At 47.3% G+C, this 282,241-nt stretch overlaps 3 protein-coding genes across 3 annotated transcripts; 1 reads left to right on the top strand and 2 right to left on the bottom strand.

Moving 5' to 3' along the window:
• Window positions 1–7,929: 7,929 nt before the first annotated feature.
• Window positions 7,930–193,492, bottom strand: LOC144099527 (sodium-coupled monocarboxylate transporter 1-like). Its single transcript, XM_077632897.1, has 15 exons — window positions 193,163–193,492; window positions 112,605–112,670; window positions 109,145–109,196; window positions 108,371–108,438; window positions 100,771–100,928; window positions 77,572–77,709; window positions 74,464–74,593; window positions 73,847–73,935; window positions 72,763–72,872; window positions 72,531–72,598; window positions 50,579–50,665; window positions 35,928–36,100; window positions 35,311–35,414; window positions 11,480–11,580; window positions 7,930–8,087 (listed from the first exon to the last, which is right to left on the bottom strand). The coding sequence occupies exons 1-15, from the start codon at window positions 193,490–193,492 to the stop codon at window positions 8,007–8,009; spliced, it is 1,755 nt and encodes a 584-aa protein (XP_077489023.1). The 3' UTR covers window positions 7,930–8,006.
• Window positions 128,295–129,890, top strand: LOC144096847 (uncharacterized). Its single transcript, XM_077629701.1, has one exon. It carries the CDS (start codon window positions 128,295–128,297, stop codon window positions 129,462–129,464), a length of 1,170 nt encoding a protein of 389 aa, XP_077485827.1. The 3' UTR covers window positions 129,465–129,890.
• Window positions 193,493–255,012: 61,520 nt separating the features above from the next.
• On the bottom strand, window positions 255,013–258,556 carry LOC144098031 (uncharacterized; the record flags this gene model as incomplete). Its single annotated transcript, XM_077630598.1, has 3 exons — window positions 255,013–255,036; window positions 257,945–258,151; window positions 258,323–258,556. Coding segments are annotated over 3 exons (465 nt in total), but the record flags the coding sequence as incomplete, so codon positions are not given.
• Window positions 258,557–282,241: the final 23,685 nt, after the last annotated feature.

Genomic DNA, 282,241 nt, shown 5'->3' on the forward strand with positions numbered 1-282,241 from the left:
ATTAAGAAATACGAACTGTTGGCGATGCGAGAGGAAGTTACGAAGCCATGTTAAAGTTAGCGAGTCTAGACGGAGTGATGATAATTTCGAAATCAAGCGGCAGTGAGCTACGCGGTCGAACGCTTTGGCAAAATCAAGGAATATACAGTCAGTTTGAAGGTTATTGTTCATATTAAAATGCAAATCAGTAGTTAGTTCGAATAACTGTGTTTCGCAGGAGTGACCCTTTCTAAACCCGTGTTGATTAGTGTAAAAAAAGTTATTCTGCTCAAGATGACTAAAGACATGCAATGAAATTATATGTTCAAGCATTTTGCAGCAGATGCACGTGAGAGATATTGGACGGTAATTTTCAGCGCAGTTTTTGTTTCCAGATTTAAAAATTGGCACTATTTTAGCTATCTTCCAGTCTGAGGGTAGTATTCCTGTAGTTAATGATTGCTGAAAAATATGAAATAAAATTTTGCTTGCCACTGGAACTGTATTTTTTAAAATTTTTGAATTAATGCCATCAACACCAGCCGAAGTAGATACCTTAAGAGAATTTATGAGACACGTGATGCCTTCTTCAGTTATCTGAATAGGTGTCATGTAGCGGTAATTAAGATCCGGAACTTCCGGAAGGGTGGAATGATCTTCAGAAGAAAACACAGATGAAAAGAAGGTGTTAAATATTGAGGGGCACTCGTTGTCTGAGATGGGGGTGTTGTTACTTTGTAGAGAGATGGAACTGTCATCACGCTCAGGGCATACTTGTTTCCAAAACTTTTTGGGGTTAGTTTTCAAAAGGGCTGGAAGATCATGTGAAAAATATTTGTCTTTTGCAGCAGATAAGGCGGAGCAATAGAGTTTTAGTGCATCACTGTACTTGTTCCACGGAGAAATGGTACAGGCACGCTTAGCAGTCCGGTATAGCCGCTTTTTCTTGTTCCTTAGTTGTTTAAGCCTTCTAGTAAACCAGGGATTAGATTTATCTTTAGTTATTTTGATCACAGGGACAAACCGGTTGATCAAATATGAAATCTTATCTCTAAAAAGTGTCCAGTTTTCCTCAACGCATCGGTTGTTAATTGAAGGTAGAAATGTGTGATAAAAGAAGGTTTCTAGTTCTGTGTTGATAGCTGTGAAATTAGCCTTATTATAATCGTGAATCTTTTTTGTTACATAGCCCATAAACTGAACCGGGATGTCAATACTTAGCTGAAGTAAATTATGATCGCTGAATCCCTTTAAATGAGTTACTGATCCTATCATTTCCGGTGCTGTAGTCAGTATCAGATCTAGTATGTTAGTGTCGCGTGTAGGTTGGTTTACAACCTGGAATAGGTTGAAATCGGGCGTCAGGTTACAAAATTTTGTGGAAATATGACAAGGTGATGATAGTTGAGCCCAGTTGATTAAAGGAAAATTAAAATCTCCGATGAGATAGATGCTATGAGCAGGACATAACTCTGTTGCTTTAGTAATACTAATACGCAATTCATTAACGAAAGAATGACTAGAATCTGGCGGGCGGTAACAAGCGCCTATCAGAATCCTAGTGCAAGATAGTAGGCAGGCGGCCCAGACAATTTCCAGATTTGAATCGGTGTTAATTACGTATGATGTTATTGTTTTCTTTATGCCTAAAAGGACGCCACTTCCTCTCTTTCCAATGCGATCATGCCTGTATATGTTGTATGAATGTGCACCGCGAATGATTTCGTTGTTTGTAATGTTAGGATTCAACCAAGTTTCTGTAAGAATGATGATGTGCGTTTCACTATCGTCTAGGAAAGAAGAAAGCAGATCGCGTTTTGGCACTAGGCTTCGGATGTTGGCATATGACAAAGATAGTGATTGAATGTTACGTGCACTCGACTCATGGGTATCATTCGGGCATTTAATATTGTTTAGCTATCTGTTGGACGGCACAACACTGTCTGTAGTGGTGTTATATATGTGCGTCTTGGGTCCCATGTGCAGTTTGTCAAAAGATAGTTTGAAAGGCTTGTTCAACGCCTTGGCAAATTTATAAAGCTTCTTCCTTGCCTGTCTCGTTGTGAGCGAGAAATCTTCGCCGATGGAAAACGAAGTTCCCTTCAGTTTACGTGCACATGAAAGAATGTGCACGTTATCCTTGAAAAACATCATTTTTGCTATAATTGGCCTCCGCTTATCATCGTTATGTTTGCCTAGTCTGTGAACGCGTTCGAACTGTGTACCGGTTGTTTCGATTCCTAGTTTATCTGAACAAAACTGAATTATTTTTTGTTCAGAAGCAGCCCAATCCTCTTCAGGATCGTCTTCCAATCCAAAGAAAAGGAGGTTGCATCGTCGCAAACGATTTTCTGCATCATCGCACCTAGACGTAATGAGCGACAATTGTTGCGAGACGCAGCTATCCGCCTGTTCAGATGTGCTGGCTACACCTGAACGGTGGTTGGCCAAAGATGTTTCCAGCGTCGCGACTCGCTCATTCAAACGGGTGACTTCACTTTGTGCGGCCGCCTCCTTCACTGTCGCAATTTGTGCCCCACTTTCCTCAGTGTCGCGCGCTTCAAGCACAGCCACCCTTTCACTCAAGTGCCTAATTGCGTCCTCTGCGGCTTCCTCCCTCTCTTTGGAACATTTCAATTCTTCTAGCAATGAAGCTCGACCTTCTTCCAGCTTTCGGGTTGTTTCGAGTAAGGACGCATATCCTTCATCCAGTTTTTGTACCCTTTCTAAGACGAGGGCAAATGCCTCAGATTCCGCCTTCGTCATGGGACCGGGATTAGACTCGACGTCACCCGAAAGCATCAGAAGTACCTCAGATAATGACATCCACAAACAACTTGGCAGACCACATAGTCGCTTTGACACATCAAGAAGCTCTGTTGGGCAAGACACCGCTAATAGGCAGTAATTGCTGCTTCTAATACAAGAAGCAGACTTCAGGTAACTAACCTGGAAAACGAGCGGTGGTGAGTGCATCGTCGCTTGCGCGGTGTCATGCCCGAAGGGTGAGGCCTCCGATGCGCGCTTATATGCCGTGCTGATTGCTTCGGTTGTTGTAGACGAAGGTTGCCAGATAGATGAGCCAACTGACACCAGATGTAGCGGTATGGATTCCAGGGTAGGACATGGCCGGAACGGAACGTCCGAGCTGAGCTGGCAGGAACCGAGAATCCCGGCGCATACGGCCCATGTGGCAACAGCCTGGAAAACGAGCGGTGGTGAGTGCATCGTCGCTTGCGCGGTGTCATGCCCGAAGGGTGAGGCCTCCGATGCGCGCTTATATGCCGTGCTGATTGCTTCGGTTGTTGTAGACGAAGGTTGCCAGATAGATGAGCCAACTGACACCAGATGTAGCGGTATGGAATCCAGGGTAGGACATGGCAGGAACGGAACGTCCGAGCTGAGCTGGCAGGAACCGAGAATCCCGGCGCATACGGCCCATGTGGCAACAGCCTGGAAAACGAGCGGTGGTGAGTGCATCGTCTCATATATCGCTGGACACCTGAACCGCATCATAAGAGAAGGGATAAAGGAGGGAGTGAAAGAAGAAAGAGGTGCTGTAGTGGAGGGCTCCGGAATAATTTCAACCACCTGGGGATCTTTAATGTGCACTTACATCGCACAGCACACGGGAGCCTTAGCGTTCTGCCTCCATAAAAACGCAGCCGCTGCGTTCGGGTTCGAACCCGGGAACTCCGGATGAGTAGCCGAGCGCCCTAACCGTTTAGCCACCGCGGCGGGTAACTCTGGGTTTAAGAAAAGGGTCGATTATTTTTCCTCCTGTATAAATTTCAGCTAACTCTCTATACTTAGTCTTGTGCGTTGTTTCCTTTTCTAGCCAAATGTCGATATTGCGTTTACTGCCAATTGTTGTTCAGTATCTTTTGCATCGTTTATCAGTGTTCGCTATTTCAATTGTGATAACTTTTGCTGTTTTGAAAGTGTGTGTTATTTTATCCATTCGGCCACTATGTTCGACGTATTATTCGCGGTGTAGGCGTCGTCAGGGGCTTGCTTCCTCTTCCTTCTTTAGCTTCACCTCGAGGGCATACTGTATTATATGGCCAAATAAAATAATCCTACTATATTGCTATACTACATTTCCGGGTTATTTCTCTCGTGTTTTACTGATCTGTGGTCACAACCTGCCCTAGGCACATGAATTCTCTTGCCATCTCGAATGCTTCGCAGTTGATCGTAAATTTGGGTTTCTTTTCGAGACTCAAATATTGGTTTAGACTTCTTCATTTTAATTTTCGGTCCACTGATCTGCTTTGTCTTTCTAGGTCCTCAATCTTACTTTCCAGTAATTTTATAATTCGAACTATGTTATCTATGCTAGTAATTTCGCTCACAATATTATCTTCTAGGTTGCACTTTTGCTTCTGAGGAATTGCAACTTTGATCTGACTGCCTTTGCGCACCTTCCTTCTTTGGGACATGCCCTATCTCTTTAATATTATACTTTCTTAGGTCCTTTACCTTGCGTGGATTAACAACCTTGGACACTTATGACAGCTGTAGCCTGATTACGGGGTCAGATGCTCTGAAACGTTGGAGTTTGTTTAATCACGTCCTTGCCTCCTGAGAGGGACTGCCAGCAACTTGTCTACCTACTCTATACATTTCTTTTGCGGATTCCGTAACGAGATTGGAGAGATTATCGTTAGTTCATTTCCAGAACTCTAAGTTCAACATCCACCAGTGAAGCAGAATATCTGTTCTTCAGTGAGATAGTTAATTCGTCTTCCTTCCTTCTTGCCGCTTACTCACTGAAGTGCTTTTCACTTGGCAGTTTCCTTCATTTTCTGTTAAATCTTTAATAATGCGATACATCAACCCCATGTCACTGCATCTCACCTTTCCGAGAACCTGTACGTCCTGGACATTACCTGCATGTTCGGAAGAAAGTATTCATGATTGGCAAACTATTTGTGTCTTCGAAATCTGCTAATGACTCTTCCCAGTTATTCCTAGAACGTTTGCCAACGTGCCCCTCTGCCTCGCAGCCTGCCTGTTTCTTGCCTACAGTGGCACGGAAATCACCCATCTGGACAGAGTACTGCGCTTTTACCCTAATAAATGTCTACTGCTCGTGGTCATTCATCATTCCCTCTTCTCACCTTCAAGACTGGATATATAGGCATAGATTTGTACCAGCTTCAACAGCATATCTTGCAGGTTGGTATTACGATAGCTGTCGTCCACTAAGTACTGCTGTAAAATTCGAATATATAGCAAGCTATATCCCCATTCATCAGGAGTTCGACAGCTAGTTCTCGCTGGTTCTCTAAAGCTCGATAGCATGGTACGTGTCCGTTTTCAACATTGTGTACGCTTCACTTCTCATAACCTCGCTTATCTATATGACATGCCAGTTACACCTTCTACTTCCTAATACAGCACACCTAGGACAGCCTTACGGGTAACCACCAAACGTTGCCAGGTTCAGAGCCCAATGTCTGCCTGTCCTGAGTCACAGAGTGTTAGCACCTTCCTCTGCTTTGATGGGTGACGGCCGCCTTTATCAGTTCACCCTCAACTGCCATGGCTTGGGGGCCAGGGTTTAGTTGATGTATTTCCAGAGGAGGTGGTGACCAAGTGCTGCATTAATGTGGCCAAATCATCCTCTCTCGACAGGGCGCGTTTTCGGCTCTGGTAATTAATATTGACTTATCGGCGCCGCTAAAGCGGGGGCCCCATCACTGCTCAGTGAAAGCAAGTGGGACGTCAGGACCTCTAAAGGAGCGAGCGAGGAGCTCGAGGAAAAATTACCGGCATCCCGGCAACACTTCGGCGAAGACCCGGTGTATGAGGCCTGGAAATAAGTGCACGATATTCGTTGCATTGACACAAAATGTGGCTGTTCGCAATCATCTCAGTTGCGGTGGAACAACTTCCCCCTTTCTTTTGTGGCCTCCCGGAACGTCTCTCGTGCCCGACGGAATACGATCCCGCCATGTTACTGTGGCTTCCCCCTCCGCCGCAGCCGTCCCCGCCAAGGTGAGAAATTAGCCAACGTGTCTGGTTGCCATAAGCCTCATACCTAAAAATACGCTGACAGCTGTCGAGAGAGCGTCGAAAGGAAATGTGTGCGGTAAGTGTTCAGCGCGTGAGGATAATATAGGGCAGTGGATTCATTCCAGAAACCAGGGCAGCGGGCAGAGTAGAAAAGAAGAAACAAACGTGTAAAAAGAGGATTGTAATATCTTGTCGTTGTTTGCTTTTTCACCACGAGGCCTCTGTGTTCAGGATATTTTCTAACCCTCAGGGGCTGTTTAAGAACTTCATTGGTTTATGGCAGCCTGGAGCCGGTCATCGGGAATGACCGCCTCAATTTCTTCTATTAACGAAACATCTGAAATGGGATGCAAAAGCATCAAACAGCTGTCCCTGGACAGTCTCCGTGCTTAGCACGTAATTTTACAGTAGACAGGCTTTGGCTAAAAATAAGGTTCCGTAGAGTTCTTCATGTTGTGAAATATTTTTTTCCTTCAAGTTTCAATTTTCTTTTTTCTTGTGTCTTCCTCTATAACTTGCAGTTTGCCTTTGCGCATTTTGTGTCTATATATTTCTTCGTCATCTGCATCACCGTCGCCTATTTCATCACCACCGAATAACCACGGTTGGAGAGGTCTCAGCCCCCCCCCCCCCCTCCCAAGAAAGAGTAATGATCATCTTATAAATACCGATTATAAATATTATTACAGGTAAAAATATTAATGACCGTTATGCATTACACTGCGCAGTGCTATAAGGCTCACTTTTTCTTATAGCGGGAGCATGCATTTTGGCAAAAACATGGCAGTGGCTTAGCTCGACTATGCCAGGATATACGTAGCGATAGGTACGTTTACCTTGCTGAGCTTGCTGTGGTAACTGTTTGTTTAGCAATGAGATACATTTGGGCTCCATCTCGGTGGCTATGCGCGGTCTGTTACGCTCGCCAGTCTGGCATCTCCGTTTGGCAAGCCGTTCCTCTCTCTGTGCGGGCGTCTCCTTGGCTCTCTTCGCCTTCTTACGCTCATTCTCTCTTTGTTGAGTAGCCAAGTGCCAGGTGACAACCTCAGGATTGGAAGAGTTAATCTTCTCTTGTGTATACCGCCGTTTAGCAGCGGCTGGACTCTCCTTCTCTGCATTCATGTCAAACGCTTGATACAGCCGCTCATTACAGCTCCACCTTTTATACGCAATTCTGCTCAGGCGACGTGCGGTTCGTGTGATAGAGCGGCGCGCGGTGATGAAGCGCGCGGCTTTGAAGTGGAGCGGGTGCCCGGCCGCGGTGACGGCGAAGCGCACGCCGCATCTGTTGCTCCTCTCTGGTTGTCATGGTAACGACGCATGCGCACAACTTGCTTCTCCCAGCCACCGCGAAAAGCTCGAGCGGTAGCCCAGTGTAGCTCTCGCTGCGAAAGTAGTGTGCTACAGATATAAATACACGCTGAACTCTCTTAGGGAAGTCCTGCACTGTCCGGTCATGGTTCCTCCCAACCAATCTTTCACATCCCACGGTCCGCACGAAGCAGGTGTCTCCACATAGGAGCATGCAAAGAGCAGAAGGTCCAGTGCAAGTGTGCAGTGCGCACTTCGGAGAAAGCAGCGGGACAAAAGGGGCACGAACGCCCGATGGGAGTATAGTACTGCGGAGGCCACGGCGCGGTACAGTAAAATGAATGCGACACGGGGAGCAACCATCGAAGCAAAACGTCTTCCCAGCGTAGAAGACAGCCACGAATGTCGGTGCTGTGCTGTGGGTGAAGTTCTCGCTTGTGGCTCCGAAGGTATCTTGTCTCTATAAGGAGTCTTGGGCCTAGATAGGTCACTCTTACAGCCTTTCGTCGAAAGGAAGCTAAAACACAAACTTCGGAATTTTCGTCTGGCTACCACCAGGGTAACTGATCTCAGTGTGCTAGCGTCGAACAAGAAGAGCACACAGGAAATGCCACGACCTGACATTCAAGTAATGTATTTACTTAGGGTAGCCGTGTATGTTTTTCACTTCAAAGTTATGTTTGCGTTCTCAGTGTTCAGATGGCACTTTCCCGACTTGGATCCAGATCTTGCATCAAAGCAAAAGTGTTTTCTTCTTGGTGGGTTTCTGGCATCCCCTAGAAAAATAAAAATGCCTCATTTCAGTATAATGCAGCTGGCAAGACTCACTGCACTCTCTGTTATGGCCGTGAAAGGGTGTCGAACATTTGATTTGAATAAAATCAATTTTTTGTGCACAGTCGTGGACAGAAGTCTGTGAACCACGTGCTTCGTAAATGAACGCGCAGAATGAGAGGCGAATGCTCCAGCTTATTGCGTTTGCGACTTACCTTTTATCACCGTTGTCTCTTTTGCGCGGTTATAATTACAAGATGATTCGCACTGTCGGCTATGCTAGCAGCGCTGCTTTCCGTGTATTTCGACGGAATTTTCTCTATCGAGACGGAAAAATAGCTCCAGTTCGTGAATTCTTCAGTGGTCACCGTTGCGTAAATATTCTAGCGGTGGCGCCACGTGTACGTGTACATTTCAGCTTATAAAAGCTCTTTCTACGGTAAAATACATGTTTGCGATTAGCTGACGTATCCTCTCAGCCTAGCCTGACTTGGCATTCCTGATTGTTCCTGTTGTAGTCGTTAACCAGTTATCTGCACTTTACTGCTACGGTGTTAAATTCCTGGGCTGGCGTGCAGGTATAGTTGGCCGTGATCGAAAAATTACGGTGGAAGTAAAGAAATTTTAATTATGGGATAAGTCAGCGATTGGTCGGATTTACGGCCAATTTTTTAGGAATGATCCCGGATCCATATAAGAGCAACTGAGCTGGAAAGGCAATAGGGTTCAGTTTAGTTGCGGTTGGTATTGAGCTCAAGACCTTCGGAATGCAAGGGAAGCACGCTCCTCATGTGCCACAGATCTCGGTTGTTCAAGCTGGATTCAGGTGGACCTAGTGAATCCTATTCTGTCTTTCACTTTGTGCAGTGCCTTAGAGACACAGACTCATGCGTACATAATTATGAATACGCTATTTATTAATTACATAAATATTTGAAATTAAAGCGAATGTTCTCAATGTGCACTGTACTTGAAGCATCCGATTCGTGTGTATGTGTGACTTATAGATGTGTAAAATGTCACTCCAGTATGCCTTATTTAGTGCGCATGGTAATTACTGAGAATTAACCGCAGCGGTGGCCAAGTGGTTGAGCATCCGCCTCGCATGCGGGAGGTGCGGGGCTCGATCCCCAGTGCCGCCGGGTACCCACCGGTAATACAATGGGTACAAGCTTTCCCCTGCCTGGTGCTCGGCCAATTTAGGGTAAAATGCTTGGGAAATGGGTCTCTGACCCCACCTCGAGAAATCGAAAATACCTTGTGCCATGGCTCTCCTTGGCCATAGATGCCCTTGCGCCATAAAAAACCCGTCATCATCATCAATTACTGAGAATTATAATTAGGATGTGCAGTGTCTGTAATAACATCCTCAGGTGACGTCACCACAGTGACGCAAAGCGTAGGGTGAAGAGATCTACGTCACAGGCGCTCGCAGCCGCTGTGTAAAAGCGTTGAAACGCTCAGCAATAGAAATTTTCTACAATAACAGCGGTTTTAGCTTCATTGTAGCCATTTTCAGCAGCATTGCGCGATAGAATACAGGGATGTACCGGCAAACCTACTCTTCAGCCCAACGACCGTGCGGCCGCCGAGCGGGAGACGAAGAAATCCTGTTTACTGCCGGTGGCCGCCGATAAGTGTTCTAGCACCACCTACAGAGGAAGAGTGGACCAGGCCAACAATTGCAGTCGGCTGCGCCCAAGGGAGAGCGATAAAGGAGGGTGCACGGCGAAGCCAGTGAACGGCGCGGAAAGGTGGTCACGGTAGAGCCACTAGATTTCTTCAGGGGGTTCTGGGGTTGGCTGGGTAAAGGGGAAGCTGCGTGCCGGCCGTCGGTAGTTGGTCTGTAGTTTTCCTTTGAAGGGGTCGCTACGAGGCAATCTCGCCGCGGAATTTCTACGCATCATTTGCCCTTTGTTTTCATCGTGCTGTAGCAGCCGGTTCGCCATTGAGTCAGGTTAAGTGCAGCGTTGCAGCGAACACGGTTTCTGCATAATCAAGCTGAACTATTGTGCATGTCCAAGCGAGGCGTCGTGATGTGCACAGTGAACGCAATCAAACCGAAGACGGCAAGCGGAAGATGGCCAAGTATGCACGAGAGCGTAAGACGCCAGAACGGGCCTGTGTGACGCACAGCCGGGCATTCGCTTTTGAAGCACAAGATAGGCCTGCGACTTTATACCACTAGGCAGCTAATGGCAATCAGTTTTCCCTGACTCACGCGCTAAACCGGAAAGCTTGCTGTACTAATTTTTTTCTCCCGTTAAATTCGGTTGAGTTTTTAGGACGAGTACGTTCTCCCGCTAGCCTGTTTGGAAGATTACCTCGTTATCTATAACTACAACATGCCCCTAAAAATAAAAATAATGGAAGTTAATTAACGGTTTCCAATATTAATCAAAACAATTAAAGCATTCAGTCTCTTTGTTGGCGCCCAACGAAGCCCCCAGTGTAACCTCAGGGCTAAATTAAATTTAAACCAAGTTAGCATCTTTTTACAGCGACAGTTGTTCAACGCCCGTTACTGTGTTTCACATGGAAGTAGTAGTTGTATAATCAGTCGTAGGTGCCGCCGTAACCGGTGGGTGCGTAGCCATAGGAACCACTGGGAGCATGGTCACAGTGAAGGTAGGAGGAGGGTTGCTGTAAAAGGAGGAGCGTATTATGCAGCATAGGCAGGCGTAACGGGAATGTGGCTATATATACCACGGGAACCGCGCGGATGGTGCTAATCAGGAAAGTAGAAGGGTGCGGCAAGAGTGCATGTCTTCGGAGCCTGGGGTTAGCGTGGAAAGAGGAGCATGCGGTGAGAGCAAAGAAGGAGCATCCGTTCGACGGTTGCCACGGGTACCATCCGGGGGTGGCTACCCTGGAAGCAGAAAGATGGTTACCGTGGAAGGAAGATGCTACTGCGACAGCGTCAGGAAGTTTAACCGGAGGGTGGTTACGCCTTACAATGGCTTACCCTAGGAGGAGGGCTACCTTGAAAGGAGGATTTTATGGCTAGAACGTAGGAATTCGCGAGTGGTTAACAAAGGAAGCATCCGGACGGAGGCTATCGCGGAAGCAGGAGGGATAGTATGGCGAGAAGGAAAGAATGTGTACCGCCGTCGATCTGCCTAGTAGAGGGTCACCGGTGGTCCGCGCCTACAGCAGCGGACTGGGAGAGTAGAACTGGTCGGAAATCTGAGTATGTGAGGAAATATAAAACGAGCGCTCCAGAACTATGCTGATATGAGGTGGATCTGGTATTATTTACCTCAACATATCGCCAAATATAAATACCTTAGCAGCTGTCGCTAAATCTCGCGTTACGGAGACTAATCGACCTTTCAATTTTCATTTTAAATTGCCACCTAGTATAAAAAAATTGCTTTGAGAGAGTGATACAAACCTTTTTCCTTTTCTCCAGAGGCAGAACGCCGAGCATTCGCCAGAGCCTAACGAAGTAGATGTTCAAATGAGTGATGTCCGCCGTGCGCTTTCTGTACTCCCCTGTAGAGTCAAGAGTGGTGAGGTGGTCGTGAATGTACCCGTGATTTTAAACTGAGAAGGCGGCATGGCATTGAAAAGAAGCGCCGAGTTCAGGGCACTAAGTCCAGGCTCTCTGTCACTGGTAAAAAAATATGTTATTTGGAAACGGACTGCCTGTTTAAAGAAATCAAATGACTTGGCAAGTCCGATTGCAGACCTCTTCGGTTATAACCGCTGTTGCGGACCAGACCAGTGTAATGTCATTGTCAAGGAAACTTTGTCTAAATAAACAGGTGTACTACACGGACTTAAATTTGTTTTAACAAGAGAGCGTTAGTGCCCATATGTCCGAAAAAAAATGGTCCGGCGTTGGCGCCCGCGTTGTCGAGTGTTTAAAGCTTCGCAGCAGCAGCCGTCAGAGCAACTGGCTGCTTCGTAATCTCGTTGGGCCACTTAGATCAGGCGACCATGTGGCAGTAAAAATAATGATTGGTCACGACAATTTGTTAGGGAAGAGCAACCTGGGCCGCACAAGCTCCACCGGTAGCAGCACTTGTCATCGCTACCGCGTCGCGCCCTAAACACGTATATTCGTAGCGTCCTACATGTAGGATGACGTTCTTTAAGCGGTACTCTTGTGTATAGTGTAAAAGCTAGTTCGTGCTGGAGTAGGCTCAAGAGGTTCTAAACTTTCCCTGTGGAAAGTTTGTCGTGTCTGCGTTCGTTTTTGCGCATTTTGATCGTTCAAAGATATCGACCAGCATTCTCTGGAGGCCATTTTCAGATTTTGAACCCATTGACTACGTTGTGATTCTGCGAGAAAAACAAATAATTTTTGCACACTGCTACAAGAAAACTACTCCGAATGATGAGAAATGGTATTTTAAAATCGTTGTGAAATTTTTGAAGCTTTAGCACACACATCAGGTAGAAAATCTGCCTGGTATACTATTTTGTACGATGGCTCAAAATTTTGTGCCGACATTATAATTCCCATTAATAATAAGATGATTATGAATTCTGAAGTGAAACAATCATGTCATATAGAAAATAGTTTAATGTTTTCACATTCCTATAGTTTCGGGTTCAGGAGCAGCTTAAGCGACCCTTTGAGCATTTTTATTCGTGAGGTCAGTATTATTAATGATGAGGCTGATCGCAAGTCTCCTCGGGTTCCAACCGGCTTCCCAATTGATAGAAGATTTGCTCTTGCCTGCTGTTCAGATATTCTGGGGTGAAATTCATCAGAAGATGTGCTTTTTACACCAAAGTCGTGCACACACACAAACGAAATCAAGTTAGCCATGGCACTCTTTCACCGTTCGGGCCTTCATGACTTAACAACAAAATTCTTCATTATTGTCGCGCTACAGCGTGCTGAAATAGAGCCTAACATAGGTTTTTACGGGAACCGTTTTTAACGTGTATGCTGACGTGCCGCTTTGTCTGACAAGTGCATCGTTGAATAAGTCAGCACGCGGAAAGCTTTCATTAGAGAAAACAAATTCAGTAGCACAAATATTAGCCTGCCAACAGTTGATTGAGGGAAAAAGCAGTTGCTTGAGCAATTAGGCACTGTTATCTGAGAATAAAAATTTAAAAAATATTACTTGTAAGTTTACGCGATGTAAGTAGGCGTTTTTCAATGGTAATGAAATCAAAACTACGGGGTCAATACGGATGTTGAAGACTGCTATAATTTGATGAAAGTTCACGAATGAGCAGCCGGACCGACAACGCGTGGCACATAATTTGCTTTATTGCCTTCTAATAAATTACAGGAGATTGAGACAAAGGTATCAACATTGCTCTCAAATTAGCATAACCATTTTTGCATATGAAAATCACTGTTCAAATCACAAGTACAGCTTTAATAGAGTATTTTTCCATCGCAGGAATTTTTAAGATGGTGGTCACAGATGTAGACGGACAGTGCACAATTAGTTTCAACCGACTGTAGATGGCTGCTGATAAATGTCTTTAGCAAAGGGGTGCAGGGCAGCAGTCAGCCGGGGTACACATCGTAAATATAGAAAACAAGAATATATGGTGCTTTCCTCGAAGACAAGACGGCGCTTATAAACAACGTTTATATTGAAGGTGACTTCTCAACCGAGTACACTGAAGAATATCACATAAGGACTCGTAAATCCTTCTGTCAATAAGTTCAAACGTTATAATTTTCATTGAGCGCCACACAACAGCAACTAAAAAGGCCGCCCGCAGCGGTGGAATTTCGACTGAGGCGAAGTGATAGAGGCCATGTGCTGTGCGATATCAGTGCACGTTAGAGAATCATAGGCGGTCGAAAATTCCGGTGTCCTTCACTACGGCGTCCTCATAGCCTGAGTCACTTCGGTACGTCACACCCCATAAGCATAAACCAGGAACTAAAAAATGTTTCAGAATCCGACCAGCTTGAAGGAGTTGAACGTAGGAAACTTGCAGTTAAATATTTTGTGCTAACTTTTGTAATGATGGCGTAATTATTCAAGTTAGTCGAGAGAGCGTTCAAGCTTCTCAGGGCAAAGTGGGTGTGGGTGCGACATGAGATGCCATCAGCAGTGGCGGTACTTTTTCAACGCTCAACTGCCTGCTGAAGTAGACAAAACGCGACACCAATCAGGACAAAGACCGCATCTTTTTTTGGCTGCACCTCATGACGCATTACAGTGCGTGGGAAAAGGAAACGGCAATCTGAAATCACACCGCACAAGTCGTTATTTCGGTCTTCAGCACAATGCTGCGAAGCTGTGGAAAATAGCTTATACAATGCCAAGGATATGTTAGTAATTAAACCAATACATTAAATGCTAGCGCAAAAATACGGCACGAATTAACGACGAGCGTCATTCATCCCAGGAAAGTCTATTTCATGTTGCCATCCTAGAAAAAGAAGCACACTAAGGACACCGGACAAGGAAGACCAAACAACACAAGCGCTTACTGTGTTGTCTTTAACCTCTAGCATCATCACGATCAGCCTGACTACATCCACTGTAGGGCAAAGGCCTTTGAAATGTCACTCCAATTAACCTTGTTTTTTGCCAGCTGCGCCCACCTTATGTGTGCAAACCTCCTAATCTCATCCGCCCACCTAACCTTCTTCCGCCGCCTGCAACGCTTGCCTTTTCTTGGGATCCACTCCGTTACTCTTAAGGACCAGCCGTTATCTTGCCTTCGCATTACCTGCCCAGCCCAAGCCTATTTATTCCTCTTGATTTCGACGAGGATGTCAAAAACCCGCGTTCGTTCCCTCACCCAATCTGCCTGCTTCCGGTCTCTTAACGTTACACCTATAATTACGTTACACCTATCTTTCCATGGCTCGCTGCGTTGTGCTTAACTTGAGCTGAACCCTTTTCCTTACCCTCCACGGTTCTGCCCCGTAGGTGAGTACCGGTAAGATGCAGCTTTTGCACACTTTTCTCTTGAGAGATATTGGTAAACTGCCTTTCATGATCTCAGACAACCTGCGATATGCGCTCCACTTTATTCTTATCCTTCTTGTTATTTCCTTCTCATGATTCGGATCAGCTGTCACTACCCGCCCTAGGTAGACGTATTCTTTTACCACTTCCAGCCCCTCGCTGCCAATTGTGAACTGCTGTTTCCTTGCTACAGTGCTGAATATTACTTTGGTTTTCTGCGTGTTAATTTTTAGACCCACCATTCTGCTTTGCCTGTTTAACTCATTCATCATGATTTGCAGTTCACCTCGTCAGTGACTCGTCAAGGCAATGTCATCAGCGAATAGCAGATTATTTAGGCATTCTCTATTTAATCTTATTCCCAACTACTCTCAATTCAGGACTCGGAATACTTCCTGCAAACAGGCGGTGAACAGCATTGGCAAGATCGTGTCTCCTTGCCTGACGCCCTTTCTTATTGGAAATTTATTTCTGGCTTTAGAGACGACTATAGTATCTGCGTAGTTGCTATATATATCTTCCAGTGTTTGCACGTATGGCTCTTCGACACCCTGATTACGCAATGCCTGTATGACTGCTGAGGTTTCTACTGAGTCGAATGCTTTCCCGTAATAAATGAAGGCTATATATAGAGGTTGATTATATTCTGCGCATTTCTCTATCACTTGATTGATAGTGTCAATATTATATATTGTAGAATCTCTTTTAGGAATGTCTGCCTGATCATTTGGTCTAGTAAACTCTAAGGTCGGCCTTACAATATTAGCGATTGCCTTAGTAATTACCTTGTAGTAAACTGACAGCAAGCTGATCGGTCTGTAATTTTGAAGTCCTTGGCGTCTCTTTCCTTACGAATTAAGATAATGTTTGCATTCTTCCAAGCTTCTGGAACGCTCGAGGTCATTAGGCATTGTGTATAATGGGTGGCTTGTTTTTCTAGCACGATCTCCCCTCTGTCCTTCAACAGATCTGCTTTCACCTGATCCTCCCCAGCTGTTTTTCCCTCTTGCATTGCTCCTAAGGCTTTCTTTACTTCGTCTTTCGTTACTGGCGGATTACACATTGCTGTGCGCTACTGTCTCTCTCATTAAATGTCTGATTCCATTGGCTACTGTACAGATTTGTGAAGAGCTCTTCAGTTACTGTAACTGTTTTATTCATATTGGTAATGACTTTGCCCTCCTTGTCTTTAACGTATACATCTGGTTTATGCCTATGCCTATCTTCCTCTTCACCGCTTTTAGGTTACCTCCGTTCTTTAGAGCATGCCCGATTCTCTCCAAATTAAATTTCGTTATGTCGGCTATTTTGCGCCTATTTATTTACTTCGATAGCTCTGTCTGTTCTATTCTGTTGGTAGGGTTAGACGGCCTCATGCTTTGGCGTTTCTTAATCAGATCTTTCTTCCCCTGATATAGCTCGTCGGTGTCTTGTCGAACCGCCCTACCACCTACTTCTACTACACACTCCGTAATGATAGCTGTCAGATTATCATTCATTGAATGAACATCAAGATCGTCTTCCTAAGTGAATGCCGAATATGTGTTCTGCAGCGATATCCTGAATTCCTGTACTTTCGCTCTTACTGCAAACTCCTTAATGCACCTCATCTTAACTGGCTTCTTCCGTTCTCTCTTCGCGTCTATGCTTATTAGAGACCTTACCATTCTGTGGTCGCTACAGCGCAACTTTCCGAGGACGGCCACACCCTGAACGATGTCTGGTTGAGCACATAGTACGAAGTGGATTTCATTTTTTGTCTCATCATTGGGCCTCTTTCAGGTCTACTTCCTGTTATCTCGTTTGCGGAAGAAGGTATTCATGATCCGTACATTATTCCCCCCCCCGCCCCATCAGCGAATTCGACTAATAACTCCCCTGCTACTTCTAGAACATTTCCCGTAGTCGCCTACCGCGTGGTCGCCAGCCTGCTTCTTGCCCACCTTCGCATTCAAGTCACCCTTCAGTAAAGTGTTGTATTATTTTACTTTATTCATTGCCGATTCCATGTCTTCATAGAAGACTTCAATAGTCTGGTCATCATGGCTGGATGCAGGCGTGTAGGCCTGCAACACTTTCAGCTTGTACCTCCTATTGAGCCTAATTAAAGTAGTTGCTACCCGTCGTCAATACTATACAACTCCTCTACCTTGACAGCTATATCGTGATTAATGAGGAATCCCCCACCTAGTTCTCGTCAATCCGCTAATTCGCGATATCACAGTGTGTGTCCGTCCTTTTGTACTATATACGCCCCACCGGCCTCCTATCTTCACTAAGCCTTATGACATATCCAATATAATTCCCGCTAGTTTCTCGAACAGCACTACTAGGCTAGCCTCACTACATAAAGTTCAAGCGTTAAACGTTGCCAGATTCAAATTCCAATGGCGGCCTGCCCGGAGCCAGAAATTCTTAGCACCCTGCGCTGCGTCAAAGGTCTGACCGCCGCCATGATCAGTTGCTCCGCAGCCGCTGGGTATTGAGGGCCGAGGGTTGCTTGGTTTGTTCATAGAAGGTTGTGGCCATGTACTACACCAGGGTGGCCAAATCCTGTTCTGGTGAGGGAGTGCGTTGTCGGTTCTGGTCACCGAGATCGGGTCGCACCCCAGGCCTGGTTATGCAATTCCATCGACACGCGTATTTTTTCTTAAACCCAGTGAAGAAGTGCATGACTCCAGGATTCGAGCCCCGGTCCTGTTGCACGCGAGGCGGGTGCTCTACCTCTACATCATAGCTGCATCTCTAGCTTCTAGCAAGGTGCCTAAAAATTTTAAAGATATCAATACGTCCCTTCCTAAGGGTTCGGAGGAGGAGTAGAAAAAGAAAAAATGTCGGATTTATTCCGTATGTTCATCGGTTTTCGCATCAACTAAAAAGATTGGGCAACAGATATCATGTTACTGTTCACTTTTCTGCCCTCAAAAAGTTATCAGTATTTGTGCGAAGATTGCCGCGTGCTCCAGAAGCGACTTGCAAGGTAAAAGGAAACGGCGCAACGTGAATCGTGGGGACCGCTATGTCAGGTGTGCAAAAGGAGTGGTGTATGACATTATTTTCTCTTGTGGCCGGAGCTACATCGGTCAAACTGGCTGTTTCCTTAATGTGCACCTGGAAGAGGAATTTTTTTCCTTCAAAAAGCCGCCATCACCCAATGTTGCTAAGCGCTGTTCGAAATGTAGTGGTTGCAACACTAAGCAGTGGTCGATATGTAATGGTTGCAACCTTTTGCTTCATCAAACTGCAATCTAGTTTCGGCGTCAAAATCAACTAAATAGACAGGTTTCAGAGGTCTATCATATCCATAAGAATAAGCACACGAGTGTTGCTGACCCAATGGTGGCCCTGCAGGAAAGGAAGTTTTCTAATCTTCGCGCACTTGCATGAATACTTATCCTGATGCGACTGTGTGAATGATTTTATTTGTTTGTGCTTTTCATCTTTCTTTCATAATTATGCGTTTTTTGAACAAACGCCCACCTGCGAGCACACGATTGTGTTGTTCGGTCCTCCTTGTCCGTTGTCTTGAGTGCGCTATTTTCTCAGTGATGCTATACCAACGACCTAAAGTGTTTATGCTATTTCAGTTCATGTTGCCAGTTGGGAAACTTTCCATTGAATTGATGTTTTAGAAACAGTGGCCTTTTTGGTCCAAAATTGAGAGTTTACGAATGGTGGCGACACCCGTGATGAATATTGTAAACTTTGTTAGTGTTACACACCTCGATGACATTGATAGACGCACAGCTGCGCAGCAATAAAATCAGTAAAACAGATGCAGCAACCAAAATTCACAGATATACCAGTCGGTGATAAACTAGGTGCAAAACAAGAACCAAAAACACCCTTTAGAAGATAACGAAAAAAATTTATGAGGTGCACTTAGGTATCCTTGCGTGCGGAAATGCGAACAATGTGTGCAATCCGCCACCTGCGCCAGAGGCTGGGCCAGAGCCGTACATTGCAAGGGGCGGGGTATCAGTGAGTGCTTCAAGATGGCGCTTCGAATGCACGCCAGAGAAAATTTACCGGAAAAGGAGTAAATTTGTTACATGCTCGATTGCGAGATCTGTAATTAAAATGCTCATAATTACTCATGTAGGTCTCAGTACATATCCAAAAGATACGTTTTTACAAATGGTACGGTCACTAGACGCGTCTTTATTCAGCTTCAAACGTCTACGTGTCTCGACGGAGCCAGTAAAGAAAAAAAATCGTATCGGAGTGACAGCGTCCTCGTCTCGCAAGCCGGCGGCGCGGGTTATATTTAAGAGACCTTCTATTTGGGCTAGATGGTTCATTTCGATCCAGAAATGAAAACAGTAGCGCCGAAAAACACAGAAACAATAGAAGAGCGACGTATGACAAGCGCTAACTTCATCTGATTTTGTCCCTTCATAAGCGAGCAAATATAAAGAAAAATCTAGGCATGCGCAGACAGAAATCTCATGTGCGATCAACAAAACCGTTCAAGATAAACAATCTCAGCCTTAACAAGGTTCACAGATGTTTTGCTGACACACCCTTTTCCTTTTTTTCTGATGTGGTACGCCTATAGAACCTTTCGTGCCTTGCTATCACCGCTCCTGCCCAGAATCTTTATCTCACCAAGTCGTGGCTCACACTTTTTGCATTGTTTGCAATTTTCCCCCGCCGAATGTTCAGCCGCTCGGTGACACACCTTGCACTCTGCGCAGTGTTTGGGTAGATGCACCCCTCCCACTTCTTTGAGCGAGCGCGCGTGCTCTGCTGCACGGTCGTTGATGCACAGTCCCGTTTGGCCCACATAGGCCTTCCCGCAGGTCAGTGGTATCTCACAGACCACACCGGTGCAGCCCCCACCAATCCAGCCACTTGCTTATCAAGCTCCTTTGCATACCATGCTGACACGACTTCCCGAAAGCCGATTCTAGGCAAAGATTGACAATAGCGCTTTAACTGTCTTTGAATGAGCCGATGCAAACGGTAGCGGCTCCTTCTTAGGTCGAGGAGCATACTGCCAACATACATGTTCTTCTCCAAAAGTAAGCCTCAGGTCTAAAAACGGTATGCAACCCTGCAAGGGCATCTCATGCGTGAAAACCAACCCCTTCCCGTCCTCTTTAAAAATCTCTAGAACATTGTTTACAGAATCGGTGTAGGACACGTCGTTCAGTATTTAAAAACTATAAAAAAATCGTCATATTATCTAACAACTTTTAATACCCCCTTCCCTATTAAACTTTATTCTAGGGCGCGGTCAATATAGCCTAAAAGAATGCTAGTAAGAACCGGGGCTACGCAAGATCCGATGCAGATCCCTTTCTTTTGTCGATAAAACGTGTCGTTAAACGATACAAACATTACGTTAACGTAAAATTCTAGCATTCTCTTAAAATTAGTTACCGACACACCTGAGGCGTTCTTGAACACAACTGCAGCGGTATTCTCTATGGAATCTTTTACAGAGGTGAACAGCGCATCGTAAGGAACAGAGTAATACAAGTCCTCCACAACCATCGAGCATGCATATCCAATGGAAAATTCTTCCTGAAGTAACCTAAAAACATCAACTTAGCTTTTTATAACAAACGAATCATGACTATGAAGAGAATTAAGATTCTTCTGCAGGTATTTTCTCAGAACATGCTGCCACGTACCATTCTCACTCACTATTATTCTAAACGACACCGACGGTTTGTGCGTTTTGGCAGTAAAATTACACTTAGAGTATTGCTCCTGGTGCTAACAATGTCGTTTGCCAACCTGTTCAACTCCAAGTCCCTGCACATCATGGCCGCCTTGCCTTCCACTCTCATCTCACTGGCCTTTATAATGTTAAAGTTCTTGGAAATCGCATCACCTGCTCTTCTTCTGAACTCTCCTACCGGTAGAACCACAAAGCCGCCCTCCTTGTCAGATTGTAGAAGTCGGAGACTGTTCTGTCTGAAATAAGACACGAATTTTGCCATGGGATCCTTGCCAGGCTCGGTGACGGTGTTACTGGTAGTGTTCATCATTCCTAGATTTTTCTGTATATTTGCTCGCTTTTCAAGGAATAAAATCTGATGAAGTTAGCGCTTGTCCTACGTCGTTCTTCTACTGTGTGTATGTGTTTTTCGGCGCTACTGTTTTCCTTTCTGGAGTGGTTTCGATTCCCGCCCAGACCTCAATTTTGGTCTCTTTTTATTTTATTTACGATATAAGGTGCGGTCACTTTGGCGGACAGCCTCTGCCTAGAATTTTAATTCACGCCCCTCATGAACCGCGAAAGGCTTTCGCCTTAATAATGCCGTTGTAACTGGCCACTTCCAGATGACCTCGCTATTCGTACGGGCCCAGAAAATCCTCACTGGTACCGGTCGCTTTTTGAAGTGGAGAAGCCCACCACCCTCTCCAGTCTAATTCACAGCTCATCTCCGAGTTCGCACGCAAGGTATCTAAATTCTTCAAGCTCGGATGCTGGCCAGTACCTGAGCAGAGATAATGACTTTTAACACAAGACACTTTCCCCGCATGGTTCTATATTAGGGGGGGGGGGGAGAGGTGCTACTCCTAAATTACCAAACGCCAGGTCTGGCATGTCACCATCAAGGACATCACTCGCACGTGCGCCAAATATCGAACACTAACATCTGTCCAAGGTATGGCACCGTGAACGCCACCGCTGGACATTGTGCTCCCCGAGCTGCTGAGCATGCAGTGAAGCCGACCTCACTGGCGCTCATAGGTGTCGGAAATACCTGGCCCCAACACCATGGGCCGCCCCTGCACCAATCATCAATAGCCCACTGCAGTCGCCGTTTAGGCCGGCCACAGCCACAAGTAGCCACCCCATAACGCAGGCGCCAGTGGGTCAGTTGGGACCGTAAATCATCCGCAGCTTTTTCCAGTCTCCGACCCCACAAACACTCTCTGCCACCAAACGGTCGCCGACACCCCAGCCTGGCTCCCCTGCCAGCACGAGCAAAACACAACGCCCCCGTACCAAGCCTCCAGTGAGCAATCCAACAGAAGGTGAACTAATAAGACATTCTTTCCACTGCTTCTTCACGTGACCCTATTCAGATTCAACAACTTACACCCGAAATACAGAAACTTATGGCACACATCCACCTCTGTCAAACCACTATATGCCACAAAATGTTTCCCGTGGATTCTCGTGGCCTATTCAAGCTGTCAGAAGAAAGCTTTTACTAGGGCACCCTGCCATCCTGTGCTGCATGGTGGCAAAATAAACGTTATTATTATTATTATTATTATTATTATTATTATTATTATTATTATTATTATTATTATTATTATTATTATTATTATTTTTATTATTGTTATTATTATTATTATTATTATTATTATTATTATTATTATGGCAGTCGGCGGCGATTCGAACGGCCCAATACTGATGCTCTGTATTTTATCAGGTCTGCAAACATCGACCAGTCAGGGAGTCACCGCCCCCTTGGTTGATCATCGCCTGCTGATCCTGGCTCTTCCATCGATGAAAACGTTCCGGCCGCTTCCATCCTGATCCTGGCGCTTCAGTAGCAGAAAATCGTCACATCTGGAAACCTTGGCTCCTCGGCTTGCCTATTTAAGAAGACAGCATTCCTGTGACGATCTGCAGTCGGCGGCGATTCGAACGGCCCAACACTCATGCTCTGTATTTTATCAGGTACTGGACGCTAATTACCTTTACTTATCGTTTCTGTTGCCGCTCACTGCACTGTGCTTGTCTCGAACTATGTCAAATATGGAAGACTGTACCGACTGCATTGCATGCCATGGAGCGCTACCGCTCCATGGCATGCAATGCAGTCGGTACGATGGACGGTATCTGTGACGTTTAGAGTGTAAACTCGGCTACCGCCTAGGAGTGTCATGTTCCGGCATAAGTAGTAGTACCTACATGGGCATGGGACAAGCGAAAAAGGGTTCATAGAGCTGTAAAACGTGTCGAACTGGAAAGAAGCGCGCCCTTTCTCATTCAGAAGCGGCACCTGCAGGGAAAATATTTGAATCTGAACAGCTACTGCTGCATGAAATCCGAGAGATCAAAGCTAGCATAGCATCGCTGTCAGTTTTGCACCAGAAAGTTGACTCGGTCGTGCTACTTAAGGCAGAGTTCACGAAGCTGTCTAAGACTGTCGGAGAACTGGAAGAGTCAGTGATGTTTATGTCAAACCAATATGACTCGGCACTTGAGCAGGTTAAAGCTAGCACAAAACTTGCTGCAGCACACGAGGCGGAAATTGGCGCATGGAAAGCGACGGTGCAAGCACAGGCAGATGAATTACAAGCTCTACGTGAATTTCGAAATGAAAACGAGCAATATAGCAGAAAATGTAATCTGGAGATTGAAGGACTGCAACAAGAAGAAAATGAGAACGTGAAGGAAAAACTGATTGACCTTGCGAATAAGCTTAAGCTGAACTTTCCGATCTGGGACATTGAAGCAGCCAATGGGCTGCCTAGCAAAAAAGAAAACCAAACCGTGCTTATCCGCTTCTCGACAGTATCAGCGAAAGAGGCGTGGTTTGATGCGCGTAAGAAACTGCGACAGTTATGTGTGACTGATTCAGACCTGAACCTTTTCTTCAACGACAATCTAACGAAGATGAATCGGGACCTGTTCTGGCGCACGCGCATGGCAGCGAAAGAAATAGGATTCAAGTGATTCTGGGTGAAAGGCGGAAAAATCTATGCAAAAAAGGATTCAAATTCCTATCTCATTCGTGTTATCCAGGAATCTGATATGAAAGGAATTGCTTAAGCAGAATGACAGCTACTTTCAGTGAATTATCTGATTTTACCTCGTTCAAGAAATCTTTTGGACGCACGTCACCACGCGATTTTACACTGGTGAACATAAACATTAGGAGTCTACGTAAATACGGGGATGAATTAAAAGCGCTAGCTGAATCATTGCTTGATTTTGTAGATGCTTTTGTGGTCACAGAAATCAATGTGTCAGAATATTTCCTACATACGTTCTCGTTAAATGGGTACAGGTGTTGCAGCATAACACGGACTAACTGTAGAGGCGGCGGCATTTCTATATTCGTTAATTCAAAATATGACACATCACCGGTAGACTTTGCGTTCAGGCATGCGGAATGCCTCGCCGTAAAGGTTCATTCCGTAAATTATGAACTGTTATTGTTAGCGGTATACCGGCCCCCAAGTAATAGCGCTACTCGTTTTGTGTTGGAACTGGAAGAAGCATTGAAGAGCTGGTCATCAGTGGATCAAGTTTGCCTGGCAGGGAATTTCAATATTACCATCTTATGTCCAACAAATACCTTAGCAACAGATTAATTATCCGTTTTGGCTTCTTATGGTTTCACGTCAACGGTGATTGCCTCGACAAGAGAGGAAATGTTGAATGGCCGTTTTGTGACATCTTGCTTAGACCATATTGTGGTTCGAGGACCTAATCATTCGCTCACTTATTGTGTTATCACTCATAGATTATCTGACCACTATGCTGTCGCTTGCCATGTATCCCTAAGTGTATCGTTCGTCGGCATGCAGTATTCAAGTGATAAGGTCAGAACCACGTCAGAATTTCAGATTACGTTTATGGATCAAAAGAAACTTTAGCAGTCTCATTGTCAATTTCACCTGGTCTTTGATGATTGACGGTGGGCCCCCAGACCAAGTGAACGATAGTTTTTGTGAGCGTCTAGCACAATTTGAACGGTCCTGCACTACACTCAGGAATAACAAGTGCAGGAAAATCTATCCATGGCTTAATTCCGATAATATGCAAGCCATATCTCACAGAGATTGGCTTTGGAAAAAAGTAACGCACACCTAACAATAAACACCTCCAATTAGAATATAAGATTGCAAGAAATGATGTAGTTGCTCTTCTCCGCGCTGAGAAACGTCGCTTTTTCTTATACATATTTAATCAATCGTCCAAAACTGCTAGCAAAACCTGGTCACTGATAAACCATCTCAGAGGGAAATTCGAGACTGCAAAATCTGTGATAGAACATTTTCCAGGAAACCCTGTCGAAACAGCTGACTTGTTCAATCATTTATTCAGTCAGGCTTCAACAGAGGCTTTATCTATGCCTCGGCAAGATGTGACGCTCGGTGATTCATTGGCAGCATCTCCATTTTTACCGTGGCTTTCGAAGCCTGACCTTGCCCGGATCATTTTCAGTTTTCGAACGTATAAACCACCTGGAGTATATGGCATATGTGTAAGCTTGCTGAGAAAGAAATTTGAGGCGCTTTCAGATAGTCTGCTTTTCATGTTAAATGGCTTCCTAGATACTGGAACTTTGCCACACAATCTAAAAACTGCTCCAGTTAGACCACTACATAAGGCAGGAAAGAAATCTATTATTTAAAACTACCGGCTTATATCTATTTTTCTCGCATTATCTCAGGTTATAGAAAAATTTTTGCTTGAGGTTTTGACTTCTTTCATTCAAAAGTTTTCAGTTTTGTCTGACCAACAATTTGGTTTCATGCAAGCCAAGGGTACAATTTCGGTCCTGGAAGAATTTTCAGATGATTTGTATTCTGCTTTTGAACATAATCTCTTTAGCTGTGCCTTTTACTAGACGTTTCGAAAGCCTTCGACAAAATTTGCCATGACTTATTACTTCGCAAATTATATCTTACCGGTTTTAGGGGCCAGTTCTATACTCTACTTCAAAACTATCTCACCGATAGGTCACAAATGGTTGTTGTAGCACCAAATACTGTAGCAGCAAATTATCCCTTGGTGCCAGGGTCCCTCAAGAGTATCATTATGCGGACAATATCGTCCTTCTAACGAAGCATATGAACTGCAAAAAGGCAGTTGAATATCTGCAGCAATCGTTGCATGAAGCTATGGTCTGGCCTTTTAAAAACAAGCTGACCGTCAATCAAAAAAAGACAAAAATTGTATGCTTCAAACATCCCCTGAAGATTGCAACCACAGTCATTCCAGTATGCCATCATACCCAATACTGGCTATCCTGTAAGTGTACGCCAGTCGAAAATACAAACTCAGTTAAGTATCTCGGTATTCATTTCGATAGTGACTTGTCGTTGCATAATCATGGGACGCATGTTTGCTCCAAACTAAGATCTGTCGCATGTTTACTCTTTAACATTAAAAGTTTGGTGACGTTTCAGACTAAAAATTGATAGTACATTCCGTTGCATACAGCACCTTAAGGTATTGTATAACGATTTTCGCTTTCTGCTCACAGCGTTGGCAGGACAGATTTGATAACCTCTTAAAAAAATACATTAAAAAGTGGCTTATAATCGCGTTACAAAACCAAACAAAGATATTTTTCATGTTTTCGGTTTCCCGTCCTTTCAATCTTTATTCATTTCTGGACGGATAAATTCAAGCATCCACACGTCTCCCCACGAGTGCTGCGCAAAGAAACGCGCTTCGTTGTACCACGCGTATCTACTAGATACGGAGCAGCAAGACGCTGCGTGTATGTCCCAAGGATATTTAATAATTTGTCAGACGATTATTTTTCTGTGGACTCTCGGTCTCAATTGAAGAGTTTGTTACGCATGTTGTAATGCATATGTATGCACTTATTTTCCTTTTGCTTGTCGCAGTTTGTTGTGATAATGCTTTTGTTTCGATGCCTAGAAACCTGGTCTATGCTTATCACTCTTATTTTCACTTATGCTTATCACTCTCATTATCACTCTTTTTTGCTTATCACTCTTTTCTTTGTTGGTTTAAAATATGTACATATATACTGTAACCACATCGCTTAGCTGACGATGCCGGGCCACGTCACACAAGCCACCATTGGCTTAGATGGGCCCGTTTTGCTGTACTGATTTTTGGGTGCTTAATAAAGATTAATGTTGTTGTTATTATTAATATTATCATTATTATTTAACTGCACGCCGACCACAGACATCCGGTTGCCGACTACCAATCCTATTCAACCGCTCCTACGCCCGCGCTACCACGGTACACATATCAACCACACTCGCCACCCCATCTCTTGTATCATTGTATACGACTTTCCAACATTTCCTAACACAGATGCGCCAGCAACTTCAACAACTGGAACTGTAAATGCAGCGACAAATGAACGCCTGGCATCACTTGGTAGGGGACTGTTACTTTCTTAGCAAGCAGATCGACTGCATTTCCTCGAAACGGGCTGACGCCGTGGAATCTTCTCCGGAAGAAACATACCATCACATCCCACCTGTCCCAGACTAGATTTCCTCTCCTGGACGCTCATATTTGCCCTCACTAATCCTCGTATAACACTCCACTATCATTTTCAAATGCGGCAGTAGAATTACCGTCCTTTTAAATCAAAGGCTGCCTCTCCACTTCAATATATTCAATCAGCTCTCATACCACCCCGTTATATGCCCACGAGAAGTAGAACCTGGATCCATTCGATTAAGCGGATACTGCATCCTAGAAACGCAACATTGGCCCTAGCGCTGGTAAAATTACCACCGCTATCGTTCGAAACCTCTTCACGGAAGCCCGCCAAGCACTCTGTAACTTTGGATTCCGGCCACCTCCCATATCAATAGAAACACACTGAGGTCATGTTAACAGTCAAGCCCAAAAAATTCGTTGGAAGCAATTAGATATCTCTTAACTGCGGGAAGGCGAAAGCCGTTTGCGGCTTATTGCTCTGATTTGAATTTGCCGCGCTTGAATTCTGTTCACGACAGAGGGGAAGAGCAGCTGGCGCGAGCGTGGCAGAAAGATCACGTGACATCCAAGGTCACGTCATCTAAATTGTAACGGACGGACGGGAGTATGAGCCATTAAATATTATTGCCTAAATAAACTTCCCTCCATCACGGTTCTCCCGCCCATCTTCCTCACCTCGTCTCTGGAGAACTGCTTTGAGAACCACCAATTTTGCCAACCATACATTCTCAGTTTCGGCGAGGCCTCTGTGTCCTAGATGTTTTCTCTTCCTCAAACATGGTGTCTCCACAGCGCAGGGACATCTTATTACTCAGCAGAATAAAGACACACTCGAAAACAACTCACAAGACGCCATGCTGGAGGAAAAAGCTCTGGCTCCCGCATCTTCCAATACATCCCCACAATCTTATCGAAACACGCCACCACTATCGGCATCAGCTGCATACATTCACCTTCTTTCGGCACATCTAAAAAGATAGTTCCCAGGGCGGAGTCATCTCCCGTGTCATCACCGCTTTCGCAGGGTGCAGTCACCTCTATTTTCAATAACGCCGTGACTATGCTCACCCACAAATATTCAACACTCCCTGGCATCGGCTACACACTTTACGCTGATGATATTAAGATTACTATCTGGGCTGCTCACAGTACCTTGGCGGTGAATGAAGCCGCTCTCGAATACAAAATACATGCGGTCGAAGCATTCATCACTTAAACGGCATGTAATGTGCCCGCGAGAAATAAGAAGTCATCCGTATCAAAGGCCGCAACTACACAGCACCTGGACACATTGAAAACCAAATCTATAACTGTAGAATCATGGAACGGTCACACATCTGCGTCCTAGGCCTCTGGCTCCAATAAGGTCAGCGCCCTGCTCATACAATTACTACTCCTCAAATCATCCCCTCAACATCGGCCGCATGAAAGAACAGATTCTCGGTCATTGAAAGGGCACGCGGAAAGAGGAAACATTGCGCCAAGTCAGAGCCCTCGCTATACACCACAACCAGTTCGGCCAATCTCTACCACCACGTCTCTCGCGCAAACCTAAACAAGGTGAAAAGTGTGTGCAACCTCTACGAGACTGCCTTGGGCCTCCCTACTTGCACCTCCACAAGCGCCTCCTCACTCTTGGCACCCAGATCAGAGATTCAGGAAGCTGTCCTTACCTCTCAAAGCACTCACCTCCTCGCTACGACTGCAGGCAAGCCCGCAATCAACGATAGTGCTGAGCCCCAAGCTTCACGCACTGCGGCCCTTACCGACGTCCACTCTGTGTTAGTGCGCCCCGAACCACTGATCTTCACTAGGTGGCTGGATGGCGCATCGGGCGCCCGAAAGTGAAGCCACCAGAAGTAAGCAGCCTTGTCCCGGAAGTCAGCCTTCGGCAGTGCACGAAATCGGACCTCAGCACTGTTTTTCAGTATAAGTTTACGTTTTCCAATTAGCATGTCGCCTTCTTGCCATTCTCGTCTTTTTCCAAGACAATGCCTACCTGTTGCACCGTGAACTGCATGAATTGGTCCAAATTGGGCGGAGCTTGAGTAATCTAGCTCTCGCCCAATTTGGACCAATAGCAAAGCAAATGCATCGTATGTACTAGTGGGCGGAGCCCAGGGCTCGCCTGTCCCGAGCCCAGTGGAATGCGCAGCCTCTCACCCTAAGCGGGCGTCACGCCTCGACGTACATTCCTCGATTCCCCCCACCCCCTCCCCGGGCATGATCGCTCCTGGTAACAGGTGCGGGGAGGGGGGGGCGGGGCATCGGCCTCGTGGGCTTCCACTTAACACCTCCCCACCAAGAATGTTGGGGGGACACTTGCTGTACAAACAACTACCGAAGCCCACAATAGCACAAAGAATGCGCCCTTCAACAACATACAAAACGCGCGAAAGCACAGGGGACCCGGCCTCCACTGGTCGCTGTACCACCAAAAATAATGTTTCTGCGTCCTACTAACAATTGGGAAGAAAAAAAAACATGCTAGGGAAGATTCCTTCAGGCATGGCAGACGCAAGCATAGTTTACACATTTCATTTGCAGGATGACAAGCACAAATGAAACCCTCTGCTAAAATCAGAAAAAGTATACATGCGACAACACTGGAACTAAATACCGAATGAAGAAAACATACAACTCCAGTTCTCATGAAGTGGCATATACGCCGCAACGGAAAACAGTTCACACAGAACATAATTAGAACACTGGCATGAGACTGTCCGATCACTTTCAGAGTCACTCTTCACGTTCCCCCACTCTCACTCACTGCCCCATCGTGTGCTCGAGCCACAGGTCGTTTTCACACTTATCGCAGCCTGGCAGTGGCAGAGTGGGTTAAGGCTAGATACATTCATTAGGCGTTCGTCGCTAACCACCAGGATCGAATACGCCGCCCGGTCGCATAAAAGTGAAGATTACTTGATGCAGCGTGCACATTCTGGCGTTTGTCCTGCTCTCCGGTCGCATTGCCCATCTTCTACCTCGGTGGAGCCGCCGACAGTCTGCGCATATGGGGCGCAAGCTTCCGCGAAAGGCTCTAAATGCTCATATCGAGAGAGCCTTTTAGAATGTGGCATGGTCGGCTCATTGCATTCATCATCACCGGCCTCTAGGTTTGCGACCCGCCAGTTGCCCAGACCCGTAATGAGATCGCAGCATGGGTCGCGGTTCGCCGCTGTAAGCGGCATTGTAACTTTGCTTCTCTCAGGGCGTGGATCAATTTTACCGTCGTCGCTGCTGGGACTCCACTCATCTTCCGCCCAACTTATCGCCGCGTTAGACAAGTTCTCCGGCTCCAAACAGTCGCGACTACCCAGCTGTGGGGCTGGCTTCTCCAACGCAGCTGTGAATGATGCGCATGCTGTTTGCACGCACACGCCGCTTTCGCCAAACGCTGTCTGGCCTACTGGCGCTTCTACTGGCAACAACGTGTCACACTGGGCAACCCGTCCGGCAAGGCAGTCCGTGCCATTTCGCTCATCAGCGCCATTAGCCTTACTATCCACATGCTCGGCTGCTTCGCAATATTCGGCCCTGCATGGTCTGATCGCTGGTCGATTTTTTTCCGGGCACGTGCGCAGAGCCTACCTCCGCTCTAGGGATCAAGGGGTGCTGGTGTGTGTCAACACCCGTGGTTGACTGCACAACGTGCGGCTCCTCGACTCTACTGACCGCTGCACCGTCTGGAGGAACCTGGTTCTCCTCCTGACTGTCCTCAATAGGCACCGAATGAATGCCGCTATCCTCTTTAATCGCCGCATCGATCAGCGTTTGATCAGCGTCGTTTGCGATGATAGTGCATGGCTGTGTCTGTGCCGTCTTCGGCGGTGCACGCGCCGCTCTCCGTGAGCGTTCCTCCTCCCTCAATTCTCTTCCTCTCCTGCCGTAGCTTCTCTTCGGCTACCGCTAACTGGCGCTTGAGCTCTTGGATAATAGCGTCGCCTCGCTCCTTTTCCATGGCCCGCTCGGCCTCTGACATTTCTGCGCGCTCAGAGCCATACTCGTAGTCGTATCCACCTACCCAGCCTATTGTGACCATTGTGCCTTGTTTAAGTCTAACCCCGCGCTCAAGTACTCCCGAGGCAAGTAAAGTGAGAATGGGAAACTCACTCCGTTGTCGGACCGTCGATCCTGGCATTCGCTTCGTGGCAGCAGCAGGTCACGGGCTGAGTCGCAGACGTGTAAGTGGCCGGAATCCAGAGCTCGCCGCAGGCCTATCGCGTCCTCCAGTCCTGCAGGGTCGCCAGCCGCAGGTGCCACCCTTTTTGAGCCGCCAACCGAAGGTGCCGAAGAAGTCGCAGCGCTTCGCTCCGTCGGTCCACTTCTCTCCCTCCTCGGCACTGCCTTGGAGTCTTGACTCCCAAGGCTTCTCGCAAGAATATGGTCTCGGACCTTGGTCCCCGGGGCTTCTCACCAAGATATTGCTCCGTCAATCTTCTGGTAGGTACTGCCTCCAACCGCTCTGCAGGAAGCCGCTCAGACGATCCTGGTCACGGCACCAGTTAAACTTTTCTCTTGCCCTCCTACCGATGGGAACGGCTTTTAGCAGTACGAAGAGTACTTCAGGTCTTCGTCCGGCGACACGTTGCCGGTTGGGGCAGCAATTCCAACTTCTTAGAACAAAACTTATTTATTAAAGACGGGACCGAAATACAAGGCAGTATTGACAAGGCAGTTTAAAAGGCGGTTTAAAGAAAGGCTGTTTAAAAAAGGCTGCTAAAAACGGCCGAGCTTGAGACTCGGCGCGCTCGTCCAAAGTCGTCGTTTCCCGCGGGTTTTAACCCCTTCGATAATTGGGCGGAGCTTGAGTAATCTAGCTCTCGCCCAATTTGAACCAATAGCAAAGCAAATGCATCGTATGTACTAGTGGGCGGAGCCCAGGGCTCGCCTGTCCCGAGCCCAGTGGAATGCGCAGCCTCTCACCCTAAGCGGGCGTCACGCCTCGACGTACATTCCTCGATTCCCCCCCACCCCCCTCCCCGGGCATGATCGCTCCTGGTAACAGGTGCGGGGGGGGGGGGAGCATTGGCCCCGTGGGCTTCCACTTAACAGAGACCAGCAAAGTCTTCGGGAAAGACGATTAAAAAATTAGGGTTCGATGCATCGCTTTAAGACGACACTAGCAGAGGACAGGATGTCGCTACACACAGTACGTACGGAGCCTCGTCTGCTGAGCTCTGTGTCGTCCCGTTGCGTTAGCCTTGCCAACTCTGCTCTTTGTTGTGATGCACGTTGTCGCGCTCTAAGCCTCAGTTATACCATCAATGGGGGATAAATTTAAGAAAGAATTAGGTGGAAACCTTCACCAGACAGCCGACTTTGCAGTGACAATTTCACCGCATTATGTTTAGATCGAACCATATCTAGGGCAAGCTAGACTACTATCTCGTGAGGAGCGACGGACTGCAAAAGAACGGAGTATATCATACACTGTTTCGTACTGAAGCAAATTATGCCTGAATGAACTTTTATTCGTGATGCTTGGTGCAGTTGACTTCTAACAGCGCTCGTCATGAGCGCTGCAGCATTCGTCTTTCTGGTCATTCGTTTCTCTCGCGCTGTGCCAGCTGAAACGTGGCTTTGCTATGGAGTTAGGTTACAAGCACGTCTGGAAGGTAAATGACATCCTAAAGCGATGAACGTCACCTGCCATCGAATGAGAAGAGACATCGTTCGCCATCAACTTGAAACTGAACCTGCAAGCAGCTATAAAACGAGTTGCTTTTCGAATGTAAGGATATCGGCGCCATCGTTCTCACTTTCTCTGCTGCACGAAAATTGGGTTTTTAAGGAGATTTAGCACTCATCGTCATTCCACTACTTCTCCTAATTACGCTCGGAAGACAAGAACCAGATAAGGACATAGCGTTCAAGGCAACTACCCCTTTGCCGCGGCAGGGTGAGACCTGCATGCCTGTTTTCATCGGTTTCTCTGAAATTACAGGGTTCTCAGAGCAGTGCTCACATTTTCTGGCTCAGCTTGCTTATTCCTTCGATATTAAATTAGAAGTTACACTATAACAACGCCAAAATCGGGGACGAAAAGGGCGAAAGCGGGAATATGGCATCCAGCCACCTAGCGGAGATCAGTGGCCCCCACTTGCACCTTGACCGAATCCCACGGCACACGAAACTCGACCTCCAAGCTACCCGACGTCAGTATCGCGTTTTCTACCTCCGTAGGAAGTACTGCTACGATACTGCTGTGTTATATGCGGACGTGCTCTCCTTCTCTCTGTTCCAAACACGTTTTCGCGGTGGTAGATCACTCCTCCTCTCCTTCTTTGCTGTATGCTTTGAGTCCCCTCAGCCAGATGCGGTGATGGCTATAGTCATTACCTTCCCCACTAAACCAAACTTTCCCTTCGCATTTTGAGCACTACATTCCACCAACATCATGTTGCCACCTGCGCCCCCGGTCACTAGAGCATAAAAGGCAGCGTCAAGGCTGACACCACAGCCAGCGATTACGCCAGCTGAGCGAGGACTCACAGCTCAGAAATGTACCCCCTTTCGACCCACTACTCTACGCGCCTTGAGACATTTTGAGTCAATTGCCGCATCTACTCTCCCCCAAACATGTTTCTTCTCGGGATGCCTGCACGCACCACAGAATCCAGACCATCGCTTTACCCACCTGCACCACCTACAATGCCTTCGCCCAAAACTATATATGACTCCATGCCGATGGTGCAGCACAACGCCCACCTTTCCCCAAATCGAATGGACACCGACCAATAAACAACATCAGCTAAAACGCCCAATGCGGCCTTAGAGCAGCGGAAGGTTCGGCTGACCAGCGCAACCCTGGAAGACCAGGCGGCGCTCATCGCAATGTCCACAGCGTCGACCAGAGCCAGTGGGGTCTTGACTCGATACTCCAACTGCTTTCCTCCACCCAACCTCTTCCTACCTCTCAATTGATGTTTATTCCTTCCTATCTTGGCACCATACGGTCATAAAAAGTCTTTTTTCTTTCCCCTCCTCTCGCTTGCGCAATCAGCAGCGGCTGATCGTGCAGGCCCGCAGGATAACAGAAGCTATCGGAGTTCGGGGCACATAACGCCGCCCACGATGTCTGATCTCCCAGTCTGGCTTACATAATAAAATAGTTCTCCAGCACCACCGCCAAGCGGTATGATGTAGGAGCTCTGAAATGAATCCTTTATTATCTCCGATTCCTGAAAAATAATACGGTTCCGCTTCCCTTTAGAGGATAAACGAAAGCAAGGCTGGAATAGCGCTGTCTGTAATGCTACCAGAGTTTTATTCTTCAGTGAAATTTAAGTGCGCTGCTTTACGAGCTGCAAATGAAGTCCCCAGTTTTATCGCTGACTTACACTCGACAGAAACGCCTGTAGTGTGCCGTCATTTTTTCTGCGAAAACACTTCGGAGAGTCAGACAAAGCGGCGAGCCTATCCAGCAATCACAGAAAATGCCTTTTCCCGCTCATTACACAGGCCTTTCCTAATGCATGTATCAAGAGATGCCGTCATGCTCTTTGCGTCCTCATTAGCACCCTTTCTGCTCATATCAGCGTCAAAGTTCAGAAAGAGGATGAACGACCGGCGCACCTGTGCCTCAGTTGCGCTGGTAAAATGTCTGCCCAAGATTCCTTAGCGTAGGGTGGCGGTTCGGCATGCAAAAAAAAAAAAATTCTACGCCTCACATTCTGCTATTTCAAGAGAAGAGGTCGGCCTGCTTTTCTACTTGGACGGTATTTATCGTCCTGCGCAGAAACACTTGTGTAAGCAAAGTTGATGTGTCAATAGCGGCCGAAGAGGAACTGGCGTGGCAGCGTAGAATTATTAGAGTTCTCTAGAACTGGTGGTGCAGACTTTCTGCCTTGTGCAACTCTCTGGCTTATCGAAGGTGCGTAGTCGGCGTTAACGATATCCAGGATGTTTCAGGTTTATAAACAGCGCACGTAGCCTTAATTAATGTTTTCTTGCATGCGGCTTTCGAATCAGTATTGAATTAAATTCAATTCCAAACGTTATTTATTGAACTTGCCAATGGAAGGAATGTTGACGCAGGTAGCAAAAAAAACAACGTTGGTATCAGGAAAATAAACCTTTGCACAGTGAACTCAGGCTATTCGCGCAGCACCCGTTTGTTCAAATGCCATGATTTGAAGAGCAGCGAAATTGCTGGAAGGCTGTTCGACATACCCGTTGCGAGACTTGCCAGAACTCCTGTGATTACGGTGGCGAAAGTGGCAGCTGTGCATGTCCAAAAAGGTGACGGTAGAGGTAAGCCGGTGTCATCACCAGGTCTGTACAAAAATAAATAGGCATCACTAAGGTCAAAAAGAAAAGGCGGACGTTGTGAGGCTTGGTGCAATAATAACCAGAAAACAGCTCAAGGATGACCATTATTTTGTCAAGAATCCAGAAGGAATGTAATTATGATACTTGTATTCAGATGGTATATAATAGCAGTGATGAGGTTTTGACTGTTTTTGTTAGAATTATCAATTAGAGGAGTGTAACCAACTTCTCAAAATCTATGCTAACCCTGACATGGCGCGAATTATTCTCCAGTAATGTGATAGGCACGAAGACTTCCGGAACAAAGTCTAAAATGTTTTACTATAAATACCTAAGTATTAAACATATCAATCGATGCTACCAAAACTAAGACAATGCAATGCTCACTGCAAACTTTAGAGGATTACAGCACGAGTGCTGATCCAAATACCTTGAACATTTAGTGCGCAAAACTAAGTACAAGATGTTGATGAGCAAAGTTGCAACAGCTGCAGTGCCCGCGTTTGATGTGCTCTTACATTGTATCCGAGAGGACAGCTGTAATATTCTTAGCAGGTTGAAAATGGGTTGCATTGTCAAAGCAGTGTTCAAGAGTAAAGTGCCGGTTTGGAGGCTTGGTTCCATTTTGTAGTGCTTGCCAAATAAGGGCCAGCTCAAGACTGAAGATCAACAGCGTTGATATTCCAGCCCCCTGCAAGATAAGGAATTCAAGAAGTTAGCCGTATTGAAATGCATTTAGCGTAATTTTTCTTCCTTAGGACAAGCCGCATACAGTACGTCCAGCGCTGTGTAGTCTTGTCTCGCTTTGCCCCCGTCTTTATTCGCGTTGTATCGCATTATGGAAAAATACCAACTAGCCCGATCTGCCACTCTTGTATGCCCGTTGCAGCGTGTAGAATCCTAATACTAGCTAGAAAAAAAATTGGGATATGAGGCTCCGATGCAATGTCAGCCATCTGGGATTTCTAGTGAGAACAGACAATGCCAAGCACTAGGAGGTTTTTGCGTTTAGGTTACGTCGAGATATGGCCGATGTACCCAAGACTCAGTCCGCGAGCTTCGCCACAGTAGTCCTAAGCCGCAGCCACTGAGCCTCCACGGCTTGTGATTGCCGCTTAATAGACCACATTTTATATTTTTATATTACGAGCTTCTTGAAGCACGTGCCGGAGCTTTCGGTGCGCGCCGGGAGCAGTGGAGCATGCGTGTGTTAGATCTCAATTTTTCTGGTTTTCGGCTGTCCGAAATGGCAGCCACTGTAGTCTCCGGAAAATTAATTTTTAGCACTGGCTCGTCGCACACCACAGTGCCGTATGGTGATCATTATAGCTATCCGCTCGTATAATTAAGGCACAAGCTCAGGCACTTCAGACGCCTTCGAACACCATGCGTTGTTTAGCCTGCTAACGATAGCATCACATCGCGCGGCAGCTGAGAAATCCACTGGTGTCGCGGAGCGGTCGGGCAGTATTTTTCCTCATTGAGTAAAAGATAACTCTCTAACGAAGCTAGAGGAATCTATTTCCGCCTAACCAATTTCCTGTACCCTAGACAATAGTTTTCGGCATCATCAAGGTTAGGAATATGAAAATTTAATGGCAAGTTGAAAAAAATCATTCAACGACCCGCAACCGTACACTACACACTAAAAGTAGCGACCTAAAGGCCGAAACATTGAGTATTAAAAACCGTCAACGCCGTCGGAACTCAACACAATGGCGACGAACGATGGCAGCACCACTTAAGTAGCTGACATTATTGGCCTGTTTTTTACGTCCGCCAACGCTCATATTACTAAGCAGCAGAAAGTTCTGTTTGTTTAAAAACCCTAATTAAAAAAAATTCTAGGTGGTTGCATTCAAACTACTATATCAACAGCCTTTTTGATTGGATTTTATTGTGCTTTTTAATGTGCGCAAAATTTACAGTGTCCGCGTACGACTGTTCGAGTGGTTACGTATGCCTCCTGCACGAACATTTGTGTTAAAGCGACTCGTTCGAGGGCTTAAGGAGTTCACCTCCTAAGGTATAGGACGTGGCATAAAGTTTCTGCCACTATGACTACAGTTAAGTAAGGGCGAAACGCGAAAGCGCCCATGTTATGTCCGAAGCGACTACACGTATAGACCCCGAAATGGTCTGAAGTATTCCGGAGCCCGTCACAGCGGTTTTCCTCATAGCCAATGTGCAGCTTGGGCTGTTAAACTGGTCACGGCATTCCAGATATGGGAAAGCAGACTGAACAAAATTCATAGATTAAAGAGGAAAGGACAGCATAATGCTTGGAAAAGGAAAATAAGATTTTAGTGCCTCCGCTGACGAAATATAATAGGGCTGGGCAGCGAAGTTTTCTTCTTAGGGAAAGTTGTAATTAAGGCATTCAATAACATTATCGTTAGTTTACGCAGGACGAAGAATTTTTATGTTAAAGATTAACTCTACTAGCAAGTGTTGGGTTCAGAAAAACGAGAGAGTTGAGGCGCCAACCGGACAGCTTTATTCGAGCCCAGCGAACGCCGGCACGAGCCCGAGACGCGTCCCAGCCGCCGCGAGCCTCACGCGGGTGCACAGCTGCGCAGCCAAGCCAAGCCACGCAGACGGCCTAGCCACTGCATGTGGCTACTGGCTATAACACCTCCTCAGACAGAAAACCAACCTCTTGGGAGGAATGACGCAACGTCCACACCTGGTGTGCCGGTGGGAGGCGTCTGCGCAGGTTGTTTGTGAATCTTCTTGAGAAACTGAAGTCCCAGAGGGATATTCCTCGTATACGACGTCTTGGTGGTCTCTCTCGTCTTTCGCAGGCTTGAGAAAAGGGATAATGTTGGTTTGATTTCGCTTTATAGTGCCGTTCCCAGTGTCAACTATATATGGCCTAGGCTCGCTTGCGGGCGACAGCACGCTCCCTTTTCGCTTTTCGTATGTAACCCAGAATTCATTTCCTTCCAGAAGGGTCAGAAGTTGTCGTACGCCACGTCGTCTATCGTAATCTCTTCGCTGCTGTTCGCGGTATTGGGTTTCAAAATTCCGAAGTTTAGTGGCGTATGGCAAACGGGGAACAAGCCTTCCGGGAGTCAGAGGAATCTTTGTCCGCAGCCACCTCCCCATTAATTGTTCAGAGGGGCTGTGGCCATTTTTCATTGGAGTTGACCTGTAGGACAAGAGGGTCAGGTACGGGTCTTGGGTCTTCTTCATTGAAGTTTTGGTGATTTTTACCGCAGCCTCAGCGAGTCCGTTACTCTGAGGGCATTGTGGGCTTGATGTGACGTGTTTGAACCCGTATTCTTGAGCAAACTTAGAGAAGTCAAAGGACGAGAACTGCTGACAACTATCGGAGACTACCACCTCTGGAATGCCGTGTCGGGCGAAAATTGATTTCGAGTGATTGATCACTATACAAGATGACAGCTTCGCTGGACGAGTCAGTTCTGGATACCTCGAGTAATAATCAGTCACAATTAACCACCAGCGCCTGTTGAAGAAGAACAGGTCCATTGCAACTTTATCCCATGGTCTTGAAGGAAACTCAAAGGACGAGACGGATCCAAGAAATCCGCCTTCACTGTGGGGTCCTGATGCTTCACTATGTCAACCCGTCGTGACATGCAGCCAGACGCGTAGTGGCCCTTTTCGTGGCAGCCCCTGCATACCTGCGTCCGTGCTGGGCACAGTGAACGCGGGTGTCGTTCTTTCCCACACCAACGACACGACGACGGAACGCTATCAGCTGGACGCGGATGTGGCCTTGATTCAAAGTGCTCTCGGCCGCCGCTGACGTGAGCAGCGTTCTTGGGATGCCTGACTTGCTGTTTGCCTGATGCAACTATGCTGACCGCCAGCGTTTGGGGGTGACGCTCCGCCTGCTGCTGACGAACACTTTCCACCTGCCTGATAACCTCTAGCACCTTCTGAAGAGTAAGATCAACGTCTAGTTGCAGTCTCGCTGACAATTTCTGGTCTTGAATGCCGACGACCAGTCTGTCTCGAACCAGTTCCTCTCGGAGGGTGCCGTATTCACAATGGTTAAAAAGCGTGTGTAGCGCAGTTACGAGGTCTTCCACGGATTCGCCGCCGTTTTGGACACTCGTGTTGAAGTGTGCCCCTTCAAAAATGACGTTGCGCCCCACGGTATGAAGTAGCTGTCCAACTGTTTTAGGACGACTTCCAAGTTCTCAGCGTTCTCACCGGAGAGTTTGAAGGTTGCGAACACATCCTCGGCTTGGTAGCCCAACACGTAAAGGAGCGTGTCGACCTGATGTGACCCTGATTTGTCGCAGAGACCGGAAGCCGTGTAGAAACGCTCGAAGCGCTTCCTCCATTTTCGCCAGTCAGCAGGAATAGTGAAGCAGATGGCCTCGGGCTGTTGGATAACGGAGGACGTCATGTACTGGCTGCGTTGTCCAGCCCGTGGGCGTTGCTGTCACGTGTGCTACCGTTGATGCGTATCCGAGCGCAAGGAAGCTGCCCCGGCTGGGTTTACTGTGGGAATTCCGTTACTTCTGACACCATGTTGGGTTCAGAAAAACGAGGGCGTTGAGACGCCAACCGGACAGCTTTATTCCAGCCCAGCGAATGCCGGCACGAGCCCGGGACGCGTCCCAGCCACCGCGAGCCTCACGCGGGTGCACACTCGCGCAGCCAAGCCAAGCCACGCAGATGGCCTAGCCACTGCATGCGGCTACTGCCTATAACAGCAAGCAAAAATATGCTGTTGATTCACATCTTCACATCCAACGAAAGCTTCCCTATCTTAACTGCAAAGCTGAAAGTCAGTCTTCGTACAATTGCATTTAGTGCTAAAAAACAGTGCGCTGATCAGCTTGTGGGAAACTATTTTCGCGTTCTTCCGCTTGCAACAAAGAGATGGCATTTTTCCAAAATTTCTCTTCACATATAAAAATAGTGCAGTAGCACCTACGCACGAATGCGCAGCATTAGGTTCTAACTGGACACCCTCCCTAATATTGAGCCTCATTTAATTTCGTGAAAAACTGCCTACGGAGAGGTTGAGCTCGACTCGAGCTTAAAATCACTTTCACTTACTAACACATGAAACAGGTTCGTTCGTGGTGCTATGAATCATTCTATTCCATCATGACTTTATTCCTAACATTCCCATTTAGCCCTGCTGACACTATTTTATTTATCAAGGCATTTGAACTATCCCATTTATAAGAATAAGCACTGCAACTGAATTCGGAGGAGCACGCGCGTTACAATGCCTAGCTATTTCAATTTTTCTCTGTTTGACATGTTTCTTCCTCTGCAGCTTATGACTACTGGCTTAGAGAGTTCAACTTATCGATTAGACAATAAATTCAGCCTTTTACAAGTCGACTGTATAATGTATCAGTCTTCTCTTAATAACGCCGTATATTGTTCTGAACATCGAACCTTGTCACCAAATTTTTTTATAAATGTGAAAAGCAGATGACTCACTGCATCGTGAAATTTTGTCGTTGTTTATATATTTTATCTATCATAATAATAAAAAATGCACTTACGCAAAAATACACAAAAAATACCCAGAAAGCAGAATGTAGAACCAAGATTGATGGCATGAAAATAACTAGATTCACATTGTTGCTTACAAGGTTACATCGTAAACATGAATATTTTTGTAGCTGTAAGCGCTTGCTAATCAGTTCGACTCTCCTGCCTCCTATTTGGGCCATTCATTAGTTAGGATGGCGGCGTTTGTGTGTGTATATGTGGTGGGGGGGGGGGGAGAGGGGAGGGGTAATGTGGGGCTCGCGCACAAGATTGAATTTCGTTGGTATCATCGATGAAGAAAGAGAAGATATGTGTACACTCGAATATAGCTATAATGCACACTGTGCTTGCGGATAGTTGCAATGACTGATTATTAGTAGAAGGTGACCTTGACAGTGTTTCATGGCGCTAAAGCTACTTACAAATTCACTTTTGTCAACTTGATTCTTGTGGAGAAAAGCCGATCAACCAGTTCACAAAGAGTTTTTTCGAGGTGGTATTTATATCTTTAAGCTGCGTGTAGTAGTAATAAAAACAGCCGCCCAAATCTATTTTCAGTCGATACGAAGACAAAAAGAAGTCAACTGATCTTTGACGTTTCGGCAAGCTGTTAAGTAGGTTTTTATTGAGTAACTTTCCACAGATTAGTCAGTTTCGAAGATTGTATAAAGTGGGCGCCAAGCGCCACATTTTGGGGGGCAGGTTACTGTCGATAAGTCACCAATTTTAAGGCACCATGGTTGCCCTTGTCCCTGTTTTTTGTGGGTTTACCTTTTTGCTCCCTTCTGTTACCCTTCTTACTTAAAAGCTGCCTGTTTATTCACGCTAAATTTTTTGGATTTAGAGAAGTCATTAGTAAATTGTAAAAACTAAGCAATAGCTAAATATTAGTGGGACTGTGATCTCTGGCAAACACGCAGCAAAACAGGAACACAGAAACTGTAGTGTAAAGTGTCGAGGAATCTACGGGCACTCGCGTCTGAAAGGGGACAAGTTGCTAAAGCAACCAATCGATTTGTGCGGGGGCTGTGATATTTGATTTGTTTTTAGACACTGTTCCAGGATTGTGATATTTCCTAAAATCCAATGAATGTTTCCGGAAAGATGGCCACCGAAAGACTGGGGCTGCGGGTAGCAACGGTGCCGCAAGAGAGCTGTTCAGTGAAGGTTTTTTTTTTTTCTGTGATTGAAATTAGCTACCGCGTTGCATCTCTTCCTATAGACCGGGCTTCGGAGATACTGCTTGGAGCTAGCAATTATTTATTTATTTATTTATTTGGAACCTATTGCAGGCCCAGTGAAGGGCCCTGACAGGAAGGGCACAATAAGGACAAAACAAAAAGTGCAAAGCAACACACCAAGAAAAAAATCAATGAACGGCTTGTTCTAAAGAATCAATGTAAACTACTCATGATGGCGGCAGCGGAGTACACTCGGTAATGATGCGGGGAAAAAAAGAAAATTGGGATATATTAGTTCTGGCAAAGTAAGGTTTTAACGATTCACTGTGCCTTTTTATTGTTGACCTGGGCATTATCGATGGAAGATAAAAATTGGGAGCCATTCACAATTTGTTATTATTGAGTAGAAAGAGAAATCGTAACCTTAGTATTCTGCGCTGAGCTTCAAGGGACTGTATATTATGCTGAAGCATTAGATCAGATGGTGAGTCAGTGGTGCGATATTTAAAAATTATAAACAAACAGCTTAGGGCTTAATTCTTTCTAGGGCATCAATGTTAATCTTTGAGTAAGGATCCCAGAAAGTGCATGCATGATCAAGTTTTCGTCTAATGATGGCGTTACATGCCAATAGATTAACGTCAGGGGGAACTTGTTTTAACCTGTGCCTAAGAAAACAGAGACTGCGAAACGAAGAGCATACGGTGTCAATATGTTTATTCCAGCTAAGGGTATTCGTTAGTGTTACTCATAGGTACTTGTATTCTATGACTTCTGAAAGGTGGCGGGTGGGCAGATTATATGAAAAGGAATGGCCGTTTCTTTTATTAGTGATCAGCATAAATACTGTCTTGTCAGCATTTAGTTTCATCATCCATTTATTGCGCCATTGACTATCAATATGTAGGTTACAATTAAGTAAAATCTGGTCACTTGTAACTTTAACTTCCTTAAACAAAACACATTCGTCGGCAAACAACGCAATTTGAACGGGATGAGTGGTGATGTCGGTAATAGCACTAATATAGGTAAGAAACAGTAGTGGCCCGATCACACTACCCTGTTGGACAAAAGAAGTGACTGGAAGTTTGCTAGAACAGTGACCATCAATACTAACATACTGAAATCCGTTACATAATTAAGCAGAAACCTAGTTAACACTAAAAGAAGGAATACCAATAGCTTCAAGTTTATGAATAAGTTTACTGTGCGGAACTCAATCAAAATCTTTCTTAAAATCTAGAAATAGGACATCTGGTTGGCCGGAATTGCCAAGAACATGAGCGAAACTGCGAATTTCGGATGTGAGTTGGGTGACCATAGAAAAGCCTTTGTGATAATCATGCTGGAAAGCCGATAATTTGTCGTTGTCATTATGAATGCTTTAATGTAATTGACTATGATATTGTCGCCGACAAACGTAGGGCGGCACGAAAAGGGGCTTTTTTAATCCGAAGGCCAGAAACCCAGCAGCGCGCGCTCGAACGGGAACGCCCTCTTCTTCGCTCCCACACGAGCCCAGTAATGCCGCTCGGCCGCATGGCGGCGCTCGCAGAATGTGAGCAGTGTGGCATTGCCCCCCTTCTTTCAAGAGGCATCGCCTCGATGTCTCCGGCAAGGGGGATAAAGAGTGTGGAGACACCGAAAGTGCGATGGCGTGTGGTGGCAGCACTGAATGTGAACTCCGTCAGGGGATAACGGGCGTAATACGGTTTCATGCGGGACACGTGGACGACTTCAGACTTGGGCGGGCGAGAAGACCGGACAACTCCTTGCGGGTACACTTCATAGTTCACATCGCTGAGTTGACGTAGCACCTCGTAGGGGCCGATGTAGCGCCGCAGAAGCTTTTCAGAGCGACCGCGCACACGTATAGGGCTCCATACCCAGACGCGCTCGCCGGGTTGGTAAATCACCTCCCTGTGGCGGAGGTTGTAACGCCGGGCGTCAGTTGTCTGCTGGTGGCGAATGCGTTGTCGAGCAAGGTGGCGAGCGGCTTCTGCATCGCGAACGAATTGGTCAGCGCCTGGGACAGACGAGGGGGTACAATCCGGGAGCAGCATGGCGTCAAGCATGGTCAGGGCATCTCGACCATACACCAAACGGAAGGGGGTGAAGCGCGTCGTTTCTTGGAGGGCGGTGTTGTACGCAAACGTGATGTAGGGAAGTATTTCGTCCCAGTTGCGATTGTCAGCTTCGACATACATAGACATCATATCTGTGATGGTCTTGTTCAGCCTCTCAGTAAGTCCATTCGTTTGAGGATGGTAAGCAGTCGTTTTTCTATGACTGGTGCCACTAAGACGGAGGACCTCGTGTGTAAGAGCCGACGTAAACGCGGTTCCCCGGTCAGTTAATACAACCACGGGGGCGCCGTGGCGAAGCACGATGTGGTGAACAAAGAACTGTGCAATTTCAGCCGCGGTGCCACGGGGGAGAGCCTTGGTTTCACAATAGCGGCTTAGGTAGTCCGTGGCAACAACAATATATTGGTTTCCCATGGAGGACACCGGGAATGGGCCCAGTAAGTCCATGCAGACTTGTTGGAATGGGATTTGCGGTGGATCAATTGGCTTCAGAAGGCCGGCCGGCTTTGTCGGTGGTACCTTCCGTCGTTGACACTCACGGCAGGTTCGAACGTAGCGTTGGACGACCGCAGCAAGCCGTGGCCAGTAGTACTTGTGGCGGAGGCGTCCCAATGTTCTGGAAAAATCGAGGTGGCCAGAAGAAAGGTCGTCGTGGCATGCACCGAGAACTTCCTTACGAAGCACGGTTGGGAAAACGAGGAGATACGCAGTGTCGGTCGGACCGTAGTTTTTCTTGTAGAGGACTCCATCTATTAAGCAAAACGACGAAAGTCCGCGCGAGAAGAGTCTGGGCGGAGACGGAGCGGTTCCTTCGAGGTACTCGATTAGAGGCAGCAGTTCGCAGTCGGCCCTCTGGTGGTGGGCAAGGTCGGATGTGGTGACAGCACCGAGGAAAGCAGAATCGTCGTCAGACTCATCTGGTGGGCACGGAAGAGGAGCTCGGGAGAGACAGTCTGCATCGCTATGTTGCCGACCCGACTTATACACGATGGTGACGTCGAACTCTTGCAACCGAAGGCTCCACCGTGCAAGTCGCCCCGATGGATCTTTGAGGTTCGCAAGCCAGCACAAGGAGTGATGATCGCTGACGACTCGAAATGGGCGGCCGTACAGGTATGCACGAAATTTTGTGATTGCCCACACAACAGCGAGACACTCCTTTTCCGTTGTGGAATAATTCACTTCGGAACCGGACAAAGTGCGACTTGCGTATGCGATCACGCGTTCCACACCGTCTTGCCACTGCACAATCACCGCACCGAGGCCCACATTGCTGGCATCTGTGTGCAGTTCCGTGTCGGCCTGCTCGTCGAGGTGGGCAAGGATAGGCGTAGATTGGAGGCGGGCCTTAAGCTCTATGAAAGCTTTTTCCTGATCTTGGCCCCAGAAAAAGAGTTCGGAGTCTTTTGTCAGGCGAGTCAGCGGCTCTGCGAGCTTGGAGAAGTTTTGAACGAACCTCCGATAATAGGCGCAAAGCCCCAGAAAACGCCGCAAGCTTCGTTTATCTCTTGGCTGGGGAAATGCAGCAACGGCGGCGGTCTTTTCTGGGTCGGGGCTAACGCCCTGAGCGCTCACAATCTTGAGCTCCCGAAATGCGAAGTGGCACTTTTCAGGCTTGAGAGACAGACCCACAGAACGAACTGCATCGAAGACGGCACGCAAACGTTTCAGGTGCTCCTCGAACGTCTCGGAGAAAATGACGACATCGTCGAGATAGACAAGGCAGGACTGCCACTTCAGGTCAGTTAGTATGGTGTCCATCATACGCTGGAACGTCGCAGGGGCTGAACACAAGCCGAAAGGAAGCACCTTAAATTCGTACAGTCCGTCAGGAGTAACGAAGGCGGTCTTTTCTCGGTCACGTTCGTCGACTTCGATTTGCCAATAACCGCTACGAAGGTCGAGTGACGAAAAGTAGGTAGCATGGCGGAGGCGGTCTAATGAGTCATCAATGCGCGGCAGTGGATAGACATCTTTTTGGTAACGTTATTGAGACGTCTATAATCTACACAGAACCGTAGGCTGCTGTCCTTCTTTGCGACGAGAACAACAGGTGACGCCCAGGGGCTCGTCGATGGTTGTATGACGTCGTCGTGGAGCATTTCGGCAACTTGGCGGCGGATAGCATCGTGCTCCTTCGACGAAACACGATAAGAACGCGGACATAGCGGTCTCTGGTCACTGTCGACGATAATACGGTGCTTAGTTATTGGCGTCTGGCGAACCTTGGATGTTGATGCAAAACAGTCGCGGAAAGAGTCAATAAGGCTTTCCACGCGGCGTTTCTGATTGGTCAGAAGGTCAGGGTTCACGTCGGTCCTAATGGCTGTTGCAGTGTCCTGTTCAGCTATTTCGGGGGCCGTTGTTGATAAGGCACATTGGCCGGCATGCTCGCCAAGTTCTTCAAAATGGGCAATCACCGTGTTTTTCGTCAAATGTTGGGGTTCACAACTAAAGTTGGTCACTAAGAGCGTGGTACACGCGTGAACAAGGTCGACAAGGGCGCGAGCAACGCAAACTTGCCGAGACAGTAGCAGCGACATATTCGCTTCGGCAATGCCCCGAGTACCGGAGCTGGTATCACACTGGACTGTGACAAGCTTGCTTGCTCTCGGCGGTATTGTTGTGTGGTCATCAGAGATGCGTAATGGTGCTCTGTGCGGCTCGGGGTCGGTATCAACGGCTCGCTGTGTCGAAAACGATACCAATTGCTCGTGCATGTTGATGACTGCCCCATACTCTTTAAGGAAGTACATGCCGAGAATCAGTTCTTTAGAGCACTCTCGTAGCACGGCGAAGGAGCCAGTGAAAGTTGCACCGCGGATCTTTATACGGCTGGTGCAGACGCCAACCGGCGTTACCACATGGCAACCAGCTGTGCGTATCTGCGGCCCATGCCAAGGTGTTAGAACCTTTCTGAGGGTTGCGGCTAGGTTACTACTCATGACAGAAAAGTCGGCTCCGGTATCGACGAGTGCAGATACGTCATAGCCATCGGCGGCAACAAGAATTTCGGCGGCGGAAACAATTGTTTGACAATTTGTCGGCGAGGTTTTTGGTGCCGTCGTCGATGGGGTCGTCGCTGAGGTCGTCGGTGAGGTCGGCGGTGGGATCGTCTTTAAGGTCGGCGGGTGGGGTCGTCGCATAAAATCGTCGGATGGAGGCTGTTCACTGTCTGCGGCAGCGGCGGTCCTACCCCCAGAGGACGCCGTCTTCAGTTTTCCCGGCGGGGAGACGTGCCTCTGAATTGGCCAGATGATGGTGCATGACTGGGTGGAGGAACTCGTCTTGGAGACGGCGACCGAGACTGGCGTCGTGGAGGCGTTGAGGGCAGCACATTATCGGCCAGGTACTGCTCAATGTCTCGCGGTCTCTCACCATAGCGCGGTCGAGGTGCGCTTGGTGGTAATCCTCTTAATCCCATCCGCCGGTAGGGGCAGTTGCGGAGGATATGACCGGGCTCACCGCAGTGGTAGCATAGTGGCCGGTTGTTGGGTGTGCGCCACACGTCAGCTTTTCGAACAGGGCGAGGGTCACGCAGCTCGGCGGAGGGAAAGTACCCCTGCGTTTGTTCGGCAGCAGGGCGGAACGCATGTGGAACTGGCGCAGGTCTCCGCAGAGCTTCACTGTAGCTCATGATGTACGGCTCCGGCTGCGGTGTCCGTAGGGCTTCGTTGTAGCTGCTGGCGTACGGCTCCGGCTGTGGTGCCGGTGGTGGCTGGACTGCTCGCCGAATTTCCTCGCGGACGGCATCGGCTACAGCTGCAACACTGGCAGGTGGAGCATCTAAGCGGAGGTTGCGCAGTTCTTCGCGAACTACACTCCGCACAAGCTCCCGAAGAGCCTCGTCCCCGGCGACTGGCAGGGACGCACAATAGTTGCTGGCCGCAACACTTCCCGGACGACCGTACTGCGCACTGCGTTCCTGTAAGGAACGTTCCATGCCTGTGGCTTCTTTAGCGAAGTCAGCGATGGTTCTTGGTGGGTCGCGTATGAGGCCAGCGAAGAGCTGCTCCTTCACACCACACATGAGGTGGCGCACCTTGGTAGCCTCTGGCATGGCAGGGTCAGCCCGATTGAAAAGCCGTGCCATGTCTTCAATAAACATAGCGACGCTTTCGTTCGCCTTGCTGTGACCTGGTGCGAAGGGCGAGTTCGGCATTTTCCTTGCGTGCGTTTGTGCTGAAGGTAGCCAGCAACTGACGGCGGAACGCTTCCCAGTTCGTAAAGGATGCCTCATGGTTCTCGAACCATGTCTTCGCAGAGTCTTGGAACGAGAAATAGACGTTTCGTAGTTTTCGGTCGTCGTCTCACTGGTTAAAAGTGGCCACACGATCAAAGCTGGACAACCAGTCCTCGACGTCCTCAAACCGATCGCCGTGGAAGGATGGTGGTGAGCGAGGGGTGAGAACTACAACGGGCGGGACAGTGCCGGAAGGCTGGCCTGTCTGACTGCCTGTAGTAGACGTCATGGTACGCACCGGCCTCGTCAGTGGCTGACACTCAGGTTGCAGGCCTCGCAGGCGGCGGCTCGCTTTGTGGACGGGTGTTGTGTCCAAGCGTCGCTGATCAGCGTGAGAGTTGCCCTCGGGTTGAGCGTTCATGGAACGATACCCAGCGGCTCCACCAAAATGTCGCCGACAAACGTAAGGTGGCACGAAAAGAGGCTTTTTCAATCCGAAGGCCAGAAACCCAGCAGCGCGCGCTAGAACGGGAGCGTCCTCTTCTTCGCTCCCACACGAGTCCAGTAATGCCGCTCGGCCGCATGGCGGCGCTCGCAGAATGTGAGCAGTGTGGCAATATGCCGAGAAATATGTTTTGAATAACGAAAAGTAATATTGAGACTAAATATCCTAGCTCTTGTTTAATCCTGGTAGGCTGTTGTTAAAGCCAAGCCAACCTGTTCCTTGGCTACTCTATGGTGTAATGACATCAAATACTACGAGAGTCGCGCAGGTGGTGGAGGAATAAAGGCTTTTGCCTTTTTCTAAACAGCGAAGAAAATTCGGAGGCTGTCCAGACTTAAAGTGACAATCCGATACCTAGTCCCAGCGGGTATTTGGGCAGATAGTTCTTTTCGTATGAGACTTGCCCGCACGGCCCGCATAGTAGGCCTCTAGTAGACTTCGTCTTATCAGCCAGACTCGTTTAGTTAACCTTAAATTAATAATCATATTTATTGAAATAACATTAGCCTGGCTTCACGCCGAAACCTCTCCCATATCCGGTGTCGCTTACTTAGCTGATTGGTCGAGAGAGGGTACTTCATCTTGCAACATCAACAAAACCTCCGCTGATGGGCCACACTGATGGCTCATAAAGCACTCACGTGACCTAGTAGCATTATAAAAAAATGCCCACCAGGCTGTGAGAAATCAAGTTTTTAGACAGCAACCTAGATAGAGATTGGGAATGAAAGTAAGAAAAAAAGTGATGTATGCAAATATCAGCAGCGTCACAGCATCTACTGCAGCTCTCAATCTGAATATGGGGGTTGATAAACCTAGAAGTGCAAACAAACCACCCTAAACGCACACAGATGTTGCCCCAGAAGCTTCCACAGTTGCAGAATTTTATGCTATCATTTTCCACTCTTAAGGTGACTTAAGCGTGCCCATACAGTTTTTTATACGCCGTTAGGAAAAAACATCGATTCACAAAACAAAATTCTGAGCCTCAGCACTTGAGGCATATAAGCCTTAAAAACTTCGAAAACGCTTAAGCTCCGCGTTAAGTGTGAAACGCGATAGCGATCCCTCGTGGTCGAGCACCCGCTGATGAAGATGCCACATACGCATTCATGGAAGGCGCAGACTCAGGTGATGTGCAGGTCCAGCGCCGTGAATGGCGAACGGGGGGGGGGGGGGGGGTTCAGCCACATGATGGTGCTACGACTGCACGCCAAGCAAAGGGGAAGTTTACCGCAAACGCATGGTACGCGCTTAATTCCGACACCTGTAATTTACTTACTAATAATTACTCATGTACGCCTCAGTGCAGATTTTCAAGATATGCATCTAAGAAGCTCGTGCATTTGCTAGACGCGCCTTTATGCACGTTCAAACGTCGAGCCGTCGTGGCGGAGTGAAGCGTCCCCATCTCGTACGCCGGAGGCCATGGCTCAATTCCTTGTCTAGACCTCATTTTTTTGCGTGTCTCTGTGTGTGTGCCCTTTAATTTTTACCCATCGCCGAATATTTTCAACGCGCGGTGCCGACAACTAAAGCGACTACTACGACACCGACAGCTTTTCGACCGATCGAGCCGTATACGCTGTCGCGGAATATACGCTCTACAATTGCTGGCGCACATGCGAAGAAGCAGCCAGAAGTTAGTCGGGTGCCGCTGTGTTTTCGTTAACATTTAAATGTGTTGTAGGCGCGTGTGATCAGAATGGGTGGAGCTTACCTTGCTATGTACAAATGGGAATGCAACCGCAAGGATCCCTAACCCGAGAAAAGGTCCAGCAGCTGCGTTGTACACCATTATCATGGCCTGCGAGATGCAAAATACGTCATCAGCTTTATATATGGAAGAGAACACATTTTTTACATTACAGAGCTCCGTTATACTCGTGCAATGCCACCGGCATGTTTATCAGACCTTGGCATGCATAACTGTATCAGGTTATGAAACACATTCCTAAGCAGCTTATATTAATCTCAACACTACATTGGTTTCTCATGATGTTCATTTATTGAATAGATAACACTGCTAGCAGGTAGAGAAAGCTAACAGTCACTGACAGCGATGTAAAATGAGTACGCAACTTATTTTCAGATGGTACTCAGGGAAGGCACACTTCCGAACAAAGTTCTTTTGAACACAAGGTAATGTCGTTAAAGAGCCAGGCAAGCAGTCTTAGGCGGACGACAAAGGTTCTGCTCCTTCAGCAGACACTTCATGTGAAAAGCGTTGTCTCAACTGTGCTCGTTTGAAGAGGACAGGAATAAAAAGTGACCAATATATTTCTCCTATATTAATCGCCTCCAGGTTCCGTATTCCGAGTTTGTGTCATAATAAAAAGCGTCATAATCTGCCACAACAGCAGCGATGGCGTAGAGGTAGAACATCCGCATCGCGTGCAAGAGGACCGGGGTTCAAATCCTGGTGCCGCGCAATTCTCCACCGGGTTAAAAAAAAAAATCCGCGTGTCGATGGAATTGCATAACCAGGCCTGGAGTGCGGCCTGATCTCGGTGACCAGAACCGATAACGCACTCTCTCACCAGAGCAGGATTTGGCCACCCTGGTGTAGTACTTGGCCACAACGTTCTATGATCAAACCAATTAACCCTCGGCCCTCAGTCCCCAGCGGCTGCAGAGCAACTGACCACGGCGGCGGTCAGACCTGTGACGCAGCGGAGGGTGCTAAGAATCTCTGGCTCCGGACAGGCCGCCATTGGAATCTGAACCTGGCAACGTTTAACGCTAGAACTTTAGCTAGTGAGGCTAGCCTAGCAGTGCTGTCTGAGGAACTAGCGGGAATTAAATGGGATGCGATAGGGCTTAGCGAAGTTAGGAGGACAGGTGAGGCGTATACAGTACTAAAGGACGGACACATACTGTGCTATCGCGGGTTAGAGGATAGACGAGAACTTGGTGTGGGATTCCTCCTTAATAAGGATATAGCTGGCAACGTAGAGGAGCTCTACAGTATTACCGAGAGGGTAGCAGCTATAGTAATTAGGCTGAATAGGAGGTACAAGCTGAAAGTGGTGCAGGCCTACGCACCCACATCCAGCCATGATGACCAGACCGTTGAAAATTTCTATGAGGACGTAGAATCGGCAATGAATAAAGTAAAATCGCAGTACACTGTACTGATCGGCGACATCAATGCGAAGGTGGGCAACAAGCAGGCTTACGACCACGGGGTAGGCGACTATGGGATAGGCTCTAGAAATAGCAGGGGAGAGCTATTAGTCGAATTCGAGGATAGAAATAATTTACGGATCATGAATACCCTCTTCCGCAAACGAGAAAACAGGAAGTGGACCTGGAAGAGCCCCAATGGTGAGATTAAAAATGAAATCGACTTCATACTATGCGCTAAACCTGGCATCATTCAGGATGTGGCCATCCTCGGAAAGGTGCGTTGTAGCGACCACAGAATGGTAAGGTCTAGAATTCGCTTAGACTTGAAGAGGGACCGGAAGAAGCTAGTGAAGAAGGAGACCATTAACGAGTTAGCCGTAAGAGGGAAAGCACAGGAATTTAGGATAGCGCTGCAAAACAGATATTCGGCTTTAACTGAGAAAGATGATCGTGATGTTCATTCAATGCACGATAATCTGACAGCAATAATTACGGAGTGCGCAGTAGAAGTAGGCGGTAGGACAGTTCGAAAGGATACCGGGAAGCTATCTCAGGTGACGAAAGATCTGATTAAGAAGCGCCAAAACATGAGGGCATCTAACCCTACCGATAGAATAGAACTAACGGAGCTATCAAAGTTAATAAATAAGTGCAAGGTAGCCGACATAAGGAAGTTTAATATGGAGAAAATCGAGCATGCTATAAAGAACGGAGGTAGCCTAAAAACAGTGAAGAGGAAACTAGGCAGAGGTAAAAACCAGATGTATCCATTAAGAGACAAGCAGGGCAATGTCATTAGCAATATGGATAAGATAGTTAACGTAGCCGAAGAGTTCTACACAGACCTGTACAGTAGCCAATGTTATCAGAGCGTTAATGAGAAAGACAGCAGTGCACAGCAATGCGTCATCCCGCCAGTAACGAAAGATGGAGTAAAGAAAGCCTTAGAAGCAATGAAAAGGGGAAAAGCAGCTGGCGAGGATCAGGTAACAGCAGATCTGTTGAAGGATGGAGGGGACATCGTGCTAGAAAAACTAGCCACCCCGTATACGCAATGCCTTATGACCTCGACTGTACCAGAAGCTTGGAAGAATGCAAACATTATCTTAATTCATAAGAAGGGAGACGCCAAGGACTTGAAAAATAACAGGCCGATCAGCTTACTATCCGTTGCCTACAAAGTATTTACTAAGGCAATCGCTAATAGAGTGAGGGCCACGTTAGACTTTAATCAAGCAAATGATCAGGCAGGCTTTCGTAAAGGATATTCCACAATAGATCATATTCATACTATCAATCAGGTGATAGAGAAATGCGCAGAATATAATGGACCTCTATATATAGCTTTCATTGATTACGAGAAAGCATTCGACTCAGTGGAAACATCAGCAGTCATACAGGCATTGCGTAATCAGGGGGTAGAAGAGCCTTATGTCAAAATACTGGAAGATATATATAGCAACTGCACAGCTACTATAGTCCTCCATAAAGTCAGCAATAAAATTCCAATAAGGAAGGGCGTCAGGCAAGGAGACACGATCTCGCCAATGCTGTTCACCGCATGTTTAGAGGGAGTATTTCGAGGCCTGAATTGGGAACAGTTGGGAATAAGAATAAATGGAGAATACCTAAATAATCTGCGATTTGCTGATGACATTGCCTTGCTGAGTCACTCAGGAGGTGAACTGCAAATCATGATCAATGAGTTAGACAGGCAGAGCAGGTCGATGGGTCTAAAAATTAACATGCAGAAAACCAAGGTAATGTTCAACAGCCTAGCAAGGGAACAACAGTTCACAATCGGCAGCGAGAGCCTAGAAATTGTGACGGAATACGTCTACTTAGGGCAGGTAGTGACAGCTGATCCGGATCATGAGAGGGAGATAACTAGAAGGATAAGAATGGGGTGGAGCGCATATGGAAAATTCTCGCAGATCATGAGTGGCAGTTTACCAATTTCCCTCAAGAGGAAAGTGTACAAAAGCATAATCTTACCGGTACTCACCTACGGGGCAGAAACGTGGAGGCTAACGAAAAGAGTTCAGCTTAAGTTAAGGACAACACAGCGAGCCATGGAAAGAAAAATGATAGGTGTAACGTTAAGAGATAGGAAGCGGGCAGAGTGGGTGAGGGAACAAACACGGGTTAATGACATCCTAGTCGAAATCAAGAGAAAGAAATGGGCTTGGGCAGGGCATGTAATGCGAAGGCAAGATAACCGCTGGTCCTTAAGGGTAACGGAGTGGATTCCAAGAGAAAGTAAGCGGAGCAGGGGGCGGCAGAAGGTTAAGTGGGCGGATGAGACTAAGAAGTTTGCAGGCAAAGGGTGGATGCAGCTGGCAAAGGATAGGGTTAATTGGCGAGACATGGGAGAGGCCTTTGCCCTGCAGTGGGTGTAGTAAGGCTGATGATGATGATGATGATGATGAATCTGCCACAGCGGGCACGCCTGAGTGATCGAAATGCCGGAACCGGATGTGGTGGTTCGAATGCAGCGATAAGGGTCGAAGAAACCGGACGGTGGCATCAAACACATAGCGTACGCAGCAGATGCTCAAGGACAGCCATTGTTACGTTTCGCCTACGACGCGCGGTATAGCCGGCGCGGATGCAACGGACGCCAGGGCTTCGTTCAAAGTGGCGGTCATTTTGGCCCGTTCAGTGCTGCCGCAACGCCTCCCGCCAAACGCGTCCAGGCAGGTTTCAATGCCACGTGTCTTCGTGTGCGCGTGTGTGTGTGTGCATGTTGGTGCCCATGCTTGTCAATGCGCGGCAGCCGGGGAGAGGAGCTCCCCAACAGGGAGGCGAGGAGGTCTGACCGGCGCCGGTCCGGCGGACGCGGCCCGTCACGTCTCAACATGTCCGTGCGTCGCCGTCTCGGGCGCCTCAGCCCGAGCCGTTCCTTCTTGCCCTCGACTCCGAGGGTATAAAGGCAGCTGCCCCGGACGCCAAGGAGAGACTTCGATTTCTTCCGTCTAGTGACGTGGTCGCCCTGACCGGCTGCTCTTTTGCGATGCTAGAATAAACAAGTTGTTCTGTTGGCAGTCGACTCATCCTTTGCCAGGACCTTCGGATGTTTCCAGCTGTGCCCCAGGCCGCCAGGCCAACGCTACCCTTGGGGCTTGCAACCCGTTTGCAACACCATCAAGACGGCGCGCTCTCAAGTGGAGCCTCTCGCTTCGAAGTGAGCTCGTTGGTGTTACCGCGTTTTTCTTCACGTGAACTGGCTATAAACTGGGCGCGGGACTTTCGGTTCGTCTTTTCTAGCTATAATGAATTGGATGGACGATGAGCTCGGCCTGTTTTTTTTTATTTCATTAGACGATTCGGCTGTTCCTAGGCCTAACGAGCGCCGGTTTGTTGCAGAAATTGTTCTCTTCATTCAAACCAGATGGTGCCACTGTCACCGGAGTAGTTACCTCGTCGGCGTACATTGAATGATGTAACATAAACCATAACGTCCCGCAAAATGTTTGCGTTTACTGAGCGCAGACATGTATTTCCATACAAGAACTCTCTATTAGGTATTGAAGCTTCCTGCAACATGGTGGTATGTAATAACTTGGCAGCGTGAAACCGCTCATGTGCGCAGATGGTCAGTCGCCAGCGACGCCCTACTACACCGCCGCGTTTGACATGGCAAAGGTGGTTTTTCGGCGTTTCTTACAGTTTTCGATCAACGCGGGTGTATGGCTCTGCAATGAGCTCGCGAGTTAGCTTACAAGTTAGTTTTAAGGCGTCAATGGGCATGCGTGCGCTTCGTACCAAGGCGAACCTATGAAAACTTCGTCCGCGAAGTCTCCCAACGCCTATATCAAGAGAAACACAGTAAAAAGACTTTTTTAGCTCATCCTTTTTATTTATTTGCAGTGCCTGCATATTTGGCAGCGGGGCAGCGCACGGAGCAAAGCGTGATTTTTTTTCACATTGCATTTCACAGGCGAAACGCTCGACCACTGACCAAGTGCCTGCGGTACAGCTGCATCAAGATACAGCGGCGTCGTCCCGATGTGCCGATGAATTGACCGGTTTTGTGGAACCACGTGACACGCTTACTTTGATTGCCTGACTTAAAAGGACGCCATGACTATCGCTCGATTGATTTGGCAGCAGGGCAGCGCATGGAGCAGAGCGTGATTTTTTTCACCTTGTATTTCACAGGTCTGAACTCTTATTACTTCTGCTAATTTTTGTACGTTGCCTCTCTCTTCTGCCTTACTGTCCATTTTTTGCTGCTTGACTGTCAAATTTTCTACACCTGTATTTGAATCATAACCTGTCCTAATGGGAACCGAGATAGCTGACCTAAAACGCCAATTCCGGAAGAAGTTAAGGGAGCTAAAAGCATCCTTGGAATTCATAAACAAACACTATGAAGACATCAAAGAGGAATGTGCTAGCGTCAAGGAAGAGAATGCAGCTTTAAAGGTGTCCAATGATCCTTTGGCTCTGGAGGTGGACAAATTAAAGCCTCAGGTCCGTGATAATTCTCTGAGGATAACAGTTCAGGATCAGTACTCGAGAAACAAAAACTTTGAAGGGAAGGAAATTCCGGTTGAAGAAAAAACGAGAATCTTGTGAACGTGCTTAGAAAGGTAGGTGAAGCGCTGGGCGAGTTCTTAAGTGAGGAGGACATTGAGGTTTGCCATCGCGTCCCTGTGCGGAACAACGGGACGGATGGGACAGAAGGGTCGGATAAGAACATTGTTGTGGTCTTTAACCGCCGGTTGAAAGTGGACGCAGTTGTTGAAAAAGCACGAAAGACGAGTTTCACTAAAACTGAGCTAGGATTTGCCGCCGAGCAACCCGTGTTTGTGAATGAACACCTGGCCCCTCAACTAAAGCAGCAACTTGGAATGACTGTGGCTAAGAAAAAAAGAAGTGGAATGGCGTTTTGCATGAGTGAGGAGAGGCAAAATTTTTGCTCATAAGACGGAAAAATCCTGTATGCTACGCGTAACATGTGAAGCCGACTTGGAAAAGATGATGTAGTTCTTTCCTATCTATCAGCGCAGTCATTCTCGTTCATTTTACTCCGATGATTGTACCAGGTGATGTCTGCTCAAGCGGCGGGGCCTAAATCTCATTCTTGCACCATAATACGCAATCGGCTACAGGAAAAAGCATAACGAACTCATGATGTTTCTTGCGTAGTTGGGCTTCAAATTTGACATCATCATGTTCACTGAAAAGTGGTACCAATCTGAACGGGAAGTACTTTGCCTGCCTGGTTTCCGAACTTTTTTTTTAAATATATAACATCGCCGGTGTGGGGATGTTTTGAAACTTGTATCCGAGCACATGCCATGCAGCTTACTCGCCGAATTCTCGATAGTAATGCCAGATTATGAAGCCTTATTCTTACAGTACAAGAAATCTGTATTTGTTGTGCTGTACTGCCCACCGGATGGTAAACTGTACACATTTTTTGCTTTTCTAGACAGCGTGCTGAGTTTTGTGTCATTAAATAGCCTGAACATTACAATTGGGGGCGACTGTAACATTAACCTATTGCAAAATACAAATCAGTCATGAGAATTGCAGGTAACGTTGGATTCATTTGGTTGAAAGCCTTCTGGATTTATTCGTAACTAACAGCATTGAAGACACGGTACAATCGGGTGTTGCCTCAGCAGCCGCGACTGACCTCTTACCTATTTATATATTTTACAAACGCTGTGAAATTATGAAAAAAAAGTGGGAATCATTTTGAGTCATTCATTGTTCAAGCGATAATTCTCAGAACTTTAAATTAATTTAAAAAGAAATCCAAGAATTAAACTGGAACCCTGTCTTTGAATGACTAGACGCTAATAAGGCATACAATATTCTCATTCCTGTCCTTACTGAAGCCTACAGAACCTCCTTTAGGTTCAAAATGAGAAAGAGATCCAGGAAGATACGTAAGGCCTGGCTTACAAATGATTGTCTCAATATGATAATAAAAAAATATGCGTTGTATTCCGTATTTCTGCAAACAAAAAGCCGTGCAGACTTTCTTGCTTATAAAAAACAAGAGAAACTTCACGACAAAGTTTTTACGGAATGCTAAAACAGCTATTTTGAAAGCCTCTTGGGGAAACAGGGCGCTCGTGGTAATGAAATCTAGCGCGAAATGAACAAACTATAACAAAGAGGATGCCGCCGAAATGAAGAACTTAAAAAAATAATTAATAATGAAGCATTTAAAGGACAAAATTTGCCGAACAAGTTCCATGAATATATGATAAATCTGTTTTATCGCTTCAACGATGAAACTGCCATGAGCTTTCTGGACACGCAGATTACAAAGACTGCTTTTTTTTGAGCCGGCATTTCCAGAGGAAATGTTCTGAGTATTTCTATCACTAAAAAACAGTAAAGCACGTAATATAGATGGACTTCAAATTGGACCTAATGTTTCTACTCGATCTCCTGGTACCAGTTTTGACCCATCTAGCTGTTTAATACTTGTTTTTCTACAGGTGTTTTTCCATACAAAATGAAGCTGACAAAGGTTTCGGAGTTGTATAAGTCTGGAGACCGAAATTATTTATCAAATTACCGACCAGTAGCAATATTACCTCTTATTTCAAAAGGTCTAAAAAAGGTTATTTGTAAGAGAGTGACAACGTTTTTTAATAAGATTTTTATTATAACGTCTCAGCAGTATGGTTCTCGAAAGCAGGTGTCAAACGAACTGGCTATACTGACGCAAAAAGAGTGCATACTTGACGGATTTGAAGAAAGGAAGTTAACCCTTGGCTTATTTGTAAATTTTTCGACGGCGTTCCACAGGATTAATAATACTACTTTATTATGCAAATTAGCACATTATTGATTTCGTGGAATACCTCTGGAATCACTAAAATCATAACTAGAATAAAGAAAACAGTGCCTCGCTATTGCAGGCGAACATTCATTTTTGCTTCCTGTGAAGGCAGGGGTTCTGCAGGACAGTATACTGGGACCGATCTTATTCAATCTTTATATTAATGATTTAATAAGCATTAGCGATCAAGCATATTTCGTTATTTATGCAGATAATACCGGTATTTTCTTTCAGTCCAAGGAGATTAAGGAACTCGCAAGCTTAGCTAATACTACCCTTGATAGATTGTTTCAATGGAGCAGAGTAAATTCATTAAAATAAACGCAGCGAAAACCAGATGTATTTTATTTGCGCTGGTGCAAAAGCAAATAGATCGTTGCTTGGATATCTATTTTGACAATTCTAATATAGAGCTTGGGAAACAGGTTAGAACACTAGGAGTCATTTTTAGCGAAAATTTAACTTAAGACGCTTATTTTTACCTTGTAGCTAAAATGTTGGCGAGGGCATGTAGAATGATTTGTAGATTGCGGCAGGTGATTCCACCGAAACTACTGTAAAATTTTTAGGGGACATCTCGAACAAACATTCACAAATTACTTTTAATACAGAAAAGAGCTATCCGCCATGTTGCAAATGCCCCATACGATTCCCATACGCGGGAGTTGTTTCAATCACTTAATGTCCTTACTGTCAGGCATACACACATATTGTCACGCGTGAATGCGGGAGATCTATGATCACAAGAGACCGCGGTGGCCGTCGACGAACGTCGTGACCCCAGCTCCAGATCGCTTCTTCTTCTTTTGAGGCGGCGCGTGCTAGAGGAGTTTTTCGCTCAGTCCGCATCGGCGAATGGGAAACCAGACCCACACACGGTCTCCTGATGAGTACCGAGCATCACCGCATCGGAGGTTATAGTGTTGGGCATCTCGGCATTGTTGGTCGAGAATCCTCACCCTGGCCAGCTGACGAGCCTCTTAAGCGAGGTGCAGGAAGGTGTGAAGATCCGCATTTGGGTCGATTTCGTTCACATGCGGAAACATGGCGTCCAGCATCGTGGTCACGTCGCGGCCGTAAACGAGACGGAACAGTGGCATGTTTGTAGTTTTCTGTACGGCCGTATTGTATGCGAATGTGACGTATGGGAGCACTTCGTCCCAAGTTCTGTGCTGAACGTCGACATACATTGAGAGCATGTCACCTAGCGTTTTGTTCAATCGTTCCGTTAAACCATTCGTCTCAGGGTGGTTGCATGTCGTCTTACAGTGGACTGTATGACTGAGGCGTAAAATCTGCTGCAGGAGGTCAGCCATGAATTCTGTACCCGTGTCGGTGATTAGAACCTCCGGTGCTCCGTGACGCAAAACAATTTGATGGATGAAAAATTTTGCCACGTCAAAGGCTGTGGCATTTGGCAGTGCTGATGTTTCCGCGTATCGTGTCAGGTAGTCAGTTGCCACGATGATCCACTTGTTTCCCAACTGAGAAAGAGGAGATGGGCCCAGCATGTCCATCCCGATCTGCTGGAAAGGCCGCGATGGTGGTGCTATAAGCTTCAAGAATCCAGCTGGTTTTGTTGATGGCACTTTGCTACACTGAGAGCCTCGGCACGTTCTGACGTAGTGCGCAACGTCCGACTTAAGGCGGTGCCAGTAATACTTCTCTTTGATCTTTGCAAGCATGCAGGCTACACCCAAATGTCCAGAAGTCGGTTCGTCGTGTGAAGCTTGAAGGATTTCTTCACGTAGGCTGGTCGGCATGACAATAAGGTATTGCTGATTGGTTGCGGTGAAATTTTTCTTCACGAGGACACCATGGCGAACGCAGAGTGATGCTACCGAGCGCTTGAAAGCCTTCGGGACAGTCGGGCAAATCCCGTTAGGAAACTCCATGAGGTGCCGAAGTTCTGGGTTGGCGTATTGTTTTTCAGCGAGGCTCGTTGCACTGATCCATTTAAAGTGATGTCGTCGTCGTAGTTACCATCCTCCGTTGGGATTCGACCGGGGCGCGCGAGAGGCAATCGGCTTCCGAGTGCTTCCGGTCGGACTTGTACACCACTGTCATGTCGTATTCTTGGAGGCGCAGACTCCATCGGACAAGGCCGGCTGACGGATGTTTGAGGGTCGCGAGCCAACACAAGACATGACGGTCCGTAACTACAGTAATACCCTTGTCACACGACAATCCTCCAAGGCCTTTCCAGCAAAGGCACCTTTTTCACCAATGGAGCGAAAGATTAAAGGAGCAGCGACGCTGCTACACGGTGCAGCCCAAACGTCAAACAGTCGTCGAGACTTGGCCCTCGCTGCTGTGCTCTAGCCGGCTGAAGTGAGTGTTTTAAAATTAAAGTGGGGGATTCTGTTCATTCGTTGAGCTCAGACAATTTTTTTCATTCGAATTGCTTGTTTGAAATAACAACAACAGCTGCTCTCATCAGCAGCAGCAGGTTTTGTGTATTGCCTTGGCCACCAGGGGCACTCGGTGCTGCTGTAACTCTTTACTTTCTTAAAATCTGGGCATGAAATCTAAACACCGTACAAAAAGCAAAGCTTGACAAAACTTATCTATTTTTAAAATATGCTTTCAAACATTGTTGGCTGCATCTACTTTTTTTCCTTGCTTTTACTTTTTGACGTTGGATGACACTGCCGTCGCAGGTTCTCGAAGGCCGCGCCTTTGGGCTCCAAATGTCTCGGACGGGCGCCTTCACCTCCAAGGCCCTTAGCGGTAAAGACGCAACATTTGGACCGTGTAGCTGCATTCCTTAAGCCTTTGGATATAAGGACCCAACTCTCAAGGGCCTTTGCGGTTCCCTCTTTGACAGGGGTATAAAACGTTTTCCATAAAGGTAGGGTCGAAATTTCGACGTCGCCCACACTATCGCTAGACACTTTCACAGTTTCTGAGTAGTTAACTTCAGCGTGAGACAAAGAGCGGCTGGTGTAAGCGATGATTCGTTCTCGACTGCTGTGGATTTGAACCAGAACGGCACACAGACCGATGTTGCTTGCGTCAGTATGAAGCTCCGTATCTTCGTTTTCGTAGAAGTGAGCTAGAACTGGAGGTGCTTGCAGGTGGCGTTGAGGAGTTTCAAATACTTGTGCTTGAGAGGCGTCCCACTTGAAAGGCGTGTCTGTCCTCGTCAAACGCGCCAGGGGCTCTGTGATTCGAGCGAAATCTTTCACCCAAGCGACAGTAGTAGGCACATAATCCTAGAAAGCGGCGGACTGCGTTTTGGTCCTGCGGTGGAGGGAATTTGGCAATAGCTTTGGTTTTGTGTGGGTCCGGCCGAACTCCCTCGTAAGTGACGACGTGACCCAAGAACTTAAGCTTAGTGTAAGCAAAGTGGCGTTTCTCACTTTTTAACGTTAGCCCAGAAGACTTTATGGCTTGCAGCACAACTTCGAGACGCCGAAGGTGCTCCTCGAACTTTGGTGCGAACACAACAACGTCATCAAGGTAGACGAGACATGTCTGCCACTTCAGGTCTGCCAGAACTGTGTCCATCAGCCGTTGGGACAATGCGGGTGCAGAGCCCAAACCAAATGGCAATACCTTAAACTAATAGAGCCCGTCCGTAGTAATAAATGCGGTTTTTTGTTGGTCCCGTTCATTTGCCTCGATTTGCCAATATCCTGATTTGAGGTCCATGGATGAGAAATATTTTGCATAGCAGAGGCGATCGAGAGCATCGCCGATTCGAGGAAGGGGATAAACATCTTTTTGAGTTACTTTGTTTAGGCGACGGTAGTCAACACAAGACCGCAGTGTACAATCTTTTCTCTTCATGAGGACGACAGGTGCCGCCATGGACTACGGGAGGGCTGAAAGACGTCGTCTCGAAGCATCTCCTTAATTTGACGGCTGATTGCGGCGCGTTCAGTGGAAGGCACACGGTAAGATGACTGTCGGAGAGGGTGCACGGCGTCATCCGTAATTATCCGATGCTTGGCCAAGTAAGTTCTTCCGACGCGGGAAGAACTCGAGAAGGTATCGCCGTAGCGCTGGAGGAGATTTTCTACTTGGCCTCGCTGCTGCGGCGAAAGCGCGGGGTTAGTGTCGTACTGGAAGTCGGGAACCCCGGTGTGAACTTCTGCTGACACCACGGCAAGGCTCGGCGCTCGTCGAATCTCGGCGTTACCATGAATGTGGGCCACAGTGGTCCCAAGGCTTAGATGTTGGTGCTCACCTCCAAAAATCGTAAGCAGTACTTCGGTTCCTCCGTTTTTGAGGCAAACTACCCCTCTGAGACAGCAAGACAGCGGTCGAAAAGCATAATTTGTTTGCTTTCCACGACACCTTCAAACATCCGCAGCGTCTTCGCGCCGACAGATACCACAACACCAGAACGGGGCGGAATGGTGACGTCCTCAAGGATGTAAAGAGCCGCGGGACGTTCAGAACCAATGTGGATTGCGTTCTCGGTGGAGAACGTAACTGACTTTGATTTAAGGTCAATGACCGCGCCAGTTTCTGTCAAAAAATCCATTACGAGGATTACGTCCCCGGAACACTGGTCGAGTACGACGAAGGCGGCCAGGTAAGTGTCCTCTTCGATGGTAACTCGTGACGTGCTTTGTCAGCTGGGGCGATCAAATGGCCCACGGCAGTACGAAGCTATGGGCCCGTCCAAGGTGTGGTCACCTTTTTCAGAGTCGCGGCAAAGGGCCCACTGAATACCGAGTAGTCGGCGCCGGTGTCCACACGTGCGGTGACGTCGGTACCGTCGGTTGAAATGTTCAGATCAGCAGTTGTAGCCGTAGGTGTACGGGAACGTCGCGGAGTCCGTTAACGGCTACGGTGTGGCGGCGCCAGCCGGTTTCGTTGCGGCGGAGAATTGATGCGGCGAGGCGCGTTATCTCACTGGTGATCGTCGGTGCTTCGTAGAAGCGGTTGGTCTGCCTGTGCAGTGGTGGAGGATTTTGGACGTGTCGCCGATGAGCAGGTTGCCGCTTCTAGTTGTCCCGACGGGGACTTGGAGATCTTCGAAGCGAAATGTCGGCGGAAAAACCTCGCGGAGACGAGAAACGACGTGGAGACGGCGACCGATCATAGTAGTGTGGGGTTCGGGTGCCGCGGCCAGGTAATCGCTTATTTCTCGAGGCCATTCACCACGCTGCGGTCGGGGTGCATCGGTACTATATCCCTGCAGACCCATACGTCGGTAACGACAGTTGCGGTAGACGTGACCGGGCGCGCCCCAGTGTTATCCCACAGGACGCTGATCGGCAGCACGCCAGACGTCGCTCTTCCGAGGGGGGACCTGAGAAGGATGAGGAAGGAGTGGTTGGCGGCGAATGTGGACAGGTGTAACGGGGCGACTTGGAGGCGGCGGTGGACGGCGAACTGCTGCGGCGTATGTAATTATCTGGACTGTTTTGGTCGGTTGAAGAGGGTCTGGCGGCGTGAGCGCTTGTTGGACCTCTTCGCGAATAATGTCCGAAATGGAAGAAACCTGCGGCGACTGCGGGGATGGAAAGAGCTTTGTAAGCTCATCGCGCACGACGGTCCGGATAGTCTCCCGAAGGACGTCGAGGCTAGAAGCATCGACACCGCTGGTAGCCATCAGCGACGACGGATGCTCGTACTGTCTCGATCGCATGTCGAGCATGTTGTCCATCGTAGTGGCTTCGGAAACAAATTCGGCGACGGTTCTGGGCGGGCTCCGAACTAACCCAGCGAAGATGTGCTCCTTGATGCCCATCATAAGAAAACGCAGCTTCTTCTCTTCGGGCACGTTGGGATGAGCCCGGCGGAAGAGCTTCGTCATGTCCTCGGAGTAAACAAGGACGCTCTCGTTTGGTAGTTGGACGCGTGTCTAGAGGAGCAGCTCGGAGCGTTCTTTCCGGAGGACGGTGGTAAAAGCCTGAAAAAACTGAATCTTGAAGAAACCCTACGTTGTAACTGGGGCCTCTCGGTTCTCAAACCAAATACGAGCTGCACCCTCCAGCGAAAAAAGCATATGCTGCAGCTTCGACTCGTCAGCCCACCTGTTGTATTGGGCTACGCGCTCGAACATCTCAAGCCAGACCTCCGGGTCCTCGCCTGGAAAATCTTGAAACGTGGGTGGCTCGCGTGGCTGTTGCAGCATGACGCACGGCGAAGGGATGGCATCCGGCATGCTGACGGGGGTTCGTGTGGACACTGATGGTCGCACTGAATCGGATGTCAGTTTTCTCACGGTCGGACGAGACTGCAGAGGCCCGAACTCTGGTGTCAGTCCCTGCAGCCGCCGGCTACCTTGGTCGGTGGGCGTAACTTCGATTTTCAAGGATTCAGGGGGGCTGGAGTCCCGGCTTCCTGGAGGTGTCCTGGGCATGGGGTGCGCTACCCAGCACACCTCCACCAAGATGTCACGCGTGAATGCGGGAGATCACTGATCACAAAAGAGAGCGGCGGGCTTCGATGAACGTCTCGACCACAGCTCCAGACCGCTTTTTTTCTTCTTCTTTGGAGGCTGCGCGTGCCAGTGGAATGCACCGTGTCAATACTTAACCTGTTCTTAAAATACAAGAGCAGCTCAAATCACACAGATAAGCTTTTTCTTCGAAGGAGCCGCCTAAAAAATCCTTGCAGCTGCCCTACAGCGTAAGGCAGAGAAGTATGGGATTTGCCATTCTCCCGAACCAATAATGATTTTAACAGGTCGCAATACCGTGTTCCATTTCTGCTAAATAGCCCTGAAAACAGACATATAGACCATGACTAGAAAAAATTGGAAAGAATTTTTAATGACCAACGACGGTCTCCAAACTTAAGAAGAGAACGAAAGAAAATTTGTAATGTAAATGTTTTCTCTTATTTTGCAGCATACCTGTTTTTGTATTATCTTTGTATGACTATTTTATATATCTGTACGTCCTGAGTGAGGTCTAAATTGGACAAGAGAGGCATTTTTTTTTTCTATCCCTCTTGCAGTATACGTTTTCAAACATGTTGGCCTATTCGTTGCACGGTATTGTACGCGAATACATATGTCTTGTTTTTGTCTGTGAGATGCAACACATATATAAGCCGCCACGGTGGCTGAGTGGTTATGGCGCTCGGCTGCTGGCCCGAAAGACGCGGGTTCGATCCCGGCCGCGGCGGTCGAATTTCGATGGAGGCGAAATTCTAGAGGCCCGTGTACTGTGCGATGCCAGTGCACGTTAAAGAACCCCGGGTAGCCGAAACTTCCGGAGCCCTTCACTATGGCTTCCCTCATAGCCTGAGTTGCTTTAAGACGCTAAACACCCATAACTGACAAATGGCAACAGATATATGCAAACAATATGTGTTTACCGTGAGTGTAAATCTTTCGCGCTGCCAATCAAACATGGGCAAGGGCCTCGTAAAGCTGGTTGTAGTACTTTTTTGGTCTTGCCCAGCATTCTTTTTTTATACGCGAAAGAATGGTGAATAAAGGTCATATTTGATTTGATAAGGAATGAAAAAAACGTAAAATACCGTCTGCACAACCGTTCGATCATAGCACCAATTTACATTCAGCGATGTTGCAGACGACCAGCCGTCACGGCGTCTTGGTTCAGCCCGGCACGAAGCGCGCATTGTGCGGCGAATGAGTGCATGCTACAAATTTTCCTGTCCGTTGCCTTTTCCTCAAAATAAATGTAAAACGCCGTGTTGTGCGAACAATCTAGCTGCCTTTTCATTTTTATTTCGTTTATTGAACCCTCAGGGCCAAGGCATTGAAGAGGGGAGTGGTTACAAAACAAAAATACATAAATAGATACAATGAATATTACAGGACAAGTATTATCATTCTCCTGTTATACAATGTTAGCTAGTGCAGAACGAAAATGCTGGTTATCAATTATGTCGACAATATCTGCGGGAAGGCGGTTCCATTCACGTGATGTACGAGGCAAGAAAGACTGAAATGCCGTTTTAGTGTTACATGATTCAATGCCAACTTTGTGACGATGATCAATGCGATTTGACACGTATCTGGGGACAAAATGAGGGAATCGCGAAGCGTGGTGTGATGGTATAGTTTATGAAAAAGGCTCAAACGAATTGTCTGCCGGCGGGATGCTAAAAGGGGTAAAGAAAGATTAGCTTTCATGCTTGTTACTCTTGCGGTACGGTTAAAGTTGGACAGGATAAAAGGAGAAGCGTTATTTTGAACCAGCTTAAGCAACGTTATCAGTTTTTCATGATGCCGATCCCATATCGCTGCGGCATATTCCAGATTAGAACGTATTAGTGTTTTATAAAGCAATAATTTCAAAGAAGATGGAGTTTTGGAAACGTTACGGCGCACGTAGCCCAACATGCGGTTAGCTTTGTTAGCAATGTACTGAATATGGCGCGTCCAGTTAAGGTCAGCAGAAATATGAACACCCAGGTATTTATATGAAGTAACCGCTTCCAAGGCAACGTTATTTAGGTAGTGCACAGGCGCAGCGTTGGAGCTTCTTGATATACGCATAATTTTGCACTTATTAGTATTAAGTTCCATTAGCCATTCATTACTCCAAAGAGAAATGTTATATAGATCACGCTGGAGAATGTTAGCATCGTCGGGGGACTTTATTTCGCGGTAAACAACACAGTCGCGACAAACAAAAGAATGTTAGATGATACAATGGACTGGACCTCATTGATGTAAATAAGAAATAAAAGGGGCCCAAGCACTGACCCTTGTGGCACGCCCGAGTAAACTTCGCTGAAAGGTGGATTAAAATTATTAGCGTAAACGAACTGCGATCGGTTAAGAAGAAAGTATTCAACCCATTTCAGAACATTTTAGTCAATATTCAGTTGGGTTAGCTTTAAAAATAGTAAGCGGTGACATACCTCTTCGAATGCTTTCGAGTAATCTAGGAAAATGCAGTCAGCTTCTGATGCGCGATCTAAAATATGGTGAAGTTTGATGGTGAAGCTGGCAAGTTGGGTTTCACAAGAAAATGACCTCCGAAAGCCATGCTGTGCGGGAGTAAAAAGCGAATTAGACTCAAGAAAGTTCACAAGGTTAGTGAAGATGACATGTTCTAATAGTTTGCAACAAGTACTATTGAGCGAGATGGAACGATAATTTGTTGGGGATGTTCTATTTCCTGATTTGAATAATGGAACCACCCTCCCGACTTTCCATGTGTTGGAAGAATGGAACTATCGAGAGTCTGCTGAAAAATTTTTGTTAGTATTAAGGAACTGTAGACAATTGTATTTTTTTTTAATTTTGCATGAATGGAGTCAAAACCGGGCGATGAATGAAATTGTAGGGCATCAATAAGTTTAGCAACGCCAGATGAATCGATGATAATTTGAGGCATAGTTGGGAAATTATACCGGAGTGGAACGGGATGTTTGGTGTTTGATGTGCGTGAGAAGTTCTGAACAAAAGTTTCGTTAAGTTCTGATGCGCATAAATGAGTCGGAATAGGGTAACCTGACGCGTCCGTTAAGTTAATAGATTCTTCGGTGTGCGGGTTGACGATGCGCCAAAATTTTTGAATGTTGGTAGACAGCATGGATGGTAAAGTGTTAGAAAGGAAGTTATCTTTTGCTTGCTTAAGCGCAGTTATATAGGCATCAGCGGCAGTCTTGTATGCGCCCCAGTGAGCGTTAAATGGTGATAGCCTGGCTGTGCGATATCGGCGCTTTTTTCTGTTAGATAGGCGTCTTATATAGGCGGTATACCATGGGGCTTGAGGATTAGAAGTGATGGTGCGTCTTGGAACATATTTCTTAGTTAGTTCGTGAACTTTGGCCGTGTACATATCCCAGTTAGTTTGCACAGAGCGATCGTCAAAATTTCTGAAGAAGTTTTGAGTAAAAGCTGATAATTCATTGTTAATGGCATCGAAGTCTGCTCTAATATAATCTAGTATGTTTTTTCTTTCTTGCAGGTTTAGGACAGGCAGTGTTAATGTTGAAAATGAGCAAAGAGTGATCACTTATGTTAGGTGATGGCTGAAGCAAAGTCAGCTCGATTTGTTAGGATCAAATATGAAGTGTTGGCTGCGTTGACAGAGATTCTGGTAGCGTTAGTGACTAATTGGGTAAGTGAAAAAAGGAGCATAAATCAAGAAAATCACTGGCATCGGATGAAAATTGAGATCGGGTGGGAGGCTGGGTAACCCAAGAAATAGTCGGAAAGTTAAAATCACCTAGTAAAAAGAAGGAAGCAGATGGAAATCTATTGTGTATTATGTTAAGTTCGTCACGAAGGTTGCAAGAAGCGCAAAAGCGCTTGCACGGCCTTCTTCTTCGACGGTAGGTCCTTTTGATGTTGTAGAATTCTTTTTTCGGATAGCGGTTGGTCGTCCAGTTGGTCAAGTCCAGCTGGTCTACCGGCCTGTGTGAAAGACTTTAACTGGAACGCCTTGTGTGTGTCTGTCTTCATGTGTGCATGTTCCTTATTTTTTTACGTTTTCCTCTCTGTCATCTTTCTAACCCCTATCCCCCATCCCCAGTGTAGTGTAGCAAACCGGAGACTCACATCTGGTTAACCTCCCTGCCTTTCCTTTTCCTTCTCTCTCTCTCTCGTCATGAAGGTCGTTAATAAACGAGCGTTGAGTAGGAGGACGCTAGCATACGCCGAATATTATTTTCTGATGGTCGAGAGTAACTGACGCCCAGACAGTTTGCAAGACGCTATTAGTGTAGATGCATGATGACGGTATGTCTTTCGAAATAGCAAGGAGTACGCCACCTCCCTGCTGATTAGTTCGGTCATTGCGATATACTGCGAAGCGGTGTGCGTTGTGAAATAGTTCGTTATCGCGCCCCTAGAACGCCCCATGTGGCGAAGCGACTGATCCTTGGGGCGCGTGTTCAGATGGCAGCTCGATTTCATCGATTGTGTCATTAGATGAATTGTACATGAAGCATTTGCCACGTATTTATAGCTTATTGTAGCGAAGGCGAAATTTGGGTGATCCCGGATGGCTGATTCCAAATTCGGTAAGTTTTCTTCTCGCAATTCGAGTGGCGGGTGAAAAATCCTCGCTTATTGAAATTTTGTGTTCCTTGAAATCATTGCGATGTAATAGGATTAACTCTTTTATTTTGTAGTTGGTAAACTTGGCAGTAATAGGTCTGCATTTATTAGCGGAAAATATCCCTAAACGATGAACACGCTGAAATGGGTCGTTTGGTAGCGAGTCAAGAACATTCGTTAGTGCATTGGTCAGTGTACTCTCAATTTGTTGCCAAGTTTCAGATGAATCTGTCAGTCCATGAAAAATCAAATTATCGCGGCGCGACCTGTCCTCCAAATCGTCTTGGCGTTTTTGTAAAAAGTTATTTTGTGAAGTTAAGCGTTCACTTGATTCTTGCATGCCTGCAAATTCATGGCTGAAGGTGTCAAGAACTTTCCCTTTCTCTTCTATGCCGTTGGAGCGCTTCTGAATGTTAGTTATTTTTTTTTCCATGCTTTTCTGCCCAGCCTGAATGGGTTTAATATCTGCGGTCAGTTCAGTTTGTGCCTTCGAACTTTGCAATGAGCGGGCGTGAACATCTTTGAGCAGTTGAAAAATTACGGTCATCTGTTGTGCAGGGTCTTCGGGGAGCGATTCAATTTCTGATAGGGATCGATTGGTGGGGCCGGGGTTCGTTTCTATGTCGCCGGAGCACAAGAGTAGGAAAGCCATAGAAAAGCAATCGCACAGAGTTTCACACAGCACCCCTGGACACGGGAACAGCAGCAAGCCGATGTCATCGCTCTTTTTAGCGTACAAGGAAAACGTACACACCTGCATCGGAGCAAAGCGGAAGTCAGGAGCCATGCTTCTTGCAATGTTCCCGTGCCCACTGAACCCGAGGATGGAGAGGCCACAGCTTAAATTCCTTGCGGGCGATGATGCAGTTGTCGATGGGGTTGAACGGCCGAAGGCGAGCGATTCTATCGGGTGCGCAGGGATGAAAAATATGTTGAAGGGGCCATTGTCAGGCAGTGGCGGTGGTAGCATCTCAGTTGATGTGCATGGGGGAGATAGCGATTCCGGTATCAGCCAGGTGAAGAAGAGCGTCAGCGTAACCTGCATCTGAGCAAAGCGGAAGTCAGGAGCCGTGCTTCTTGCAATGTTCCCGTGCCCACTGAATCCGAGGACGGAGAGGCTACAGCTTAAATTCCTTGCGGGCGATGATGCAGTTGTCGATGGGGTTGAACGGCCGAAGGCGAGCGATTCCTTCGGGTGCGCAGGGATGAAAGATATGTTGAAGGGGCCATTGTCAGGCAGTGGCGGTGGTAGCATCTGAGCTGATGGGCATGGGCGAGATAGCGATTCCAGTATCAGCCAGGTGAAGAAGAGCGTCAGCGTAACCTCCATCGGAGCAAAGCGGAAGTCAGGAGCCATGCTTCTCGCAATGTTCCCTTGCCCACGGGAACAGTTGCTCTGATGGATCAGCGATAAGTTCCGCCGTCAACAACGTTAAATCCGCCTCGTGCGGTAGAAGGCCATTTGTGGCCCTTTTTTTCAAGGTGGGATCAAAGACCCATTTTCCAAACATTTCACCCTAAATAAGCCGAGCACCAGACCAGGGGAAAGCTTGTACCTATTATATCACCGGTGGGTACTCGGCGGCATTAGGGATCGAACCCCACACCTCCCGCATGCGAGGGAGATGCTCAACCACTTGGCCACCGCTAATTTGCCATCGGCGATCGACGGATGTAGAGGCCCCCTCTGTCACTGAATAGCCATGCGTGGTTGCGTACAATATTTTCTTCTTTAAATACACCTCCGGCCTTTATGGTGCAGAAAAGATTGCCTGAACTATATAATGTTTATATTTGCTGAAGTCAAATGGGTCGATACAGCAGCTTTGCTATTACTCCTATACATTGGAATCCCATGCGGAACCAAACTTGTGGCTGAATGTTTCTTCTGTCGCATTGGTCGCGTTCTATTTCTCGGCAGAGAGCAAAAGCGCCGCTGGATGTTTCACTGCGGCAACCGCAACGCAGTAAAATTTTGCCGCTGCTCAAAGTCACAACCGAACCGACATCCGCATACGTTGTTTTGACCAATCAGGTGTGGCCGCTGCGGCAGATTATGACTCCATTTATTATGACACAGACTCGGAATACGGCCCTAGTTTACGGGCAGATAATTCTGACAGGTTTCATATACATAATCACCTCAAGGATATTCGTTTTTCTTCTCGTAATGGCAAGCGTTAAGAATTCCATGTTACAAATAGATACGAGATTTTTTTACTTTTTAACCATGTTGTATGGGTGCAGCTTACATACAAGAAGGGTCGTTCGTTTGTGTAGGTTACCTGTCAATCTCTAATTTACGGTAGCACCATTACGGTGCTCGAAAGGCTTTTAGAAACTGCTTTGAAAGAATTTGTAAATTTTAATGCGCATATGTATTTGGCTTGAGCTCAAGTACTCATTCATTTAGGGCATCCGAGTACTTCGCGTACTCTATCTTGGGCTGGCAGAAGTAAAGCATTTATGCGCAGTCCGAAGGGCGTCCACAATTTATAAAAACTAAGGTTTCTTTCTAGAAATTGTGTTCCTTTGTGCCACTTGGCGCTAAACGTGTGTTCAAGAGGACTCACGCCTGGCGACTTCTCCACTGATCGAGAACAAATACGCAGATTTTGATTTAACATTTAACCATCTCTTTATGTCTCATCTTTTCTTTGCTATCTGCTTCATATTTCAGGCTTGTGAAGTAAGACCGCATTGCTAACAAATGCTGAACGAATGATTTACAACCGCTTTTCTCCGCCGTTTACGAGAGATTCAGAACACACATGCGCTTACCTTTGTGATTGATCCCATGTAGACACACAGACAGCTGTACGCAATCATTGTTCCACCTAAGAGCAATGCTTTAAAAAAGTTCATGTTAGTGAAACGAGTGAAATACGGCAAAATACTGAATAGTGACAATGCGGTTAATTCTCTAATAGCTATTTTAACTTTGACACAGTGGAGCTGAACATTTTTGACAAGTCTGCACAATATATCAAGAGAAGGAGGCACATAGACGTACCCAAAGCTCGCGTTATCCACAGGAGATGGGAGTCGATGTTCTGGACGCGCGGTGTCAGCACATCGACGTAGATTACTGCGGCCAAGGAGTTAATAACTGACGATATTGTGCTGCAAAACGTAGCGTAAGAATTGTTTTTTGAAATTATACAAACCCGCATAATTCTCATAAGGGCGTTCTAGGGAAAATGCCACGAATAAATAGCGAATCTCATTTGAGTAGGTCAGAAGTAATCCGGAGAAAATAACCATTTCGCGCTCCTGACATTCTGAAAGGATCCTACATCGGATTACGAATGAATGTGAGGCATCAACTACGCACTGAGCGATGAGGGAGCAGAAACTAATAGAAGCCCCGGTATATCAAGAACCATCATGTCAGCTGAGGCGTTTTTATTGAAGCAGTTAATGTAGATGGAAAACTAGGAAATGTTAAAATTATTTCTTTTCAAGCGGCATTTTTTTATCGGTTTCTGGATTGAAATATAATTGCGCATGCAGAATAAATGTTCTGGATTTACAGCATATAATTTTCTTTTAATAGTTGGCGTGCAGAATGATTTTTACCGAAATTTTCAGGACATGCAAGGAGGGATAAATTGTTTTATTGCTTCAAGAGCAAGTATCTATATTTCAAAAGGATTTGAAAGCGCAGTGTTTGTCAAATGCTTAGGGGAATCCCCCAAGGTAGAGTATATGCGTAATAAGGGAGTAATTACGCATGGCATCCACCCAAGCGCAGCCATAGGGCTACAAAGAAATGCTTGAAGAGAGCTTTGACCAACACTGGTTTCCACTTCGATTTACTGATCAATTCGCTCTCGCCCTACCATAAGCTTGTCGTCCCGGTTAGCGCAGTTTGCAGAGCGACTGTTCCGGTTTAGTGGTGGTCCCGGGTTCAAATCCGGACCAGGACGAATTTATTTTTAACTGCGCTAAGTTTCTGAGAAAGCTGTATAGCTTTCTTTTGTAGCCGTATGGTTGCGCTTGTGTGGATGCCAATGAGTAATTACTCCTTTTTTTACGTTACGCAAAACCAGTTCTCATTCGTGAACATTTAGACGTGACTCGAGACTAGTTGTCACCTAGTTGCTGCGCTCACAACAGCAGACAGGAAAAGGCCAGTGAACCCTGGAAATTCCTTCAGGTACGTCTTGATGTAGAAGGGCAGAATCTGTTCAATAAAACGGAGCGCTTAATTCTCAGTAGCGCACACGGCATATTTATTGTCATTTTATTTTATTTTGAAATACTGCAGCTCCTGCTTAGGGCTATTGCAAGAGTGGGGTTAACAGTTTTTGTAATAACGGCAACGTACAACACACACACGAAAAAAGATTACATCTAACAAGTTTGAATACATAGAGCGAACAATGTGATAGGCTGTAACTAATAAACTGAAGCAATGCACATAGAACACAACCCAAATGAAAACATCATGTGGCACTGATGGCTGTTAAAAATGAGTTTAATGGAAGAGACCGCGCTATGCCAGGAATTAAGTTCCAATGTTGAATCGTACGAGGAAAAAATCTGCGTTTGAAATCATTAATACGGGCCAAGTACGGCCTATTATTAAGGCTTTCTCTCTTTAGTCTGCTTGAATGATGTGTAAAATAGGTCAAAAACGCAACTTAAACGCGCATGTGCAGAAGTTGCGTGTTTTGAGTTCATGGAGCACAGGCACTAGCTGAATACTCGCCTGGTCACGGCTCTTGATGGCGCCAGATAGATTAGGGTCGCAGCCCTGAAACCACAGTGCCACGGCAATGGCTAAAACCAGTTCAACTATGTAGACAGTGGCAAGGAGCAAAGATCCCGTGAAAAGAGTCCTGCAAATAATAAGCCAGTAAAATAATTACTTTAGGTTGCGCACAGGACAGGTGTTTGGACTTCGCGTTTCAACGATGGATCCCATACAGAGTCCTTGAGTACATCTGACAGTGCTTAGCCGTAAGTGAAGGCTGATTTTCAATACAGGAAGTTCTCTCAAAGCTTCTTTGGCCTCGAACCTCAAAGCCCAAGGCCTGATTGAGCTGAAGGAAATGTGGGAAACGGCTCCTAAATTTAAATGCATTGTGAGCAAAACACGCCCTGATATTGAAGCGGTCTGTTTAGAATTCGTTATATCATATTTAGCCAGGGTCTCTCGAACGGAAAGGAAACGTCAGAAACACCTGTATGCATCAGTGTTGCTTGTTCGATAAGCAATACGTCGTAGACAGTGAAATGCATGGGGCAGGAGCAATTGGCATCGAGTTTACGTAGTAAAGAGCCGCCCAGAAGCAGTTCAATTAGGAACGCTTAAATCAACCTGGCCCTAATTTTGATAAAAGAAAGTAATAATCTTGCGATCAGCGTTTAAATGTGCCGAGGGCAGAAAATATGGAAACGCATTCGCAATCCGCTAATTTAAAACACGACATACAGCACGAATATGCCATCCCGAGGCCGCTTTCATCTGAATTATGCTTGGTCGCAGAAGGTTCAATCTCACGACGTATTACTACGGATGAGAGTCGGGAAAAAATAACTGTATAAAAGAAAAAAAAATGACTAAACTTGCCTTCCCTATAATCCATATTGCCAATTTGTAATTTTTTTGTTGTTTTCATCCGTTTCCTGCCTTCTGCTCTGGAGCTGAGCGATGTTTTTCTACGTGCTTTCTTTCGTCTGGCATTATTCTAACAAGACACCGACTTTCAAGTGTTTTTTTTATTTCTCTTTCCACTCTTGTCGGTTACTTTCAGCCTTGGAGAAAAACTCCGGTGTTAAGCGATAGGTAGGTAATTGAGTAGGCGATGCCAAAAAGACCCGGTAACTATAGCGCGTTTTGCTCTTAAATACAATGCTAAAGCGTGCCACAAAATTTTTGAGCCAGGTTTTGTAATAGAGCATAGCTGAGGAAAGGCAACGGTGTGAGAATGCAAGGACGATTACACGCAGCAGATAAGGCAGGTGGTATTTCTGTGGGTCTTCGTTCATGTTATCTCGCACTGTTGCATTTCTGAATAATGTAGCCAAATACTTCGAATGCTTCACAAAAGCCACCAGGTCTTATCGCCCTCCCATGCTTGGTGGTCTGCATGGTGGCGCTACCTCAAGCAAACGCCGGAGCCAACCGTCGAACTCCGACGGTTGAACGGAGTAAGATTTCTTGAATGGTACGCTCTCTGCTGTTCATGAGCAATTTAAAACAATCCATATTTTTGTGTAGTGTTCACTGTGGACAAAATTGCTTTTTTTTCACCTGATAATGTTACTTTGTTACAGAAGAGGCCTGATGCGGGCTGGCAAGCCCATGTTGACGTAAAGGATATAACAGTGCTTTAGACGGGACAGAGGGAACGCGACACACACTTGCGCTGACTCACAAGCAAATGATTTACAGCAACATGTGAGGCCGCATGTGAAGCAAACGTGGCGAGCAACAATAGCGGAGTACCAGCTTACCGCATGCAGAATCGAAACGACAATTGCATAAATGCTGATCAAACAGTGAAGAAAAAACAGCGTGCATCCCGTACTTGCACAAAAACTCGCACGAACTCAAGAAGATTGGAAGGAAACCGGGCGCGATGTTGCTCTGTTCCACTTGGAAAAAACTAGGTGGACTGTGCAAATGAGAGCACGAAGAAGGAAGGAAAAAAGGCTGTCTGAGAAAACACCTGAAGCTCGTTGGCTGTAACGTTGGGGTGGTACACAGGATTCGGATATCATGCGGTCATTTACGGTCATACGGTGGGACCGGGAGCTGCCTCAGTGATAGAATATGTAAGCACCACAAAAATATATAGATAAGTAACGCATAAATAATCTCTTTATACAGTGTGCTTAGTGAAAAAATGGTAACACTGTTTTACATCGCACCGCGATCATCGCCAAGTACAAAAACGAAACCTCTAGGCTCATTTCCGAGGCCTACACAAAACTAATGACACACCTATCAGCAGCTCGTTGATGGCTCTCTTACCACATGAAAGCGCATTTATCATTTGGTGACACGGATAAATTCCTGGCGGTTGTGTGGTTTTCCTTTCAATTCTTTCTCGCCGTGTTGCACTACATATGCTGCCTCACATGTTGAAGTAAATCATTTAGTTGCTAGTCAGCGCAAGCATCTCTCGTTCGCTTTGCACTGTCTTAAGCGCTGTTTCTTCCTCTCCGTCAACACTATTCGACGTAAATATCGCGGGTTGCGAGTTGGGAGGAAAAAAATTGTTTCAGAGTGGTGATGCGACAAATATAAGCGGAACTGAACGATTGTTAGATAATAATGTACCGAAGAAACACGCCGCTTATTATGGGCGGCGCTTCCACTTCCCGCAAACCTTGTTCGTCGGCACATTCATTCCCTGTGATAGTACGTAGCCTGTGATTACACTCAAAGCACGAATTTACCTCTACGTCAGTAAAATGAGAGGCTTTTCAACGCTGCACCAGACGTCTTGAGGTAGGAAAATGGTGGAGATTGACACCTATAATAAATTCTGGGTTACTGCTCAAACTTCGCATAAGTTTTGAAGAAGGAGTATATTTGCGTTTCCAACCGCAAGTATATTGTATTTTGAGTGATTGACGTCTCCCCTCACCTTAGGCAGTATACCGTGTCCCTAAAATGTAGTACGCTAGAGGATGGCTTACTCTCTTTAATTTCCATAAGGCTAATTTTTGTTAAGAGTGTAGGAGGTTTTGGGTTAACAAAGATGACTCACTGTGACCCTGCCAGTTTTATTTTGTAAATCAAATAAAAAGCAATAACTTTTTTCTCGATTTAATATGTTGACACTGATGTTTTTGTAACCCTTACCTTTGTGCGCTGGCAAGCGTTCTGGAAGCAAGGCATCTCTGCATGACAACCTGGTCCATGCTCCCACGGTATAAATTGGCACACACTGACGAAAGCACTACCCATGCGTTCTCGTCGTCGGTAAAACTGAACTCGGAACTTGAGAAAAAAGAAGAAAAAGAGCTTGTGCTTGCACCATAACTTATTTCTGAGTTCTCTGAACCTCACATGATGTAGGGTAAAAAAAAAATCTTTCACTGCACTGCAGCCTGCTCCAGCGGCGACTGGTGCAGACTGGAGCAGCGACATGTGCCAGCGTCACAGAGGTCTCGCCTCAACCACTGCCGCGACTGATCTTTACTGGTGGTGCCGAAGAGCAAATCCCTTGAAAAATGTGGCGTGGATATGTTTCGCTCTGAATAACAGCGCAGAGACAAAGGACGCAGGAAACAGACAGTCTCGTTCCTCTGGCCCTTGTCTCTGCGCTGTTATTCAAAGTCAGCATGTACTAACTAGCTGAACCCGCCGTCTAACCAAACTGTGCAATTCTCAAGAACTTTGTTTCAACAGCGTTTTGCGGAAATGTACAACCGAAGAGCAAAAAATTTCTTTTATATACCTATATTTATGGGTTACGGGTGGCGGGTTTTCTTTTTGGAAAATCCGGAATATTTTTCTACTTATATCTGAGCACAGTTCTGGATTATTTTTTGTTTTTCGGCAGTGATTATCGCTGGGCTAGTTGGTTCTTAATTCACTGAAGTAGAAACCAGCGAAAACAGACGTAGGAAAAGAAATTGGAGGCCAACGCACACACAGCACGACTGGATTCCTATGAAGAAACGAACGTTTATATTCGTGCGCCCGCGCACACTCTGGACCAGGTGAACGAAAGACCTTTACGTCTTTGCATGTATGCTTAATCTTTCTGATTAAAAACGATGCCCGAGCCCAAAGTTGTTCGGTGATACCTTAGACGTTTATTTAGGCACCTTATAGTTTGGCCAATAAAGTTTTGGATGAAATGATATAGAACAATCCGTTGGAATATACCACACCAACTCTGCACGTAGTTTATATCGTCTGGTGGTTGGTTTTGCACGCGCCAGTTTCCCACAGGCCACAAGAGATGTGGGCGCACAAACCAGAAAATTTACGGCGACCAGAAAACACCGAAGTGACACGAAATTTTTGAGTTACTTTTTCCAGCCCAAGTCACGTCTTGTAGAAGGAAGAAACACTTCATTTGTTTAAAGTGACAGCTTTACTGCGCCATTTTCCGCGAGTTTTGCCGACTCCGCCGCGTTGACCTTCATCAGCTGCGCCGAAACTGATGAAAACCGGGAGCTCCAAAAGCAAACTAAAGGCGCGTTGCTGGCGCTCTAGGACAGTGGACAGCGCAGTCGCGCTTTAAGCTACGTGGCGGTAATGACAGATGTGCGCTACGTGGCGGTGTTGAGAGAGAGAGGCGGGCTGCATGCGTTAGCGCTGACAACGTTGCGGCAGAGACGTGGCACAGCAGGAATAGGGCGCGGTGTCCATTAGGTGCGCAATATCTCGCGTTAAACCATTAAATTAACTGTCAGGGTGGCAGACGTTACAGACGACAAGCCGGGTTTACTTGCCCGATACACCATGTGCACAGCTTGCGCTCTCTAACGAGGTTCAGCACTGGTTAAGCCGCAGCTAAATATTTCCTATGCTCTTACACTGGGCTTGGAAACTTTGCGGAAAGCGTTTGTTTCGCTAAGAATTCACCAACCGCCACCTAAACGGAAGGGGGAAACACCGAAGCCTGCAACTGGTCAACCTGCTCCACCAGATTTCAGTGCATCACATGCGAGTAACATTTCTTTAGAGCATTTATAAAGTACAAGTTCGCAATGTACGCTTTACGAACTTGGACTGCGCCGATTCATACTGTGACAGGCCTTATTAAACCTAGGCGCATATTTTCAATGCAGGTGTCAATCAGGTAAAAATGCCAGTTCTAAATCTAAGAACCTAAACGCCTTACCACACGGAAGCTGTTTGGTAAAAAGCCAGGTTTTTGAAACAGCTGCTAAAAACGTTTAAAATCTCGTCTGTCACAAAGGTAAGCCGGTGAGTCTGAGTTAAATTTAAATTTACTGAGAAATCATCGATATGTCTAAAAATTCTTAAAAACTTGTGGCTTGAAGTGAGCACTGTATAGTCGTCAAACTTCACTAAAAATTTCTCACAAACAACTCTCGGTACACAGAAATTCATACAGACACTCCAGTTTTGAATAAAAAAGTAGTAATTTTGTACGACCGTTGAATCCAAGGATACTTTGAAAAGTTTACGGCAAGATTACACAGGTAAGCTGCATTCAGTCTCGAAAGTAATTGTCCCGGTTGTTTCAGTTAATGAGAGCACTGCTCTAAAATTTTTATCATGGGCACAAAATAAAACAGGTTCACAATGCCCACCATAAAGCTGCTTTTAGCACTGGAAAACCCGCTGTAGAGGCACTCCATCAGTCGCATTGAGCTCTGCACAAGAAAGATATCCGTTGGCATCTGGCCCTCGCAGGAATCTTTCAGATAGTTGGAAACAACTATGCGCCAAGAATAATCTGTGACAATCGCCATGAAAAGGAAACCAATTTTACATGATTCACAACAGCGCAGCAAACACGGACTAAAGGGAGAGTAGACAAAGCAAGCGCTGACTTTAACTGAAATTTATCACAGGAAGGCAACTGTATAAGTCTCGAATCTTACAAAAAAACGGAACCGACATACAAGGCGTAAACTATATGCGTACGTGTCCAAAAACAAAAAACTCTGGCCAGTAGAAGATAATCCTGGACGCACACTTATTCCCGCTGTCAATTGAGATAGGCAACCTTGAGGAAATCTTGTTAATTTTCTGCAACCACCACTGATGGGCGACTCACGCAAGTGTAGTCCAGAATTATGCATGTAGTACGCTTCCATTATTTCTCTAGCCAATTGGTCCTTATGTCTAAACAGAATGGCTGTAGCAGAAAACCCAGGGTGCAACCACACGATCTGCGGTTCAAGGCGAGGTCAATGGGTGACTTTGAAGAACTGTTATCCAGGAATAGGAGTGTTCCTGAAGCCTTTTATTTACGCATCATCAGCCGTGACAAATATACAGACGACTGCAAAAAAGCTGATGCCTATAAACAACTCTAACAGCGGACGAAATGAACTTTTGACGATGCTTGCCCTGTCACCCACCAATTTTACCACGCAGGCTTACATTACATCTCCATTTTTGTTGTAATCAGATGTCACTAAACTTATCAGGTGTCAAAAAAATCTTTCATGGCGTATTTGCCTCTATCGTCTTTAACGCATGGGACAGCCTATGGACATAAGATACAACAGTAACCTTTTATCGATCAGTGGGAATCTCTTGCTGTCTTGCTCACCTTTTCACCAATTTCGTTACCTTTTCCCAATCTCTGTTTATAAGGTGATCCAGGTACCCGCTCTCTTTCAGCCCAGCCAGTTGTTCAGAGAAGCTATCATTGATGAGGTGGGTGCAGAACTTGTAAACAGCTGACCAGTTACAGACACCACAATACCTTGTTTTCCTAGCTTTGGGTGACCTGAATGAAAGCCTAATAAATCATTCGCAGTTCGTGGACAGTACTGCCACCACAAGTGATCAGGAAGATCAATAAATTTTGCCCGTGAATAGTGCGCTGTTGTGTACCATGAACATATACCAACTCGCACAAGTTTCTTCACTCATTATCCAGCCTTATGTGTCTTTGCAGTGATAAGCACGCGAGAGTCGTCTTGATCACATTTGCGAACTCAATTTTTATATTCACCTCCAGACTTAACCAGTTTCACCTCGACGTACTATCCTTCGGGGTAAATATAGACATGTGCGGCTGGAAGCAGTCTTAATAAGAAAGAATGAGCAGACATGCATAAGCAATCTTTCAGTTTTTATCAACGAAAAGGAGTGTCAGTTTTTATCGTTATTATCTTCGATCACCTTATTTGGAGCGTGCGCTTAGTCAAGAAAGATATACAAATGTTATTTTGTTCACCTTAATAAATCAGTTGCAGCACAGCGGTGCTGTTTGTGCGCATCCGATTTCTTGTCCTTCGGCCGTTTCCGCTGGTTCCCCCATCTCTGAATTATGAACAAACTAGTCTATCAGCCTACGCTCTTGAACAATTATTCTTCTACGCTGCGCTCTTTCTGTGTCATAATTCATCAACGGGCATTTTATATTCCTGCGTCAGTGCTACTAACTTGACTACATGTAAGGCGCGACCTTTCTCACAATCCCTTAATAGAGGCATGTTCGAAGTATGCCAGCTTACCGGCCCTCTGCCACCTTCTTCAGACCACTGGAAGGATGTCTGCAAACCCTCATGTGGCAGCTGTAGCGGAATATCATACACGTGCGGGGTTGGCTGTTGTACTTTTACTTTCAGTACGGGCACCCTCTGGGTGGCTTCAAGCAAACTTCGGGAGCATCTTTGACTTGCAACACTACTTACCGAAGCCTACTGTAATGACCCTCAGCGGTGTCTTCCTAAGAAAAAGAGACAGAATACAATCGGCACAGCTGTAACGTATCTGGCAGGCGCCTCTCTTCCATCACAATCTAAAATAAAACTGAAACTCTGTCCTATATTCTCTGGAGCTACGGGCCCGCCAGTACGAAGTTCGAGGAATGGTGCACAGAGTGGCCGATAAGGCCCCATCTGAGGAGTCGGTTCACTGCTTCTCGGAGGAATTTGCTTGTGTAATGAAGGCCAGGACTGGCTGCCATAAAATAAGCAAAGTGCTGAGCACTTTGTTCACTCACTTCCGACGTAAGGGTGTCAGCCTCCTGCAAGCTGACAAGGAAGGTGGGTTCGTGGCTCTTCTCTTGTTATAGTATTGTAAAGGGGCAAGCCTGAAAGCGAACGCCGAAACGGGTCACCGGCGCGCCTTCAGGTGTGCGCGAAATGGGCACCCCGTAACCCGACATTACGCGTTGCTGGCGGGAGTCAGACTGGCTCCTCTCCCTGACAAGCGAGGGAGATTTTATCTTTTCTCTTTCTGTTTTCCCCGGTGCAGCTTGGTTCTGTTGAGTAGGCGCTTGTGTTGTCCGTCGCGTATGGTGTTTTGGTGAATCGTCACACCCATCCGTTTCTTATGAACCCTGCTCTCCGGCACTGGGGGACGAACGGTGCTTTGTTTACGCCTCTATAGTCCGTAGTAGCTAACAGGCCTTCGTACCCGTGTATACCTACGAAGCTGGGGGTGCAAAGGTACCGCACAAGACTGTTGGTGCCGCACCGAGGCATTTGTAGACGGCTCGGTGCTTAATGAGCAGCCAGGTGGGGACGGCTGCTCTGTGTCCGTTGTCGCGGCTAGTGTATGAAAAGGCCCCTCGTCGTCTGAGAGACCGCCAGACGCATTTTGCGATCGCACGTGGTCCGCGTGCCTCTTCCATAGAGTTCATTCTTCGAGTTCTATTTGAGGCAACAAAGAACTTGCGGGATGGCGAACCATTCCGGAAACTCAAGCCGGGCCTTGTCGGAAGTTTCCAAGACAGGCTCGCCAAATGGAGACAGAGAGCTTGTGCGTGCGCAACTGTCAGTGTTATAGCGCATCTATTGCTTTAGTTGGTGAAGTCCACATGCGCCCTTAGGCTGGGGTGCATGCGTTCAATGGGCGTATGCAGCTGCCTACCGAAGAGGAGCGGAGCGGGAGGGGACGCAGTAAACACGTGCGGCGTTGTTTTGTAGGAAAACGCGATGTTATCCATGCTTATTTGGAAATCTCCAGGCGCTGCCTTCTTCCGCTCTCGTTAATTGTCTGCACGACCCGTTCCGCTGCTCAGCTCTATGCTGTGTAGTATGGCAGGGTCAGAATTCGCCGAATGCCATTCTTCCTCAATAAGTCAGCTTAATTCTCGCTGGTGAACGTGGTGCCATTGTCGGAGAAAATGATGTCTGGAGTGGCATGTGTAGAAAATGTGCTTCGCAGGCATCGAATTTTGCGTCCACTGAAGGCGCAAGAACGAGAACCACCTCTACTCATGTGGAGTAGGCATTGACTGGGACGAATAAGTAGTGTCCTTAAAATAGACCATCAAAAGCGACATGCAGTCTAGACCTCGTTTTTGTTTCGCAAACGGTCACGGATTCGGCTGTGCTTTGTGTCCATTATCTTGTGTTCTGGACAGATTTTGCAAAGTAGCACTTTGTGTGCGATGCTGCGGTCGAGCCACCAGATGTGGCTCCGTGCGACTGATTGTTTGGTTTCCACACCTGGGTGAATTGCATGAAGCAGATCAAGAAGTTCTGCTTATAGTTCTGAACGACAACTCGTGTTACTCGCAGGACGCAGTTTTAATGAACACAAAACTCTGCACGGTTCTTCTGAAATAGTGTCCAATCACTTCTTGGCAGCTCGTATCACTAAGGAGCGCCCGGCGTAGGCGTGACGTAACAAGATCACGGCCTGTAGCTTTGGCGATGGCGGATGGCGAAAGAAGTCGAGGATATGAACTTTGAAAAAGCATGACGGTATCAGCAGGTTTTTTGTACTGTTCCGGGCTGTTAGGAAGCGGTAGCCGGCTCATCGCGTCGGCGTTGTTGATTCTGGTGCCGGGGCGGTACACAAGCGCGTACTTCTACACTGACAGAATAATTGCCCAACTTATCGTTCTCGGTGATGATCTGTCGGGCTTGTCCTGCCAGAAGTGGTTTGTGATCAGTTGCCACTTCAAAATCTTGGCCCCAGAGATACTGATGAACCTTCCAGACGCCGAAAATTAAGGAAAGGGCTTTTATGTCCAGATGACTCATTCTTTTCTGCAGGAAGAAGGCTACTCGATGCTAAGGCAATAGGATGTTCCCCTGTTTCATCTTGGTGCTGTGAGAAGCTCCGATTCCGTATGGTGAAGCTGAGCAATTGAGAACGATTTGCTTGGAAGAATCGAAATGATGTAGTACCGGTGCAGAAGTCAGTAGATATTTAGGAGAGCAAGCTGCCAGGCTAGTTTCTGATGCATGTTGTTTACTAGGAAGCACAAATAACGGAATCTGCGCTTCAAAAATCTTGCCCACATAAAATGCAACAGAGTTTGGATGATCAGGTTTCGCGACTTTTAAAAGCAGGCTTCCCTGGCTCGATTATTTCAGCTGTCGCTGAAACCCTCCTACAGAAGCATAAAGGCGCCCAGAAAAGTTCTGAACCCCCTTCTTCAAAGCCAGTGGTGGTCCCTTATGTACAACAACTCTCCCATAACCTGAAAAAAATTGCTGGCAGGCATCATGTGCCCTTCGTGTTCTGAGCACCCAACAAGATGAATAAGCTATGCCCTCGCATCACTGGTTGTGCCGGCAGAGGCTGCAACAAAAAACATGGGTTTGCCTACGTTAAATGTGCAACAGGCGTTGTGTACAAAATTCCCCTCTCATGTGGGGCTTCATACGTTGGCCAAACTGGCCGCTGTATTAATTACCGGCTACGGGAGCATGCCAGAAACATAGAAAATAATGATACTAGCGCTAACGTCGTGCGGCATCTTGCTTCGTGCAGTGTAGGGCAAGATTGGAGAAGACCACGACTCTTGGCAAGAGCGGTAATGATAAGGCTAGGCTCGGTTTATAGGCTTATTATATCAGAAAGCTGTCCGAATGTTGTGTCAGTGACACGTCTGTACACGTATATTCTTCTGAATGTGCTTTTTTAAATTCGTGTTTCGATTCACTTGTGCGCTTGACTGATGTGCGGTCTTTGTGCCTTCTCTAGGCGCATGCTCGACATTCTGTTCTTATATATCCCCTGTACTACAGCATGGATAAACAGTTAGTAGTAGCGCTCGTGAACGCATTTTTCTGTTCCCTACTCCGTCCCTCGTCCATTTTTGGCCGCTTCCTACTAAACAGTAGATATTTACTTTCTCTGAAAGATTGTTCTTCTACGCTTGTCCACTTCCATGGAGTTTCTTTTGTAAGTAGCAGATTCAAAGGGCGGAGAACTGTCGATACGTTAGGCAGAAGACGCCTCTAGAAATTAATGTGTCCAAGGTAGCTTTGAAGTTGCTTGAGTATTCACGACAGCTTGTATTTTCCTTTGTGTTGGCATCAGTCCGCCAGCGTTTATGACATGGTCCAGGTACTCAAGTTCCGTCGGAAGAAATGAACACTTCTCGAGCTTGAGCTTGAGGCCTGCTTTCTGTAGACACTGTAGCACACTGGCTACGTTACTCAAGCGATTTTCATCGTTTAATCCGGCAACAAAGATGTCATCAAAGTACACGGTGGCATGGCGCATGTCTTGTAGCAAGTTTTCCATTTCTCTCTGGAATATTACCGGCGCTGAAGCTCCTCCGAAAGGTAGTCCGGTATTCTGGAAGAAGACTGGAGGCTTGTTGATTTTAACTAGCCTGTGTGAGCTCGTGTCAAGTCCTGCCTGCTCGTAAGTGCCTTTCAGGTCCAGCCTCGTAAAATTTTTCCAATTGAAAGTTTCGTCCAGAGGTCCTCGACTCGCGGACGGATAATTTTAAGCAATATGACACCTTCAATTGTGACCATGAAGTCCCTAAATATGCACATGCGGGCGTCTTGCTTGAGCACAGGAACAATTGGGGTTGCCCTGATCAGACGATCTGACGGCTGTAAATACCGCTTCTCGTTGCATTGTTTGCAATTCTTCTGCAACTTCGTCCTGCAATGCGAAAGGAACTTTTCGCGGTTTGAAGAATTAAGGCGCTGAATATTCCATCAATACATTTTCGGCTTTCACAACATTTAATGTTCCTAGTCTCTCTGAAAATACTTCTGTGTGGCCTGTCGTCAACGTTCTGCTCGTCAACGTTCGTAAGTGGGTCAACGGAGCACACTGATCCAGGTTCGTCCGAGAAGGGTTCGACACTCGTCCCGAGCTACAAATAGAGGCAGTGTTGTCTCTCTTCGTCTGAACTGGACTGGAACGGTGACGTTGCCGCTAACGGGTGTCATACTTCCGCAATAGCTCTTCGGATTCACGTCTGATGGGTCTACTGAGAGCTCGGGAAACCGCTGTTAGAATGCGGTCTCCCCAGTACCAATACACTGCCCCCGTGTCTAGCTCCATTATAAGATGCCTGCCTGCGACTTGTAATACTGTTAAAACCGAGGAATTTTTTTCTCGCTGCTCATCTGCCATGTCTTGTAAACCTGTGACTGGATTACAGGAAGATCTTCACTGTTCGGAAGACTGTGAACTGGCTGCTTTTGTTGCCTTTGTCTACTGTACTTGCTTGACACGTTCTTTCGCTTCGTATCGATAGCCTTTGAGCGACATACCATGGCCAGATACCCAATCTTACGGCATGCGTTGCACAGGGATTTGACGTGCTGGCCTACTGTTGCGTAGTGTAGCTCTCCACAGCGATAACAACTTATCGTCTGTTCCATCTGCGCTTGCATCTCACTGTGAACTGGCTTCGCTTCAGCCATACCCTGAGCTTGCATCAACACGCTTGAGTCCATTGTAGCGATAACTACATTACGGTAGCATTTCAAGCCCTCAGTGTGGCAGCGCCACCACCCTGTGGCTGTGCTGCCACCCTGTGGCTGCGCCGCCACCCCGTAGTTGCGCCGCCACGCTGTCACGTGGTTGGTCACGAGGTGCGGAGCAGCTGCCGGTGGCGTGGCGCCGTGGCTGATCAGGTGGTTCGTCACCTGGTTGGTCATGTGACCACGCAGCTGCTGCTGCCGGAGGCGTGGCGCGCCGGCGAAACCGAGCTGCCACCGCTATGCGCATGCGCCGTGTCAAGTGGGACGAAGATGAAGACGGAACAATCAGCGAAACGGAGCGGTGAAAGACTGATTGAGCAAGTTTCACACGGCCAGCTGTAGCTATCGCGTCAGTCCAGGTTTAACCAAACCTGAACCACCGCCAAATTTTTTTTTCGGGTCCATTGTAAATAGCAGCCTGACTGCTGAGTCGAACGTCAGCATGCGCCGTTGCATTGGCGCGTCATTAATGCCGCAAACGGGTTTGTCACACAGCATGTCAGGAAGAAAGGTTCCGTACGTACTCACAGGTTGCTGAAAGCTTTTTAAGTGATGCGATGTAGTCGCCGACAGATTCCTCCTGTTGGTGAGAGCGAGTATATAATTTGAAGCGGGATACCACCATGGAAGGCTTTGGAATGTAGTGGGCTGAGAGCACGCTGAATATCTCGTTGATGAAGGCATTATCTGGCGTTTTTGGCGTCATAAGGCTCCCTATTAAGGAGTAGGTGTTGGACCCACAGCAAGTCAGCAACACGGACTTTTTCTTCTCCTCTGGAAAATTGTTGGCGTCGAAGACCAGCTTGACTAGCTCCAACTCCGTCTAGGCTCCTCGTTCCCCGTGGAATGGCTCCAATGCTCCGTAGGTCGGCATGGATGCAGATAATGCGATGCCAGAAAACTTTCACTTCGTCGCCAGAACTGTTGTGGTATTGTAAGTCGCCTAGCCTGGAAGCGAGCTCCGAAACGGGTCACCGACGTGTCCGGAGGAGGGCGCCGGAAGAGACGCCCCGCAACTCGACAGTACACGTTGCTGGCGGGAGTCAGGCTGGCTCCTCTCCCAGACAAGTGGGGGGGGGGGGGGGGGTTTATTATCTTTTCACTTTGCCTTTTCCCGGTTCAGCTAGGTGCCGTTGAATAGATGCTCGTGGTGTCCATCGCGTCCACCTCTTTGGGAATCGACACATTCCTCCTCTCTTTTCGAGACCACAATGACCGAGGCTATCAAAAAGAACTTCAGGAAGTTACAGTTAAGGCAGCGTAATCTAAGGCATTAGCCTTGAGGCTTCTCAATCGGCTGAATTGGGGAAGTCTATAAAATGAAGTTCGCAAATGCCATCATGACGGCCTGCGCATGTTTTTCACCGAAAAGGCGCATAAGCTTAGTTAACCTTTTAAGACGGTTGTTACAGAAGAAGGTTCTTGGCAAATCGCGTTTTTTTTCAATTACCTGACACATTCTTCCGAGGGCCTGGTGGCAACAGATCCCATTGGCCTAAATGTAAAAAGCTCCAGCGATGCCTTTGTGGTTATGGAGCTCGGCTGCTGACCCGAAAGACGCGGGTTTGATCCCGGCCGCGGCGGTCGCATTTGAATGGAGGAGAAATGCTAGAGTTCTGTGTGCTGGCATTGTAAGTGCACGTTAAGTTACCCCAGGTGGTCGAAATTTTCCGCAGCCCTCTAGTAGACTTTGTTTGTGAAACATTCTTATTGACAAAGGGGAGGCGGGCCGGCGAAGATGGTGAATTCCGGCCTCAGTTGGTCAACAGCCCTAGTCGGAACATCGAGATGCCCGCCGCCTCGGGACCACGGAAGGCAAGGGACGCTTGGGCCCGGCTGTCGAACATAAAAGGAGGAAGGCCTACGAAGTGTCTTTAAGGAGGGGGGGTGGAATAGGAAGGTAAGTGTGGACTTGATTGGCATGCCCACATCGTGTGGGATATACAGCAACGGCTGTTTTCGCAATGCGAACACTCGGGCTTCACACTGGGTTCGTAGCGAGCAACTTCGCCCGGACACCGGAAGGTGTTGCTCCGGAACTCCCCCAGTACGCGTTCCTCGACCATCGACAGCCTCTTTGTCGGAGGAGGTTACTGTCAGTGCCGAGCATTGTGTTGCTTTACGATTTCTAGGAACCACAATAGCGGTCGATCTAGCTCGTCATCAGGAGATGGGAGGGTGGGTTACCGGAGGGAAAGTGCGGGGGTATGGGCGTTTGCAGCTTCGTATCCTGGAGTCCCTGATGGGGCCACACGATGTGCCTAGGCTGAAGTTCTGACAAGACAAGCCAATCTCAATTCGGAGATTACAGTTGGCCGTTTGGGGTTTAAAACTACGCGGGCAATTGTGACCTCCCTGACGCGATGAGATCTCTCAGCGCGGTAAATGAGTCCATTGACATGTGCGTTGCGATGCACCAACACAGCCGTGTGGTGGCCCGAAGTGGTCGGACCAGCCACATCGACGCAGTAGACACCTAGTTTGGCGCCGTGTTCGGAGTGCAGCGTTCAAGCGCGAGCTGCGCGACGGCCTTCGCTGAGGTCCGGATTCACACTGCGTGGAACAAGGTCTGTCGCGCCAGTTTTCAGGCTTACGAGGAAATTCCTCCTGCGGGACACAGGGTGGTGCGATTTTCAGGCGCGGTCCTGGCCCCGTCTGGGCCAAGCGCGTGTACTGGCTAATGGTGTGTATCTCCCGCAAGTCCCAGAAGGTGCAAAGCACCGCAATACAGTTAATCTGCCCGTGGAGGTTGTGACCTAGAGGTGCAATGCCCGCTTCACCATTTTCCGAATGATGACGTGTTGTTTCCCACTGGCGGCGAAAATACCAGATGCTGCTCTTAACATAGGCCTGCGGTGGACGGAGCGCGTCGCGTTCCCGCGGACCTTCGCGCCGGTTAGATATATGCCGCAACAGGAGAACCACTATGTCCCTGGTGCGCTTGAATTAGCGATCGTCGTATCTGCTTAGAGCTAACGGTAAATATTGAGGCCCAAGACACTGAACTCGTTCACTTGGTGCATAGGAGCCTCGAGGAGGGAAATGTATACCGAAGTGGGGTCGGTCTTGACGATGCGAATGTGTAAGAATCACAATCTGGCGGGGACACAGATGGGCCTGCAGGTGTTAGCGTATGCTGGCTGCCTGGTGGAGGCTGTCCTCCATGAAGCGTATGGATCCCGTGTTGACTCGGAGGACGATGTCGGCGTACAGCGCATGGTACATGCCCTATACCCGCTACTAGAATCTGGGGAGCTCCATCATGCATTTCTTATCAAGGGCGACAGCGCACCGCCCTGGGGCCTACCTCTGGTTCCCATGCGGTAGGGACCATACTCCTGATAGTCCATCCGGAGCAGGGCCCGGCACTGGGGGATGGAAGTGAAGGACATAGACAAGCGCCGCCGGCTCGCAATTGGTGAGGCTGATGTTAGAGAGGATTGAGCCGCGTTTCACATTGTCAAGCATATACCCTTCAAGTCCAGCGTAATGATAGCCCTGTCCCTATGCTTGGCGAGGATGACGCCTTGACGGTAGTTAAGCTAGATGTCCTGAGCCGACATATGTGGTGTGAAGGTTTACATCGTGTCGGCAAAAAAGGCCTGGCCCTCAATGTATGGGGAGAGACGGTGGCGTACCGGCGTCTCCATGCTCTTTCAGGCGTCTGATGTGGAAGAAATGGGGCGAAGATTTCCAGAGTGGATCATCTTGCAGAGTTTTGGAAGGAAAGCCACGAGGCAAGTCCTCCATTCCTCCAGCAAGGGCACTGCGCCGTCTCAAATATGATTGATGTATTCGAGAACTCGGGCATACGCCTGATCCGACAGATTCGTCAACAGCGTGACTGTTATGCGGTGCTGCCTTAAGGTCCTCGAGGGCGAAGGGAGCGCTAAGTCGCGCGTTTAGTTGCCCAGCATAATGGAATTCCGGCCCGCTCGGATCCTTTGTGCGAACGAGGTAAGAAGGAGTAGGAGTCCCTCGTTCTCTCAATAGCTTTGCGGCGAAAAAACTCCATAAGCAGAAACTACATTTAACCTGTCATTTCAGAATTGTCAATGAAATCATGCCCCGTAAATTATCAACGTGTTGATAATTAACATGTTCAAAATCTGCCGCACACACCAGTTTTGTCACATGCTGTCCGTTCTAGCAGACGGCATTTCTATTTATTACATGGCATGAGGTGGTAACGTGTGCCCGTCATTTTCCTTAAGACCTGTGCTTTCCTCTGGGCCAACAAAACGTTGCTCAGCTCATCACGCTTCCTCTTGTCACGGAGGTGAGTATCCAACCTTTTCGTGATGAACTTCAGAGCCCACTTATCCTTGGATACTTTCAACAACTCCACGGCTCTTCACCCGAACAGTGGAAAACCACACACCTCCCGGATGAGGTCCCGGACGAAATTTGTGTGTTTTAAAAGGGCGCCCTTTCGCCGTAATGGCCTGGGCTTGGATTAATTTTTAGTTGCATTGTGGCCCTTCTCAAGGTCAACAGCCAATTTGTAATTAAGTCTCATCCCTGCTTCGCTGATGGGGGCAGCCGTTTCTTGATAAAGCATAAACTTATGCAACATTAAAATGGCCAGATTGAGTGATAATAGTGTGATAGTTTAATATTACTGTTCATTATCGTTGCCCTTCCTCTAGGAATGCCTGTGTAAATTGATAGTACCATAAATTAACAATCCTCCAGGCTTGCCGCGCCGTTCAATGCCCTCGCACTTGCTAGCTCTGTACACTTTCAGTGCGACGTAGCTGCGCTTGTGCCGCTTTCAAGTATGATTGCTTGGTGGCTGAAGAAGCCTGAAATTTGGAGTCAAGGCGTGTGTAGCCGCCATAATTTGAAGGTATTTCACAGTGCCTACTTTGTTTAGCAGACTGTACCAAGCCTCGCTAACTTTGTTACTCCTTGAAAACGTTGCTAGACTCTCTTCATTAGGTGTGTGCGTCCGATGGGACACACCGGACCGGACAGGATTTGAATTTTTAGACTGCACATTTGGTGTAGATTAGAAATCTACCCCTAGACACGCTGAGTGAACCTGCGTGCCTTATAAATGCAACCAGACAAAGAACGCTCCGTTAGAAAAGTTTTAAGGAGTGAACTTTTTCATATAATATCAATTGCTTTCTCCAAAAAAGGCTTCCAATTGCAATACTCTTTTAAAAACAGATAACTTGAAATGTCCACGCGGCAGGTAGGAGGAGAGGACGTGGACAAATGGCAGAGAGCTTTATAGTAACGGTCTTCGGGTGCTTTTAAATCACTCATTGGGCTATACACCAAAGACACATGACGTTGTTCCTGAAAAATTTCAGTGCCTGGGCAGTGCAGCGTCCATGTTCTAAAAATTAACTACAATCTGTCAACGTTCCTTAATAATGGCGAGATGGTACATACGAGAGGAAAGATTGTAGTTACAAAAATGCATAATTAACAACCACGAATATCAGCAACTAAATACACTTGCGAATAGTAAGTGTATTTGTTTTTGCAACCATTATTTGAAATATGAAATTTTATTGAAGTTCAGACAAAATACATTTTGTCTAGGTGAAGAGGCTTAAATGTGACACATGAGGTAACATGACTTGGTCCTAAACACCCTGCATTCGTACAGCACAGTGTGGACATGAAAGGCATTTCCACAAAATTCTCTAAGAATAACGTAAGATATTACATACAGCAAAAAACACACAAAAATATTGCAGCAAAATTCTGCAGAAATACCCTGTAATTCCACATACAGCAATTAAAAAAAGATTTGAAAAACAAACCCTTGTTACAAGTAAAAGTAATTGAAAAAAAGAAAATAACCACAAATGTCTTCCCTTGAAAAAACAAAGAAAGATAACAAGAATGGAGGGGATCGCCTGGAACGCAGCAGTAAATATTCTGGCACTGCAGTTCCTACAAACATAGTCGGGATTATAGGCAAGTCAAGAAAAGATCCCTTGCGTGGTTTCGGAAAGCATGCAGAGAAGACCGCTTTCCATGATATGATGCCCAACAAATCAGGATGAAGGTTCAGCTGGTTAGGAATAAGCCAACTGAATAATTGCTTTCCATAGTTAGTCCTACATTTAGATTTTATAAAAGCAGTTTTTCTGAATTCATATTGCGGGTCATGCTTCGTATACTTCGATATGAATAGTTGTGGATCGGTTTTAAAATCTAGAAAGGCAGTCTCTTACAAACGCAACTTATACAATGATTCCAAATTCGGGATTCCATTTTGCATAAAATATGACGATGTTGTGTCGCGTACCGGTAAGTCTAATGAAACGAACACGTTTCTTTCGTAATAAATAAAGGCTTTGCATGTTTTACCTACCGGTAGTGCCCCATACAAGCAAACAGTAATGAAGCAGCGAGTGAACGGCATTGAAGTAGAGCTCACGTCGTAAATAACGAGGTAACAGCAGACGGAACCCGCTAAGCACACCAATGCAATGTGAAGCATTGCGTTTAATAAAGCGAACATGGCAAGACCAGCGAAGCTTTTCGTGAAACCGGACGCCTAAAAATTTGATATCTGAAACTCGTTGTAGCGGTCGCGATTGAAGTGTCACTTCATTATAATAAACTGCTCTGTTAACAGAACTAAAAAGAATGTGACTTGTTTTGCAAAGATTCAACGAAAGTTCATTTGCAACAAGCCAGCCAGATAGCTTTCTAAGCCATAAATTTACACGAGGCATTAAGGAACCGAAATAATTTGCAGAAAAAAATACACTAGTATCGTCAACATAAATGATAACGGAAGGAGTTTGTGGGATAAATACAATGTCGTTGATATACAGGAGAAACTGGGTAGGTCCTAGGATTGAGCCCTTGGGAACACCAAATTTAATAAACTCTGAATCGGACCTGCATTTTTAACTAAAACATACGGACAACGACCTGGCAGGTAGTTTTCTAAAAATTTAAGTCGGATTCCTCGCATGTCATATTACGGCAAACTGGCTAAGAAGTAGATTATGCTTAATTGAATCAAACGCTTTGCTGAAGTCTAGGAAGACGCCTAATGTGTACAAATAATTTTCTATGTTTTCAGTCAGTTCATCTTTAATACTAAGCAACGCAGTTCAGTTGATTTCCTTTTTTGAAGTCCGTACTGGCTAGAAGAAATCAACTGATGTTTATTAAGATAATCTGTTATCCCATTATTAATCGTTTTCTCTACTATTTTGGAAAACAAAGAACTGATATAAGTCTATAGTTACTAATTAATTTTCAGCACCGCATTTAAACAATACCGCCACAAGTGCTACCTTCATTTTTTCGCGGAAAATGCCTGTTGTCAAGATGTGATTTGTTAGATGACAAAGGAGGTCAACAATAATGTCAGCAATCGCTTTAATTGGTGCAACTTTATTGCCATCAAAACACCATGAACAATTCTTTTTGAGGCTTAATATTATACAGGAGTAGCATGATAAAAGGAAAGGCTATGCTGAAAATTAGATTCCAGGTATTTTTCAAAATTTCTGAGCGTTGCAGCAGAAAAAGCTCCAAATGCCAAAAAATGTTTGTTGAAATCATTTACAAGAGCTTTACTACTAAGAATGGTTCCTTCAATCATCATTTGCATTGGTATATTTTCTTTTATGGATTTATGAAGATGTTTTACAGTACGCCAGGTTCTTTGAGGATCAAAGGAAATATCGGCGAATTTTTGAGCGTAGTAGTTAATTCTAGATTTTTTTATATCTGCACATAATTTATTTCTATTATTTTTGTACTGCTTCAAAACTGTCTAATCTTTGGACTTTACAGACCGGCTGAAGAGTCTATTTCGTGCCTTGATTCGTCTAAGCAGATCTCGTGTGTTCCAAGACTTACTTCTCTTTCTGGATTTCGCCATTGTTACAATTGGGAAAGCAAGTTCACACAACTCTATTATTTTGTCTAAGAATGCGTCGTACAAAATATTAGGGTCTTCCTCGCATAGGAGTTTACTCTAGTCGACTGAAGAAGCGAGCTGACGAAAATGTCCAATTATTGTTTGGCCAATGTGGCTGAAATTCCTTGGCGCATCAGTTTCTTAGATGATTTGTTTACTTGACCTTTCTATAAAACAGAAAGTTGACAAGTGATCGCTAATGTCGCTCAGAAGTACACCTGCAGTTGTACCGGGAATATCGTTATTTGTTAGGCAAATATCAATAAGTATTTTGCTGGATCCTGTGATGCGAGTGGGTGTGGTAATTATGCTAGAGAAACCATTGGCAGATACCATCTCAACAAATTGACAGAATGTGACTGTTCAAGTACGCTAATATTGAAATCACCCATTTTTACTACAGGTTTACTTAGTAACGAAAAGCATTCTAGCATAGGATCGAGAAAATTTTAAAAACTTGAAGAGGCGCGGAAGGCGGCCGATAAATTGTACCAAAAATAAATGCATTCGTCTCGATGAAAAGTGATTCATAGGAAGGGTTTAAACTTGTGCACTGCGGGATTAGCACATACGGAATGTTGCTTTTTATGTACAAAGCTACACCACCTTTCTTTTTAGTTTTTTCTAAACAGCGCTTCACACGTATAACCGGGAAAGCGGACAGTATCGCTTAAATCAGCATACCATGTTTCAGTGAATGCCAGTTCATCAAATTCATACTCTAGTCACGACAAAAAAAGTATATTCTTTGTTTCTTAAGCTACATGCAATCAAATGATAAAAGTAAAAACACCCAGATTATGATTTTGCAAGCTTGGTACATCTCAGAGAATTGGAATCATAAAGACTGTTGTCCATCGTAACTGTCATTTGCAGTGGGATTTCACAACCCTAACAGCACGTCACGCCATCTTATCAAGATCACTCTCATTGCGGATGCGGATCGCGTCCGCGCCCTCATTTTCTCCAGCAAATATGTGCCCATTTTTTTTGCCAGAGATACCGATAGTTCTTTTCTTTGCCTTTTACATTTGTTAGTCAAAGTAGGCGCTTATCGAAAGGGGTAAGGCTGTCCATGAATTTCACGTCTTGTGCTTCATTGTCAAGGCACGAATGCCTCCGCGTCCACTCTTCCTTAAGTCGAAGAGATGCAAACCGAGCAAGAACGATAGACTTCTTTCCCTTTCGTGATGGAAACCTATGAAGTGCATCAAGGATACGGTTTTCGAGCTGTGGTAGTTGAAGTTTGAAAGCCAGGTCATTCATTTTTTTAGGAGGTCCTCGTGTTCCTCTACTGTGAGTCTGGGAACTTTCATGCTTTGTAGCCGACTATATTGCTCTAGTTCATTTACCTGTAGCTTGATTTCGTTGGTGCTCGGTGATGCGCCTGATCAAATATCAATCACCCTACTCTCTAAGGCTGCAATGTGAGTGTCTTGCTTGTCTAAAGTATTCAAAATTGTATCATAATTTTCAAAAAGCGACTGTATTGAGGCTTCAATGTTATTGACTGTTTTCAGTAGCTGCGTCAAATTGTCAACTTTGGCTACGAGGGATAGGATAAGGGTAACTTTTTCATCTAGCTCATTCAACTGCTTCTGAACGTTTGACTCTTCCATTGGGGGGGGGGGGGGGGGGGGAGGGGGGGGGAGGGGGCGCTGCTAGACCGTTTTTGCCCAAGTTCACATGTTGGACAGTTTCAACTAGGCTTCCATGAGTCACTCTTTGTACGGAAGGTGGATGCCTTCACGCCAGAGCATCTGCGTATATGGTACGAGTAACGCAAGCAGTGCATGTTATGTACATTCAATCATCAGGCAACAAACCATGACAAGTCAAACACTCCAATCCATTCTCAATTGGCATGGCAATTAAATATCTAATCAACACTTCACGGTGGCAGCAGAGGACAAGTATGTTTGTGGTTTCAAGAGAAAAGGCTAAATAGTGCCATTCAACCTGCGAACAAATGTGGAAAGCGTTACAATGTGTCTGCGCTGCCGTCCACAGCTGCCGCGTGACGGTTGGCACGTCCGTAGCGTCCGTCCTTTTGTAGCCAACTTTCGGTCGCGTGGCTTGTCTTCCTGTATCGATGCGCAGATCGGTAGGCGACGATCGGATATGAAGATATGATGCTGCTTCTAGTGTCTGCATGCTGCACAGATGATAACCTTTTCGGCTTCTGTGGGGTCTCAGCGGCTTTCTGCGAACAAATGTTTAAATCGTTACGACGTGTCTGCGCGGCCGTACACTGCTGCCGCGTGAAAGCTGGGACAACCGTAGCGTCCGTCTTTTTGTAGCCAACTTTCGGTCGCGTGGCTTGTCTTTCTGTATCGATGCGAAGATCGCTAGGCGACGATCGGATATGAAGATCTGATGCTGCTTCCAGTGTCAGCTTGCTGCACAGATGATAACCCTTCGGCTTCTGTGTGGTCTCAGCGGCTTTCTGCGAACAAATGTGGAAATTGTTACGACGCGTCATCGCTGCCTTCCACTGCTGCCGCGTGAATCCGACACCACTGCCTCAGCACATGAAAATTCTGTACTTTCAGCGTAAACAAGAGAGAATAGTTTTCACAACGACTACGTGAGGAAAATTATTAACAGGGTACACGCCTACGGGATCATTCTGCCGTAAAAACATACACATCATTCCGTAAAAATCACCTAGAGGAACGAAGGCCAGGAGCGATGTTTGTATGCTGCAAACACTTAGCAAGTACGGAGAGGATATCGTTCCTGCGAACTGTAACGTCTGTTGCATGTCCACTGTCAAGCAATGCGATTCCCTTTGCCACACTTTCGTGACAAAACTGTGTTGGACGCGCCAGAATTAAAAATCACGTGCGTATCCCGGCCCTGCTTGCAGTGGCAGAGTGAAGCTGCGTAGAACGGCCCGCCTGCAATTCCGGCGGCTGCCGCGGGGGGGCCACCCCTAGCCATATTGTTTAACCACACTTTTTTTCTCGTACCCCCACGTTATTTGTGAGCTGATTGTATTCCTTGCCAATTTCTTGCTTCAAGCACGGGCATGGTATTTCCCCCAACCTCTTATTCTGTCGCAACCCTCGCCGACTTAGCCATCGATAAGCGGCTGGCCTTCTATGTCCCTTGGCGACATCCCCCGAAGTGGAGCCGTTCCCCTTGTCTCCATTTCGTTGTTGTTCCACTATGTCTTGCGTTTGCGGCGAAGAAGTGGTGCCCGAGCATTTTTGTTGTCTCGCTAAGCCACGTCACAAAATATTATCCATAAATTGGAGTAACACGGACAGTTGAGCGAGTTGGTACATCATTTTAAAACTTTCGAAAGCGCTGCTACGGGGGACACCAAGAGAGTCCTTCGTTTTCTTTCACTTGGTGTCCCCCGTAGCAGTGCTTTCGAAAGTTTTAAAATTATCCATAAAACGCTGCAAATTCTAAGATTGCTTCTGGACATGAAAAGCTGCTAAGTTTAGCTAGGACGAATTCTTCGTTCGCCCAGAAATTGTCACAAAGCGCGGGATGTTCAAATATTCTAATGTCTGTAATTAAGAAATAATGGCTGCAAGCTGTTAAATTTATGCAATGCTTTGTTGTTCATTATTGTTACTGCTATTTGGTCATGCAGGCCTGAATAAGTCCTAAATAAAAATAAATTTATGAATTTCCTATTTAGCGCTTCTTTCAAAGGCGAAATAGCGCTGCGAGCGACTCACGCTACCCAGTTGTCGCCGGTTTCCCCACTGAGCGAAAACACGCCTACGTGTGCGATAACACTCGATGGTACCGATAAAAGACGGCGTCCTCATGAGGGAGGTCCGCGCATCGGAATGCAATCTGATACTGCAGTTGGTGGGAGAGAGGAACGAGGGCCAGAACGGCGTTACAGCTTCGTGGCGTCGGCCTAGGGGTAGAATTGCAAGCTGCTTGGCATCGGGTTACGTCACGCCGCAGAGTGCGGATCAGAAAGGGTGCAGCAACGCAGCGCCGGCGGCTTTGAGCAGCTATGTAGAGCAAGACATTGCCAAATGCATGGCGACGCGATTCCATCTGCCACGTCAATTCACCGTAAGTAGCCAGCGCCTGGTTGTGTGTGGCCGTGCTATGGGCAGTGAACGACAGCGTTCACGAAGTGAGCGGGCGAGCTTTCGCCTGCTCGCACGTAAGCTGTTTCAAGTTTCTCTCCCGATTTTTGTACCGAGAGCTACATTACTGCAGCCGCTTCGCCTCTTCAGCATGGTCGCACTTTCGCCGTTGTTGCACCTCGGCCGTGGTCGCACCGCTCGGCGCGCCGTCTGGCATGACGTCACTCCACTGTTGCGCTCATCGTGGAGCAGACGCCGCTCGCCTTGCCAGTTGTGAGAATGCGTAATAGAGGGAACGCAGTGTGCGTATACATACGGTTCGGCGTAGCGGGAGGCGAGCCGCAGCGTTTGTTCGGCGTCGGGTCTCGTCTACCGGCGTCGTCGCTCGGAGCCCGCAGGAGAGGGCGACCAGACACATGAGGGCATACGAACTGGCTTCTGCAGACGGGGGTGGGCAGGCATCGTGGGTAAAGCCCCTCAATTATTCCTTGTCTCTAGCTAATCGTCCTATTCAGCGGCAAAGGGAATGTTATGCGTGGGAAAGAGGGACAATAGCAAGGGTATAGGAGGGGCGCTGCTGCCTTCGCAGAAACGGGCCGCGGCTCTTGGCCTCACCAATCTGCAGCTACGAGGTATTTCCGGCGCTGACGCTGAGATCTGGCCTCGCCAGATATCTGCGTCTTCCTGCGCCGCCTCGCTCCAAGCGCCGTATTTTCGCCTCCTGCGATGCCAGTAGCCGACACACCGACGCGACACCGAAAAAACGCTGCGCTGTGCTTTGGCCGTCATGAAGGACGATGGCTACGCTAGGCTGATAGAAGCCAGACTTCGGCGTCGGAACGAAACAAGGGGAAGCAGCGAGCCGAAGAGAACCGAAGACAAGCGTGTCAAACGTCTAGATAAGCGTCGTAATGACGACGCGACTAGACGAGCTCGCTTATCTTCCGACAGTGATCCGGGACGGTAGAAGGCGGCGTGCCGAGTTTGGCGTCTATGAAGGGAGCAAGACTTCAGCGTTGGAACGAAACAAGCATAGACAGAGATTAGTAAAGTAAATCATAAGTAGCATTACATCGCTTAAACACAGCGAAGGCTAAGCGTAGTCATGGCCTGTAGCTTTCGCTACCTAGCAGGTTTAACCAGAGCTAAACCACAGCCAATTTTCTAAACGTACCCGACTAAACGCCACAACGCCGGAGTAGTAAGCCGCGCTAATAGGGGACCCCTAAGCTTGGTTGCCCTATTGAAACGAACTTAACGTGTTTGAAACGCACTTAAAATGTGGTTGTTTGTAGTTTGCAGCTGGCAGTCGCCGAATTGAAACTGCGTAGAATTTTTCATTGCCACAGGGCACAATGATGCAGTGCCTGCAGCAAGGATAAAAAAGTTTGGTTTATGGTTTATGGGGGATTTAACGCCCCAAAGCGACTCAGGCTATGAGGGACGCCGCAGTGAAGAGCTCCGGAAATATCGACCACCTGGGGTTCTTTTACGTGCACTGACATCGCACAGCACACGGGCATCTAGGTTTTCGCCTCCATCGAAATTCGAGGAAATTCGCCTCCATCGAAAAAAGTATTGATGGATCTCACAGCTTCATTCTTTAAACTTGCAAAAACAAACCGGAACACTACTTGCAAAAATAAAAAAAGAAACGCTGTTAAGAGTGTAAGAGCATCACAATTAGTCAAGAGAGCGCCGAAAAAGTGTAACAGGGCAAGCTTACTTCACAATGTGCCGGCGAACTTCGAAGTCAGCAAGAGATAGCTCTGTACGGCCAGATCTGCTCAGGTCGATAACCACTTTTGTAATGACAGTTGCTGGTCCAAGAAGAATGAAGAACAACTGCATGCAGTCGGTCCACACGACGCCGCGTAGTCCGCCCTAGTTTGTCGCATAAATGGCATAAGCAGAGAGCAATTCATTACTTGAAGTGAAGCACCATCACATACTTCTTTCCATTTTTCGCCTTTTAGCGCAACATTGTGAGGCTGAAAATATATTTCACAAGCGGTATGCGGCAATGAATGAATGAATGAATTGATGAATGAATGAATGAATTAATTAATGTTTATTTGACAGAAATACAAAGAAACTCTGTCGAAGAGGCTGAAAAAAGGTAAGGAATGCCTGACTAAGTGTCAGTCCCCTTTCCAAATACACAAAACACTCAAGGAAGATAAAGTCACTCCCCCCCCCCTCTCCTCAAACAGTTGCAAAGCGACTTGCATGATCTGTAGTAAGGGTTTCAGCGGTGAAAGATACATAATTCTCTAACATTCAAGACTTATATTATCGAAACAAACGCTGTAGTTAACGCCTTCCCGGCGACAAAATGTCTCTTAATGGCATGAAGTCTTTCTCTTGCGCATATAGGTTATCAAAAAGATAATAATATCTTGTTTATTTTTATTACTGATAGGCGAGGCTGCGGGTAAAAGTCGCTTGAGGAAGAACGATTTGTTTCTAGCCCACAGCCTCCCCCACAAAACAGCCAGCCATAGTACAGCACGTTTAGAATATAAATTGATGAAAACCCAATATCACAGAAGAAAATCTTTGAATAGAAGATATTCAAAATGCAAAACGTTCATAATTGAAATGTTCAGAATGCAAAATATACAGAATAATTCACTTTGACATGAAATATCCACTGAAGAAACTTAGTAAACGAAAAAACGATCGTACCCTTGTTTATCTTCTTAGTAAGGATTGAGAAAATTTTCGTGTATGTTCGCTTAGACGTTGTTTTTAAATAAATACAGTAGAGACAATGCATAACGAATACCGTACTTGAGGGCTATAGGCAAATTATGCTCTCCTGTGATGGTTTAAAGTGCTCTGACATGAAGCACCACAAGGGTGTTTTCGGATCTGCCTCTACCGAAATGCGACTGCTGCGGCCAGGAATCGATATCACGGTATTGGAATCAGCAGCCTAACAGCAAATCCACTGAGACACTGCGGCGAGACAAAAACTACTCCCCTCGGTGTATATCTAGTTCATTTTCTTCTCTAGAAGTTTTCCATGTATAAAATTCAGTTTCAAAGGGAAGGTGATGGTGTCTATTTTAGGGCAAATTTTTAGTGTGCACTAAAGTATGCTGCGCAGAAGTAGTATACATCACTCAAAAATTCACTTTCTTGGGCACAGAAGCTAAAAGGAAGCAAGTCGGCTCCAAATGAAAGCACGTGACGCGTTTCATTGGCCAGGGGTTGGTCTCAGTCTACGTGCAAGTAGGATTTGGCGCACCCAAAGAGCGAAATAAAAAAGGGTGCGGATTTAAGAGCGGTGGCTTGCAGAGGCGTACCGTATGACGTAAACCTTCCTCCTAAGCATTTTTACGCCACATCAGCATAGCCGATAAAATCCAGAGAAAGAATTTTGACTAAGGACCTATTTGTATACACTTTTGCTCGGGGTCTCTTTAAACTGGGATGAGGCGCATCCTTGTGGAACGCTTTAGGTCAGTCTCCAGCTTTTTTCTGTGATTTTGTGTCTATACTTCGGGGACGCCGTCCCCCGTCATACGGCGATGAATCTGGACCCGCTTGGGCATCCGAATAGTCTGGCGGCCTCCTCCTCGAGCTCGTCTAGGAAGTGCTGCAGCCGTCCGGCCGACCCCGGCAGCGATGACACCATCGAGTACCACCTCAGCGAGGCCAGCAGCGAGGACGGCTTCGAAACTTACCTCAGCCGGAAGACCAAGAGAAGGCTTCTAAGAGCCGGATCGTCATCCAGTGAGTCCACTCTAAACGCAAGTGGCCACACACCGCCACACCATCCTCGTCCTTCCTGTGCAGCCATACTGACAACATGAGGAAGCTTAACAGACAAGTCTTCTCTGTAGAATTCGAGGCTCTCGCGCCTAACGAAATCATAGAAGTTCGGGTGAACACGCGGAAGAACATTGTAGCCATTGACGTCCACCATGCAGCTGCTCTCGAAACACTGCAGGCCATAACTCAGCTCGGTGGGCTATCAGTACGTACTTTATCGCGCTCGGTGCGGATGAGTCCTCTCCCGGCGTAATCTATGATGTCGACGAGGCTATCACGCGAGATGATTTGCCCATACTCGTGAGGCCGGCAGATGAAGGCACCGTAATTCTACGGGTATCACGTCTGGGCAATTCCCGTTATGTGAAGATTCTGTTCCAAGGAGACAGCCTTCCATCACAAGTGAAGGTGGGCCATTTACGTCATGTTGTGCGGCCATTTATTCCAAAACCCCTGCAATGCCACAAGTGTTTGAAATTGGGTCATGTGAGCGTGGTCTGCGACAACAAGAGAGTGTGCTCTCGTTGTGCCGGAGCTCACAGGGATGCGTCCTGTAAAGCCCAAGTGCTTAAGTGTTCCAACTGCAACACGCCTCATGAGGCCTAATATAAGAATTTTCTGCGCATAAAAGACGAGCGTGCCATTCTAAAGCAAATGGTTCAGGACAATTCTGCGCACCATGAAGCTGCTGCGATTGTTCGGAAAAGTGTTCACGCCGCAAAAAGAACTCAAGAAAGTCTGTTGCAAAAAAAAAATCCAAACCGATGCACCCAAGGCACCTCCTTCTCACCCTCCTCCCATGCCACCAGGTTAAAGTGTGTCCAGTAAGCGAACTATCGCCAAGGATAATCAGGGCTCTTCGTGTGCGGATGCTTGGCCAGCGCTTCCGCCGTTACGTCCTGCTGAGCCTCCTCATCGCAAGCTCCCATCGCCGAGCTCACCAGTCGTTAGAGAAGGGCTCCCAGAGCAAGAGCGCCAAGCCCTCGTGATCCTTAGGATGGTGGTCAATGCTATTCGTCCTCTGATACAGGCCTTGCAATCCTCAACCGCTCGAAGCGTCTTACTCGGGCTGGTCTCCCTGGTTCCAGCACTACAAAATATTTAAAAAAGAAAGGCTGGCCAGCTTAATCCCACGTTTCGTGAGGTAGTCAGGGGCGCTGCGGTCTTCCAGTGGAACGCAAGAGGCCTAAAGTCACGAATCGCAAGTTTTCGGCAATATGTTTTTAACAGCCAGTTCCCAATATTAGTAATCTGCGAACCTAACGTATCCCAAGCATCAGGCTTTCCGGGTACAAGCCCTTCTTTGCTCCGACATGCGGGGAGCGCAGCACAGTTATCGTCTACATCCGCACCGACATAACATGAGATTGCTGCCCAGTTCAACCCCAGAAGGGCAATCAGTGCGTGTGTTTCATAGTGAAATAACAATCCATAGAGTTCACACTGATTGCAGCGTATGTCTCCTCGTTCTCTCAATTGGACTCAATTGAACTAAATTATGGAGGCAACCCTGGCTCCTTTGAATATTGGCGGCGATTTGAGTGCCCCCCCTCCCCCCCAACTGTGTGGAATTCCTATAACAAACGCCAGACGGAGAAATCTGGCCTTATTTGCTTGAAAAAATGAACTTTTCGTAATGAATTACGGCAGCCCGACATACCTGCGAGGCAGTTCATGAAGCGGTTGCCTGGACCTGGCGCTAGTTTCGAAGTTTCTGTGCCGGCGTGTCCAGTGGTTTTGCGATGTGGAGACCCACGGGGGTGACCACATACCTACCTACCTACCTCAAGATTCCAGGTCTTGGGGCGTCCGGCCCAGCAAAACACTTGTACAAAGATTGGACGGCATTCAAGACTTGAATGGAAGAGGAGTGCAAAGAAGCCCTAACTTCCAGTTCGGAGGACATTATAGCAACAGCAATGAAGGCTGCTAGAGGCTACCTCATGTCAACTAGAATGCGCAGCGAATTTGATATCGAATTAGATTACCTGAGTGCTATTCGTCGGCGTGCAAAAAGACGTTACAGGCGGACCAAATGCTTAAGGGACCTCAGAGAGGCGCGTCGTTCGCAGAGGAAAGTCAACGAATGGACACGCTGGCGGAACAGCGCTGAAAGTCCTTCTGCCAATCTCTGCATCCTCGAAAGACCATGTTCCTCATTCGGCGGACTCTGCGGGGGCATCGAACGCTTCCACAACAAAGACAGCCTTTCTCTGCGTTGGTTCCAGATCGAAACCGTCACAAGATTGAATTTGCAACTGACTTCTGAAGGACAATCGCTGGTGCAGTGACTACCTTGGTTTCCCAGCGTATTCCTCCTGCATCATGGGATTCAACGAGGAATGTTATCTTTACTCGTGAGGAACTTGATGCTGCCCTTGCAGAAAGTAAGCGTCCGTGTGCACCAGGGCCAGATTGCGTTACATATGCTGCGCTGTGCCAGCTTGGCCACGACGCGTGTAGAGCTACTCGGCCTTTACAACCACTCGTGGCAAGACGGAGTTGTTCCTCCCCAGTGTAAATCCAGTCGCATGATACCATTACTAAAATCGGGAAAATCCCCGCTCGACCTGTCATCATATAGGACAACAGCTTTGGCCAGTTGTATGGAAAAAATAATGCAAATAATGCTTCTGGCACGTCTTGAGTGGCACCTTAAACACAATAACGTGTATCTCGATGCCATGGCGGGTTTCCTGTGGGGTCGCTCCTCTATCGATAACGTCATTGATCTTGTGTCCACAGTTCAGCAACACAAACGCCAGAAACGCATGTGCGCCGCACTTATTTTTTGATGTCAAAAGTGCATACGATAACGTGACCCATGAGGCCATCCTTGATGTGCAAGAGGCTGTTGGAATCGGCGGACGGATGTATAGGTGGATCCAAAGCTATCTGACCAAAAGGACTTTTTTTATTATGTGTGAAGATGGCTCCACGCCCGTGCATAACACCTACCGGAGCGTGCCCCAGGGCGGAGTGCTCAGTCCTACTTTGTTTAATCTACCACTTATAAGACTCCCGGAGTACCTACCTAATACCGTCCATATCTCTAAGTATGCCGACGACATCTGCATCTGGGTCTCCTCTGTGACGCGTCTCCAGGTGCGAGTAAGACTTCAGAGGGAAGCAACCATAACTTCCTTCTATCTCCGAGAGCAAGCTCTGAGCGTGTTATCCGAGGAGAGCGCTATAGTGGCATTTACGCGCATAAGTATGACTCGTTATCCGCTAACTAGTGACGGCCATGCCATTGCCTATCGTGCTTCTCATCGTTTTTTAGGAATTATCATTGACCGGAATTTATCATGGAGCCAGAATTGCAACTTTGTAAAGAAAAAATTAATCGCTATCTCCCGCCTTCACAGATTTCTTGGCGGAAAATTATGGGGCTGGTCGATTCTGCCAATGCTGCAGCTGTACAGAGCACTATTTTTGGCACTTTTTCGGAATAGTACACTAGTGCTTTCAAGCACATGCAAGACGAATTTGCGCGCCTTCCAGAATATACAAGGTCAGGCACTTCACACATGCCTCGGTCTCCCTCACAGCCCATCATCAGTTGCTACCATTGCTATCGTTCAGACCTACCCACTCTTTACACCTTGCGGATCCACATACATCATCTAACAAGGATTCCCCAGCACCACCTTGTACTAGTAGCGGTTCAAACACCACACGCAGCGTTTTCAAAGGTTACAGCAGCCCACCAGTTGCCCAACCCATCACACTTAACCCCGGCAGCACGGCTTTTCTCTGCGCTGTGGTGTCTTCGGGAGCCATGCGTGTGCCTTACGATTCCGGGCATAACGAAAACATCGAACTTATCGTCACCGGCCATTAAACAGTGGACACTCTACCTACTCCACGCCGCATATAATGACCACACTCATGTGTATACAGATGGTTCGGTCTCAGGTACAAGTTCAAACGACGCCGTGATCATTCCTGCGAAACAAACCAGTATTAACCAGCAAACTTCGCATTAGACAAACTCCACCGGGTCAGAACTGGCCACTTTTCGTGCGGCTGTGCAGTAGATCGGTGCACAAACACACCACAAATAGGCTGTGTTCTTCGACTCAAAAGCAGCCCTACAATGTCTTAATTCTGCTTTACGCCAAGCGATCGCGTTAAACTCGTACCTGAATTAAGACATCTTCAACACCAGGCGCAGGAAGAGGGTCGTGACATTTTCCTCCAGTGGATACCGGGACACTATGACATTGTCGGAAACGACGCAGCTGAAGCTGCAGCTCGATCGGCTCACGGCAGTGCCAACATTGTCCAGGTACCGCTGACAAGAGCCAACGCGGCAAAACATCCACGAATGCTTGGCCGAAATGAGTTTTTGCGTCATGGTCTTCCCCTGAAAACTCCGCATGCCGTCTCCCCCGCTTATACCAGTTGCTTCAACTCAGTCCTCCTTCCGGCCTCTCCCGCTTTGATGCTACACTGTTGTGTCGCCTGTGGCTGGGAGTGGCGTTCACAAATGCCTATTCCCCTTAATCGCAATGGCAGACTCTCCTGCGTGTGACATCTGTGGGTGCGATGAAACAATAGAACACCTACTCTGTAACTGCCCTCGGTTTCAGCGTGAGCGTGCCCTCCTGGCTGCAACACTCCGCCTTTTAGATCCTCGGTTCCTTACTGCAGCCAAGATTCTGAGTCCTTGGGGGTAAGCCTTCATCGCAGAGGACAGCTTTGAAGGCACTCTTCAAATTCTTGAAGGACTCAGGACTGAGTGCAAGATTGTGAATTATCAGTGTGTGCCCTGTGTACCCTGCAAGTAATGGCCTACGGACATGTGAAAAAGTGATCTCCCTTTTGCTCTCTCCCCTTTTTCTATGTCTCCCTCCGTTCCCCTTCCCACGTGTAGGGTAGCATACCGGGCGTGACCTAGTTAACCTCCCTGCCTTTCCGTTCGTCTTTCTCCCTCTCTTTAAACTGAACTTCTGTGATTGTGTGTTGCATCTCACTGTTGCGTTTATTACGCTCGAGTGATGCGCTCTGCTCGACAGAACGAAAATTAATAACTCTTATTGTTTCTAATTCTGAAACCGCACCGGAATGTTTAGAGATTACAATAAAGTTGGCTCAAGCAAGACAATTGATTGATAGCGTAGCAGAGGAAGCGTTCGTTGAACGGGACCTCCATGCGCAGTTGTTGGTCGTTTACCGCACATGGCCTCCCGTGTTTTGAGTAGCCAGGGGTGTTGTTGGCAGCACAAAGAGGACACAGAAGACTTGAGAAAAATATTGTTATGAAAAACTTTCGATGAGCATTATTACGCCGTATTTCAAATCGACGGAACGCTTCAGTGCTTTTTAGGCCGCAAACTCATTTTCCGATGACGTAATGGTGACAAAACAGCGGTTCAGCGTTTCGCGGAATAAAAGCTTGCATGTTAATTGGCGAAGAAATGGAAAGTAATGTATGTAGGCACGGCACCGTTCTGTTGTAGCACGGGCTCTGGTATGTGAACTTATGTGACGTAAAGAATACCCCCATCTCAAAGATAATATTTACTCTGAAAGTGTCTTACCATTGCGGTGTAGATAGTTCCCCACAATCCAATTGAAATGTTGCACCACAGAAGAGGAACACCTAAAACTGGAATGAAAAATTCAGTTCAGTCCTTTTTTTTCTTATAATAACGTGTGATGTGAAGCAGTTTAATCATAGAGAATTGAAGATACGTTGAAAATAGAAAAAAGTATGCCGCCACCGTCTGGAAGAAGACGTTTGAGTAACGAGCGTTAGCTGGTTGGTAGCGCCATCTATCGTCCATGCGATTTTTTACAACGTGGTTGAGCTGCTAAAGGCTGGAGACACGGCCGCCATGTTAAGCCTAACCATATCTAATCATTAACTTAATTAGGTGATATTGGTGCCTAACATGTTGTACTTACCGAGCCCATTACGAGTATGCTATCAGTTAGATCATGACGCTAACGGTCAATTCATCATAAGCGATTAAATATGAGCCTAACGATAACTGTATATCAACTGCAAGAGTTAATTTCGGTGTGTAGTGTTTTATTCATGCAGAGGATTCAAATACCCAATTCATTTTATGATGCCATCATTAATTATTGAGTTATAAGCGATCAAACATAGTCGCGTGACTAGTTATTTATGACGTTACAAAATCAGTGACGTCACCAATCATCGTTTCGATGCACTAATAACGTCACTAATAAACCGCCAATTCGTTGCAATATCGGTATAGGCGGATATGCCTTCTCAAGGCGCACAAATCATAACCTCGCTGGCGGTGAAAGTCGTTAACCATGCCCACGTCATTCCTGGAACGTACCTGTGACGACAGTGATGCTTGCTGCGAAGATTGATAGCGCTCCAATGCTTACCTAAAAGAAATACAGTATTAGTTACCGGTTGTATAGTACAAAATACAAAACAAATATTACTTAGATAGAAGGATGCGCAAATTTTGTATCAAATATTTGAGAGAAGCTACAACGAATGTTTGCTGCATTCGAATCAGAGCAAAAGCATGGAATTCTGCTACATAGAAGACTACGATGAGCGGGCAGTGCCACAGGACGGAGCTTTCGCGCTAGGCCAGCTGCGAACCAACAACGAAACAGACTATGGACGATTTTGCTCCTGGTTGCTACCCATCGGATTAGAGCTTACGCACTAATAACAACTTTACAGACACCAGCCGCGCCGACTTAGTGGGATTGCCGTTCTGATGTGGATCCTAACATCGAAAATTTTCAGAACAGTGCGCTTCGCTTCGTATTTTCGGACTACTGACTCTTCAGAAGCGTTTCAGCATTAAAAAGCGCGACAAACTGGAAGGTCTGTCACATCGGCGTAAACTTGCTCGTTTAGCTGTTTTTCATAAGCTGACCCGTAAGACGTGGGTTCGATCCCGGCCGCAGCGATCGAATTTGGATGGAGGCGAACTTCAAGGGGTCCCGTGTACTGTGCGATGTCAGTGCACGTTGAAGAACCTCAGGTGGCCAAAATTTCCGGAGGCCTTCACTACGGCGTCCCTCATAGCCTGAGTCGCTTTGGGACGTTAAATCCCGATAAGCTAACGAAACTAACTTTTTCATAACCTTTATCACTAACCTTCCCATCGCAGTGATTTGTTTCAGTCACTTCATGCCATCTTTCCACGCCGTGATCATTCTTTCAAAGTTAAATGCAGAAAGTGTCATACATCGTCTTACGCCAGTCCACTCGTTCCCCACAATACCATTGAATGGAAGAGTTTGTTTTCAGTCATCGCCACAGAAACTGAGATTAAAAAATTACAAGTGCTTCTTTGCTGTAAGAGAAATCTGTAAAAATGTGCCGTGTTTATAATAATAATCATATTAATTGGTTGTTGGGGAAAGGAAATGGCGCAGTATCTGTCTCATATATCGTTGTAAACTTGAACCGCGCCGTAAGGGAAGAGATAAAGGAAAGGAGGGAATGAAAGAAGAAAGGAAGAAAGAGATGCCGTAGTGGAGAGCTCCAGAATAATTTCAACCACCTGGGTACCTTTAACGTGCTCTGACGGGGCCCAGCACACGGGCGCCTTAGCGTTTTTCCTCCATAAAAGCGCAGCCGTCGCGGTCGGGTTCGAACCCAGGAACTCCGAATTAGTAGCCGAGCGCCCTAACCACTCAGCCACCGCTATTTTTTTTCTTTATTGTCCACTGAGCCACCGCGGAGGGTCAAGCAGTTTTTGTTTGTGTTCATTTTTTGTTTTTATGTTATGTCTAATACCCTCCTCTGGAGGGTCTTTAGGGGTAACGTGAAAAAAATAGGTATCTAAGCAACTAAGGTCGCAGGACCGAATCTCGGCCATGACGACCTCATTTCAATGGAGGCAAAAACCCCCGTGTGTTGTGCAATCCTACGCGATCCCTTTTAATTCGGAGCACTTAACTACGGCTTGTATCATAGCCTGTGCGTTCAGGACTTTAAACCCCGCATAAAATGGTGTAGCACACAAAAATGCTTGCAATATTCGCTTTTAAAAAGCATGGTAACGCACTCCACCATTCTTATGTTTTCAAGGCTCTTCTGCGAGGTCTTTTTGCACTAAAATTATGAGCACATATAGGTTGGAATTATTTTTTGCGGACATCTGAGATGGTGTAGTCAATATTTACTTTTGTATTCTTCATTTGTGCTGAACAGGGCGACCGCATCGTTAACACATTATGTTCACTAGTAGTATGCTCAATTCTTCGCTAGGCTCACCGAAATAGAGATATGCACATTCACGTGTTCACTGTCCGGAGCGCACTCTTTTTGAAATTTGCAAATAAAGTTTAGTGTAGAGTTCTTACAAGGTAACTCGGACGGATCTAGGGGCAGACTTTCGGGAGCTGGTTTTTCGAAAGGATTTTAGAATGACGACTATAAATTAATGTTCATTTTTGCAGTAAAATATCAACCTGTGAGTCGCACGGAACCCTGTGCCTCCGCGTAGCAGGCTACCAGCGCCGGGCGTGCATCATCCTGTGTCATTCGGTTGCGAGCGGGTGCGCCCGAGTGCAACACCATCACGCATGTCAGGAAGTTCTCCGCCGACAGCGCGGTAAACACGCGCGCAATCCTGCCACAGACAAGATAGCGGCCGAGCGATCAGCACAGGGTGAGAGACCAGCGTGGGAGCGCTGCCTGCGCACTCTGTGCTTCCGGCTGCGCGGACGGGCCGCCGGCGAGGCGTTCATTGTGCGCGTTCTGCGGGAGGAACGTCCTTCCCGGCTCTTTCACGTCGGTCTACAGCGGCAGCATTGCAGCAGTACGTGGCTGCAACACAGGTGGCTGTGTCATTGGTGTAGAAATACTGAGGCTCAACTGTCGCCGACAAGTTTAGTGGAAAAGCACTATTCCGAAGGGTAAACCCTGAGCTACATCTTGCGATGTCTATGCGTAGGTGCCGTGTGAAATAAGTAAACAAAAGTAAACCAAAGGAATATCCGCGACTGGTACTTCAGCCCCCGGCGGCGCGCACAGATGAGCTTCGCTGGCCACTGCGCGAGAGCACTAAGCTGTCACCGCAGCCGAACACGCCTTGTGCTAAACTGCAACACGCACTCGCGCTGTGCATTGCGCATTGTTTTTTGTCAACTAATACTGCTATCAAACTAATATTCGCGCTTTGAGCTATGTGGCGGCAGCAGTAGTGAGAGATGTGCGCTGCAAGCGTTGGCGTGCGCAATTTGGTGGACAACGTTGCGGCAGAAGCACGCTACTAGAGCAATACGCCTTGCCGTTGGCACGGGGCACTGGAGCATAGGCTGCCGAGCAGTACTACTGGGGACAAAAAATTCCGCGACGTGAGTTAGTTCTATAAAAAACGTTTATTGGCGTAATATACCTCGCTTGCGGGGCAGCCCTGGTGGCTATACAGTGTACTACGAAAAAGACCGAATTGCAAAACTAAAACCTGGGTTTCTGATGGGAAACTACAGCGCAATGAACTTTTGCAAGTATCTGAAACGAAGAGACCACGTCGAGACCACTTCTCCGGCCGACGTGACGAAGCAAAAGAAGGACAAAATTTATTGAAACCGCGAATATCGAAGTGTAAAATATTTTGTGAAAAATAACAAATTCTCTATCAGATTATCGCAAAATCTCCAAATCTAATTTTCTAACAGTACAGTCTCATCCCACCTTAACCTTTTCCAGATCGCCTTATCTTGAAAAGTGCTCTAGTCTTGCGTAGTGAAATGTGGCTGATAAGACTTTAGGCATGGTGTGCACAGTTTAATTTCAGAGAGAAAATTGGGCTTACTCACCAATACAATCACGTAGACAGCGCTGGCCGTAAGGGAAACAGCTGAGTTGAACCTCATTCGAACGTACTAGAAGAAGAAAGGTTTTTCACACATAAACAACATATTGAATAAGGCCTCTGCACAGTGATCTCGCAGTGGCTGAGATGAAAAAATGTCGATTTATGCCGCTCTGAATTGTGCTTTGACTGAGGCTTGTACAATGATTTAGCATTGGCCAGCGATCAGAGCACTGCCATTATATTTTTAAGAACGCTGCTATGAACTGCAGATCATGAACTTAAAGTGCTGTGTCTAAATGACTGAACATCATGTTTGCGCTATGGAAAGGAGTACGTGGGCGTCACTTAAGCCCCGCCTTTAAGGGTTAGGACGCAATGGCGTCATTGGGCCGCGTTAGCGACTCCACTTGTCCACCTAGGCAAGGGCACTGTTGCCGTATTACGTGAATGACTACACTACATACATATAAAGTCCTGCTTTTACAAAGCCGTACAAACGGGACATGTTTATTTAGCTTGTCTCACGATATTTTGTTTTTCAAAACATGCTACACCTTTCTTCTACCTGTGCTTAAAGGCGACATTGTTGTCGTGTGCCTTATCTTTTTGAGTCAACTGGTCATGGCCGTGAGGGAGATTTATGGGGTTGATTGAAGGAGGTTTCTGATACATTAGATTTCCTCAGTGTCCGCTTTTCGTTTCGGTGCAGTTATTCGTTCGGCCTGTCAACAAGGCAGATGGCAAAGGAAATAATAGTATTTATTCCCTAAGCCCCTTTATCGGATACAAACATTATTTTTTCTGGACTGTAGCGCGTACTGAAGCGAGTTTAGCTGATGTGTATTCAATCAGCTGAAAAAAGCTTTTTAAACTCGACACTTGGACTGTGCCCGTCAATGTCTCGCATCCCTCCAAGGGGTTTCTTCTATGGTCGGTGAACTGGCGCCTGTGCCACGAACATGAAGAAGAAGAACACGAACAAGAAGAGCGCTGCGAACGGCAGCATCTCTTTATCGAGCTCCTGTTTTTTCGAAATACTTTGTGCTTCTGTAGCCTTCAAGGCAACCTCGCCGTCCCAGGCGATGGCGGATGACCCGCCGCCTCTGCTGCCTTCTGTGGCTAGCAGTGTGAACTGCACAGATCAGCCTGGATGCAGTATGGATCTCCCCTCAGAGCTCCCGGGATCGTCCAGTTTCTCTGACTCGGATGACATGGAGTTCGACGGAGGCTACACCGAGATTGTGAGTCGGCGCCTGAAGAGGAAGCTTTCCAAAACCCCGACTGAGTGTGGGCCCAGTGTGTGTACGAAGCGGGCTAACAAGTCCATTGCGCCAGCGAAGATGCCTCACCAATCCAGTGTGAGCAAGAAAACAACCAACGAGGCCAATGTAAGTGAGCAATCTCTCACTTACACAATTTCATACATGCCTGTTGAGGAAGAGAATCTCAACTCCATCAACAGGCAGACTTTGACTCTTCTTCTTGAACGACTGGTTCCGGGCCAAGTCAAAGCAGTGCGTATTAACGCAAGAAGGAATATCCTCTCTGTTGATGTCTCTAGCCGGGCAACCCTGGATAAGTTGAAGACCGTGTCTGTCCTTGGCAACATACGAGTCCGCTCGTTCTTCGCTCATGGACTTAACACTACTGCTGGTGTGATTTCTGACGTGGACATAGAGATCAAGGATATGGACTTGGTGCAACTGCTATCAAGTTCTGTTCGCATAACTGACATCCATTGTTTCGGCAAATCACGGTGTGTCAAACTAGTGTTTGAGGGTACTACTTTACCATCGCATGTGAAAGTGGGTTTTGTGAGGCACCCAGTGCGTCCTTATGTGCCCCGACCGGTGCAGTGCCGAAAATGCCAGAAGATTGGACATGTAAGTGCTGCGTGTACGAGCACGAAAACATGTCCGCGTTGTGGTGGCGTGCACGATGGACCTACATGTACGATTGAGTCTCCAGTTTGTGCCAACTGCAAAGGTCCTCATGAGGCAACATCTAGGGAATGTCCGAAGGTGAAAACAGAGATGAAGATCTTGAAGAAAATGGTGAGAGACCATTCTACTCACCGAGAAGCAGCAATCGCAGTACGTCGCTCCAGGAGGAGGACACGAAGTCGGCAGAAGAAATTGAGCTCAGTAAATGACGTGTCAACACATCAGGAGGACCGAGACCGCTCTGCCGCGCAAAAGCCACTGCCTCCAGCTCCGCAAGAGCCAAGACTGACAACCCCCCAGGAGGACCCCGCAGAGTGGCCACTTCTACCATCGCGTACTGTAAGCTCTGTGACACGTCCGCCTGTGCGTCCGCCGGCTGTGTCGACAACAGATGATCAAATCAGGGTGATGCTGAAACAGCTGATAGGCACCTTACGGCTGATAATTGCTGGAGTGAACACGCCAATTGCTAAGGCTGCTGTCCAAATTTTAGACGCTATTGAACCGGTGCTTGCCACCCTTTAATAGCAGTCAAAATTATGGCTCTACCGTCGTCAGCACCCTCACTGCAGGAGAGAATCTCTCGATCGGCAGTATTACAATGGAATGCTCGAGGTCTGCGAGGCCACCTAGCAGATCTCAGGCAGAGGATCTTCAAATACCGATTTCCGGTGCTTGTAATATGTGAGCCTAATATCACATCTCCTTTTCGACTGTCCGGTTATGAAAGTTTCCTCTCTGAAGCGGCTGGGCATTTGAGCAAGGTACTACTATGCGTCCGTCGTGACCTCACTTACGTTCGGCATCAAATACCTGGGGGCAGTAGCAACGAGTATGTAGCAATCACTGTGACTTTGAATGGGCGCACAATCTCTATTATAGGTGGCTACATACTACCAAGGGGTCGATTTGATGCCCTACGACTACAATCGCTACTTGACAGCGTTTCGGAACCCCATATAATAGTAGGCGATTTCAATGCGCATCACCACGGCTGGGGAAGCGCCGTTACAAACGTTCGAGGACGGGATATCGCCACGTTCATGAACAATGCAGGTCTCGTTTTGCTCAATGATGGCACGCCGACATTTCTACGCGGGACTACCTACAGCAGCTGCCTGGACCTTGCATTTGTATCCAGGCGCCTGTCATCGTTCGCAACGTGGTGTGCTGATATTGAAAGTTATGGAAGTGACCACATACCGACGTATGTGCAGCTACGGTGGTTTCACTGTCTTCCAAATTCCAAAATACGTTGCACCGACTGGAGTGCTTTCCGCATTGTTCTAGAAAAAACCTGTGGGAAACTCGCTGATCCAACAGATGTGGAACAGCGTATTATTTCGGCCATGCACGATGCAACACGCAATATCTCAGCGCCAAATTCCACAGCACCAGTGGATGTGATCTACGCGCAGCTTCGGGCGATTCGTCGGCGCGCAGAAAGAAAATACCGGAGGACAAAGGATGTCTCGGATCTCCGGGCCTCTCGACGTGCCCAGAAGCAAATACAGCGCTATTTGGAGAACCTAGGCAAACAACGGTGGCGGTCATTTTGCAGCAGATTGGATCCCCGCAAACCACTCTCCACAATCTGGCACGTTGTTCGAGCACTGCCGACATTTCCCCAGCAGAAACACCCTTTCCGTGCATTGGCACTTCATGATAGACGGCAAGAACTAGAGGTGGCGGAGGATTTCTGCTCGAGAATTGCCGGAAGCGCTTCTTTACCTCGGCAGCATCGATGTGCGCCCCCCACGATGGACGATCGACTGGACATCCCCTTCACAATTCAAGAACTGAAAGCAGCTCTTTCTGCTTGCACGCATCCTTCATCCCCAGGACCTGATGGAATAACATACAATGCGCTTCGTCATCTAGGCCCACAGGTAATGGAAGCCCTCTTAACATTGTTCAACCACTCTTGGGCCTCTGCCACTGTACCACAGCAGTGGAAAAGAAGCCGCATTGTGGCCTTGCTCAAACCAGGGAAATCGCCACTCACATTAACATCCTACAGACCAGTAGCTCTGGCAAGTTGTATTGGCAAGACGATGGAGCGTATGGTGCTAACCCGTCTAGAATGGTTCCTTGAAAAACATGGGCTATACCCTTCCACAATGACGGGTTTCCGCAAAGGCCGGTCTGCCATCGACAGTGTAATTGATCTCGTGTCAACGGTAGAACATGAAAAACGCCGTCACAGGTTGACTGCTGCTCTTTTCCTCGACATAAAGGGCGCATTCGATAATGTTCAGCATGATGCAGTACTAAATGCACTCGAAGAATGTGGTATAGGCGGACGTCTACACAATTGGATTGCAAGCTATTTGACAAACCGGACAGTCTACATGGAGACTCTTGAAGGTGACACAGCAGATCATCATGTTGCTTGTGGTGTTCCTCAGGGAGGAGTACTCAGTCCAACGTTGTTCAATCTCGTGCTCATTGGCCTTTTCAAACAACTACCGAAGACTGTTTCAATATCCGCCTACGCAGACGATATTTGCATCTGGACATCAAGTGTCACGCGTCCCCATGTGCAAGCAAGATTGCAGCGTTCGGTGTCCATTACGTCTGCGTACTTGCGCCGTCAGGGGCTTGAACTTTCGCCAACTAAAAGCGTAACATTGGCTTTCACACGCAAGATAATGGCGTGGTATCCGGTCACAATTGACGGGCAAATTGTTCCCTACACACATCACAAATTCCTAGGTGTTACGATAGACCGTGACCTGTCCTGGACGAAGCACATTTCTGTGCTCAAGAAAAAGCTCGACAGCTTTGCAAGCATTGTGCGGTGTATGGCAGGAAAATGTTGGGGTCCCTCTGAGCGATCTTTACTACACGTGTACCAGGCGCTGGTAGTCGGCCTTCTCAGATACAGTGCACCCGTTCTCTCGGGGGTCAGACTATCAGGCCTGCGTGTGCTTGAAAGCGCGCAGGCTCGTGCTTTAAGAGTATGCTTGGGTTTGCCATGTAAAACTTCTTCATGGGGCACATTTTATGAGGCCCGCGCCTGCCCAGCACGAATTTATTTTCAACAGGAGCCACTTCGTGTGCATTTGCGGCATCTGACCAGGCATCGTCATCACCCCCTGACTAACATTAGTGCGGTGCGTCCAGATGCAGCCTTTTCCAGAGCCCTTTGGATGCAGCGCAATGCGCTGCCTTCGACCTACGCGCGACACCAGATTGCGGAGGTGCCACTTTGGGCAGTACCAAAACCATCTATACGGACAACAATCCCAGGGATAACAAAGAAAACGCACATTCCAACAGTCGGACTGAAACAGCTGGCGCTGTCATACATTACATCTATGTATACTAACACCCAGCATGTTTTCGTGGACGGATCCGTTACGACCACTTCTTCAGCTGCAGCGGTGATAGTGCCAGGACATGCCTCATGTCACCGTTTCAGGCTCATGCACAAAACGTCCTCTACGGCAACCGAATTGGCAGCCATACGAGAAGCCGTCCTTTAGATTGGTCACCAGCCAGCGCAGCAATGCACTATATTCTGCGACTCGAGATCGGCATTACAGGTCGTACAAACTTATCTAAAACCAAGAGCATGCGAGCAGCTGGTTCAACAGATTGTGCTTTTGTTAGCCGAGGCTTTCCACCGCGGCCATATCATAAAGTTTCAATGGATACCGAGCCATTGCGGCATAGCGGGAAACGAGCGTGCTGACGCCGAGGCTCGGATGGCACATAGTGATGGTGCTTTCATTGAGATAGCCTTTTCAAGATCAGACATTGGAGCCTTGTTGGCGCATTTAATGCAGGCGGCAATGCAGTCGCACTGGCATGATCCGAGTCATCAACAGGACCGCGTGTGTAAGCTTGACGCTGGCTCACGATTACATTTCCCATCTGTGGTGGTGCGACGTCATGGGACTTTACTCCACCGGCTACGGCTTGGCGTTGCCTACACCAAACACTATCTTCACAAGATCGGCATCGAAAGTAACCCAAATTGCGCACAGTGCAACACACCAGAGACTATTGGACACCTTCTTTGCGTGTGCCCGAAGTATACTTCTGAAAGAACAACATTGGAGGCGACCGTGAAAAACCTGGACTCTCGCCCTCTCTCTGAGGAAACTCTTCTGGGCGCAAGAACGAGACGTTCTGATTGGTGGCGTGTGACAAAAGCCCTGCTCAACTTTTTGTGTGAAACAGGCCTGGATACTCGTTTGTGACCGCCTGTGCACAACCTACATGGTTAATGACATGTGTCGGTGTTGTGTTGCAGACACCAGTTTTGAGTTTTATGTGTGTCCAGTAACCGCGATGCGAGCGCCAGCCAGTGTTGTGTGTGTGTGTGTGTGTGCGTGTGCATAGACATCACCCGTGAAACTCATTGTATTATGCCATCATCAGCCTTCATTCACACTTTCTTTTTCCTCCTCTTCCCTTTCCCCTGTGTGGAGTAGCAGGCCAGGGCCCTGTTACCACCGGCCGACCTCTCCGCCTTTCTTTAAAATTCCCTTCTTCTTCTTCTTCTTCTTCATTGCTTTGAGTGGTGCCGCGAGACAGCCTTTTTCTGTTTCTGGGATATACTTCAACCGAACATTAAGGACATTGACACCGCACCTTACACTATAAGGTACCTGCATGTACTGAAGGATTCCGAAGTTACACGCTGTCTGCTAGTGCTGACTGGACTTTAAGCGCGTGAAAGAGCCGCATGTTCGATCGACGTACAAAGCTGCCTGGTTAAACTCAGTCGCTCTTAAGAAACGAGTGCCTGTTTCTGCGGGCGGTTTATGCGGCGCAGGATGGCACTCTGGTACGGTAGCCGGTTCATGACGCATATTTGTCTCCCGCAATTTAGATGCGCGCGTCCAGTGATGTGTATGCAGGCATGGGAATGTGTTTCGCCACAGCGAAATTCTGGTCTTGCATTAGAATTTGGCTGGTCAGTTAGACTGATAAGAAAAAACGAAGAAATAAAGAAATAAAAATATAGAAAATAATAGCCTGCGTGGACTATAGGTAGCCTGTCTGACCCTGAACCAAAGGCTCAGAAGTTCGGTCCCCGAAATATAATCTCAATTTCTTTAGAACGCCATTTCTTTAATTGATATACTGGCATGTCGTAATGACTTTTGATTTGTGTTTACACCTTCGCTGCGCCAGTCTTTTAATGGTTTAATTATTTTTTTTTCCACAGCTTCACGTGCGACATGACAACGCTCTCAACCAATCCGACCTTTCCATATACACCGCCGACGGCAGCAACTACGCCGTTTCTCCAATGGATGCGATCCCTAATGCTATTGGGTAAAAAAATCACGTGTCATGTGCGCAGTCGGAAAACTTAACCCAAGGGGGAAACATATCACTTACAACCAAGAAGTCCCAAAGATGTAACGGGTGCCGCGGTCGCGTTTAGGGCATTGCGGATGGTTCGCTAGACAGCTAATGCAAGCGCGCTGTGAATCACGCGGCCAGAAAATTACGCGGAAATTACAAAATTTGATGTGTGACCACACTGAAATTTATTACGCATTGGGGTTTCGTATCTGGTGCTGAGAAAAAAAATTACGAATATTGTGATGAAGATAGGAATGCACTGTTGGTGCGCTTTTTGGTCGGTGCAGAAAGAAGGGGAAATAATGATCCTGATGGCGCTGCGTGGCAGCCTTAGCGGGCTGAGAAATGGTCCCATGGACTAGCAACCTATCTTTAAAGGATCTGAGGCGATTGCACAGGTGCTCCTTTTGGGAGGCTTCGCGTTTGCAATCATCGGCGCTAATTGATCGGCGCTGGTGTTCCTGAATGATGTTACTTGCTCTCGCTGCTTTCCTAGCGACGGTGACGTATCGCGGAAATGCGGCGCACATAGAACTAGATGCGAGCTTTATGAGTAGAGCTCTATTTTGATAATGATGATGAGGAGTTTTTCTAGAGCAATGGCAACTGTGGCCAAAAGCGCCACGCAGGGGATCGAGCACCGGACCTTCCACATGCGAGGCAGATGATCAGACCACTAGGCCGCCGCTGAATGCTTTTCAGCGTGTTACCTGGTTTCCTTCTCCAATGCCCCTATACAGGGTGAAATTTTGTTTTGAATATTTGCTCTTAAACTTAACGTGGCAGTTGACTTCTATGCTGCGCCACAACTATAATACACTTAGTCGGCAACTTAGGAGGCCACGCACGAAAATAGGTGCTGAGTTACTTGCAGCGCAAGGCTCTGATTGCTCTTACCCTCCCATTAATGCAGAAGGAAACAGCGTTTCTGGGGCGCTTATAGCCTCTATCAAAAGGACAACAGAGGAAGAGCTGTTCCTCCACGAAAGATAATGTAGCACGGTTTTGCCTCAGCGAGGCTGCTGAGGTGAGTACCTGCAATATAGCCAAAACTGGGTGTTTTTCTTAGGCAAGAATCGTTTGGATTATTTCCTCTTAGTGTCCATAACCACTTGCTCAATAAATAAGTCTCGAATAAGCGAAAAAGATTCCTTTTCAATTGCACTGACAAACGTGAACCCTCAAATGCAGCACGATCCCAAAATTAAAAAATATATATAAACACTTAAGACTCTTTTCATGTTGTGAAACTAGAACAAAAAAAAATACCGCGTAGGTTGTTAGTTTCTGCGAGGCCAGACGCTTTATTAATGGTATTTTAAAGAATGAAACCTGATTGGTTCTAATGCTTCGCCATTTTTCCCGCGATATCACATTTCCTAATTTTGTACGAATACAAGTTTATGGTTAATGGGGGTTTAACGTCCCAAAGCCATTCAGCCTATGAAGGGCTCCGTATATTTCGGCCTCCTGAGGTTCTCTAACGTGAACTGACATCACACAGCTCACGGGTCTCTGGAATATCGCCTCCACTGAGATTGGACCCCCACGGCGGGGATCGAACTCGCGTCTTTCGGGTCAGCAGCCGAGCGCCATAACTCTGAGCCACCCCGGCGGCATGAGTACAATCAGTGTCAGGTAGCGAATAGAATATTCAGTAATGTGTGCAGATGTGTTTTTCCCAATATCATTTTTATCTTAATATTGTCAGGAAGTGGCGACTGCCGTCTGATGAGCAGAAAGCCTGCGAATATGGTGTCTAAACAAAACTCGTTATTAGAGCTGACGTGCGTCCACAACGGTTTGAATCACTCGGCGGCGCCGTAGCGACAAGTGTGCTCGGCGGCGCCGCAGCGACAAGTGTGCTCGGCGGTCGTCGAAAAGAATGCCCGCCGTTGTCGGCCCTGCTAAATTTAAACCTTTTAGAGCACTTTCGAGATGAAGAACGCAAAGCTACTAGAACATTCTGGAACAACGTAGAATTGGCTCTGCCTGGATGCGATCAATCGAGATAAATCTGGTGGCGCCTTGCATAACAAAGCTATAAAGCGGCGTGCGCGCAGCTTTAAAGACTGAACAAACAAACATGTGCAAATATTCGCAGCATTAATCCCCTCTCATAGAAGCATCGACCAGATGCGTTATAACAAACAACGTGACTAGCTACAAATAAAACGAATCGTGCGAAAATAAACTTAAAGTATGGAAACACAGCGTCCTTTAGCGCCCATATTAGGGCTTTAGACGGATGACAATGACAAATTCTGGTAGTACGCGGCATCGTTGGGGTGCAGTCATTTCGTCACAGATTACTTCATAACCCAGATCACCTAGCCGAAGAAGAATCTCGTACTGTCCGAAATAGCAGCGCAAAAGCTTTTCACCCAATCCACGGCGGCGAATGGGAGTCCAAACCTAGACTTGGTCTCCTGACTTGTATTCCGCGTTGCGTCTTCGTAAGTTGTAGCATCTGAAGTCGGTCCACTACTGGTCTTTGATCCGTAATCGGGCAAGTCTTCGGGCTTCTTCTGCGCGTTGAAGGTAGGCGGCGACGTCGAACTTTTTTTTCTTCGGTAACGTTGGGAAGCATGGCGTCTAGCGTGGTCGCGGCCTCCCTGCCATCTGGGTAGTCCCCTACACTGCGGTTTTGAAGGCGAAGACGACGTATGGCAGGATGACATCTCCGGTTTGTTTTCGGCATCGACATACATGGCCAGCATATCGGCACAGGGAAACCGTTCAATAGCAGCTGTTTTCAGTGGGGCTGGGCGTACTCTGTCCTCGCTTACGATGTCGCGTAGAAACAGCAGCTCATCATAGGCAAAGTGGCACTCATCTGCTTTCTAGGCTAGGCCAGACGACTTGATGGCGTGTAGTACTGTTTGAAGTATTTTGAGGTGCGCTTCACGTTCAAGGTGAAGAGAACGATGTCATCTATATATACCAGACAAATCTATCACTTTAGGCCTGGCAGCACTGTATTTATTATTCGCTGAAACGTCGCTGGTGCGGAACACAGACCAAATGGCATCCCCTTGAACTCCAAGAGGCCATCCGGAGTGATGAGTGCGGCCTTCTCTGGATCTATTTCATCGACCTTAATATGCCAGCAACCACTCTTGAGGTCCATCGATGAGAAATTCTTCGCGTTGCAGAGCCGGTCCAGTGTGTGACCCATGCGGGGAAGGAGTACACGTCCTTTTTTTGTTATGTTCAAGCGGCGGCAAACAACGCAGAATCGAAGTGCGCCGTCTTTCTCACTAGAACAACCGGCGCCGGCCTGTGGCTGTTCTAAGGCTGCATGACGTCGTCCGGAAGCATTTCTTCAAATTGATCCCGGATGGCTGGTCGTTCTCGCGGCCACAAACGGTAGGGGCTTTGACGTAGAGGACCGGCATGCTGGTCGGTTGAAATGCGATGCTTTGCAATTGGCGTTTGTCGGACCTTCGGCGACGACGAAAAACACTCTCTGTAGCTTCGAAGCAGATTGCGGATCTGGTCTTGTCTGTTCCGTGGCAAGACTGTGTTAATGTCGAAAGTGGGCGAGTTCTCTCGGTCAGGCGAATCGTCTGCGGATCGGTCGGAGAAGGCGAAGGAGTCTCGGACGCCGGATATTTCATCGAATAAATAAATCGTCGTTCCTCTGTTAATGTGCCGGTATTCTTCGCTGAAGTTTGTCAGCAGTACTTTGTCCTGGCCTTTGCGGAAATGTGCGATGCCTCTTGCGAAGCTGATCCCTTGGTCTAGAACCAACTGCATGCAGGTTCCCCTCGATGATGGCTTCAGCGTTAATGGCTTTCGGGGCGCCTACGGTTAAGATAACACTTGAACGGGGGGAAGGTGGGCGCTCATCTCTTCCTCCAAGACACTCACGGCAACGTACTTTTTCAGAGTTCTCATTGAAGGAATGGCCTCATTCGTCGAAAGCGTGATCAGCTTGGATCGCAGATGAATGATCGCCTGATGCTTTTTAAGCTAATACATGGCCAAGATCCCTTCACGGGAACATTACCGTAGCACAACGAAGGTCACAAGATAGGTAGCTCTCATTTGACAGTCACTCGCGCTGTGCATCGTCCGGATGGCGTAATGAGGTGGCCCCCTGCGGTGCGAATTTGTGGGTCGTCCCAAGAGGTCGTGACTTTCGTGAGCTGCGCTGCTAATGTTCCATTCACCACCGAGTAATCGGCGCTGTGTCGACTCGAGAGGTAACTTTCCGGCCGTCGTCAACTACTTCTAAGTCTGATGTTCTGGCTCTTGCGTTGCACGTCGTCCTGGGCGTCGGGTCCCGGCTTCGTCGGGTATAGGAATCGTGTCTAGAACGCGTTATCGAAGCTTTTCTTGGTAGCGTCGTTGCTTTGAAGGCGGTTTGCGCCGTGTTCGAGGTTTATTGTATGCGGCGTCAGCGCGTCAGGGACAACGTCTAGCGAGGCATGGTCGTTAGAGAATCTTCGGCGTTTCGCTCAGAAGCAACCTCACCTCTCCAAAGGTTCTTTAGTTTCCCCTCCGTGTGCTGGGAGTGGCGACGCATAGAGCGAGGATGACGGCGATAGTGAGCGCAAAATGCGGTTCGGCGAGTACTCCTATCGACGCAGGTACTCACGATTTCTTGCGGACGCTGGCCGAAGCTTGGTCGTGGGGCGTTAACGGCAAATCCTCGAAGACCGATACGTCGGTACGTGCAGTGAGAAAGAATATAGCCAGCCTCACCGCAATGAAAGCACAACAATCGGTTGTCGGAAGTCCTCCAGGCGTCGCATTTCCTGGAGCTTCAGCATCGTTCTTCGGCTGGGCGGGCGGAGGCAGGGTGGCGGCGCTCTGGAACATGTGGCTCATCTCGGAAAGGACGTAGGGGTTGTCGCTCGGGCTGAGAAGTGCGTACTGCCGCGGCGAAGGTTGTGGCATGGTGATGCGTTGCCGTCGAGGTGCCAAGTGTCTGTTGCACTTCTTCACGTACCACAATCATGAGACTCGCTGTTTGCGACTGTGGGGAGGATGGCAGTAATCGGCGTAGCTCCTCGCGGACAACTTCCCGCAAGTTGTCGCTGGTGGTGGTCATTGTGTCGGGACACATTCCACAGACAGAGGAAGGGCGGCTGTACTGCCGCGCCCGGACGTCGAGGGTCTTTTCGCTCGTGCACACTTCTTTCATGAATTCGTCAACTGTTTTTGGCGGCCGGAGGACGAGGCTGCCATAGAGTTGTACTTTTACGCCGCGCATTAAAAACCGACCTTTTTTTTCCTCGGCCATCTTGGGGTCGCCGCGCTTCAATGAGGCGTTCCATGAGTAGTTCAGCTCTTTCTTTTCTCACGACACTGGTGAATGCCTTCAAACGTTCTTTCTTGAATAGTTCCGATGTCATTAGGGAAGAGTTGTGCTTTTCATACGACGAGCGTGATGAGCCCTCCAACGCGAAAAAAAGATTGCCCGATTTTCGCAGCATCATCCCAAGTGTTGAATGATGCCAAGCGCTGAAATTGGCCTAACCATTCTTCGGGGCCTTCGCCTATGGATCCATTGAAAGTTGCCGGCACCCGCGGCTGCTGCAGTATGATCGGGGTCAACATCTTTGGCGAGGTAGTGGTGCTCGTAGCAGAGTCTTTGCGCTGTCTGGTGCGGTCCAGCAGGTTTCCGAACTCAGGCTGCTCTCCGTGGAGACATCGGCTGGCTCGCCCTCCGGTGCTAAGCGCAAAGTGTTGGCGCCACGAGTTGAAGGAGGTGTCCGGTACTTAGAAGGCCACCCCGCACCTCCCCCAGATGTCAAGAAGTGGCGACTGCAGTCTGGTGAGCACAAAGGCTGCGAAAATGGTGTCTAGACAAAACTCTTTATTTTAGATGAGTTGCGCCCACAATGGCCTGAATCACTCGGCGCCAGCGCAGCGACAAGCGTGCTTGGCGGTCGTCGAACAGAATGCCTGCTGCTCTTGGCCGTGCTCATTTAAACCTCATAGCGAACTTTCGAGATAAAGCGTACAAAGTTACTGTAACATTCTGGAACCTCGTAGAATCAGCTCTGCCTGGATGCGATCAATCGATATAAATCGGGTCGCGTCTTACATTACAAACAAAGCGATAAAGCTGTGGCGGCAGTTTTGAAGACTGAACAAACACTGCAACGATTCGCGACCTATGAACATAAAAGGGCATAATCTATGCATGCTATCAATTACACTAAGAACGTTTTTATAAACACGTAACAATTAGAAGTTCCGCGCGCATATTATAATCTACCTAGTACAGACATTACAAATTCAATTCGGCTTGTTTAGTGTATTGAAGGGCATACGTGAAGCTTCCCTCACCAAAAATAATTTGTTCGCCTTGAATCAAGACACTTTTTCAAACCATTCCACCCGAGAAAACCCAAGCATCAGTCCGGGCAAATATGTTATCTATTAAAAGAAGGGGTATCCGGCAGATCTGCGGATTCAACCCTGTACTTTCCGAATGCGAGACAGATCATCTACCACAAGGCCATCAATTAAAAAAGGCTCCTGGGTACATAAAAATATTCTGAACTCTTACTACCAGCGCTGTCGTCTAGCAGCAATTAATCTGACAGGCTGAGTGGAGCCTGATCATGAAGTGGTGGTTGCCTGCCTGTAATATTTGTGACAAGGCAAATGACGAGAGAAAAATACTTTCACTGTTACCAGAAACCTGATTTGTGGCACAAGGTTGTTCAGCAGCAGCTTGAATTGAGCCGCAAAATTATTTTCGTGGACTCCCTGTTTCTAAGAGTACAGTAAAATTTGGACGACGTATTTTCATTTATAACCAGTGAATTTTTAATTCATTGCCGTCATGCTAAAACTGCATATATATTTCGTCACCAGTTTCAAACGTACTCAAAGCAAGCTTTCTGTTTACGAATATATTTTGAACATCGAGGACGAAACTTGACGAACTTGTTTCCTATGTACTACTAGGGCATTCAGCAGTACAAGAGATATTTATGACACATTATAAGTAATCCGGGCCGTGTACACCACGCGTATTAATAATTGCGCAGGGCAAGGGAATAAAATGAAATGTGAGGTTCGTTCATGAGAACGGAATGGCCAAACACATGTACGCATCTAGCACGTGTCTTTGAACGTCACCGATCTTTTCTAGGACGTAACTTAAGAAGCGGATGCGAGAATGTGGCTTAGCTGACTCACATTCTATGTTGGATTCGTGTGGGTGTGTTCGTGGAGGAACGTACATTCGCTTAGTTTTCACACTAGCTCTGTGACCACTGTCCAGCTTCTCTGATTATCTGAGGTGATTTCAACGCACATTTCTGCGGAAGAAAACTAGAAGGCACAACTTGCAAGGTCGACTTTAGAGCTACCATTGATGGAAGGAGATCCCAACTTTCCTCAGCCACCAGCCTCAAGAAAGGTATACACATGAACCGCGGATGAATTGCTCAACGGGAGATGACCAGATGCTGGCTGGCTATTCGCTAATTTTTGTGTTTGTTGCCGATTTACGAGTGCTGGGTTCAAAAGCTAAAAAAAGTTATGCTGGACAAGCAAAGAGAGCACCTGGGATGCGTATCTGCTCTTTATGTCGACAAAACGCTTTCTAATAAGATGGGAGCAAACATAGCGGTAAAGTTACCCAACATTTTTCTAGCTACAGATCTAAAACTCAGGAAGTTTTACGCCGCAACTCACCAGGAAGAACGAACCCTGAAGACGACCTTCAGTAGGCTGAATTCTGCCATTGACGGCTCACAAACAAACTGTGCAGGTCTCATTGCGCTTTGTTGAATGTATACCCTGATGATTGGAAAATGGCAAGTCATTGCGAGTCTTGGTGGCGAATGTAGTCCTTCGAAGCTTTTTGACCCTCTCGCATTGCGCAAACTGCTAGGTGTTTGTGTTGAGCGGAGGAATTTGCAGATGTTTTGATAGGTGCTAATTCTCCAATTGACCGCTGGCCTCCTGTTGCATCGGCCACGTGTGCCATGAACGCCTCGTGCACGTTTATGGAACTGCAGACAGCCCTGAGTGGTCTACTACTTCGATGTGCACCTGATCCCTATAGCGTCGGCGACTAAAGGGTACAGAACTTCCCTCTTGCCCGCAGAGAGCGCTTCTTCACAACTTCAATTTATCGAAGGATGATAGACCGGTTACTGCAATAGCTTCACTTGAACAAAGCGAGTGGGAAAGGGCAAAGAAGGTTCCTAGTGGCAGGTCAACAGGACCAGATGGTATTCCGATTATGTTAATAAAGAAGCTAGGAACAAAATCCAAGCAAACATTATTAAAGGTAGTGAATAAATTGATAGTGGATGGAAAAGTCCCCGATGAATGGCGATTAAGTAGAATGAACATTATATATAAGGGAAAGGGGGACAAAGCTAACGTAGTAGGGTGGGCTCGGCAGCTGTGCCACTGCGCGGACGAGTAACCCTCTTGTCTTCGCCATGCAGGTGCTCCTTCCTGTGTTCACACATGTGCTGTTGCCTGTTCTGGCTGCTGCCTGCGTTGACGTGCGGCCACGTTATCGTCATCACTACGGCAGTCATGAAGCTGATACCAATTCCGTAACAGCGGCTGACGTCACGTTTACCTGGATTTCGCCACCACCTGGCTCTGGGACCATCCGTTCGTCGTGGGAAATACAATCGCCGCAGACATCATATTTTTCGCCACCTATAAAAGATCGCCCGTGGACCGCGGCGCCATGTGGGCTCGGCAGCTGTGCCACTGCGCGGACGAGTAACCCTCTTGTCTTCGCCATGCAGGTTAGAAAATCATACTCTCTTTTTGCAAAGAAATCGAGCAACTACTTCTTAATTCAGCTGCCGAGCCCGCAGTGTTGTACTTGTATTGTCGTTGAATGCTTTGCTGTTGTCCATTCGTTGCTTATGCAATCCGGTGACATAGAAACTAACCCTGGTCCTGACACTGCCGCCATACTTGCAGAACTACAGAAACTAACATCGGGCCAAAGCACGTTAATCAGCGAAGTAAAAGACCTCAGCAGCAGGTTAGTAGCGACAGACAAATCGATCACCGAATTAAGTAAGCGCATTACCGAATTAGAAACCCACTATCAGGACCTCGCATCACTTAAAACAGAAGTTGAATCCATTAAGACTGATGCCGCCACGTCGGCGAGCCAAATCAGTAACCTCGAATCCAGAGTAGACGATGCCGAAAACCGGTCGCGCCGCAACAACCTGCTATTTTATGGCTTACCTGATACTAGCTCAAAGGAAACGTCCTCTGAGTCTGAAGAACTGGTCACCCGCCTTTGCAGTGAAAATTTGGACATCACCATAAACCCAAAAGAAATAGAAAGAGCACATCGTCTTGGCCGTCACTCAAGTGAACGATGTCGACCCATTATCGTTAAATACACTTTCCATAAGACAAAAGAATCCATCCTAAAAAACGCCCGGAAACTAAAAGACACCGACTACAGCATAGGAGAAGACTTTTCACATTCTGTCCGTAAGGCACGCAAACATTTACTACGTTTCGCGAAAGAAACATCTGATAAATACGCACTGCGCTTTAAAACACTGTACATAGGCCCCAAGCAGTATATATTCGACGACTTGACGGAAACGGTAAAAGAAGTGCCATAACAATCACACTCTGCTCGCTCTAAAGCAACTCCCCGACAGCACACCCCCCGAACTAATCTTACCTTATCTGCAGTATTTACTAACATACGAAGCTTTTTACCGAAACGGGAAATCGTATCTAGTCTTGTCTTATCAACCAACAGCACCCTTCTCATTCTTACAGAAACGTGGTTAACAGGCAATATCAGTGATACCGAAATTTTAGCTGCGCTGCCCAACTTTAAAGTTTACCGTAAAGACCGGGAAAGAGCCCGTGGCGGTGGCGTGCTCATAGCCGTACATCAGCAGTTTTCAGCATCCTTAATCAATGTAGATTCTAACTTAGAACTGCTATGGCTGCTCTGCCACGCTGCCCCCCGAACTGTGCTGGTAGGAGTCTGTTACAGGCCACCGCAAAATGATCCGGACTTTTCCTACAAACTAAACAATGTGCTGAGTGAACTGACGTCATCGTATCCTAACGCAGATATTGTTCTTTTTGGTGATTTCAATTTTCCCACTATTGACTGGCGTAACTACACCTCCATGACAAATTCTTCAGAAGCAAAAAATTTTGTCGATGTCTGTCTTAACTTCAACCTTACTCAGCTAATATTAGAGCCAACGCGCATTGCTCAGAATTCCGCCAACACTCTAGATCTGATATTAACCAACAGCCCTGATAGCGCAACAAGTATTACATACCTAAGGGAAATAAGTGATTATAAAGTCATTCATGCTACCTTCAGTTTTACACCCATGCTTCGTCAAGTTTCCAGGAAAACAATTCGTCTTTATGAAAAAGGTGATTTTCAAGCAATAAATGAAGAACTAACTGCTTTTTTTACAACTTATGAAACCGATTTCCACACAAAGTCTCTTAACGAAAATTGAACGATTTTCAGGGACAAAGTTCACGAACTAACAAACAAGTACATTCCGGTAGCTAGTTTCCGTGCTAACCAGCAAAAACCGTGGTTTACTACGGCCCTGAAACGCCTGGAAAACAAGAAAAAGCGTCACTATCGGGCAGCAAAGCGGAACCCAAGCCAAGCATCATGGGAAAAGTACTACACTGCCGAAGCTGATTACCTTGCTGCTATCCGCAACGCAAAACACACCTTTTTCCACTCTGACTTGCCAAAAATGCTAATACACAACCCTAAAAAATTCTGGCACGTAGTAAACCCGAAGGATACACGTACAATTGTTCTTACTAACGATATGGGTCAAACCATCAGCGATTGTGAATGTGCTGACATTTTCAATAGAGCCTTTTCAACTGTTTTTGCGAAAGAGTGTGATTTACCTGCTAACGCCTTCATAAGTTCCTTCACAGCGTCAACCATGGATCCAGTTTCTTTCTTCGCAGATGGTATATCATCTCGTATCGAAAACATCAAGCTAACGTCATCAGCCGGGGTCGATGAAATTAACTCGAAATTTCTGAAAAATACTAAGCACATTTCCGCGGCCTACTTATCACTATTGTACTCTCAGTCTCTCTCTTCAGGTAACATACCGCATGACTGGAAAGTGGGAAAGGTCGTCCCAATCTTCAAGTCCGGTAACAAAAACTCGCCCTTAAATTATCGACCCATTTCCCTAACAAGCATTCCTTGTAAAATCATGGAGCATGTAATTTATTCTCAAGTCATGAACTTTCTCGATTCCAACAATTTCTTTCATTCATCACAACATGGCTTCCGTAAAAACCTTTCCTGTGAGACACAACTGGCTACATTTGTTCATGACTTACATGCTAACCTTGACTGCAACCAACAGATTGATGCTATTTTTTTAGATTACGCAAAAGCCTTTGACAAAGTACCACACCAGAGATTACTACTTAAGCTCTCTTACCTAAATATTCACCCTAGCATTCTAAACTGGATTAAGGAATTTTTAACAAATCGAACCCAATTAGTCATAGTTAATAACGAATTTTCTGATTACATTCCAGTAACCTCAGGCGTCCCCCAAGGATCAGTGCTCGGACCGTTATTATTCTTAATATACATTAATGACTTGCCCCTCCACGTATCATGTCACATTCGTATGTTCGCAGATGATTGCGTCATTTATCGTACTATTAATAACTCCTCCCACCAAGAAGCCCTCCAGACTGACCTAACTAACGTTCAGAAATGGAGCGACTTGTGGATGATGACACTTAACCCTCAGAAATGCAAGATTGTATCCTTCACCCGTCGCACTAAACCATTTATTTTTTCGTACAATATAGCTCAAATCCCAATAGAAGCAGTTAACTTATTTAAGTATTTAGGAGTCACGCTATCTCATGATTTATCTTGGCGCACACATATTTCTAATGTAATATCATCCGCGAATAAAACACTAGGCTTTTTGAAACGCCACTTACGTCGCGCTCCCCAACAAGTTAAACTCCTGGCTTACCAATCGCTAATCAGACCGAAACTAGAATATGCATCCCCCATATGGAATCCACATCAAATATACCTCATAAATGCCCTCGAATCCGTCCAGAACCGTGCCACTAGATTCATCCACAATACCTATTCATACCAAGTCAGCGTGTCGTCTTTAAAAGCAGAATCCGCCTTATCAACCCTTGGTATTCGTCGCCGCATTGCCAGCCTAAACCTGTTTCATAAGTTCTTTTACAGCACCCACGGTTACGCAGGCTATATCACATCACCAGCTCGCATATCGCATCGCACTGGTCACATTCTTCAAGTTTCCCGGCCTCGGACCCATACGACCACGTTCGCTGCCTTCTTCTTCCCCCGAGCAGCATTAGATTGGAACGGCCTTTCCCACAGCATCGCCGCTATCACCTGCCCATCCAACTTTTCCAAAGCACTAACAGATCATATTGTATGTTGCACCCACATGGCAACCACTGTACTTATTTTTTTTTGTATAATCCACCCCTTATGTAACACCCCCACGGGGGTCCTTAAGGTAATAAACTGAACTGAACTGAAGTAACTATCGTCCCATAACAGTGACATCTGTGGTTTACAGGGTGGTGATGCAGATTATAAAGGAGAGATTGCAGGCTTGGGCGGAAAACGAGGGGGTGCTAGGGGAGCTACAAAATGGGTCCCGGAAACAAAGGAGGTTGGAGGACAATCTGTTTTCTTTGACGCAGTGTATAGAGATTGCTGAAAAGGAACACAGGCCCCTATAGCTAGCGTTTTTAGATATTAAGGGAGCCTACGACAATCTTATTCAAGAGTATCTGTGTGACATACTGGGCACATTGGATGTGGAAAAGGAAGTAATTAATCGTTTAAAAGGTATATATATATATATATATATATATATATATATATATATATATATATATATATATATATATAAAGGTACCAGAGTGCTTATAAAATGGGAGAAAATGTATCAGAGCCTGTAGAGATACAGCGGGGGCTTAGGCAAGGATGTGCTCTGTCTGCTTTGTTGTTCATGTTGTATCTGCAAGGGTTGGAGGATAAGCTAGAGAGGAGCGGACTAGGCTTCAACCATTCTTTTTTTTCAAGCAAGGAGAAATGACTAAACAGTTTTACCGGGACTAATATTTGCCGATGATATAGTGCTAATGGCTGACAACAAGGAAGATTTACAGAAGTTGATAGACATATGTGGCACCGAGGAAGATGGATTAGGTTTCAAGTTTAGTAAGGAAATATCTGCAGTCATGATATTTAACGATGAGGTCGGCGAGCATAGGATACAGGAGTTCACGCTAAAAGTAGTGGACAAGTACAAGTGTCTTGGGGTGTAAATAAATAACGGTGCCGAGTATCTGACAGAGCATGAAAAATATTTAATGAATAAAGCTAGTAGGAATGCAACTGCCATGAAAAATAGGGCACTGTGGAATTACAATAGGTATATAGTGGTAAGAGGGATCTGGAAAAGGGTGATGATTCTTAGCCTGACTTTCGGTAATGCGGTCCTGTGCATGAGACCAGATGTTAAAGCAAGGTTAGAAAAACGACGTGGCGTAGGGAGGCTAGCTTTGGGAGCACATGGCAATGCACCAATTCAGTGGGTACAGGATGATATGGGGCGGCCTCGTTCGAGAGCAGAGAAGCTAGCAGTAAGGTATCATTTGAGGAGCGATTGAGAAAAATGGGGGAAAATCAGTGGGCTAGGAAAGTTTTCAGATACCTGTATATAAGTAATGTTGATACAAAATGGAGAAAGCGAACTAGAAAATTGACAAGCAAATATCTGGACAGAAGTAGGGGGCTAATCAACAATTATCGGTAAATTAAAAGGTTAAAGAAACAGTGAGAGCTCTGTGGAAAACAGGGATGCTGACGAAATCAGCACTGGAACATACAGAATTTTTAAGCAGGAAATTGCCAAAGAAAATATCTATAATAATTGTAGGGGAAGCTCTTTGTTGTTTGAGGCCAGGACGGGAGTTTTGCTGACTAAGACATATAGAGTCAGGTACCACGAGATAGACACGTTGTGCGTTGCTTGCGGAGAGGAGGAGGAAACGGCTTAACACTTGCTTTTCTGCAAAGGGCTTCACCCTGCAGTGTAAAGCAGCGGGGCTCATTTATCCAAGGCATTGGAGTGTGAGGACAGTGAAGAGAAAGTAGACTTTAAGCGGATAGAAATAAACAAGCGAAGGTTATCTGATTGGGGGATAAAATCAAGAGAAGAGTAAAATTTCATAAGTCATAGCAAGGTGGCTGGACCCACCGTCCGATTTAAAGGGTTCAGCCGTATCCATCTATCCAACCAATTTAGTTTCAGAAGCCAGCGACGTTTCGCCGTGATGGAAGGTGGCTTCTGACGTTTTGGTGCAGAAACCTGTCATAGAGATGACTCACCTGGCCTTGTATCGCCGTGTGTCAGTGGAATTCTTTGTAGCTGAGCTGGTGGCGCAGCTTGCGAGTAATAGCTTAACTTGGTAGCTAGAGGAAAGCAATGCACTTCTGTCATGCATAATGGATTCCTAACAACTTTGAGTTCCTATCATAGCGTCCCGGTACTGGTAAGCCGCACTGAATAGCAGAAGGAGTTTGCCCTTTCGACATTATTCCTTTTCCTTTACGTAGAGAAAGCTTATCACAGCGTGATTCAAAGCTCCATTCAAAACAGCTTGCAAGCCACTTGCATTGTAGGGTTTTTAATCAGGGGATAAATACGCCCTCTCCCAGTTATCGCGGCTGAAAAGGTTAAAAGCCGCACGAACCCCACCCCGAGATCGCGTACGCTGCCGGGCGCACGCCGACCGCAGCGGGCCTTGCTCTGAGGGAACAAAGGAACAAAACTCTAGCTGACACAACCAAGGCATTTATTGCTGCAGTAACAATAACGCCAGCTAGCAGCAAAATACGCTACGGATACGTGGTCGTCTGACTCACCAGCAAGGTTACTAGCGAATGTGCGGCCACGCTAGGGCAAGCGGAAACTCCGAAGCCGGACGGGACCCGATGCGGGAATGCGTTCTTCCCGCCACTTCCTCGCCGCTATGGCAAAGAGCGGAGCGTGCGTAGAACAGTCCGTACGCGCCTACGGTCCCCAGCCGAAGAAAGTCTCTCTCCCCTCGCGCGCATTACTCACGCCGTCTATGGCGCTCGTGTCGCTGTGACGCCGGCGCCCTCTCTTGTTAGTTGGGGTAACTAACTAGGTTAGTGACGGAGCGCGCCCCTCCTTAAGGCGAGGCTGCTGCAGTGTGCATCGTTGAAAAGCAAACAAAAGGGACGGCAGGGCGAATCCTCAAACATTAAATAGAACTACGCGCCTGAAAATACATGCTATGGAGGAGTCTCCTGGTCTTCATGCACTTGAGCAGGTCTTGGATCGGAGGTCACGCCTACAGCGTCCACACAGACTCCGGCGGTGTACCGAAGGCGCCATGAAGGTCTCCGCTGAGACGACTCGCATGGCCCGTGGACTACGTGTCTGCAGGCACGCGAAGAGAAGGCCGGTTGAAAACTGCCGGGCACTATTATGCAGTAGTCTCCAGGGTAATGGCAGCCGGGGGTGACTGTTCCGTAGTCGCGCCACGGCTGCCCCGGACGTGTCCTGCGAACAGGACACAGGGCGCTCCGTCCGCAGCATGCGGCAGCGAGATGATGTGCACTGGACAGCAAGCCTGCGTGGCTCCAGAGGATTTGCAAGATTGCCCAAGCGCTCTCGGCATGGCTTTAATTTAGGTCACGGGAGGGGAAATGGCGTCCACAATGGCCTGCTGGCACAATGCTTAACTCGCTATCAAAACGTTTCGGGCGACTGTGCTTCAAGTGAACAAAGCCCTTTCTTGAGGTGAACGAGATTGGTCAGTTCGTGCACGGTAAAAAGAGAAACGGGTCGGCACCAAAGATTGCCCCCTCTCAACACCACGGTCCGGTGGTCCTGTCACCTCTGACGTGATGCAGGCAGCTTCGAAAGCCTTACGCCTAACTACCACCCTGACAACGACAACAAAGCAAAGACCCGAAAAAGGTTACGTGCGCGCAGCTGCGAGGAGACATCAGCTTTGTCTGGCTTTCCTACCCCGCTCATTGCACGAAGCATCTTCTGAGCGGTCGGTGCCCACCGTATCAGACGGTGTCGGAGCGCCCGGTGCCCAGCAGCAATAGAAGCGAGCTCCTTCCGGCACACGTGGCGCCCGGCCACCCGGAGCCGTTGCTCCCAGAGTCAAAACAGAGACAGCAGAGAAAAATATGCACAGCAAACTCGGACCATTCACGCGGCTTCCGTACCCACTCGCTTCGGGTTCGGCAACTCCGCGGGCGCTAGACCTCCAGCTCCCTCGATGCGGACCATGTGACTCTCGTGAAGAAATTCCAGGGAAAACTTGACAAAAAATGGTGGAGGACGTCGAAATGTTCACACATACTGCAGCGAAACACACTTCACACTCAAGAAAGCATGATGCAGGTCTTAGCGATCAAAATTAACACAAGGGCTACCATTTCTCATGTCCGGACAAAGAGCGTTCCTCAAACCGCACGGATAGTCGTCCAATGTTCCAAGAGCAGGCCACACGTTGGGCTGTATGAAGTGGGGTTTTTAATAGCCGGATGAATACGTTGTTCACCATTTTATCGTGGCTGACGTAGTTCAAAAGAGCGTGGAACCCTCCCCTTGATCGCGTACGCTACTGATCGCACGCCGACCACGGCGAGCCTTGCTCTGAGGGAACAAAGGAATGACACTCTGGCTGACACAAACAACGCATTTATTGCTACAGCGACAATAACGCCAGCTAGCAACAAAATACGCTAAGGAATGAAGGTCGTCTGACTCACCATCAAGGTTGAGGGTGAGTGTTCACCTTCAAACTTCGAAGCCGGACGGGACAAGACGCGGGAGAACGTTCTCCCCGCCACTTCCTCGCCCCGCTGGCGAAGAGCGGAGAACGCGTCGAGCAGTGCGCACTCGCCGACGGTCCCCAGCCAGTCTCCTCTTTCCCGCGCGCACAGTACTCACGCCTTCTGTGGCGCTCGTGTCGCTGCGACGCCAGCGTCCCCCCTTGTTAGGTAAGGTAACTAACTAGAGGTCTGTTCGATTTACCTACACTGCTGGAACTAGTACATGTGGTGCCGCGCTCGGCTAGTCGTTTTGGCAGTGCAGCGTAGCACCCTCTGAACTGAGATGTTCGTTTTCAACATGTGCAGGCGTGTGCAAGCCTAGCTCTCGCAGATCCTGCACTGCGCGTATTGCTGGTGCCAGTAGTGCAGAATTATTTGAGGAGCAGCCATGGCAGCAGACTACGGCAACATATGTGTCGCAATGAGCAGCGTATTAACTATATTGACGCCGATAGTCAATGCAGAGCAGCGTGGTGGTCGTTCTGAAACGACTGCTAACCCATCGCTCTGACGAATCTCAGGCCTTCCTGACCAGACTTAGCTACCGACAACAGCCAAAAACAGTGCCGGAGTAAAAGGCTCACCGACTGCACGCGCGCGCACAAACAGCCTGCTTCCCAGCACGTGGCATCATCGACTACGGCATATCTACCACGGGATTGATAACGGGATATCTACGCAACGGAGTCGTTTCCGACGCCTATAAAACTGCACTGACACCGACGAAACCCACTTCAGAGCAGGCTGGCGGCCGTTCTGCAACGTCTGCTAGCTCATCGCTCTTAGGCGTCGCAGGCCTTCCTGACAAGACATAGCTACCAACAACAGCCGAAACAGTGGCGGAGTAACAGGCTCCCCGACTGACTGCACGCATGCGCACTAACGCCTGCTTGCCAGCACGTGGCATCATCGACTACGGCATACCTACTACGGGATTGATCACGGGATATCTACGAAACGAGGGCGTTTCCGACACCTAAAAACTGCACTGACACCGACGAAACCCACTTCAGAGCAGCCTGGTCTCCGTTTTGCCACTACTGCTAACTGATCGCTATTGCGCGTCGCAGGCCTTCATGACAAGACATAGCTACCGACAACAGCCGTAACAGTGGCGGAGTAAAATTCTTACCGGCCAACTGCATGCACGCGCACTATCGCCTGCTTCCCAGTACGTGGCATCATCGACTACGGCATATCTACCACTGGATTGATCACGGGATATCTACGCAACGGGGGCGTTTCCGAGGCCTATAAATCTGCACCGACACCGACGGAACCCACATCAGAGCAGGCTGGTAGCCGTTTTGCAACGACTGCTAACCCATCGCTCTTACCCATCGCAGGTGGGCTTTTCAGTCACCTTATTATGATATATCTATTGTTGTAGTTGTCTGCCTGCTCTGAACGTGATTTGAAATTTGTCATTTGTTTCCTGTTTGTTCATTTTGTTGCTTTTCGAGCCGGATTCCGAGATTCTGCGTACTATGGATGTGTTGAAGGATTTTGCCTGATCCATGTCTGAAAAGGCACCAAATTCTATTAAGGATCTAGCAAAGCTGTTCATTGAACTTAGAGCGAAGTTTATAGAAACCGTAAGCGAATGTTGGACGGACGTAATGACTATGAAACAATCTGTTGAGTTCAACAGTGAGAGCTTCGATGAGTTTAGGAGCAAATACGAAATTTACTTCAGAAGCTCGCTTAGGTGAAAAAGCGGAGTTAGGACAGTGAAGGGGACTTCTAGAGGCTAAGGAAAAGCCTGGAGGACCTAAAAAACTGAGCATGTTGATGCAATACAGCAGGCGCAACAACGTTGGAGTAAATGAGAAAGAAATAGTGCCAGAGAATGAGAATTTGGACGACACCGTCCAGAAAGTGGCCAAGTGCCTGAAATTGGATCTCTCTGCTTGTGATATAGATGTTGCGCCAAGAGTTCCTGTTAAAAGATCAGGGCTGCCAAAAATATTCGTGAAGTTCAACTCAAGGTGTGTGCGGGACAAATTCTTTCAAGCCGCCAAGAAAAATCGATTGAACACAAAGATGCTTGGCTTTGAGGATAACGATCTAATCTTTGTGAATGACCACCTCTGCCCTGAAAACAAAAGATTGCTGGGCAAAGCCATCCAATAGAAAAAAAAAGGCTGGAAATTTGCCTGGGTTTCAAATCGCGAAATCCTGGCGAGGAAACCTGACAATTCGAAAGTCGTCCATGTGACATGTGAAGATGATCGTTCAAAAACTTCCTAGTAACTTATTCCTAGCTGCAGCTACCTCTTGGCAGAAACATTGCGTTCCCGAATAATGGCAATACTAGCTTGCACATATTCCACAGCAATAGATGCAGTATAAGAAGGAACTTGTACTTGCTTCTTGCATATCTTTTTCAGTGTCCAAAACATTATGATGTCATCGTAATATCTATAACTTGGCTTAATAAAGGTGAAGATGTTGTTATTCCTGATTATCTAAAAATTTCTCATCCGCGTGATTCACTTTCGCGAGGTGGTGGTGTAGCCCTTTTTGTTCATAACAGTCGCACCTACTTAGCATTACCCAATTTCTCATGCAGCTCATCTGATATCGAAGCCTTATTTATCAGACTGGACAACTCTGTTATCATGGGTGTCGTGTATCAACTACCTAATTCCATAATTCCAGCCGTAGCTTCATTTCTTCAAAAACTTGAATTTATATTTTTCACTCTAGTGTTACGACAAAAAGGTACAATTATAATAATGTGGTGACGTTCACATAGACACCAGCCATACAAACCATAGTGACTACACGCATTTCCTACGGTCCTTTAATTTTCAAAATCTGATCACTGTCCCTACTAGAATAACAAGTACATCAGCAACTGTCATTGATTCTGTTTTAACTAATATAACATCGAATATTATTGCCGGGGTATGCAACCAACCCATCTCAGATCATGTCCCCACCTATGTAACGGTCAAATACGACATAAAACCGAAATTAAAGCACGTCAATTTAAGTACCAGGATTGGCTACGCTTTGCTGAGATCAAATATCCAGTTACACGACACTAGTACCATATACCATGATGGCGTCGACATTGAATTCTTCATTCTAATTGACACTCTGAGTTGCGTTAAAACTAGCTGCAGTACTAAGAGGTGTGTTAGCTCATATAAGGTTCCCGTCTCACCCTGGATGCCGAAGCAGATTTTAGCACTATTGCGGAAGAAGGACTTTTCGTATCATAAATGGAAACAGCATAAGTATAACAGCTATTACTTGGACAGTACAAAAAGATACGCAATAAATCCGTGGCAGTTATGCGTACACGAAAAAATGAATACTATACACGTTTAATTGAACAGAGCTCCGGTAACTCCAGAAAACTGTGGGAAATCGTGAATAGTGCTATAACCAAGCCACATACACAGACGTTTCCTGAAGTAGTTATTCTGAATGTTGTAAACAGCTTTAACTCATATTTTACTGCCGTTGGAATATCCTCAGGTACCAATGAAACTAACACAGATATAAACTCTTTGTTACCAAGCCCACTCTCAAACTTCTTTCGTATGAATGACATTGAACTTAACGAAATACACTCAACATTAGCAACTATGGATAGTAATAAAGCTGCTGGTATAGATGAAACTAGAGTACGCATGTTAAAAGAAAATATTGATATTCTGGGTCCAATGTTATGCCACGTCTTCATTCACTCACTTCAATCCGCCACGTAACCAATGTCGCTAAAAAGAATCCGAGTTGCCCCAATATAAAACGACGGTGATCGCTCAAGCCCTTCTAGTTATCGACCGATATCCGTGCTCAGTGCCATTATTATACTTTTCGAGAAAATTCCTGCGAATCGAATCAATAGCTTTACACAGAAATACAACATAATTTGCCCACAGCAACATGGTTTTCGGCCAAGTCATTCAACCTCATCAGCGGTGCAGTCTTCAGCTCACGTTGTAAACTGTGCTTTAAAGGACAACAAACTTGTAGCTGTAGTATTTCTCGATTTAAAAAAAAAAGGCTTTCGATACTGTCGACCATTCCATCGTTTTGTACAAGCTAAAGCACTACGGTTTTAGGGAACGGATTTTCGATTTGTCTTCTGGTTACTTCAATAAACGTCATCAATAGTTGTCATAATGTCTCATAGTCACCACAACGTATTCGTACAGGCGTGCCCCAAGGATCTGTTTTGGGACCAATGCTTTTTTCTAAATACGTTTCCGACCTTCCACGTGTATTAAAATTCAGAGAAATGCTGATGCATGCATATGACAGCGGTATAATAATTACAGGCAATAGCGTGGTGGAAATACAGTCCAAAGCAAACGTAAATTTGGTAAACGACACTAAATGGTTTTCAGGCAACAAGCTTATTGGAAATGTCAAGAAAACAAAATATACTATACTTCCGTCCCGTAGAAAACAAGTAGATGCTAACTCTGCAAACATTATTAATGACAACTCCCTACTAAAATATACTCCTTGTTTTAAATATCTTGGTGTAATCTTTGATAGACACCTGCACTGGCAAAATCATTTATTAGCAGTCGGGGCGAAGGTGGCATCGGGGTGCTATACACTGCTTCAAGCGCGTGAATTTTGACACTAGTAGATTACGCATTTTATATTTCTCCTTTATCCACAGTCACCTCTCATACTGTCTAGAATCATCGGGATCGACCTACCATAGTTATCTCCAGCCAATCAAAAATTGCAGAAACGATCGTTGCGAATCATATCGCATTCTAAGCAGGATCCCCCCGGCAACCCATTATTGAACGACCTACCGATACTACCCTTCGATTCACTACGCCTGCTGAAAACAGCAACTGTCATAAACAGTATCGTAAAAAACAACAGCCCTTTCCATATGTCCCTCTTCCATACACAATCGCGTACTACCCGAAATTTAGAATTAGGCAACTTTAATCTACCGCCCACGCGCAACGTTTATGAAGAACGACGGATCTCTTTTATTGGTCTTCAGATATAGAATGCTCTTCCACACTAAATAAAATGCGCTCAAAATTTTGCGCTTACAGCAAACAAATTCTTTAAGCGCATGCATTAAATATGTTAAATTTATCTATCTGCTGTTCGTATCCCAGTTAATATTGTAACTGAATATGCACGGTCTCTTTGAATTGAAGCGATTGTTCCTTGTTATGCTTTCTTTTTGTCATTTGTATTGTATGACTGGCCTTGAGCTTTGGATTCTTCAGAGGCTGGCGCTTAACGAAGAAAACGACGAGAAGCTCCCAACGCTCCGAAGCACGAGCGCCGAACACTCCATCCCTCGTGCATGCTCTGAACTCAATGCTGCCTCGGGTCTGTGCATAGACTGTACCGTTGGTTAGCGAGGCTGTGCTTTGCAAGACGTTCCTTATTACAAGTGGTGGAGGTGCCGAAGATCCCCTCGCCCCGGAGCTTCGCACCCAAACCGCTTCACCGCTTCCGTCGGCTGTCTTTTGTTCCGGCGCCGCGCGGCAGTGTGACCCGGCCATCTTCAGCGGCACAGATGACACGGGTGTGGAGGATTGGTTGGCCTCCTATGAACGCGTAAGCGCATACAATAAGCGGGACGATACCGTCAAGGTCACCAGCGTTATCTTTTATTTGAGCGACGTAGCCAATCTCTGGTTTCGAAACCACGAGGCTGAGATTTTAATCTGGGCAGCTCTAAAAGCCAGCCTGACAGAAGTCTTTGACCATCCCGCTCTGCGTCAGCTTCGCGCCGAGCAACACTTTGGAAGTCGGGCCCCGCAAACCGGTGAAAACTTCACCAGTTATATAGAAGATGTCGTCGACCTCTGCAAGCGTGTCAACCCTTCTATGAGCGAGGCCGACAAGATCAGACATATTATGAAAGGTATAATAATAAATAATAAGTTTATTTCCATCACCATGCAGTGTTGGAGGGGATGGGGATAAAAGCGGTTAACGCTTGACAAGGTCCCCACCCCCGTACAGCAAGTGGGCAGTGGCATGCGACGGCACTTCACTGAAAAAAAATGCACAGTCACCAATGTGTGTAGAAAATCAATAAGGGTTAAAAGCAATAACAATAAAAGCAACAAAAAAGAAACAAAGAGCGCTGTTATAAAGATTGTAAGAAGAGCAATGCTCAAAGTATGAATACTAGGAAAATGTGGCTTCAAAAATAAAGTAGTCGAGGAGGTCAAAGCTGCTAATGTTTTCTACATCAATATTTGCAGCGATTAATCTATTCAGAAGTGAGGGAAGTTGAAATGTTACCATTTGGCGTCCATAGTTTGTTCTCACTACAGGTACTACACAGTCTGGTTTGCGACGGCGTGGGTATGTGCACTGAAATAACTGAATCGGGGCTAAGTCAGATATATTTGTTATGCATCTTCTTCGTTCTATTTTATAGGTGCGCAATAGTTTATAAGCATACAGGTTGAAAACATTAATAATCTTGTGCCTGGAAAATAAGTTTTTAGTTGAGCATCTATGTGGTAGGTTATGAACAATTCTGAGGGCCCTGTTTTCAAGAACAGCAAGTTTTTTCAGACTCGTTCGTGTAGCAGTACCCCATACTAATGAACAGTAGTTTAGATGTGAGCGAAATAATGCACGATACAATAGAAGTTTTACATTTTGTGGGAGACAACATTTAAAACGCGTCATAAATCCTATAGCTCGAGATGTCTTTAATGCTATATGATTTATGTGATCGTCCCATAGCATATTTTCAGTGAATATTACGCCAAGCGATTTAAATGACTTTACTAACTCAATCTGGTCTCGGGTGTAACGTAGTTCACCGAATTCGCTGCACTTTTTGTTTTTTGGATGAAAAAGTATTGCCTTAGATTTTGTTGCATTAACTGAAAGAAAATTGTTATCGGACCATGTCTTTATTTTTCCCAGGAGTATGTTTGCATTTTCAAGTAACTTACTACCAGAACCATAGGATAAAAAATAAACTGGTGTCATCAGCATAAATTATAAAGCGAGCGTTGTCATCCACACTAATGATGTCGTTAATATACAGGTTGAAAAGCAATGGTCTAAGAAGACTTCCTTGGGGCACTCCGCAGGTGACTGTTCGAAGTGTTAACTTGTATTCATTTATTTGGACATACTGTTTTCTATTGGACAAGTAAGATTTAAGTAAGAGTAACGCTGTACCTCTAATTCTATAACATTCAAGTTTTTCCAACAAGATGTTATGGTTTATGCAATCAAATGCTTTGCTGTAATCTCAGAAAATTCTTAAGACCAGGTTCGTATTTTCAAAATTCCACAATATATATTCCTTCTGGTGCAAAAGAGCAAGTTCGGTTGACCGGTTTTTTCTGAAGCCATACTGGCAGTCGGTAAATATGGCGTGTTTATTTAAAAAGATTTCAACTCGTTTAAGAATCAGATTCTAGAACGCTTTAGAGAAGACGGGCAAAATACTAATTGGTCGATAGTTTCCAAAACTGCTTTTGTTTCCATTTTTGTATATGACTGCAACTCTAGCAATCTGCATTCTTGCAGGGAAGGTGGAAGTTTCTATGCATAGGTTATATATGTACTCCAATGGCGCAGCGATGATGTCGATGACATATTTGACTGGACGAATCTGGATATTATCCGCATCACACGAGGTACGGTTCTTTAGGTCACTAAAAGTTGACAAAATTCCTCTGGTAGTGACAGGTTCAAGGAACAAAGAAGGTGGGCGCCTGTCAATGGATATGTGAGATATATCAGCAGAGGGGTTCAACGCAGGAGTAAAATGCTTATTAAAGCTCCTCCAGCGTATCCAGCAGTTTGTACGTGAGGAAGTCGCACGCCAGCTATTTTTGTCTACCTCCCCGCCTACGCCTGCGCCGTCGCTCACTCCCAACCTACAGCGTGTTATCGAGGAGCAGGTCGCTGAAGTCGACCTCCTCCTCAGCCACCCCTGATCGCGGCTCCTCTGACGTACGCCGATGCCGTGGTGTGGTCGCGGCCCTCACCTGCTGCCCCTGTCTACAGGCCACCTACCCGGCAGTTAGAACACCAGCGACCTGCAACCCCACCTTACCGTCTGGTTGCCCGCCCCCGATCACAACCGCAGCCACTCAATCCCTGGCGCACACAAGACAACCGCCCTATTTGCTATTCCTGTGGCGTCGCTGGCCACGTGGCTCGTTTGTGTCGCAGTCGTGATCACCGTCCCTACGAATATAGGAGTGAGCCGACGTACGACCTTCCGCCGCAGTCCTCGCCTGCGTCACACCAGCCGCCTCCGGATTATTCTTCTCCTAGTTACCATTTCCGCTCCCACCGCTCGCCGTCTCCTGGCCGCCGTTCCCGTTTTCCGATGCTCCGCCGCCAACCCGCCGTCCACGCGGAAAACTAACGGCCGCAGTTCCGGAGGAAAAAACTGCGTCATCAGTGACTCACTCAAGACCTGTTTCTGTGCCTGCGAATATTATTACCGTTTTCTTTGAGGGAGTCGCCGTCGAAGCACATGTTGGCATAGCGCAGCCGTTCCTGCTCTCAGTCACACCCTCTGTCGCAGACTATAAAAAGTGACGATGCCCCTTCCTGCCGTTTCTCTCCGCACCGCCAGCGCTCAGGACATTCGACCGTTAACCGCCTGCACCGCCCGCCTGCTTATCGAGAACGTTTCCTACACGATCAAATTCAAATTCTTTATATTTCCATGAAAACAGAATACAAGTGTGTCCAGCACCGTTTGGACCCGTAGCCGTAGGTTAGTTATGGGTCCAATAAATTTAAATTCTATAATGCAGACACTTCGTTACATGCACAGTAAAAACTTGGAAGAGCGGAAAGAGGGATATATATATATATATATATATATATATATATATATATATATATATATATATATATATATATATATATATCTCAGCAGACAAGTTAAATGAAATGAGGGGCCCGTTTGACAAATGTATAAAGGGAGCCAACAGTCCCCGAAACCAAGGTGCATAGGGGAACGTTAATTTTTTTTTTTAATGTGTTATGCTTAACAGTGGGATATTATAGTACTTAGATTAATAAAACGCTTAAAGAAAATTACTTATAAAGCAGCAGAAAAAACAACCATGCCGCCGGTGGGATCCGAACCCACGACCTCCGAATATCGCGTCCGGTGCTCTTACCAACTGAGCTACGGCGACGGCTGTCCAATCTGCTGCTCTCGTGGGTATTTATGTTTACTGGGTGTAAGCGAGCCTTGAGAGTGTTCACCAGCGCCACCCTCGACCATAGCGGCGGACGTAGCACGTCCTGTAATACCGCGAGCGTGACGTAGAACGTCATCTAACGGCGAGGGCGGAAACTGTGCGAGAGCCCTCTTATGCTACCTTTGGCATTAAGACTGCCAGAACCGTAGCCGTCGCCGTAGCTCAGTTGGTAAGAGCACCGGACGCGATATTCGGAGGTCGTGGGTTCGGATCCCACCGGCGGCATGGTTGTTTTTTCTGCTGCTTTATAAGTAATTTTCTTTAAGCGTTTTATTAATCTAAGTACTATAATATCCCACTGATAAGCATAACACATTAAAAAAAAATTAACGTTCCCCTATGCACCTTGGTTTCGGGGACTGTTGGCTCCCTTTATACATTTGTCAAACGGGCCCCTCATTTCCTTTAACTTGTCTGCTGATAGCTTAACGAGGGTCTCGGTTCTGGCAGTCTTAATGCCAAAGGTAGCATAAGAGGGCTCTCGCACAGTTTCCGCCCTCGCCGTTAGATGACGTTCTACGTCACGCTCGCGGTATTACAGGACGTGCTACGTCCGCCGCTATGGTCGAGGGTGGCGCTGGTGAACACTCTCAAGGCTCGCTTACACCCAGTAAACATAAATACCCACGAGAGCAGCAGATTGGACAGCCGTCGCCGTAGCTCAGTTGGTAAGAGCACCGGACGCGATATTCGGAGGTCGTGGGTTCGGATCCCACCGGCGGCATGGTTGTTTTTTCTGCTGCTTTATAAGTAATTTTCTTTAAGCGTTTTATTAATCTAAGTACTATAATATCCCACTGATAAGCATAACACATAAAAAAAAAATTAACGTTCCCCTATGCACCTTGGTTTCGGGGACTGTTGGCTCCCTTTATACATATATATATATATATATATATATATATATATATATATATATATATATATATATATATATATATATATATATATATATATATATATATATATATATATATATATAATAGAAATCACTAAAAAGCATAACAAGGAACATTCGCTTCGATTCAAAAACATCGTGCATGTTCAATTACAACAACAAATGGAATGCGAACGTAAGAACGATGTCCTTTACCATATTTAATGCATGCGCTGAAAGAATTTTTTAGCTGTAAGTGCAATATTTTGAGCGTATTTTATTTCTTGTGGAGGAGTATTCCGTATCTGAACACGAATGAAAGAGAGCCATCGTTCTCCATAAATATTGTGCGCGGGCGGTAGATTAAAGTTGCCTATTGCTACATTTCGGGTAGTACGCGATGACGTATGGAAGAGGGACATATGGAAGGGGTTGTTGTTTCTAACGATACTGTTTACGACAGGTGCTGTTTTTAGGAGGCAGGAATCGAAGGAGAATATCCGTAGGTCGTGGAATAATTGGTTGCTGGGGTAATCCTGCTTAGAATGCGTTATGATTCGTAATGATCGTTTCTGAAAGTTTCTGAATGGCTGGAGATAAGTATTGTAGGTTCATCACCTTGATTCCAGACAGTATGAGAGATGACAGTGGATAAAGGAGGAATATAAAATACGAAATATACTTGTGTCAAAAAAGTCTCGTGCTTGAAGCAGTTTATAGCACCCTGATGCCACCTTTGCCGCTACTGTGAATAAATGCAGGTGTCTCCGAGTTCTACGTCCTCGCCTGCTCCTCTCACGACGTTATCCTCGGTTGGACTTCCTCTCCGCACACCACGGCGTAATTGACTGCGCCCGTGCTCAGCTTCACTTGTCGCCCTACAGTGACGCTCCTTTGGACGTACCCGGTGGTGCTGCCGCTACAGTGGTTGTCTCAGAGGACACGGACGTTCCGCTTTTCACTTCAGTGCTGGTGCCTCTTTCTTGTGCTGCTCTCTCAGATGCAACTGTCACTTATACCACCTCTGTACGTTGCGCTGACCACAAGTCTGTTTTGCTGCCTCATGCCGTTCTGACAATTCTTCGTGGATCCAGCGCAATTTATGTGGCCAACCCGTTCTCCTGCCCTACCACTTTACTACATGGCCAATCCCTTGGTAGTGTTACCTTTCTCGGTCCCGCCTCAGTATACCCCCTCGTCGATAGCATGGCCGGCATTCACGTCAGCGCCATTACGCCTGTTCCCATCACCAATCAGTCTTCTGTCGATATTTTTCACCGTTCAGTCGACGACGCCCTGACGTCTACCCAACGACACCAGCTTGTCGCCGTTCTGCACCGTTTTAAAGCTTCGTTTGACTACCAGCAACCTTCCTTGGGCCGCACCACCACCGTGATCCGCTGTGTTGACACTGGCACCCATGCCTCTTTGCACCAACGTCCCTACCGCGTGTCAGCCGCTGTGCGCCGCATTATTGACGAGCAGGTCACCGACATGCTCAAGCGCCACCTGATACAGCCGTCGTACAACCGTAGACATCGCCAGTGGTCCTGATAAAGAAAAAAGACGGTTCCAAGCAGTTCTGCGTCTACTACCGTCGTCTGAACAACATTACACGCAAGGACGTTTACCTTCTCCCCCGTATCGACGACGCCCTCGACTGGAAGGAAGGAAGGAATGCCCTCGACTGCCTGCAGGGCGATGAGTTGTTTTCTTCATTGGATTTGCGCTTCGGTTACTGGCAGGTGCCGATGGCAGAAGCCGATCGCCCAAAAACTGCATTCGTCACACCCGACGGGCTCAATGAACTTAATGTCATGTTCTGCCTCTGCAATGCACCCCCCACATTCGAGCGCGTGATGGACAATATAGTCCGAGAGCTCAAAAAACACGCATGCCTTTGTTACCTAGACAAGGTTGTGAACTTTTCCCCGGACTTTTCGTCTCACCTCCAGCGATTTGAGAGTGTTCTTCGATGCCTGGCAGACGCTGGCCTCCAACTCAATTTGAAAAAGTGCCACTTCGGAGCTAGGGAGCTCACTATTCTCGGACATATCGTGTCGAAGGATAGCGTTCGCCTGGCATGGCCAAGTTCCGAGCTCTGGCCGAATTTCCGAATCCCACATCTGTAAAAGATCACCGCAGCTTCGTCGGCTTCTGGTACTACTTCCGCCGCTTTGTCCGAAATTTCGCCATTATCATCGACACCCTGACCAAGCTCCTTTCCGGCCACGACCTTTCGGCCTGGTTGCCAGCCTGTGATGAAGCGTTTACGGCACTCCGTCGCATCCTTACCACCCGACCTATTCTGCGTCACATCGACCCTCGTTCTCCGAAGGAACTCCACACCGATGCCAGCGGCGTCGACCTCGGTGCAGTACTCGCTCAGCGCAAGCAAGGCTTTGACGAATACATTGTCGCTTACGCTTGCCGAACACTCACAAAAGCTGAAGCGAACTGTTCTGTCACCGAGAAGGAGTGTTTAGCCATCCTTTGGGCGATCGTCAAATTTCGGCCCTACCTGTACGGGCGCCCTTTTGATGTTGTCACCGATCACCACGCATTCTACTGCTTGTCCTCTTTGAAAGATCCCTCTGGTCAACTGGCGCGTTGTGCTCTGCGACTTCAAGAGTACGACATTCGCGTTATCTATCGTTCCGGCCGCAAGCATGCCGTTGCAGATGCGCTCTCACGTTCCCCTGTACCATCTGAGGCAGTGCCTTGTATATCCGCCCTGCCTTCTGTGACGTTTGAGTCCGCTGATATGGCTTGTGAGCAAAGCAAAGACCCATGGATCACTTGCCTCTTAGATCTCTTATCTGGCCAATCGTCTCGACCTCCTTCCCGTACTCTCCGTCGTCAGTCCCACCATTTCGCCATCCGAGACGAGCTTCTTTACCGCCGCAACTACCTCCCTGATGGTCGCAAGTGGCTTCTCGTCATTCCGAAACACCTGCGCTCCTTCATTTGCTCTTCCTACCACGATGATCCCTAGTGTGACTATGCCGGATTCTTGAAGACCTTCACCCATCTACGACAGCGGTACTACTGGCGTGGAATGGCCGTTATGTCCGCCAGTTCGTTCAGTGCTGCACCGCAAGCAAGCGACGAAAACATCCACCTCACCGATTCGCCGCTCCTATGCAGCCGCTGCCTTGCCCAGCGCAGCCCTTCGAGCGTGTTGGCATCGACCTCGACGGCCCTCTTCCCAGCACATCAACCGGGAACCGTTGACCAATCGTTGCCATCGACCACCTCACACGCTACGCTGAAACGTCTCCTTTACCATCCGCTACAGCCCACGACATTGCATCCTTCATTTTTCATCGAATCATTCTTCACCATAGTGCGCCCAAAGAGCTGCTCAGTGATGGGGGTCCGGCCTTCCTCTCTGAAGTTGTAGAAGCTTTCCTTCAGGAATGCAACATCGTTCACCGCACCAGCTCCGCCTACCATCCCCAGACAAATGGCATGGTTGAGCGTTTTACTCGCACCCTCGGTGACATGCTGGCCATGTATGTTGCTTCCGACCATTGCAACTTGGACCGCGTTCTTCCTTTTGTCGCATACGCTTATAACTCCGCTGCTCAAGCCACCACCGGATTCTCTCCGTACTTCCTCCTGTATGGCCATCAGCTTTCTTGCACACTGGACACCATTCTACCTTACCGCCCTGATGCTCCCGAATTTACAACTCTTTCTCAAGCCGCAACTTATGCCGAAGAATGCCGACAGCTTGCCCGGTCGTTCGCTTCTCACACCCAGCAGCAGCAGAAAACCACCCATGATCCCCCTGCACTCCCTCCCGTTTACATTCCTTTCTCTTTGGTCTTTATCTCGGTACCCTCCTCAGGTGCCGGCCTTTCCTCCAAGCTTGTTAGCAAGTACCAGGGGCCCTACCGAATTCTTCAGCAGACTTCCCCCGTCAATTACCTCATCGAACCCCTTACGCCATCTCCTGATCATCGTCGCCGAGGCCGCGCCATCGTCCACACGACCCGCCTCAAACCATACTACGACCCCGCCGTCGTCACATCGGCCTAGGCTGCCAGGATGGCGCCCTTTCGCCCGGGGGAAATTGTAAGACTTGCCTTCGGCTTTGGAATCTTCAGAGGTTGGCGCTTAACGAAGAAAACGACGAGAAGCGCCGAACGCTACGAAGCTCGAGCACTAAACACTCTGTCCATCGTGCGTGCTCTGGACTGAACGCTGCCTCGGGGTCTGTGCTTGGCTGTTCGCTTTGCTTTGCTTTGCAAGACGTTCCTTATTACAGTATTATATATATATATATATATATATATATATCCCGCTCTCCGCTCTTCCATGTTTTTTGTGCATGTGACGAGGTGTCTGCATTATGAAATTTCATTTTTCGGACCCATAACTAGCCAACGGCTACGGGCCCCAACAATGCTGGACACACTTTTATTGTGTTTTCATGGATGAATAAAAAATTTGAATCTGAGGATGTGAGCCGAGTTCGCCAATAAAATGGCTATGCCTACAAGACATCAGGTTTGTTTTGGCCGTTTGGACGTAGATTCATGTTGCATGCAACACGTGGGTGCACGAAGCGTTTTGTTCGAAACAGCAAACCCGGAAGAAATATTGCGCTGCGCATATGCGCTTAACAGAGCGTGCTGATTCTTTTATTAGCCGTGATTCTTTATGACGTCTTAACTACTTCTCCAAACTATTTGGCACACGGTAATCCACAGTAGACAAAGGCAATCCATGCATGTGCTAGTTGTTTAGAGGTTACATTTTCTACTTTTATTGATGCCACGTTTGTAATTGTTTAGACATGCACATACAAAATTAGGCGTCTTTGTACATTTTTGTTTATCCCCCATTTGTAATCATTTATACATACTGCTAAACATGCGTTTATACAATTGAGCGCCTTTGTGTTTGCGCTGGTGGGATGTACTGCATTTGACCAAAACAAAAATTCAACTTTGTACTTCCAGTATTTTAGTGGAGCACCAGTGGCTAGATTTAGATGTTGCACTGAGCAATTCTATACTCCTCACGCAGACGGGGAAGTTATGGTTGTTGTGTTCGCGGATGAACAGCTGCATGCTAGCACCAAATCGCTGGCAGCAGAGTGCGATGCGGCACACGCTCAGCAGATAGAATCTGCTGGTCAGGAGGATGTCTCAGAGGAAATGCCGGATGTGACTGACGATGAATCCTGTGAACTGTAGGCCGAGAGGAGGACACGGTTCCTAATATGTCAATACAATGACAAAAATAACTTCTGGGGAAAACGGTGGCTTCCGGTAAGCTTTAATTCTTGTAAGCAAACAGTAGTGTTGGGGTTCGATCAAGTGAAAAACTGTGTCGAGCAGCACAATTTGCTATGCCGCTTGCGACTCCGTATTAGAGGCCATTAAACCAGTTCAGGAGACCATAAATGGCCTCAGTGATTTTTGCATGTACAAAGTTGGTAAAAAAATCGCAGGTCACAGGGTCTGCTTTTCGCCGGTATATCCCGGCAGTCAAGATGCCGATAAAGCGATCAACGTTGTAAGATGTTAAAACGATACTTCTTCTATGCTCTACACATGTTTTGAGCTTCCGGGGTGTCACAACTGCCTTGAAGAAGCCAGCTGCAACAACGAGGAAGAACATTCACAAGATACCCAGTAGAACTCACACCAGAAAACGTGCCGCAAGGACACTTCTATTGGCACCCTCCTGAATGTTCCTCAAGCGGCAAAAAAGGACAAGTGTGAATGCTTCGGCAAAAAGATGGATTTGCTTGAGCGTCTTGTACTAGGAGTTGAGGCAAAATCAACGCAGGCGGAAAAAACTTTGAAAGCATTGAATGTCGTGTTACTATCTCACAAGCCACCAAGATCATATGGTTGCAGCCAGCATACTTATGATAGTGTAGGTGTTTAGAGCGGTGGTCAAGCCTTTGAACACATCGAACATGCACTTAATAAAGGTAAAAACATGATCAATATGACTTGTAACAGACTTCAATTTAATCCATGCAGGTTTCTGCCTTATAAAGTCTAAGGTTGGACGAAATCTCGTCTGGTCGAGTAGTAGCGTCATAGGAAAACAAAAATACATGAATCGCCGACCAAAGGCTTGTGTCAATAAACGACGTTTCGGCTTCCTTACGGAAGCCTTGTTCACTGAAGGCTTTACCAAAAAAACCGGCTCTTAAATACGTTTCAATAATTGTCCGAGGCATCTTGCATACACTGGCGGGAGATTGCCGTCAATGCGATTAAGTGTTTTTTTTAGTCGTTTGTATCGCCAGCGACTCAAGATATTGGCGTGTAAGCCCGTTTCTTTCTTTGGCGATAATAGAGGCCTCATTCCAGCAGATGCGATGTTCTGCTGATACGGCATGCTCCGCAAGAGCGTTGGCAACTACTTTTTGGTTTTCTGCGTCCTTCTTGTGCTCTTTCAGGCGCCTTCGAAAATTCCCGCTTTCGCCTATGTATACATAATCGCACTCAGCACAGGGGATCCGGTACACCACGCCCGGAAATTTTTCCTTTTCCAGCTTTTCCTTCACATTCACAAGTTCGTGCCGTAACTTGTGGGTGGGAACGTGGGCAACGTGCACGTCGTACGAGCGCAGCACACGTCCCAGTGCTTCGTTTACACCAGGCACATAGGGGATGGCGGCACGTGATTGGCAATGGTTGCGGGCCGTGTTCTCTAGGAGCACATAGCGGCGTTCCACGGAGGCTAGAAATTTCCTGGGGTAGCCGCAAGTCGTCAACTCACGGCGCACTTGCACCAGGTCAGAGGCATGGTCTTGATGTCGTGAGGAAATTTTTCTCGACCTTTCGATGAGTGAAGCCGCAACAGCACGTTTGTGGCAGGCCGGGTTCACTGAGTTAAAATGTAGGTACCTGCCCGTGTGGGTCGACTTCCTGAACACTCGAATGGAGAGGTTATGGCCCATTCGCTCCACTAACATGTCCAAGAATGGTAGTTGGTTGCCAACCTCCTCCTCGACAGTGAACTGTATGGCCTTTTCTATGCTGTTAATGTGCCTGGTGAACGCGGCAAGTGCGTCCTTCTTGACTATACAAAAACAGTCGTCGATGTACCGTAGCTAGTGCATGTTTTCGCGCTTTGTTCATTGCATAGCTGGCTAATTGCATAAACATTCAGTAACATTTTGATTGAATTGAGAACTTAGCTCCTTCTACATGTGATATAGCTATTCATATCGAGCATAGGCTGAGAATAGTTGGAATAGTCATAAAAGAAAAACTCACTACAGTGACGAGCCAGCACTGTATAAACTCTGCAGGTATCAAGAACAGATGTGCTGTTTAATTAAACACTGTTAATGCACACTGCTCTCAAACATGTACACAGAAGGAAGTGCTTACTGTGAGCATTCAAAAACGTTCACAACGTCCGCACCGCTCCCGTGCAATATCTTTCGCAGGCTCTTGCTGAGACCTGCCACAAGACGGTTAATGAAGGTGTCAGTGTCCTCATCATTGCCAACTTTTTCTTGCTGAGGCAGGCACTGCAGTTCATAAAATAAGTCTCTCTTCATTGCACAGATTGTGCGGAAAACACGCGCCCATGACAATTAGGACGAACTGATTTATGCTAGCAGGATCGAGAAGGTACAGCCACCTGAAGCACTGATTCAACAATCCAAAAGCATTTTCAACTGCAACTCTGCGGCGAGTGCACGTTGTTGTATTCCTCCTTCTACGACGGAAAAGTTTGCTCGTTATCCTGATATGGCGTCAAACGCCGCGGAAGGAGAGAGTAAGCTGAATCTCAAAGGAGAGAGCCATAGCTCCAATTGGTCAGGTCCTCTTCAAAAAATATCCTTTCACGCAGAACTCTTGAATCGTGCGCCGAGCCAGGCAAGCCAATGAACACGTCTAGAAATGTGTTCCTATCATTGACACTAGCTTGTTGGACAATGGACGGCCATTTCCTGCGATTTTAGTAAGAGTGTGGCGACTCAGTCGGCTTGTTGATTTCATAGTGGCCGCCATCAATACGTTCTATGGTGTTTTGAGGCCCCTTGCCGGCGCTTGTTGCCAGTAAGCCGGCCTTGCTGCGTTCCTGCCCCTGCCTATCTGGCTAGGCAATCACTTCCGCGCTCAGGCTGTTTAGAAAATCCAACATTCGCTGGACACAACTGTGTATGGTCGAGACGGCAAGGTCGAAGCGGTCGGACAGGGAGTAGATGCTGCACTGTCGACCCAAGTAGCACAAAACCACCTAGCATGTTTTTCAGCACTAACTCTTGCACGCCCTCTGGTCGCGTTGTGGAAAAATGGTGACCCTATGTACCCTGCGAAAAGTCTGTCAAACGTCTCAAGCGATAGGTGGAAAAGCCTCTTAAATTGAAAATAGAGGTACCGACCCACAAATTCTTCACAGTACTTTGGAAATTTGTTGCATCGCAACCTAGCTAGCTTTAGGGGTAGAACTGCGACAACATCACGGAACTCTTCGTCTTCACTGTCGGAGTCCATCACTTCGACAGCTGTTTGAACGAGGGCTGCAGTTGATGCCGCGCAATCCATAGCTCACTGCACAAAATCAGCAAGCTTGCACACAACAGGCACCAATTCAGTTCAAGCGCAGGCAGATAGCCAGGCAGGGAACAACAGGCGAAATGACGAGGCGAAGCACCGAAGACTAGCAGAAAGCCTGCACCGCCTGAACTTCGGCATTCGTTTTAGTTTGGCGCTAGTGTCGCGCTACGCCTGCACTGCCGAACTGGCGCTGCATGGGTGCAGCACTTTTTCTGAACTGCCTGGAACTATTTCAGCTGTGCAAGGTAAGTGGAACAGACCTTAGGATAGTCACAGAGCGCGCCCCTCCTCGAGGCGAGGCTGCTCCAGAGTGCATCGCGGGTGTGGAGACCGCAGCGCGCGTCCTCACACAATACAGGGCTATTTGCTACTATTCATTAATTCGTTCGTATCTGGTCGTTTGATTCGAGTCATGTTAGGAAACTGTTCAACGACGGAAAGGGGTTTAAGAGTGCGTTGTTGGGCGACTCGGCCAATCAATATCAACTAATGATACCGCGCACACACAACAAGAAGGACAGGGGTACAAAACAAGCGCAGCGGTCACTGCTTCGCCTCAAAGATTGTTTTTGCCAGCAAAGGCAACCACCGCTTATTGCGTTTATCATCGAGCATGCGCCGCAGTACAGGGGCAACGTGCTTTTTTTTACTCTAGTCGTCCTTTTTTGTGTGCTCAGCAGCCCTTGTATGAAAGGTGAAGTGCGCATCAGGGAAATGGTTTTCCCCACGCTTTTCTTAATTGCCATGGCAGGCCTTCTGAACTCCTAGAAGGAAACAGGCAGGTCTGCATGTCTATATGCAGAATACATTTGTATTTGCTCTTTCGGCTACCAACAAATGTGATTAGCCTTGACATATGGATCAGGGCTGAAAACTCATCTTTCAAGGGTGCCATCGGAAGAGAAGACAAGCACATTCAAGGCTTACGTGCGAGAGAGACATCGCGATGTCACTGATGATCTAACGCCGAGCTCTTCTGCCGATATCAATACGGGAATTACGACTTCCTAATGCGCACAGTAACGAAGTCCCCACCACGGCCAAGTCGCCCAGGGACGCGCAACAGGCTTTTCTATTAGAGCGCATCGGTAACAACCTTTTTCTGAGGCCAAACACGTGTATAACCGCACCGTTCCCAGCAAAACACCTATACCCAGAGCAGACGACACCGTAGCACCAGCAAGCGCCGGCTCAGCTCCGGCCCTTTTTAGTTGAGCGCAGCGACAGCTATACCCAAGTGGATACCGTCACCACAGTAAACCTGACATTTCCAGTATTCCTGTGTCGAGCTACGATCTCCGCAAGCGCTATGGTTCGGCACAACGGGTTCGTCTGCCCATATATTGAGGCCGCGTGGGTGCGGTGGCTCTTTCTCATTCTGCCGTGAGGCTTCCCGCGATAACTGCAATTCTTAAAATTTAGTGAAAGCATGATTGCGCAAATAAGGAATGAACTCTTATTGAGTAAAAACATAAATTTGGGGAGTTGGCATGCATTTAGTTTAGGGGCACAGCGCGCCGTTCTTGCGCTGCTTCACTAAATCGAAGGCATGAACTACATATGGATCGTTATTATCGGCTTTTCTGGAAAAAAAAATTGAGAAAAAATGTTCGCTGGTGTCAGAAAAATCAGCAATGCACAACCAATGTGACTAGGACATAGACAACTGCGATCGAGTAGTGAAATATGCTTCATTTAGATTTGCTTAAAATTACCAGTGTACAATTTGAGAGCGCATTCATGTCTCTGAGGGAGATACCCATTCCGCTCTAGAGGCCACGGAAGTTACGCTCTTTGAATAAAAAAGGTCAACTGAGATATGCGAGAGCAAATGCAAAAATCTCAGTTCTGACAAGGTTCTACACCTCTCGCGGACAAGTCCGAGAGCTCTGGAAGAACATCGGCAAAAATCCTTCGGTTACAAGCTTGACCTTGGTCTTGAGGATAACATTATTATTCCATCAACCGGTCCCTTAATGACAAATGTAGATTTGTAACGGTCGCGAGGCTTTACATTTTGCGCTAATACTGGAAAATTCAACTTATTCTCGGCATTAAGAGATGTAAAAACTGTGCATAAATGTTACAACCCATGGAGCAATTTTTGATAGGCTACAAGGTACATCGGATAGCAGATAATTTCGCGTTACAAAACAATGGCTGCGCTCCGAATATCGAAATATCACAGAGACATCTACTCTCAGCGTCAAATGAAATGTGAACCGCGGAAAGCATGGCATGGGCGAAGCGAGCGTGTTGAATTCGCTTCCGACATCGACATGTTACCACGGTCTGTCTACGATACGAAGAAACAAACGTTGGCCGGTTCACGGGTTCAGACAACAGGTTCATGACGATTACGACAGCGTGCAATGTTGCTACCTTCCGCATTTTTTGTTCATGAAAAGTCAAACGTGCGTGGACTACCTAAAGGAAACTGGACTTCATTCCTTCAATTTTTACCACTAGCAATTCTTCCAGCCTTTCTCAACTTATGCATCATGGCACACTTTTCGAATAAAAAAAATGTTGGTACTTTCTCTGTACGCCATTGAAAAAAGAAAAGACTTTATTCAGGGTAAGAATATGGATGCGCGTAACCTCGGCTTCAGACACACAAGAGACACTCAAGGAGGCCCTGTCAAGGGGTAGGTGGCGTGCATCCGGTGAGGAACAGGCAGCTGCCTGACAAAGAGTCCATGTCTCGTTAAACCGCCTCTAGCGGTGACCACCGCTGCCATTCGCCGAGGAATACTCTCATAAAGCCGGACCGCAAAGTCCGAAGTCCGTAAGTACTCCAACTCATCTTGCACAGCGGCCACAAAGCATCCTGAGAGCCAGCCTGGAGTGACCGCTACAAAAGGACCTTCTTCATAGCACCTGACACATTCTCCAGCATGTTCGTATCATCGCTTTGTGGAGGCCACTTCAGCAACATGATTCCCAGTTCTCCTAGCAGACAGGTAACTGACTTGGCTGTGCGTATGGGCTGCGGTCCTGTTGAAAAGAGTACAGCCCGGCGGGAAATGGGCCGTCCAGGGCGTAGGGCACCACAACGCAATGGATGTCGTCGCGGTAAGCTGCGGCATCAAACTTTCCGTGCAGGCAAACCAACGGTCCAAGGCTGACCTTGCACACTGCTCCCCATAAACTGACGGAGCAGCGGCCGCTGCTTACAACGCGATGGAAATTCTTGGGCTCGAACCTAAACAGAGAAAATGAAGCGAGCATTTCGCGGCTATTATATAAATTTGCCATCACCAGAGACGGCTAAAATGCCTAAACAAAATCGTAGCACAAAGAACATACAGATAAGGAGTAAGTACCGAAAGCTCCCCGAATATAGCAAAAACTTCTTACCACGTAGCAATTTGAGGACGAAAGCCTTTATTGGCTCATGCTCGCGTCCGTCCGTATGTCCGTTACGCTCTTCATATCGATAAGAAAAAAAAACCGCTTTGCACGAAGGGATTCGAACCACCATCGTTCCGTTCCGCAGCCCAGCGTGCTATCGACTACGCTACTTTCTGCCAATGCATATGTAGTTCTCATTATCTAGGACGCTGGAGAGTTTTAGCGGAAAGGCGTCGAATCATCAGACGGATGCCTCCCAAACGCCCTCTAGTGTCTCCAGCATTTTGGATTCACAAACACTTGTGTGCTTAATCAACGTCTTAACAACACATGAGTGACACAAGCAGCAAAACGGCGCTAAAGTCTTTCGCCTCACCGCACTTTTGGTAAACTAAGTGCCCCCCTGAATTTTTAAACCTGACGGCTATTGCATTGAAGCCATTCTGCTTCAAATGTGGCAGAGTATACAGACTGACGTGGCTGAAAATGCACACCTGGTGTTCACAGCTCTCCAAATTCGCTGACGCTGCACAAACCTGTTGAATAGGTTGAATCGTCAGAGAACATCGCGCAGCGCCAGTCCTCCACAGTCCATGATGAGTGGTCTTGCCCAAATGCAAGCATTCCATGTGTTTCCCTCTGAGACCGCCGGCTTTTGTGGCGTTGCTCGGCTTCATAGAGTAGCCTCGTGCTGGCGACGTCTAATAGTCGACGTGCTGGTACCCAACTGAAAAGTGTCCTTTATCTCAAGAGCAGTAATACTGGGTGTGTCGGCTGCAGAGGCGACAATAAGCTCGTCTTGTTGTTCCTTGCTTGTCACCCGCTGTCAGTGCCCGGGGGGCAAGTTACAGAGCCGCCCCTCGTCACGGTATGCCTTGCAAATTCTGTTAATTCTCGACCGTGGTCGACCATTTCCTTTGCAATGGCACGTTGTTGCAAACTGTGGAGGTAAAGGAAACGATTCGTTGTCTATCTCCCGTCCAGGCGCTTGGCACTGTCGCTTTCAAATGAAGCGTTGAAGATCGGTTCCTATTTCATTACGGTCTTCCCGGCGGCAAGAAAGTTATGCTCACTAACACAACAGGATTGGTAGCTGGGTGGGCGAGCTGGTTTCCTTCAGCCATCATGGGATTCATAGTGCTTGCAGACGAAGGCAAGAAATCGAGAACGCCGCACACAGCGTAGTGTATGCCGCTCTCGACATCGTGCACTCGTCTGCAAGCATCGTGGATTTTATTATCACTCACTACCGGAAATAAGAGATGCAGAACCCCGACTTTATCTCCATCAGATTTTAATTGCTCGCTTTGCAGCGGGACGCTCATAATATGACGATGACGGAAACAAAATTATAGCGCGGCAGGCAAGCGAGCCAAGAACGCCCACTTGACTGAGCCACGTGGGCCACTGCCGCTGCCGTCAGCGAAACCGCGCTTCGCAAGTTTCCATACGTAAAAAGAATGGATGTGGCGCTCCAGTCGCAAAACGCACAGCGAATGTCAAAGAAAACTGAACAAAAAGTATCGCAAACCGCATGGGCGCTCTTATGCTTCCTGTCCACAGGCTGAGGCATAAGCTCGGCCATTGGCCGCGCTTTCCGCAGTTCGCATTTCATTTGACGTTGACAGTACATTATTTCTGCCTTGAATGGCATCTTTCGCACCCACAAAAGCCACAAGCCAGCAAGGCAGAACACTTCCAATAAGCAACGGGATGCATTGGAGGCGGTCAGCAGGCGGGCAGATGCAATGAAGAAGCTAGCGCAAGGAACGAGGTGGTATGGCTGTTATGGCAAATTTGACGCGCATAAAGGAAAGCATCAGACAACTCTCTGAAAGTAGTTTCTAACAAAATTTTGAAGCATACCCGACTACATAATGTGAAAAATTTATAGCAGAGACTGGATCAACGTGCGACCGATCGGGACATGTCCGCGCGGCTACTTAAAGCCCAAACGGCAGCACACACGCGGCCGTGCCTATTCTACATGCGGCCAGAAATTCAAGAAACTAATAACCCTGGCCTCCTCATAGCGTCATGCATCTGCACGACTGCAGAACTAATTTCCAGGCACATTTAGACGTTACTTATATACATTCCAAAACACTTTCCTCCAACATACACGGAAAAAACCATTTCCTTGGATAAACAGCCGTCTTCAAGCTTCCGTAAGGAGCCATCCTAGCAACTTTAGATGTGGTCCTTCTCTATGGAAACAATAAAGCTTCCGTTGACTTCAAATTTATGAGAAATCACTGTGAATTACTCCTCTTGTTTCCGCTTATTTTTTGCTGTTTACTCGCCCGGATTTCAAATCAATTTTTCAAATTTCTAATCAACTCGCATAAAGAACTAATCCCTGCTCTGCGCGTCCTTGAAATGGTGACAAGAATTGGAGAGGACACTTAAGCTCCACATTGAGGGTATGACGTGATAGCCAATGGGTTCACGCCCATATATGAAGAATTGGGCAATCTCAGCTTAGTATTCACAGAATCTTTGGAGTCGTTATACTACTCCTCGCGCAGTGGTGCAGCTGTTAAGCGATGCCACTGCCCTCAGATGGCAGGTGCTGCCACGGGTGTAACTTGTGCGATCAAGACCGTTATTTTCAGTGTCACGTGCCACAATGGGCAATTTGCTCACAATCTGGAGGGTAGGTTGGTATGAGGCCATATGGTGACGTCACCTAGCTGGCCCAGCTACCTCCGAGGTTGCTTCTCTGGGGATTTTAAGAAACTTTTTCGCTCACTGTCAACGATTCCGGCACCGCCGATCAGGAGGACGACGCCAGATTTGCTGCTACACGATCTCTTTACCGCTGTTGCGTTGAAACGGTTACTGGAATATGGCCACTTGGATTTCAACAATAAGCATTATTGCCGCGAATTTTGTATTGCTTGTTTGTTAATTTTTGAAGATGCCGGCACGCGACTTTATCGCTGTGTTCTTGATGCAAGACCCGACCAGATTAATCTCGATTGAGCTCATCCAGGCGGAGTGTATTTCACGCTATTCCAGATTGTTGTGGTAACTTTGCACACTGTATCTTGAAAGCTCGATATTAGCTTTAAAGTTAGGATGGCCGAGAGCGCCGGCATTCTGTTCGACGACCGCCGAACACGCTTGTTGCTTTCGCCGCCGCCGAGTCTCTCAGATCGTTGTGGCCACAGATCAGTCCAATAAACAGTTTCTTTTGGAAGCCTTCTTTTGCAGGATTCCTTACTACCTGGACTGTCTTTACCACTGAGTGACATGTGGTGGAGGTGCTGGGAACCTGTACCCGCAACGGTCCTGAAGATGGAAGGCAACGCTGCATTATTACCACTGGTTCTTCAGCAGTCACGTGGTCTTTTTGGATTAAGTGGTCTACCTGAGGAAGACGCAGAATAGTGGTTGGACTAGTTTGAGCGCGCAGCGACACTAACAAATGGGACGACGAATCAAAATTACGATACGTCTTTTTTGGCCTGGATAGACCCCCTAAAACCTGGTAAGAGAATCACAAGACTTCCATGCTAACGTGGAAGAAGTTTAGGAAAGAACTGGTCAACGCATTCACAAGCATTGTCTGATAATTAAAGGCCGAATTACTGCTCGAGACGCACATGCCAATGCGAAATGAGACGCTCCTTGCGTACGTCAAAGAGATGTGCCGTTTGATCAGATGCGCTGACCTTCAAATGACAGAGTAAAAGAAGGTGCGCTTGTTCATGCAGTGTGTCAGAGAAAAATTTTTGGGCCCAAGAACGACGCTGAGTTTAGAAACGAAGCATCTACGATTGAGAAGATCGTGGACATCCGGGATCAGCAGTTCCGGCGACCACCGGAAGCCTTCTTCATGAGCCATGTGGATGCCTCAACGACCACCAATGGCAGCCTACGAAATGTCATCCGTGAGATCGCCCCCAGGAGCTACGACGACTGCTCTCATCCTCCCCACAGCTGCAAGCTCGACACTCATGGACGTGGTACGGGGAGAAGTGCAACAGACACTTGGAACCTCGACTCCAACGGCCACAGAACCCCAGGCCATGACCTACTCCGCCGTGGTGTGAAGCCAAAGGTGTACTGCCACTCTACGCCAGTAGTCCTGTGCCCCGCCTCAAAGACATCTATCGCCCACACGGCCACGTATGCAACAAGCTCAGCCAAAGAATGCAGAGTTATGGAGAACCCGGGATCAGCGCCGCCTGCTCTGCTTACATTGCGGCTAACCCGGCCAAATTCTTCGGCACTGCTCGTACAGAAATATGGGCCTGCGTGGATTCTGAATTCATTGTCAACTACCTTACCACGGGAGATCGACGGGTCTCTGCGCCGAGAAGATTACCTGCCGTCGAGCCGTCTGTCCTGCCCACGATTACCTTACGCACCACGTTTTGCGTCGCCAGGCCGCAGCTACACAGAGGCTGTTCGCGGAAAATCCGCCAGACTCCCCAGAGAAATCTAAACAAAGCAACCTGAGGAGGTCAGGTTGCTTGCCGACTAATTTACGAACATCACGCAGCGACCACGGAGCATGAAGACGCTCCACCCGCGATGCCAACGCCGCATACAAGCAGGAGCTCGACCTCGACACGATCTGAATTCGGAATAACGCTGCCACCAAACGCAGACACGCCCTATCCACGGTTCACATGCGCGACGAATCTGGGGCCCGGCGCCCAGGGCGACCTGCAACGCAACGCCCTGGACATATGATTTGGAAGTGGCGTTTGACGGCCGGAAAGTTACCGCTTTAGTTGACACAGGAGCCGATTATTCGGTGTTGAACGGAACATTCGCCGCACAAGAGAGGAAAGTCACGACCACTTGCGATAGCACCAAGAAGACGCATCGCAGGAGGCCACCTCATTATGCCGTCGAAACGATGCTCATCGCGGGTGACTGTCAAAGGAGACACCTAGCCTGTGACCTTCATAGTGTTACGGCAATGCCCCCGCGATGTCATATTGGGCATGGGTTTTCTATTGAACATCTGCCGATCATCGATCTTCGATCCAAGCTCCTCACGCTCTCGACGGATGAAGCCATTCCTTCGATGACAACCATAGACCAGCATGTTTCTCTGAGTGTCCTCAATCAACAGGTGAGCGCCCCATTCCGATCAAGCGTCATGGTCACCGTAGGTGCCCCGGATGCCAATAACATGGAAGCTCTCATCGAGGGTAACACATAGTTGTTTCCCGAGCGGAGAATTGGCATCGTAAGAGGCATTTCACATTTTCACTATGGCGAAGCTGAAGTGTCGCTCATAAACTTAATCGAAGAACACCAGCACGTTAACAAAGGAACGAGAATTGTTTTAATCTACGAACTATTTCACGTTCGCAACGCCTTCGCACTCTCCGATATAACGCCAGAAGATTCACCGAATGAATATCACAAGCACACCTTCACCATCTTCCCTGCCCTGCCCGAGAACAAGTACTAAAAGATCCGGAATCTCATTTGAAGCTAAAGCCAGTGCTTCTTCGCATCACTGAAGGTCCGACAAGCGTCGATTTTCAAGCATCGCATCCTTACCGATCGGCGCGCCCGACCACTCCACCAAAGCCCCTACCGTGTGTCACCGCGAGAACGACAATCCATCAGATACCTAGTGGAAGACACAGCTCGCGAATACGTCATTCATAAAAGAGCCCCTGGGCAGTTACAGTTGTTCTAGTGAGGACGAAACACGGCGCACTTCGATTCTGCGTCGATTAGTTCCCATTGAACAACATAATGCTGTAGGATGTCTATTATCTTCCCCGCATCGAAGGCCCACTGGACAGGCTTTGCAACGCCTACCATATCTCACTGATGGACATCAAGAGTGGCTACTGGGAAATTGAGGTCGACAAAGGACATTGCAAGAAGACCGCATTCATGACTCCGAATAGCCTCTACGAGTTACATTTGATGCAATTTGGCCTCTTTTCCGAACCAGCAACGTTTCAGTGAGTAATGGATGCATTTTTTGCAGGCCTGAAGGGGCAAATTTGTCTGGTATATTTAGATCACATCGTTATCTTCCCCACAAACTTTGAAGAGCACCTAAAGAGCCTTCGAACAGTACTAGAGGCAATCAAGTCATCCGTTCTAAACATGAAAACAGAGAACTGCATACTGCTTATAAAGAACTGCTGTTTCTAGGCCACATCATTAGTAAGCAGGGAGTATGCCAGCACCAGAAGAAAACAGTTGCTATTTCACTATTTTCACTGCCAGCACATAACAAAGCTGTGCCCAGATTCCTCGGACTGTGCGCGTGTTAGCGATGGTGTGTCAAGAACTTTTCGCGCAACGCCTTGCCTCTGACCCAACTGACAATTTAAGTAGTGCCATTTAAATGGGAAGCCCTGCAAGCGGAAGCTATCAAGCCACCTCAGCGTCGCTTAAAGTCCCACCGATCCTTGCGGACTACTATGAAAACGCCGAGACTGAAAGTCGTGCCGACTCAAGCAGCATGTACCTAGGCGTTGTCCTCGCTCACAAAACCGACGGGCTGGAGAAAGTAATCGCATACGCTAGCAATTCCCTGTCCAATTCCGAGGATAACTATTGAACAACTGAAAAAGAGTGCCTTGCCATCATCTGGGCTTCGTGGAAATTTCGCCCCCGCCTCCACGGACGACCGATCAAGGTGGTCAGCGATCACCATGCACAGTGCTGGCTGACCAGTGTGAAAGGCCCCTCTGGCCGTTTTGCTCGATGGAGCCTACGCCTGGAAGAGCTTGGCGTCACCGGACCCGTAAACACAAGTTCGGACGCAAGAGCTTTGACGGCGACTACCTGCCACAAGCCTCTATAGATGCACCGCCGCCAGACGACGATGAGGACGCCTTCCTGGGACCTATCAGCTCCACCTCTCTTGCGCACCAACAACGCTCGCACCTCGACCGAAATCACCTTATCGAGCACTTGGAAGGGAAGGTTTCTTCACCCCCTGCCTAGTTCAAGCGAAGATTTTCTTCATTCTGTGTACAGAATGATGTCCCCGTGAAGAACTTCGCAGCGAACAAAACAACCCACCTCCTTGTTTACGAGCAAGTCCCCGCGAAGAAGGAGACGGAGACCAAGTCGTTCCAGACGAGATCACTATCTGTAGGCATCTAGTTTTTTTAGCGATAGCTACATTACGGTAGCATTTCGAGCCTTCAGCGTGGCGGCGCCGCCACACTGTTGCTGCTCCGCCACCCTGTGGCGGCGTCGCCACCCCGTGGCTGCGCCGCCACGCTGTCACGTGGTTGGTCACGTGGTTCGGAGCAGTTGCCGGCGGCGCGGCGCCGTGACTGATCACGTGGCTCGTCACCTGGTTGGTCATGTGACCAATCACGTGGTGCAGAGCAGCTGCTGCTGCTGCTGTTGTCGTGGCGCGCCGACGAAACCGAGCTGCAACAGCTGTGCTCATGCGCCGTGTCAAGTGGGACGAAGATGAAGAAGGAACGCCCAGTGAGCCGGAGTGGCGAGACTGACTTTTCAATGAAACTGAACAAGTTCCACCCGGCCGGCTGTAGCTATCGCGTCACTCCAGGTTTAACCACAGCTGTACCACCGCCAATTTTTTCGTGTTTACGGACTTTCAGGCAGGCCCCGCTCCCTCTTCGTGACGGCGATAGAAGTGTAGTACGTTAGGCCCCTTCTGGAAAGCGGGTGTTCAGCGGCAGCCTACCAGAGCAGGCGCTTCTACCAATCCAGCGAGGCAAGCAGCCAGGCCACTGTGCTGTGCTCGGCTACAAGCGAAGACTCCTATGCGGATGACGGGTTCGTCCCAGTGATGAGCAAGAAAGCGAGGAGGAGACTGCGTAAAAGTGAGGACTTATCATCAGCTACACTTACCGTCATCGCGGCACGTGGGGCATCTGCACATACGGTCTTCTTTTGCGCCTGAAACGCCCACCAACAACCTCAACCTGCTGAACTGACAAGTCATGTCGGTGTTCCTCGAGGCTCGCGTCCCGGCAGTGATCAAGGAGGTCAGGATCAACACCGGAAGGAACATACATTGATGTAACGAAGTGGAGCACCTTGGAAAATCTTGCCACAATCAATAGGATTGGTGGCATCCCCGTCTGCTCTATTGTTTTTGAAAACAATGGCACAACCACTGGCCTCATTTACGACGTCGACGGGACCATCTTCGACTCCTACCTGCCGACACTCATTAAACCACCGGCGAACAGCACCGAAATAACCAAGGGTCAGCGGCTCGGCGAGTCAAGGTGCCTCAAGCTCACTTTTAAGGGCGACTGCATTCCATCGCATGTGAAGGTTGGCCACTTTCGACATGCAGTTCGCCCATTCATCCCGAAGCCGCTTCATTGTCGAAATTGCGTAAAAATTGGGCATGTCAGTAGTGTTTGTAATAACGCCATAGCGTGCTCGCGCTGCTCTGAGCCACATAGCGGTGACATTTGCCGCGCTGCTGTCTTGAAGAGCGCCAACTGCCGTGGCCCTCATGACGCTTGTTTTAAAATGTGTCCCCACCTGAAGAAACAATGGGCGGTGTTGAAGCAAATGGTGCGATACCATTAAACGCAAAGAGAGGCCGCAGCTACGGTGCGTCGGTGTCGTTCTCGTCGCCGACGATCTAATAAAAAAGTGGCTGACAGCGACAGGAAAGCCCCCATCGCTGCAGCTGTTTGTGTTCCCCCTCCACCGAGTAATGTAAGCCCGGTGACTGGTGAAGCTGGAACGAGTGCTTCAGAGGTTACATGGCCACCACTGCCTCAGCCACGCTCGACCTCGGTGCCTTAGCAGGCACTACGCTTCCACTCTCCTACGCCTACAGCTGAGCGAGCTTTAGGCAGAGATTATGCTCTACGTCAGGAAGTGCAGGTGATCGCCATCTTGGGCTCGCTTATGAACGCCATGCGCGTAATGCTGTGTTGCTTTCACTCACCAGCTGCACAGAATATATTGCAGGTACTGGACGCGCTAAATCCAGCCCTTGCAGCTTTCTAATAGCAGACACTATGGCTGTGCTAGAGTTTACTTTTGAAAGACAAGTCAGAGAATTATCTATTTTCCAGTGAAATTCCGGTGGACTCATTTCCCACATTTCGGACATTCGCGAATACGTCTATAAATACAGATTTCCAGTGCTTGTGATTTGTCAGCTCATTTACAAAAGCTCCGCCGCGGTGGCTCAGTAGTTACGGTTCTCGGCTGAAGGCCCGAAAGACGCGGGTTCGATCCCGGCCGCGGCGGCGGAATTTCTATGAAGGCAAAATTCTAGAGGCCCGTGTACTGTGCGATGTCAGTGCACATTGTTCGACGGCGCGGCGTAGACGGAAACCCAGGTATTTCTTTGTGTGTGCTACGAGGATCCACGTTCGACGGCGCGGCGTAGACGAAGGGACCCGCCGCCGTGACAGCGGCATCATCAATTACCCAGCCATGCTCTTTGAGTGACGACCAGAACAACCGGACCCGCCGCCGCCGCCGCGGGGAAACAGGTTTTATCCTCCCCAATTTCCGGGCACATTCCAGGACAAGGGAGCTGTCAGCGGGCCAGAGCGCGCCGTACCACAGCCGACGCTATGCGCTACCGCGAAGACAACATTCTTTCCCTCCTTCCCCTTTCGACGTGGGCTATCGCCGGGAAGGCACCCACAGCTTCCCGCCGTGCCTCGTAAACAAAAGCGCATTCCCAGAAGGGCCGTGACGGACACCTGTCATGGCGGACAGGCAGTACTCGCCAAGAATGTGGAAAGACAGGCGCTAGTGAATTAGCTCCGAAGAGAGAGCCTGTGTATACTCTCACTCTAGAGAGAGTGGTGGCGTTTTTGTTGTTTATTTAGTTTGTATTGTTAACAGACTCTGGGTTCGAGGCTAAGCCCAACCCAAGGGGTGGTCCCCATCTCGCATGTTATTTTGGATTGGAGAATTGATGCTTTGGGCGGGCCACTGGAAATGACCGCCCTTAGTCCTTTGTTAATCAAGTGCTTAAAAGCACATGTAAACGGATGCAGTCCAGTCTGAGCTGGGGCTCCATGCTTAGCATGTAATGTGATGCTACATAGGCACTAACCTGCCCGGTCGATGAGTAAAGTAGTGCAAAGTTTGTTCTTTTGTAAATTCAGTTCTGCTTTTTCCAGTTTAACTCTCTGTATATGTATGTTGTAAAATTATGCTCTGCTGTCATCATCTACAAGCTCGCCTCCTGTTCATCTTCCAAGCCGAACGACACTAGAGGAAGGGTTTGTGAACCATCCTCGAAGAAACGGACGACTATCGAAATTCTACTGCAAGCACGCTCAGGACGACATCGTTCGCCAAGAGGGCCTTCAGCGCCGAAGCCCGTCGGCGTGCAGCTTCTGCCAGCAACCACTCGAGCCCAACTCCGGAGCCACTCCATCGCCCCCATGAAGTCGTCGGCACGTAAGCTCGGACGCCCCAGCCTCTGATGTATAATCTTAATCATGTGTAATTATTGAATATACCTGTTTGTTTAAACTGAGCCATACGGTGTCTCTTTGCCTCTCCGTCCCGTGTGGACCTGCGCATTATGGGGGTCATCACACTGGTGTCAGAAGTGGGGTCTCAAAAGCAAATGTCCTCTGAATGCTGTGACATTCATGACTTCAAAATTGTAATCAAAAGGGAATCACGGGACTGATTGTGGGACTTTTACCCCCATTTGAGAGGCTTGAGGCACTGGAGGGCTTGAAAAAAAAATGACTGTATCTGAGGGAGCTCCCACTCCACAGCCGTCGCTCGGAGCAAGCATGCTGGCATTAGGAAGCGTCATTCCGACGTTTACGGGAGATAAGACAGGGGTTCCAATCTGCGATTTCTTTTCCATGCTAGAAGAGATTGGGAAAATGGGGGGATGGTCCGATGCTCAAATGCTGGGAATGGCGAGGTGTAAGATGGCAGGAGCTGCTCATGATTTTGCCTGGCGAGACGAAAAAGTAAAATCCACAAAATCATTTGCGGAATTTAAGAAGCTCGCGTTTGAGCATTTCGACACTGAACCACGTCACGTGCGGGTACAGAGGTTCCGTGACGCCGGACAGATGGTAGGGAGGACGTGCGAACATTTGCGTCGCGGCTTCAGCGCCTAGCACGCGATACGTTAAGCAGGGAGGAGGAAGGAGACCAGTTAAGGAAGAAATACGCGGAGGATATACTTAAAGAGGAAATGACCGCTTTGTTCGTGGCTGGTCTGCAAGACCCCGTGCGCCGGTTCGTGCTCTCGCGCAAGCCGAGCAATTTCGACCAAGCCGTGGAGGCCGCATTGGATGAGGAACGAAATGAGGCGTTAACGACAGCCGCAGCGAGAGTACGCGTCATAGAGAGAGCGGTGCTCAACCCTGAGGTTGCTCTCTTGACAGAGCGGTTAGATCGCTTGGAACAGCTGCTAACTCAGCAGGTAGAACGCCAGGTTGAAGCGCGCGCTCAACAGCGCCCATTCGCTGGAAACCGGAGACCGCCACAAAGCTACAGGCGCGGTATGCGAGATTTTGAAGAAATCGTATGCTTCTCTTGCCAGGGTCGCGGACACATCGCCAGGTTCTGCCAAAACGTGCGCCGTGGGGAGCCTCAAAGAGAAGCAGGCGAGACACGCCCTAAGCAAGCCGACAGCGGGGCTCCAGATACCGAGACAAAAAAACTAGTTAGTCCTCCCCAGCCTGAGGAGCGTGGGGAGGGAGCAGTAGATGATGAGGTGGTGGTAGTTTGTGTGGCCGACGAGGCATGCCCTGTTGTGCGTTGCAAGTTAAATGGTTGTTGCATGGAATTGTTGATAGATACGGGGTCAAAGGTGACATTGCTTAAGGAGAGCAGTTTTAACACGCTTCGAAGGAAGGGGGACCGCGAGGTGTTGGAAGCGTCTGGTGGTATGGCAACCAAATTTTAGGCATAACGGGGGATCCTCTTGGCATAAGTGGACTCTACAGGTTACACTTCTCCCTCGGCGGAATTGCATTGGAGCACCCCTGCTACGTATGCCCGGACACGGTGTCTCTGCCAAACGGAGTGTCAGGTATATTAGGGCAGGATTTTTTGAGAAAAGGGAAGGTAGTAGTCTCATTCTCTGAGGAAGAGGTTAATGCGGGCGGCTCAAAAGTTCCGTTTTTGAACAGGAGAGGGGCTGAGATTCGCATTACCGATATTGACACCCGTCAAACAGTGGGATCATTGGAGAAGGTATATTCGCGGGTTGCCGTCCGGCTGGTCGAGGAGGCGGTCGTCCTTCCTTGGTCGGAGCACATTTTGTACGCGTTTGTGCCTTCAGATGTAGAGAGCGGCGCCGTGGGAGTGCTTGAGCCGGTCGACTCTCTCAGCAATGGCCTGAAGGCAGCCGCGTGCCTCGTGACAGTTAATGACGCCCACAGAGTGCCCCTACGGGTGGTTAACTGTAGCCAGCAGCCACTGAGCCTTCCCAAGAACAAAACATTGGCTTTCTTCACCTCTGCGATAGAGCAACGTGAGCCCACCGATACGGTACTCGCAACTGTAGAGCATGCTAGTCCTTCGGCTGCTCCAAAGGTGTCGTTCGATCTTTCTCACGTAAAATCCAGGGAGAGGGAGGCTCTGGCTGGTTTGCTGAACGACTACTCGGAGGTATTCGCCGCGTCCAACCTGGATTTGGGCTGCTGTGGCGTTATAAAGCACAGGATAGAAACCGGCACTTCATCGCCCGTTTACCAGCGTGCGTACAGGATTCCTTACTCCCAACGTGAGGAGATGGAGCGGCAGGTGCAGGACCTGATTGATCGCGGCATTGTCGAACACTCAAAGTCACCCTGGGGAGCACCAGCACTATTGGTGGAAAAGCCAGATGGCTCGTATCGATTGGTAGTGGACTACCGCAAACTAAATGCCGTAACTCGCATCGATCCATACCCCATCCCCAATATACAGGAGACGCTTTCTCAGCTGGGCTCTGCCAGGTACTTCACGGTAGTGGACATGGCGGCGGGATTCTGGCAGATAGCAATGGATCCGGCAGATGCCGAGAAAACGGCATTCAACACGCCCTCAGGGCACTATGAATGGAAAAGAATGCCGATGGGTCTGGCCAACAGCCCTGCTGTCTGGCAGAGAACCGCTGATGTTATCCTGGCAGGTCTTCTGGGAAGGCTGTGCTTCGTGTATATGGATGACATTATCATATACAGTGACAGTTTTGATAACCATTTGCGCGATATTGAGCAGGTTTTGGTGCGACTAAGAGCAGCGGGTCTCAAGCTGAAGCCCTCTAAGTGCCAATTCCTCAAAAACGAGGTGAAATACCTCGGGCACGTTGTTTCAGCTGACGGCGTGCGACCGGACCCTGAGAAACTAAGGTGTGTCTCGGATTTTCCATCCCCGACTAGCGTCCGCCAGGTCCGGCAGTTTCTCGGCCTGATCGGTTACTACCGAAGGCACATAGAGGAGTTCGCCAAGCTCGCTAAGCCGCTCACTGCCTTAACAGCCAAAAATGTCGCCTTTCGCTGGGACGAAAACGCGGAGAATGCTTTTGGGGCCCTGAAAAGGAAGCTAATGAGTGCACCGCTGTTGCGCCACCCGGATTTTAGTTTGCCCTTCGTTATGGCCACAGATGCGTCAAAGTTCGCAGTTGGTGCCGTGCTATCTCAGGTTATCGAGGGCAAAGAACATCCCGTTGCTTTTGCTAGCCGACAGCTGAGCCCCACAGAGCAAAAGTACGGAGCTACGGAAAGGGAGTGCCTCGCCGTTGTCTGGGCAGTAAAGCACTTCAGATGCTACCTTTACGGCCGCAAATTCAAGCTAGTCACAGACTGCCATCCTCTGAAATGGGTGATGAGTGTCAGGGACCCTAGCTCGCGACTCGCTAGATGGAATCTACACCTGCAGGAATACTGCTTTGAAGTTGAGCACAAGTGAGGAAAGACACATCTGAATGCTGATGCACTCAGCCGCACAGCTGCCGTGGCAGCTATAGATGAGTTTGTCCCCGTAGTCGACCCCGCCGAATTACGCACAGAGCAGTGCAAAGATCCTGACCTGAAGCGAATAATCGAAAGCTTAGAGGGCGCACCGTCTCACCCCGAACAGCTAGGTTATTTCATTGACAAAGACGGCACCCTGTGTCGGCGCACGAGGCCAACCAGGAAAGGGAGATTAGAGAAAACCGCTTGGGAGAGAGTCGTCATACCTCGGTCGTGGACAGAAAGGGTTCTTCGCGCGTTTCACGATGCGCCATGCGCCGGTCATTTTGGCGTAGCGAAGACACGCAGGCGTGTGGAGCGTTTGTACTTTTGGAGTGGCATGCGACAGGATGTTAGAGACTACTGTGCGAAGTGTCATTCCTGTCTCGAAAGAAAAACACCCAAGGGACGAAGACCAGCTCCAATTCAGCCGTTCCCTGAGGTTTCGGCTCCCTTCGAGCGGACAGGTATGGACATAATGGGCCCATTGCCCACGACCACTTCCGGAAACAAGTACATTTTAGTATTTGTCGATCACCTTTCAAAATACGCGGAAGCGGTAGCACTCCCAGATCAGAAGGCAGACACGGTTGCAAGAGCATTTGTCGAACAGATCGTGCTCCGACATGGACCCCCGAGGCAACTCTTGACAGATCGGGGAACGAACTTCGTGTCGCAGTTAATGAGGAGAGTTTGCGAGCTGCTTAAGATCGCTAAGAAGCAGACAACACCGTACCATCCGGCTTGCAACTGCGCGGTGGAGCGACTGAACCAAACCGTGGCCGGGTTCCTGTCGCATTTTGTTTCGCGCGACCAGCGGGACTGGGACTTGTGGCTCCCGTATGCAATGTTTGCCTACAATTCCGCAGCACACGAGAGCACGGGCGAATCGCCATTCTTTCTTCTCTACGGCCGAGACCCGGACCAGCCTAGTGAAGTGCCAGAGAGCCCCCGTCGTGTCCCATACGCTTCACTGGACGACTATAAGGTTGAGCTAGAATCGCGCTTGCAAGTGGCGAGAGACATCGCAAAGGAGTCCTTAAAGAAAGCGGCGAAGCGCAGGAAGGAGGTGCACGATCGCAGTGCTAGAGACGCGCCGTTTGATGTGGGGGACAGCGTGTACATTGAAAACTGCCAAAGGCAGATTGGGCTAGCTCGTAAGTTCCAGACGAAGTGGAGAGGACCGTGCGAGGTTGTCGAGAAGCTTTCTCCGGTAAACTTCAGAGTCCGAGACGTGAACCGGCGTTTGATAAGGATACACGCAAATCGCCTCAAGTCGGCACCGGTTCAGTATTCACGAAATGAGGAAAGGGAAAGCGCGGATTTTGATGGGGACAGAAGTGAAGCGGAGCGCGCAGATAGTTCGCAAGAAACGCCCTCTCCTGCATTTGTTCGGCAGGCGCCCGAGGTGACGGCTGGAATGCCACCGGATTTACTTCATGCATTGCTAGAAGAAGAAGCGCGCGAGGTTGCCGCGCAGATAACGCCAGGAGAGGCTCCTGCCACGAGCCCTCGCGAGTCTCAAAGCAGACAAAGGGGCACAGACTTACTTAGTATGACTCATGAAGGCCGATATCCGCTGCGAAATCGGAAAGCTAAGTCGGACTAATGGCGTAAACAGAGCGGAGTTGTGAACTGGTTAGAATTGTGTAATGCCACAGCTCATAACATTGCTGTGTGCTTATCTGTTAAGTTATCGGAGTTGGTAGTTAAACCTTTCTGTCATTAAGTAACACCTTCACAGGAGAGCATGCGGAGCGCATGCAGAACCTGCCCTACTTCCTTTCGTTATCTATATTTTTGTCTGTGCCGTGATCGTGCTAGAAGTGGGAGCTCCTTTGTAACTGTGGTAAATTTATTTCGTCCAGTTTGGACTAGAAAGGAGAGGCTTGGGTGCTGAGTTTCATGTTTATCTGTAAAAGATCAGTGCTGCCCCTGGAGACGCCAGTTATGACAGCGGAGGCATATGGTGTTGTGCAGTGGTGTTGAGTGCAGCGAAAAGTGTTTTGTCGGACGCACTGTGCGAGGCGATTCAGAAAGACAAGGGGAGCTGCAGGGACTCAAATCTTCGGAGAACATTCTTCTCGAGGGTGAGCGAGTGTGACATTCCTTGTGTGCTACGAGGTACATTGTTCGACGGCGCGGCGTAGACGGAAACCCAGGTATTTCTTTGTGTGTGCTACGAGGATCCACGTTCGACGGCGCGGCGTAGACGAAGGGACCCGCCGCCGTGACAGCGGCATCATCAATTACCCAGCCATGCTCTTTGAGTGACGACCAGAACAACCGGACCCGCCGCCGCCGCCGCGGGGAAACAGGTTTTATCCTCCCCAATTTCCGGGCACATTCCAGGACAAGGGAGCTGTCAGCGGGCCAGAGCGCGCCGTACCACAGCCGACGCTATGCGCTACCGCGAAGACAACATTCTTTCCCTCCTTCCCCTTTCGACGTGGGCTATCGCCGGGAAGGCACCCACAGCTTCCCGCCGTGCCTCGTAAACAAAAGCGCATTCCCAGAAGGGCCGTGACGGACACCTGTCATGGCGGACAGGCAGTACTCGCCAAGAATGTGGAAAGACAGGCGCTAGTGAATTAGCTCCGAAGAGAGAGCCTGTGTATACTCTCACTTGAGAGAGAGTGGTGGCGTTTTTGTTGTTTATTTAGTTTGTATTGTTAACAGACTCTGGGTTCGAGGCTAAGCCCAACCCAAGGGGTGGTCCCCATCTCGCATGTTATTTTGGATTGGAGAATTGATGCTTTGGGCGGGCCACTGGAAATGACCGCCCTTAGTCCTTTGTTAATCAAGTGCTTAAAAGCACATGTAAACGGATGCAGTCCAGTCTGAGCTGGGGCTCCATGCTTAGCATGTAATGTGATGCTACTTAGGCACTAACCTGCCCGGTCGATGAGTAAAGTAGTGCAGAGTTTGTTCTTTTGTAAATTCAGTTCTGCTTTTTCCAGTTTAACTCTCTGTATATGTATGTTGTAAAATTATGCTCTGCTGTCATCATCTACAAGCTCGCCTCCTGTTAATCTTCCAAGCCGAACGACACTAGAGGAAGGGTTTGTGAACCATCCTCGAAGAAACGGACGACTATCGAAATTCTACTGCAAGCACGCTCAGGACGACATCGTTCGCCAAGAGGGCCTTCAGCGCCGAAGCCCGTCGGCGTGCAGCTTCTGCCAGCAACCGCTCGAGCCCAACTCCGGAGCCACTCCATCGCCCCCATGAAGTCGTCGGCACGTAAGCTCGGACGCCCCAGCCTCTGATGTATAATCTTAATCATGTGTAATTATTGAATATACCTGTTTGTTTAAACTGAGCCATACGGTGTCTCTTTGCCTCTCCGTCCCGTGTGGACCTGCGCATTATGGGGGTCATCACAGCACTGATGACTCTTGTATGTTGACACGTGCCTGATGAACTGGCGATCTTTTGATATCACGCAAGTCAAACGTGCTTGTATTTTTTTCCCGGCCACCAGGCGAGTATTTATACTGGCTGGCAGCCAATAAACGTTTTAGTTGTGAGTCAGCGCTGTGTGTTGTGTCTCCTCTTCTTTGTCCCGTCTGTCGCGCTGTTATGGATCATTGACAGCGGTGTTGTATCTGTATTTTAAAGGGGCGCATACGATAACATCACTCATCTAGCTATTTTGGACTTTATGAAATGTGCAGAATTTAGTGTTCGCATATTCTGCTCAATACGCAGTTATTTATTTATCCAACAGATCACTGCTGATCCATACTAAGGATGTACAAACATCTTGATATTTCACTTCCCTTGGATCCCCACGGGGTGAAGTACATAGCTCAACACTTTTCAATTTTGCGCATGTCGACCTTATCGACGTAATACCACAGTCGGCGTAACTCTCAGTCTATGTGGACGATATTTGTAACTGGGCATTAGGTGTTACGCGGCCACAAGTTTGAGCAAGGCTTCAAAAGGCGGCAAGCTTTCTTACGGCCCACCTCCACCTGTAACGCCTGGAGATGCCTGCTGAAAAATGCTTCCTTGTTGCCTTTACACGCAAAAGTGTGTCCCATTACCCCGTATGCGTAAATGGCTCAACAAAATCCTTCGAAAGCACCAATCGCTTTCTTGGAGTAATCGATCGTAATCTGGCGTGGAGCCCACATGTCTCGTAGATGAAAATGCGACTGACACCGATCGTTCACGTTCTCTGCTTTCTAGGATGGAAGTCGCGGGAAGCCTCAGTGCAGTCAATGCTCCAGATGTACGCAGCATTATTTTAAGGTATTCGTTCAGTACAGTATCCCTTCACTAGTAAACTTAAGGAAAACGAATATATGGTGTCTACAAAGTGTTGAAGCTAAATCTCTCCGCACATACCTTGAACTGCCAAAATGCATGTCTACAGCCGCTACAATGCTTACCGCCCAGGAGAACCCACTGACTGCCTTTGTAACAATCGAAGCCTTGAGAGCGCATATTCGACACCTCTCTCGGATTCCCGCTCGCCATCTTGCTAGTCTTCCTGCTAACCGGCCGGGTACATTCTTTGTGAAAATTATTGGTGCCCAACCCTACACTCCACCAGCCCAATTTACACCAGCCTCTAGACCGTCTCCTCCATTATGGAGCCAGCACCAACCTCGTGCGTTTATTTCCATACCGGGCATAAAAAAGAAGGCCAAGTTATCGTCGACAGCAATAAAAAGAACAACTGTTTGCAGCAGAAATACGGACAGCGACTGCACATATAGACCGATGACTCAGTGACCCTTTCAGTTCCTCAGGCTCCGGGGTCATCCCCGTAAGGACCATAGTTAAGAAAATGAAACCATCACACCGGATTTCATCGACTGGTGCAGAACTTACTGTTATTCGTGTCGCCATTGAGCATATCACTGAAGAAGCACCCCAGCAATGGTATGTTTTCACTGATTAAAATACAGCTCTTGAAGCCTTTCAATCTGTTCTTCGTCATGGGTCCTATGAAGAACTGGTCGCGCAAATCAGGGAGCTCCACCACACTGCCATAAATAAAGGGCATAATATTGTTTGCCAGTGGCTACCAGGACACAACGGTATCGCAACCAACCACCTCGCGGATAAGGCCGCGCGAACTGCTCACCGTGAGGTTGATTCTATGTCCATTTCCATCTCGAGAGCCGACGCAGCGGGTAGGCTTAGACCACTGTCGCGGGACATCACACTTGCCGCGTGGAAGTCATGCCAATTTTCGAATTCACGTTTAAAATCCTGGGACCCAGATCTGAAGCTCCGGCTTCCGTCCGGCCTACCACGACATGAGGCAACTTTGCTGTGTCACCCGTGGCTTCGTGTAGCTTTCACCGACCTTTCTTAATCGATATGGCTGATACCCCTGCATGTGCCAACTGCGGGTGTGACAGGACTATAGCCCACATTCTTTGTCAATGCCCAGCCTGCAGCGCCGGAAGGCAGTCTCTTTGCCGTTCGCTGAAGCGTCTACATCCCCGCCCACTGAATGAAGATTCTCGGCCACTGGCCGCGGCGATCGTAGGCGGTGAAGGCCTCCAATGAACTGCTCCACTTCTTTAGAGCTTCTGGCCTGAACGACAGGCTGTGTGACTTTACCTTACGCTGAGGCTTTGCATAGTGACTTGAATTTCCTGCTACTCTATTTTCTCTACCTTTTTATCCCTTGACCATCTTCGCCCTTGAGGGTAGCAAACCAGTTCTTCTTCCGGTTAACCTCCCTGCCTTTCTTCCTCCTCCTCCAAAAACGTCTCAAAATAAGTGGATCATCATCATAGCGACCGATTACTACTTGAGCCGCTACGCCGAGGCAAAAGCACTACCGAACGGAGCAGCAGAAGTCGAAAAAATTTCCGTGGACACCATTCTTCTGCAACACGGTGTGTCCGACGTGCTAATCGGGGGAAGAGAAACAGCGTTCATGGCGGAACTGACGCAAGCCGTCCCGCGCTACAGCCAAACAAGCCACGGGAGGACGACTGCCTATATACCATCCGAAGATCAACAGACTGACGGAGCGCCTGAACAAAACCATCTCTGACATGATCGCCATGTCTGTCGATGCCGAAAACAAGACCTGGGACGTGATACTGCCTTACACGGTCTTCACCTGCAACACCGAAGTGCAGGAGACTACCCGGATAGCGCCTTTTTAGGCTAGTCCATGTCAGGGAGGCATCTACCACGCTAGACGCGATGCTGTCCGACGTAATCGAAGAAAATACCATCGTCGTCGCCGCCTGCCTTCAGCGCGCAGAGGCCCGAAGACTTGAGCAGCAGCGGACAGACGCCAGACGCTACAGCCTACGAAGACGCAACGCGGAATACAAGCCATGAGACCGGGTCAGGGTTTGGACGCGCATTTGTCGCCGCGGATTGAGTGAAAAACTTTTCCGCCGCTATTTCTGCCCGTACTAGGTTCCTCGTCGGTTAGGTGAACTGGACTATGCGGTCGTCGGTTAGGAACTGGCTGCAGCCCAGCAACGCTGTGTACGACCAGAAGTAGTTCATGTCGTCCGTCTAAAGCCCTATTATACGCGCTGAAAGACACTGTGTTTCCACTATCAGTGTTTATTGTGCTTAGTCTGCTTTATTTTTCTAGTCACCACATTTCATTTAGAGCACCCGGTCGATGCTTCATTACGAGAGGACTAACGCCGCGAATCTTTGTAATCTTTGCTTACTCATTCTTAGATGCCGGCACGCGGCTTTATCACTTTGTGATGCCAGACGCGACCACATTTTGCGCGATTGATCCTATTAAGGCGGAGTCGATTCTACGTTGCTCCAGACTGTTGTGAAAATTTAGCACTCCGTATCTTAAAATTTCGCTATTAATTTGAAATTAAGAACGACCGAGAGTGCGGGCTTTGAATTCGACGAGCAAGCTTGTTGGTTTTTCCGCCGCCGAGTTAATCAGCTTTTTGTGGGTGCAGGTCACCCCAATAAAATGTTTCTTTCGAAGACCCCTTTTACTGTCTTGTTCACTGTTTAGACTGCCGTGCCCACTCTGTCACAATATTTAGAAATTCGCGGCACCGACATTAATACCATAGCGTGTACCCGCGCCAACATCATCATGCATGTTATTAAATCCAAAATTTTGCTTGACTGCCGCATTAAGCTCATATGATGCAAACCCTACTAAGATGATGCCTTAGTAATTTGGACTTATACAGAACGAAAGCCCCTAAACTTTATTGAGAACATTAACCTTCAAACAATATCTTTCACCTACTCCGACTGCCACACCCAATTAACTCTGTTGATGTTTTCGCTAAAAGAAGTTTCGCTTACCACCAGTTTAGACCGAAAAGGGATGGACTGTCAGCAATACATACACTTTCAAAGTTGACATCCTCGTCAATCTAAAGCAAGCATCCAGTACTATAAGGCATGTCGATTTAAAGGAATCTGTTTCCAAGACCAATTCTTCGTAATAAACTCTAAATATATAGAAATCGTCACTAAGCAACGACGTGACCCCGCCATTGTCGACGATGCCATACAAAGGGCATCTAAGCTCAGATGAAAGGAATTACTGGAGCGGCATCAACGCAGAGAATAAATAGATCGCCAAACAAATTTGGCACTTATCTTCACAAGCAACCGCCTATTGTAGACAAAATCCTTGAGAAACAATTAGCATTCTCGAACAAATCCAATGCCTGACAAAAATTTCCCCTGCTCCTGCCCACGTTAGCTAGAGGCTAGAGCGCCACCCTCATCCATAGCTGCTCATGTAGTACGTCGTGCATTACAGCGAGTGACACGTCATACGCAATCTAACTATGTTGATGGAAGCTGTACGAGAGAGGGCCGCTAATAGCACCTGTGAATGCAAGATTGCCTGACCCGTGGCGCTCGTTGAGCTATTCAGGAGACAAGGGTAAAAAAATGAGGGGTGAAGGAAGCCAACAGTTAAACCAAGGAGCAAAGGGGAATGATTTTAATTTTTGTACTTCTAATGTCGACCAAAACAAAATTATTGGCGCAAATGTATTATCGCTATACACACACACACACACACACACACACACACACACACACACACACACACACACACACACACACACACACACACACACATATATATATATATATATATATATATATATATATATATATATATATATATATATATATATATATATATATATATATATATATAAGGAAAGAGACTTCTTGACACGGTAAGTAGGAGTGACTGAACAGAGACCAACGTTTGAAACAATGTATTTGACGTTTCGGCCGTGGAACGGCCTTCATCTGTATGGCATATAGGAATGGAGGGCACAGAATATGACGGCGGGCGCAAAAAAAAACGTACAAACATATACTGCACCGAAGATTAAAAACGTAACACACAAATGACTAAAACGCGATTTGTAGGTACACGAATGTGGGTCAAAATAGCTGAACATGCGAAATTTAGTGCGTTAACAATCTTAGCTAAAGAATGTCACGACAGATGATTAAACGTGTCATGCTTACAGTCCAAAAATGAGAAACTAGAATTACTGTACAGCAAAACTTAAGAAGGGAGAAGTTGCACATTCTAAAAACACTAAAAAAACACACAGTCACTAAAAAACACGGCCACGATAAAGCAGCATAAACGGTAACAGTATTATCTTTTATTACATCCTGACCAAAAAATAACTCATGGCGCTATCTGTCTCTCCTGTCCGAGCACAAAAAAAATAAATAAGAAGCATACCCGTGCTGTGATGTAAAAAGATGAACGTGGCGAAATTTTACCCGATATGACACAGCGCCAAGTTAAATATACTGGTGCGAGAGATTCACGTGGCATAATATCAGTGTTAAGATGATAGTTCACACAAATTAAGACGCAGAAATTGTTCACAATTTTCGAAACACACGACTACAATGAGGAGCATGAACCGTAGCATGCACATCTAATATAACCCAGTGAAAGAAAACCTTAGCTCTTGATGCTTGTTTGGTAAAAAAAGCCAAAGAACGCAAAGGTGTGCTGCGATACACATGAAGAAAAAAGCACGAACAGAATAGCACTAACATCGATGGTTATCAGGGCGTTTGAACTCGTAGGGTGCTCAATTTCCCCGTGCTTTCTTTCAAACCAGAAGATACTGTATTAGATTTTTTATCAGGAAAGGCTCTCTGATTTCTCGGTCGTTATTAGATTTAAATGCAGACTACAGAATAGTAGCGGTAATATTGTCAAATGAATGACCTGGGAGCTGAACATGTGTTGATAGGGGCAGGTTTGGGAGGGATTTAACATGGGCTTTGTGGTTATTTATGCGTAATCTAAAGGGGGTTTCAGTCTGGCCTACTTAATGTAGGTTGCATGTGATAGACTGGAGTAGGTAAATGACATTCGCACTATTGCAGGTGAAGTCACCCTGAATTTTTAAATGAAAGTTAGAACCATTACTGCTGACGCTCTGAGACGTAGTCATTACAGCGGCAATCGTTGTAAGGGTGGCGGCCGTGGGTTGCGGAGCAGTATTTTTTGAAGGAGTTAGTATGTCGCATAAATTTCTCGATCTTATATAAACAGCCCTTGGTGGCTCTACGAATATTTCCTTCAGGCCAACACTTCCCATGAAAATATTATATTTTTTTTTAAGATTGCCGAAACTTTTGGTGCGGATGCAGAATGAGTGATGACAAGGTTGGTATTCGAGTGGGAAGTATCTGGTTTTTCTTTAGCGAGTAGAATCCTTCGGGATTGCGTATCTGCGCCCCCTATGGCGTCATCAATCAGCTGAGTGGGGTAATACTTTTTTAATGAGCGCGCTACGAAGTGTGGCGCAGTTGCTTTTAAAGTCAGATCGTTTCGAGCAGATACGTTTGAACCGAAGTGTTTGACTGTAGGGGATGCTGATTTTAACATCTTTGACATTGCTACTATCAAAGTGCAAATATTGCTGGCAGTCAGTAGGTTTTCGGTAGACCGTTGTAGTCAATCTGTCTTCGTGAAGCAAAATGGTGACCTCAAGAAAATTCATTTTACATCTACACTACGTATGGGAAAATGATATAGAATTATGCAGGTTGTTGAAATCGGCTATAAATGAAAGCAGCTCGGCGTCGCCATGAGACAAATAAGAAATATATCATCAATGTAACGCCTGTAGCAAAATGGTACTAATGACGGGCTTTTCAAAAATTCGGTTACCAACAAACCCATAAATATGTTTGTGTAATTAGGTCCAATGCGCGGGCCCATAGCAGTTAAATTAATTTGAACATAATGATTTCCTTCAAACTCAAAGTTATTAAGTTCTAATACGAGTTTGAGTAAGGTGGCCAAAGTACAATTGTCAACTATGTTTTCAATGCGAGCTTCATTGTCGACGATCACGACTGCCCGGATACCACCTGCATGCGAAATGTTCGTATAGAGTGAAGTGACGTCGAGAGGGACAAGCAAAGAACCCTTAGGGATGACAAGATCAATGATATCGGACAGGAAGTTAGTAGTGTCGTTTATGTAGGACAAAAATGTGGACGGAATTATATTAATTAGCGTGTCGACGTAACGGGATGGATTTTCTGTAACAGTGCCGACACCAGAAACGATGGGTCAACCCAGAATGTTTATTTTATGAATTTTTGGTTACAAGTAGAATCTACCAGCCACCGGGCTAAGTGGGATGATTGAGCAAAAAACTTTTTCTGTAATTTAGTTATCATTATGCAGGTCTAACAATGTATTCTTGAGAACATCTTTGAACTGATTTGTGGGTATTCAAGCCTTCCGGAGTACATTAGCCATGTACTTCAGTAGCGGTACGGCTTGATTAAAAGGCATCGTCCGTGGTCTTAAGTCATTACTCCCCAGCAACACACTTCACCTTACAGGAGGCCTCGTCCCGCCAGCTTCATTCAATGAAAACCTCACTTTTTTTGTTTACGAAGCCTCCTTCCTCCTAATGCCGCACCCACTGCATGGTGTTGGTACAGCGCCAGGGACAATACACGGGACGAAACAAAGAAAGGCACACACGGGTGCTGTTCCGTCACGATGCAAAATTACCAACTAGTCCGGAAACTCGCTCTTCTAAACTTCACCTATTAGCCACCACAACCGTCTAACCTAAAGAACGAAATGTAGCAGTAATTAGAAAGGAGAATACACCAGTCCGCATTCAACCGATGATTACTCTATTGACTATAAGAACCAGAGCATTTTTTTCTTTTTTATGGTTTTTCACTGGACAAACAACATACAGTAAATAGTTTTCTAATTCAGTGCGCAGATACCTTAGCAATTGGTTTTCGTGTACAAAACGACTGCTTCCTTTGGTACTGGAGTTGCGTGTAGAATTAATACTGCTTGCGAAGATTTTTTGCACCACATATTGTTAACGCCTGTTAATTTCGTAAGCTCATTCATACCACGAAAGGCGCACTAAACCACAGAACGTATGCCTCGAAGAACACTTGCCGTTATAGAGCAGCGACCTTCTGGTACACGTACTCTGTGGCTGGTTTCATACGAGATAAGATATACTGGGTAAAAAGAGCTGAAGGAAGAAACAGGATGTGTCATGCTGCGTTTCCCAGGTGTATCAGGTCTCAGAACCTGCTCTAACCTGCCATTTTTATTTTATCCCTGTGGCCATGTATGCACAAACTTTGTTGTTTTTTTCAAAAGCTTCGTACATATGAGAGAAAAAGCGTTGATGCAAAGCATGCTGACCAATTCCTCTCTCCAACTTGCTTTTGCCAAGCGACATCGACGCACAGTTCTCACATCAGAAAACATGACAGAAATCGCAAGTCTTCAATATTGACTACTTTCGTATGCTACTACTCAGGACAGATATTAGAACGAAAATCATCTGTAAATGTTTTTTTATATATGCGCTGTGCGTGTTTGATTACGCGAAATACCAATATTGTCCAAATGAAATTGAAGCGCAAATGCAGTGATCTCAGGAAATTGCGTTTTCTTTAGAGGAGTATGGCAGTGAGAAAATGTTTGTACTGCCGCAATATTCTGTGCACACTAAAACGGATTGCATCCATCTTAGAGAGATGCTGGAAATGTATTTTATAGCTCTTGGGTTTCAAGAAACCTATAACTACGCCCAGATGCAACGCTGTGGACTCGTGAAAATGTGTTCGAATACACACTGCCATTTTTTCTGCGCTACGGTGTTGGTAACTGTAACCCCATAGTTGTGAAAACAATTGTTTCCCGTTTTAAACTTTTTGTTGTCTATGACACTCGGCACACATTACCTTGCTCGGCAACCAGTACGGAACTAGCACTGATGATTGTATAAGGGGAGTAAGCCACCAGGTAAGAAGTGAAAGCATTTTCTCAAAGGTATCCCTCCTACATACGATTTCCACCTTCTAAATTAACTTACACCCTCCTCGCTCTTGAGGATTGGTGACAGACTTCGAATCAATTTTGTCTTCACTAAAATGCTGCGTGTTCGTTCGGACAACCAATAAAGAACTGGCAAGCTATGAGTCCTAATTCTTCAGGTTCCCAGATCAGCGAGGACGAAAAAAATTTTTTTACAGCAGTTATAAGAGAAGCCATTCCTCAACTGTCTTCAGGTGCCATGCTATTGCAACGTAGTGGTGACGGCAGTGGAAGCAGCGATGAAGGCGGCCAAAAGTGTCTTCTCAAAGAAAACTGTTTATTGGGCTGACTTGCGCCCAAAATGGACTGAATCACTCGGCGGCGGCGAAGCGACAAGCGTGCTCGGCGGTTGTCGAACCGAATGCCCGCCGCTGTCGGCCGTCCTCAATTTAAAGCTGATAGCGAACTTTCGAGATAAAGCGTGCAAAGTTGCTAGAACATTCCGGAACAACGTAGAATCAGCTCTGCCTGGCTTCGATCAATCGAGATAAATGTAGTCACGTCCTGCGTCGCAAACAAAGCGTTAAAGTGGTGTGGCGGTGGTGGTAAAAACGTTTATTTCCTCTCAAAAGAGGGAGTTACATGGAGGGTGCTCTGGAGTCAGGCTTAGTGCCCTTCCCCTCACAATCACTAGGTGGAGTCCCTAGTACGGGACCCCAGTGGCTTTCGCTGCCGCCATAGCTCGTTCGACCATCGCCTTTTGGGCTTTCAGGTCGCAACAGGCGAGTAGGGTCGCCTCCCAGTCCTCCCGGGTGGGGTTTGGGATTGGAGTAAAAGCAGGGTTGGAGGGGCACGCCCACACCATGTGGTAGAGGTCCGAGGACCTCTCCCCACAGTGCGGGCACTCCCCGGAGAAGGCAGGGTCAAAGTGCTTTAGCGAGGCCGGGCACATCATGGTGTTCGTGACAAGGCGGAGGAACAGGCGTTCCTCCGCTCTCGCTAATCCTTTACACGGGTGGGGGTACAGTTTATGTCTATCTTTGTATAATTGAGTTATTTCCTTGTAAGTGTAGGTCGGCGTGGCTTCCGCTACTTCTTCAGAGGAGGCGGGGGACGAGGTTGCCCGGTTAGAGAGCGCGCGGGCGGCTGCATCTGCTGCCTCGTTTCCTCCTAGCCCCGAGTGGGCCGGAGCCCAGACTATGAAGCGGTGGGATGGACCTCCTACGTACGAGCTGTTTTGCAGTAGCCGGTAGGCCAGGTACGGGACCCAGCCCTGTTGGACGTTCCGACACGCCCCTCGCGAGTCGGTTATGATTGTCTTGGAATCGAAGTGTGTTGCCGCTAATGCGATGGCGACTTCCTCTGCTTGAGTGACGCTTCGGGCTTTGAAGGCGAGCCCGTTCACCGTTTTGGACTCGTGGATCACTGCCGCCGTGTACCACCCGCCTTGGTGCGGGCCGGATGCGTCCACGTAGTATACCCCGGGTTTCCTTCCGTAGTGGTGAGCTAAGGCCTCTGCCCTGGCCCTGCGTCTACCCTCGTGGTCGTCCCTGGACATCTTAATTGGGAGTGGTCTTACGTGCAGGGCGTAACGCCACTCCTGAGAGAGTCTTACTCTCTCCTCGGTTAGAGTCGTGTGTTCTATGTGCAGATGGGCTAAAAGGCGGCGTCCTGACGGCGTCTGCGATAATCGCGTGTATTGACCTGTGAGGTGGGCTTCTCTAAGTTCATCGAAGGAGTTCGTCATACCCAGACCTTAGAGTCTCAGGTTAAACGTGGTTATCGGGAGGTCGAGGGCCTTCTTCGCCATTTTGCGTATTATCACCTCGATGATGTTCTGGTCGTGTTTGTTGAGGCGGAGATAGGGGGTCGAGTACAGGATTCTGCTTGTTACAAAGGCATTGGCCAGCCGCAAGGCGTCTTTGCTTCGCAATCCCCCTTTCTTGTTCGAGACTCTGCGGACCATTCGGCCCACCTGATCTCCCACCTTCTTTAGTTTGTCGAGCGTGGTCGTCGCCAGCCGACGCTGGTGGATGAAAAGACCTAGGAAGGTGGTGTGGCGGCAGATTTGAAAAACGAACACTGCACATATTCGCGGCATTACTTCCCTCTCAAAGAAGCATCGACCCGATGCGTTAAAACAAATAATGCGACAAGAGAAAAAAAACGGATCTTGCGAAAATAGAGCATGGAAATGCAGCGGCCTTTAGCGCGCAAGATACGGCTTCAGACGGACTACATGGACAACATCTGGTCGAACGTGGTGTCGCTGGGATGCAGTCATTGCGTCAGGGATGACTTCATAATCCTGTTCACCTAGCCGACGAACAACCTTGTACGGGCCGAAATACCGGCGCAAAAGCTTTTAACTCAATCCACGGCGGCGAATGGGCGTCCAAACCCAGACTTGGTCTCCTGGCTTGTATTCCGCGTTGCGTCTTCGTAAGATGTAGCGTCTGGCGTCGGACCGCTGCTGATCTTTGATCCGTTATCGGGCAAGCCTTCGAGCTTCTTCTGCACATTGAAGGTAGGCGGACACGTCGACGTTCTCTTCTGTAACGTTGGGCAGCATGGCATCTAGCGTGGTCGTGGCCTCCCTGCCATGGACGAGTCTAAAAGGCGTCATCTGGGTGGTATCCTGCACTGCGGTGTTGTAGGCGAAGACGACGTGAGGCAGGATGACATCCCACGTTTTCTGTTCGGCATCGACATACATGGCGAGCATATCGGCGATGGTTTTGTTCAGGCGCTCGGTCAGTCCGTTGGTCTGCGGATGGTATGCAGTTGTCCTCCGGTGGCTGGTTTGGCTGTGACGCAGGATGGCTTGCGTTAGTTCCGCCGTGAATGCTGTTCCTCTGCCCGTGATGAGCCCATCGGGGGTGCCGTGTCGAAGAGGAATGCATTCCACAAAAAATTTGGCGGGTACTGCTGCGGTTCGTTTCGGTAGGGCTTTCGCCTCAGCGTAGCGGGTCACGTAGTCGGTCGCTATGATGATCCACTTAATTCCAGATGTTGACGTTGGAAAAGGGCCAAGCAAGTCCATGCCGATCTGCTGAAAGGGCCTTGAGGGAGGTTCAACGGGGTTCAGAAATCCTGCTGGTCGCGTGGGAGGGGTCTTTCGTCGCTGACAATCTCGGCAGGATTTCACATAGTGTGCGACATCGGCAGACAGTCGGGGCCAGTAATATCATTAATACTTGTCTTGAATGCGGCGGAGGGTGCGAGTAAACCCGAGATGTCCAGCTGTCGGCTCTTCGTGTGATGCCTGTAGAGCTTCGCGGAGACAAGCAGGTACAACAAGGAGGTAGGCTGTTTTGCTCGCTGCAAAGTTTTTCACAAGGACCTCAGTCTGCACACAGAAAGAAGACAGTCCTCGCATGAATGAAGCCGGGGGTGAAAAAACCTTGCCTTGCAGGTACTCGATGATGCGTTTTAGGTCGGCGTCCGAGCGTTGCTGCTGGCAAAAGAGCTGGGGCTGATGGGTCCCAGGAAGGCGTCCTCATCGTCGTCCGGTGGCGGTGTAGCTACAGGGGATCGTGAGAGGCAATCGGCGTCAGAGTGCTTTCGTCCGGACTTGTAAACGACGGTGACGTCAAACTCCTAGGGGCGCAGACTCCATCGAGCGAGTCGGCCAGAGGGGTCCTTGAAATTGGCGAGCCAGCACAGCGCGTGGTGATCGCTGACCACCTTGAATGGTCGTCCGTACAGGTAGGGGCGGAATTTTGACGTGGCCCAGATGATGGCAAGGCACTCCTTCTCAGTTGTCAAATAGTTAGCCTCGGCCTTGGAAAGGGAAGCTAGCGTATGCGATGACCTTCGCAAGCATGTCGCTTTTTTGAACGAGAACGGCACCTAGGCCCACGCTGCTTGCGTCAGTATGAACTTCAGTATCGGCGTTTTCATCAAAATGCGCGAGGATCGGTGGGGACTAAACGACGCTGAAGTTCCCTGAAGGCTTCTGCTTGCGGCGCTTCCCATTTAAACGGCACATCTGCCTTCGTCAGTTGGATCAGGGGCTCGGCGATGCGCGAAAATGTTTTCACAATTCGTCGGTAATATGCGCACAGTTCGAGAGATCTGCCCACTGCTTTCTTATCGGCCGGCGGTGGGAACTGTTCAATAGCAGCTGTTTTCTGCGGGTCTGGGCGTACTCCCTCCTTTCTAACGATGTGGCCTAGAAACAGCAGCTCTTCGTAGGCAAAGTGGCATTTCTCTGCTTTCAAGGTTAGGCCAGAAAACTTGATTGCGTCTAGTACTCTTCGAAGTCTTTTGAGGTGCTCTTCAAAGTTCGAGGCGAAGACAACGACGTCATCTAAATATACCCGACAAATTTGCCACTTCAGGCCTCCCAGCACTGTATCCATTACTCGCTGAAACGTCGCTGGTTCGGAACAGACCAAATGGCATCACCTTGAACTCAAACAGCCCACCCAGAATGATGAATGCTGTCTTCTCGCGATCTCTTTCGTCGAACTCAATTTGCCAGTAGCCGCTATTGAGGTCCATCGATGAGAAATATTTGGCGTTGCAAAGGTGGTCCAGTGTGTCGTCAATGCAAGGGAGGGGGTAGACGTCCTTCTTTGTTATGTTGTTCAAGCGGCGGTATTCCACGTAGAATCGAAGTGCGCTGTGTTTCTCACTAGAACAACCGGTGCCGCCCAAGAGCAGTTTGAAGGCTGGATGAGGTCGTCGCGAAGCATTTCTTCGACTTGGTCCGGCTGGCTTGTCGTTCTCGCGGTGACACATGGTAGGGGCTCTGACGGAGAAGTCGGACGTGTTGGTCCGTTATAATGCGATGCTTGGCAATTGGCGTTTGTCGCACCTTCGGCGATGTCGAAAAACACTCACTGTAGCTTTGAAGCAGATTGTGGATTTGGTCTTGTCTGTTCCGGTGCAGGGCTGGGTTGATGTCGAAAATGGGCGAGTTCTCTTGGTCAGGCGAATCTTCTGCGGAAGGGCCGGAGAGGGCGAAGGAGTCTCGTACGTCGGATATTTCGTCGAAGAAAGCAATCGTCGTTCCTCTGGTAATGTGCCGGTATTCTTCGCTGAAGTTTGTCAGGAGTACTTCGGCCTGGCCATTGCAGAAATGTGCGATGCCTCTTGCGGTGTTGATTCCTCGGTCTAGAAGCAACTGCATGTTCCCCTCGATGATGGCTTCAGTGTTAATGGCTCTCGTGGCGCCTACGGTCACGATAACGCTTGAACGGGGTGGGACGCTCACTTCTTCCTCCAGGATACTCAGGGCAACGTGTTTCCTGAGTTTTCACCGAAGCGATGGATTCGTCCGTCGAAAGCGTGATCAGCTTGGATCGCAGGTCGATGATCGCCTGATGCTCATTGAGGAAATCCATACCCAAGTTCACTTCGCGGGAGCATTGCGGTAGCACAAGAAAGGTCGCAGGATAGGTATGTCCTTTTAAAGTCACTCACGCTGTGCAAAGTCCTGATGGCGTAATGAGATGGCCCTCTGCGGTGCTGATTTGTGGGTCGTCCTAAGCCGTTGTGACTTTTCTCAGATGCGCAGCGAATGTTCCATTCATCACCGAGTAATCAACTCCTGTGTCGACTAGAGCGGTAACTTTCCGGCCGTCGATAGTCACTTCGAAGTCGGAGGTCCTAACTCTTGCATTGCAGGTCGCTCTCGGCGTCGGGTCACGGCTTCGTCGCGTATGCAAGTCGCGGGTTGGGCGTGTGGTGGAAGCTTTTCTGGGTGGCGGTCTCGTTTTGAAGGCAGTTTGCGTCGTAGTCGGGGATGTCATTGTGTGCGGCGTCGGTGCAGCGAGTGTCGGTTATTCATGCGGCGTGGCGGGTGCAGCGTCTTCATGGGGCGTGGTCGGTGGGGGATCTTCGGCGTTTCGCTCGTGAGCAACCTCACCTCCACTGGTTGCTCCCTTTAGTTTCTCCTATGGGGCTAGGAGAGCTTCCTCGTACCGCGGCTATGTAGCTGCGGCGTGGAGACGCAAAGCGCGAGGTTGACGGCGATGGTGAGCGCGAAAAGCGGTTCGGCGTGTACTCCTCTCGACGCAGGTACTCGTCGATTTCCTGCGGACGTTGGCCGAAGCTTGGTCGTGCGGCGTTAACGGCAAATCCTCGAAGACCGATACGTCGGTACGGACAGTGACGAAGAATATGGCCGGCCTCACCTCAATGGAAGCACAACGGCCGGTTGTCGGAAGTCCTCCGGGCGTCGCATTTCCTGGGACTTGAGCGTCAGTCATAGGCTGCACGGGCGAGGGCTGGAAGGCGGCGTTGTGGAACAAGTGGCTCATCTCGGGGAGGACGTAGGGGTTGCCGTTGGGGCTGAGGAGTCCTTACTGCAGCGGCGTAGGTCATGGCCTGGGGTTATGTGGCCGTCGGCGTTTCCAGTGCCGGTTGCACTTCTTCCCGTATCACATCCATCAGAGTCGCTGCTTGTGGCTGTGGGAAGGAGGGCAGTAATCGGCGTAGCTCCTCTCGGACGATTTCGCGGATAACTTCCCGCAAGCTGTCGCTGGTGTTGGCCGGCGTGTCCAAACGGATTGCACAGGCAGAGGAAGGGCGATTGTACTCCCGAGCTCGGACGTCGAGGGTCTTTTCAATCGTGCAGGCTTCTTGCATGAATTCCTTGACTGTTTCTGGCGGCTGGCGGACGAGGATCCCAAATAGTTGTTCTCTTGCGCCACACATGAAAAGCTGAACTTTCTTTTCCTCAGACATCTCGGGGTCGGCACGGCAAAATAGGCGCTTCCTTTTCTCGACGTAGGCGCGGACGGGCTCATTCGGAAGCTGGATCTTGGACTCAAGGAGTCGTTGGGGTCTTTCTTTCCTCACGACACTGGTGAACACCTTCAATAGTTCTCTCCTGAATAGGTCCCATGTCGTAAGGGACGACTCGTAGTTTTCGTACCACGTGCGTGCGGAGCCATCTAATGAGAAAAACATGCGTCGAATTTTTGCCGCATCATCCCACTTGTTGAATGACGCCATGCGCTCAAATTGGTCCAACCATTCTTCGGGGTCTTCGCCTAGGGATCCATTTAAAGTTGGCGGCACCCACGGCTGCTGCAGCATGATCAGTGTCGACATCTTCGGCTAGTTTGCGGTTCTCGTAGCAGCGTCTTTTCGCTGTCTGGCGCGTTCCGGCAGGGTCCCGACCTCAGGCTTCTTTCCCTGGAGAAGTCGGCTGGCTCGCTGAGCTGCTGGCTCGTCCTCGGGTGCGAAGCGTTGAGGGCTGGCTTCACGACTTGAAGGGGCGTCCGGAACATGAAAGGCTACCCAGCACCTCCACCAATGTCACGTAGTGGTGACGGCAGTCGAAGCAGCGATGAAGACGGCTAAAAGGGTCTTCTCAAGAAAACTGTTTGTTGGGCTGACTTGCGCCCAAAATGGACTGAATCACTCGGCGGCGGCGAAGCGACAAGCGTGCTCGGCGGTTGTCGAACAGAATTCCCGCCGCTGTCGGTCGTGCTGAATTTGAAGCTTGTAGCGAGCTTTCGAGATAAATCGGGCGAAGTTACTAGAACATTCCTGAACAACACAGAATAAGGTCTGCCTGGCTGCGATCAATCGAGATAAATCTAGTTGCGTCTTGCGTCGCAAACAAAGCAATAAAGTTTTGTGGTGACAGATTTGAAAAACGAACAAACACTGCAAATATTCGCGGCACTATAAATACAGTGCAAAGAAGCGCGTACATGAAAACTGCGGTTGATGGCAGAGGAAGTGGATTCGCCATGACACCCGCCATAAAAACTACTGGGCTGGCTTGCCTTAATAAATCTAACTGAATTGTGTCTTGTAGCTACATTATCCGATTAGGTGTGGTGGTATGGCTAGTATGTATGGCGTGTGTATACCGTAGAATTCACTAAGTTGTGTTGTTTGTTTCTAGCATTTCCATCCCAGAAAAATGCCGTGAAAAGCCTATTTTTAGCTTTGCTTGGGGAGCTTTGTTCGAGTGGCTCAAATTTACTGCGCTCTTTCTACGTCTAAGTCCTATTGCAGTAAAAAGGCCCAGTTTACCGCTGTAAAATTCTTTATGCGGCCCAATACCGTAAATTCCGCATTTTCCGGTGCACTGGCTATATTTCGTCATTCGCGTCAAAGCGTAAAATTGTGTTTTCCTCATTTAGCGCATTAAACTATACCTATTTGTTTTTGCGAAACAAAGCACATTGCTGTCACTATTTTATGGGATATTGCATTCATGACAAAGCACACATAATCTTACTTGAAATACCGAGGTGACTTGTAGTTCGTACATGACGGGGAGAAATACGCGGGAAGAAACAGTCGCTGCCGGGATGGCAACGAGGGAAGTCCATATGAAGTGGAACCCATAGGCGTAGAAGTGTCCAGCCAAACCAACCATAGTAGTGGATGAGATGAGGCTTGCCGCAATGGATGCTGCTAGGGGAAAAGCGCGCAAGGTGCGACTTCCAAGGAATACCTCTTTCGTCGTCTGGGGCGAGTTTGCCTTGCGCCGCACGAAGTATAGGCCGAGTCCGAAATTAAGGGTCATTAATGTGCCGAAGACCACGTACTCGACGACAGAAACCATGGCTTTTTGAACTGCCGCCAACCTGGGCTACGTGGAGAACTGTTCGGAGAGTCGGTCGTAATTCAGCTTGTATTGACGGCAGAATTATGCATACTGCATGCGATTCACTCTCTCCAGTTTCCACAGAGATGGAGCGCTCAACTGCTGTCATAAATTTAGTGCGTGGGGCTTGTTTTGAGCGCTGAGTCGTGATATGAAAAGCATTTCATAAAAAAACTTACAGATAACCTTGTACAAGGTTACCTATCTCCGTAGTGTAGATGCTTCAAAGCGGCTACAGAGTGCGGCCTGTTATTTGCATTACATGTACCCACGAGGTGGACATTGCCTGCAGCTTCGGCTGTTGCACAAGCACAGAGTATTTGAAAACCGCACGAAAAAAAAGAGGCCACGTGTTTCAGTAGGTGTTGAAATACCACCTGTTCGTTGTGCCGTCATTCGAGTGTCTGTCTAAAAACAAGCACTTGTGAATAACGACATCCGTTGTTGAGGTGGTTCGCAAGCAAAAACACTAAACAGTTCTCGCTAGGCCTACATAGGAGAGAGTCGGGCAAAACGCGACATGAGGCAAAAATCCTTTTTTTTTCCTTAGCATCCCCTAACTTCATTCCGAAATCATAATTATTAGATATTTGGCTGGCGTTGCCAGTCAATCTGCGTTAGAAATGTACCGATAGTTGACCAGATTAGCTGTTTCGAAGCAGACAAAAAATTGTTAAGTGAGCCTTCGTAATAGAGAAACCGACCGAAATCTCACGAACTTCATCACACCAAATTTTTCACAGTTCCGCAGCTGCACTGATCTGGCGTCCTATAATAACGTAAGTAGTTAGTTATTACGGTTACTTATTTATTTTTCTACCTCAAGTACCCCAAGGAGGGGCATTTCATGAGGAGCGTTTGCACAGAAATAATACTAAACCAACAAAAAGTACCATATTATGCGTGTTGCGAACACGAAGGTACTGTATACCAATCGAACAGAGACGGACAACTCACAATATAAAAGCGCAAAGCGCTCAAATGGCTTCATGGTCACAAGAAAAAAAAACAAGAACAAAAAAGGTAAATAGGTCGAGATTTCTGGATAAGACGTGTACAACGGATCAGTAAACAATATAAACTGAGCAGAGAAGCAAAGTACCTTAGATAAACTTTTGGGTAGAAAGGCACAAAGAAACGTAAGATACGTCAAACTATTTCTGCATATTTTTCAAATTAACAAAATCTTTTGTGATTACAGCGACGTTGGGAAAGCCGTTCCACTCTTTTGTTGTTGAGATGAAGGAAGAGTGCTGAAATGTTTTTTTTTAGCACGGCTGTGACACCGGTTGACTGTTTTTGTGATGAACTGAACATAGGGAGTGTTTTGTGACATGTTCCTGACGGCAGTGAATAGCAAAATTGATGAAAGAGGGATAGACTGGCTAACTTCCAGCTCGCTTTAAGTAAGGTGAACTGTGTCGGTTCTTTAGTTCGGTTCCACTAGCGTAGTAGGATGTAGTTTGAATCGGAGTGGCAACCACTCCTAGTGCTGTGCTTTTCATTGACCTTTATTTTCCTGCATTATTATTTAGGTGTTTCGTATTATAAGTAGTAGAGATGTATTATTACGTAGTAGGGATGTGCTCGGTGTCTCGACATTTCCTGTGCTTGGTTAGGGGTGTTGTAATACGCATTGCATTGGTTCGCGACTTTTTGTTCATGCATTGTAAGTACATAGCTCATGCGCATAGAACATTGCTTTACTCAATTAGGCATCATGTTTAAGAAAAAAAAAGCGGCGATAGCCTAGTGCTCTGGAGCAGTAGTTAGCGACGCTAACCTGTTGGCGCCGCCGCGGGTTCGAAACCCTGTCGCGGGACTATTTATTAATTTCAGCAGGTATGTGAGAGGTTTGGAGCAAATCTAGCATTGTTCAGGATAGCTAGGGAAGTAGTGCTTTCGCACCTAAACAAGCAAGTCATGCGGAAAACCTTTCGCTCTCTACAGCACTTTGAAATGTATACACGCATGAAGGACGTTTCACATAAAATGAAGAAAGGATTTAATAAAAGTAGCTTAGCGGAGCTTGGAGAAACAATCGACTTATTTTCTCCCGTCGTGCGGCGCTCCCGAGAGTTTCTAAAATTCCTCTTACGCCTTCAATCAGAGATTAGCACACTACCGAATGCATGTTATTTGCTATTGTTTGCAGCAACTCACAATACTTTTTATATTGAGCTTAATTACATAAGTAGGCGGAATTAATTAACCAACTACGCAAGCACCCAAGAGAAGAAAATTTCCAATGAGAATGGTAGAACTTTCCCATTTTAAAATTTCATCTATCATCGTTGCTTGCATATTTTACTAATTATTCTAGACTAATTTCGCAATTAGGCACAATCAAAAAAATAGTTGACCTGCTTCATACAATATGGATCTTCCTCATTACGTTGTGTGGATCTTAATAAACATATAAACGAAATTCGGTCGGCTTGCGTAGTGATTCCTGTAGTTCAACTCTTCAAAAGCCACCTGCCGTGTTGCTCTGTGTTCTTTCGATTGGAAGCTAGGCATTATGCAAGTTTGTGCACCGCGGCGGCCGAAGGATATTTCGGGACACATAAAATTTATTTGCATGGTTTATAAAGTACAAATGGAGAAGAATTTGAGCATGTTGCACAAAATACCTACAATTGTGGCATTAACAGACGCTGTCACATTCACTGATATTCACTGCTTAACATTCCACAAAGAGCGCTCGGAGGAAATACCTGCATGGGAGAAGCAGGAGTGCAATGAAAATTTTCACTGTCATGCCAGGCTATACGACATTTTGGGTGGATTACAGAATTTCCAATTTAATTTAGTCATCATCGCATCGACTTGTTACGCGTTGAAATGCGCGTGCCGAGTCGTACATTGTGCAGCGATTGCTCTAACTGAGCTGAGAGAATATTTTCTCCCTTAATACAAAAATTGTTTAGGCGAAAAAACAACTTAAAGGCAATAGATAGGGCGATCAGTTGAATCCTGTTTATAATTTTTTTACGGGGACGGCCAGTGCATGCACACTGAAGCCAAAAAAATCTTGTACCCATTAAAAAACCAGTGTGTTCCCGGCGGCACTGGGGATCGTACCCAGCACCTCACAAGGCCACACTTCCGCTCTGTATTTGATATAAACCCTGATTGCTTTGTGCGTTTAAAATCTGGCAGGCTTTCGCATATCTTTGCTCTTTTTAGGGTGCCTCAATAAACATTGCATTAATGCATTTGTCGACAAGAAAGTCCTACTCAAACTATGACCAGAATCTCTGTTAAGATAATTACTAAAACGCTCTGTATTCTCTTGATAGTTCAAAAATATGGGCACAGAGTTATTTTGTAAATATCCGACAAATGCGGAATATTACGTATTGTCATGAACGCTACCACGTCTAAATATTGTTTATATGGTGTTTTATTTGCCCTGAGCAGTATAATGCCAGTCTATGTTTGTCAGTCTTATTTGCGGTTCTCCAGATCGAGGAGAAATAAAGTGAAAATGTATCAGTAAGAAATGCAACTGCTATTCGTGTCTGGTGGTCACAAGATTTCAACGGCGGTCTAACACACCAATACACCTTGCTTTTTTCGTTTTTATGTCATCTAAATAATAAAACCACGATGGGTTTGACTCAAACGTAACACTTAAGAATTAAAGATGATCTACACGCTCAAGCAATGCATAACAATAGAAAAGGACCATATTGTCACCGAGAAACGGTTGACATACGCAGGGCTGGTTATTTTGCGTTACTTATTCGGGCAAGACTTTGTTGGGACGCGCAAGGCAGCAGACAGCACGTGAGATGAAGACGACAAAGCATCTAGTCCACAGATAGCTCAAGTCTTGCCAACTGGCAGGAAATACAGTTTAGCCACTGTACGGCGCCACTAGAGCAGTCAGTAGTGTGGTTTTGCTCCCATTCTCTGAAAGCCACCTACTCTGTGTGGCAGCAATGGGAGGCAGGACACGAGGGTAGTCGCACGTGTCTGGAGTGTGGTGTAGACACGCGCGGGTGGCTAGCGGGCGTGGTACGGCTTCACCCGGGTGACGTGGACACCTTCAGAGGTCGGCCGTCTAGAAGAGCGAAGTATTCCCTGGGGGAGAACTCTGCAGAACTTCACTGAGCTGGCGGAGCACTTCGTAGGGTCCAAAGTATCTGCGTAGAAGCTTCTCAGAGCGTCCACAAATGCGGATTGGCCTCCACACCCAAACTTGTTCGCGGGGCTGGTAACGCACATTTCGGTGGCGGAGGTTATAGCGCCGAGCGTAGTGAACTTGCTGGTGCCGGATGCGCAGTCGAACGAGTTTGCGGGCGGCCTCAGCGTAACGAACAAATTGGGCTGCACCCATAACAGAGGGGGTAGCGTTAGCTTGAAGCAGCTCCGCACCGAGCGTGGTTGTGGCTTCGCGACCATGTACTAAACGAAATGGGGTGAAGCGTGTCGTTTCCTGGACCGCAGTTTTATAGGCAAAGCTGACGCAATGGAGTATGGCGTCCCAGTTCTGGTGGTGCGCGTCGACATACATGAAAATCATGTCGGCGATCGTCTTGTTGAGCCGTTCGGTGAGGCCGTTCGTTTGAGGGTGGTAAGCGGTTGTTTTGTGGTGACTGGTGCCGCTCAGGTGCATAACTTACTGCGTAAGCCCCGAGGTGAACGCTGTCCCCGGTCAGTTAAAACGACTGTGGGTGCACCGTGACGAAGCACAATGTTTTGAACTAAAAGTTCGCAATTTCGTCAGCGGTGTCACGCGGAAGACGTTTAGTCTCACAGTATCGGCTGAGGTAGTCGGCGGCAACCACAATGTAGCGGTTACCCAGCGAGGACTCCGGAAATGGGCCGAGTAAGTCCATGCCGACTTGATGGAAGGGGACCTGAGGGAGATCAATAGGCTGGAGTCGGCCGGCTGGCTTAGTCGGCGGCGTCTTGCGACGCTGGCACTCGCGGCAGGTTCCGACGTAACGCTTGACAATTGCTGCAACCCTGGGCCAGTAATATTTTTGCCGTATTCGTGCCACAGTTCGACAAAATCTCAGGCGACCAGAAGATGGGTCATCATGGCTCGCCTGCAGGACTTCTTCGCTTAGGGCCGTAGGCAATTGTAGATAGACAGCTTCTGTTGGCCTCTAGTTTTTCTTATACAGAATGCCATCACGTAAACAGAACAATGACCGCCTGCGCGAGAAGATTCGCGGGAGAGACTGAGCGCTTCCTTCCAGGCACTCAATGAGGGTCCGTAGCACACTGTCGTCTCTTTGGTGTTGAATGAGAATGGACGTGGAAATGGCGCCAAGAAAAACAGAATAATCGTCGGGGTCAGCTCGGGGGCCCTCGATAGGAGCACGAGACAAGTAGTCGGCATCACTGTGCTTCCTACCAGACTTAAAGACGATGGTGACATCAAATTCCTGAAGTCGAAGGCTCCAGCGTGCAAGAACTTCCGAGGGATCTTTGAGGTTCGCCAGCCAACACAGCGAGTGGTGATGATTGACGATCCTGAAAGGGCGGCCATATAAATAGGGACGAAATTTGGTTACTGCCCACACTATAGCCAGGCATTCTTTTTCGGTGGTGGGATAGTTCGCCTCAGATCGTGACAAGGTGCGGCCCGCTATGCGATTATGCGTTCGATACCATCCTGCCTCTGCACAAGGACCGCACCGAGGCCGAGGCTGGCGTCTGTGTGCAGCTCTGTGCTGGCTGACTCGTCGAAATATCCAAAGATGGGCGTACTTTGGATACTAGTACGGAGGTCGTCAAAGGCCTGCTGCTGCTCCAGGCCCTAGAAGAACGTTTCGGAATCTTTTGTGAGTCGGGTGAGGGGCTCAGCGATCTGGGAGAAGTTATGCACAAAACGCCGATAATAGGCGCAGAGACCCAGAAAGCGGCGCACGCTGCACTTGTCGGTGGGCACAGGAAAAGCAGCCACGGCAGCAGTCTTTTCGAGGTCTGGGCTAACCTATTTAGCGCTAATAATGTGGCCCAGAAACTTCAACTCTTCGAAAACAAAGTGACACTTTTCGGGCCTCAGGGAAAGACCGGGCGACCGAATTGCTTCGAACACAGCGCGCAGGCGTCTCAGGTGCTCTTCGAACGTGTCAGAAACGATGACAACGTCATTCAAGTACACGACACAGGACTGCCATTTGAGATCGGCAAGAACGGTGTCCATCATCCCTACCCCCGGAGGACGCCGTCTTCAGCTTTCCTGATGTGGGGACGTGCCTCGGAACTGTCCAGAAGACGACGGGCGGCTTGGCGAAGAAAAATGCCTTGGGGATGGCGACCAAGACTGGCGTCGCTGCGAGGTTAATGGCTGCAGCTTATAGGACAGGTATTGCTCGATATCCCGCGGCAGTTCTCCGCAACGCGGTTGAGGTGCGTCACGAAAAACCCCAGCAAGCCCATTCTGCGGTAGGGGCAGTGACGGAAGATGTGGCCGGGTTCCCCGCAGTGGTAGCAGAGTGGCCTATTGTTTGGAGTACGCCAAACGTGCGCTTTTCTCATGGTGGACTTGGACTGCTGCGGTTAGGCGGGTATAGCTGCAATCGCATACCGTCGTGAAGGCACAGGAGGGACGGGGAAAAGAGCCTGCATCACTGGCCCAGGACGGCTTTGTAGTGCGTCACTGGACTTCATCACGTAGGGCGCCGGCTGCGTAACTTGTGGCGGCTGTACAACCCGTCGGACTCATCTCGGCCGGACCACGTCCGGAATAGCTGCGACGCTGGCCTGTGGATCTTCGAAGCGAAGTTTCTAGTGTTCTCGCACCAGGCTCCTCACAAGCTCTCGATGCTCCTGAGTGGGTAGCGACGTAGGCGTACAGTGATGAGCGGCTGCTACATAGGCCTGACGACCGTAGTGCACGCCCCGTTCCTGCAGAGAACGCTCCACGCTTGTTGCCTCCTTGGCAAAGTCGGCCACTGTTCTTCGCGGGTCACGTACCAGTCCGGTAAACAATTGCTCTTTTACGCCGCGCATTAAGTGGCGTACCTTCTTGGCCTCGAGCATACCAGGGTCGATGAGATTGAAAAGTCGCGTCATGTCCTCAATGAACATGGCGACGCTCTCGTTCGGCTGCTTCGACCGCGATTGCAACTTCTCCTTTCGGTCGCTGGTGTTGAACGTGGCTAAGAGCGCTCGGCGAAAAACCTCCCAGTTAGTGAAGGAAGCTTCGAGGTTCTCATACCACGTCTTGGCCGAGTCCTGTAGTGCAAAGTAGACATTCCGTAATTTGCGCTCGCCGTCCCACTCGTTGAAACCCGCCACACGGTCAAATCTGGCCAGCCAGACTGACGTCCTCAAACCTCTCACTGTGGAATGATGGGGGCGACCGAGGTGTGTGGAGGACGAACGGCGGGGCATTTCCAGAATGCTGACTTGCCTGGCTAGCCGTAGTGGACGACATGGCCCTTGCCAATGGTGCGAGTTGGCCGAAATCGGGTTGTAGGCCTCGCAGGCAGCGGCTTGCCTTGTGGACTGTTGTTGTAGCCACGCGTTGAGAACTGACGTCCAGGGTGTCCTCAAAATCAGCGTACATGGGCCGTCACCCAGCTCCTCCACCAAATATGTCACCGAGATACGGTTGACGTACAGAGGGCTGGCTTACCTGCGTTACTTATACGCGCAACACGTCGTTGGGACACGCAAGCCAGCAGGCAGCACGAGAGATGAAGACGACAATGCATATAGCCTCGAGATGGCTCGAGGCTCTCCAACTGCGCGGAAATACAGTTCAGCCGCGGTACGGCGTTACTAGAGGAGTCAGTAGTGTGGCACAATAGAACATGACCATATTGTTGTCAATAGGCATCTTCTATCTAGATAATATCAATAATTTGGTCTTTTTGCTTATATCTTAAGTTTGTTTGCAACCTTCCGCAAAGTGAGCTCACTCAACCAGGCAGTTAACATCGTGCCACGTTCCTTCAAACTTTTTCCAGAAAAGAGACTTGTGCCATAATCATACAACACTATCTCGCCCGCTGTCTACATGTTAACATAATTTTTCGCCAATAATAAATAACAACAGGCCGACTGTGCAGCACCAAGGAAAACCGTAGTAGTTGCCTTTTCACGACCCAACGCTTTGAACGGAAGTAAACGGGGATCTAGAATGTAGATAACTACCTGTAAGAGGAAAACAAAATGCTTAAAGCTTTGTAAACAGTACTTTTGGCTGTATAGAATCGAACGCTTTCCGAATATCTATTTGGATTCGAACTGTAAGCAACTTGGCTCCAATATTACAGATTGTGTTGATTTTTACGTGCAGTACTGTCATTTCAGTAAATGTGCCCTTTTGAAATTCATACTGTCTCGGACAATTACGGTCTTTGACGATAAAACTCTGGAGAGCAGTGATAAGGCTGAGATTGATCCATAACTGTATATAGGCACACTTGTATACATCGTCATTATAGAAACCAGAGCAATTTACAATCTTCCCACGTAGCACAAAGCGGCCTAAGCAGTGCGGCCCACTTTCGTACCAAAGCGGGCAACCTATTTGAACCTCGGTGGCACCGATGTGCGTTCTTCAGCATGAGGCCCTGTCGGCCCCCCGTGGGCAGCGCACAAAGGCTCCAATGAGTGGCATTTGGGACCAATGCACACCGACAATGTGGGGCTGCCCGGATTAGGTCTGCATTGCTTGATGTGAGTAACCCACTAAGCTCCAGCACCGGTCCTATATTTGTGAGATGTGAGTAGCTCCAAGTGACTAACGTAAAGTTCTCATCTCGGTTAGCTACGCATTGCCCCAAAGGGGCGAATGTGGTTTCCTAAGGGTAAACCCAGCCCCTAATGCCCGCATTGAACCCTCAAGGCAAAATACTGTCACGAAGACGACGATGATGGCTGTGGCGCAGAACGGAGCACTCGCGCTAGGCCAGCGGCCATTAAAATCATATCACTGCCATCGTTCATCGCGCCTCAACCTTCGGCTGGTCGCCACGTAACATTTGTTGTGAGGTTCGGAGTATCATTCCCATCCTGGTCCTAGAACTTCAGCGTTCTCCGCCTGTCGTGGTCGTCGGCCGTGAGCACCTGGTCCGCCCCGCCCGGCTGTGCCCCAGCCCTCTGGACCTGAACCGACCAGCCCCCTCCACCACCCCGACCACAATACACGACGACATGACGACGTGGCCATGACCCCGAACCAATGACCCGAACGACCCGAGACGCCGCCCCCACGTGAGGACACAGCCCCCCTGCCCGTGGCGTTGGGGGCGTCCAAGGGCTTCGGCCGACGGCTCCTTGCGGCTTGCAGCAATGAATCCTTCGTGGTCCAAGATTCATTCGCCGATATCTTTCATCGTGGCGGCCAGCACTTCTCCACCATGCCATTTCTGTTGTACCGTCCTCTGAACCCATATCGGTGTATTCAGTTCACGATCGGGACGATCGCTAGGCAGCCCCACGTAGTGTAGCGAAGACGACGAAGCTGGCAGTGGCGCAAGACGGAACGCTCACGCTAGGCCAGCTACTATTAAAATCATCTTATTGCCAAGCCGCCGCGGTGGCCGAGTGATTAAGGCGCTCGGCTGCCAGCCCGAAAGACGCGGGCTCGATCCTGGCCGCGGCGGTTGAATTTCGATGGAGGCGAAATTCTAGAGGCCCGAGTACTGTGCGATATCAGTGCACGTTAATGAACCCCAGGTGGTTGAAATTTCCGGAGCCCTTCACTACGGCGTCTCTCATAGCCTAAGTCGCTTTGGGACGTTAAACCGCTTTGGGGACGTTAAACACACTTCACGTAACATTTGATGTGAGGTGCTGGGAATCATCGCCATCTGGTCCTGGAACTTCGGCGTCCGTGGTCGTCGGCCGTACGTGTATTCCTGGTCCGCACCGGCCGGCCTTCCAACAGCTTCTAGATGATGTCAGGACGGCGAGAAAAGAACAAGGTCAAAGGAGGCACAATAACACAGCAGGACAGACGCCACTTGCAACTGTGGTTTATTCGCCCAAACCCTTACATTTTATGAAGCACCCGAGCCGTATCGCAGGAGCCTATCACACAAGAATAAGAGATTGTAAACAACAATCAGAATTCAGGAAGTAGGTGCTACTTCTAACTGACCGGAAGATACATTAATGCATTCAGCTCTGCACTCCTGATGAAAGCAAACTTCTTTTTTTACTATGTCCCAAGATTATCCGAGCGCAAAACCAACAGGAAAGCAATTCATCCTCACAACAAAGACGCACGCTTCGCCAAGGCGAACAGATCACATTATTGAAATTCCTGCTTTAACACATGGTGTGATAATGAATGAGTGACCAACAGCAAACTCAGAAAAAAATGCTGGACATGAAAACTTAAAAGCTTCGAGAAATCCTCTCGGAGCCAAAGAACGTATTGGATTATACGCAATTCTCGTTTAGCGGTTAAAAGAAATCCAGGAACAACAAACTATGCAGAGGAAACTTCAACGCATTAAAACCTAAAGGCTCCCTTCGAGAAAAGCGGCTTCAGCGTCACTGATTGAAATGGATGGTTTACTAACGCATGCGCTTCCCGCGTTCTTAAAAAAATACGCCTCTACCACTTCTCGTTCAAAATTGTCTTTTCTGCTCTTCGAAAAATTTGATTGTTAAGTTTTAAAAAAAATTTAAAAATTGTTTTGGCGCCTGTCCTGTTATGTTCTTGCGTCTCTTTTGTCCTTGTTCTTTTCGCGCCGTCCTGACATTATCTAGAAGCTCTGCACGAACTAGCCCAAACCAAAACTCTTCTTCCAACAGCCCGCTTGACGAGAATCGGCTTCGGCGTGCGCCAGCTAGCCCCGTCCTGACTAGAAAAACGAAGAACTGATGATGCCGCCTTGACCAGACCCTACGCCCCCAGCGATCAGAAACACGTGAATACAGAACCCCCCCCCCCCCCCCTTTGTCGTTTTTGGTGCGTTCATAGAACTCAGCCGTCTTCTCCAGGTGACCTGTGGCTCGAAAGCTTCGTGGGCCAGGCCTCATCCTATCATCTTCAATCCACCTTGGCAGCAAGCCCTTTTTCTCTTCTCTGTTCATCACTTCTGCCACGGCCATAGTCGTGTCCTGCGTTTCAACGTCACTGCTGTTGTCCTAGTTCCTGCGATCGGGGCTATCGCTCGGTGGTCTCGGGTTCTGCCACAAACTAAAAGACGATGAAGTCAGTCAGTAAGTTTTTATTTGCAGGAAAATCACATCATCCTGCGGGTGGCAGAGACTAAATGTATGGTTGCCTGATGAGGTCTCCGCCCCCGTAAGATTGGTGCCCCTGGTCTGGGTGGCGGCCTCCGCAACCCCTGAAACTGCGGTTGGTGGGATTTGGGCAAACGTCCATGCGGTGGCCGAGGTGTCCGCACTTGTAACAGTTGTAAATTTGATTGCGATACAACGTGCAACGAACGGGTGTTGAGCCGTACCTGAGGGATGTGTGAGAGAGTAAGGGGAGCGGTCGCATACCGCGTCGGCTCCGTGACAGATCGCAATCAATTGCGATACACCAACTTTTCCCCCTGCAAGCCTGGTATCATCGTCTCCAGGAACCTCAGCGGCACCCGTCTACACCACGTTTGTTAAGGTGGGGCCAATTTTTGACCACATTTCGGTCATTTGAAGCTTTCGTCACGGCGCGGTGGTGCTAAGCCTAACGGCGCCGGGGCCTGCGATGGCCCCGGTCGGGGATCCCTCGGCTCTGGCAGCTCCAAATCAAGTCACCGGATACGACCCGCAGTCCTTGCAGATCGTAACAATGGATACCCATCAATCCGAGGATACGACTCAAGGCGAGGATCCTCTACCAACCGAGGACGATTACCTCCAAGATATGGTCCGCGTCTGGCGAGGAAAGAAGAACGCGGCGGCGGCATCGAGGGACGCTCGTGCTGGTGCCACCCAGCAACAGGCGCCGGCTAGCTCTGCGCATACGCAGGGCGGGAGTGCGCTGAACGCAGCCTCGAAGAGCTCCAAGCAACTCCGGTGGCGGCCGCAGAACACGCCGCGCATTGAAAAAGATAACATCGTCGTGGTGCTGAAACCAAGAAACACGGTCGACCTCAAGGCAACTTTTTGTCCTGGACGAGCCGGCGCTGCAGTCTGCAGCATCTTTGGGGACGACGCAAATGCTGGATTTGAGGTGTGGCCCATTTGGGACCAAAACGTCCTTGTATGTGCACTGAAATCTGTCGACGTCGCGGAGAAGCTACTACGGGATATTGTGCTGCCGGTAGGGGAACGCGCGCTACCGTTCCGAGGACACCCTAAACTGTCCGGTGCGTTCTGTCCAGGCGTCGTGACTGTTTCGTCAGACGAAACGTCTGAAAGCGTTAAACGAAAACTCAGTGCGGAACAAAATGTGGTGTCTGTGCGCAAGCTAGGGGGAACCCCGGTTGCGGTGATCACTTTCGCGGGGACCAAGGTGCCACGGACGGTGTCGTACAGCTACGAACGGCTCCCTGTTCGCCTGTGCAAGAAAACAGTGCCAGCATGCCACCGCTGTGGCACAGTGGGCCATCGGGCCGATGCGTGCCCGCGACCGCAGCCGGGCTGCTGCAAACGCTGCGGAGTCCAGGTTCCCGATGCCACTCCTGACGGCCCGGCAGAACATCACTGTGTTCCGAGCTGCCTCATCTGCGGAGGCGGCCACCCTACTGGAGCTCCTGGCTGTGCCGGGCGGTTCCGGAAAGCCATCAAACCGAGCTCCCCATCCGGATCCAAACCGAAGACAAAGACGGGGCCCAAGCAGGCCCCTCCGCCCAAGGCCAAGAAAGCGCCAGCTGATAGGAAACCAAGGCCAAACCCGGCACATCGAAACCTGTCAAGTCCGCGACCCAGGCGGTGCCCCCGGTCCTCAACGCCAGGGACTTCCCGCCCTTGGCACCCGCCCAACCACAGGTGAGCAGTTGGAGTAGGGCAGTCTCCGGGCCCCCTACCCGTCCCTCCCCTACCGAAACCGCCTACAGCCGCAGGTAGAGGAGCTCAGGCGCCAGAACCAAATTCTAGCGCGCAAAATTCAAGAATTAGAGTCCAAACAGGCCGGGTCATTCGAACCAATGCAAGAAGCTGAGCCAGATGACGAGGATGAAGGATCAACCGTAACATCTTGCCTCACTAGCGTCTCGCGGCAGTGCGGGGACACGGTAGTTGGATCTGCTGGTCGCGTCGCCGGCCTAGAGGCACTGCAGCGCCAAACCGAGCAACTGGAGGAGCAAGTGGCGGCCGTCCCGCATCAAATCATGTCAGCAGTCCGCGAGTCCTTCCAGGACATGTTCAAGGCAGCTTTAACGCAAGCACTTCCCGACCTTATGGCCCAGATCACTGACTCGGTCCTTAAAGCCGTGCAGCCCTGGGCCAGCGCCCAAATTAAGAACGCCACTAGCTGCGAATCCCCTCACCTCAAACGTAAGACAGCCTCCCGCCAGGCAGCGGAGGAACATGGTTCAGGCTCTGCAGCTGGTGGGTCGGTGTGGCCAATCGCTGGGGTTGCGCTGGCTCCCGGCCAGAGCTAGTCCGCTCGCCCGTAAATAAATAGAACAAAATGGCTAGCAGATCTAATAGGAATGATAAAAACCTTGAAAAATTCCAGATCATCCAATGGAACTGCAGGGGTTTCAGAGCTTGGAAAAAACGGTCACACCTCCAGCTCTACCTGCAGTCCCTAGGAGACATGCCGGCACTCATTGCCCTGCAGGACCCCGGCATAGACGCTAAATTATCAGGCTACAGCACCTTTCAGGGGGGCGCCTCTACGTGCATCTTGGTGAATAAAGCTTACACCGTGGTTCAGGTCGACTTAGACTTGAGTACCGAGCAAGAATATACAATGGTCCGGGTACTGCCTCTCAGACGCCGCGACCCGTCAATACATATCCTCAACATATACTGCCCTCCGCATAAGCCGCGCGTAACTTTTAATGAAATCTTCCTTCGCGCGATAAAAATGGCAGCCAAAGAGCCTCTAGTGATCGTTGGAGACTTCAATGCTCCCAGCCTTCATTGGGGCTACCACTTCGAACAGGCAAGAAGACGTAAGCTGGCGGAGCTCATCTCCACCCTCAGCCTCACGTTGCTCACGGACCCGGCGAAACCCACCCGAGTGGGAAATTCGGTAACCCGCGACACGTGTCCCGACCTTTCTCTCGTTAAAAATGCTAGAGCGGCTGCTTGGGAGAACTTGGGAGATTCTCTAGGCAGCGATCACATCCTTCTTCGGATTACACTCATGGCGAAGGCAGCGCGCAAAAAATGGGGTCAGGCCAAGCTGACCGATTGGCACAAATTCCGAAATCACACTATCCCTCACGTACTATTTTCCGGCGGCTACGCGGAGTGGGCTAACCACATATACAACATTCAGAAACAACACGTCACAACACTACAAACCACCGAAGAGATCCCCGCAGTGGACATCCACCTCCTGCATTTGTGGGAGGCGCGCCGGAGCTTAACTAAACGGTGGAAAAAGCAGAAAACTAATCGCAAATTACGCGACCGCATAGCCAAACTCAAAGAGCAGGCTGCAGCGTATGCTGCCGAACTCTCAGATTCAAATTGGATAGCACGCTGCGACGCCGCAGCTCATCAGATGAGCTCGAAGGGGACGTGGCGTCTCTTTCGCAGTCTAATCGACCCCTCCCAAACGAGAGGGGAGACGCAAAAGCAGCTCCGGATGGCTCTGCTAGGGTATCAAGGTACGACGGCGCAACTTGCGGACACACTGTGCGACAGATATCTCTGTCTTACGGAGGACCCGCCTGGACCTGAGTGCATGTACTCTGGCAGGCCTAATGAAACGCTTGATGACCCTTTTGAGTTGCACGACCTTAAGGCGGCCTTAGCAAAAATGCGCCTGGGTACGGCTCCGGGACGGGATCACATAACAGTGAACCTATTGGCGAACCTACCGGACCCAGCCTACCTCTATTATTAGAATACATCAACCAGATCTGGGACGGGCGTCCACTCCCTCCCGAGTGGAAAACGTCACTTGTGACGTTTATCCCTAAAACAGGTAAGGCCGTGAATACGGACAACCTGAGGCCTATATCACTGACCTCATGTGCGGGCAAGCTTATGGAGACGATGGTTCGGGATCGCCTCTCTCCATACCTGAAGACTAAGGGCGTCATTGCAGTCACCCTGTTCGGGTTTCGCCCCCACATGTATGCACAGGATGTCCTTCTCCAGCTGCACAGGAATGTAATACGACCCACAACTATGCAACACAATGACAAAGCCATCCTCGCCCTTGACCTGAAAGTTGCTTTCGACGATGTTAAACACGGAAGCATCTTGGCCAACTTGAGTTCTACCGATTGTGGGGCTAGGGCCTACGTGTATGTAAGAGATTTCTTGACTTATCGCCAGGCCTTCCTTCGGATTGAGGGCGAGGAATACGGCCCTTACATGATGGGAACACTGGGTACCCCTCAGGGAGCGGTGTTATCACCGCTCCTGTTCAACATAGCTATGATGCGCCTCCCAAGCCAACTGGCCCGGGTGGAAGGCATTCAACACGCGTTATATGCAGATGACATTACAATTTGGACCACTGAGGGGAGCTTTGGGGACATGGAGGCCCGCCTTCAGCAGGCCGCTTCCATAGTCGATGCGTATGCTATGGACTGTGGGCTCCAATGTGCTCCAGCGAAATCAGAGCTTCTGCATGTCAGAGCGAACCCAAAGGATAGGAGAGCAATTCACATCTCTCTGTCAGGAGGTCCTATTAGAGAGGTGGAGGAGCTCCGTATTCTGGGCCTTTTCATTCACCACAGACTCAGACCAAGCTCCACCATTGTGAAACTCAAGAGAGTAGGCGAACAGGTAGGGCGTATGATCCGTCGCGTTTCCAACAAGCGGGGCGGTCTGCGGGGCAGGGACGCGCTTCGGCTCGTCTATGCCTTCGTGACTAGCCGGATCCTTTACGCCGTGCCATATCTCCGCACTACTAAGCAAGACGAGGCGCGAATAGACGCCATCATCCGCAAAGCAACTAAGCGAGCCCTGGATCTCCTGGTGGCTACCTCTAATGCCAAACTGAAGGCATTGGGGGTGCTATACTCCTACCAGGAGCTGCGGGAGGCCCACCTCGTGAACCAATACACGCGGCTCATGCAGACGGCCCCTGGGCGCCGCCTGCTAAATTGCTTACACATCCAACACGACTGCACTCCAGAGGAAACGGAGCGTATCCCGGTACTGTGGCCCCATATGCATATGCTCTGGGTCTCCCCGCTCCCCCTAACATGGACACCGACATGCACGAAAACAGACGACAACCGCGGGCTCGGGCTCTTGAGAGACAACATGGCTCCCGACCCGGTGTATATTATATAGACGTAGCAGGGCCGTCGCCCACGGGATTTTACACGGCCGATGTTGTTCACCAGGAAATGCACGTCGATGGACTCTCTTTCCGAGCCCCGAATTCAATGCGAGCCGAGGAAGTAGCGATAGCGCTCGCTGCCGCCCACGCCAATTCGAGAATCATCATTACGGACTCCCGAAAAGCATTTGATCATTACTTGGCTGGGGAGATCTCCCCCTTAGCTGCTTGCATTCTAAGACGGACTGCCACTGATCCAACACCGAAAAGAATCATTTGGGCTCCTGGCCATCAGGGCGTACGAGGTAATGAGGCCGCTGACGCGGCTGCCCGAGCGCTTATTTACCGGGCTCCTCATCCCAGCTCTTCTGGCTCGGAGACTAACCAGCCGCTGCTGCGATTCAGGGAAACAATAACGCATTATTGCGACAACCACCGCCTTTTCCAGGCCCCTGCCAAGGGGCTGAGTAAGACGGAGGAGCGAACTTTAAGGCGCCTGCAGACAGGTACTCTGCTCTGTCCTGCAATCTTAAAGCATTACGATCCTAACACGGATGGGCGATGCCCGCACTGTGGGGAGAGCTGTGATATCTTCCACATGGTGTGGGCATGTACTCAAAATCCCCACCTCCCCCCTTCCCCTACCCCTTCCAGAGAGGCATGGGAGACAGCCCTCCTCAACTGCTCCTCGCTTTAGTCCCAAAGGGCTCTGGTTACACGGGCGAGAGACGGGGCATTGTCATGCGATGTCCCGGACTAGGGACGCCGACCATGTAGCGGGGCCACTCCGTGGCTCCCAAACTCTATTGCAGCAATTAAAAGTTTTCACCACCACCACCACCACCCCTGTAACAATAGGAGCAATCTACAGCAGTACAACCGAGAGCTGGTACAAAAACGAGAAGCATCGTTACAGATAGTAAACGCATACATTGAAGATTCGCTCAAATATCACAAAACCACGTAAAAAGAAGTCAACAATTGAAAACAAAATTTACATCTATCATTGTTACTCAACAATCTCAACTGAAAACAAAATTGCCCGCAGTTCACGTTTGAACCTTTTTCTGGGTAGACAGAAATCTAAAATAGAAGATTAGTTATTTAACATGTCCATTACCTGGTATCTCAGATCTTGTTTTCCATAATTTGTTCTGACTTTTTTATTTCTGCGTTTGGGGTTACGGATATCATATTGAGCCAAAACAGGTGTGTAAACACTGTGAAGTTTCTTTTTATATATTCGCTGTCCCAGTATCCATAAATAGGCTTTACATGCTGGTAAAACATCAAATCTGGGAAAAAGTGGTTGCGTCCAGAACAATCTATTAGGGCCGGGTAGTGAATAGTGGTGCTGGCGGGTACGCTCGCCCTAGGCCGTCGACCATTAAATCAGGGCATAGTCATCTGCCATGTCGTACTGTATTTATCGGCTTGCGGCCCGATTAGAGTATGATTGCAAATATTGGTCTTCTGTTTCACGATATTATCTGTACCAGCCTTAATCAGTGGATATTAATTATCTTCCCCGCCCTATGAATTTGTTCTTAAGAAAATTTAAAATAGAAATGACTTGATCTTGAGATGGAGTATTCAATACACTGTCGTTTACGACAAGGCTAATATAACTTAAGTGGCTGCCCTGTGGCTGAATTTCGAGTGCCGTTATTGGAGCTCCAACACTTCTGCAAAATTTTAAAAACAGACTGGCTAAAATTTGTTGAAACTAGTTTTTCTAAAAATGCTAATTCTAATGAAACGTAAGACGTCGAGGAGTTTGCCAACAGGAGAAAAATCTTCAACGTGCTGGTGCTATTTCGGGTTCAGGTTCCAAACATCCATTGAAAGAAGGCAAATGTGTCTCTTCTGATATCGAAATTCAACCTCATCCTAAAACTTTTTGATTGTTTCAGTGTTTCAGCGTTACATGTTATTAAAAACAGGTCTTTATTTTATTCGCTTATAAAGACTGTAGTGATCTCAGGCTTCAGGGCTACTTTGTGCAGATCAATGAAGGGTGGATAGAGAAAAAGCGACAGTTTATCAATGCTGAGGGCTCTGTGTTGTGCTGGGTTTACTTTCACATAGGCAGCTAAGGCCGTCAAACACCAAGCACAAGCTATAGAATATATTGTGCAGAATTTTATTAAAAATGGAATAGTGATCGGTGGTGTAGACGGCCTGAAACGTTAGTTTTACTACCTAGTGATGCCAAAGAAAAAACATTTTGAAAATGGCCACCAGTGAATGCTTTAAGGAAAGTCCGGCAACCTCTGCAAAAACCTTCGCTGGGCAATGATGTCGAGGCTCCGAACGAATCGAATAAGGGCCTCACCCTTCTTCTCAATAATGAGGGAGTGGCTGAGTTGTTAAAAATGCTTCTTATTGCAATATACGGACCATATTTTAATACATCTGCCATTTGCTTAAAACTAGCTCTGTATTTGAAAACTTGAAAAGTCTGCGAATTGTCAACAAGTGCACGTTAACCTAAAAACAAAGTTGGATGGAATGGTATTTATTAATTATAAAAAGTTGTAAAATGCTCTTTCTTCGGTGTTTCGAGTTTTCTGCACGAAACTAAAACGTGGTTCACTACTAGCTCACCTTTTCTTAATTCAATTCACAAAGGGTTTCTCATTTTTTCGGTAGGAAGAGGTGTGTGTGTCCTATAGGAAGACAGCAGATAATCACTTCCTTGAAACATTCCCGTTGGGTGGAGAACATTCATTTACCTGTAAGACTGGACACGGGCTTTAGAATCTTCACAGGCTGGCGCTCAACGAAGAAGACGACGAGAAGCGCCGAACATTGCGAAGCTCGAGAGCCGAACACTCCGAAGCTCGAGCGCCGAACGCGCGGTCGCTCGTGCGTGCTCTGGACGGAACGTGGTCTCTGTTCTGTGTCTGGACGGTTCGGCTGGTTGTTCGTGACGCTGTGCTTATTACTGTGTTGTGCTGTGGTGTGCTGTGTGTGCTGTATTAGTAGTGTGCTGTGTTCTCATTACACGTGGTGGAGGTGCCAACGATCCCTCGCCCTGGAGCTTCGCACCCGCGCATTGACTACCACCTCTGCAATGCCTGAGACCGTCACCCAAACCGCTTCACCGCTTCCGTCGGCTGTCTTCTGTTCCGGCGCCGCGCGACAGCGTGACCCGACCATCTTCAGCGGCACAGATGACACGGATGTGGAGGATTTGTTGGCCTCCTATGAACGCGTAAGCGCATACAAGTGGGACGTTAGCGTCAAGCTCACCAACATTATTTTTTATCTGAGCGACGTAGCCAACCTCTGGTTTCGAAACCACGAGGCTGACATCTCAAGCTGGGCAGCTCTAAAAACCAGTGTGACAGAAGTATTTGGCCGTCCCGCCGTGCGAAAGCTTCGCGCCGAGCAACGCTTGCGAAGTCGGGCCCAGCAAACCGGTGAAAACTTCACCAGATATATAGAAGATGTCGTCTACCTCTGCAAGCGTGTCAACCCTTCTATGAGCGAGGCCGACAAGATGAGGCACATTACGAAAGGCATTGAGGATGATGCGCACACAAGACTACAGCCCTATTTGCTACGCCTGTGGCGTCGCTGGCCACGTGGCTCGTTTGTGTCAAAGTCGTGACCACTGTCCCTACGATTATAGGCGTGAGCCGACGTACGGCCTTCCACCGTCATCCTCGCCTGCATCACACGAGCCGCCTCCGGATTCTTATTCTCCTAGTTAACATCCCCGCTCCCACCGCTCGCCGTCTCCTGGCCGTCGTTCCCGTTTCCCAATGCTCCGTCGCCAACCCACCGTCCACGCGGAAAACTAACCACCGCAGTTCCGGAGGCAAGAACTGCGTCACGAGCAGCTCACTCAAGACCTGTTTCTGCGCCTGCCAATATTATTACCGTTTTCGATGAAGGAGTCGCCGTCGAAGCACTTGTTGACACTGGCGCAGCCGTTTCGGTTCTCCGTCACACCCTCTGTCGCAGACTCAAAAAAAGTGACGACGCCCCTTCCTCCCGTTTCTCTCCGGACGGCCAGCGCTCAGGACATTGGACCGTTAGCCGCCTGCACCGCCCGCCTGCTCATCGGGAACGTTCCCTACACAATCGAGATCATCGTCCTCGCCCGCTCCTCTCACGACGTTATCCTTGGCTGGGACTTCCTCTTCTCACATCACGCCGTTATTGATTGCGCTCCTGCTCAGCTTGACTTGTCGCCCAACAGTGACGCCCCCTTGGACGTAACCGGTGCTGCTGCCGCTACTGCGGTCGTTTCAGAAGACACAGACGTTCCACCTTTCTCTTCAGTGCTGGTGCCTCTTTCTTGTGCTGCGCTCTCTGATGCAAGAGTGATTTATACCGCCTCTTTACGATGCGCTGGCCAGAAGTCAGTTTTGCTGCCTCATGCTGTGCTGACAATTGTTCGTGGCTCCAGCGCTATTTATGTGGCCAACCCGTTCTCCTGCCCTACCACTTTACTCCGTGGCCAATCGCTTGGTAGCGTTGCCGCTCTCGATCCCGCCTCCGCATACCCCCTCGTCGATAGCGCGGCCGGCCTTCACATCAGCGCCATTACGCCTGTTCCCATCACGATTCAGTCGTCTGTAGATATTTTTCACCGTTCCGTCGACGCCGCGCTGACGTCTACCCAACGAGACCAGCTTGTAGCCGTTCTGCAGCGTTTTCAAGCTTCGTTTGACTACCAGCAACCTACCTTAGGCCGCACCACCACCGTTACCCACTGTATTGACACTGGAACCCATGCCCCTTTGCGCCAACGTCCGTACCGCGTGTCAGCCGCTGAGCGCAGCATCATTGACGCCCAGGTGAGCGGCATGCTCCAGCGTCACGTGATACAACCGTCGCACAGCCCGTGGGCATTGCCAGTGGTTCTGGTCAAGAAAAAAGACTGTTTCATCCGTTTCTTCGTGGACTACCGTCGTCTGAATAAGATTACACGCAAGGACGTTTACCCTCTAACCCGTATCAACGATGCCCTTGACTGCCTGCAGGGCTCTTAGTTCTTTTCTTCATTGGACTTGCGCTCCGGTTACTGGCAGGTGCCGATGGCGGAGGCCGATCGAGCAAAACTGCATTCTTCACACCCGACGAGCTCTATGAATTTAATGTCATGCCTTTCGGCCTCTGCAATGCACCCGCCACATTCGAGCGCATGATGGACAACATACTCCGAGGGCTCAAATGGCACTCATGCCTTTGTTATCTAGACGACGTTGTCATCATTTCCCCGGACTTTCTGTCTCACCTCCAGCGCCTCGAGACTCTTCTTCGCTGCCTGGCCGACGCTGGCCTCCAACTTAATTTCAAAAAGTGCCGCTTCGGAGCTCGGCAGCTCACCATTCTCGGTCATGTCGTATCGAAGGATGGCGTTCTCCCGGACCCGGCCAAGTTGCGAGCTGTGGCCGAATTTCCAAAGCCCACTTCTGTAAAAGTCCTCCGCGGCTTCATCGGTCTCTGCTCATACTTCCGCCGCTTTGTCTGCGATTTCGCCGCTATCATCGACCTCCTGACCAAGCTCCTTTGCAGCCACGACCTTTCGGCCTGGTCGCCAGCCTGTGATAAAGCGTTTACGACACTCCGTCGCCTCCTCACCACTCCACCAATTCTGCGTCACTTCGACCCTCGTTCTCCGACGGAACTGCACACCGATGCCAGGGGCGTCGGCCTCGGTGCCGTACTCGCTCAACGCAAGCAAGGCTTTGACGAATACGTTGTCGCTTAAGCTAGCCGGACACTCACAAAAGCTGAAGCCAACTATTCTGTCACCGAGAAGGAGTGTTTAGCCATCCTTTGGGCGATCGTCAAATTTCGCCCCTACCTATATGGGCGCCCTTTTGACGTTGTCACCGATCACCACGCCCTCTGCTGGCTGTCCTCTTTGAAAGATCCCTCTGGCCGACTGGCGCGATGGGCTCTGCGACTCCAAGAGTACGACATTCGCGTTATCTATCGTTCCGGCCGCAAACATGCCGATGCTGATGCCTTCTCACGTTCCCCTGTACCATCTGAGGCAGCGCCTTGTATATCCGCCCTGTCTTCTTTCAAGTTTGAGTTCGGTGGTGGTAGCGTTTTTTTTTATTAATATAATAGTTAAAAGGAAGGAAAAGATTTTTGCTAGCCCCGGCATCTGCCATCGATACTGAAGCACCTGAGCTGGGGCAGCGGAAATAAAGGATAGCAGGCAGAATGGAGAAATGAAATGAAAGAGGTTAGGGGAGAGGAAGAGAAGATAGGGGAGGAGTAATATGTACAAACTATTTACGCAATAAGAAATGTGTCCAGGTTGTGCGCGTGATTAGTTGATTTTAGAGGAATTAAAACACATGCGCACAACACTGTGTTGGCTACAACTGGAGTGGGCGTCCAGTTATTAATCGTTCAAGGTAGAACTCGCGGAGCGTTCGGTCAATGCGTGTAACTACCTGACGTAGAACAGACGGGACGTCAATCCCGTGTGTTCGAGGAATGCACAGATGCTCGCCAAAGTTCGCTCATGAGTGTCAGCTCTGCTCTGCGGCCACCATAGTATCTTGACGGAGTCTGGTATTATGCCATGTGCTCTATAGGCCTCGAGCATATCGCGACGAGCATCGGCGAACGCGGCACAGTGAAGGAGCAGGTGTTCTAGTGTTTCCACTGCACCGCATCCATCACACACATCAGTCGTCGCGATTCCGTGACGCACCCGTCGTCCCTCGGGCCACACGCAGCCGATGCGCGCGCGGAGGATCATTGCACGTTGTGACCATGTAAGTGCGCAACAGCCGGTGATACTGTCGATGCGCTCGCCTCCTGCAATGCGTGGGTCAAGGTGCTGCTTTCGGAGATGGTCGTGGATGGCCGCACGCACGTCTTCCAGCGCAAGGGGAAGATCGCTGACAAGTAGCTGGAGTGCATCGGTCGCTAGGTCGTCAGCTTCTTCGTTACCGGCGATGCCGCAGTGACCGGGCACCCACTGTGCACGCAGGGCACATCCTCTCTGCACGAGCGAATTTCCCGCACTAGTGGGGTACCGCGGCCTTTAGATTGCAGGCAGCTGAGGGCGGCGCGGGAGTCGTACAGCAGAGCACTCCTGGGCGGCGTAGCGCCGAGGGTAAGCAGCAGGTCCAGCCCTAGCCGGACCCCATCAACTCCGCCGTGGTGGAGGAGCCCAGGAAGGTTGTATTTTTTTCTCAAGCTCTCTTTGCACCGATTTCAACAGTCACGTGGTGGCTTTGACATCAGAGACGTGTTTAGATAACATTGGCATCTCATGAGGTGTGCAAAAACAACGACAAATCGCAGCTTTTTCGTTTTAATTCAAGCGAACTCTAACGCCAGCCTGCTCCAAAATTGGAGGTGATAGCTAGCTCCGCCTTAAGGTTATGACGCAGTAGCCTTAATTCCCACAAATACAGAAATGGCTATTCTCAATTTTGCATCCACAGATCGCTCGGAATCGTCATACCCCTCCTGGCGCAGGGCTGCAGTGGTTAAGCGATGCGCCACTGCACTGTGATGGCAGGTGCTGCCACGATACAAACACGTCTTATGGGCGTCTGTGGAAAAAGCTATGTCCATCTATGGCCTTTTATGAATGTCTATAAGCACCCACAGAGGTGCTTATTGCCAGCTATTGAAAAATCTATGCCACTAAACCTATTGCTTTGGAAGCATACAACTGTCTTAAGCTCTCTATAGAAAAATATATCAGCCTGTCCATACAGCTATAGACAGAAATAGGAAAGGTCTGTAGCTATTTGGGCCAAAATCCTATAGCCGGCCATAGGCCATTTTTGTATGGTCATTGTGGGGCTTGTACGGCCCAAGTTGCACTCCTCGAGCAACCTCTCACGACCAGTCATTAATTTAACTGCCACCTACCACAGTGGGCAGTTTGCTCACCGCCCAGTGGGCAGGTTGTGATGACGCCACAATGTCACGTGACCTAGGTTTCCCAGATTACCTGCTGCACGGCAGCATTAACGCTGTCGCGTCGATAATCTTTAAAGAACATCGGACGGTGGAAAGAGACAACGGAGAGCTACATTAGCAGCCGAGGGCTTACTGAATCACCGCAGTCGCTTTTATGGATCAAACACGTGTGCATGCTCAGAACGGCCATGAGGCGAGGGTGAGAAAGCGAAGGCTAAGGAAAACTAAGAAAAATATGGACGGCTAGCGTGTTCTACAAAACACGGATCATTGAAAACAATTGGGTTTCACACTGACGCAGGCTTACTGGGTTCGACGTGGTAAATTTTGTGGAATACTTTTAGAGATGGACACACTAGGATGCTGATTAAACGTTGAAAACTTTACTTTTTTTGTAACGTGTTGTCTGTGTCTATATTTAAATGTGATGACAAAATTGAAAGTGAACTTCCAATCAAGTGTTTATATGATTATCCATCTGATAAATCTAGTTTTCCTACAGTCGAGTTGAGAAATGGCTTGCTTACCAGATAGTAAAAAGCAGTCTTTCTTGCTGTACAGAATACTAAGAGTTTCATTCAGCACACCCGAACCACGCTTTGTTTCTGTGTGAACAGTGTCAGTGTGTTAGACATGTTTCGAAAGGGGCCATGCCTATAAGGGTTCCTTCACGAACTAAGGAGCAACACACAGTTAGAACGACATTCATTCGTTGCATTGGAATATAACAGGACTGCGCGCAAATTAGTGTTACAACTGAGAGCGTTTCGCCGACTTGTAACCAAATTCCTCTTGCGTTTTTCGTTGTTTACACAGAGCGGCGAATCCTTTCTCACGAATGCTGCGAAGCCCAGAGCACAACTCAAGTATTTTGAGGGCCAGCATGAATCAGTTCACTTCTAAACTGCACTCAGACGTCTGTACGGTGAAGTATTATTAATATATGATGCATGAATTTATTTATTTCTCTTGAAAAAACATTAAAGCTGATGTAATGAGCTTTCGTGAAAATTTTTCAACGGCAAGCATGCAATACCGGTCCAGTAATGTACACATGACTTCCTTTTGTATTTTTCTGCAGAAGACAAAAATCCTGCCGGGAGCACTGGAGGTATGGCCATAACAAGATCGTCCGCTCTTGGGTTGTTTAATGCCACAGATAGTTTTAGATTACAAAATGCTGAATACCAGTTAGCAATAAGAATCATTTCGCATTATTTCTTTTTATAGAGAGAATGAGCGTCTGAATTGCAAGAATAAACCGGAGTGCTGTATAACTTGCGACAAATTGTTTTGCCAAACTAGCGAAATATTACCATAAGATACGTTGTCACTTTAAAAGGTTTTTATTTTATCTGCATTTAACTAGCCGCTGAAGAATACTATTCCTGTTCTTTCCAGGTTTTTTTCCTATTTACACTACTCTCCTGCCTAGTGTCACATTATGCCATCTGATAGTTATAAATTGTTTTAAAAAGTTTGCACGGACTTTTAATCACGCATTCACTAAATATTCCTCCTCATTACGCTGATCGTTCGATTGGATAACATTTGCACGGCTGTCATCTCATCCTTTTACGTTTCGACCAACTTTAGGGTCTTTGGGAGACATGTATGGAGAGTAGTCGAGATCTTGGCTAGTGGCCGGACCTGTAGAGTATATACACGTATATGTATATGTATATGTACACAAGAAGTCCATAGTTGGTCTATAGATCATTTTTTTAATGGCTGGCTGTCACGCAGAACATCGTCTTTCTTGGCCTCGCAATCCTAATCTAGGTTCATGAAAAAGGCACTAGAGGCCGCCATCCATAATGGAATAATCATGTAACAACGCAATAAGAAAGAGTGCCTCCTAAATTTGTCGATGCGATCCTGGCGAGTACACCTTTGCAACAAACACTCTCCCACAGAGTAAAACGTTCCCGCCATTTCAAATGGTATTAAAACCTCTACAGTGCTACTTCTCCCGCCATTACATAAGCACCACCGCCCACAGCCGAGCGAAAGCTAAAACGCTTCCATACATGACACACGGTGTGGCAGTTAACCACACAAAGGAGCAGATGATTCGCAGTGTCCTTTCACACACTGAGAGTTCTCTTTAGAAATGTATAATAGATGACGCGGAAAAAGCACAGACAGGAGGTAGCCCTGTTTCTTAAATGCATGAATAATCGGGAACCTGGGTACACCAAAAAGGTATCCTTGGCAGCAGACAACCGTCACTTTTCTGGTCGGTAAAAAACCAGCAGAGGGTTAGCGCTTGTTAAAGTTTGAGTTCGCTGATATGGCTTCTGAGCAACGCAAAGACCCGTGGATCACTTGCCTTTTTGATCTCCTATCTGGCCAATCGTCTCGACCTCCTTCCCGTGCTCTCCGTCGTCAGTCCCACCATTTCGCCATCCGAGACGAGCTCCTTTACCGCCGCAACTATCTCCCGGATGGTCGCAAGTGGCTTCTCGTCATTCCGACACATCTGCGCTCCTTCATTTGCTCTTCCTACCACGATGATCCCCAGTGTGCCCATGCTGGATTCTTGAAGACTTTCACCCGTCTACGACAGCGGTACTACTGGCGTGGGATGGCCCGTTACGTCCGCCAGTTCGTTCAGTCCTGCCCCACATGCCAGCGACGGTAAAATCCTCCTCGCCGACCCGCCGCTCCTATGCAGCCACTGCCTTGCCCAGTACAGCCCTTCGAGCGTGTTGGCATCGACTTCTACGGCCCTCTTCCCAGCACATCAACCGGTAACCGCTGGATCATCGTTGCAATCGACCACCTTACACGTTACGCTGAAACATCATCTTTACCATCCGCTACAGCCCACGACATTGCATCCTCCATTCTCCATCGCATCATTCTTCGCCATGGTGCGCCCAAAGAGCTGCTCAGTGATAGAGGTTCAGCCTTCCTCTCAGATGTTGTAGAAGCTCTCCTTCAGGAATGCAACGTTGTTCACCGCACCAGCTCCGCCTACCATCCCCATTCAAATGGCATGGTTGAGCGTTTTAATCGCACCCTCGGCGACATGCTGGCCATTGATGTTGCTTCCGACCATTGTAACTGGGACCGCGTGCTCCCTTTTGTCACATACGCTTATAACTCCGCTGCTCAAGCCACCACCGGATTCTCTCTGTACTTTCTCCTGTACGGCCGTGAGCCTTCTTGCACAATGGACACCATTCTACCTTACCACCCTGATGCTTCCGTATTTACAACTCTTTCTCAAGCCGCAACTTATGCCGAAGAATGCCGACAGCTTGCCTGGTCCTTCACTTCTCACGCCCAGCAGCAGCAGCAGAAAAGCACCCGTGATCCCTCTGCCCTTCCTCCCGCTTACCTTCCTGACTCTTTGGTCTAGCTCTGGGTACCCTCCTCAGATACCGGCCTTTCCTCCAAACTTGTTAGCAAGTACCAGGGGCCCTACCGTATTCTTCAGCAGACATCCCCCGTCAATTACCTCATCGAACCCTTTATGCCATCCCCTGATCATCGCCGCCGAGGCCGCGAAATTGTCCACACGACCCGCCTCAAACCTTACTACGACCCCGCTGTCGTCACATCGCCCTAGGCCGCCAGGATGGCGCCCTTTCGCCCGGGGGGAATTGTAAGACTGGACACGGGCTTTAGAATCTTCAGAGGCTGGCGCTCAACGAAGAAGACGACGAGAAGCGCCGAACTTTGCGAAGCTCGAACGCCGAACACTCCGAAGCTCGAGCGCCGAACGCGCGGTCGCTCGTGCGTGCTCTGGACGGAACGCGGTCTCTGTTCTGTGCCTGGACGGTGCGGCTGGTTGTTCGTGACGCTGTGCTTATTACTGTGGTGTGCTGTGTGTGCTGTGTTCTTATTACATACCTAAAACCTAGAACAGGTTTTAAATACCTGCAGCTTGTTATTTACTTCTTTTTTAAACGCGGACTGCCATTTTTGAGATACAACCATTGTCCATAAAGTTCCGAGAACGATTTATTTTCTTCTCTAGAAATGATTCCCGAAAACAAATAATAGTCCGTATGTATAGCGTCATCTTTTCTCGCTAACGTGAGCAATTTATGTTAATTGCTGAGGCAGCTGCTAGATGACACTACATGTAGAAAAATACGCTGTCACTACTGGTCTCTGCATTCTAATGTGAGTGAATGTGGAGAGATGGTCGCCCACCTCGAACAGCGTGAATTCAGTGTGAAGCTTGGAAAGACAGCCACACAGTCGTATGAGCTCCTTCGTGACGCTTGCGGCAAAGAGACATTATCGCGGGCGCGAGTTTTCCAGTGGCAGAAGATGTTCGTTTCAGGGAGAACGTCGGTGGAAGACGACACAAGGCAGGGGCGCCCTTCATCCTCATAGAATTTAACAACGTGGCTCGGGTCAGGGAAATCGTACAGCAAGACCGCATCATTACAGTCCGCATGGTATCAGATGCCCTCGACATTAGTAAGACAACATGCTAACAAATTTTGAGTGAGATTTTGGGGAAACGAAAAAGAAGGACGCGCGGGCATAAATGAGCGCTGATTTTCTCTCCGAGGCAAAGAAGGATGCTGCATTCGTCGACAGCATCATTGCTGTAGAAGAAACATGGGGTTTTCGATAAGATCTCCAAACAAAGAGACAGAGCGCCGAATGGCGGTGCACATGCTCTCCGACGTCGAGAAAGGAGCGGCAGCAGAAGACAAAAACATAGACGATGCTGATAGTTTTTTTTTCAAGCAGAGAAGTCACACACCACAAGTTCGTTCCACAGGGGCAGAGGGTGAATCAGGAGTTTTATATCCGCGTGTTCGAACACATGCGTGATGCACTGCGAGGCCGTAGCCCTGACTTAAAGACATCTGGACAATGGAGCCTTCTGCACGAGAACGCAAGGCCACACACTGCTCTCAGCGTGAAAAAATTTCTCGCTAAGCACAAATTTACTGTACTTCTCCATCCGGAATACTCGCCTGACCTCTCCCCATGCGATTTATTCCTGTTTCCCGTGTAAAGAAAGCCCTTATCGGTCGCTGGATTAGAAGCGTGGAGGCCATTCAAGACGCCACGACAAAGGAGCTGACAGCCCTGACAAAAGCATTTTTCAACTGTTTCCAAGACCTCAAGAAGAGTTTGAAGCTGTCTTTAGACTGCACGGGAAACTATTTCTAAGGGGTGCTGCACAAATGATTTTAATGCTAAACTCATTCATTAATGAACTCAGTCTCGGAACTTTACAGACATGGGTTTTACGTTACGATGAACTGGGTTAATGCAATGTATACGGGGTATATATACTTTTCAATTTGCTTGTCAAGAGCATGAGCGGTGCTGAAGTTTGCTCTCTCGTTGCATTCAACTCTGATATTATGCATTACCCAGCTGTTTATATTTTGTCATTGAGCTGTGGCTGTTTCTATGTTGTCTATGATGTCACCAAGTATAGGAGCGATTGCATTTCTAGAGTGAAGAGCAGTAAGTAGACTGAGGTAGTTTGTGTAAATAATTCGGGTTGTTAGGTTCTCGTTTACTATTTGTTAAATGGCTACACAGTCGACATAGCATTCTGCAGTGATGAGTGATGCACACAGTGGAAGCCTTACTATTTGATTGCAATTCCCTTGTACCGCTGTGCTCCCAACGTAAACATCCGTTTTTGACCCATCTGTATAAAAAAACTGTGCAAATACTGTATTCTTCATCGAGTACGAGAAATTCTTCTATTCTATGTTGTTTTGGAGCTTGTTTTTTGCAGAACTGTGCTAGAGTGAAATCAGAGATTTCACGGAAGTTGTACCTTAGTGGCAGTGGATCCCGTCTTCCAGCAATGCCAGGTAATGTGTCTAGTGCGCCGAGGTTTTGGCACATCTCTTCAAAACACCAGAGAAGTAGCCTGGTAGTTTACGATTTGTCGTTAAACAGTGTTCTAGGTGGGCCCTTTGTGACTCTTTGGTGACAGATCTGTTTAGGTAGTGGAGGGAATTTTTGAGTGAATAAACACGTTAGCATCGTTCTGTCTGCAAGGGATGGCTCGTTAGTTTCTACGTAAAGACTGTTCATGAGCGACGTACTTTATGCACCAGTGGAAGGACGCAAACCTAAATTATGTACTGGGCCCAGTTGTTTAAGGTGCGATGGTCTCGCTAACGCATACACTATATATCCATTATATAGGGTAGGGCGCATTGCAGAGAGGTAAATTTGTAAGAGCCGTGTGCTAACAGCACTCCAGTGGCTTTTCTACAGCACTTTGATACGTACAGAGATTGAAAGATTTTCTTTTTCAACGCGTTTATGTGAGGCAGGAGTTTTCTCTCAAATGTCGTGCCCAGAAATTTATGTTAATATTTTATGGGTAACTATTCCGTTCAGGAGCAGGGTGGGATCTGCAAGTATTCCGCGGCGTATGAGTGGGAAAAGAATGACCAGTTTTCTGCGGAGAAAACTGGAAACTATTTTTGTTTGGCAATGTTGCAAGTTAATTTATTGATAACTGTTTTGTCTTTCGCATGTTGATATCTAGAAGGATGTGCAAGCTATCTGGAGGTCTTCTGCATATACTGAATACATAACGGACCTTGAAATTATTTTACCAAAAGAGTTCAGTTTAGAAGAAAGAGTGTAATGCCAAAAATAAACCCCTGAGGTACTCCATTTTCCTGGATGAAATTCTTCGAAAGGGTGGAAATTAGGCGTAGATAAGTAGGCGCACATAAGAAGTAATAAAGATAAGAAGTCTTTTAGGCGGTTCAACATTCTGTCACGTATGCCACGCTCAACTAAGTCCTGAAGTATTCTGAACCTCCAGAATGTGTTATATGCCTTCTATAAACATAAAGATACAGCAAGACATGGACGTTTATGCACAAAAGCTTCTCGGACAGTATATTCAAGAGGAACGAGGTGATGTGTGGTGGAGCATTCCTTTTTAAAACAGGACTGATGGCTGTCAAAATGTTCACAGGATTGAAGGAGGAAAGTTAATCTTGTATTCAAGACACTTTCAAAGGATATGGCGAGGAAACAGCTAAGGGCTCTGTGTGAGTTAACTGCTATTAGAGGTTGCTGGTTTCCGGTGTTTATGAAGCGTAATAATATTAGGTTTTTACTATGCTTTTAGTGCTTTCCACGATACCTAAACTTTGTTAACTAATCTAAAAAACGCCTCTACGGCAGGCTGATTAAGATAAGGTAGCATTTAGTCGTGTATTCGGTCGAATTCTGGAGCAGTTTTTTTTTTGCTGGCAGACAGTACTCTATTGATTTCCTGCAGGGCAACTAAATTATTGCATTGTTAGTTAGCGCCTCTACTAGTTGGAACTCTGTTTCTCCTGGTCTAAAAAGTTGCCGGTCTGGAAAAGGAAGCTTCCAACGTCGCCGTTTTGTTGGGATTACTTCCCGCGCACATGTTAAACTGATTATTACGGGCAGGTGATCAGTGCCATATGGGGTGTCAATAAAATCCCAATTAAGATCACTAAAACCAGACGGCGAACTAAAAGACAAATATAAATACTCACATTCTCTAAGGTTGGGGAGGTGTATGTGATTTTACTGGAGTTGAACAAACAAATATTACTGCTCAGAATAAAATTCTCTTCAGTTTGACAGTTTGACCTCGAGCGTCATTTTTTTCACTGCCTCATAGAGAGGAAAATGCGTTAAAATCCCGAACTAATAGGTAAGGCTCTGGTAGCTTTTCTTAAATATCTTCTAATCCAAGCATTGTTACAGTTACGTGAGGGTCAAGATGTATACACTACACTGTTATTGTTTTGTGTTTTAGAAGAGTGGCTGCTGCTTAATCTTTAGTATGAGCTCGAGAGCTGGGACCTCATCTTTTACTATGACGTCAACGCCACATGAGAGCCTACTTTCCTTCTCTCGGTCGCGGCGAAAGACTATGTTTCTTGAGTACATTTGCGTGTTGGGGACCTACGTTTGATTCCTGAATACATAAAACCGCACGTGAGAATGTAGCTAAGATGACTTTTAGGTCGTTTAAGTTAATAAATAATGCCTAACAATTGCTGCGTATAGGGAATAAAATTATGATTCTTGAGGATGTATTTCGAAAACTTAGGCGCCAGTTTCTTTAAGGCTAGTTATTGGAATTTTTCCTACTTTTTCCGTCAAGAGAGCTTTGTCAGTGTCACTGGTTTTTTGGAGTCTTCACCATTTCTGGTTCAGTCAGGGTGAGAAAACCCTGTTCTGAAATTACGCCTCTGACAGCGTTGAGGGATACATAGCCACTAACGGTAACAGGTATTTCTCTAAAGGTTGCTATGTTTGAGGCTTGGAGTACTGTGCTTTGTCTGTGTTCTGGAGGAGTAGGTCGCCCTCGGCCATCTTCGTCACCTTGCAGCCCAGGCAAAATGCATCTCTAAAAGATTTAGAAACTATAATAGCAGAGATGATTCTTGCTTGCTTTTCTGCTACTTCATTATGTACGACGTGGTATTTGGTGAAGATTTGTTTTGTTTTCAAGAATTGTGCAGTAGCATCAGTCCGCCCTCGTTTGTGAGGACGGTCATTTGTGGAATAAAAGGAATCCATAAAAAATGTAATTTGGCTCATGTGGCAGCAACCCACAGCGGAGCCCAACACGGGGATGGGACAGAAAGTTGCAAGCAAGTCCTGCCCACGCCAGGTGTACACAGTAACTATAACAAAATATGGCACAACTCAGGTTAATTCGCAGCACAAGGTTAGCGCTAGGCACCAATGAAAGGGGGAAAAACCAAGAAACAAGGAGGTGAGAGCATAAGTGAGAAAGAAGTTAGGAAACTGAAAGATGGAGGGGAGGATAGGAAAAGGTGACTGCCAATTTAACCCGGTCGGGTCAGGCCAGAGGTGCCGTCTGATCAAAGCGAGGGCCAAATTAGTGTGTTGCCTCCGCCGAGGGGCCTTAAAAGTCTAAACGCTCGGCATCGGCTCAACCACCAGGATCCCCTTTTCCCCGGACAAGGCTGAGCCACAGACGGCTAAGCGCGGGTGCTCGTCACCGTGGTGGCGCACGGCTCACCTTGATACCCCTGCGGGGATCTCTCTGCGGTTGCTCAGTAACCCATGGCGTTGCAACTCGCTAACTTCTGGATGTTGCAGACGCCCCTGCCGGAACAATGCTGCAGGGTAAAGAACAAAACATCGCAAGACTTAGGGGGATCATTTCATTCCAACTCCCCAGCCCAGATTGAGCTTGATACTAAAGGTGCAGATAAACTCATACTGGGGTGGTTGTACGTTATTTACTTCATTTTATGCCTTCGAACTTTATTCCATGGAAACGGCTGCAAATAAGGATAGCTAGTAAATAATGTCAGGGAGCAGTGCACAATGTTTATAAAGCACTTGCCAGTCAACGTGCTTGAGTGCATAGTTAGCCTAGTGGCTTCGTCAATTAGATTTTCGCAACCATTCACAAGCATAACTTCAAGCAGTAGAAATTTTCCCTGTTCAGCTCCAACCAGGCTAACATTGAAGTCACCAATATCGAGTACATGCCATTTTTTTACATTTGCGCAAACCAGCAGAATCTTAAAGAGCTAAGGAAATTGCAAAGAATGCCATGGGGAGGATGATAATGTGCCATAACGAGTACATTTTAACATACAACTGCAACCATTTAAAAATGACGCCACGCGTTTGTAAAATATAGCGGACATTTCGACTGATGATGATTACGAACATGATACGCCCTTACCACGTCTTCCTAGCGATAAATGGGCACGTTTAAATCACATCACGCTTATGATCAAAATAAAAGATATTGAAAATTACAGGCCTTTTTCAATTCTACCTGCGATTGCGCAGATTCTTGAAAAGAACTTATTCCAAGTTATGTACAGTTTTCTTTTTACGAATAATATCCTATCAGAGGCACAGTTTGGTTTCATTGAAGGTAAAGGAACTGTTTTTTTATTAGAAACTTTTACTGATATTATTTACTCATGTTTGGATAATAACCAATTCGCATGAGGTCTGTTTTTGAACGCTAGCAAAGCTTTCGATTGTGTTCTGTATGACCTACTGCTTGAGAAACTTGATGTCATGGGGCTTAGGGGTCCTTTTAATAATTTCCTGAAAGTCTATTTTTTTAATCGGGCTCAAGTTGTTGAAATCAGCGGGCATCAAAGTTCTGAATCATTTCTGTCGGCAGGTGTTCCACAGGGCTCTGTTTTATCGCTTTTGCTTTTCAATTTATTTGTAAATGATTTATAAAATGCTGTGACAGAATGTTATGTTTTTCAATACGCCGATGACACGTTATTGTTGTCAACAAATGCTTCTTTGCATCTGGCCATGGATGCTCTTAGAACAGATGTGGTGCATGTTATGGACTGGTTCGTAAATAAATCGATTTCAATTAACAAAAAACTAAACTCATTTGTTTTCACAATCCCCAAAAAAAGCTTTCGTCTGTTGAACCATCATTCTTACATTCTTCGCATTGTCTTAATTGTTGTTGCATTCCTATTAATTTTTCAAGTAGTGTTAAGTACCTTGGTATACTTTTTGACAGAGATATGTCTTGGAACAGTCGTCTTACTGGAGCATCTAACAAGCTTCGTGGTTTATCATGTGTACTATACATTGTTCGATATTTATTACCTTTTCAGACTCGCAAGCTTGTTGCGCATGCTCTTATTTATGGTATCCTCAGATATGGAGTCACTGTGTATTATCATTGCTCAAAAACTTGGCGAATGAAATGAAATGCCGTACTAAGGAACATCCTTCGATCCGTGGCATACAACACGGATGCTTCACCTGACTGAAATTTGTTTTCGCTTTTACAGCTGCCCTCTTTTGACGCCCTCTTCCATCATGCAGTTAGTTATTCGTGCTCACTTTTGGGAGAGCGAATTATTGGTTCCTTTCATTCCTGTTCGTTCTTTTCGACATCACCCCCGTTTTACGGTACCTCCCTGCTGCACTCATTATGACCACTTCACTCGTAATTATTACATACCCAAAATTTTTAATTCTTTGCCTGATTCAATCTTTTCAGTTTCTTCGCTGTCACAATTAAGGAACTTCTGAAAAACCCATTTGTCGGTTATTTATTCTGTTTTCTTTTTCTTGTTTGCTTTTCATATTAAGGTTTATCATTGCTTGCTTGTCACTCCTGTTTTTCATATATATGCCATTCACCGACTGCCGAGTACTGCCCGACAAGCCTTTATGGCTTGGGCAGACTTGTCCTAAGAATTGTAAATGTGCTGTCTGAAAATAAAGGTGTTTATTATTATTAACTTAGCACGTCTGCGCTATCAGACTACCTGGTTTCTCAAAAATCTAAACAAACAAAAGAATAGTATAAAAGGAAAGTCCCAGAACTCCTAGAAAGAGGCGCGCGCTTTCCACGAAGTTGCCTGCGCTTTTTAACAGTTTGTTACATTATCGTTACATTATCGTTACATTACATCTGTTACATTATCGCTTCGAGGAATCAATATGCTATATAGTGGGTAGCGGTTCTGCAGATACACACGTGCTTTTAAAGTGGTTTTTATCTTTACTAGCACTAGGAGTCTCGTTCACATTGCGTATGTGCACTGTTTTTCGTGTGTGTGTGTATATGATGTGCTTCTTCCTAATAAAAAATCTGCAGTAAGTTCGGCGCTGTTTTTTTTTGTCTCTCGTCTCTTACATGGTCTGTGTGTGTTTGAGCGTTTGAACCACCACTATGCATCAAGACTAACTAGCGCAATCTGCAGTTTTTCTACAATTTAATTTCTTCTTGACGCTGTTTCGATTTCATCAGTAAAACGATGACTCTAACGTGTAGTTGTGTTTACGTGACATGAGGCATAAAAAATCGGGTATATTATTGCTGACAGGTCATTTTTTGTCATTCCAGGTCTTGTAAGAGGCTGGATTAAATGTCGCAGTGAATTAAAGCTATATATCAGCGATTGTATTAGTATTTTAGTTGCATCATGTGACCAAAACATCAACTTGACGACAGTCGGCGTTCGGTCGATGAAACCAAAACAAAAGGATACTCCTGTGAAACTCAATTAACTATCTTGTTTCATGACCTGCATGACAACCTTGACGATAACCTCCAAACCGACGCAATCTTCCTCGACTTTGCTAAGGGTTTTGACAAGGTACCCCACAACCGCCTATTTCTGAAACTTTCCTGCCTAAGCTTGCATCATGACATACTAGCATGGATAAAAGAATTTTTGACTCACCGTTCCCAATCAGTCGTCATTAATAATCAAATGTCTAATTTATTACCAGTTTCCTCAGGGGTGCCCCAAGGATCCGTCCTAGGGCCTCTTTTGTTTCTAATTTATATTAACGACCTACCTCAGAAATTAGATTGTCATATTCGTATGTTTGCCGACAATTGCGTTATTTACAAAACAGTTACTGACTCCGTTAACTAGCAATCTTTACAAGATAACCTAAATCTGGTACAAAACTGGTGCAACGACTGGCTAATGACACTTAATATAAACAAATGCAAGTATATATCTTTCCACCGTCGCATTAATCCTCTCCTGTTCCCCTACTCTATCCCTAACGTTCCTATCGACCCTGTCCAATCATATAAATATCTCTGTGTTTATCTTAGTCATGACCTCACGTGGAATAGCCATATCGCGAACATTATTTCATCTGCTAACAAAACGCTTGGCTTCTTAAAGCGTCATCTCCATTCTGCCTCCCAGCATGCTAAGCTACTCGCTTACCAATCACTAGTTCGATCAAAATTAGAATACGCATCGCCCATCTGGTCTCCGAAACAAGTATACCTTACTAAATCACTTGAATCAGTTCAAAATAGGGCAACTAGATTCATCCATTCCTCATATTCTTTTAATATCAGCATATCCGCTCCTAAATCGCAGCCCAATTTACCTACTCTTACACTTCGTCGGCACATTGCTAGTTTATCCCTGCTTCATAAATTCTTTTATTCCGAGCTATCCCAGGAACCCTATATCTGCCCTCGCCCACCATGCTTTTCTCTTCGCAACGGACACCAGCAGCAGGTATCTCGGCCACGAGCACGCACAACAACTTTTTCTTCATCATTTTTTCCCCGGACCGCTAGCGACTGGAACGGCCTTCCCCATGAACTTGCTGCTATCACATGCCAAACTATGTTTCTTAACCAAATTACGCGTTTGCTTGCAACACGATAATCATTTTTCATTGTATAACTCGTTCAATTTTTGTGTACTTTTTCTGTTGTTAATCTATATGTGTCCCACCCCTTATGTAATACCGTACACACGAGGGTCTTTAAGGAAATAAAGTGAAGAGAAGAAATTCGATTATAAATTATTTAGCTGGGTTGTAGGCAAATACTACCTGGTAATCCATGTAATTTATTATCTAACGCATCGTTTGACAGAAGAAAACACGCAATAAATTTAGGTGTCTATAGTCCTTTAATGGCTCATGCACCTTTCCGTTATTCTTATTATTTATATTTATGGTTATTAAGGTTACAGATAATAATAGCAAACGAAATATGCTATTTCAAGCATTGCACATTGTAGCATTGCATACGGCTATGGAGCATTTCCTGGAATATGTGACTGTAATACGGTGCAAAGTGATTTTTATCCACCATACTGAATATCAATTTAATATGTGTGTTTATTTGTTAACTTTTACATCTGCTGTGCAGCGCAGCCTCCCAACAGCCACCATGGAAGGCAACAACAGAGTGGCTGCGTTCCTGCGGGGGGGCGAGAGACTGGGATGGCGGTCGGAAAGCTCGGATGAAGGGGGTGGACCCGTCACCCCAGTAATTTGGGCTTTGTAAACAAGAATGCCCAATATGTCTTGCAAAAACAAATAAATAAGAAGCATTCTTACTTGCGTTGTAATTTCAGTAGTAACATGTACACAAAAAATACTGATGAAGTGAAGAAAGCCTCTCTAGGTTGGCAAGGTGGGCCTTAGTCTAATTGGGTTGATGGGCCCAAAGGCATACAGCTATTGGTTCTATATGGGTTACCTTTGTTGACTTCCCGCAAGTTATCACCGAAGAAGCCCACTGGGGCCCAGTACGGGCTAGCCCACGGGGGCCCGGCACGGGCCAGCCCAAGGGCATCCAGTGCGGAGCTTTTGGGGCTATGCAGTAAGCCCACAGGGCTGCCCTTGATGGTCCCCCCGATGCCGAGTTGCAAATCCCGCACATATCCCACGTCGGGCCCATATGGGCAGCCCGTGCCGGGCCCACAATGGCCCGCAGTTCAGAGCCCCATTTGTGCTACTGGGATAGTAAAGAGATTGACTAAATTCTAATAGTTAACGTTTTAACTATTACCGTTAGGTCCTTGACTGCAGTTTGTAATAGCAATATCTCTTATCGTAGAGATAGCTAGATTGCAGTAGCATTTCGAGCCTTCAGCGAGGCTGTGGCACGTGACCGTGGCGGTGGTGCACGTGGTCACGTGGTTGGTCACGTGACCAGCCACTTGGTGCGGAACAGCTGCTGCTGCCGGCGGCGCGGCGCGCCGGCGAAACCGAGCTGCAACAGCTGTACGCATGCGCCGCGTCAAGTGGGACGAAGATGAAGAAGGAATGTCCAGCGAAACGGAGCGGTGAAAGACTGACTTAGCAATTCAACTGAGCAAGTTCCACTCGGCCAGCTGTAGCTATCACGTCACTCCAGGTTTAACCAGAGCAAAACCTCCGCCAATTTCTTTTTGCATTTAGAAAACGCGATTATCCTCGCTACTCTGGCTCAACTAGTTAGGGCAATATTGTGTCAGAAATACATGCGCTTTCGAAAAGTGTCCAGTCAAAACAACAGCTTCAGCGCGCGTAACTATTCGAAATAGCCAAATTTTATGAAGCCACAGCGCCGAAGGTAATCACGTTTTCGAAATTCTAAAGAACGATATGGCGATTGGTAACGGGATGCTACAAATCTCTAATTTCAGTCAGGTGAATATTGGTAATATTTAAATAGGTAACTATTTATATTATTTAATTCATTTACTAGTCAACAACAATTTCCTATTTTTTAAGTCCGCCAACACTGGTGGTATTATGCCGAAAAAGCTTCTTTTTACCTCAAAATGCCACGTTTAGAAATAAGTGATCAGCTTCCCTGTAACACCTGGTATGTCTTTGCAGTGGTGTCTTGACGACGCGTTGCACTAGGCGCATAAAAGATAAATGGCTTTCAACGTCTACATTCACTGCAGAATGTTTACAACGTGTTATTCTTTACTGAATTATTTATTTCTATATTATGTGAAACAGTGTTGAAAGAAAAAGAAGAAATTATTTTAAGGCATTCGTTATTTCTAATTCGCTAAAACTACCACAAATATCAGATAACATATTAGCATATAAGTATCTGTAATGGCTCTTCAAGAACTTATATGTTCTATTTAAAAAACGCTTGTAGTTACAAACATGTGCCTTCTGAGCCCTTCTGCGAGAGCTCAGAGGTTAGAGTGCCTTGCCTATGAGTCTTAGGGCGAGGGTTCAATGGCGACTGTGGCGGCCGAGTTTTGAAGGGGGTGAAATGCAAACGGACTGTGCAGTCTCAGCGCACATTAGATAACTGCAGCTATGTAATTTAATCAGGAACGTTCCACTACACCACCGCGCATAGCCTACAGATTTGTGTCGCTTTAGGGCACTAAACTTCGTGGGGTAGGGTGCGCGGCCCATGAGCCCGAGGACGTGGGTTCAATTGCCACCATGGCGGCCGAATTTTGCTGGGAGCGAAATGCAAACAGACTGTGCAGTTTGAGATATAAGCACAAATTAGATGACCGCAGCTAGTTAAATTTAATCTGGAACGCTCCACTACGCCATTCCTCATAGCCTACAGATTTTTTTCGCTTTAAGGGATTAAATATTTTATGTACGAGTAAAACACATTCGTTTTAGTTAGTACTCATGCTTTCTTTACCCGTCGTTTTCGTCTGTGCTAGCCTTATGATCTATAGACGCGTATAACTGGCAAAAGTGCACAGCTGGTCAGTCTGACTAAAATCTCCTAGCAAGAAAAAAATTGGTACTGTAAAAGCCTATGCGCGGATAGCGACACGGATGAAGTGTAAGTTCTGGTACTCGACCGCTTGCCCGTTCATTGTCCAGCTCTTCGACTGTCTCTCCCTGTACATGCCTTCATTCTCTTTAAGAAAATGTATTTATTCTCGTTACAAAACTTCGGTATATATATTTCAGAAGGGTAGGATGCAGCAGAGATCAGATAAGACCTTCACAAACTCTTTACCTCTGACATCTCGTTTCTTTTCTCTGTAGTTCTTAATTCTAGACGACTGCATTGGATTCGAATATGCTTAAGCCAGGATTTAAGATATGTACAAATGAATATTGTGCTTACTTGTTCGAAAGTACCCACATATTTAACAGCAGCACCGCCAGCAGCGTCATTCTCAATTGCTGCATTACAAATGCCTGTATAGGTGCACCCATTATTACCTAACGTAATCTTATGTATGCAGTTAGTGCTATGTCACATTTGTCGACAAGTGAGGCAATAAATTTTGCTAAAAAATCTGCGCTTATCTTCGCTACTACAAAAATTAGGGAAGTTTAAAAATTTTTCTTCATATATTGGGACACTATGGTAAAAAACTCAATTTGTGCAATAAGAGATGGCAATTAACGTAATTTTTCGATGGTAATATTGCATCGCAACTTGGTGATATTAGAGTAATGCTTATATAATAAAGTGTCTGCAACAGTGTTCATCATTTTCAAATTGGTTAAACTTGTCTCTTTGCTATAGTGCTTCGACCGAATTCGTATGTACTAGGATGAGGCACAATTAAATATATGAGAAATGTTTCATCCTAAAGTGAAGAAAAGTATATGATTTACCTTTAAAAATTCCAGTTTAGCTGAAGTTACATGTATTTTTTTACTGTGCAGTAATTTGACCTAGGCAGCGCGCTCCCGGGTGCTAGAATCGATAATTAAAGTTCAGCTTCTAACACAGCTTAGAAGTTAGGGGTGCTTTCTTCGGAATATGTCTGCATGTTCATGGTGTCATTATTTTTTCAGAGCTTCTTTTTATTGTCACGTTACAAAGTCTTGCGACATCTTACTCTCACGCCAAGCAACTGTGAGCCCTGAACCTAATATGTGCTGCGATATTCTCGTGCACATACTATGAGCCCACAATACAGGTTCACTGTTAAACAATAATATTCGTCACGCTTAGGCTACCCTAAACGGAAGTGACGCAGCGGTTCCTAGAGGTAAGGCTTCACGTGTAAAACTATCGCGGTTCGAATGCGGTCCCGCCGAAAGTTCGCACTAGCCAATATAAAATTAGTGTCAACAAAAAATGAATACCCAGACAGGCGTTACGGCGTCTACGCCAGTCGCAAATGGCACGAATGTATCTTTAAAGTGTGATGACGTCGTTCTGGCCCTCATATTCACAAAAGCCGACAAAATCATAGAAGAATATGTGAGTGTTAGAGGACGCCCGTTGGGTTCAATCCTTAATGTAGACAAGTTAAAATAAGGTACCTAAAACAGAGCTTATCAGCACACCTGAGCGGACGGCACTGAGCCGGGAGTGGAAACAGTTAACTGAGACGAACTGCAATCGGTTGGATCAAAATTGTTCAGGCCAAGCTAGAATTTTATTATCAGGTCTGAATTTTCTTTATTTAATAAGTGGTTTTTGACAGACTGTATACATAGAATGAAAATTCCTTTCTACTGGGATTTCGTTTTTCACGTCCGACTGCCAGATATCAGAAAATTTCAAGGGCTGCGTGCTACTATTTGCGCCTTTACGCAAGGCGTTAATGTGCGAGAATGTGTCGTTGTCTTCTCTCATGGATTATGCCTCCTATGGAACCCTACCTAATCATCCATTCAGGGTAAAATCACACGATGATCTTTTATATGCTTGGTCTCCAAAACCACTGTAACTAGAGCTCTGGGTATAGAAAACATTATTGCGACAGGCCTCCTAATTTCAATCAGTTAATCAGACTTTATTTCCACCAGAAAGAAGAAAAAAAAAACAAGAGGAAGAGGAGGGATCCAAAAAACAGCGGAAGTTTCCAATTGACGAGCATCAAGGCACTATTCACAAGGCATATACAGTGGCACCCAAAGGCACACATCATTATACACCCCATGCAATTAAATACGTACACAGGCTTGTGCTACAAAGAAAGCTTTTAGCATATTGTTGTTAATCGTGCTGATGGTAATTCCTTGATCATAAAGGTGATTAAGTAGGGCAGGGTGGGCACGAAGGAGCTTTTTTCGTCTAATTCTTAATTTTCTATATTTATTGTTGCGAGTTTTGTAATGTTTAGTAAGAGGGGTTAAATGCCCTTGAAAGCAGCATTGCAAGCAGTGGAAACCATGGGGCTCTCAACTAATCATGCCGCTTATTTCTGTGCTGCTTTGCTGTTCTTAACGCGTGGAAAAGGCAGTCGGTGAGGACCCTTGATGGTAAGGTGCTCTTGACCAGCTGTGTGCCCGCTTTTTCATGCTGCAAGGTGGAGTTGCGGCCAAAAATATCTCCCAGCTGGATTTGCATGGCGTTTCTGGAAACGCACAGTCGTCTGTGAGGTAGATTACGTTTATTTTTTAATCTCCGTGTTATCACACTGCGGACCGTGAATCACTGTTTGCAGCAATACTGAGATGTTTGCACCGTTCCTTACGACTACCGGCTGCCTCGGCGCGCGTCATGGACAGCGACGCTTGATCAAAGATGTTTTGCAGCGCTACAAATTTGAACGCGTTGCATTTGTGTAAGTAGCACTCATGCGACGCTGGAGCATAGCTCTTAGTGTGATGGTTGAATAAATCCTGTGCGTTTTCGAAAGACCAGAGTCTACCAAAACCGCGAAATACCTACCGTCTGCAACCCGTCTTTGCACTCGTCCATCCTGGTTATCTGTGCATCTGGCCGCCGCCGTTGGCCGGCGCGTTGTTCGTTTTAAAAGCTGAATAAAGGTCGCGTGGACAAGAGATGGTTTCATTTTGTTCCGAGAGGCTACATGATAAACAGTGCTCACGCGTGCAGATGTTTTTCCAACAGCGTACGTGCGACAGGCATGGTATGCGTTTCTGATGTCAGATTGCTACTTTACAGATACTATAAAGACTTTGACTCGGTGCTGATTTGTGCATGCTAATGCATTTCAGGTCGTGCAGTGATATGGCGCCGCCTGTGGTCGCAGACGTTCGCTGCTTGATTGGCATAGTTTCTGTTTGGAGCATGTTTGTTATGTTTTTAGATTTCTGTAATCCTTAGGTAAGGTTAAGTGCCTGCAAGGAACACAGCATTGCTTTGCTGGTCAGAATGCACTTCAAGGGAAAACTAAGAGAAATTCAGACATATTCTGTCATCACGCTGATGTGCATGTGTTCTCCAGCTCCCATAGGCTCGGGAACGAACGAAGCTGCAGCCGCAAAAATTCAGGGAAGCACTTTGTTGACCTAAAGTGCAAAAGTTTTTAGCGCGGTGTTGCTGCTTGTGTCACTGATCTGTGTTGAAGATGTCAATTAAACACACAATTGATTTTGAATAATAAATGCTGGAGACACTAGAGGGCGCTTAGGAGGAATCCTTCTGATGATTCGACGCCTTTCTGAAAACACTCTCCAGCGTCCTAGGCAAGGAGAACTACACGTGCCTTGGCAGAAAGTAGCGTAGCCGTTAGCACGCTCGGCTGCGGAACGGGAAGGATGGTGGTTCGAATCTCATCGTGCACAACGATTTCTTTTCTTATCGAGTTGAAGGGCGTAACGGACGGACGGAAGCGAGCATGAGCCATTAAAGGCTTCTGCCTTAATATTTTCGCAGCTGCGCTCGTCGATGAGTCACCCCAGGCGCTAGATATAACGCCGGACGGACGGAAGAATGACCTATTAAAGGCTTTCGCCTTAATATGCTGCTGTAGTTTTTCTGAATAATGCACGTGGCATGGATGCGCTACAACCCGCTTCTTAGAGCTTGCCTTTATGTACGGCAATGCTGCTTCTTCTTCGTGGTTCAAATTATGGGCGCGAAACTGCAGTCAACTTGTTCGCATTCTGCATGGTAGGTTTTGCACAGGTTGTCCCCATTTGATTATACGCGTACCAGGTTTCATGCAACGTAGTTTTGAAGGCGCACTCTATGGGAGTGCCGTTATCAACAACTCGTTGGGAGTCAATGCTGACATGTGGCACAATTCTTCGCAGCCTTCTATACCAATTTTAAAGGAAGACCATACATAGTTCAGTATTCGCAGAAGGCATATAATGGAAAGGGTGAGTGCTGCACAGATTATAGGCTTTGCCTTACAATGTGTTATGAAAACCTTTTAAAATATTTCATGCGTATATATGAAATGATGAAGCCAGCGTGCTGGCTCAGTCTTAAGGTGCTCGCCTGCTGAACCTTAGGAAGCTGGTTTGATCCCGCTGGGGCTGTCCCATTTCGATAAAGGCGAAACGCTAAATATCTGTCTACTCTGCAATGTCAGTGCATATTAGAGAACCCCAAGTGGTCTGCATTATCGGCTGTCTTTCAATTCGAGGTCCCTCGTTGTTTTGGTTTGGTTCTGTAGCTGCTTGGCACATAAAGTCGCTAGCAAGTCTACTTAGCCAATGCATACTAGCTTTCTAGCATAATAAATTTAAATATACCTTGCCCTGCAATGCATGTGCGTAAATATAAAGTAGACTTTTTTCGTTTACTTTTACATTATATTTTCCATTGTGCACTACAGGTGAGCATGCCCGAATGTTTGTCAGCGTACAACTGGCCACAAAATGCTTGTGAGCAAACTAGCTGGACCATTAATAATAATAAAAATAATAATAATATATGTTTTTCGGGAAAAGGAAATGGCGTAGTATCTGTCTCGTATATCGTTGGACACCTGAACCGCGTCGTAAGGGAAGGGATAAAGGAGGAAGTGAAAGAAGAAAGGAAGAAAGAGGCGCCGTAGTGGAGGGTGCTGGAATCATTTCGACCACCTGTGGATCTTAATTGCAATATTGTATTCTGTGCTGCATTTCTCATGGTGCATGTATTGCTTATCATAGTCTGAACAGCTGTAAATAAACTGAATTTGTGGGTATGCTGATCATAATGTCACTTTTGAAAGCTGTATGGTGACATTCTAGGAAAGTGCAAAGCACTGAATCCAATATTTGTAGACTGCCTAAATATCTGTGGCTATGTACCAGTAGACTTCTATAGCCTGTCTATGACGCAAATCCACAAAGAATTGTAGGGCCATAAATCTATAGATTATCTATAGACTGTGCTTAGATCTTTGCATAAAACTTTCAGTTGACTTCTCCCTATAAACTGCCTGTAGATAAAAGTGCACTGAATGTGCATGGAAATAAATATATAGCCTATGTGTATAGACTAGTAGATTACAGAATTTCTCTATAGACGACCAATAGACTTCACTGACAAACGTCTATGAAGAGCCTGTAGACTGTCTAAAATCTTGTAATGAACGAGTCGTTAATGAAACTAAACAGTTCCAAGTGCAAAGAAATGCTCCGAATCCGTACGTCGACTACTCCGATCATGTAATGTGTACCCTGACCCTGGAATCTGTTTGCTTTTAACATTACCTTGGTATACGCATTGCGCCTACCCTTGGTTGGTCCTTATATACTATTAAATTAACAGCGCTCAACGTATGCTAGAATATCTGCGCCTTTACTATTCCACAGCCGCTGTGCGACTAAAGCTACGGTTGTAAGCTCACTAATCTAGCAAGCTTGAACATGCCGCTTCCAAGTGGAAGCCGAGCAATCACAGCTTGATTTGTTCCCTCGAATGAGTTCAGAATAACTCTGTTTTAATCTTAGTAGCAATCGTCACATTGCTAGCACAGCTTCAATAAAATACTTCTTGCAATTTTCATCTTTTGGTCCTTTCGAAAATTCTTTGGAGTGTGTATTTCGGAAACTTTTTAAGCCCACTTTTTATTAAAACAATTGCGGTTTATAACCTGTTAGAATGTCTTAAGCACATTGTTGCAGGCGAAAGACAAGACGTCGTAAGGAAAACCGGCTAGCATTAATCTGCCAACTTGTTCCTAGAAACTGTCATTCGTGCCGTCAATACATGACTTGTGCACTCTTGATCGTGAGCCAGCCACGTCAATACCGCATTTCACAAGTTTGGAATCTGCCGACTAAAAATTTCAAAGCGGCTTCACCGAAAGAATAAATGAATCAATTAATAATTAATAATGATATTTTATTCGGCTTACAAAATTTCGCGGTTTGTCGACCTTAGTCTGCGATCCCATTGTCTTTGGCTACACGTGGGCCTCTGGTGGGCAGCTTGGGCAGCTTGCGCTGCTCAAAGAGACCTGTGTGGGAAAAACTTCCATCACAAGCGACCCGGAGGAACCAAAGTTCAATATTACATACACGTAATATTAATATTACGAAGTTCAATATTACCATAGTCATATGTGGGTGTTTCGAATGTGAACGCGAGCCGGATCGACAACAAAAATTTCGACGATGTCTGCACCGCAAATACCATGTATTCATCCAGATGCCTGAAAATCAGTTCTTATATCACTCAAGTTCTTATCACTCAAGTTCTTATAAACGCAACTGTCACCTTTGGAAAGAAAAATACCCCTATGGGTGTCGGTAATTTTCAACCAATGCATACACCGTTTTTTTTAACAGCCAATTCAATTAACCAAGGTTGAAGGATAACAACGCAAGAAAGCAGCCATCGAAATGCCACAGTCATTAAAAGCGTTCTTGTCACTATTATCTGTTTTACAGTTAATAACACGTTTTAGAAGACTATTACACGTGAGCAAATTGAAAAGGTCCTTCACGCCAATACAGAACGCAAAGACACTGTCTGGGTTCTGGTATCTGGGGTAATCCACAACTGTCGGAATTTGGCGTATGGGTCCATCAGAGAGAGGCCTTCTAACTGCCTTTGAAAGTTGCCATTGGTAGAAAGAGGGCAGGTAGATTGGTTTCCTCGACAAAAGAAAGTGAAATAGGGAGGGGGAAGTCCCGGGTTGCTAGCTAAAGTTTCGACAAGGAGGCTCGTCGTATGGACCTCCTTCACCCCGCGACGTCACGAAGATGCGGTGGCGCTGATGTTAGCAGCGACTTTCGCATGGTAGGCAAAACAGGTTCCGCTTGCCCGTGCCTACCCCAGCTGCCGCAGTTACCGGCGGCTGCTTCAAGCCTGTGCACTGCAGAAGCAGCATATATTGACCAGCTGCGTCACTGCTGGATCCGCGTAGTAGCATAAAAATAATAAATTAGCCTCGATAGGTTTCTCGCGCATAAATGCCGCATTCGGAAACTGGCTAACAGGCATTGGGCCACGGTAGTAAATTGCGAAGTCTGGGAGTCGATAGGCACTGCCACTCAATGCACTTAATGCATGCAAGTTACTGCGTTCATTCACCTGAACTTCAGGATAGTAGGCTGATAATTGCTCAAGGAAAAAAAAAAAAGACACGTAGCTGCACACGTACTTATCACCTTGAGCCGGAGTGTACGGGGCGCCGACAGGTTCACTCGCCCCCAAGGAATGCGTTTTTTTGTTAATAGCACACCATGTTTAAATGGCGCGTTTTGCGACATTTAATAGTTACTTGAAACTGATTCTTGATATGACGACGTAATTATTTCATTCGAGTAGAAAGAAGTCTGGTAAGTTGTGTCAATCTTGCGCGGTCGCGTTGGTGTGCTTAGAATAGCGTACCTTAAGTGTGCTAAACGCCATATGCTTTTTCATTGCATCATGCATGTGTCATGTTTCATGAGGTAATACATGATCGCGAAGCTTGTTTGGAAAGAAGCAGCCGCAGGCGTGCTACTAACAGACACGTGGCGAGATTGAGGGGACGCGGCATGAAAAGTGTTTTCGTTATTCATGCATGCGATATGTAACTAAAGTTGGTGCAAATATGAAATTCCTACGCTAGTTTCAGTCATTCCTTTTATTTATAGCTATACCTGGCGCAGTTCTGGGTAATTATAATTAACACCGTCGTCAAGTCCCCCCAAGCTAGGTCTCAAATAATTGAGTAGATAGTGCGCAGTTTTTTTTTTATGCCAGCGTGTGCATAAAGCCCTGTTCTGTATGATGACGCGATTAGTTGTTTTTCTATATGATCAGTACTTATGCATGGATAGTTACATGAAAACGTTTCTTACAAAAAATAACTAACACAATACTGCACGTGTAGGGAAAAAATCGAGAGATTTATTACGCTCCTCAACCTCTCAGGAATAGTTTGCGACAAATGGAATCATTTGATTTTCATGCGAATTACGAAGGTGAGTGATCCAGTCGCAGAAAATGTGAGAGGTCAGAAAACGAACCTTAAAGTTTATTCCCTCGTTTATGGCATCTTCGCTTTCGCTTTGGTCAAAGAAATGCGGCACTGAAATCAAAAAAATTACCTCACAATTTTTGACGACCACACTTCTAAAAAGCGTAATTTATAAATTTGTACTCAATATTTTGCTATAATTTTTCGTCACGAAACTAGACTTCAGGGCTAGGAAAGGAAATAATTCTAGAAATCAAAAATTTTCACCAAATCGACCAGCTAAAACAAGAGGACAAGTCGGCCTGGCTGGTGCGTGGTCATGCGGCTAAAAACAGCGCTAAGCGAGACAGGAGATCGGGGACACGACTCTGTCCCCAATTTTCGCGCAGCGCGACACGTACGTATGTCAGCAGACGATGAGCGCATGTCTGCTCCGGCGAAACAACGCCAGCACTTCCCCTCACTAGTGTCCCGAAGTAAAATCATTCCGGCTAGTGCAGAGTGTCAAAACTTGTTTTATTCAATGCCTAGCGCGTAAATAAACGGCAGGAACGCTTTCTACATGTTTACTACTAACCATATATACAATACAGAATGGCAAACTATTTCTCTTTATAGGCCGCACGTGGACAACACGAGCTCGTGTACTTCGACAAATTACTAAGTTGGAAGCATAGACCATTGCTGTGATTCGCAGAAACCGGAAACGCGCCTACAAGCCTTGAAAACCCGCGCACAACACCTATCCGCGACGCCACTCCCCGACCTTTTGCCTACCACGAGCTCGCTAGCGACTGCAGCGCCACCTCGTTTGTTTACAAACATGCAGGAGGTCCATAGGAGCCTTTTTGTTCTGCTTTTCCAAGATGCTCTAAACATATACATACAAAGTAGCTAAACTACCTTACAACGCAGACCCCGGAGTGGCGCGCACCCCCTGACGCCCCTAGTGACGTGACAGTGCTGCATTTAAGACAATTAAATGATGCATTGTCATGATATAGCAGGACTACATTGGCTTCACAAGGAAAGCTAACAATCCCGAGGAATTTAAATCGTGCGATTTGGCGTCCGAATGTGACACATGGGCCAGAACACCGTACAAGGGCTCGAGATTAAATTGGGGCACTACAAAATTATATGCATAAAAATGATCCAGACATTCAGCTGAGATTGAACAATATTGCGCGCCTTGAACTTTATTTTAGTTTTGTTGCATTAAAAATTCGTTTTATTCGATTCTTCCGCTGGCGGCTGCGTTAGATATCGTATTTCTCTTATTCAGTATTGGGCCAGATTTCGCTGAAAGCCATTTTTTACACTGGAAGCTCATCAGCAAAGCAGAGCTGTTCCTTTGTGGTAAGACATATCTTCATAATTCCAAGACTTTACAAAGGTCCTCAAATTCCGTACTTCAGCAAGATGATGTCGGCTAACTTCGTCGCGTTTCTTCTCCTCATCTTTCCAGTTACTGCGGAGTGTGATACCTTGCCACTAACATTACCGGATTATTTACGACTAGCCAGTCCCCGTAGGAAGGCATAGCAGCGAACACGAGTTTAAAGTAATGCCCACTCTATGCATTTTTGACAACTCCGGGTTTCCGCTCGGGGACCCCTGAGGCGGCTGGGGTATTTATCTCCGCCGTCTTCCGCTAAAATGCGGGGTTCGCTTTCTTTGGCTTACTATGCCATTTCAAAACTCTTTTTTGTCTTCAGCTCTCCAGTCTGTCTAGTGTGAGCGACTGAGAAAAGAAAATGGAGCTCACGCGGCTCCATGCCGGACTACACGAAAAGCTGCTGTGAAATGGAGAAACACCCAGCGCATAGTGCGCCTTTAGGGGGTAGTCCACCACCGCTACCATCATCACCATCATTACACAGATTTATCCTGCCGCGTTTTCAAATGTAGCTTCGAAATGACACAGCATAATTTGCAAGACACGACTATAAAATACTTGCCAGCTGTTAACGAACAGCTGCCTGCAGGGGTATTGAGCGAAACTGGGAAGTTATTCGAGAAAGTATTGTTTCAAGCTGTCTCTCCGACCGCGCTCCCTCACCGTAGTCCAAGGTAGGCGTGATTTTCGACGTGCGCATCGCGCTTTATTAAACATACGCCGCACTAGATATTGCATTCCGTACTTCGACATGCTGTTCCGGGATGTGCTCGACGTTTGTTCACAAAAGGATAGCCCAGGTGCATGTTAAAAAAACAATGGCTTCAGAAAACTTCATTTACATGAAACCCATGGTGAGTAACCCCATCTTTTACGCCGATCTATCTGTAGCAGCGCCACCGTACCTGGTTTATGTCACAGGCTGGTCTATAAGCGTGTATATTCGGATACAACTCAAGTGTGAATCGAGAAATGCCTCTCCAAAGGGGCCCTCCAGACACTGGCGTAGACCCATTATCTTGATATCGTGGTTAATGTCACCGTTCGTGGTACCGCGACATCTTAATTAGTGGCAGGTGAAAGGAGATTAACCACAGCTAATTTAGATTAACCATGACGCCATGACAAACGGTCGACGCCATTGGCGGCAGGTCCTCCTTTGAGGGAATATCCCGCTCTTTTTTTGAGTTCTATCCGACTTCAGTTCAGGAGTAATGGTAATGAATTTGTTTTTTTGTTATAAAACATTGCTACGTTTAACTTCAATATGTTCATGCAGTCAGCTAGTACAGTTCACAACCAAAATATGACGTTCAATAGTAAACATAGGTTAATGTGCTGGCACAAATAAATTATCAATATAAAGAAATCTGATACCTTGAGACCTGCGCAGGTCCAAGGCATTTTGAAGAGATCCAGGATTTGACCTGCGACATTTGAAGGAGTTGTCGTGGAGTAAAATATGTGTCAAAGAGCAAAGGCGGATAATAATGATAACGCAGATTTGTACAAGAAGCCATCGTGGAAGCCACCGACAAGCTAAAGTTGAGAACATCCAGCCTTTCCCGTAGAGGTTTTTAAAAGGCTTCGACGTATTACTTGAAGTTCACTAGGTGCGCTAGCGTGGGGATGTACAACCTCTGGAGAGCTCTGGTGCGTGCGTACGTTTTGTGTGTTACCTCCCTCCTCGCGAACGACTAGGTTGTGTAGCGAGGGGCAACAGTGTACTGAACATTTTTAGAGGAAGGAAATTGGGTCGAAAAATTTATTGGAGAAAATGCAAATACAGGTGCGGCCTTTCACTTGCATTTATGTTTCAATAGGCTCATGCATGTGGCCAAGTAAGTGATAAAAGTTCTATTAAGGGTGCTCAAAATCAGCGAGCAGCGCAATTGCAAAGTCATGCTTGGGCACGTCCCTTTCAAGGTCGTGCATACATTAAGCAAAAAACAGCTGTGAAATCCAAGTTTCACGACTTACTATCGCTGGCTTTCCTGGAGGGTTCCTGCTGCCTACGTGCGACAGTCTTATAAAGAAACTTAAGAAACCCCACGTGAAACGTGCTCGGAGGCAGCGGTTTTATCCAGACAAGAAATTCGCAGTTGTAATTCGTGTGCAGAAGTTAGCGCATTACTTCAAGAACTTTGGCTCACGGTTTAACGTTGAGGTTTTCATTATTGCGCCTAACAAATTTGTACCTGCTTTTCGAAAGTGTACGGAAGAAAGGAAAATGAGGAAAATTTTTCAATACATTTACCGCAATGCTGCTGTTGTAAACGCATTTACGCCGTTTTTCAACAATGGTTACATAAATGCAGAATTCGTAGTTGCCAGAACGTTGGGTTACAGAACAGAATCTGCCTTTAGAAGGCTGGTCCCAGTTGAACATTACAAAGAATGAGGGAGAGTGGGGCTTAAGCGTGGCTGTTCACCTAGAAAAGGACACGTGCGTGGTATGTAAGTGCTAATATTATTTAGCTCGCAATACTAGAAGCATTCCCTGGCTATGCATCCCGTCTCTATAAATCATGCCCCCCTCATATTATTAAAGGTAACTCGCTCATACCACATCGCAAATTTAATTGACCAGTGCATCAGTCCTCAATCTGTCACGTTGAATGAGAAAAAGTTGGCATATCTTCACCGGCATACCAGATATTTTTCTTTCTTGTTTTCTTTTTTCGAACCCTTTGGTTTCCGCAGTTAGCTGTTTCAGATGTCTTTATTCATCAAAAACGTTTACTAGACAGCCAGCATTTGTGGTGCGTGGACTCTGCTCAGTGCTCTGTCTATTCAGCTCTGTGCGCTTCCAAAATGAAGCACAGCGCTCAACAATGTCTTTTCATAAATCATGACAAAATTTGATGTTCACAGAATTTAGCGCGCCTGAAAAACACCCATGTTCACCGCACAATTTTGTTGGTCGCTAGCATTTGTTTTTGTGTATAATTAACACAATAATCATTTCGTTTGAAACAGGTCAGCGCTAAAAAAGACAAACACGGCGAGAGAACGACGACACAAGGGATGAGCGCTACTAACAACTGGTTTTATTCTTCGCTTCAGGGAAAGTATTTAAAGCCTTGTCACATCATATCATGCACACAGCCAGGGGCGTCAACATTTTTTCATATCAAAAAAGTTAAGATATATATCTTAACACAGCAAGCCACAAAGAGCCAGTAATCGACAGCGTGAACAACAGAAAAGGAAAAAGGAAGAAACAAACAGGACTAATAAAAAAAAATAATCTGTTATTTTTTAAACGCGTCTAAAGAAATGCCCGCTCCGCAGAGAACAACGTTATTGAGGCATCGCTCACACACTGATCTCGTTTTTTGTTTATGTGGAAAGCTTCCAGCAAGACTCTGGATGTTCTTCTTGCGCTTCTGCCTAGAACCTTAGCCTCGTTAAATCGTGGCACACATTTGCACTCCACAACATGCGAAACTAGGTTCCCCAGCTTGTATTTTACCCTCAAGTTTTTTGCATGTTCCCTTAAACGATCGTTAAGGCAACGCCCCGTCTGCCCGACATAGCACCTTCCGCAGGAAAGGGGGATCATATACACCACTCCTAGAGCACATCCGACATAGGCTATTTCATGTTTAGTTTTGCATCCACGCTCACGTTCGCCGCAAATGCGCGGGCACAGCTTCGCCAGCTTATTTGGCGCCGAGAACACAAGTGGCACGTTGTGCCTGCTGGCCACTTTTTTGAGGTTATGCGACACATTATGTACATAAGGTATCACCTCAGGCATTGTCTTCGCGCGTTCCGCGACAGCCAGTTTTTGTCGGGCACCAAACTTCTTTAGGAGGGTTTCAGCAATGGCCACTATGATCGAGCAAGGGAAGCCTGCAGCCAAAAGGCGGTTGACCTGATTATTAAAGCTAGCATGCATTTGGTGTGGACACGAAGCGAAAAATAAAACCAGTTGTTAGTAGCGCTCATCCCTTGTGTCGTCGTTCTCTCGCCGTGTTTGTCTTTTTTAGTGCTGACCTGTTTCAAACGAAATGCTTAACCAACTAGCCCAGCACCAAGTTTTGCTAAACAATAATCATGGTTGTCTGAATGCCATATACATTTTCTTTGCCGCGAAGTTAAAGCTCTTCATATTTCATCTTTTTACCAACTCAACCCTAACCCCCAACCATGTGTAATACGCTTACACAGCGGTGTCTCAGGATGCTTTGAATGAATAAAGTGTAAAGAGACGATTAACAAAAGTCACTAGGATGGCGAGAATTTTATTCAAACATTGCTGCTTCGTAAGGCAGAGTTTTTAAGAGCAAGTCCTAGCCTTAGCACGTCCGTCTTAGCTCATATGTTCCTCTTCTCTTCACGCTAGTCGGAGGTGCTTCAGGCGCAAGCTATGTGTCTTAGGATAACCTTCCCCACCACAATGAAGGTAATATTCTACTCTTCTAAACTGTAGCTATATTTTTCTTTTAAAGTGTTTGTATCTCACCCATCGGCAGGAAAACTGACATAAAAAAATGGCGAAGGCTTTGAGGATACCAAGAACGCTAATTGGAAAAAAATGGAAGCCTGGCAATGAGAGATCTTCATATATATTGATTAACATAGTGAAATACACTGTACGCAAAAATAGTGTTCATATGCTGTTTCTCATAAAATGTGTTTTTGTCCAAAATTGTTGCGTATGACGAATCTCAGACTGATCATCTGGCGTCCGTGTAGAGCTCTTTAGCGGAGGATGTATCTAATGACGCATGATCGGAGGAGACGTGAGAACACGGCGCAAACCTTCGTCGCATGTAGGAGACCAGGCCGATAACTTGTGGCTGACGTGAAAAAAAAACGAAAACCAGCGAGACAAGACGCAAAACCAGAGGAAGACGCACACAGACTGTAGCCGGACTTTCAACTGAATTTATTAAGGTTCCACCACATATTTATAGCCACTACTTGCGCAGGCGCACATACATGCCACATTCAACAAAGTCTGGACGTAATTACTAGCCAGATAAAAAATTCCATTCTTTGTCAGTGAGTAGAACAGATGGGTCGCTGATACAAACACGCTCGTTCTTTTTGATTAAAAACGCCTCTAACAGCTCGCGCTCGTGCCTGGACTTCCCGCGGCCGATAATGGCAGCATTGTTCAGCAAAGCTGAGCAATTTTGGCACTCCTTGACACGTATGGCCAGGTTGCTCCCTGTACCTAAGCGCAGCCTTCTGCCATGTTCCCTGAGTCGCTCGTTCAAACATTGCCCCGTCTGCCCAATGTAAATTTTCCCACCAGAAGTAGGGATAGAATATACTACCCCCACAGCACACTTCGTGAACTTTGTTTGGTGCTTAATTTTGCAGGCAGGTTCTCGCTTGGAGCCGGAGATACGGACGCAACGGCTGGAAAGCTTTCGGGGGGCCGAAAACATCAAATTCACTCCAAATTTTTGGGAAACCTTTTTCAGTCGATGCGAAATTCCATGGTAGTAGGGAATCACCTCAAAGTTCTTTGTCCTCTCTGTTGGGTGCTCGGTATTGGCAGCAGGCTTCTTCATTTTCTTGCCCAATGTTTCAGCGACCGCCAACAGCAAAGAGGAAGGAAACCCAGAGGCCTCTAGTCGAACCACTTGCTCGGCAAGACTCTGCTGCATGGCATGCGGGCAACTTTTTCTCAGTGCATTTGAGAAACACAGATTGGCAATGCCACGTTTTACCAGCTTCGAGTGAGCGGAAGCATAAGGAAAAAGCGCCTTTTTAGGCCATGGGGCATACTTCCAGCAAACGTGTTCGTCAGCTAAAAACTTGAGTTCTAAATCTAGAAACCTAATGGTGTTGTCAGAGGGTAAATCTTTGGTGAAAACCATGTTCTTTGAACAGGCACTAAAAACATTTAAAATCCGGTCCGCCACAGAGGTCAGCTGGTCAGTTGATGATAAGTTTAAAATGATTAAAAAGTCATCCACATATCTAAAAATTTTTACAACACGCTTGTCTTGAAGTGGTTTCTGCAGCGACGAATCGAACTTGGCCAAAAAAACGTTACAGAGTACAGGCGCTACACTCGATCCTATGCAGATGCCTTGCCTCTGTACAATGTAGTTGTCACCGTGCTGTATAATAGTGGACCTTAGGTATACGCTCAGCAGTTCCAGGAAAGAGTCGAGTGCTATTCCGCATTTGTTCTGGAATGCAACAATTCCGTTGGTCTGAATCACATCGCGCACTGCTTGTAGAAGCTCGTCCTGAGGTATTGAATAAAACAGGTACTCTATGTCAATCGAGAAAGCAGCATTGGCGCTGGAAAAACCGTCGCTGAGGCTTTCCACCAGGGATGTCAAGCTCCGAACTGCAAACGGATCCGGCGGAACAAGTTCTCCTAAGGCGCGTTGCAAAAACAATAACACCATCTTCTGCCAAGAGCCTTCTTCAGTCACAATGGCTCTAGAAGGATTTCCCAGCTTATGAGTCTTTGTCGTGAAAAACACACGCAAGACATTTTGTTCGCATTTGCGGATCTCATTTTCTAATCTAGACAAATTTAGCTGGTTGAGCAGACGGAGGGCTAGAGCCTTCGCCTTACGAGGTTTTAAATGCGACGGCTTAAAATTTTTCTCGATCGCTTCGTTCGCCTCCTTTTCAGACAATTAAGAAGGAAGCACGACAAACCCACCTTCCTTATACGCCTTTTGCATTTTTGCAGTCTTTTGCGGTGGGCTGGCTGGCGCACCCCATCCTGCACATCGTGTTGCGGCGCCTTCATATCAGCATATCTCTCGGCCACTTGTGTCATGAAGCTTTTCTGCGCACTGTGTGTGCAAGAGTAGCAGCCCCAACATGGCTCGTGTAGGGCACATTACAGTAACAGAATTGCTTAAATCCTTCCACATAAAAAAGCAGTTTTCTTCGCTGTTTTAATTGAACATTAATGTTCAATGCATAGCAAACAAAGTCGCCGAACTTGAAAGTTTGTTTAGTTAGTTAAGAAACTCTTTCGATATAGCAGTGCTTACTGAAACGTCGCAAACAAGCAGCTTGGATTTTTTTTTACCTGCCCGCAAAGAAAACGTTTAGCGTGCATAGGTCTACTCGTAGAGGAGGTGGCGTGTGCTACTGGTCGCTACTCTTTGCAAGCGAATCTAGTGGATCAATTTATCTTTCTCAAAAATGATTACGACATGGTTTGTGTAAAATTGAAAAAAATTTATTCTTAGCTGCCTGCTACCGTCCTCCTATGGAATCGCATCACAGTGTTTTGCTTCATAGATCATTTCTTAACTTTTATAAATGAAACTCAATTTAATGTTATCATTGGTGGGGACATTAACATTGACATCAGTAGTAACAGCGTAGCAAAACATCATTTTGAAAACCTTCTTACCTGCAATGACTGCAGAAACTGCATTGAGTCACCGACCCGAGTGACACTCTCGTCGGGAACCAGAATTGATTTGTTTATTAGCAATTATGGCACTTCTTCGGTAAAGAGCTGTGTTCTTACATATCCCGTGAGTGACCAGATGCCCGAGAGCTGTAGTGTTCGAACAAAGTGTCTTAACGTTACGAATGCTGATACACCTATACCATATCAACATGTGACTCAAGCCGCCCTGGATGCTTTTCGAGTAGGAATCTTCCAGATGTGTTGGGATACTGTCCTAACTGAAACGGACCCAGAAACCGCTTATGAGAGCTTCTTGCAACAATTTTTTCCTATTTATAAAAAACACTTTGTCCAAATGCATAGTTCGAGTGTTAAAGGCGCCCGTTAGCCATGGATTACTCGAGCGCATCTTAAAAAAATGTATAGAAAGGATTCCTAGTTAAGAAGTTTTCACTGACCAAAAATAATGCTGTCCTTCGTGCCTTTAAAAGCTTTCACAATACGTTAAGTAAGGAGCTGAAGAGGGCGAAGGATATGTACTATCTGCGAATTTTCTCGTCTTATTCAGGCACAGATGTACTTTGGAATAAATTAAATTCACTAATGGGACGGAAGTCAGGAAAGGAAGCAGTTAAAGAAATTATCCACCAGGATCAAACAATTACTGGGCAGGCTATGGTTGATACATTTAATGATTCTTTTTTTTGTAGAGATTTCAATGTTGTATCGGACGTTACTTAGATGTATTAGGTCAGGTAAATACGAGTTCATTCTTCTTAGAACCCACCGATACAAACGAAGTGGTCTATATTTTTAAGCCTCAAGTACTCTCACGCTTGAGATGCAATTGGTGTAGAGATAAGGCCGATTGAATATGTTATCGATATAATAACCCACGTGCATGCCTATATCTACAATATTTGAATATCGTTGGGTATATTTTCATCAGAAGTGCAAATAGCACGTGTAATACCTGTCTATAAAAAAGTTAGAGGAATGAAGTCATCAACTATAGGCCGATACCAATCCTTTCCGTGATTTCTAAAGGCATGGGAAAAAGTAATTCATAACCGATTGTATCCATTTTGTAATAAACATGGCATTGTAACAACACCCCATTACGGTTTCCAATAGAACATATCTACAGAATTGGCACTACTGGATCAAAAAGAGTGTATTTTGCACAATTTCGAGATCAAACAATTTGTTGTAGGAGTATTTGTTGACTTCACCCAGGCATTTGATTATATCCATCATAACATTCTCTTCGAAAAATTACAGCACTATGGCATCCGTGAGCTTCCACTGACTTTGTTGAAAGGCTATCTTTCACATAGGTGTCAGTTTCTTTCTGTTAACACTTTGGTATCGAGCAATAAGCAAATCATATCCGGCGTCCCACAAGGTAGTATTTTGGGCCCATTGCTTTTCATCCTGAACATAAATAATCTGGTTATTATAGCGTCAAAAACTAAATTTATTCTTTATGCTGATGACACTAGTATATTTACTTCCTCTCCAAGTGTCAATGACGCAATTGTAAAAGCAAACGATGTCTTATGAGCGTTAGACATCTTGACGAGAAATAACTACCTAAAGGTTGATCTACAAAAACAAAAGCAATAATTTTTCAACCTAGAGGTAAACAGGCCGCCATGATTACTGACCTAATATTTAAATCTTCGAAGATTGAAATTACGCAGTGCGTTAAAGTTCTTGGAGTACATTTCTCCGAGCACTTGTAGTGGGATGACCATGTAAATTTTGTGTTGAACAGACTAAGCAGTACGATAGGGATAGTAAATCGAAACAGGTGTCTTGTACCTGAGAGCGTGAAGTTAATTATATACAGGTCTCTGTTCGCATCTTACCTAAATTATTTATTTCTGGTATGGGGCACCACCAGAGAGGGCATTCTAAAATATTTACTAATAACATAAAAAATTTCTACGCATTATTGCTGATGTGCCATACCTGCAATCTTCTTCTGAGCTTTATAAACAGTTCAATATACTCAAAGTTAGTTAGCTATATAGGTACAGGTTATCGCGACAATATTTTATTACTCAAAAGCACAGAAGCAATACATTTAACGACATTGCCAGACTTTGTTTAGCCGCTTAAGTGTACACCACCTGGTCTGCACCATTTTGGAAAATATCTTCCTGCTGGACTAATTATGGCCGACAAATGCTTCATGATCTGTTACCAAGTATGTTAAATGACTTTATAAATCGAGGTATCGACATTTCTAAACTGCAACTTTCTGATCTCATCGCCATGCTCATCCGCTGAATCTTTATTATTTTGTGTGTAGCATGTGATATGCGCTCAAGTGGTGCAGTGTGATGTAGTTTATTTTGATAGGTTGAATGTTTGTACCACTTGCTACGTTTCCATTTTTCTTGCTGTATATTTTTCTTTATACTGAGTGAGCTAGCTGCATCCAAGGAGATAGCTTTTTGTGCTTCTCTCGCCGTTGCCACTGCCTGATCAGTGGGGCCAAAGACAACTCAAGCCATGCATGAACGGCTTTGCCCTTGGCTCCTTTTTCACTGTATAGTGAGAAAATAAATAAATAAATAAATAAATAAATAAATAAATAAATAAATAAATAAATAAATAAATAAATAAATAAATAAATAAATAAATAAATAAATAATGAACGAATGAATGAATGAAACTGTTATTCCTTCGCAATCTCATACGAGTAGCCCCATAGGTAGCTTGCGGTGTTGAAGTCCCCTACAATTAGCAGTAGACGTCCATTAGCCGTAATTTTGGCTTTTCTAACAATTTTCTCGAACCTGCGTCTTGTATCCTTCGGCATGCTATAGTTATTTGCGATCCAGATACTCTAGCTTTTTCTACGAAGGGGTAAAAATTGTATGCAAGTATGTTCCACCCCTCTACATCCAGGTCATGGGTTTGGGCCGTGTGTTCCTTGCGTACTAATACGCAGGTGCTTCGGTGAAGATGAAAGATCTTGTATGCAATGAGCTTCACTTCCGTATTGGTCTCCAGCAGCCCTATTACCGCCGGCTTGAGACCAATGCTATTGACATATTGCTGTAATGTAGCCTATTTCTTTCCAAAATACTCTGCAGTTTCATTGCCAAATGAATATTTTGTTATTTTGATTATGACTGTCCATCTTGTTCAGGACAGTCATCGTCGCCATCATCTAAAACTCTAATGGCCGTCAAACTTTTGACAGAGGTTCTTTTGACCAGCGTTGTTGTTTATTCTGACTGTCCATCTCAATCTTAAGAGCCGCTATTTCATTTTGCTCTATGCCTACCGCCTGTTGGAGCTGATGTTGGTTGAGCTGCAAGTGCAGGATGGCGAGTTGCATTTTCTCCGGGCTAGAACGCATCTACAAACTTTCCTCTCTTAATCTGCTTTCATCTGTATGATCATATCCTTTATTTCTTTGGGGCTATTTTCAGGAATCCCAGTTTGATTGAGTTCTCAGCTTTGGGGGACAGGCTCCGCATTATCGGTTTTCGTAGTTCTTTTTAAATTTTCTATTTCCTCTTAAGTTTACGATTTTCTTTCCTAAGTTCGTCCAGCTCATTTTCAGTTCTCTTCATTCATTATTGTTTTCTAACAACTGAGGACCCGAGGTAACTCACCGCTACCCAGCTCACCTTTTCCGCTCTTTTCTTTTTGCTCTTCTCTTTGCATCGCTCCATCGAATCGCCTCCGCTTCAATCGGTCGACGCGCAGGTGACCGACCGTGAGCGGCTGTTTGATCTTTAGCCGCCGGCTGCGTCCGCCTCGAATCTTGTCGTGGGCCTTGACTTCCTGTCCTTTGCAGCTCCGAGGTGACGCATTTTCTCTGCCTCCCTCTTCTTGATAGTGTATTGACTCTTGAATTCCTACTCAGAAAGATTCTAGTTTATCTGTTCGCCGTTACACTCTGAACAGCGCACTACACATTCATATCCCTCAACGGGATCCCGTATCCCGCGCAGTTCACATCTCGCTACTTTCTGTTTTGCCAAAAGTCGGCTCTGTGGCACACCTCCTCACACCCGTAGCATGCCGGTGTCGTATTCTTGTAAAAGTAGAAGGGCATTTACCCTCCGTTGTAGTAGACGGAAAAGGGAACTCGGCTACCCAAGAACATGACCGCCACTGTGGCAGTTTTTCCAAATTTCCTTATAGCCAAGATTTCCTTCCCTTTGGCTTTGATATTTCTTTGGATGTCTTCGTCACGTTTCTCCGGATTAATGCCCCTCAGTAGTCCTTTGCACTCGTTCTCTGCGGGTTTAACGTACGGGCACGTCTGATATTTGCACAAGTCTAACATTATCGCTTGGATCCCGAAGATTAAGCGAGCCGCTTCTATATTCTGTGCCCCTACCACGATGATATTGTCACAGGCCAGACGGAGAACAGTCGTAGACGTAGAGGGGGACCGCAGAACGGCCGAGGTTTTTAATCGCCCAGAACAGAGCCAGCTCGAGCGCGCCTCACGCGAACGCGACCACTTCGTCCTCGTCACGGCTTAGCGCGCAGGTAGCTCGAGCCAGGTCCGTGGCATTAGTCCCCCGAAAAAGAAGAGCATCGTCCCGATGCGAGGGTATGTACAAAGCAGAAAACGAACAAAAAGAAACAAATTAAAACGCAGAACCCGAACACAGTTTAAAGTGGAGCGTCATCGCTCTCACGCGAGAAGTATGGCTTAAGTCGCATTACATGCACAATGTCAGTCCGTGGTTGCCGACGACCAGTAGCCACAGTTCCACGTGGAACAGCCTCATAATCCACATTTCCAACACGACGGAGTACCTCATAAGGTCCGAAATATCGGTGCAGCAGTTTTTCGGACAATCCCTTTTGGCGGACAGGGGTCCACACCCACACACGGTCACCGATGTTGTAGGTAACCTCCCTGTGGCGCCGGTTGTAACGTCTGGAGTCCGTGTCTTGTTTTTTTCTTTATTCAAGAGCTACCCCGCATTTCCCCGAAGGCGTTATAGCAGGGGGGTTACAGATTGGCAAAAAATACATCTTCACTTGCAGGGCACACTTGCTCCTCGGAAAGCCGGTTCCACTGTTGCACTGTTTTAACAAAAAATGAATTTGCAAACAAGTTCGTCCTGGTACGGTACTCTCTAATTTTACGGGAATGGTCATGTCGTTGAGAAACGTAAAAGGGCTGTTTTAAGTAATTTTCAAAACCAATCACCGTTTTTCCGTGAACTATTAGGTACAGCAATTTTAGCCTCAATTTTCTTCTACGGGAAGCGAGTGGTTCCCATTGCAATTCTTTTTTCATTGCTGTACAACTATCCCTTCGCCCGTACCTGCCCAAGACGAACCTTGCTGCTCTGTTATGAATTTTTTCAAGTTTTTCAATTAACACCCGATGTGCAGGGTCCCATACAATACAGGCATATTCAATGATAGGTCGAACACAAGAGAGAAAAGCAGTTTTCTTGAGGTTTGGCTGCGAAGACCTTAAACTCCGCTGTATGAAATTTAGTGCCCTACCGGCTTTGGTAACCACATGATCCACGTGAGCATTCCAGGAACAGTCATCCTTTAGTATAACACCTAAGTATCTGTAAGTACATTTCTGTGTGATCAATTCATTACTTATGCGATACTGAGCTTGGACTTTGATTTTTTTCGTGAAAAACAAAGATGAGCGCATTTCTCCGTATTCAAAGACATTTTCCATTTCAGACACCAATCGTGGATAAGTGTTAAGTCAGTTTGGAGTTGAACGACGTCATTGGCATTGTTAATTTTCCTGTACAAAACGCAGTCATCTGCAAACAGACGTATACTTGATGAGATACCGAGTGAAATATCATTTATATAGATTAAGAACAGGAGTGGCCCCAGGACCGACCCCTGTGGGACCCCTGATGTCACATCAACGTAATCTGAACATACACCATTAAGGACTACACGTTGGCGGCGGCCGAGCAAATAATTCTGAATCCATACTATAACAGCTGTGTCCAGATTCAACATTTTTAGTTTATAGAGAAGGAGTGGGTGTGACACAGTGTCAAACGCTTTCCGGAAATCCAGAAATATGCAGTCTGTTTGGCCCCCGCGGTCAACTTCAGATACAAGTTCGTGATAAAATTCAACAAGTTGAGTAGTACATGATAAACCTTTCCGGAACCCATGTTGTTCCTTCATCAGCAAATCATTCTTTACCAGGTGGTTCATTATTTCTGTGTATAAGATGTGCTCAAAAATTTTGCATGAAACTGATGTTAGAGAAATAGGCCTGTAATTTGATACATCTTTTCTTGATCCGCCTATGTGAATCGGGACCACATGAGCTATCCTCCAGTCGTGTGGTAAAAGACCTGTATCCAAAGATTTTTTATAAATAAGGCACAGATACTGTGAGATAGGATAAGCACAGTTCTTTAGCAACCGGGGTGATATGCCGTCGGGACCACAGGCCTTTGATTCATCTATATCCTCTAGGAGCGCTAGAATCCCTCTTACACTTATTTCGACTGGCGGCATTGCTGGCGCATAACTTGTGTAATGTTGGTGACTGTTGATATGGCTAGGGGAGAAAACAGACTTGAAGTGATTATTAAAACACGTTGCCTTCTCTAAGTCACCTGAGATGACCTGTTGATTATAAACGATTTCACCTACACCAGATGAATCTGTTCCACACTCCCTTAAGTAGTGCCAAAAAAGTTTAGGGTTTTTCTTCATTTTAACGTCCAGCGTTTTAAAGTACTCCTCTTTCGCAGTTTTTAGTTTTTCTTTGTGCTCACGCGTTATTACAAGTAATCTGCTGAAGTCATCATCACGTTTTGTTCTCTTAAACTTGAGGTACGCACGCCTTCTTTTCCTTATCATATTTATCAAACTGGCAGTCACCCACGGCTTTCTGCGTTTCTTCAGTCTAGCTGAATCTATACTTGGCACGTGTGCATCCCTCAGTTCAAAAAGTTTTTGCTCAAATAAACGCCATAATTCATGAATATCGCACTCATCATAAAAACACTCAAAAACGGGCAAGTGATTTTGTAATTTTTTAGACATTTTAGCATAGTCACCTTTATCGTAAAAAAAAGACTCGCCTTGACTCACATTTCTTTTGTCTACTATGCGATGCTTTTATGCATGCAATGACCGCTTGATGATCACTAATGCCTGGAATAACATGAACAGCATTAACTTGATCCGGAGAGTTGGAAAAGAAAAGATCTAAAACATTTTTATCCCTAGTTGGTTCCTGAACGTACTGTACTAAGCCAAAAGTATCTATGATGCTCTTCATTTCTATATCGATTCCACAACCTGTTGTTGTTACACAGATGCCATCACCCCAGTGCAGATCCGGCAGATTGAAATCACCCCCGAGCAATATCGCTTTTTGGGAAACCTCGGAAATGATTTCATAAAGTGATTGCAAAGTGCTCAGATCAGAACTGGGAGGGCGATAAAATGATCCAACAGCGTATGACGAGTTGTCGTGCAGCGTAAGTGTACACCATATTGATTCAACATCATTGTAATCGACATCTAGTCATGATGATCTTAAAGAGGAATGCACCAACAGAAAGACGCCCCCGCCAAACCGGGATCTGTCTTTGCGGTAAGCAATGAATTCTTTAGGAAACACCTCGCTATCCCTGATTGATGCATCTAACCATGATTCAGTACCAAATACTATGTCTGCCTTTACAGACTCTAGAAGACTAGCAAACTCATCGACTTTATTTACAATGCTTCTGCAGTTAACGATTACGGCAACTAAATCTCGTTGGAGGCTTTTCCTTGGATGAATGGGGCGTCATCGTTTCATGGCGGGAAAAAACCACCTGCTTTTCTTTGTCCCATATAAAAGCTTTTCCGTACAGAATAAGTTTGTCGTACTTTAGTTTTATCTTGCTTTTGTCGGCCTCCTGAATTTTTGCGTATTCCCACAGTCGCTTCCGAACATTACGTGTCTCTGTTGAATAATCTTGATCCACGCTATACTCAGAACCCTTAAACTTTTTCGCGCAACTCATGACTTCTTGTTTCTCTTTATAGGAGGCAAAATTCACTATTATAGGTCGTGCAGTCTTATCACTGAAACGCCCGACACGGTGCACCCTTTGTACAGTTTTCAATTCGACCCCTAGGTTTGACTGACAGATGCTTTTGATTAGGTTCTCAGATTCTTCCCATGTTTCTGATTGGTTGCTGTCCTTAACGCCATAGAAGACAAGGCTTTGCCTCCGACTTTGATTTTCAAGATCGGTATTCTTGCTATGCAGATCCTTTACCTCTCGCGTTAAGTGTTCAATAACATTAGCCTGTTCAATAACCACTTTGTCGAGAGCGTCAATCTGTCCTCCAGCTTTGTCAAGTTTACTGCTTATATCCCCTATGATGGCTTCATGCTTAGCGATCCTCGCGTCGATGTTATCTAACTTAGCCATAATAGCTGCCTTAGCCATAGTCGCTGCATTTCTTGAAGGAAATTTTGTACAGCAGAGCGCACACTCCAGTCGCGTTGTCCAAGCAAAGAAGCGCCAATTGAAGAAACAACCGCGGAGGACACAGGCAAACCCAGTTGATGAAATGCAATTTGCAAAGGACGCTTCCTCAAATGAGAGAAGCGGCGGCAGACCAGCAGGAAGTGATCTATTGTCTCAGGTTAGGCACAAAAAGGGCACAATGGGGAAGCCGCCAGGCCAGAACTGTGAAGGTAGAAATTTAGAAGGGGAATCCGGCAACGCAAACACGTGAAAGAGACCTCTAGTCTGCTCGAGCGCCAGTCTTTGCTACTCCAAGGATGCAGAAGATGCTGATATTCGGGATATGATGCAAAAGCCGAGGGAGCAAATTCCTGAAATATTTTGTAGCTGCCAAACCTCACCGCAGCTGTATACGCACACGTTGGCAGGAAAGCAACAATTGGGCCGCAGAGAGAGGCGCTTGCTAAGGAATCTGCAAACTCATTTAAGTGAAAGCCCGTGTGACCTGGTACCCAAAGCAACCTTAGGAACTTAAATCAGGAACTAAAAGAGGCGTAATGCCCGAAACTCTGTGGGTGAGGATAATGAAGAGCAAATGGACAGAGAGTCCGTCATAATCACGACATGGGAAACGGTAGTTTTGTAAGGATCAGATTACTGCTAATATTTCAGCCAGATAAATTGTAGTGAAGTCAGGAAGAAGGAGAGAAAAAGGCCAACCTAGTGAAGGCGAAAAAAATCCCACAACTGCCTTTTCGCAATCCTGCGAGGAATCGGTAGCAATAAGAACATGAGAGGGAAAGGAGATTAGGTGGTCCTGCAACAGACCCTGAGAAGCGGGAAGGGCTACAGCTTTGCATTCGATGGAAAAATGTCATGGAATTCAATCTGGACAGATGATGAGTTGTTATACAATTGGCGGACATCTGTGAAATGAATGTTTATGGTATCAAGGAGGGACTGCACGTAACATATCTGCGCAGTATGAAAACGCGACCAGGCGGCACTAAAAAAAAAGGCGGAAGGTTGACTAAGAAATATTATACTGGAGGCGTGAAGAGGTGAGCCACACAATTTTAAAAATGTTTGAACTGTTAAAAAGCGAAACCTAGCTGATAACGATGGGATTCGCGCCTCAATTTGCAGAACAGCATTGGCGACATATTTTGGAAGCCCCAGACAAAGGCGCAACGCCTCACGCTCCAAGAGCACAGGAGGGCGAAGTTTATAGGCAGGAGCTCCTTGAAAAACAACACATCAGAACTCCAAAATTGGGCGGACGGACATTTTATAAATCATCAGAAGTGTATGCCTTCTCATGCCTGACCTAGCACTACAAAGCCTGCGCAGGATTCTAATGGCCCGAACTCCTTTCGCAGAAACTTGCTCAATGTGTGGCCGCCAGGATAGAGTCGTATATTACTCCGAAATACTTCACCGTCTGAACTTGAGGATTTATGTTATTTCTATAGACCAGGCAGATATTTACAGGAACAGAAACCGGAAATACTAACTATTCACATTTCTTCACAGTGAGGGAACAGATGAATTCTTCCTAACCAGTTTTCAAGAACATTGAGGTAGATATGCATGGTTCGATAAAGAGCGTTTATGTCACCTGCTGATGCAAAAAATGCAATATCGCCGGCGTACACATAAGTTTTCACAATTTGAATGCATGGAATTGAGCTTAGAAAATTGTTAAAAATTACAGGAGAGAACTTATCCTTGTGGTACACCCCTTGTCTGTTGAAATCTCTTCGAGGAAACCTCATTTTGGCAGCAATAAAATTTTCTATTTTCCAAAAAACAGAAATCCAGGCTACAAAATATCTTGCGAAGTTCAGTTCCTCTAATATTAATAATAGAGTCGAGTGCTCAACGCTTTCGTATGCTTTACTGACATCCAAGGTGACAAGCGCAGCAAACTGTTTTCTATTGCAAGCTAATTTAATACGACTCTCTAAATAAGTATGAGCAAACCAAATTGAACAACCCGGCCTGAAACCAATTTGACATAGATTAAAGAGAGCATTTTCTGTAATAAATGACATGAAATGGCTGAGGAGGCCCCTTTCCACCAATTTCACTAGGTTCGATGTCAATGAAATAGGGCATATGTTGTCTAGAGTTAAGAACTCCCCTTGATCTTTAAACAATGAAACTATTTCAGCAAGACGCCACTCATGAGGTATCCTAGGACCTTAAATGGAATGGTTAACTAGAGCCAACCGGTCTGCAGGAGATTCATGGAACAAAATTTTGATCATAGATGAAGTGACCTCATCGGGGCCAGGAGCTACTGGGGATAAGCGCAGAACAATTTGCGACAGCTCAGGCATAGAGACATCAGTGAAATCACTTGAGGTACATGTGAATGTAGCAGGAGAAGGTAGAGCAGATGTAAAGCGAAGCTCAAGGCCACACGCATATCGTCTAAGCCCTTTGCGTGTCATCAGGGAACTGAACGACGGATTCAATGTTGTCAGTCGGTGGAATCTCCTTCTTGCGCCTCATGAAATTGAACAAAGCTCGTTTATTTCCTGATTGCGAAAGGAAATCATAATGATTTGTATTACACTCCTCCTTTGCACAAGCGACAATCCGCTTAAATGTGTCTGCAACATATTATAATCCAACAAATTTTTGGGGCATTGATTGATGAGAAGCTTCTTCCAAGCTACTTTCCGTCGTCTATATGCACGCGTGCACTCAGCATTCCACCAATATGAGCGAAAATAGCGCAAAAGACGAGGACAAGGAAAGAAAACAACAGGAACAGCGCTAAATCAAAACTGAAGGTGTATTCACAAGAAGCAAGGATATAAAGAGCGCAAAAAAAAAGATAACAAAGCAAACAAACGTGTAGCTACGTGGAATCGAGGAAACGAACTTCACTGTCATGCAAGCAAATCGATGGACTGCTAACGCACATTCTAGTTTCTTTCTTTATGTAGAAAGCCTCCATAATCTCCCTAGTTAACTGCGTTGGGTGACTGTACAATACATCACTGTGATGAAAAGTAGGGATGCAAGATTTCCAGTCTCTAACATGATCGACTAGATTGGTAGGTTTATTAGCCTCCAATGTATTAGCATACTCAGTTTGGCGCATGTTAATACAACGACCCGTCTAGCCAATGTTGGATCGTTTGAGTACTGGTGCCCGCGCGGTGCCGGCTGCAACACCAAAATACATTATAAGTGTGGGCATTTAGGCACGGGTCTAATTTTTTTGACATGATTTTATGGCGGTGCAATCTACTGTATCAGGTTTAGAAATAACTGTTCTTGTGCCTTGTGACGAGTATACGGTTCCGGGTGCTTCGTAACGTGCACGCAGAAGTTGCAATAAGTGAACCTTTTACCGCCTAGGTCATCCCTTCTTTTCTGTGTGGAATGTGAATAGGGCACGAAATAAATTTTGCGCTAACAGACAACGAAAAGGCGGGAAAGCAGACGAATACTGCTAGAGGGTATCGATGCCTGGCAATTTCAGCAGGCCTGAAAAAAAAAGATATACACAACGAGAACTGTGAGAGATCTGGGTGCAGGCTTTATAAAGAAAGGAACATCTCGGGTAATTGTCGCCTCTATGGCCAATTATTGCACTGCCAGTGACAGCGGTTTCCTGCATGCATTTAGCGGTCTAAACCTAGGAGATGCATTTGTGCCTCGTTCTTGCTGATACGACGATAAGCTGCTGTTCAGTGAGAATCGCTTGATCTAGGATGCCACATTTTGCTGTTGAGAGTCGGGTTTTTGATGTATTCGGTTGTGCGTTGGTCAAATTATCATCCGAATAACTACGGTGCGTCCACTGCAAAACAAAAGCCTCTCCTACAATCGTTCAGTTCACCTTGTAGGGTTCTAGGCGCAGTTACGAATATCTGCCGAGAAAATTTCAAACATCCCGTCATGTCTGGATATAGCTGTTTAGACATGTGCAACATTAAGCTAGTGCTTCTTCTTATACCTGATTACAATAGCTGCCGCCCTCACAATAATGCTGCAGGATTCCTCTTTTTTGCCAGTTACATCTTTATTCATCAAGGATTCGGCATCTAGCTTTCGCCTTACCAGCAACAAGCGACGTAGTTCGGGGTAACCCTATGACACTAGATATGCTTCATCTATCCGAACATAGCAATACCCTATGGCATCCCATTTATTACCCGTTAATTTCTCTAATACCAATGCGCGGCTAGCATCAGTCTTTAAAGTTATTTAATTGCATTTTGCCAGTGTGGTGTACCAACTTTCATAGCTCCCACTACCTGCTTGCGCCGACACAACGCTGTTCTGAAGACGAAGTTGCCCCGCTCTCTTGGTACTGGCTACACCAGAATATGCTGTAATATCCGTATCAGGGGCTCGGTCTCTACGAAGACACGTAATAAATGCACCCCTACAATTGGTGGAGGTTCGGGTGAAATCCCCTGTTAACCTGGAACTCCGGAGCCGTACGCTGCCCCTGCGTAATCAATGCCAAATGAGACTGCCTTAACACCGGCGGCCATTTTGACCACAGTCCTTTGTTCTGGCGACATCCGGCAGCGTGGCCCTTCCCTCTTCAGTGGCACAGCAGACCAAGATATTCACGACTGGTTTTCTTCGTACGAACAAGTCAGTATATAATAGTGGGATGACTCCATCAAGCTGAGTAACGTAATCTTTTACCTTACGGACGTCTTTGGTCGTATTTAAGATTTTTACGGAGGTGTTCTCCCTCGCTTTAGTGCACAAGCTCTGTAACAAACAAGGTTTACGTGATCGTGCCCGACACACCGAATAGACCTTCACCAGTTACACTGAGGACGCTGCTGACCTCTGTAAATGTGTCAACCCTGCCATGCCCAAAGCGGGGAAGATTCATCACATCCTCAAAGGCATTGCTGACGAAAAATTTGAGATGCACGTTGCGAAGAATCCTACCACCGTCATTGAGGTGATTAAGGTTTGCCGCAGGTGCGACTAGCACCGCAAGCAGCGCGCTTCTACATGGCGCTCGGGTCTCAGCGTCAAGGTCCTCTCCACACTGGCCCTCGACGATCCTATTCGTGAGGACTCCTCTTTTGCACAACCAAATCAAATCTTTCGTTCGCGAAGAGGCGGCCCATCAGCTCTCCCACATTTCACATTTCCGAGACCCCATCCGCCATGCTCCTGACTCGACACGCTAATTATTTATTCTGACTCCTTGTGGCTGTGCAATTTGTTAAAGGGTGCAAATGCAGCACAGTGCCTAGAGACAAGCACTTCATATGCATGCAAAGCATCTGACATTATTTGCATTTTATTACGTATATTGATCCTATGCTTAATAAAAGACAAATCTATATAAGCAAATTGTGGGGTTTCATTTTCTTAAAGAAGGCATGGACTTTGAGGAAAGAAGGCAGTGGTCCTGATCAATTTAGAAGTACACGAGTAGTTCTTTACTATGCACTGATATCGTACAGTATAGGGGCATGTTTGCAATTCGCCTCCGTGCGATCAGCACGTCCGGAATCTAACCCCCGACTTAGGGATTTTATCTCATGCGTTTTGCTATGCATAGCCTGTTGATACCACGCAGGTACGATGATCGCTTAAGCAGAGTTCAGGCTAGTGGACCGGATCGCTGGTATTGAGAGGGGATCATCTACCGCGTCACCACTCAGAGCACGCTCGATTCGTAGATGCAGAGTCACAACCATTCCACGCCACATAAAATAGCGCTGTTTCGGACACATGGTAACTGATCCGATCGAACCATCCACGATCCGGTCCGGTTGTCTGAACAGTGAAGACAGTATAGACTTACCACAGAAAATTTGCATTGCATGCGAAGATGGATACGTGAACGCTTTCGCAAAAGCATCCACGTCTGTTAGAGCAGAGGATCGCTCATTACCTTGCTCGTTAGTTAAAGCCGAAAAAGCAGATTCTGGGCAGTGTGCTTTTGGCCTGCGCTGTTCAGCGCGCGGCCTGCATTGGTACTCTCTCGCCAGGTCTGATAGTTCCTGAAGCTGGAGCTCCCGAGATTATTCTTGTTCCGTTCCAGACCTAGAATTTGGAACCACTGTGAACATCAGCATCTTTAAGTGCATTCGCGAGGAGTGCAGCGTATAAACGCCCTTCAGTCAAGAGAGATTTAAATTACTCACTTCCTGAAGTTTTTCATGCCGCCTGCAAAAAAATGTAACATGAGGACGTCAAATATTACCTCAACGCATTCGTGCTGTGAACTCTTTTCCAGTGTTGGCGGACAGGAACAGCGCCGATGTGCGTCCGCTTGGTGCCGTCGCGCACGGGGTCTAAATCTATCACACTCGTTAGCAGCATAATGTCATCAGATGTGCTGAAACGCTTGCCCGTTATGTGTTTGGGCGCGGTCAAAGCAACGCAGCGTTCGACGCAGCCATTCCTTCTTTTTTCCCCTCAGAATGATCGGGACAAGGCCACCCAAGCTACACCTGCGACCTCGGCTCAGCTTGGCTCGTCTCGACCAGGCTCGTCTGCTGAAATTTCTTGAGACTCCCGCATCGCACGTGATTACGTGAGATTATCATAATTTGAATGGCAGATGGCGTATGTGTCCGGAGTACGTTTCCGGCGTCCTGAACGTTCGGGTGAACCGTGCTCATGCGCAGAATGCCTCCGTTATCACGGTGTACGCCTGAACTAGTACGTCTCTGGTATGCGAAATCTCTCTATTGGCGCTGTGCATTGACACGATACCACAGCCATGGCTGAACGTATCGCCTCACACGACGAAAACGAAACGAGACCGCAGCGGCGGTGGGCTTTGTAATTGCAAGCAATGCGCAATCGAACCTAAAAACACTGGTCAACGCCGTGGTTGAAACCTACCATTGATGACCGTAAAAACGGCGTAAAAATCTGCTCACGATGTGTACTGTAAGTACTCTGCATTATTTAGTGAAAATCAACAACAAATCTACTGCTATTACCAACCGCAACTGCTCCATCTTTTTGGTGTGAAAATTTACTCCAAATCTACTCCAAGTGCCTTATATTTTCTGGCGTGGAACTCTGCTCTATATTTTGTAACGGGGGGTTTGTTACGAGGTACTGGGGCGACGGGAACGGCAACGGCAGCAGTCTGGGATCAGATCGGCAAAAGACACACAAGCGTAGCGCTGGCAAAAACTCTCGAGAACACTGTCACCTCGTCTTCGTCTGTTCAAATCATCCGACGCATCTTCTTCTTTAGCCTTACAATCACCCCGGGGACAAGAGGAGCCATCCTGGCGACTTAGGATGATGGCAAGACGGCGGGGTCGTAGTAGGGCCTGAGGCGCTGGACATGAACGGTCTCCCGTCCTCGGCGGCGAAGATCAGGAGACGGCGTGAGGGGTGCGCTCCAGAGAGGTGCGCTCCAGCACACGGTAGGGACCATGGTACTTCGCAAGAAATTTTGAGGAGAGACCGGGAGTTCCTGAAGGGATCCAGAGCCACACAAGTGCACCAGAAGTGTAGTTCGGTGGGGTTTGGTCTTGGTCGAGGCGGGAGCGCTGGCGATGCTGGGTTTCAGTGGTGAGTGACCGGGCAATTTGGCGGCAGGCTTCGGCGTGTTGCGCGGCGTCAGAAACAGGCCGATATTCGGATTCATCAGGGCGGTAAGGGAGGATAGTGTCGATAGTAGCAGAGGGTTGGCGGCCGTAAAGTAGAAAGAAAGGAGAGAATCCGGTGGTAGACTGCGTAGCGGTATTGTACGCATAAGTAACGTACGGAAGGACGAGATCCCAATTCGTGTGGTCAGAAGCGACGTACTTGGAGAGCATGTCTCCGAGTGTGCGGTTAAATCGCTCAGTGAGGCCATTGGTCTGCGGATGATAGGCGATGGTAGTTCGGTGAATCGTGTTGCACTCTTTGAGAAGCGCCTTCACCACCTCAGATAAGAACACGCGGCCTCGGTCACTGAGCAGTTCACGAGGTGCACCGTGGCGAAGGATGAATCGGTGCAAAATGAAGGAGGCGACGTCCGTCGCTGTGGCAGCCGGAAGGGCAGCAGTTTCGACATATCGTGTAAGGTGATCCACCGCTACTATAGCCCAACGGTTGCCGTCTGCAGTGTATGGAAGCGGACCGTATAAATCAATGCCAACGTGGTCGAACGGGCGTGGAGGGCATGGTAACGGCTGCAGCTCAGCAGCAGAACGATGGGGAGGTGTCTTGCGACGTTGGCAGGGAATGCATGCGCGCACGTACTTCATGATAAAGGTGTACATTCCGCGCCAGTAGTAGCGCAGCCGTATGCGGGTGTAGGTCTTGAAAACGCCCGCGTGACCGCTGTGGGGGGCAGCATGGAAGTATGCGCATATCTCCGAGCAGCAGCAAGCAAGCAGCAAGCAAGCAGCAAGCAGCAGCAGCAAGCAGCAGCAGCAGCAGCAGCAAGCAGCAAGCAGCAGCAGCAAGCAGCAGCAGCAGCAAGCAGCAGCAGCAGCAAGCAGCAGCAGCAGCAAGCAGCAAGCAGCAAGCAGCAAGCAGGTACACATTTCATTGTCTTATCGTCATCATGTCATTCCTCAGGTATGTTCCCTAAAGTATCTCGGGGTAACTTATGATTCCTCTCTCTCTTGGCGGCCACATATAGATCAGGTTGCTGCGAAAGGGATTCGGGCGGTAGGCCTTCTGCGAAGGATGAGTAGCCCTCGCTGCGGTTTGCGCAGACATGCTCTGCTGCTGATTTACAAAATGTATATCCGGCCAATCTTGGAATTCGGTTGCGTTTTGTTTTCTGGAGCAGCTGCATACAAAATGCGCCCACTTCTGCTCTTAGAGCGAGAAGCTCTGCGCCTGTGTTTGGGCCTCCCTAAATACGTGGCAAACAATGTTTTGTATCTGGAAGCGCGGGTGCCGTCTCTTACTGCAAGGTTTCGCCTTTTGACAGTACAAACGTTTTTAAAGTTTTGCGACTCGGACCAGCATGCATCCGCGTTGATCTTCCTAAGGCAGCGAGCGGAGTTCTTGGGTGTCGGATGGTCTCGCCTTCAAACTCCCCAAATCTGTTTCGTTGAATCTTTGCTGGGCCCACTGAATGTGCGAATACCTGAAATTGTTCCGGTGCGGTCCATCCCTGCAAATGTGTCTATCATCTACGATGATATTTATCCACGTAATGCTAAATTACTGCCTTTCTCATGGTTAAATGGTATGTTGCAGGATTATTTGTCGACCTTCAGCTCACATGTTGTAATTGCGACTGATGGCTCGGTGTGTGCAGAAAAGGCAGGTGTAGGTATTTACTCCCAGTCCCTTGACTGGTCTTTTTCTCTCCGTCTCCAAGATTTCACTCCTATCTATCTGGCTGAGTTTCTAGCAGTGGTTCTCGCTTTGCGAAAGGTACCAATTTCTTTATCAGCAGTAATAATAATTACAGACTCGTTATCTTTATGCACTTCCCTCTCGGCGTCCACTGAATCGCAGCTCTTTCGCATTCTAAAATTCCTGATCCCTCCACACATCACATTAATTCGATTTCTTTGGGTTCCTGGGCACAGGGGTCTTCTATTAAATGAATCAGCTGATGCTTTAGCGAAGGCAGCCCTAAGTGGACCGATTGTTGACCCGCTTCCAAAAACTGCTTACATCACGGCGGCACGCTTCCGACGGTACACCGTAATGAACGAACTGGGTGCATCAGCGCTTACTTCCTTGGACGACTTCCAGCACCTACTATTCCCATGGAGAAGCTCAGTCTGGCGATCGCGCAATCTTGAAGTTTCCTTCACGAGGCTTCGCTGCCGAGTACCGCAACTAAATTTTTACCTATACAGGCCTGGTCTGGCGATCTCCCCATTGTGTCCGTATTGTGCGGAGCCGGAAACAATAGAGCACTTTCTTCTTTTTTGCCGTCGTTACTCATCGATTAGGAGGCGACTATTAGAAGTTCCAATACAGAATCTCAGTTTGCGCCTGTCTTCTGTGGTTGTTCTGTCTCTTGGCGCTTCTATGCTTGGCCATACCAATGGGAATGTTTGCTCTGCCGTTCAAAATTATCTACTGGAATCAAAACGTCTACCTTCATGATCTTTCGTCCTGCCCCTCCCATTATCAGCTTCTGTATTTCGGTTTTTACAACCACTTATAGTAATCCCTACCCCTTCTTTGCCTAAATTTTACTTTGTATGCCCCCCTAACCTCCTGCAACCTCCTCGGCTACGAAAACTGTGCGATCCAAATTTTGGTAGGTCATCCCATGCTTGCCACATGCAACTGGTCATTTAAATAGCCACCGCCTGGTTATGGCCAATCCCCCTTGTGGGTATGTGCCATTGTGTGAGGTCAACAACAACAACAACAACAACGAGCAGCCACTTGCGACCTTCGGAGTTGTAGTTACGGCGATAAAGTAGGGTGTCACGGATCGCAAAATGGGCAGCTTGGCGGCGGAGCGCACGTGACGGTGAAGCAGCCGTCGGGTTGGCGAGAAAGTCGAGAAGGGAAGCGATCCAGGGATCCATGCGTTGCGCTGAAGGCATGTCGCTGAGGCGAAGCAAGGGCAGAGAAGCGTCGGAGGTGGAAAGGCTGGCGATCTCGGCTGGAAGGGGGCAGCGTGACAGTGCATCGGCGTCTTAATGCTTGCGGCCGGTGCGATACACGACGCGGATATCATATTCTTGCAAGCGAAGGGCCCACCTAGCGAGGCGGCCGGAGGGGTCTTTCAGGTTGCAAAGCCAACAAAGCGCATGGTGGTCGGTCACAACGTCAAAAGGGCGCCCATAAATGTACGGTCGAAACTTCGCGAGGGCCCATACAATCGCCAAACAACGGCAACGGCAGCAGTCTGGGATCAGATCGGCAAAAGACACACAAGCGTAGCGCTGGCAAAAACTCTCGAGAACACTGTCACCTCGTCTTCGTCTGTTCAAATCATCCGACGCATCTTCTTCTTTAGCCTTACAATCTAAAGGAATATGTCGAACCTAGATAAGGAAGGCAGCTAGAAAACAAGGCATGTTATGCCCGTCTGGGCTGATCAGTGTTTAGTTTGTAGCGCACCCGCCTCATGTGCAAGAAGGCGGGGTTTCGAAACCCGCGGCGCGCAATTCATCGCGGGATAAAAGAAAAAAATCCGCGCGTCGAAGGGTGCGGCCTTATCTCGGTGACCAGAACCGACAACGTACTCTTCAAAAGAAGAGGGTTTTCTCTCCCTAATGTACTAGCCCCCGGCCATTAGTCCTCAGCGGCTGTGGAGTAACGGACCAAGGCGGCGGTCAAATATGTGATGCAGCCGAAAGTTCTAAGAATCTCTGGCTGTTGGACAGGCCTCCATTGGAAACTGACCCTGCAAGTGTTTAACGCTAGAACAGTGAGGCTAGTATAGCAGTTCTGTTCGAGGAACTAGCGGGTGTTAAAAGGGATGTGATAGGGATTAATGAGATTAGGAAGATATAGAGACGTATGCAGTGCTAAACGGCGGGCGCCTACGTTGGTATCGTGAACTAGGTGTGGGGTCCCTGATCGGTCAGTATGAAGCTGTCAAAGTAAAAGTATATAAAGCGTGAGAGAGAGGGTGGCAGGTATCGGAATTAGGCTCGTTAAGAGGTGGAAACTAAAGGTGGTACAGGCCTGCGAGCCTATATCCAGCCACGATGATCAGATCATCGAAACCATCAATGAAGATGCCGAATCCTCATCAGCAAATTAAAAATGTAGTACACATCACTAATGGGCGACATCACTGCCAAGGAAGGCAAGAAGCATGCTAGAGACCAGGCAGTAGGCCACTATGACGTAGGCCCTAGGAATAGCAGGCGGAGTAATTACTAGTGTTCGCGCAGAGAAATATTTTATGTACCATCACTATCTTCTGTAAACAAGAGAACAGGAAGTGGATATAAAAACCCCACTGGTGAGATTCAAAATAAAGTCTTCATGCTATGCGCTCACCCTGGCATCGTGCAGGAATGGGAGGAGGTGCGTTGTAGCAACCTCAGAATGAAAATTTCTCGATTTAGCCCACACTTTACCAGAGAACATAGACAACTTTTCAGGCGAAGTCTATTAACGAGCTAGATGAAATAAGGTATGTACAGGAGTTAAGGATTTAGCTGCAGAACAGATATTTGGCTTTAACTGAGGACCACGATCCTAATGTTCATACGATGAACGATAATTTCACATTTTCTTTGATTGTCCGCTGTGTTTTTGCTCTGCTTGCATATTGCCAGGCGGCGCTCAGGCAAAACGATGTTGACGCTGGTGGTGCTCGAATTAGAAGACGTTGAAGTTCGCCGCCTCCCCTCTTCAAGGATTTCTTCCTTCTTCAGCATTTATTTTGTTATTCTCCATGAAAAGATTTATCGGAAAAACTCTGTTTCTTGGTCAACCTCCTTGTGCGGAAATGTGCCAATGTGTGAGGGTGACAACAACAACAACAACGTGCTATCAAGCTCTGTCTTGCCGGGTCGGCCATTTTCTCGTCGCCAACACCGTGACAAACGTGGTGGAGGTGGGATTCATCCCATGTCCCGTACCCCCACGGTTAGGTGCAGATCCAGCCCTATACCCGTCGAAACAGCAGTTCAACGTGCTGACCACCGGATTCTAGGCTTACCACCCTAGCCTGTACCATCGGGTACGTCCACGGAATACCTTGGCATCACCCAGATGCCTGGCACGACCAACCTCTATTTCACGCTTCAGAATCTCCGCATCCCGTAGTTCTTTCATGGCGACATATCTGAACCTGTGGAAGACTGGCTGCCGCACTACGAACTCGTTGCCGCGCTCAACCAGTGCGATGAAGCCGCCCAGATCAGGAACGTGTACTTAAGCCTGGACGACGGCACTGGGACATGGTTCGAAAACCGCGAAGACCAGCTGTCTTCTTGGAGTGAGTTCCGGCGTCGTCTTCTGGAAACTTACGGCAGCTCGGATGGTCGTGAACGGGCAAAACGCGCTCTGCAATCTGGCGTTCACCTCCCGATTGTGAACATTGCAGCGTATGTAGAGGACATGACGCGCCTTTTTAAGCGCGCAGACCCTGCAACGTCGGCGTCAAAGAGCAGCGTTTTGCTGGCCTGGTCCGCAGCCCTCCGTAGACTGTCGCCGAGTTTCTCGCTGAGTCTTCCACGATTCAGAAGGTTCTTCACCAAAGAGTGTTCGCATAAGATCGACCCGTGTCGGCCGCCTCCGTTTCCCGCGAGTTACCATTGCACAGGACCGACGCCTTATCTCATCTCATCTCATCCGTTCGATTTTTCGCGATGAATTCCGGCAGCTGTACGAAGCACCTCCCTCGGCTCCTTGCTCCATGGCGACCGTTGTCCGTGAGGAGGTGCAGCAAGCGCTCCGGTCATCCTTACCTGGCGATGAACCTCGCCCATCCCCTTCTCCTGTCTCACTTGAATTTCGTCTCACGCCGACGCACTACGGTACCCTGCTCCCACTACGGCGTCCTTCGTTCCGTCTCCTGCTGAGATGCCGTGGCATACTGCAGTCGTGCTGCAGTACGTGGAAGCTCCCCGACCGTCCGCACAAAAAACCGATGTGTGGTGCACTCCCGACGGACGCGACAAACCGGGTCATCTCTATCGGCACTGCCCCTACCGCCGTCTTGGCTTCCAGGGGTTTCCCGCCAATTCTACTCAACCCCCCTATAGTGAACGTCCCCGGGCCGCCGCGCATTTTCTTGAAGGTCAACGCTGGCTTCAGTCTCGCAGGCACCAGGCTCGATCCCAATCGCCCAGGGATTGTCCTTCAACGTCTACCGCGAGTTTTCCCGTGCGGCGCACGGCTGGTCACCCAGCCCACGGCGGGAAAACTGAAACCAGCGGCCTTAGTGGTTGGGCTCACTGGATGTTGCTGTGCGGGAGACCGCCCAACGACGCGGACAAGACATAACGATGCCTCGACAGTTATGAAGTCAGCGCCCACCGTTCACTCCGACACATCGACGCACACTCGACGAAAGGACGGACACATACTGTGCTATCGCGGGCTAGAGGATAGGCGAGAACTAGGTGTGGGATTCCTCATTAATAAGGATATAGCTGGCAACGTAGAGGAGTTCTACAGTATTAACGAGAGGGTAGCAGCTATAGTAATTAGGCTGAATAGGAGGTACAAGCTGAAAGTGGTGCAGGCCTACGCACCCACATCCAGCCATGATGACCAGACCGTTGATAGTTTCTATGAGGACGTAGAATCAGCAATGAATAAAGTAAAATCGCAGTACACTGTACTGACGGGCGACTTCAATGCGAAGGTGGGCAAGAAGCAGGCTGACGACCACGCGGTAGGTGAATATGGGATAGGCTCTAGAAATAGCAGGGGAGAGTTATTAGTCGAATTCGCGGATATAATTATTCTACGGATCATGAATACCTTCTTTCGCAAACGAGAAAACAGGAAGTGGACCTGGAAGAGCTCCAATGGGGAGATTAAAAATGAAATCGACTTCATACTATGCGCTAAACCCGGCATCATTCAGGATGTGGCCGTCCTCGGAAAGGTGCGCTGTTGCGACCACAGAATGGTAAGGTCTAGAATTAGCTTAGACTTGAAGAGGGAACGGAAGAAGCTAGCGAAGAAGACCAATAACGAGTTAGCCGTAAGAGGGAAAGCACAGGAGTTTAGGATAGCGCTGCAAAACGAATATTCGGCTTTAACTGAGGAAGATGATCTTGATGTTCATTCAATGCACGATAATCTGACATCAATAATTACGGAGTGCGCAGTAGAAGGAGGCGGTAGGACAGTTCGAAAGGATACCGGGAAGCTATCTCAGGTGACGAAAGATGTGATTAAGAAGCGCCAAAACATGAGGGCATCTAACCCTACCGATAGAATAGAACTAACGGATCTATCAAAGTTAATAAATAACCTCAAGGTAGCCGACATAAGAAAGTTTAATATGGAGAGAATTGAGCATGCTATAAAGAACGGAGGTAGCCTAAAAACAGTGAGAGGAAACTAGGCAAAGGTAAAAACCAGATGTATGCATTAAGAGACAAGCAGGGCAATGTCATTAGCAATGTGGATAAGATAGTTAACGTAGCCGAAGAAATCTACACAGACCTGTACAGTAGCCAATGTAATCAGAGCGTTAATGAGAAAGTCAGCAGTGCACAGCAATCCGTCATCCCGCCAGTAACGAAAGATGAAGTAAAGAAAGCCTTAGAAGCAATGAAAAGGGGAAAAACAGCTGGGTAGGATCAGGTAACAGCAGATCTGTTGAAGGATGGAGGGGACATCGTGTAAGAAAAACTAGCCACCGTGTATACGCAATGCCTTATGACCTAGACTGTACCAGAAGCTTGGAAGAATGCAAACATTATCTTAATTCATAAGAAGGGAGACGCCAAGGACTTGAAAAATTACAGGCCGATCAGCTTACTATCCGTTGCCTACAAAGTATTAACTAAGGTAATCGCTAACAGAGTCAGGGCAACGTTAGACTTTAATCAACCAAATTATCAGGCAGGCTTTCGTAAAGGATATTCCACAATAGATCATATTCACTCTATCAATCAAGTGATAGTGAAATGTGCCGAATATAATCAACCTCTATATATATATAGCTTTCATTGATTACGAGAAAGCATTCGACTCAGTGGAAACCTCCGCAGTCATACAGGCATTGCGTAATCAGGGTTTAGAAGAGCTTTATGTCAAAACACTGGAAGATATATATAGCAACTGCACAGCTACTATAGTCCTCCATAAAGTAAGGAATAAAATGCCAATAAGAAAGGGCGTCAGGCAAGGAGACACGATCTCTCCAATGCTGTTCACCGCATGTTTACAGGAGGTATTCCGAGGCCTGAATTATGAACAGTTGGGAATAAGAATAAATGGAGAATACCTAAATAACCTGCGATTTGCTGATGACATCGCCTTGCTGAGTAACTCAGGAGTTGAACTGCAAATCATGATCAATGAGTTAGACAGGCAGAGCAGATCGATGGGTCTAAAAATTAACATGCAGAAAACCAAGGTAATGTTCAACAGCCTAGCAAGGGAACAGCAGTTCACAATTGGCAGCGAGAGCCTAGAGATTGCGATGTAATACGTCTACTTAGGGTAGGTAGCGACAGCTGATCCAGATCATGAGAGGGAGATAACTAGAAGGATAAGAATGGGGTGGAACGCATGTGGCAAATTCTCGCAGATCATGAGTGGCAGTTTACCAATTTCCCTCAAGAGGAAAGTGTACAACAGCATAATCTTACCGGTACTCACCTACGGAGCAGAAATGTGGAGGACAACGAAAAGAGTTCAGCTTAAGTTAAGGACAACGCAGCGAGCCATGGAAAGAAAAATGATAGGTGTAACGTTAAGAGATCGGAAGCGGGCAGAGTGGGTGAGAGAACAAACACGGGTTAATGACATCCTAGTCGAAATCAAGAGAAAGAAATGGGCTTGGGCAGGGCATGTAATGCGAAGGCAAGATAACGCTGGTCCTTAAAAGTAACGGAGTGGGTTCCAAGGGAAACTAAGCGTAGCAGGGGGCGGTAGAAGGTTAGGTGGGCGGATGAGATTAAGAAGTTTGCAGGCAAAGGGTGGATGCAGCTGGCAAAGGATAGGGTTAATTGGAGAAACATAGGAGAGGCCTTTTCCCTGCAGTGGGTGTAGTAAGGCTGATGATGATGATGATGATATTTACGAGGTCCGCAGCTCCTGCTCCATTCGACACGTCAACGTTGACACATGACGACGCATCGACTATTCCGAGGCCCGCGCGCACCGATCCCTCCGACACACTGACGCCATTACGTCGCACACGCAACGCCAAGTAATTTTCCGGGGCACGGCCTGCCAAAAACGGCGCCTGTGTCCAACCACCGCCTCCGGAGCCTCCAACTCGTGAGCGGCTTTCCTTGCACATCCCTCGAATTCAAGATGGTCGCCACGTTCCAGCGTTATTAGATACTGGTGCTGATTATTTCCTTCTAAGCAGCCAGGCCACCACCATTCTCAAAAAGGTTCTCACGCCATGGGCTGGCACACACGTTCGCACAGCAGGTGGTCATCTGACTGCACCTCTCGGCATGTGCAACGCCCGACTTCAAATCCAGGTGTCCACATTTGTTGTCAGCTGTCTTGTTCTGCATAACTGTTACCGCGACGTTATTTTAGGCGCCGATTTTCTGCGTGAATATGGGGCGATTATTGGCCTTCGTATTTCCAAGGTTACGTTTTCAGCAGAGAATGCTGCCGAACTCAGCAATGCACCGCGACAAAGCGAGATGCTTCGTGTTTCTACGGACACTGTCACCCTGCCGCCTTGAACCAGCGCCTTGCTTACTGTCAAGTGTGAATTACTTCAGGACGGTGACGCCATCGCTGTAAACCGACCTTAAATTACTGCTTACGCAAGGCGTGTGCGTGGCCCGCAGTCCGGTCCATCTTCACAATGGCGAGTCACAGGTACTTGCTACCAATTTTACGCACGAGCATGGAATCTTTTCGCAGTACTTTCGTAGAACTTGTCGAACTCATCTCCGATATTTCCGAGTGCTTCTGCTTAGAACCAGTGCAGCATCCCATGTCCCTCGAGAGTCTCGACGTCAACTGCGCGCTGTCCACCAGCCAACGGGAACAGCTGTGGGCACTGTTGCTCGGATCCAGAGAGTGTTTAGACTCCTTGTCGAAAGTCCAACAAACTACCATAAGCAAGCAACACATCGTGCCGTTCGATGTCCTAAACCCAATCCGTCAAAACCCCTATCGGGTATCGTCTACAGAGCACGAAGTCATTAAGCCGCATGTTACGATGCTCGAAGGTGGGGTTATCCAGCCTTCCATCAGCCGAAGGTCCTCGCCAGTCGTCCTCGTTAAAAAGAAAGACCGCACGCAGTGTTTTTGCGACGATTACCGGACGCTGAACGCAGTCACCAAAAAAGACGTTTACCCATTGCCACGTATTGACGACTCTCTCGACCGCCATCGGCGCGCTCACTATTTTTCGTCCATCGACCAAAAAAGTCATCGTCATCATCACTCAGACTACATCCACCGCAGAGCAAAGGCCCCTCCCATGTCTCTCCAAATACGCATGTCCTTTGCCAGCTGCATCCACCCTTTGCCTGCACACTTCTTAGTGTCATCCACCCACATAACCTTCTGCCGCCCCCTGCTACACTTACTTTCTCTCGGAATTCACTCCGTTACCTGTAAAGACCAGCGGTTATCTTGCCTTCGCATTACGCGCCCTGCCCAAGCCCTATTTCTTCCTCTTGCTTCGTCTAGGATGTCATTAGCCCGCGTTTGTTCGCTCACCCACTCTGCCCACTCTCACCGTGAGAAGACGGCCTTTGTCACTCCCGACGACCTTTATGATTTAAAGTTCTACCTTTCAGTCTTTGTTCTTCGCCTCCCACATTTCAATGGATGATGGACGCTGTCCTCGCCTGTCTTAAATGGCAGTGTTGCCTAGTCTATGTCGACGACGTGGTGGTTTTCGCGACACGTTTTGTCAACATCTTGAAATCCTGCGGACGGTCCTCGAAGTCCTCCGTTAAGCTAACCTGATATTGAAGCCCCAAATTTCCACTCCAGTTACCAAGAGCTTCGGTTACCGCGGGCGTGAATCCCGACCCTGATAAGCTTGCAGCGGTTGCGAAATTTCCAACCCCACGTGACAAGAAAGTTCTCTGCTTTCTCGGGCTCAGCAGTTACTATCGGCGTTTTATCGAAAATTTCGCTGACCTCGCAGAACCGCTGACTCGCCTCACCCGCGCACATCTTTTGTTTGGTCCCACGAGCAAAACTTCGCTGCCGCTGAGCTCCGCCTGCTTGCTCAGACGCCTCCCATTGTTGCCCATTTTGATGAGCGGGGTGACACTGAAATACACACCGACGTCAGCAACGTCTGCCTCGGCGCGGTTCTCGTGCAGCGACGGGATGACGTTGAACGAGTCATCGCTTATGCAAGCCGCTCTCTATCGCGCTCAGGGCAAAACTATTCCACGACGGAAAAAGAATGTCTCGCCATTATTTGGGTCGCCGCGAAATATCACCCCTATCTTAATGGTCGCCCTTTCAAAGTGGTCACTGACCACATTCCCTGTGTTGGCTGGCCAACCTGCATGGCCCATGTGGACGCCTGGCGCGATGGAGCCCTCGGACTTTGACTTCACCATCGTCTATAAGTCGGACATAAGCATGTAGACGCCAACAGGCTCTCTGTTGCGCCTGTAAAACTCATGACCCCCGACACGGACGACGACAACAGTTTCCTTGGGGCTATCCATTTTTCTGGCCTATCAACTCAGCAGCGCGCCGATCCAGTGTTGCGACCCCTCATCAATTATTTATAAGGTCAACAAGCCACCATCCCGAAATCTTTTTCGCGACACCTGTCGTCGTTTTTCTTGAAACGAGGCGTGCTATATAAGAAGAACCTTGGTTCCAGTTCACGAGCTTACCTCCTCGTCGTCCCCACAACTCTTCGGGAGGAAATCCTTTCTGCGAGCCACGACGAACCAACCTCAGACCTTTTCGAATACTCTCGCACGCTTTCCAGAATACACCAGCTGTTCTAATGGCCGAAACTTGCTACTGTTGTTAAACGCTAGGTCCAGAGCTGCCGGCAATGTCAGCGCCATAGTGCCTCGGCCTCCAAGCCTCTAGGGCTCCTCCAACTTATTGCACCACCGCGTGCCCCTTCCGATCAGGTCAGCATTGACCTTCTCCCTTCCCTTTTGTCCTCGGGTGGCAAGCAGTGCATAACCATTGCAACTGACTACCTCACTCGATACGCTGAGGCCAAAGCCTTACCTCGTGGCACAGAGTCCTAGGTAGCGAATTTCTTCATGAATCAGATTGCACTTCCGCACTGAGCCCCTACCTACGCCATTACTGAGAGGACTGCATTTATTTCCCAGATGATGACCGGAATTTTTCAACTCAGCGGTGCGACCTATCGTAAAACTACTGCTTACAACCCGCAGGCAAAAGGGCTCACAGAGCGGCTTAATAAGACCATTTCGGACATGCTGGCAATATACGTCGATGTCCAACACAGGACTTGGGATGTGATCATACCATTCGGGACATTTGCCTATAATACTGCAGTTCAAGAGACGACCTGTTTCACACGGGTCCACCTCCTATACGGCAAGGAAGGTTCCGACGATGTTCGACGCAATGCTTCCTTACGCAACCGATGACTGGCTTTCTGCTGACGCTGAACAGTTTGCCCAAAAGGCCAAGCAGGCTCGTCAGCTCGCACGCGTCTACACCACACAGCAACAAGACAAAGGCTCCCACCGGTACAACCTTCGGCACAGATAAGTCATCATCATCATTTATATTCCCTTAAAGGCCCCAATGGGGCATTACATAAGGGGGGGGGGAACAATGGTAATAACGGGTCACAGAGATAAACACAAATATAAATGGCAAGCACAAATAAACACAGTAAACGCATTGAAATTACCAAGACAATCAATAGGTAAATAAAAGGCATTCTACAGGAATTGAGGAGAGAAATAAGCAGTCAATAAGTGTTTAAATTTTACTGAGTTGGATTCATTGACAATATCGTCAGGGAGTACATTCCACTCGGATATAACACTTGGCAAAAATTAATTATTGAAACCTTTAGTGGTACCATGAATACGCTGAATACTGTTGCAATTAAACGTCGGGAGGATCTCAAGGGCGCAGAATAAGGCTCTCACGCAATTGCGGGAAATTAAAAGTTTGTGAAATAGGCAAAGTCTTGCTATCTTACGTCGTGATGACAGGGGGGTTAGACCAATGGAAGATTTGATATTAATAACGCTCAGCCGAGAATCATATTTGGTTGTTATGAAACGAGCAGCTCGGTTTTGGACTGCTTCTAACGCCTGGATTAGGTATTCTTGATGGGGGTTCCAAATAGTCGATGCATATTCAAGTTTGGTACGGATAAATGTTTCGAATGCGATTAGTCTAGCCGTGGGCGGAGAAAATGTGAGAGATCGTCTAATGAAGCCTAGTGATTTGGAAACGCGTGCAGCAAGTGACGTGATGTGCTTTTACCAGTTCACATTACTTGTTATTTCGATGCCAAAGGAAGTACGTTACTCCCTTTGCCTTCTACAATATACTCCCTGTGCCTTCTACAATCTCGGCGATGGGTGTGGTTCGGCTTGCCTGAAAAACTCATTTCTCGCTATTTCGGTCCTCGTAAAGTCTTGCGGCACGTCAGCGACGTTAATTACAATATACTCCCGGATGAGACACTTCCAGAGGAGCGAAGACGTCGGCTGCCGCATCCAGAGATCGTCAATATTTTACGCTTGAAGCCATATTTTCCGCGGTGGCCCCCGCATTCTGTGAACCTTTCTTGCGGCGACCCCCCAGCTTCTGCGAACCTTTCCTGTCCGCTTATGTGCGTTTGTCTGCTCGCTTTGTTTTTTAAGAGGCAAGGAGTGCCAGGTGGCGCTCAGGCAAAAAGATTTTGACGCTGTTAGCGCTCGCATTAAAGGACGCTGAAGTCCACCGTCTCTCTTCCTAAAGGACGTGCTGCCGAGCCCTGCCCTGCCGGGTCTCTGTCTGGTCACCAACACTGTGACAATATGTTATGGGATATCTAAACGTGTACACATTTATTGTCGTTAACTAGAGTTCTGTTATAATTCGCAAGATTAAAAACGTCTATCGTGACTGTGTCCGTCAACGCGTCCCCTGTGTGCTCAGCACGCGGATTTTCCTCCTACATATGCTCCAAGATTCTTTCGTGAGGTGTGAACTTAGTTTCCAGCGCGTGACACTCTTTCATAAGGCAAAATACAAGATGATGTAAAATTGAAAAATATTAATGTCGTCGTCATGCTGGTCTAATTAGGGAGCGCCTAGACATGCAACTCCAGTCCGCACTTGGGATTCTACAACACCCGGTTCGAACTTCGGAAGTACTTCGGCCGTGACTTATTCTGCTGTGTCTGCTAGTATCTTCTGGTCATGATCATCATCATCGTCACCCTGACTATACCCACTGCAGGGCAAAGGCCTCTCCCATGTCTCTCCTATTAACCCTCTCCTTTGCCAACTGCGCCCACTCTATTTCTACAAGCTCCTTAGTCTCATCTACCCACCTAATCTACTGCTGTCTCCTGGTACGCTTTCCTTTTCTTGGAGTCCACTCCGTTACCATTAGGACCAGCGACTATCTTGCCTTGGCATCACATGCCCTGCTCAAGCCCATTTGTTCAACTTGATTTCCGCTAGGATGTCATTAACAAGGGTTCGTTCCCTCACCCACTCTGCCCGCTTCCGGTCTCTTAGCCTTATACCCACAATTTATCTTTCCATCGCTCGTTGCGTTGTCCTTAAGTTGAACCGTTTCCACTAGCCTCCACACTTCCGCCCCGTAGGTGAGTACCACTTAGGTACAGCTGTTGTACACTTTTCTCTTGAGGGATATTGGTAACCTGCTATTCATGATCTGTGAAAACCTGCCAAATGCGCTCCATCCCATTCTTGTCCTTCTCGTTATTTCCCTCTCATGATCCGGATCAGCAGTAACTACTTGCCCAAAGTAGATGTATTCTGTTACCACTTCCAGCACCTCGCTGCCAATTGTGAACTGCTGTTCCCTTGCTGGACGGTTGAACAAGACTTTGGTTCTCTGCATGTTAATTTTTAGAACCACAATTCTGCCCTGTCTAACTCATTCATCATGATTTGCAGTTCACCTCCTGAGTGACTCAGTAAGGCTACGTCGCCACCGAATCGCAGATTATTTAGGTGTTCTCCATTAACACTTATCCCCACCTGTTCCCAATTCTCGCCTAGGAATGCCTCCTATAAACAGGCGCTGTATACCATTGGCGAGATCGTGTCTCCTTGCCTGACGCCTTTCCTTATTAGAATTTTATTGCTGACTTTATGGAGGACTATAGTAGCTGTGCGGTTCCTACATATATCTTCCAGTATTTTGACAAAAGGCTCTTCTACACCATGATTACGCAATATCTGTATGACTGCTGAGGTTTCCACTCAGTCGCATGCTTTCTCGTAATCATTGAAGGCTATATATAGGGGTTGGTTATATTCTA

This window comes from Amblyomma americanum, chromosome 7 (genome assembly GCF_052857255.1).
Source record: "Amblyomma americanum isolate KBUSLIRL-KWMA chromosome 7, ASM5285725v1, whole genome shotgun sequence".
NCBI classification, from domain to species: Eukaryota; Metazoa; Arthropoda; class Arachnida; order Ixodida; family Ixodidae; genus Amblyomma; species Amblyomma americanum.

Bases quoted from the DNA above. Each gene is read 5' to 3' on its own strand.
- LOC144099527 (XM_077632897.1), bottom strand. From the start codon at position 193,492: ATGGTTTCTGTCGTCGAGTACGTGGTCTTCGGCACATTAATGACCCTT. The intron at 73,936-74,463 runs GCGAGTATTCAG...TTTATTGAACAG, and splicing joins CCATCAAGAGCCGTGACCAG to ATTCTGCCCTTCTACATCAA. The intron at 11,581-35,310 runs GTATGTCGAACA...TTGACTCTACAG, and splicing joins TCTGGCAAGTCTCGCAACGG to GGGAGTACAGAAAGCGCACG.
- LOC144096847 (XM_077629701.1), top strand. From the start codon at position 128,295: ATGCAGGTGCTCCTTCCTGTGTTCACACATGTGCTGTTGCCTGTTCTG.